This window comes from Opisthocomus hoazin, chromosome 4, assembly GCF_030867145.1.
Source record: "Opisthocomus hoazin isolate bOpiHoa1 chromosome 4, bOpiHoa1.hap1, whole genome shotgun sequence".
NCBI lineage: Eukaryota > Metazoa > Chordata > Aves > Opisthocomiformes > Opisthocomidae > Opisthocomus > Opisthocomus hoazin.
Window position 1 is genome coordinate 22,898,174 of NC_134417.1, and position 201,881 is coordinate 23,100,054.

A 201,881-nucleotide genomic window follows, 5' to 3' on the forward strand; every position below is an offset into this window, starting at 1 on the left:
TGCAGTCACCGTGCTTACCAGCTCTCAAAAATCAGGCTACAGTGATTTTTTGCACCCCATAACAACATATAACGTGAGTCAATCAGTCACAGAGTTTTGGTTGTTTTTCTTTTGATCAAAAGCCAGGTTTTCCCTGCTTGTTGCAGATATAAAAAAACTGATACACTGGCATTACTTTACAGAAACAAAAATCCATTATTAAGAGCTACCAAAAATATTTAAGGGACCTTAAACTTTTACACAGGAAAGAAAGAAATTACAGCAAGTCTGATATTCTATGTACTAACTATTGAAGAGTTTTTTCTCACAATGGTGCCTACAATATACCTAGTAGAGAAAGCAGCTGCATACTTTTCTGGCTTTGTAACCCTTCAGTATTCTTAACTTTTCTACATTTTCTCCTAGGATTCTTTTTTTTCCTCAAGTTATGGCATCAGAAAGCAACACTGAGAGGATAAAAATGGCAAAGAAAGAGAAGCAAAAACAAAGTCATGAAGTTGACAGATCAAGCCGTAAACAGGAATCCGAAGACAATGAACAACTAGCTGTGGAAGAAGAAGCAATGGCATCAGAAACTGAAAATCGGTTAAGCCAAACACCTCTGTCTCATATTCCTCTGCAAAGCCTAACGGACATAGAAATGGAGTTGGTCTACACTGACGAGGAGGACATTTCCTTCGAGTTTGCTGAGCCTATGGTGTTTACAAGCACACAACCAGCGCGTCGTGATTCTGAAAAAGCAGATGTTCCAGGTGCATCTAATGGCAGCGCTCTGTCCCAGATTGACAAACAGCTTCAGATGACCCTCCAGGAAGCCAGCACTTGCTACAGGGAGAATAACTACGCAGCAGCAGTGGAGAAGTTCTCAACAGCACTGGAGGTAGGAGGTTAAAGAAGTACCATCACCACCACAGCAAAGCAAAGGAAAGGCAGTAATTGTAGTGACTGGGTGTAATAATATCAAAGCGAACAAGGAGCACAAACCTGGGATGTGTATGGTTTAATTAAAATCCTGAGATGCAATTCCACATGAAATCTGAAAATTGAGAGCTATAAATAAGTCATGGAAGGAGAGGGGGCACTGGAGTAAACCAAAAAATCTCAGGTGATTTTGTATTTTTCTGTAAGTTTTCAACTGTATGTATGGAGGAAATCTAAGTCCTATACAATGAAAAAAAATGATCTTCTCTTTAATCCCAGCTCTATCAAGGACAAATGAGGTCTCAGTAATCAGGGGAGTTCCCCACTCTACCTCAGCTGCCCATGCACTACTGGGTGAAATGTTTAATCCTTTGGTTAAACAAAAGGTCCATTTTAGTATCTTTTTTTTCACTACAGCATTTCCATCACGCACTCTCTTGCCCTTCTTTCTCAAAAGTCAGAAGATGGCCAATAGATCTGTGTAGAAATCCTTTTTTTTTTTCCTGCATGAGAAAGGACAGGTCCAGTAGTGAACAACACCCTCTAGACACAGTCAGCTTTCTCTTCAGCAGCCTAAGAATCCAAAAGCTGAGGTTTTTGTGGAGAGAAAGACTTCTTGCCTGCCTGAGATACTACAGAAATAAAATGACCTTGGCTGTGATCTTTGAAACTAATCTGTGATTTTCATGACTTTCTGCCTTTAAGTGCTCAAACTTGAGCCGTCTTAAACGGATCTGTTCTTCAATAAGCAGATATTTCTATGTTTTCTAAAGCAAAGCCCTTTCCAGTTTCAGGCTAAGCCCCTCCAATAGGAGGTATCTAAAGACCTTTGACGTTTCTGAAAATTTTAGCCAGTCTTGAGTTTTATCAGCATACTACGAGAAGAAAAGAGTAAAAGAGGGAGTTCCTAACACTCTGGCAAGGTTGCAATTAATTTCACGGGAGGAGGGAGGAGAGAGGAGGTGTAAGAAACCCCAGCAGGTAGGTCAGGCATACAGCCACCAGCCTCCTGTTTCCTGGAAGCCAGAGCTAGCAGCATTTACAGTAAAACTGATTGTTCAAAGTTGTATCATTATTCCCAGATTTCTCTAGTGCTGCTAATCTCAGTTAATTATATTGGAAATCCCTTGTATTATGACCATGTAATTTATAATGTGCCAGTAGAAGTCATGGTTCATAATAATCACATAATGGCCAAGGACTTAGACATAATCAGATTTTAGTTACCCTGTCGTGTTTCCATAATGCTGCCATAAAACTGACATAATCACAAAAAAGCACCAGTTATTTAAACATTTTTATCAGATTGATGTACAGTATCTTTCTCTCTCTCTCTTTTTTAAACAATGTAAGATAACAAAAATTGGATTGCAATTGCTGGAAACAGACTATGATAAACTGTTTGCTTGTGCACAGAATTAAATTTAATAATGGCATCAGTGTCTCAACTTTTAGCAATGTTAAACCCGTTAAATAGTAGCACTCTGCAGCCAAATGCTGCTTTCAAAAAGGTAGCATTGGAGCATTTTAAAAACAGTATCTCCAAGAGCGTAGCTGTCTTGTAAACCTTGAATGATGCCCTATATCCTCACAATTAACCCAGCTGATAACATTTACTATGCAGATGAGGGCTTGATGTTTTCCATGATACATGATGCAAAAAAAATGTTCTCCGTAGCTGTAAGGATTTTAAAGGCCAGTGCCCGCTTCTCTAATAAAAAAAAATAAATAAAAAGAGAGACCCTTTGTGCTTTACAGGAATATGGTTGGTGATTAGAATAGACGACTTCCAAGCTGAACTCTCTGGACTCTCCCTAATGTTTTATCTCCACTTTGAACCCAATCAGTTCTGAAAGTCTAGCACTGATATTATTGGATTTGAAAAAAAAAAAAAAAAAAAGGAAAATTATTAGAAAGGAAAATTGAAATGCTGGTTTAATTTAGAGACTTTTAGATGTTGGACAGCATGCTGCTGATTACCACAGACATTGGGAAGGCAGTGTTATCAGAAGAATTGGTGGCTTCTTGCTATTTCTGCACTATTTAGCTACCATTAAACTAATCAGGAGGGACTTAGCTTTAGTCAGCTGCATTATGGTTGGCCTGGGACAGGAAAAAATAAGGCTCCCTTGGAGAACTCTCACCATTAGAGCTTAAGAATTAAATACTTTCTATTGCTAGTGAGGAAAATAGCTGCAGAAATTGGGGCAATAGTCTGTGCTCTTATATCTCTTAGCTCCATAATACAGTATATTATATATACTACATTGAGAAACACTGCAAATTTCCCTAAATTTTTGGCATCCATCTGTAGGAACATAGGGAAATGGGACTTGAACATCTGGACTGGGTTATGAAGGTTATGAGAAATCACTCTTTAGCTTAAGTCTTCAGTGGAAACCATATACATATATTTATAAAATCTCTAGCCAATTATTAACAGCTTCGCTACAAAATAACTTCAAACCTTTATGAGGATCGAAAGATCTTGTCTCAAACTAATCTCCTAATATCAGACAGCGTAAAAGACTTCAGAAACATCAGCCTGTTTAAAACCTGCACAGATTTAAATTTCAGACCCTGTTGTTCTGAAAATAATCCTCCCCCATGATTAAAAAAATAAATGAGAAAGGTTCATGACTGCTGTGCACAGAAAGAAGTCCACAGTATCTCAGCACACAGCTTTCAGCATAGAATATCTCAGAGACACGAAATGCATCCCACGTGTGAGGTGAAGGCCTCAAACAGTGCATGATTAATTCACTAGAGTGCTGTTGTGGTGCCTTCCACAAGCTGGAATATCTCCATTTTCCACAGATGGCTATTATGGGCACTGTTCCTATGGCAGGGAGATAAACATTACTGCCATCTTTTTTGCGCACCTTGAGTTTTTAGATTAGCCTTTCCTGTGGCTCATTGCCTTGTGATTCACTGCTTGCAGAGGAGGCTTTGTCAAGACCACGTGCCCTCTTCCAGGCAACAATATCTGCAAAAAGCTAATATTTTGAAAGTGGCTGTGGCACCAGCACCTTGCAGACATAATTGCACTCCAATATAGAGTTGAGCAGCATGGTTCAACCAAACCTTCCACCAGTTTCGTAATATGAGAAGGAAAAAATGAGTATTTCCTGTATAAATACCTACATGAAAAGACATTTATCTTAAGTAGTCTTTCCTCTGGTGGAGAACATTAGAAAAGCACAGGTGGCTTTCTCAGAGGTGTCACTGCAAGAGCAGTGCTGGGGAACACCACAGGGTTAGGATCTGTGGATGTGCTCCCTGTTGCAACCGTTAGATCTGCCGCAGAAAGACCGGGGCACAGCCACATTTCTGCCTGCCCTTCCTCCCCCAGCACTGTTCCTTCTTGCACGTGGGTCTTGAGGTCCAAGAAAACATCAGTGTATAACAATGTGTAATCCCTAGAGCATGGAGAATGAAATCACTGGTCAACCATTGGAATGAAAATGGGACTTCATATAGTTTTCCCTATCCCCCCTCACCAAGAATAGCTGTGCAAGGACTAGACGCAGCTTAACACCACGAAAGCCCTCAAGAGAGCGCTAAATATTTGTTTTTAGCATCAACTTTCTGGAGCTAAAAAAAATCAGACTCATAAATTATCTACACTCTTGATCAGCACAGATCCTCTAGAAACTTCCTGGGAGTACACTAGATGTTGGACAGAGAACATCTAAGATGGCAGTCACTGATTCCCCCACAGCCTAAGTGCAAGATGCTGACTTCACTCTCTAGAAATACTTCTTTAACCACTAATACAATGTAGCTTCCTAAATACAGCCTACCACTTTAACTTGCTTAAAAAAAAACAAACCAAACCTTAAATACTACAACCCTGATAATCAGTAGTTTTTCCTCTCCCTGTAGTCCCACCACTATATTTTCAGGCTGCAAAGCCAAGAAATTGATTTTTTTTTTTTCCTACTGATACTTATTGTCTTTTATGGCTGCAAAAGATTTTAGAGCAGGAATATGAAGCTTACAGATGGCTCAAATCTGGCTTGTGGGATAGAGTGGGAATCTGTTATAATGATCCATTTGACATGCTCCCATTTTTTGATCACTGAATTTGAATCTATTAATCTTCTAGACATTTCCAGCATGCCCATCACCATGAAATAAAGCCGAGGAACTGCACAGCTATTTGTCTATAAGGATTTGTGCCCCTGTTTTTGCCTGAACTGCTGTTACATATCTGGCTTATAAAGTGCTTTTTTCCTCAAAGGAATACTACTTGTTGACCATAAAGCAATATATTTCCTCACTCGTGTGTGCATACAAGAGAGAAATCCCTACTCCAGAAAGGATAGACCATATTTTCCAATTATTTTGGTGCCAAAATAGATCAGTCAATTTCTAATTAAATCTAATTGGCTTCCTCACGTGCTATTAAATTATTTACCTGGAGGTGACAGGTGCTCAAAAGCGCCAAATATTTTCTCCATATTTATAAATGTTAAGCAGTACATTTGATTAAAAATAATAATCACCCACCACTTGTCACTTACTATCAAAACCCTCATTGACCTAAACATATACAGACCACATGTTTTACAGTCGCCGAGAAATGGAGACAAGGTCCACATAGTAGCTTCCTCAGCACATCACAAGGGGAAAAAAAGAAAAAAAGAGGGAAAAAAACAAAAAAAAAATACTTGGGACAGTCTTGGATGAGGCACTAGCCCATCTTGAAAGACACAGACTTGGACTTTTGCTCAACAGTCAACATGATGTATAGCTTGGGGCATGTCACTGCTGGCTGGATCCATAAAGGGCTTCTCTGAAAGCTGGGCAGCTAAAATTCTTTAGGTGCATGAACCCCACAGCTCCCCGAATGCATCACGGGCGTTGTGATACCTGATAGCAGCTAAACCCAAAGGCGTGATGCTTTCTCACATCTCTCAATGTAAAGCTATGCCTTGAAGCCCATCTTGAAAGGGAGTTTCTTTTACATTTAGTGCCCTAAGAAATTAGAGGTACTTATCCTCCCAGCTGCCATCTGCTCCTGGGAGGTATCATACAGGAACAGGGAGGGCAGAGCAATTTGTGTCTAGACTGACCAGAGCCAATGGAAGGCAAAAATGCAATGACAATCAGCTATTTACAGCAAGAAAATTAGGCAAGTTAGGAGTAGGTTCAAACAGCAAAAGCAGCTAACGCAGGCAAGCGGCAGTCACAGAAGGTGTGCTGTTAAAGTATTTTCTATCTGAAATGTCTTTAAATTGCACTGCTGCATACCTACATAGACTCTGCAGAGGAGAGACAGAGATGCAGGCTGAAGTGGGCACCGAATTGGAAAGTGTTCATGGGCTGATTTGAGAGTAACTTTATCCATGAGGACAGTTTAGAGAAAATGTGTTATTAAAGTACTTTATTTCCATTTAGAGATTCACAGAGGCATACACAGACAGTAGGTGGTGACAGCTGCTACCAGAACCATTTGTTATCTTACTCCTGTTCAGCTTTTGACAGTGTAAAATGAATATAAATGCTGAAAAGCTTTACAGAGGTGAACCAAACAATAAAAAGTAGGGGGGAATGAATTCTGGTTAGGTTACTTTCGGGAAGAGCTTTATTTCTGTTTATTCCTGAGGCATGGATATGTGCTGTGTTTCTAACACTGACAACACTGTCGAGAGGATTCTTGGTGGAGTTTACCAAATCCACACCATCCTGGGGTGGGGGGAGAGGGGAGAGCTGGCCTTGCAGCTAACTTTAATGTCATATCCAGAAATGGCATGAAAATCAGGCTTGAGCAAATTATTGCTTTTCCCTAATAATCCTGCCCATCAAAATGGAGTGAATCTTTCACATAGTTTGCCTTAATAAAAGTGCTGGCGAGATATCTTGGTGTTTGGACTTAGCAGTAGCAAATCTCTTGGCATCAAAGGGATTAAATTACTTGGCCTGAAATTATATTGCTTTTTCCAAGAAATCATGACAGCTCTCAAAATCTTGCTACAATATAGTCACATAGCACCAGCTGACAGTTGCCTCCAAAAAACATTCATTTTGGCCAGCTCCTTCTGTGAACGCTATCAACAGAGTGATGCTCCCGCTTCAAAGTCCAATAAGCATCTTGAACTACAAGCCTATCAAGAGGAGGTACTCGTATCAGTTTTGATTTTTGTTGGGTTTTCACATGGAGTATTTATACCGTTCTGGGTTTGGTTTGATCTTGGATGGACTCACAGTCCAGGACCGACAAATACCGTATTACAAAGGCAATCTACAAAGGAGATTTCAGTATGTTGTACAGAATATAAAGTTCCTCAGAAACTATTGTAGTATATTGATTCTACAATACATGTTTCATTAGAGAGCTTTGGGGTTGGGTTTTTCTTTTTTTGCTGCTGTGACTACTCCTCTCGCCCTGGCAGTACTCAGAACGAGAACACTTCATAAAATAGAGGCTGGTAATGAGAGGCACAGATTTACAGCACAGCACACAGATTAAGCTGAAGTCAAATGGATGATGTTTTCCTTAAACCTTTGTTAATGATTTAATGCTTCCAAAGCAAATTATTTACAATATGAGAAAGACCCCTAAGTTTGTGCTGGGGGGAGGTGAAGCCTTTATCTGGAGGTGGGCCAATAAACAGGGATGACTTTGGCTTAGGAGTGCTGCAGGGAATATTGTTAGCTTCTGTGGGAGGGAAAGATTCACGTCAAGTTTATTTTTGTAAAGCAGCATCCACCTAGAAATGTGCACAAACTAAAATGCTATATCGTCTGAATTTTGTGGGCACTTGAAATCTTGCTTTTGCAGAGAGCTCTTATCTCCCCAAAAGGCCAAAACAGTGACAGATATGCAAAACCTGTCAAGCCTTTGGGGAACAGAAAATTTAGGTTTGAACTTCTCTTACATTCTGCCCTACCTGGTCACCAAATCCTCTCCACATCCCTCTAGCTCCTGCAAAAAGGCTGGTTGTAGCCGAAGAAGCAGTTTAAGCCTAGACATAGGCAGGGCTTAAGATAAACCCAAAGGAAATGGCGGGAGAGCCAGCTGAGTCCCACCCCACCAGACCCCATGGTGAGGGCCAGCAGCCCGTTAAGTTCATCTGGTAAAGTCAATACTCACCAGATCCATGCTTTTCTGCCAAACAATGCTTTTCTGGATAGAAATAGGGATAATTTCTCATAATTTAGCATTTCTGAGGTATATTTGGCTCTCAGCCAGCACTGTATAACCAAGAATATGCCCAAGACAGAAAATGTGCCCTGCACACACATTACTATTACAGAATCCAGTGCTAACTCTGCATAGATCAGCTAATATGCCAAAAATATCATGCGTATATATTATTTGAATTATCCATTGCAGAGCACATTGCAGGAAGCCTAGTAAATTTAGTTCTTCTCACCTGACATCTGCATTCATATTTAGTAGTGAATTATATATTTTCAATATGTTTTCTAGCAAGTTATTTACACAAATCTCATTAACAATAAAGACAGGGGGCTTATATACAATTCCTGCTCTGCTGGCTGAAATTGCATACCAAGATATCAGTCTGACTTTGAACAGAAGCTGGAAAGTTATGTTGCATGAAATCATATCATTGAGAGAAAATCTTCTCTCTTTTTATTCTCCATACTGACTTTTCTTTTTTTTCCTTTTCTACTGAGACAAAACCGCCACTAACTGGTTCTTTGTTGTGCTGGTTTCCTGCAGTATTTTTGATAGTGCCTAATAGTTGTAAGGACTGGATTACAATGCAATATACAAAAAGCAGCTTGTTTTCAACCCTGTGTGAGGCTTGCTATCAGGTTTTGAAAGTTATTTTCAGAGGTAGCCTTCCTTAGCAGACATTTTGTGGGATTCAGTTAGTGTTCAGCTTGCCAGGTGCCTGATGTGCAATGCAGTGACGTTACCAGGCTGATTACTTGGATGGCTCTGAAGTGAAGGCATCTGGTTAGGACTGTTGGCTAGTCAGAAGAAATGGCAATAATGAAGTATTTCTTGCCTTTTCAGGTTTGTCCCTCTGATTAGCCACTCTAAAAATCACTCCAGGGAAAAAAATCACAAAGTTATCCTTAAAACAGAGAGGCATAATTAAACATTCCTCTACTAACAAAAAAGAAAAAAAGAAAAAGCAAAGCAATCAGCTCCAGCAAAGCTAGCAGGTTGTTGCTGTACTCACACTAACTCTAACCCTCTCAGTCTGGCAGAGATCTCACGGAAGCTGCTGAAGAATCTCATTGCTACACACCATTTGACCAAATTTATTTGTTTTCTCAAGCTAGATCCGCTATCAAATATACCTATCTGCGCAAATATATATGGATCTCTATTGGGCATCTCATTCTTTAAGGCAAACCATGTTCCTGAATTTAACATACGCCAAACCTATAGCAATGATTAGTAAACTGTTACCATTGCCAGTTTCTTTCACTGGAACCTTTCTCCTTGTTTTCAGTGAAAACAGTTCCAGTGTGCCAACGTATGGATCACCAGAGCTCTAATTTTATTCTTCCAAATTACATACATACTAACTAGGAAGCTACCTTAATGATCAGCATTTCCACTGGTCTTTTAGCAAAACCATGGCGGGTCTGGGGGGATCTTTTCCTCTCTTTATTATTAGTTAATGCCTGGGAGGTCTTTACTCATAAAATTTCCTTCCTTGCTACTACCAAAATTAAAGCCTTAATGCCACGTCAAGATCTATGCCCAGTTCACTTGTTCTCTGACCTTTGACAAAGTACTTTATCACAAGCCTTTATACGACTGTGGTTTCACCAATACACTTACAGGGTCCTACACATTGTAAGAGAAACCTCCTTTATCAGTGAAAGTGGAACATATAGTGTCAGATCACCACCAATATAAAAATTGCAGGTAGCGCTTTCATTCCTTACATTTCATTTAGATACTTGATAACTCTTTGAGTGGGACAACTCGGCAGTCTTCTAAAGGATGCATGTATACAAATCCTGCCTGATGGGCTCCAGTTGTTAACCAGGGCCCCTATGAAAATATAAATAACTTTTGGCAGGTTTTTTTTTTAATTAAATATTATTTCTGGAAAAAATATTCCTATCTACTGACAGGAGTACTTTCAGGTAGACCAAGTCTGAAAGTAAAAAAAACTGTTAGATTTTTCTAGCTGTGGTAAAGGACAAAATGGTACCCTGCAGGTTTTTAACCCCAAAATGGTTGTAAAGCTTAAACATTTAAAGCTGTTCGCTTCAATTTCATAGCCTTTAAGATATTGGCAAGATTTCTGCAGACCAAAAGCACACCAAAGTCTTAGGTTAGATGCACCCTCAAATTTCCCAGTTTGGAGTTAAAGTAAAAATCTGTAACATAACTCTGGAAAAACCCCCCTCAACAGTACAAAATGTAACTGCCTCTCCAAGCCCACATCTTTATTTCGATGTCCTTGTGACAAGACCTTAAGGTATTCAGAGGAGTGAGATGGAGCTGCTTTTACCTTTTACTTAAAGCACTCCAAAAACACCAACAGCCCTTTTGATCTTCAAAGGTAGTGTTATCGGACTGCAGACTACAGCAAGATAAAGAAAACTCTGTTCTGCTAGGCGAAACATGAAAATTGCAAACAAGTCTCCTCCCTGCCCATTATGTCTGTGCATGGCACAGTCTTTCTTCTTCCCATGCTCTCAGCCCAGCAGAGTTTCCCAAAGTTACAGCAATCAGTAGCTACAGAGGCTCCTTTGGATCCCCAGGAAATTTTCCTTTTTCTCTTCCCCTTTGAAACTCAGATGTGAGTCTTTCTACAACTCTTCTCCACATCCCCACCTGTGCTGCATAATCCCAGCTCTCTGTCTCCTTCCTGACTAACTCCTCCCCTGGGAACTTCCCCAGATCAGCTTCCTCAGGCACTTTCTGGCAGTGTCTTTGCCTCACCCCCAAAAAACACTCAGTCAGACTCAATACACAGTGGCAGACATGACAATGCAAGGAAACAGTCCTTCTGCTGCTGCATAGCCAAGCCTTTTTGTCAAAGGTCAGCAGAATACAGTAAACGGTGAGGCGCACAAAAGGTATCGTCGCCATTAGAGTTTGGAAAATGATGATGTGCTTTTTGGGCTGCACTGAGGTGGTTTGCCCAACCCAAACCTTTTCCACTGGTGTCTATATTGCAACCAAAGAAGTCCCTTACGCCAATCAGTATACTTAATTGTGCACCTCTTTCAAACTAAAAGAGGGGCAATTTAAACTGGATTTATGGAAAAAAATTTTTACAGTGAGGGTGGTGGAACACCAGCACAGGTTGCCAAGAGAGGTGGTCAATGCCTCATCCCTGGAAACATTCAAAGTCAGGTTGGATGGAGCTCTGAGCAACGTGGTCTGTTTGAAGATGTCCTGCTCATTGCAGGGGGGGTTGGATGAGGTGACCTTTAAAGGTCCCTTCCAACCAAACTTTGACTCTATGATCTCACTAATACCAGACACTAGGTGTATTTTCTATATTCATAACTTTTCTGCTTAGTACAGAAGGAACCATTTCTGTAAAATTAAGTTGAAACTTACTGTTGGTGCATGTTGCTGTTGTTTGTATGGAAGGAATGTGCAGGCGTTTATCTCAAACACATTGATCCTCTGCAGAAATGCTAGTCAAAAATCAGGAAAGAGATTGGGATGTAAAAAGTATACAGCCTAGATGGTCCCAAACACAGGCACATCCCTTTAAAATATCACTCTGATTTTGTGAGATTAAAGATTGAGTTACTATTTGTTTCTTTGAACACTTACTCCGAGATGTCTTTGAGAAGACCTGGCAGAACCCAGTCTTCACTGTATTTAAACATTTTCTGAATCCTTATCTGTTCAGATATGGTTTACGGAGACTCATGTATTGGTTTTTGTCAAAGATAACTGAGGGGTTACACAGGTCTAAACATAACTCTTCATGCCATCCATGAGACTCGAGGAAATTCTGAATTGTGGCACTTTATACTGAAGGGATCCCCAAATGATTCTTTTCAGCTTGCAATCATTCAAGAACTTGAAAGTCCGAGGAGTAGCCTCAAATCTCTCATTCCCATAAATTTAACAGAGGTCACAGCATGGCCAATTCAGCTGAGAAGTGTTATTACAGAAAAACTTGATGATACTTTTGCGTTCACTGAAGTGAACATAATTCTCTGGGTCTTTTAGCTACGTATAGCATGTCTTACCCATAGAGACACTTTAGCAGATATATACAGTACCATGAGCAAAGCTAGAAGTGATGAATTCTCTGATTTATAACTTCTACTGATAACAAGATGAGAGAAAACCTTAAATGTATGGGTGATATTATATACACAGTGTAACTTTGCTCAGCAGAGAAGGAATGTGAAAGAAAAAGACATTTATCACCCCTCAACTAGGGGGACACTCCCCTGAATGACCCTTGTTGCCTGTAAAGAATTGAACTGATCTCTAACCAATGCATTGAAATCTTAAAGACAGGGTTAGCTTTGGAGGTGCTAAGTGTGGGTGTGGGTCTATGATTCTTACTGCTTTTAAGGATCACAGGCAGGAAGAAAGATGTGTATATAGAAGAGCATTTTTTTCTTGACAGATTTAATCTTCTGAAGAGATCTCAAACTGCTGAGTTGGCATTGCACCTCCTCAAGATCAACCACTGGATTTTAGCTCTGTAGGCACAAGAAACTAATTATTATAACTAAACTCACTAGTGATGAGGAGCTAGACAGACAGGCCGGATCCTCCTCCTTCCATTTTAAAGCTTTGGTGACTGGCAAAACCGGGCTCGAGTGGGAGTCCCTTGGTTACACTCCATTTAAAGCAGAAGCTGTGCTCATCTGCGTTAGGCTGCAGCTGCATATCAGTGCCGTAAGGGTCCTCAGCGCTGGTCTCTGTGTGATCCCAGAGTTTAAGCACACTGCCCAGATAAATATGAATTTGTTAATCTTTATTAGAAATCTACTTTTCAAGCCGATTTACAGCAAAGTCACTTAGTCAGATGAAATCATTGCACACTAAACAAACCTTTTAGGGATGTTTATCCAAGCAAAGGACATTCAAATGCATTTTCATTAGTAGCACTATATAGTTATTGTACTTAAAGACAAGTCTCTTTGATTTAATCTATTTGTTTACAGTTGTATCTAATTGCTTACAGTTGAATTTTCTTAATAACTGAAAGCTAATTTTTACCACTCTGGCTTACAAAGTCAGGCTGCCTGCAGATTAATAACACAAAGATTTGAGGACCGAAGGTGGTGCTGCCCAGTAGCGTAGCTCTGCCAGTGCTGAGGACTCTCCGAAACTTTGGGGAGTTTCAGATTATCTAATTCTGGTGATGCATATTGTGAAACAGAAGATTATTTAATGAGAAAATGACTGGCTGTGATGAACATCAGGAAATTTATCTATCAGGAAAAAAGTATTTTTCAAAACAGAAAATGTGATGTTTCTTTCTGCTAAATTCTGTACGACCCAAGAAGATGGGAAAGATGATTGATCTCATCCTTTTTATTTTCTACAGCAATTTTCAGGAACGACAAGTCCTCCCATTAAATGAGAGGCAGAGTTTCTGGTTTCCTGGCCTTGTTTCACTCTCTGCTGTCCCACCCATGGGACAAAGGCAGCAGAGCCTAAGGCAGAGTTCACCACTGACTTACTGAAATAAGTAAAGAACTGTCCCAGACTCCTCCTTTGACCTCAAGACAGTCATGGATTTTGGGACCCTGAAGCTGAGCCTTTATTTGTGAAAAAGGGGAAGAACATAGTTTCTTTCCCAACAGTGCTTTTTAGGTTTTCGCTTATTATCTGCTCTCTTGACTCTGCCTTCCAGGAAGATGACACTGCATTTTATATTCTGCTCACATGTATTTGTACCAATTTTTGTAGTGCTAACTCTAGTTAAAGTCAGGATGTTTTGCTTAGAAGTCAGTTTTCTCCATTTATCAGTTACAAAAACCATTTCTACCTAACAAAAGGTGTATTATAACCTTAGCAAATAACATTTTTGTTTCTTGTACAGCTTTGCAGTAAAGGTGCTGTTATAGACGATCACTTAGGCACATCTCCAGAAGATACTTCCAGTATCACCAGTTTTATTGGGACAAAGCTTGTAACCTGCTACTTAAAACTGAGGAAACCTGAGGATGCTCTGAATCATTCACACAGGTAAAAATAAATATTGGTTAGACACACTGCTAAGACTGAAATCAAAAATTAAACAAAGAGTATGAAAAAGTCCCATGCAGGAAGAATCTGTCTAACTATGAGAAAAGAGGAATCAATAAAACACAACTTACACATGGCACTGAGGTTTAGATTGGACTAATTCTCAAAATTTGAGGCATTAAGCCACAATACCCATGTATGCATTTACTGCTTTGATAATGCGGTAGATCAGGGTATGCAGGTGAGTCATGTACACACTTCAGGGCACCCTGAAGGTTGAAACTAAGTATAAACATGCTCAGCCTTATATGACAGTGATGATATTATGAGCTCTTGATTTTTTCCAAGCCGGATTAGGTCAGGCATGGCTTCAAATTATTTTCATTACATAATTCCTCATGGGCTCTTGCGATCCACATCAAAGACCAGCACCACCAGCAGTGCGTAAAGAAGCCAGAAACAAAACTTGCACATGGTGGAGATGAATTCCCATTAGTTTCAGATAAGTCTGGATTTTGCTGGTGTTTTGCTGCCTTCAATTAGCATTCAGGCATAACCATAGTTTCTGTTAAGCACGTGGATGTCCTGCCAGCAATACTTCATTGTTGAGGTCTCCGTTCATTCTTTCCCTTGTATGAGATGTATTAAGATGGACACTGCAATTAGTGCAGGGTGAGAATTTTTTCATAAAATCATCTCTAATGATTATAACTACAAAAGAGGGGTTACAACAAAAGAGAAGGCACATGCTTATGCCTAGCGCACAGGAGCCAGTGGTGAAGAATAATGCATTGGTATAGAAATGTGATGCTGTCATGACTGCAGGTTCGTCTAGCTACATACAAAGTCATGGGAAGTCTGAGAATCCTGACTTAACAATGAGGTTTTCATCTCCCATCCCCACTCATCCCCACCCCTTCCCCAATCATTTTTCGGTCTCTAAAGCTATGCCTGCCTGGAGCCTAGCCACATTCTTGGGGTGCATCCTTCAGACTAGTTCCAAGTACCATCTGAATGCCCATGAGTGGTTAGAGAACATTAGGTGCTCTGCCAGCGCACGCCTGGTAGGGACACAACCTGTATATCTTTCAGGTGGAGTATTCTGTTAGGCTGGCCAAAGCATACGAAGTGGGAAAGACTGACATTCCTGTTAAAAAACAAAATCAAACAAAACAACAACAACAAAAAAACCCAAACCAAAACAAAAAATGCACTCCTCATGCAAACTGAAAACCAACCACATTTTTTGATGGCATCTCAAGACCATGTTAAAAAAGCAAAAAAAAGTTTGACTGGACTCTGAACTTTTGAAAAATGGTTAATGATCGCTCTCCTATTCTAACTGATTTCCAAGAACACTAAAATAAGGAAGCTATTTGAACAGTATAAATATAACTAGAACAAAAAATACTTTACCTCCTTTAAGTTATCTTGATTTCAAAATTGTAAGATGTATTGACCCCTGTGCTACAGAAACTAAAGCCTATTCAGACATGCTTTGCTTTCAATTGTTTTAAAACAGAAACCCATGACCTACAGAGAAAACAAATGCAGTCAGATTAAGATTAATAGAAAACTGAAATGGGGAAAAAAAAAAAATCTTCACTCTTCTTTCTTACGTATAATTACAAAAATTTGTCCTTATCTACAGCACAAATAAAAATAGCAATCAGTAATGCCTATTTTGTATATAATTTATTTAATAACTTGCAGAATGGGAATAAATCTACTCACCACATTTGCGACATTGTAACATGCAGGAACCGATACAATAGTATACCAGTAAAAATATTCTGAGGCATAATTAACGCAGACAAAATTTGAAATGTCATCAATAGCTATATTTTTCAAAAAGAACAAATAAATTCCTCCAACCTCTTCTACTAAAAATAGCTTACTGCCATCAGTTAACTAGTGCATACAGAATTTTTATTCCCCTTGAGTTTTTATGTCATCACCACATTGTAATGGTTTGCTGGTAATCCTTTGGCATTAATCATGAATCCAAATTAAAATATTCATTTCTGCATTTATTTGCATTTACAGAACTATTCTTTCTTTAATTTCATGTAAATTTCACAGCTCCTGCATTCATTTCTGAAGCCTTATTAACAAAAAATCAGCTTTAATATTTTCAGACATAGTTGTATCAAATATATAGAAGTGGGTTTTGCTGGGAAGAAATCTTACAAAGTATCACAACTAGAAAAATAGAGAGAAAAAAATCCAACTCTTCAATTTTAAAGTGTTCAAGAACAGACATCTTCAGCAGAATAGCTTTCCCATGCTTAAGAAAGGGAGTACAATTTATACCATCAGCTTTAGATGCTGTATGAGAAGCCAAGTCTGGGTCCTCCTGAAAAGTGGAAATTGTATTCTCTGGTTTCTTAATATCAAAATTTAATGCTGCCTTTAGCACCACTGGCACAATTGAGGACACTGGCTGGGTTCTGATCATTTGTCAGGCTGATACAAAAGATTTACCCTTTGCAATCAAATGCTATTAAAACCACTTCTCATTTGTCACAGCTCTGAACAAACGTGCCATGGATTGACCTCACCAAGGAACATCTGCAGTAACCTACCTGACCGCCACTTTTCATCATAAGATAGCCATCAAAATAATTCCTAACTTGCAGTCTGAAGCTATAAAATGGATCACACAATATTTAAGTGCCCTGTGGTCCTTTTGGCCCAGGCATTATGGCATACCAGGGTTTAATGATCTTAATAACCCCATATGGCTTGCTGAGAAATTAGATTTTCCCTATGGTTGCAGAAGGCAATTTTCAATTATAGCAGATGGCAAAACAGTGAAGGTCTGAGAAGTCAAGAACTGACTAAGAAATCTCAGATTAGTACTTAGGCCTTATGTTGCTCAGCCTAATAATGTCAGTGGTTGATTTTTTGCCCCAAATGAAAACAATCTTGAAGCAGAGCACAGCATTTTAGCAGAGCAGTCCCCAAATTATGCCTGCTCTTCAGAAGGCTAGGCCCAACAGAGAAATCCATAAACCTGCAGTCACATGTGGAAAAACAACCCATGGTGCATCACGTATAGAGCTCAGCAACTGTTAAGATTCAATTTTGTTTGAAATTGAAGAGAGCAATGCTGAACTCCATGACAACTGAAGATGGAGGATCCTTCAAAACATGATATACACAACTTTCTCAATGAGACTCTGTATGCACTTATAGTTTCTTCGTTTCTTTTGGGATTTTTTTCCTCCAAGCAAGCTAAAATTCATCTACATCAACACCATGTGACTTGCTCTTTGCACATGGGAAAATAACACAGAAACTTTCTACTGGAAATATGCTTTTTGCTGCTGCACTGATGCTTCCTCAGCTGCTGTGGTTCTCATGGCACACAAGATTTGAGGAGTGACAGACATGTGGCTTGATCCAGTTGCCTAAATATAGGCTGGTGTTCATACAGAACCTGTACATGGATCAAGCACTAGTAAGTGTGGAAGAGGTTAACATCACCTACCTGGCAGCAAGTGACAAAAAGCATTTTGTTTCATTTCTGCCTACTGTTGACCACTCCCCGCCCAGCTGCAATATGGCCACTGGTGCCACAGGACCCCTCTGGCAATAAGCTCCTCAGCAGGGGAACAAGGTGCCTGCCATAGGTGAAAAGTCATGGCTCTTCCCAAAGGAATTGCCATCGTGGCAGAGGAAGCCCACGGCTGGTGGTGGGAGGTGTGTTGGGAAGTGGTATCGGGAAGGATGTTTGAGACCTGCCTCCTCCGAGAGCATCCCTGAGCTTCAGTCCCTGCCCTCCTTCCCTTGATGAGGAAATTGTGGACATAAGGGCTGAGAGGAGGAGGATGAATCCGACATTGTGGCATGTTTCTTTAATGTTAACTCTAAGTAATGTCTGAAAAATACATTCATGATAATGGGGACTGCTTTACAGAGCTATCCAAAAATCTTCGGGGGTTAGCAAAGATTTTCCTGTGTCCTTGCAGACCCTGCTCCACAGCAGGACCCACTGCCAATTCTCTCCCTTGCTCCCAGAAAAGCAATGCATAGAGAATGTAGTAAATCTGTAAAGATTTTTCTGCTATGCCTTTTTATGTGGTCGGTGGAAGGCAGGGCTCTCTAATGCCTCTTGCACAATTCATAGGGAGACACATGAAGTAGAAAATAGTGCCTCTGTTAAGCAGTACACGATTGCTTTAGTGATGACTTAACAGAGGGAATCTCTTATGGAGGCGCAGTGGGAAAAAGATCTAAAACAGCTGAAGCCTCACAGATTTAATTCTAAATCCTTTGCATTTTTCCCAGTGACTTTACAAACACTTGCAAAAGGTTTAATATAAGTATTAGTGATCAAGCTTTATGCAATATCTGTCAAAAAAAAGGCATCTCAAAACTTGGTCAATGTATTATAGATAGGATAAGTCAGGACTCTTTAATCCAGATTAATTCAGAACTTTCAGACTGAAAATTCAGTATTCAGCTACTTCTTCATTCCCTAGCTTCCTTATTTTGCACCTTTAAAATAGTACTGTATAAGCTGAAGAATGGAATTCTAGTGAAAAATTAAATAATCAAAAATAAATAATGCAATGATGCTATGATGCGGTGAAGTCAGTGGGCATTAAAATGGAGACAGAATAGAAGACTACCTCAAGAAGAGCATAGATTTTTAGGTAGAAGTAAAAAAAGGAGGAACATAATGGTTGATGCTGCTGATCTGTGGGAAGTCTGTAGTGTAATGTATACTTTGCACTGAACTACTCTCCTAATCTCTTTACCTCCTCAGAAAAGGGAAGAAGAGAAGAATTAGCAGCACCTAATTACTTCAGCAATTGTGTTAGGCATATTGCAATATACATAATAGATGAGATATTAATACAAAGCTATTCCACCGAGATGCTCTGGATAATATAAAGGAGAAGTACTCTTAGAAATATTTGACAGGCTGCATGAGAAGGAATTATTTTTATGTACTTCAACTTTTTATTACTTTTTAAATGAGAAACATTTTCTCTGGATTCTGATATTCAACTCCGAATCATATGTTATTTCCAAGTTGGTATGTCTGCAACCGTTCCTCGTTTATGGGCTAAGACTTGCTCCATTGAGGTCAAAGGCTATATTCCCGTTGACTTTAATGATGCTATATTGCAAAAACTTCTATCTACACAACATGTGATGGGATCCCATTAAGGAAAGGCATATTTAGGGGAAAAAAAAATGTCCAGGAAGAAATACAGTTCCTTGTAGAAGGAAAAGTCTAACAGCATTAAACTGTTTTATAAGAGCTGAGATATGTGACAGCAGTCCTAAAGGCATCAGAAAATTTGGTGGTCGAGAAAGTGGTACTTGTACAGGTGGAAAGACAGTGGGCAGTACATTGTTCAAACAAGACAGGGAATGCAGAGCATCTCCACTTGTGTGAAGATGTTTTGGGAGCTTTAAAACAAGATATCTCTAAATATCTTTTTGTTCTGGACTGGAGGACATTCTCCTTTTTACCACCTTCACAGCTGAGGAATCGAAACCCGTATAGCACATTTATCTTATGCTTGCAATTCAAAGCAAATTGCTGCTGCAAAACCTTTTAGCAAGGCAGTTATATTTCACTTTACTGACAGAAAAAAGGCGTTGTGTGAAACCTTTTTTGGGAAACCACACTTCCTCCCTTCCTGTCTGTTTAGATATGAAAACTTCATGAGATGTCTTTTGTGCACTGTCCTCGCCCGCAGATGCCATAACTGCATTTATTTCTGATTGGTTGTACAAATAATCCAACTGCACAAAGTCAGGTGTCCTCCTTCAGCGTGAGAGGATTTGGTCCTGTTCCTTGATCCACCTAAGTCTGGTAGAAGCTTTTCTGTCTCTGTTTGCAGCTTTTTGTTTGGTTCAGTGACGACTCTATTAGAAGGGAATTCCTAATGATTTATCAGACTGCCAAAGAGACCCATCCTGGGAACTGTCAGATTTGCCTTGATAAGCAGTATTCAGTACAGCTGCTCTTGTAGCTACATCTACCAAGTGGTCCTAGCCTTTTTGTCCCTCCAACTTTTTTCTCTGTAGCACAGATCTTATCTAATTTTGCATATCGCTTCTTTAAAAAGAGTGGCCTGGGCAGGGACAGAAGGGTGCTCTTTCCTTCAGGAACCAGAGCACTCACACAGGGGCAAAAGGTCCCCAAGGGCAGGGCAGGGTGGGCACAGTCAAGGCCAGGCGTTTGGTGGCAAAGGAAAGAAAATTCCCCATGGACCGGTGGGTCTCAACCTGCCCAGCCTCCAAGACACCGCAACCAAGATTGGGAGAAAGGCCCTACCTCTCTCGCCTGTCCCTTCATGCAGCTCTCCTCACCACAGACACCCTCCTTCTCCCTTTAATTATTCATGCCCACTAGCACTGAAGCCACCAAACTCTTGTCCTCTGGGAGAAAGTGCTTCTGCGTGCCTGCTTTCACAAGCCTACCAAAGATTTCCACCAGCAACAGGGAGGTTTTTTCCTCTCTTCAGCGTGTCAGCTTTGGTAAACTCTCACATGCAGCAAGGAAGCCCGCAAGCTTTTGTGTATCCAAGGCACATCCCTCTCAGTTCCCTACAACAGCGCCAGGAGGAGAAGTGGTTTAGAATACAAAGTTGGCTGCAAGCAAACGTACAGCCATGAGGCCCTCAAACAAAACTTTCCTAAAATCATGGCATAGCTGCAAATGCAAATTGCAGGAAAATGGGCGGAGGTTGATTCCTGGCTACCACAGGGTTCAGGAATGTGAGTTTCAGGAATGTGAGTTTCAGGAATCTGACTTCCTCTAGTAGAGCTGAACTCTTAAACCAGCCCTTGGGATCACAGAACAGAGCATAGAATCATAAAGGCTGGAAAAGACCTCTGAGATCATCAAGTCCAACCATCAACCCATCAGCACCATGCCTGCTAACCCATGGCAGACTCAAACAGATGTAAGACTAGTACTACACTGCAGATAGCAGGCTACCTGCCATATAGAAGAAACAAGGAAAAAGAAGAAAGCTGAGGTTCAGTGTAATTTTACAGGATTTGTCAGGTTCACCTGTAAGTATATTGGGGCTGGATCATCAGCTGTACTGAGTGGCAGTACTCACTGAAGATAAAAGCATTGTATTAGTCCACAGCAACTGAATACATGGTTCTGCTGAATCCTAGTCAACGCATTACCTGCGCTGGCATTGTATTTAATGTTGTGGTGAAGAACGCCTTGCGACTACATTTGGACAGTCACTCCCTACCAGTGACATGCAGACATGCCAGCACAGCACCCTGCCAGACTGACCTGTGCTGCCTTTACATCTCCCTGCAGAGGCGCACCTATTGCTGTAGCACTGAATTTTCACTTCTGATAAATCACTTAATTCCTCTCTAATAGTCAGTTATAATTGACTATTAAAAAGCTTTGTACAGAAGACCACGCTGTATCACAGGAAAGCATGGACAAGAGAAAGTTTCTGCCACTCTGATTCAAGAAATAACTACACTCACTTCTATGAACAAGCTAGCTTTTACTCACAGTACTAGCAAGAAAGATGAGTTTATCTGCTTTAGTGGTGAAGTGTATTTTTTCACTTGTTTCATCTATAGTATCATCTCATTGACTTTTTCTTGGCCTGTAAAGGCCAAACGTGAACAATGTGGTGGATAGCAGCAAAGGCACTTTTTCATGTCAGTCAGATTAGAGTTAAATCCCCATTGCATTTGGGAAGGGATTTGATAGAGAATGTGCACCCTGGAGAAAAGGCAATGCGATTTCTAGCAGCCAGTTTAGATGCAGCAATCCCAGTTACTCGCCACACCTGTTTTCTTAAAAGCAGACTGAGATTGAAAGAAAAACTTGGAGAGAAAAGCCGCGGACTAACGTGTGCATCTTTGGTTCACATACTCCAGTTGTTATGATGGGGAGAGAGTTGATGCCTTCTACCCCCCCTCCTCACAGTGTGAAAAAAGATAATAGGACAAACACTGTATTATTTTTAAGAGAAGATGTCAAGATGAAAAAATGAAAATGTCAAAAAAGAGGCTGATATACAGCATTACTTAAGGACTGTTTTGTTGAGAAAAACTGACCAAATGATTTACGAAAGGCTTTTAACAGGGTAGTCTTTGGATTACAGTGAAGATGAAAAATAAATGAAAATCTATTTCAAGTTTACTTTAGCCTAGTCATTTGACAGATAGGGGCAAAACCTGGCAAGAACACAAGTTTTAATCTTCAGATGTAGTGACTTTATTTGCAGTTTTGCGGATTAGAAGTTTTCTCTGTGCAAAATAAGAGCTATCCATTTTCAGACGTTTCCTGTCAAAACTACTTTCCCTACCTGGAGCTCCCATGAGCAGCACATGAGTAAAAAGACCAAAGGACCGATGCTTCTGCTCCTGGCACCAGGCACCACATACAGAGATTGTCCCGACTGTGTCACAGCCAGTGTGTCCACCACCTTCCCCTCCTAATTCTTCTTTCAGGCCTCCCTCCTGAAACATGTCCCTCCTAATTAATTACTGGATTAACCAGCCTAGTATCAAGACTGCTCATGGCTGGAGGTGGATCTTGGAGCATGGACTTGTTCTCAGTATGCACAGCCTGGCACAGTTCTGCCTGGCCAGATGGGTCCCCATCTGTTCTTATCTGAAGGAGAACTTCCTGGAAATAGGGTTTTCCTCTTAACCTTTGTGTGTATGATGCCTTTGCTCCCTATTTTCATTCAGGTTTTTTTTTCCCTTTTCACCAAAATCACCTGAAACACATCAGAGTCAGATTTAAAAGCCAAAGAGAGAGCTCTGCACAGTTTCGGGGCACTCCTGGCACTAAATTAGCACCACTCTGCACAAAGGCTACTAAACTAGAACTGCATCTGTACAGCAAAGGGCTACTTTTGGTTAGAGTAGCAATACAGCAGAAATTACTTCTAGTGTATAGGCTACATAGAGCCTAGCAACATCAAACCCGACTGCCAGAGTCAAAGGTAGCTTTCCAATGTTTGCTCAAGCTATTCGGGCATGCTGTAATATTTTTCAGTACAGAATTTATAGATCAAGAGAAGCAGTTGATCTTTTTGATACTAGTAAAAAACTCAAGATGGAAAATGGAGAGGTGATATCTAATTCTTTGAAAATCTGCTACAGTTCTATATTTATTATAAGCCTGTCACAGCACATCCTGCTCAAAGGCTTACAGAAAATACGTTGCTAACTACCAGGGAATTATTGATTTTTTAATTTTCCCCCCTCATAGTGCTATTGGTTGGCTGTGGTAGAACTGATAACTTGGAGAGGGAAAAAAAAATTAAAAAAATCAATATCACTGTTATCAACTGTTGACTACAGTTTACAGCAGCAATAATCTCCTTTAAAACAGCTTGCAGAAGTACCAGTTGTCATCTACATAAGGCATTACTGCTTTGGTCAAATCATTAAATGCTGATCTTTTGATGATTTTGTTTTGGTTAAATAAAGTTTTGGTGACCATCAGTACTGTCTAAACTTCAGATCTGAACCATGTTTGGCTGAGAATTGCAGTGTTTGCTGTTGGCATTATCTTTTTGTTACTGATAAGAGTGATTCGTTTCCCCTGTTAAGAGCAACTAACCTTTAACTTCCCAGTGCTGTTTTCTACACTGGATTTTAGTTCAGTATTTAGGTGCTCCTCCAACCACTAAGGTCTGCACTTCCTCCAGTAATGCCTTAAGTTACACAATATAATTTGTCACCGGTTCTCCCCCCACACCTTCTTCCCAGAGAGAGTCCCTGCATGGTAATGCTTTGTCTCAAGACAGTTTTCTGAGCATTTTTCAAATGCTGGACTGGGAAAGCATGGTTCCGAGATGGTTCCTAGTTCCTATACCACCTTAGGATGGTCTTCAGTGGAGCTGCATCTCCAGAGCATAGAGCAGCTCTGCTCATACAGAGTAAAGCTTTAATGGGCCAGAACAGAAACATCTCTGGTTACACCCAACTTCCCATTTTGGTTTGGTGCAATAGTAGGATTGTGATGCACTTTACCCAATGTCCTCAATTTTCACAGACCAATTTTAGCACTCACAAACTAGATTAACTCCAGAGAAAGCTACCTGCATGTTCTGCATGAGCTGTGCACAAAATACAAGTAGCACCTAATGAAGGCATAGGAATCCAAACCAAAAGCTGACCTTCAAGACAGCTTTGAGCAACATGCACAGGGACACTTTGTTTAAGCGAACAGGCTAAGTCTAGTCTGAAATAAAAGACCCAGCTGCCTACAGTATAGATGTAGAGGCCTCAACGTTACCTCCTCCAATCTACTGATCCACTTCTTATACATTTAATTACGTGCAAATATAGATGTAGCCATTCAGAGCCTTACGTCTTCTTCTGTATGCCTTGGAGAAAGTACCTGCAGAATTAATTTGATTCGCAAGGCTACTGCATCTTGGAGACACTTTTAGATTTTAACTCATTCTGAAAGTTCCTTCCCAGACATACAGTCCATGAGTGCTGAAAATGTATAAAAAAACCCAGTTTTGGTCTGCTAAAATGCACTGGGTGTTTTCATAAATGTGAATTTATAACTGAATGTGTTTATGTGTATATTTATGTCAGTTTCAAGACAATGAATAAACTTCAATAAGTGGTTTGGTTATGAAGAGGACTAGTTCTGTGGTTATTAGTAGACTGAAATAACAAGAGCAGTAGTATTTAATGCTATCACAATATCCAAAACTATCAATGAGGAAACAAATACAGTTTGCAAGGCTCCTTTGTAGTAGAATGTAGCATTACTCTCTTTGTTCCTGTGGTAAAGTACTATCAAATACTTAATATTTGTCATTACCTGCATGTTTTATAAAACTTTGCATCCTAGAACATGCTTTATGTACCTTCTCTCCAAACCCTGGGATAAGTGCTGACCAGAGAAGCCAGTCGCTTGTTGGAGATCTCACAAGTGGAACTAATTAGATGTAGGAGCTGTCACTGTTGCCCTCCCCCTGCTCCCATCAGAAGGATACTGTGGCTGCCAGTCTAACTGCTTAGTTTGTACTATTTTTATCCTTCCATCTTTTTCCGATATTGACTTAAAGCCTGTAATTTGCTACACCTGGAATGGCATCTGTTAAAGTTAAGGGTCTAAGGAACCTGCCGAGGTCAACCCACGTAGAACCTACTGCTTGTACAGAAAGTATTTTTAAATCTTTCAAGCTAACACTAAAAGACATTATAGATGCAGAGTTTTTCCAGGTAGACAGGTCAGACAACTGCCGCTCATGTCTGTGGAGGTAGGGGTTAACAAGGAGTTGTACTATAGCACTTTTTCTTGCATTATCTATAAACTAAAGGCAACATAGTGCATTGCCACAGGAAATTTCTTCTAGAACAATACACAAAACCCTAATGAAACTGCATTTATGAGATAACCTCAATAAAAATCGTAATACTGCTTGTTCATATATCACAGCTGTCGAGAAAGTGATAGTTCTTATTACATTTGAGGCATACAATGTTGAGTTATATATAATAAGTGTATACAGTATGTGTCTTAGTCACAGTTTGATGATTAGTAGCTTTTAATGATTTAAGAACTATAAATCTAAACTTGTCCATCTCTCTTGTTGTTCAAAGGAGCATTATTCTGAATCCAGCTAATTTCCGGAACCACCTGCGCCAAGCTGCTGTGTTTAGGTGTTTAGAGAGATACTCTGAAGCTGCAAGGTACTTCGCTGTTCATGGATTTCTAATGGTTTCTCTGTATCTCTTTCATTCCAGCTCTCACTAGTAAGGATATTATCTTATATCCAGGCTTTTCCAAAATCAGTGGGAGCTTTGCATTGGCTTTGTGCATACGATCTCGCGCACAGCACAGCTCCAATCCTCCCAGCTGGCCTAACATGAATAATCCCAATTACATCCCTAGTTGCAGTTAAACAAACACATGTAGGAGGACTTGCTTGTTCTCAGGCACAGGGGTGAGGCCTGGTCAAGTCTCAGGGCTGTGCTGGCACAAAAGCACCTTCCACTCCCTGGTTTCTCCATAATACTTGGCAGAAGCTCAGGTGCGATCTGAGTGGATGGGGGGGGGGGGGGGGGGGGGGGCGGAGGGGTTAAAAAAAAAAATTCCAGATTTCAGGGTACACTATGGTATGCTGCAAAATTTAGCTTGCGTGCAGCTGATGAGATTGCTGGTGTGAACGGGAGCTGCTGGCAGGAATAAAGTCTGCAAGAGGAAGGTCTGCTTGTATGCTTGCAAGAACACTGCCAAAAACTTAAAAAGTTTCAGCATGCCACGGAAGTTTTTAACCAGTTAACATGCTTAAATGAAAGAAATGCATGGGGAAATGCAATGGCAACTTGCTGTGTATCATCACTACTAACATTAGACGCTTACAGAGGACTGTTCAGACTGTGGACTGAAGATCACAAGGTATATCACAAAATATTTGACAGATCATTAGCTAACTAATGGCAGAACAGTCAGTGCAAATCAGGCATGAGACTGAAAGGGTCACTTTGCTCATCATTGAAGATGGATGCTAGTGGTAGAGCTCTGAAGCTATAAAAATAGCAGCAAAAGAGTTTGTACAGGGAGTGGAAGAAGACTTTATCCAAGCAGAGTTGCAGACAGGATTTGGGAAGACAAACTTCTATTTTCTGTGCTGGTCTTCAGCCAAGAACTCCAGGACAGGCAGTTTTTCCTCCACAGGACACACTCTGAGATTATGCCAAAGTAATCGCCACTAGCTTTCACACATCAGGATGGGGAGCAGAAATCGGTTCCCCAGGATGAGGGAGCAGTTTTTGCAAATTTCTTTAGAAACATGATTTCAGATAAACCTAGAATACTTCACTTGACTGTAAACCCACCTGCCCTTTTTTTTTTTTTTTAAAAAAAACACAGCTTATTTTTCAAACAAAGCTTTTCCAAACTAAGAAAGTGAAACATTTTGTTGAAAAACAATTTAGTGTTGCAATAGCTCCCAGAGCTCCTTTTATATCTCGCTGATAACAGCCTCTTCTTCCTAAAATCTCATTGGGGTGTTGATTCAGAGAGAAATCATTATCTACTGAATCCTTAACTCTTGAGGTCCACTGATCAGCCAAACATTTTAGAGCTGTGTTGGGAGAGTACGTTGCTTTGTGACAGGTGGCAAATCCCTTCCAGGATACTTTCAAACCCAAAAATTCACTAGAAACCCAACAGGTACAGTGATACAAAAGGAAATGTTTGGGGTGCTGGGAATAGAGGGGGAGAAGAGGGTTTTCCCTCAAAAAAGTCACACTGAATATTTTAAAAAATAATAAAAAAGTTTTAAAAAAAATACCCTTTCAGAAACAGATCTTTCCTAAGAAGCAATACATATAAATACTCACATTTGAGAAGACAGTATGAACCAAGAAGGTGTTCATAAACATGATTTCAAAAATAAAAAATTGCAGTTGCTGTTACCACAGATCAGCAATCAGTAAGTTTACTATATCAGCAGAGACGACGGAACTGTGTCAGCCTGTTTTCCCTACATTGAGTAGCTTTCAGGAAACTAGAGGATTTTATATGAGATTATGTATTTTGTAAAGGAGAGGAACATTCTGACAGACTGAATCCAAAGTGGTTCCAAAAGCAGTGACTATAGCAGTATTCAGAGTTTAGCCTAGTTTAACACAGTGTTATAGCAACTGTGCAGAGCTGCTTCTGCAGATTATGTTAAATTAAGCTTAGCACTACTTCTGTCATCTCACTGGAGTCACCGGTCTTAGTTGAAGCCCACTAATGGTGTAGAATGTACTCTGCTCGTTTCAGACAGACCATGGCATACAGATACTCGGCTGCAGTTACTGGAAATATAAACTTGAGGGGGTTTAGCATAAGCTGTCATTTATTTCTGCTTGCTTTTTGCACAAGAACAAGGTCACTATTTTTCTTCTTTTAAATATCCTATGTCTTCCCACCCCTTCATGTGATTTTTCAATTATTGCATAGTCCATTAAATACCATACGGTGTTCTGGGTGTATCTGAACAGAAGTGGCTGGCTGTGAACAATACTGCTTGGCTCAAGCAGCACAGATAATCACATTTACCTCAGCCTACCTATCAAGCTGAGATCCCATGAGATTTTGTCTCTGAGGAGATCCCAGACCAAATTCTTTGGTTCAGAGAAAGTCACAGGTTAAAGTGGGGTCAACTGTAATTTAAGCATCTCTCAATCTCCTCTGTGTGTAATTTTCACCAGTACAGCCCAGCATCAGGAGAACAAGCATATGAAGCAGTCTAAATGCCAGGATGTCTGAATTAATGTAGGGAGTCTGATATGCCCATATCTGCATCACTTCTGAATTTCATCAGCTGTATAGGTTCCTTCGGGATGGCACTGCGATAGGATGCCTCCATGTAGAGCACAGCCTAAGGCTGTTTGGCATTGTAAAGCAATCCCAGAAACACCACTGTGGGGTCACAGCATCTGCAAATGATGAATTCCAAAGTGCTGCAACCACTTTCACTAAGATGTCAGCTAGTAAATATATTTCTCTTCTATTGGCATCTCTGATGTTAGGAGACTGCTCTTGACAAAAACAGTAAAGATTTAAACCTCAGAAGGGAGAAAGCCTATTTCAGTTGAAAGACCGTCTTGGCCCTTGAACAAAAATGGGTATAAATGCATTATATATAAATTTAGTCTGGAAGTTACTGGGAAGTTTTAGGCATTAGAAGGCATTTAGGCCTCCAACAGCAGATACTGGAAATACCCTGACAAAGGACATGTGGTCACTGCCAATCTAAAGATAACTCAATAACCAAAAATGGAAATTTCAGGAAAGGGTCCTGGGCTCACTTCTGTCACAAAACTGAGAAAATGGTCTTGGAGAAGGCCAAGGAGAACCCAACCTTCCTGGTAATGTAAGGACTGCTGCCTTAGCGAAAGATGAGACCAGGGGCACGTATGTGCAAGGGGACATGTAAGCCACAGAAGAACCCCGGAGGTCCATACTATCTCCAGGAACAGAGCAGCCAAACCATTGGCCCCTGCTTTCAAGGGCAGAGTGCTAGAAAGGGAACATGCACCCAGGGTGAGCCTCAAAGCTCCTAAAGGAAGAGGTGTCAGAGCCTGTGCAACCTTCAGGTCCTCAAGCCCAGGGGCTGTGACCCCACAGCCGCCTGTTACGCATCCACAGGAAAAGGTCTAACCAGATGAGCAATAGGGCACGAAAGCAATTTTAATTCTTTACTCTAATAGTGCAGGCTACTGCTGACGCTGAATAGCCTTGAATCAGTATTAAGGTGAAAATTTGTAACTTGCAGAAAAATATGGTCACCCATTTGCTCTGAAACTGGAGTTTTCAGTACAGAAGGGATTTTGCCCCTTTTTATCGTTAAGCTTCATAGCTCGCATCTTTCTGCTAATCCAAATGCTGTGCTGATCTAACAGTGTCACTGTGTTCTGTGAAAAGCTTAAGATAGCTCTTTTGTCACCAACCAGAATGCTAGTGACTTGATATTAGTTGTATATGTGTAGGGGAAAACAGACTGTCTGTCCCTCTGCCAGAACAAACAACTCATATTCATCTGACTGCATACAGTAGGGGTAAGCAATCCTTAAGGAGGAAGGAGTTTTAGAATCTTAATAGCTGTGGTATGGCTGACTCAGCTTTTTGACATTCATACTAAAAAAAAAAAAATAATAATAATCTAGATAATCCCATCAGCTGAAAAGCAGACTAGGTCTGCAAGCAGTAAACCTCAGCCCTGCATGAATTCAGGTCTGCATCCTGTTTTAGTCAGATCTCAAAACGTAGTGAGTGAAAGCTAGGCTACTACAAAGTGTAGTAGGTGAAAGCTAACCAATAATTTGGGTTAGTTGGTATGCCCAGTCTTGTTTCACAAAGCATACAGTTGCAGTAAGGAAGGATTTAAAGAATTGGGGTTGGGGTACAAGCTCGAGGAGTGGCCAGCTGACTGCCTCTTGCACACACCTGTATCTGCACTACCCACCTCCAAGTCCTGCTTGGGCTTTCTCTCAGAAAAATTCAGGAAAGTTTAAGTTGTCTCTCTATCCTAATTGTTTCAGTTTTCCTAACGTGAGCAAAAAAAAAAAAAAAAATCCAATTCTACTAAGAAAAACACCTTGTTTTCATAGCAACGGACCCACCCACCACCACGGTGAGCATCCCCCCAGCCCCGCAGCTCACCAGCACAAAGGGCGCTCTCGCTGCCAGGAGGGCGATGTCCACACCGTTATTGCGGGGCTGGGGGGTGCAGAGCAGCAGCCCACCTTTGCCCACCCAGCTGCCCCACGCATGGCGGCTGAGCACCGGGGGCCACTCCCCCAGCCCCCAGCAAGGCAGAGACCAGGGACCCTCCGCTGCCAGTGAGCGCATTGCCCAAGACCAGGGAAGAAACCAGATCTGGTTTTCCCATGGACATGAAGTGATCCAACAGCTTCTGGTGGTTTTGAGCCCCATCCTCTCCAGAGTAACACCATGAAAGGAACACTTCATAAATGGGATCCCGGAAAGCAGCTCTGACAAGTGCTGGGATCAGTCAAAGCCCAAAAGAAAGTCCATACAGCTGTTACTTAATTTGACAGCAACATATGAGGTTAGTCTCTGTCTAAAACTACCAGCCGTTATTTCTGTGCCACACACATTACTCTTTATCACTTGAGATTGCCCAAGCATCAAACAACAGCTCGCTCAGGCAGGGTCGCATCAGAGGTGAGAGGCAGCCATCCATACTAGCTTTTCCGTACCCCTTGCCAGGAGTAAAATCCAAACATTGACAGTACAATGGACATCCCTAACACAGGGAGCACGAGGTACAACTAGCTACAAGAGAGCAGAGCAAGCACCAACTAGAGGCCAGAACAAGCACGGACCCTGTACCTCCGAGAGTCTCGCTGCATCTGCGGTACAGCCAGTTCATCCTAGCTGCCCCATCCCTTCTCTGGACGGCTCGGCTGTGGAGCTAACACAGGCGCTGCGGCCTCCCACACCTCCCGGGATCTGTACAGCCCATCCATGCTGTTTCATACCAGGTCACAGAGAGCCCAAGATCTTGCTGGGCTTAGAGACCTCTTTTCTTGCGCATCCCCTATCATTGTAAGAGACTGGGCATTTCCCCCTGCGTTGCCCAGCTCACATTTGTAGCAGTTTCTATGTCCTTACACAGCAGTTACCATCAAAAAAAAAGTTTGTTATCACTGCAAAGCAATCTCAAGACAACACAGAAAGTTGTTACCTGCACGCAACCATGGGACAGATAACAATAAACATAATAAATGTATTCTAAATACAGGAAAACTTATTGCTGCTTTCTAGCAATAGGCTCATGGCCCAGAAACTTCAGCAAAGACAGCAAGCACACCCGTTCACCAACCTAGAGGGGTCTGGCAGGGCAGAAGAGTTTTATAGCAGACTCCCAGTGAATCTGAGTTTCACTGGTGATATGTTTAAAAGGAATTTTTAGCCCGTCATCCACAGGAATTAGCAATAGCAAGGCGTTACACATAGATAACAGGGATGCTCAGAATAGTTTTTGCCCCGTTTGGGGGCTATTGTACTTATAGGTAAATCCTAACATTAGTAATTTCATTCCTGCTCAATAGTCTGGAGTTCTGTTTGTCTCTTGTCATCTAATAGCTTCCAAGTGCCTCCATAACCTCAAAGTAATAAGTTTATATTTATTTAGTATATATGGAGAGGTTTAAAAAGTAACAGTTACTTTGTTCATTTTTCAAATAGGATAATTGCATTAAAATAACTACCTCCTACTTAGTCCAGTTACAAGTATCATTTTCCTTTTCCAATCTCAGCAGAAAAGAAGAAAGGTCATCCAGAAGACAGCAGTAGTTCATTCTGCATCTTGTCTCTCAGAATCAGTGTTATTATATCAGAGATCTCAAACACCCAGGTGTCTGCATCAGGAAAAGTTCCTATTAAACTAAAAAAAACCAAAGATAAACTTACCCTTTCCAAACAGCGGGACTGCACAGGGCTAACATCACATGGTAGTGGCCAAGGCCTTCTATTAGTACCACTTACTGCAGATCCAGGTGAGATCACTTGAAGTAGGGAGCAAAGGTAATTTTCTGCCACTTATCAGCCTCCTGATCTTAGCAGCAATTGGGGCTGAATAGAAGAGAAGAGTGAAAGTTGCTCTAATGTGCATGGGGTGTGATTATTCCTCTGCCATCTGCAGAGAAATCCTCCTCGCCCCTTCAGGGCTCCTTTCCTTTCTGTGCAGCTCAAGGGGAGCAGTCAAGGCTTAAAGAGCTGACCTTGAGTCTCGCCCTTGTATTTTTTCTGGTATTTGCAGTGGTAAATCAACACAAAACCTTTTAACAATAATGCTAATTTCTTGTCTTCTTTGGCAGTGTAACACTTCAGTGCATTCCAGAAAACTCTGCATATTTCCTATACCCGTACCATCCATTTTCTTGTCACCGACTTGCGTGGCTGCTGTGAAGGGTTTGGCTGTACGCGGGCTGTTAGTGTCAGCAGCTGTCATGCAGCAAAAGCTACCTTTGACTCCTTTATTACAAGTCCTCTGCATGTCTGGAGGCAGGCTGAGAAGGTTCCAAATCTGTGGTGTGCTCTTTGCTTGTACATATAGAAATATATCTTATTATTCTGCACCACCAAGTGGCCAGGCTGAGCAAATATTGCAAGATCCTTTTTGATCCAGGCTGACTACCTCAACCCTGACGGGTTTTGTTATGTTGTGGAAGTTCATACCGGCCCAAACCAGCAGCTAGGAAAAAAAACATTTGAGTAGAAAGCCTCACATTTTGAAAGAAAGAAGTGTCACATTGTCTCTGGCATCCCCTAAGGTGTATTGTCAAGACTACTTCAGTTCTCATGGCAAAGAGAGTTTTTTGGTGGGCTGCACACCTGAAACTCAGGTGTGTTTTAAGTATTTCAAAGTAGTAATTCAAAATTGGCAGACGGTTCTGTAAATATGAGGTCAATATTTCTGAATATCACCTGAAATGATTGTGTCAGAAGTAGGAAGAGAACGGATGTATGTTTGTTCTTTACCATTAGAGTTTAATCCCAGTATCTTTAAAAACTGTAAATATAAAAAACATGGCATTTCATCTAGAAAAATGCATTACACGGTCTAAATGGGAGCTATTTTCCCATTCTTTTGTACCTTACGTTTCTTGTGCTCGGGAAGGTTTGAAGTTGAACTCTTCGGTGGTCACTCCAGAGATTCAAATCAGAGTGAGGTCTGTTGCTGGCCGACATCACTTGTCCAAAATCTCCACATGGCATTAACAGCTGATCCCAGGTGACCTGTGCTGAAACCTCTTCCACCCAGCTCTTCACAAGCTCCCATTGCCCCAGAACCACCCTGTGATTGCAGGAGATGTGAAGCAAGACTTACTCCGGCCCTTACATACTGCTGAAACACTAATATGGTAGTGTATATACCATACTAAGTCATCTATAGTATATATAATATACTAATATGATATACTTCATACATCAGCCATGTTGATAATGTGATGAGAGATAAAGATGTTTATGAGTTTGGTTGTGGGCTGAGGATCTTAACTTCATAAATGGTATTTCTTCAAATAATATTTTACTAAAGTTTCATTTCAGAGTGTCTCGTGCACTCAAAGTCTCTTACTGAAAGTCATTGCTGCCTGGATTTTTGTGGGCCACAAGGATAGGTGCTCACTGGAGTCAGGAACCTGGCTCAGTGCTTTATACCTTCATGTATTTCAGTGGGAGCCAGGCTTTTAACCTGCCTAAATATCTCAATCGGTCCTTTGGTTTCCGAGTGTTTAGGTCCCTAAGTATTTTTCAGTGCCAAGCCCTGTAACCATGTTCAGACAACATAATTTCACCTGTGTCCCTGCATCTGGAAATTCATATTTTCCCATTGCACATGTCACTTTGGTTCTGTGAACTGAGCCTCGGAGGCCGCCTGAAAAAACACTCTGACTTGAGCACATTTGGGATTGGATACAGTCCACCCACGCAGAGCCGTAATGCTTGTGTTTCTTTTGAAAGTGGAATTTTTGAAGTGCCTCGTAAGCCCCGAGGTCACGGTGGCAAGCATCGGTCCTGACCTGTGTGTGCTCCCTGATGGCCAAGGAACTGAGAAGTAAAATTGGAATGGAGGCACCTGAAAGGCTCAGAGGGATTTTCTGTTTGTGCCTGGCCATTCCTGATGTGATGCACAGCTGTACGGTAGAAATCTAACAGGGATAAAAGCAGATGTTGAAAAACTAAACACGAATGCTTGAAATGTAAGTGTGCTTCTGATTATTTAAATAAGAGCAAATTAAGAAGGAAGAATAAAGAGGAAAGGCACTTGTCTGGAGTGCAGCAATGCCTGGAGACCTCTGCCACTATCAGAGTGACATTGTGTCGAGCGCACTGCAAAGGATTAGCAAAAGATTGCACCAGAAGGACTCGCGCACCAAAGAAGTAAATCAGTCCAATATGATCAGCTGCATTTTACAGCTGATGCTGAGAAACAGAGAAAGATGAAGTGACTTGTCTGAGAATTGATTGCAGATTTGTCCAGGGCTCTGTGCACATCTCCACCTTTGATAGCGGTGCCACTCTGGGAGAAGAAAGCGTTGGCTACCACCGAGGAGTGGGAGGTCACAAATTGGATGTCGTGTTGTGCTGCCGGTGGGATGGATCCTCGCTTTGCCAGTCGGCAGCCTGCAGCAGGGATGGCAAAGCACGCTGCAGGTGTCTCGGTATCATCCGATTGTGTTCGACCCCTGGCAGGGCTCGCGCAGCGGCAGGTGGCAACAGGGTGATGCTTGGGGTCAAGGATTTGCCAGTTTTAATCTTTGAAATGACAGCAGTTGGGGGGCACTATATGTATAGCAGCCCGAATTGTAAATGCCCACTTGCGAATGTCCTTTGACTCCAAAACAGACACGGCTTTTGTGCTTAAGAATTGCTCTAAGTTTAGATTGAAAGTCCCTTCTTTCTGACGAGGTGGTCACAGGGGGCCACCACCTCTCACATAGCCTGCTAGGGACTAGGTATTGGCATTGCCACGGGAGCTGGAAGCTTTGTAGACCACCTCCAGTAGACCAAAGGTACAAAATAATGTGACAGACTCATTCAAAGTCTTCCCTCAGTTTTGTGCCGCATGGTTATTTTCCTTTTGCACCTTGGGACACAGTGAAGGTCTTTCCTCAAAACCATCACCAGGTCAAGCAGGCAAAGCTGGACGCTTTGCTCGCCTTCTCTGCTTCGTCCACAGGATCCATATGGCCTTCCTGGGATTAAACCCTAGCACCATTTGGAGTCAATGAGCGTTTTGCCAATGATTTTCAAGGCAATGAGGATTTCATCCTTTGCTCATCCTGTGCCGGCTGGGTGAACGATGTTCCATTAGAAACTGCTGTTTATTCTAGTGCAGTCAAGAGGATTTTTGCCAATGATTTGAATGAGCATGGGATAAAGCTTACGGCTAAATCCAGTCCTTACGTAGAAATCCATGAATCCTACCGAATTGCTTTTCTCCCAGTGAAATTAATGGGAGCTGTATGAGAACATCTCAGGGAAGATTTAGTTCCTGTTTGTAGCAATATGTTACCCCCTGATACCGGGCCTGCTTTGAATTGTTTATTGTTAAATCCATGTATTTTTGGTTATATCTCATTAAGAACACAATACAGTCTCGGAAAGTACATTCTGAAAGGGTATTACAACAGGATTGGGATTACTGTTTGTGAGACACTTTTAACTAGGGGGAAATTTCAAATTCAATTTACAGTAATGTCAAAGCACAATTAATATATAGGCAATGATAAGGGGAACATGCAGAAGTACACATTGATAGCACTACATCAACAAATAAACTTTTGGTGCTAGTAATTAGGTACACAAGATTATTATATGTTTAATTGACTAAAGTGACAATTTGGAATTACATCTAGTCACATTTAATTGGATTTGGAATCTCTAGAGGAAAGGAAATGGAATGCAGTGAGGAGAGGCAGCCATAAAAGCAAACTGATTTTCTAAAGTCTGTTAAGACTCTGCATTAATATCCATTGCACAACAGTTTTTTAATATGCCTCAGTCCAGAAAGAGTGATGCAATGATTGTCACAGACAGTGGGAGTACTAAAGCATCCTCAGTTAGGTAGCAAGATAGCTGATTACTTTTAGTTTGGGGTTGGTTTCTTTTAAGACATAGTTTAATCAAAGGTGAATTATGTCTGAGTTTGCCATAGACAAGTGATATTCTCAGACTGCCAAGCTACAGGGTGTTATACATGTTGATGCTGTCCTAGAAGAAATGTACTTACGTGTAAGATATTCCACCCACAAATACTTTAAAGCAAAACAAGAAAAGCCAGACTAAAATATTGTATAGCAGTCATTAAATATTTGCTCAGAGTAAAATATGGAAGAGCTATTAAAAGAAATAGGAGGGTTGTTTGCTTGCAGATAGTTTAGCTAGCTAAAAAATGTTTACTAATGTTTGTCTTAAAGTTGGACAAAGACTGAGAGTTATGTGTAATCTGTTGATACAAACCTGCTGTTACACTCTTTTAATATTACCTTCTTTAAAGATTGCTATATACATCCTTCTCTCCCTGTACACTCATTTATTCTGCTTTTGTCATCAGGAGCGCCATGATTGCTGACTATATGTACTGGCTGACAGGCGGCACTGAGCAGCATACAAGCAAGCTCATCAAACTGTATTGGCAGGTAAAAATTGATAGCCCAATGAGGAAGGAGGTGCCTATCTCACTATTAAGACCAAAATGAAGGATTACTGCTTAAAAGACTGTCGACAAAGGTAGCTCTTGGGCGTATCAATCAACAGGACACTATATAGTACTACCGTATTTATAATGAAGTAGATTTTCTTGGACTAATTTTAAGGGCAAAATTCAAGGTTGTTAACCCTTGGCTCATACTTCAATTTTATGGACTGCTATAAAATTTAATTCTGGATACTGTACAGTCCCCTAAGCTATTTTTTGTGAAGTCTTCCTACCTTAGTGACACTTTCCTTTCGCAATTTGCATTATACTAATCCTCTGACACCTTTCCAAAGTCTTCAACTAGAAGGGGAGGAAAAAAAATGACTGTAACGAATGGTCTCAGAGGAACCTAAAGTGCTCTGTGAAGGATGGCTAGCTAAGACCCTGGTCTACAAAGATTACTTATGTGGGGAGTAGACCATTGACTTCAGTGAGACTCGTCTCTTGAGTGATACTTATTTGAGATGGCTGTTAAGCCACATCAGCACAAATGTAAGTTTAAGGATCCCCCTTTCTGCTCTGAGGAGAGCTCTCACAGAAACTTGGAGGTGAATGGATGCTCAGTCCTTTGCTGGGAGAGGCTTCTTGCTGCAGGAGCTTACCACCGCCCATGGCGTCCCAGCCTTCTCTGTCCCCCGGTTTTGATGTGACCAAAGTGCATTTCAGAGGCAGGGCAGCGCTCGGGCCTTGGCGGTGTAAGACCCTTCTGCCTCCCAGAGTGAACCTGGCCCATGTGTGCTCCTTGTCCATACGAGAAATTTAATGATACTAGGAATAATATATGTCCCTTGCAATAAAATTTCAGAATCTGATTCTGACCCCATTTATTTTGGGTTTATTCTGTGAGAACATCTGTGACAGCTGTATTTTATGTGAAGTGGTGCAAAATGCATCTGACATAAGAGTAACAAAGATCAGAATCTGGTCTTTTACCTTCACTCAAACAGTAAATTCTTCCTTTTTAAAACTATTATTAGTTGCATTCTTCTTGGTAAAATGGAATAAATCTCAGTCCTGGGAGCTGCTGAATTTCAGTACTGCTGTGAGTGCAAAGTGCATCTCATTCAGAGAATTACCCACTGGGCTAGTGTTTGCAGTGCCTGTGAACTTTCTTATACGCTTTCCAGCAGAGAATTTCTTCTGTACAGAACAGTTTGATTTTTTCCCCACTGGGTCAGACTCGTTTAAAATCTTGAGTTCACAAACAGGTTTTATGAAGGGGTCATTTCTTCGAATGGAATGTCTTTTTTTATCTCTTAACCCTGGTATCCATTGACTTCCCTTCTTGATGTCATGGACATGAATCTTCAAAGAATAAACCTTTAAGAGAGGAGCTGTCATAGCTGTCCTCTCCCCCAGGGGTTCAGACTGTCCTGCTATGTAACAGGGCCGAAAAGGTGGCATGAAGGACAAGATTCATCACGGTGCCTCCTTGTAGAGTCTAGACCAGAAGCCGTGGTTGGGCTAAGGTGGGAATGAACCAGATTAGAAGTGGGGCTACTGAATCGCTTCCAGCCATTAGTGCCAGCATACAATGTTAGCATCATCATATAAAATTATTTTGGCTGTGGTAGGACTATGGTTCATCTCTGCTTCAGGCCAGAGCTCACAGCTCATTTCGCTTCCTGAAGGAGAGCTCACGTGTGGGCCTCCCTGGACCCCCGTAGTATCAAGAGGCACCACCGTGCTGTTTGTGCCCCACTCCCACTCCTTCTCCACCTTTCGCCTGAACCTGAGCTGCTGTCATCTTTGTCTGCGGAAGCTTTGAAATGTCAGTAGAGATCTAACCATTTGTTTGATCCCCCACCGTGCTTGATTTTCACTGGGAGACAAAGAGATTGCTCTGCAATTTTGTTCCTTTTGTGCGTATGCCGTCGCGTGGGCTAGGCTAAGGATTCAGCGGTACCTATGTGCTGACACACACGCAGCAGAGGCAGCTGGGTGCCCAGTACCGCTCCCACTCAAGTTAATAGCTAGAACTTAAGAAATGCTGTTTGTGAAGATATATCCCCAGCACCAGTAACAACGTTTTGCTCCCCGGGCTGATGAGTTCTGTGCACTCAGCATCAGGGGTGACTGCAATGTCATTAGAGCACGCAGCAACAATTATGCAGGATGATGTAGCACGTGACACTGCAATGGGACTTTCCACCACAGAGAGACCCAACAGAGGTAACATAATCTTTTTTATTAATATTCTCTCCATTTCACGGTGTAAAGCTGAAAATAACTTGTCACGACTATACATGCTCATGTGCCTTTGTAACCAAAGCAACAGCTATTGATGCACGCTTTTCTTGCTAACTACTCCTCTGCCCCAGAACTCGCTAGCGTTGGCTCACAACCATAAGCAAAATTTTCTGAGGAGGAAGGGAATAGATGGTGAACAGGACGGTTTGTTTTTTACTTTTGCGAAGAAAAATTTTTAGATTAGCTATGTCACTCTTTTCTTTGATCAGTGGGTCATGTATATAATCTTCTGGTGTGTCACTGACTACTTTTGTTTCTTCTTTTCATGATTCTTTTCACTGCTGGAAGAGGATTTTCCTCCTTACAGCCTGTCTTCTACTTCTTTCATAGTTTCAAAACATCGTACAGACCACTTGAGTCCTTCAGCTGATGTCTTTACTGCAAAAAATTCAGGCCCTTAATTCACATCTGCAAAGCTCTTTGTCATTTATCCTACTTCTAAACCACTGTTTTTTCTCTCCTGATCTATTCCTCATGCTCAGAGCAGTCTTTATCTTGTATCTCTTTTGGTTTTTTTCTCCTGATTTTGGTTTTATACTTTCCTTTGAACCTCTTCTATCCCTGACATCAACTGCCAGGAGTCCTCTTTCTTCAAAACTCTTCTGAAAGCATCCTCACATTGCTCCCCTCCTCATTATTAACTTTTACATGTTTCTTCTTCTTCAGCAGTAATCTGTTCCATGTGACCATTTACCTCCTCTTAAACAGACTGCAAGGTTTGTACTGTCAGATTTTTAAGACCAGGTGGGCTCATATTGACAAAGTATCTTAATTCTTGCATAAAAACACCAAAGAATTGCACCCTTACCTTCCTGCATGGTGCCAAAAGAGGAAAGCAGAGACTGGTTTTGAGAAAGTTACCCAATCCCCATTTAAACAGTTTAATAATACAATATTTACCATAACCCAGATAGATGATTTGCTGCATGATTGTCCCCCGTTTCTCTCCCAGTTTCTGAACTGGGATCTTACTTGTCCAGTCCAAAATTCCAGCAATTTATATTATGCATTCATCTCTGAAAGCTTAAAGATCCTTTAGTACTTGTTACCTTCTCCCTGTATACGTACCTATGGATCACGATCAAGCGAACTTTAAATATTCTTTTTGATTAACTTTTTGATTAGCTTTCTTTGATTATCCCCTTTAAAGTAAATGATCTATTTCTGGATCTTCTGTACACTATTATGTAGTATCTAATGCCCTGAGTTTGTTTTGAATATTAATACCCGCCTTCCATTCCACTCTGAGATAAAGGTATAATACTGATGAGAGGTGAAAAAGTAATTTGCAATGGATAATATTATTCAGTAAGTTGGACCTTATTCTCTGTTCGAATATTTTATTCCATGGATTGAAAATGCACATTCAAAGTTAACATATAATCAAATGGATGGGCTTTTTTCGCAACCTACTACAGAATATGCACTGGATGATTTGTGTATTCACTATTATATTAAAAATAGGCGAGTTAAATAGGAGTTCATCGCAATAAATAATAATGTGAAAGTCACTAAATGTATTATGGTAGATATCTTCAGAGTGGCAGCAGCAAGACAAAGCTTGCTTATTACTATAGTCAGGTAAGGTCCCTCGCATTTATCATCAGCAATGCAATTCCTCAGCTGGTAATAGCAAAACAAACAATAGACTTTAGATATTTCTTACCATAGAAAAAGTCCCTCTCCAAACTGTCCAGTTTTACTCACATCTTTGGAAACTATTTCCACTGGCTAAAAAACATGCAGTATAAGCTGGATGTTTCATCCCATGGGTAGAAATGTATATCGTGTCCATACTACAATGTCAAAAATGCCAAATGTTGTCAGATATGAACTTGAAAGACACAGCCTTATTTCACCAATATCTGGCAAAGACATCTTAGTATAAAGCGCCTTTGTTACCTGTTTTATAAACACCTCAGGGTTAATTCATTAGCACACTACAAAATTAATTGTTTTTATTATTCCATTGTGAAACTCATGTGGCCTATTTTGTACTGAAGGTTCGGCTCTAGCATCCATTATGCATTTGTATCCAGTCATTCCCATCTGGCCAAAGTCTTACACTAAGTGTCATTGCAGCAGCAATGCATACGTTGCAGAAACTAATAGAACTCCAGAACGGCATTTTAAAGCTTGTAGGTTCACATCTGTACGCTTCCATAACCATCTGTACTAAAAGCGTTATTTCCAAAAAGCAGCCAATGTGTGTTTGCTACAACTCAAATGGAGATCTTTAATTTGCGTTGGAGTAAACTGAGCTTTTCGCTTTAGTTCCAGTTCAACCCCGGTGTTTTGGCTAAGATTGCAGCCATCACAGAGCTGCTCTTAGCACACTGAAAAGACTGGCTTTGTGGCTGCCGCACACGGAGCTCACAAACTTGTGTTTCTGAGAACATTTCTGTCAGCTAAACTCCACATCCCAGAGAAAGCTTCCAGCAGTACATGCATTGGCTGACATGGAGGTTTGGGTATTCAGACATTTGTTTTGCACTCTCGGTGCTGTTATGAACATCAGGTACTTACTTTTCAAAAATCTGGGCTGTTGCAAGCACAGAGCAACACACAGATCACACAATAAAGCAAATGATAACCCAGCCCTGCAAGGTGGCTGAACACCTACAGCGCAGGGATGAACGCTGTCAACTCCTTTAGAGCTCAGCTTTGTCTCACACCTTGCAGGGTGATGATCCAAGGCAAGAAAGTTAAAAGGAAAAAGATCTTGGTAGCCAAAACCTCTTCCGCAGCCGCAGCTGGTGACGAGGCCTGTCAGCAATCTTGCGTGCTCACACTTGACCCGTGTCCTGCTATGGAGCATGAGGTTTCCAAGCCGGCAACGGCAGGGACGTTTTGCAGTTCTCCTAATGGAATGACTGATAGGAGCTGACAGGCAGCCTCTCTGGGCAGCCTGGCCATTGTATCACTGAGAAAATGTATTTCTCATTAATTCCTGAGGCTATTTTAGCAGATCATGCTGTGCCACACTTCACTGCAGAAAAGTCCCTTTATAATCAAATCTGGGGAAAAATCCCATTGTGTACAGGCAGAAGTAAAGTGTCTAATATGCCTAAGTCTGTATTGTCTCAGAGGTCTGTGGAGCTTGTTGCTGCTTTAAGAATTAAGTTTTAATTTTCTCATGTCAGAAAAGAGATAACATTTCCCTTATCCCTCTTCATAAAAACCAATAGGTAATCCTCGCTCTTCTGTATCCATGGCCGTTGCTTGCCTTGAAGCACTGAGCTTTTCATTTTCTGGTGGAAAACTGGGATGTGATGATTCTCCTCATACTGCACGTTAGAAGAATAAAAAATTTTGGCCCATAAGCAGGAAGATCAGCTCATTTGTAAGACACTGCATTGGTATCCAGATGATCTCCATGCAGCTACTGACCAGTTCACAGGTTTCCCACGTTCTCATTGCATCCTGGCTGAAGCAACTTCTTAAAATTAAAATTATTCACATTTTTTCAGGGCAGAATGGGCTTTTTCCTGTGTACGCCACTTCAGGGATTCAGACCAGCCTGGCTTTGGAATACACTGTTTGTAAGACATAACTCTCAGCTGCAAAAATCAGCTTCATTCCACTCTCAGGTACACTAGTAAAAATATGAAGTAATTGAAAACTGGATTGAGAAGGCAAATAAAATAACATAACAGAGAGGTTCTATCATGTTGATACTGATTTGGGAGCTTTTTACTGCTGTTGTTATTGCTGATATTTCCATTCCAGAAACAATTCTGTATGTACAAAAACAAGGAATTTAACATTTTTCTTGTATTCTTTCTTCTTTAATAATATTTACCTCCACATATTTTCTATCTACTTCTATTTTTCTAGTACCAGATCATTGATGGTGGAGTAACTATTGCTTGAATCATACTTATATTTACATGCTAAGAGAAGTTATTAGTTTGAATGTCACAATTATTAAAACAGATGGATTAATTGTCTTAATTTCAGGAAAGACAGATTTATTTAATACCAGCTGAATGAAATAGGCAATACATACCTTGCTGTAGCTGGTAGCTGTTGCAATCCCAATACGAAGCAAAATACCAACCTAATTAGGGTTTTAACTGTTAACAGAGGCCCGTAAATCACGTCTCAAAGATGCTCAACAGGAACAACCTGGCCAGCAAAGCTCCAGACCATTTAAAAAACCCTACAGGGCAGCTCAAAAGTAATGTACATATTTCACAAGTAGAATTTTCAACTCATTCTGGCTTTTACTGGGTCTCAAAGCAGAGCTTTGAGATTTACAAAAGAAACCTGAGAAATCAGCATAGAAAAGCAGCCATTTTGTGCTGTTCTCAGGCTCTTATTGTTCCCTCGAGTTGCAAAGGTCCTTAAGAAGTTACACATTCATTATCATCTTCTCTTTCTTTATACACTGTCTGCATTCTTTGGGGAAGCTACAGGCAGGAGTTTGTGCTGTTCCCAGCATCGCTACTGGTTATGTGGTTTTCATCTGCACATCTGCTCTTGAAGAACTGCAGAGGACGTCACACAAAAAGAAAACAGAACATTTCAGAAACACTCTGTATACAGTCAACTTGTCTTCTAGTAAATTAGCAGCCATTCAGCAACATAAAGTAGTTTGCTATTGCAAAGACTCAGGCATGATTTTTTGCTGGCTCTTTGAACAGTGCTGTCCCTTTTACAGGGTAATCACATCAGTCACCATCTCTGGCTGGCTGATTCATCTCTTTATATTTAAGCCAAATTCCCAGAATATGTTGAGCTTAGTGCTAGGAAGGACTGACATCTCCTTCAGTTAGTTTTTGCATTTTATCTTCCTTTTTTTTTTTTTCTTTTTTTCTCTTTTTGGTCTAAAAGCCCTGAAAGCCCCCTAGAGCAAGTATCCCACCTTTCCCCCAGAACCATTTCCTAGCCAGGGTCTCTCCCTGTCTCTCAAACACCTGCCTGAATCACCAGCTGGATGCAGAATCCAAGTGTTGGCCAGGGGCTCTGACTGCATTCACGTAAAGCACTCAGCAATGCTCGACCTTTCGCTCTGCCTGGCTGAGTTAAGATGTCTCTCTGAGCCCAGGCTACCAAAGCTGTTCAGCTGAGCACAGTTTATAATCCCCCTTCACAAAAAAACCCTGCTGTTTAAACTCTGACCCATTCCTGACGTAGCAGGAGCCGTGCGGAGCTAACCCAACACCTACTGGGGACTTGTGATGGCAAAAGGCTGCTCCCAGCACTGGAAGGGCTGTCCAGCTGCTTGGAGGAGCCACAGTGAATTGCCTTATTGGAATTTGGGTATTTCTCACCACGTAAATGCACTTATCTCTAAGAAAGGGGCAGTATTAACAAAACTGGTTAAAAGCTATGTTTTTGGCCAATAGCTTCGTGTAGAGGGTAACTGGCCCATCCACGGGAGCAGTTCTTTGATGTTTGCATCCACTGCCCCACTGCCCTGTTGCAGATTTACGCCTGCCCCTCTCACCACGCCAAGGAAGCATGCCTGCACCACAGCCAGCCGGGTGGCCGAGCGCCTGCCGGTGCGGCACGGCAATGCCGCTGACTACCCAAGGGAGCCTGGCTCACTCCGCTGGACCAGCTCTGCTCACATGGCAGCATCCCAGGGGGTCGCGAGGCCCCAGCTGGAGCAAGGGTAGGTGGTCTGGGCCAGGAACCACCTCTGCAGGGAGCCTTGGAGCTAGAGCTCCCGCCCCATATGGATACACATGGTAGATACCAATGGCAACAAACCATAATTCAACCAGTAACAGGGCTCACCTTGTCAACGCTGTGGAATCAGCCTTGCAAAGCAAATATAGCTTCTCTTTCGCTGGTCTCAGGGTCGCTGCACCGTAGCAAAGAAACACTGAAGTCCTTCATATTGACCCCCGTGCTGAGATGAAAGGGCAAGATCCTCAGCTGGCAACAAGTGATGACAAGAGCTGAGGACTCCTGTGGCACTCTCCACACACGTGAGTTCATGAGGCCAGAGGACAGGCTCGTGGGCAGAGAGCTTCCCCAAGCTACAGTTGTATTTCCACATTCCTGCTCAGTCCCTGCTTTCCCACCTGCCAGCGTCACGGACGGGGGGTTTCACAGCAGTCTCCAGCCTTTTCCATACTCTATGTATTCTGTGGTATTCCTTTAATCAAGTGATCTTTGGAAGGATATAAAGCATGGGGTTTTTTTCTCCCAAAACATAAAGTGATACTTATTGGTGTATCAAACAGATCTTGAAGCCTAACGTAACCTATCTGCAATACCTCTGCCTTTCAGAAGTCAGCAGAACACACGGACCTATTGCTGTGGTGCTCTGCAAATCCGCTTTCAGAACACACTGCATACAAAATAACTCGCAGAGACTTAAATACGTTAATAACTTAAGAACCTAAATAAGCTGATATTTGATGTGACCTACATTAATGGGGAGGCATTACATGGCAGATAAGCAGAAAGTTCTCATCTATTGTATAAGACATGATTTATTCATACTATAAACATATTGAGAAAAGGATATGCTCTGGCATTCTGTCTACTTATTTTTCCCGCAGAAAAAAAAAATAAAAATTATGTAAAAAGATCATGCTGGTGAGAAGATATTCATATCACAACAGCAACAGACTTAGTGGCAGGGCTGCCAGCTACTTCTTTATGGTTGGAAAGATATAGAGAAAAGCACATAGGTTGCACTGCAGTGCACCCATAATTCTAACTACCAGCCTAAGAGTGGAAGCAGTTCATAGAAGGGGCTAATGGCTTTACCCTGACTGATATCATTGCATTAATAAAAATCATCAATAAAAGCATCAATTCCTGCTGTACTGTAAATGAGACAGTGTCTGAGTGTGCACTGCAGCTGCAAGATAAGGCACTAGAAAGATATCTAAATTTTTGGCTAATTCTAGATGTCAAGATAATTGGATTTTCCAAATTAAACCTTTCTGTAGTTAAAGGGGATTAAGGTTAGGCACTGTAGCAGGGAAAGCTACTGTCACTGTTATGAAGAATTTGCTGCTACAGTGCCATTTTTCTTCTTCTATGTCAGCTCTAAGCAGGCAAAATGGCAGGAGCGTCATAAAAATCTTGAAGTAGTTATATCATTTGCCATCAAAAGTTGGCATGGGGAAGCTCTGTTTCTTGTACATCTACCTGTTCATTCTATGAGCTCTTAACAGAATTTTAGTGGGTGTTAAAGGGACAACATAAGATTGTTTAGGCTAAAGTTTAAGTTTTATTAAAAGGTCTGTGAAATGTAATGTTACTAGATATGGTAGAATGTAAGGATATTGCAGAATCCAGGTGCTCAGAGAAGAAGAGCATGAGCTGTTTGGTCAAATATATATTTTAAACCCTCAGTCAAAACAAAGTTTGTTGTTTAGGAACTTCTTTCAGCTTTTTAATTGTCATGATAGCAATGTAAATTCCTTAAACCTTTCGAACGCTTGTGTTCCATGAAAAAATTAACTGCTATTTTAACAGAAGTTCTGTCAATATAAATACTCCTTGAGACACTTTGTCTCCAGATGGTTTTCTCTGCAGACTTTCTCTGATTCCCCACACTCCCGAAACAGGGATATAAACCTCCTGACATAGCAGAGCATGACTCAGTCCCATAACTATGAAAAGAAATCTTCTCTATCATCAGATTACTCTGCAGCCTCTTCTTGAGTGAGTTCTTGCATCTTCACTAAAGCAATAGATTCTGTCCGCTGCTGAGGTAAACCACCACATTCAATGGACTTACATCAATTTAGTCTTTATATTATTGTACATTGCTAGACGAGCTCTTTCTTATGGTTTAAGGTCATCTCAAGGACTTTTTCTAACTCTGCAGGAACTGAAGGCTGGAGTGTAGCACCATGTGATGAGATATCACTGCAGAGCCCACTCACGAGATATGGACAAAAACTCATCTTTCATTATCATCTTTATCAATTTAGCTGCTACCCACATACCCATGAAAGAGCACGACACTTCCTCTATTCTGAGGCCAGAACAGCAACATCCTCCCTAATGTATCAGAAAGGACATTGCAGAGAGGACCCTTCAGATGGAAAGACACCCAAACACAGGCAAATGTTAAGAACCAGTTGTTCTGTCCTCTCTGCAAGGGCTCTCTTGAAAGTCCACTGGAGCCCTTGCAATCTTCTCCACAGTGTGACTGCATCTTGAGTAGCTGCACAGCATAGAGCACAACAGATGATGTTCTGTAGGCATCCCTGTTTCCTGGATGCGTTGACAGATATTCACCCACAGGTATGGACTTCAGTGCATAAAGGCTTAGGCAGAAAAATCCTTAGGGATTTCATCGTATAAAGTTTTCTCCTCCAAAGTTTTTATGGGCTGAAGTTTTATATCCTTAAAGACTTTACACCATAAAAATCCAAGAGGATAATAAAACAAATAGCATCTATGTCCAGGGTCAGCAGCTTGGGGAAAAAAAATGCTCTTGGGTAATAATAATACCTTCAGTAGAAGTATTGACCAGAAACTACAGATCTATTCTTTTCCCCGTTGGCTGACATTTCACCGTTATTGCCCTCAGAGCTAGTCACTATTTGCATGCTGTGCAGAGTAGTTATGGGTGCATGGTGATGTAGAGATCTTGCAGGCACAACTTTGAACTCTTCTTGAGGATGATAAAGCCAAAAGTGAACTTTGCAGGCAGAATACAGAGCTTGTCTGGTCCAACCACTCACGTTCTCATCTTGCTGCCTCATTCCACGTGTATTTTAAATCTGAAGTGTATGAATACACCCAAAAACACATTCACATGCTCATATTACATATATATAAAATATATGATATAGATAATATATTATGTATAAAATACATATAAGGAAACGTCTGCCAAGCTCTAGAAAATCAGCAGAATATCAAACATCTCACACAAAATAAAGCTGACCTAATTCTGTGCCTATATTTACACATGAAATTCAGTAAAACTTGAACAAGCAAGCCTCTGCTTCTTTAAAAATGTTCCTTGGAAAGCTAGATCTGTACTATTGTTTTGCTACTGATTCTCTAAGGGCCCTGTACAACAAGATAATTAAAGCCCATAGAAATATGGATTCCTAAAATCACTTTTCTATAAATCAGTGCAGAGTGGTAAGCATTCCCACAGGGAGGAATGGGCGCGGATCCATTCATGGGCCCCCGAGCTCTTGGCAGGAGGACACACTTGCTATTTTCTGGTCTGATACTTCCAGATCTGTGGCATTAACCATGGATTACATGGCTGTGCCCACAGAAAGCTGGAACTCCTTCTCACTGCGGGGGGGGGGGGGGGGGGGGGGGGACGGGACACGTTATTACTGCCTCGGGTGTTCATGATACTATTACACACATTTGAAGCTTGTTAATTTTCCAGGGCTAAATACTGCCCACTCCAGACTGATTCCATTCCAGTAAATGCAGGATAATGGGCTGATTAAATATAGTAATCTAAAACATAAACAAACCTCCAGTGATCCCCTCAACATCCAAGCAGGGTATTCAGTGTAAGAGCACTCAGGGTGCATGCATGGCAGTCTATTCTAATATATGCTCAAAAAAATTATAGCATTTCTGCGGTATTTCTGCACACCTCATACCAATAAACGTGATGGAAATAAATAGGCGTAGGACCATATCAGAGGACCTGTTGGCTAAAGGCATTAAAGAGAAGGACATAGGTACTTAACTGATTAGCACTCTCAGCCTTCCATCCTGGGCTGATGGGAGCAGTCATCAGCTAAACAAAAGACTCACAGAGGCACACTATGTCTTGCATAATTTTACATAGGTGGGGGACAGACTTGAGAACAGAAGTGAGGATTTGTCAATAAAACACCAAGCTAGTCCCATGATGACACTTTCTGTGAGTCACTTCAGTGTATAAAGTGATCTGGGAGATCCATACACACTGTTAAAAAATGTCTTTTCCTCTCATGCTTTCCCGACCATCTTATGAACCTTGTGTTAGTATTGTCGCTGTGAACCATGTTTACACTTTTGCCAGGATACGTTAATGAGAGCTTGTAGTTCCCCCTGTTTTCAGAAACGACTGCCCACGTCAGGAAGACAAAATCCTTGTTAGCAACAGATGCAGCCGAAGCAGCGCTGAACGTGGCCTTACCCAAACTCCGACCCAGGAGGAACCGCAGCTCAGCCTCCTTGCGCTGATCAATAAGAGCAGGGAGCAAAGCTGTTTCCAGGCTGGTAGCTCCTCCTGGGAGTTCCAGCACCAGTTCATTGGGGTCCACTGACTGTGAAATCCACCTCTCCGCATAAGACCAGCACAATGCATCATTTAAGTCATTTTTAAGGGCTGACAAGGTTCATAAGCTTAGTGTTGCCCTCTGCACAGAAATGAATTTTACTCTCAATGCAAATGGTGTTTAAATGCAATATTTTAAGAGTAATATTCCGTATAGACACAGTGTCTGATTCATGTCAACCCAAAGGGTAATATGAATGCTTAGTATTGTTTAACCAGCTCCCGAGGACTGAATAAAACCCTCAGATGAAAGATGTGACCTTCAGAGAGCATGGAATCACTTTTTCTTTTCATCTAAAAGATAATTTATCTAATACTTTTCTCCTCATTGAAGACATAGGCTAGCTGCAGTGAAAACTGTTTACAAATGTTCTTTCTCCATTAAATTGATTTTCTGAGTATAGATAGGCAGTGTTTTCTGGAACTAATTTAAATTTCCCTCTAATTAATATTCAGGACCAAAATATGTTATCTTTGCATGACTGTGCAGTTGTTAAAGGGAAAATATCATCTGTGAAAGTAATTATTTTTCTTTTCTTTTTTTTAAACTAGCCGTTAATCAACGTGGAATGTATCATTTCTTTGCCTTTTTTAGGCTATGATTGAAGAAGCCATCATGACCGAAGAATCTTTTTCAGTTATGTACACACCATTTGTGACAGAAGTCAAGGCTGACAAACTAAACAAGTTAAAGGACATGTTTGCTGAAAAGCACCCTGACTACGTGGAGCACATATATACGGGTAACAGCAGATTTCACATATCCTTAAGCACTGTGTATTGTTTGTGTGTGTGGCTGACAAAAAGAGTTTGAGAGATTCTGGAGCATGAGCCTTTACATTTCTACACTTCTAGGAGGGAAAATTAACTTCTGAGATTTACTCTATGATTGTACACGATTTACATAATCAAATCAGTACTCAGGCGAAGCGCAGACTTTGCACTACAAATCCCCATAAAGATTATTTTTATCCATGAAGCCTCGTGTTTCAGTTGTTGAATTTCATCACTGCAACTAATCTTTTGTTCAAAGGTAGATCTGCAGTGTATTGTGGTGGCAGCGAGACCCAAGTTCATTCCCATCTCTGTGGATTTCCATCAGTCACCGATGGTCATCCCTGCAGCAGGGCCTTCGCTTTCCAAAAATATCCTCCCTCTACAAGCACTAATGGACTGACCACCACCTTTGAGAGCATCTCGGCTGCAGGGATGGGAATAGATAGGCAGGTTTCCTTTAGCCTGTTGATGATAAGTAGTATCCAGAGTGAACAAGGGCTTTGCAGAGCCCTTTGTCATCTCCTGGTAGAGTTAACTCAAGTAGCATCTGCTGGAGTAAACTGACACTTAAATTCTAGTGACCACAGCCTTATTTCAAGAGGAATGGGCATGACATTTTGGCAAAAGAGAGGCAGGGGGATAAAAGGCATTTCTTACTATCATTAACCTGGTGGCTTGGAACAGAGTTGACTCTGATAACGCTTGGCTTCAAGTTGGTGATTGAGAAACATAAAGGGAAAAGTACATTTCTCAGGTCAAACTCTGGAAAGCCTCTATCTTCGTCACACAAACCAGATGTGTAGCTTACCTCTCACTGCCTCTTCCAGCACGGTCATCCGAAAGGCCAAGGTGCTGCCTGCTCCCTGCAAGAGTTAGACCCAGGTCAGACGGCTTAGTCCTTGGAGCACTGCTGAGCTCCAGAACTCTGCAGATAAATAAGGCTTCCAAAAGCATACACACTGTGTCTTTAGGGAGGAAAAGAAAATCTATTTGAAAAACACAAATAGGAATTAGGAAACCAAGTGATTATCCTAAAACTCTGCAAATATTTAACACAAGTAAACTTGTTTTGTTCATTTTTGCCTTGCTTTAGGAAACCAGTATAAAACTAGAGTGTGTTTTGCAAGTTGCAGATCACCCTTGTGTTGGGTTTCTGGCAGTACCTTTGGAATTCTTCAAAGGGGGAAAATGAGGACTTATCTATAACAGAGGTTGTAAAATCCCTATCTGCCGTTTACTTTCTGATGTGACTTTGTGGAGTATTTCCAGGGACAAAAGTATTGGCATTAAAAGAAGCATAAAATCAAACTCTCTGAATCTGATTTTTAAAAAAGATCTATTCATATGCCACTCTTCAGACTTCCAGGAGCACATAAGCAGCAAAAGTGTGCAAGTGTTGCACCGAAACTCAGTTTGTGTTCATAAATCATTGAATGACTCTGAAAGTGTCACCAGTCATTTTCTTACTCTCCTGATAAGGAAAAGGAAGAAGGGGAAAAAAAAAAGAAGGGTAAAAGATCCCAGTCCCATGGTACTTTAGTCAATTATAAAATATTGAATTCAGCCAATTCTGCCTTCAAATTTGTTTAAAAAAAATCTATTGGTTAAAAGACTTGCTTCAATTTTACACAAATTTCTCTGAGCGTAGGTTCTGGAATCACTGAAACTTGTAGGAACTAAATGGGATAGATAGCCAAGAAAAAATAATACGGGCATCAGAGTTTTGAGAGTGCAATGGTGTGAGAGGTCTCATGCAGGCAGGACCTCTCCTGACCTCCCGCCTTTCTGTCCTGGAAACCCTCTCAGACAGAGCAGATGCAGCTCCTTTTCCTAGACTCGATGCTGAGATAACTCACAACAGTATTAGTTGAAGTCAACCAAAGCAGCTTATCTATTCCAACCTGACCTAAAATCACACTGCCCACCAAAAAAAACATCACAAGCTACAAGTTTAGCTCATTGCTGGTGTCGTACCACTAAGCATTCGACCTGCAGGTCTGTATCTTGCATAGGTGGAATTAAAAATATGAGCTAAGCCCCATTTTAACAGTGGGTGTGAAATACCAGACGTCTCACGAACATCTTATTTTAAATAACCTTCCTATCCTGTAACAATCATTCATCCAATTTTAGTCCAAGTTCTGCTAGAGTGTAAGGACTTAATTGATTTCAAAGTTTTCCTTATTGTCAAGGAAAGGGAGCAGATACACATTTAAATCCAAGTGTACAATGCAGTTTGTTGCAAAACTGAGAATCCGTCAGAAGCAGAACATGCTGCAAGGGAAATATCAGGTCCACTTGCTTTGATTTATGTAGGGGTAAGTCCGGAGAGCTTGGAGTGGGGTTCTCCATTTGTCACTGTGACCACACAGCCTGGCATCTTAAAAGCAGAGCTCACTGAAAACAGAGCGCTCCTTTGAGAAAAGTGACACTGACATTCAATCTAGGTTTATTTTTTGCAGGGGGAAGGGGAGGGAGGAAAGGACTGGTCTGGCTGCCCAAGCGAAGGTGGTTTATACAATTGCTCTGAGCATCTGTCCTTGCCGAGGTCAGGGCAGACCGACTCAGCTGACACGCCAGGTTTTTGGCAGCGGCAGTCGCAAACTCTGGATGAGGCACAGAACAGGCTGCCACGTGCCAGATGGGTGGATCAGAAGGGACGTGCAGGAAGCCTGGGATTATGGTGGTGGTGGTGATGGTAAAAGCACAAATCTGTAGGAAATCAAGCCTCATAAATTCAGGGAACAACAAAACAGCTTTTTTTGCAGTTACAAGATCAGGATGTTATGTTACTGAAGTGTCGAGTTATTAATGCTTTGGATGATCAGCACAGAAAAGTGCATAAATGGGAAGAACATGTTTTATCTCATGCATCAGCAAAATTTAAGCTGTTGAGGAAAAAGCTTGCAAAGTCTGGCATTTCAGAACCCAGTTATAGCTGGATGGGTTGGGGTTTGGTCACCTTTGCTTTGGCAAGCTTTCTAGTTTACATTTCACTCCTCCTTAGACTTCCTATTTTTTCCTCCAAAAAACTAACTTCTCTTACAACTGAAAAGAAACGTGATAGTGGAAATTATTTTCATTTCCCTATTCCAGATCCTCACGGACTTCACATCTTGCCACAGGCGGCTGAGTGGCCGTCCCTGCCTCCCCAGCAGCACTTACTGACTCTGGGTTTCAGAAGCAAACATATTGGAAAAATCTTGGAAAGCTGGTCAAGCAGAAAACTGCCAATCTTTTCAGGTACGCCAACTTGCTTAATAGCTGTGAGAGCTCAGGGCTGACCTCCGTGATCCTTGCTAAATGAGGGGGGGTCAAAGGGTCTTGGACCCATTTCTCTGCCCTGGCAGCCCTGTCCAGACAGCTCTCCTCATCCTCCTCTCTCCTCCTCCAGTTTGCTCATCCTCTTGCTAGATCCTCTATGGAAAAAGTATAGGAATAAACACAGTATATGGTTTTGTGATTCCATTTCCTAGACCGGAGGGCACCTTACAGTCCTGTCACAACAGAAGAAACACAAAGATATTGGGATAACACTGGGAAAAAGATCATACCAGTAATGGATTTTATAAGAAGCACCAAATTAACTGTGAGTATAAAATTCACTTTCTGGTGTGTAGCGCATGCAGCGGCAGAAGCCTGCGCGTGTGTGAATGACGTGTGCTTTTTGGTGGGTAATTCATTCTGCACACGCTCAGCTCAGAGAATTGCATCATGAACAGAGTTCAACTAGGGTTTAGATACTTTTAAAAAGTAGCCCTAATTATTTAACAGTGTACCCAGTTTATTTAAAAATCACTTTCAATGCAATTTTCTGAAGTCTTTATGGCCTATTATATTATGTCGCTACTTCACATAACCACCAAAACTACTCACTATGTTTAATACCCGTAGTACACTATGCATATCACCAGAATTTCTATCAAGAGTTAATAATTGCTACTTGAAGCATTTCTAGTGATTTAAATCCTGATCCCTATGTACTGAAGTATGTGAAATAACCTTCAAATCTGTTACAACCATATTGAAGGTATATTAGTTAATTCTACTCCATACTTTCTGCAATAATGTACACAGCTTTTTAGCACCATGGCTTTTGATTAGCACAAAAGGTCAAAAATCAAATTTGCATGTAGACTAGACTGTTTTAATGCAATTCTTAAATTATTCTCCTGAAAATAAGTGGAAGAAGCCTCTCCTCCCCAGATTGTAAATGCTAATGTTAACGTTTTTTCCCTAGCAATAACGGGTTTTTAGTTTTCTGTATGTTGAAAGAATCAGAGCCATTTTCTCGTCAGGGGTGTCTTAGCAAATCACAGGATTTATATTCTTAGGTTTTGATACCAGATAGGAGGTTGACAAAAACTGCTACTTAGCAACCCCTAGTAAGGAAGAAACATTAGCTAGATATTTGGGGAAGCTGTATCTCCTTTAGTCTCTGAGAGCAGCTGCTGAAACAACAGTAAGTGCTTGAACTCACATGCTTAGTGGGAGGTAAAGGTGCTTAGTGCTTCCCAAAATGGGTGCTCATAAACCATCTGCATCGGTGCAAGGCAGGTGGAGCAGGTGGAGGGCAGACATCCCCAAGGAAACACACATCTGCTTCTTCCCAGCTCTTTCCTGAAGCCATGTGCTCTTGGCTTCGGATGACCGAAAGCCCAAGTTGTTGATGCACAGGCTAAGTAGCATCTTTGGGAAAGTGAAATATCTGTTATTGCTGTGTGCATTGCACTTCGAACATTTAAGAAGCTAGAAGTACAGACCAACAGTGGGTCAGGTACTGGATACAGAATAAAACCCTAGTCTTTCTGAAAGCCCCAGTAAAACTCAAATTTTAAAAAATTTTTTGGACCCCACAATTCTCTCTTTGGATATAACACCGAGCTTTTAATGGTGAGGTTCCTCTATCACAGTTATGCAGTTTCTAAAGAGTATCAGGAAGAGCAAAAACTTTGAAATCGAGCATTTTCTGAATTCCCCATAACTACCTTATTCTGTAAATTAATTTGGAGGAACAGGACCACATGGTTCAAGCAGAGATACGTGGTATCTGGTATGCAGGGCACAGCGAAAAGAAACCAAACCGATCGTATAAGAGATGAGAGCAGAGTGGCGTGTTAGGATTGCTCAAGCCAGTCCCCACTAGCTGTATGAATTTACACTGCTCACACATAGTGGTATTTTCTACCAGCTCTAGACCTCACCTCATACATTTAACTATCCTTGCTGAAACAGAACAGGGCTCCCGAAAACACAGGGTGAAATCCCAGCACCACTGAAGTCAGCAGCAACCTTGCCTTTTTTTCAAGGAAGTCAGCATAGCATCCGCCATGGTTGAGGCAAGGCCTCCTCCAGCGCTATCTCCAGCAGGGGCAAGAACGGGATAGCAGTCTGAATCATGGTCCTATGGATTTATAACCAGACACCAGGGGGTCAGTATGGGAGCTTTGATGGAGAGAAGGAATGCCCCTAGACAGAAGAAATTATCACTGAGTTAGAACAAACGGCTTCCAATTCCACCTCCATTATCAGTGGAAATATACTCACTTTCCCTTCAGCCCTCATAGCGTTGAATGACCCAGGCAAGACAGAACCTCTGACCCTAAGAGCAACGGCAAAGCCAATTACACCTGATAAGAGAGATGGGCACAGAGCCAGATCTGCTCTGCTACTGGTCATTAAAATCTCTTGATGGGTCTGGCAGAGGTTTGGCCACTTTTACTTCCTTGAAAGTATTCCAAAATTTTCTTCCATCATATTTCCATCATACACAGACTAAATTAAAAACTTCTGGTAGACAGCCTTCAGATACAGACTCTAACTGTACAATTTACTTTAAGAGGATAAAAGGATATATTTGTTTTCAATAGAATAAACATTCCTTTCTGCCCTTTTCTTCATTTGCAGATGCAAATATAGTATCCAAAATGCTTGTCCTAATCAGATTTTTTTTGACAAGAACATCCCAGTGCTAAAGCAGAGCTTATTAAGATGTGGCAACGCTCAATATAAGCCCATTCTGCCACAGGAGTTTTGCAGCCACACAACCTAGAGCTAATTATATGATTTACACGTGCACCACTGTTGGCAAGACGTGAAGTTAAAGGTTAAAAAAAGCAGAGCGTTGTCTATTGCCACCTCATTTCTTCATAATGAACAGACAGTCCCATTTAAATCAAGGGGACATTAGCGTGTTGTAAAGCCGGAGGCGTTTGAGAGAGGATGTCGCAGCCTGCCTGGGCCCCGCGCAGCATCATCTGCCGCTGGTGGGGAAATGCCATAAACCTCAGCTACCCAGAAATACATGCCGTGACACAAAGGTTATTGCACGTGCCTTAAAAGATATGTATCACTCAGATTACTGCTCATATTCCAAACAAGATTACCAGCACTGACAAGCGGTTATTCTATCAAGTGATTTCACCGGGGTGATTTCTGCTGCTTTGTACACACCAGGTTTGCCCTTCTCCTGCTGTAGCCCCATGTCGATGGCACATGATGCTACTTAACAGGAGAACAAGTAGCCAGAGGGGCTTATTAGGCTGCTCATATTACAAAGGTGAACAAAACCTACTATATGATTCACAGCATGATGCGTACGTTTGCAGATCGCACTGATTTGTTGTCTATTTTTTAAGTAGAGAGGAAGTGTTTACTACATACAGATTTCAGCATACACATTTTCTGGAGGCTACCAAGGGCATTAAAGAAACATTATGATGGATTTTTTTTCCACTTGTTATTGCAATACACTACAGAGATTCTTGCAAAGCATACCTTTATTCAGATTTTGAGCTGGAAAATAGAGGTAAAGACTCCATAATAGAAAAGAACTTCTGGGGGGCATCCCAGGCTTTTGCAAAGCAGTGGTCTTCAAGCTGATGGTTAAGCATGCCACACGTATTGGATATGACAGATCCTGCTTTAAATCTAGGCTGACCAGTCACTTTGCTTTTCTTTTTCTTTAGCACTCCTTGCCTTCGCCAATTAAACTTTATTTATAAATAGAAGTGGCATAACGAATGACTCCTTTCTTGAGCACAGAGAAAAGCAGAAAGTGGGGGTATCAACCCAAAATTTGCAATACATGAAAGGACACATGATTCACTCCTCTCACATGCTCTCCAGCTGCTTTCTGTAATGACAGCCTGTCCTATCTTTGCTGTGGTTGTTAGTGCTTGGCATTTAGCAATAGCAGGTAAGCTCCATCCAGAACAGGCTGATCTGGTTTTTGTAGGTGCTTTTTCATCCCAAGGTCAGAGGAATGAAGATGTCCCAGGGCTTATCGTCAGGCATCACCACCTTATTGGTCTCCTAGAGGGAAGGTCTTCAAAGATGCCTCTGAGAATAAACAACCTGGTTTTTCTAAAGGGAATTCATGGAGCAAAAAGTTTTCTGGGGAAAGCTCTCTCGGAAGGATCCCTGCCTAAGATGAGGCTGCCCATTAAGAATAAAGTCCTCAAGAGAAAGTATGTCAATTGCTCATTTTTAATTTTTTCCTTAAATTCTCCTTAGAAAACCAGACAGTAGGGGTGAGACCCATCTGGAAAGTAACAGCAACATAATTTAATAATTTATAGTCTTCATACGTTATTGCAGTTCTAAGCAGGATGCAACTGTGGCTCCACATACTGCATTTGCTGGTTACTTTTCTACCTGGTTCCTCAGATGTGTGTCTCTTCTCTGTGTTAAAAGAGCCAACTCATTTCCACTGAAGTCTCCATTTAAGTTTGCTCTTTACTTAACGTTCACTGTGCCTACCTGAGCTGGTTTCATCTTCATCTGATTGCTTGGCCACTTTATTCTGTCTTTTACTGCAGCTTAGTAGCCCCTTGAATTCTGCTATAGTTCATGTAATTCTCATCGTGTGGTTCAGCTCCCTATGGAATTTTTTTCTGCTGCCAGCAGCAGTTATTTATTTTCTCTTTCTGCATTTTTCATTGTTACTGAAACGCCACCTCTGACAATGTTCAACCTCCTCTAATCCCTTAAAAAAAAACCCTGCTGTTGGTTATTTATTTATTTATTTATTTACTTCCAACTTACTATAAACTTTAATGGCATTGCTATGTCCACAAAGGACATGTTGACACAGATGCCCAGTTTGCTTCCCATAGCTACATGGCATGCTTTTATACTTTTCTGCAGAATCAAGCAGATAAAAAATTGTTTTCTTTTTGCCTTCACTTTCTTAATCACTGGAGAAGCACCCAGCAGATACAGCATGATGAGAGAGGATTTCTACCTGCTTTCTTAGCTGATGACTCAATATACTAATTTCTTGGTGCTTACACTAAAAGGTTTTGGGTGGTTTTCAAGAATAGCAGGGAAAAATCTTTTGCTAAAACGTTGTGAGACTATTTCATGTTGATAAGAGCTCTCTTTCTCTCTCATTAACTGATTGCTTCTCCTTATTGTAATGCACACGGCTCTACCTGGGAACACAGCTATCTGGCTTTCAGACTCCGATGATCAGGTGGAGATGGGGCTCTGTTTCGTTCCTTGCTTTAGTGCCATGCTAACTAGACTGCCAGATTTACAATTCCACATATCAGAGATCAAAGAAATCTTTTTTTCTTGCTGATGTCTCCTGTTAACACTAGGTCAGCTCCTCAGAAAAGGACTCTTCAAGTGATAAAAATATTTTGTAAGTAGGTTATCCTGGTCTCCCTTCTTTGAGGTGGGTCAGCAGATGTTCATGAGAAGGTGGGCCTGGAAGGGCTTTCCTGGCTCCTCAAATCACCTGCTACTATACACCTTTGTGTCATGTAATATCCTATTCAGAAATTGAGTAAAATCCATCTTAGAACTAGTTAGGCTTTCTGCCTTTTCTGCCTTTGGTGAAACACACTGCAGACCTTCAGCCTGAATTATAAGAAGCTTAATTGCCACCCCAGTCTTATTTGTACCTATGTATACACAATGGTCCTTCTACTATCATACTCTTTTATCTCTCCTTCCCTTTTCAGTTTTTGCTTTCTTGGGAATTTAGCCCTGCATTATGTTTATTTAGAAGAATAACAAGCTCTTGGCACTTTCATTAATAGACTAATCAAACCACACTTCTCTCAAAAGAGGTATCTCCTACCATGCTGGCTTCTCTGCTCCATGATGCTTGGGTTTAAATTAACCTCTCCAAACACAGCTGACTGGAGCTATCCGCAATACTCCAGAGAACTGCTGACCAGAGCTCCTCTTCCCTGTGCAGTGCCCGATTCTCTCCTTCGGCTGATGGAAATACCAGTTCATTGGCTCAGCTCTTTCTTTTTCACTTGCTTTTATACCTGGAGCTCCCAGATGATAGCTGCATTCCTGCCTTTGGTCTCCAATGCATCGTCTTTTATTTTATTTTACAATTTTATTAGGTATTATATTAAAGGGGATAAAATTAACTGTACCAGGATTATTTGCATTTTTCTAGGGTTAAAATAAAATAAGATTTTTCCATTATTATTCTTGCAAGACATATAGAAAGCAAGAACACCATTGTTATTAAATTCTTAAACTTGATACAAGAACTATGTTGATAGTCATTTTGATGTTTGCCTAGTGCAAATTTCTGCAAACCCAAGATCAACATCAAACCAAAAGATCAAGATTTTTTGCCAAGAGAAGTTCATTTTTTAAAAACAGGACACCATTTATTGAAAAACTTTTCATTCACCCAGTTCAATATACGATTGGACTTCAAATCACTTAGCTGCAAGTGTATGTAAATGGCAGCATCAGCATGCCACCATACGCCAGAAGAAAGGTCTGCTAAAAATACTGGAAGTGATTTTGAAAATTGATGCCAATTCTTGGCATCTCAGGCACTTAATACATTCAAAACCCTGATTAGATGAATGGAAATTTCACTCGGAAGGGCTGAGCATTCACATATGCAATGGCTACATCTCATCGGGAATCTAGGCCAAATTGCTTTTGAAAATCTCAGTAGGGTGCTTATTTGCATTTTTGGCATCAGAGTACTTTTGAAAATATGGTGGTAAGGCTGCCATCCGTCAAACACTTCAGCAGGTGCTGAGATTTTATGCAAGCACTTGGCCGAGTTTCTGTATTCGCATGGTTAAATTCTATCACGTGCCCAGCTGCCTGGAGGACCAGAGACCACCTCGGCAGGCTTTAGTCCCTCAAGGTTAGGTATTTGAAAACTATGGATTTGCCTAGTCTGCAAACAAACCACAAGCTGACACATTGCACCGTTTCCTCAACCTCTTCACTCAAACTTTAAAAGAAATCCATGAAAGTCAGGTAATCTTTAACAGACGGGATTATGGAAAAGCCATTTCCAAATGAGAAAATTGCATTCATGTTTGTTATCTGCTGCCTCCCCTTCACATATATTATGACTACACATTTATTTTTCTAGTACTACTAGAGAGACTGTGGAAAGAAAGTATTTTCTTTCTTTTTCCTCTGTAAAATTGTCAGCAGCATTATCTTAAAGGTGCTGGATGCCATATTGCTTATAGTATTACCAGCACAAATATGTATGACGATAAGCCTCAAGGCACAGGAGTCAAAGGATAAGTGTGTTTTCTGCGACTCTCCTCTAACCCACTTGCTTTTGCTGGGATAACAGGACGATCGCTGTGCGTGTTCACGCGCGATAGAGAAGCTGCATTACGCCTGCCTCCTCGGCCGTTTGCAGAGAGTCGAGGAACAGTCCCAAGTGATTAATCAAGCGATGGCCGAGCTAGCAACCCTTCCCTACCTGCAAGACATCAGTCAGCGGGATACCAGACAGGTAAGTATTTCTTTCTAATATTCATTTTGGCCTTAAGAGGCAGAGAGCCGGGGAGGTAAGGGCTGGGGCAGAGCACTGCGCTGCAATTTGCTCTGGAAGTCATTTTTCGAATGTGCAGACCTGAAGTAGCTTTAAAATCCTACTGCAGTGCCTTGTCAGAGGAGGTGCTAATCACCTGCAAGGATGACTTTTATAGAACCAGCATGACTCATCTGTAGGCATATTTTTAAAACCTCTTCTTTTCCCCCAAACCTCCCCAAATCAGTCTGGGAAAATGATTGCAATTATTCAGATGGTGCTACTTTAAGATACCTAACATCAGAAGCCACCTGCAGCAAAACAGGCCGAATCTAGTTAAAGCTGAGGAGAGGGAGGAAAGGAGAGAAAAGATTTTCTTTCCTGGCTCCATCTACGGCTTGCTCCCTGTCTGTGAATAAACCCAGCTACCTGCTATGCTTTTGTTTTCCCTTCGTAAGATGAGGGCAGTGATGCTAACAGGGGTATTTCAAGACTAGAGTTATTAATAGCTTGAGAATACATTGATAACCTGCAATCAGAAAGTACCGTATGGTTGCTCTTCCACGAAGCTGCTGGATTTTTGGATGGGGGAAGGAGGGAGCTCACATACATGCAAATTTTAGAATATTTCATTCTGGCAAAAAGACAGAAGTCCCTCCACCATCCCTGCATTTAAATGCAGTCCAATTTTGATGATCCAACTTGGGTTCACTAAAAACTCTTGGTTTTCCCAAAGCCGGTCCCTCGACATTTGTCTGCAGTCCTGCAAAGCTCCTAAGCTCTGCAGAATTAAAGCTTCACAGCAGCTTGCTTTAGGGAAGAGGAGCAGCGGCCTGCAACTGCAGGAGGTGGTTGCCAGACTTTGAAGTCTGGGCTCGAGATAAGGGGAAAACGACATTGCAAAGAAACGGTGCTATTAAAGGACCTGCTCCTTTTGATGCAAGTTTTCTAGCCTTCAACTTCAGCAGGGCCACATTTCAAGGCTGACTAAAGGGTCTTCAGTTATTGGTACACACTTCCGTGATAGGTTTCTCTCCAGGGTGCAATATTTTCAGTACGTCACACGTTAAGCACAGGCTATTACACTGCTGCCTGTATCTTGTCATGTAGTAATCATAAGCCTGACCTCCCTGGAAAGCTTCTTGGGAGAGGCTCTAGGCCACCCGAGACAAAGGTCTTCAGTCTTGTAGGGGTAGGACTGGGCAGAACGAGGGTCTGTGCCGGGAGTTTTAAGTGACAGATGGTAAACCTCTCAATGAAACACATGCTTTGTTTACTGAGCCCAAGGTAAAAATGTTTTTTAAAATGAAAAAGGCAGAAAATCTCTACCAGCTAGACTGTCCAGAGCATTACAATGTATTAATTCAGCATTCATTTCTTTTTCTTTGTCCTGTCATCCTTCTGTAAAATGTATCTTTAGTCTCTGTGTGTGCAAATGGAGGCTCAGATGCTTCGTAGATAGAATATTTTAGTATACTTCAGGCACCACAGCATTAAAGCACAAGACTGCAAGAAGAACTTGCAGAGTAGCTTCACCAGGCAGTGACTGATGGGCTTTACCTTTCCTGGTGGCATCAGCTCGCATGGCACAGGTTTCCCTTTATGCCAGTTGGGACCGTTTCCCTACAACATTGCAACTGAATCGAGCACAGAGCATCACTGCCCATCTGCATACCAAAACTATCCAGGGAAAGAGCAAAAGATCCTCATTTTCTCAGCCTTCCTGTCATCCTCCTCTTTCCAGTGGGGTCCGGGCAGGATGAAACACTTGCAGGACTGGGCTGTACTGGTGTGATTCAGTGGCCCACAATGGATGCTACACAGGCAGCCCCCCATATCCGTGAATCACAGCAACAGAATCACAGCGCCCGTGCTGACTCCATGTGCTACTCGCTCTTCAGCAAGTTTTCTAAGATATATCTAAATTTTTCCATGAAGAAAACTGAGCTGGCCAAATTCTAATCTCACTGGTACTAATAAAAATTTCAAGTAATTCCTCTGAGGTCATTCTGACTTCACATTGGTAAAACTGAGATAAGACTTTATGACCGAGCAAGGCAGTTAAATTGTGTGAGCTAGAAAATGCTAAAGATGCCAAATGTTTATTATCACATACAGTATAAGTGGTATAAAGTTTAAAACACATTGAATTTATAATAGTGCAATTTGCACTGATTCAGCAAGGATCCCAAAGGCATTTCAGTTATAAACTCTTCTGTGTAAATGTCTTCCTGTAACTAAATAAATAGAGTCCTAATCTATGGCACAGAGAACCTCAACTGAGTCTTTTTTAGAGCAGTATTTATTCATAGACCCTGGGAAAATAAAGATTTCTCTGAGCTTGAGTAGTTGAACATAAGCGGGGAAGAGCCCTGAAGAACAACTTTCCAAAGTTTACCAATTCAATGTCACCATATTTGTACATCATAAATCAAGAAGATATGTTAGAAGAGTAGAAACCTATTTCAATTTAAAATCAAATAAGGACAAGATATTTTTTAAAAATGCAGCATTTTTCCTTGGTGGGGATTTTCCAGAAAAGATCAGCTGTGGGTGAATTACTGTGATTTGCCAACTGTCCACTCTTGTAGCACACACATTTTCTCTGCCAGTAGACCTGGTGAGAAACTTTGGTGATAAAAACTAAAACCAGAGCTCACACTAGGTGCTTTTCACTGGGACATATCAATATCAGTGAAACTTAAATTGGAAAGGTTTCTCATTTTGACATCTTGGCCAAAGCAGTGAGGTCCCCAGCCTGGCTGGGCTGTCGGAGCAGCTCCTTGGGGGGCACAGACCTATGTCCTGGTCCCCTGTCGAACAGTGGGTGCTGTTCGACCAGTTCTTCAGAGAGAATCACTCCAAGAAAAGCAATGGAGAAATCCTCCTCTTCCCCTGACCGGTTCCTCCTCAGTGAGGTTTGAAGGAGGATCTGTGCTTTGCCCATTCTGCCCTTAATACCCTTAATGTCTGGGCTGTGTCTATTCTGGATTCACCAAAGGAGACTATCTATCATAAAAGTATTGTGATGGAAAATTTCTGACAGGTTCTTGACTCTTCGCATTGAAGTCAGACACGGAAATTTGCAGGTTTGTTTTTCATGAATACGGATGCATGACTTAAAAAAAAAAAATAAAAATTAATCAAACGTTTGGACCAATAAGATTCAACTGAGTAGCTGCACAAGCACAGAGGAAGCAGGCTGGAACCAACCACAGCAAAATTCTTTAGAGATTCCAAAGAAGTTTCCTGCATACTTTATCCAGTGTTGGGACACAAACCAAGAATTTTAAATTCAAAAACCTGAATGGCAAGGTAAACTTGAGGAAATACAGGTCTGCTCCTTGAACCTCAAGGCAGCATTTCTGTATCTTGGGCAGATGAGCCTGAACACTGGTGTTGGAAGTTTCATCACCGTATGTGCTCATATTAGGCTGCTGCCCATCTACGTACAGAAAGAAGAGACAATTTCTCTGTGAATGCTTATGCTTATACTGTCCAATTACTTGTAGCAAGTAACAAATTTAGGAAGAGGCACCAAAAACTATTGCTCAGGTTCACTTTAACCAAGTAAACGTTTTGGAATAGACCTAACAGGGCACAGCAATCTCACCGGTATTAAATACAAATTTCTCCCCGTTTGTTCCGAAACGCTGATGCTAATGGCTGCTCGCGGGCAGACACCTTGGATCCGACCCTTGTCTCTCTGTTACTGAATTAAGAGCAACTGGAATGTTTCTGAGTGTCTGGGAAGGGTGCCGGGTGAGGCAATGCTATGACTAGGCTGGAAGGGTACTGGAGCAAGGCAATACTACAACTAACTTGAATTTTAGCCTTCTCTCTAACACTAAGGACTGATTAGCAAGTGTTTTCCTACAGCTTCTTTTTATAGTTGATACTAGAAATTGTGAGCCTTATTTTTATGCTCTGTTATGCTGAATGATGGGGAGAAGGGAGGGTTTGCCAAAGAAAAAGGATAGTAAAAGCAGGGAAAATGAGCTAGATACTTCCAGCTACAGTAAAAGCATCTCAGCTTTAGTGTTGTCCTCTTGTGAGGTTTTACATGCTGCTTTAAATTACGGTACATTAGCCTTGGGAGAAAACACTAAAAACCATCCATGTACGACACAGAATATCCCAGACAGCTAAAGAATGAAATACAGAGCCTTTATTCTTTACAGCCCAAGTCTTCCTTTACTAAGTATAAACATTTACTGCATTAAAACATATAGGCTCAAGTACAAATTTTCCTGAGGATTTTTTCCCATTGTTAAGTATTTTATATCCACAATAATACAGTGTAATGGCTGAAGTGAAGATGTGATGGCAGTGCTCATTGTGTGAAAGATGAGTAATAAAATCATCAGCGTACAAATGATTTTTTAATTAGGTTTTAATCTGTGTATTTAGAGAAGTTATTTCTGTGTGAATTCCACACTGATAATTTTTATCTTGGTGCCACAGCTGCGGTTGCTAATGGCGGATGCCATGGACATCCTTGAAGGAAAAAGAAGTGAGCAGACACGTGTGTGGAATAAAATTCAGAAGGTAAAAGCCTGCAGGAAAGGGCAGGAGAGTATATTTTTCCTTGGGGAGTAAATGTCCACCTGAGTCATATCTGTTCAAAAGGCAGAAAAGAAAGTAGGTGCCATTTGAAACCTGGCTCTGTGCCTTGAATTCTTGGTGCTCAGGCACTAGCCACAAATACGTATTTATTATTTGCTTTAGCCCTTATGGTTGATCTTTGTCCATGTTAATAGTCTCATGTGGTTATCTAATGCGAAAAAAATAATGAATAGCTTATTTTTGGCTGATAATTATACTTCTCATATTGTAGAGACATGACATTCTTTTCATATGGGGTACTGGGCTAATTGGGTAGGGGGGGAGGGAATATTCAGCCAGCAAATTAGGTCCCTTAGTGGATCTCAGATGAGGCTTTGGTGATGTGAGAAGTAAAAGACGTGTAAATGCCTTTCTGGAGTCTCTGCACAGCAACTGGTCAATTTAATTCTTAAAGGATTTGTGAAATGCAGGGAGTCTTGTGTTCATTCTCTGTACAGATGAATCTGGCCCAACGTAATGACTAATAGGTCAGGCTGGGATCTAATAGGACTATCTTACATTTGCACAAAGTTTTTCATACCAGAGCAAATCACACCTTTGACATTCAGCCACTTCCGAGGAAAAGGATAGCAATGCATCACGAGGGAGGGAAAATGTAACTAATTGTTTGAAGCATGGGTCTCACCCGCTGTCCTACAGCTCTGTCAAATCCCAGATGGACGCACGCTCGCTCTGGGTTGTGGCTGGAGTGGGAGGCTGGAGAACAGAGGGCTTGAATTTCTGCACTGGAGGGACTTGAAATTGTCCCTCGTTGGGATTTCGGATTTGCAGACAGATCTCAGGGAAGATAGTGAAAACTCAAACCCTGGCTGCCCTGAGTCAGTGTAACCAGGATAAGCAAATAAGACAGAGATGTCTGAAAGGAATCACGGGGTGTGGGGGGGGAGGGCCAAGGTATTTTCAGAGTCTGCATTTCCAAGTGATTTGAATTAAAATTTCTGAAGGCATCTCCTCTGAGAGAAAGCCTGAGTAGGGGCATTGCCTCGGCTAGCTGTCAGATCAGTGGCTCTTAAGGTTTTCAGAAAGTAACCAACATCCAAATGCCCAAAATTATAGACAGACCAGGTTTTCTCTTTCAAACAAAGGATAAATACTCGTGCCGCTTTTACATTGCACCAGGATAGTCTCTAGACCTCTCACAGCTACCTACAGACCATATGAGAATCTTTTGCAACACAAATGCTACGTATGATATGAATGACACGCATTTATACAATTACATGCATATTTCCTGCCATATATACTAAACAGTGATAACTAGATGAATGCAGAGTCAATGACATATTTACAAAGAGCCTATTCCCTGTACTTGTCTAGCACTTCTCCTCCCGATTTTCAGACAATAGACTTCAATATCAAAGACAGTTTTCCAAAGTTTTTCCAAGAGTCAGGATTTTAATCCGCAGTTAGGTGTTTGAATAACCAGGCTGATTTTCACAACTCTGAATGATAACAGTTCAGAGGCTATTGAGGAAGGAGCGCGGCTGAAAGCTGGACCAAATACACAGATATCTAAATACTTATGAAAGGCTCATTAGAAGTTTGTTGGGGATACCAAAAAGATTCCCACATATTGCAACAGACAGTGGCTAATATTTCATTGTAAATTCAGTAAAACAAAGTATTTTCTTTTGGTGTATTCATACTTAACATATGTACATCCTTTATATTTCTCTGGATACTTTTACTTTCAATATAGTCTTAAGGGAAGTCAAACTAGCAATTAAAAATGGACTGGTATCCCATATTATGCCACATGAATCTGTGCACAGTTCAATACTAGGGAATAAAATTACTGAATCCATGAATATCTGCTCTCTGCCATTTAAAAATTCAGTACAACTCAGATAACTATTTGATTTGAGAGATGTTGTTCTAAGCAGAATTCACTGTTTGTTTCATAACACATAAAATATTTTACTATATTATATCAGAACAAAGAAATGAAAAGCATCATCAAATATTTCTTTTCTATTCTACTTTTTTCCAAAATTTAATTTCAGCATATTCAGCGTGTTCTTAGGAAAAAAATCTCTTTAAATAGAGGAGACGGGAAAACACTCAGGGAGCTTGGGCGCATTTTTTGTTGGATTTTTTGCTGGTTTGTCCTTTTTTTTGTTTAAGAATGTTACGCTAGGTTAAAGAACTCTAACACAGTACTAAGGAGGAGGATTAAATCTGATGATTAAAACTTTATGTGGTGGGGATTACCGCATGTCACTCATGCTAGAACCATGTCAAAAAGTTCGGTATTTCTCAGTTCACTCATCACAAGACGCTGACCGTAGCGGCCCACAAAGAACCTGCACACAGATCTAGTTACAAGATAGTTATTTGTATTTTTGCTATTGAATTAATTTACATGTATTGGAAAGCAAAAAAGAACATAAAGGAGTTTATACAATCAGCTATAAACACAAAACTCTGGAAAGCTGACAGCTACGCTACCACCAATGAAGTTTGGCTTTTGCAATAGAAACAGCTGTTGCACCTAATGAAAGCACTCAAAAGTTTTCTCTAATGCAGAAGAATTATAGCAGTGCCTGTTTTCCAAATGGTTAAAGGGAACATTTTCCCAGAAATTTTTTTACCACCTTTCTTCTTCTTATAGTTTTCAGAAATTCCCAGACTGAACTTGCTGGTGGCCAGACTGCTGGGCTTAGAGAGGATTCAAGGCACCGTATTAGGGCTTAGGAATTCTATTTTTAGTTACTGGCTCTGTCCAAATTGTGCTATACGTTGAGTAGCAAAGGTACTTAAATGTCACACCCTCTGCATTTCAAGAGAACGGACTTCTCTGAAGCCACCCTTAGGAATGGGAAGCCCTCCTAAAGCAGGCAATAGGCAACTCTATGAGAAAGAGCATCAAACACCTCCTTTTAAAAAGGCTTCACTCCTCACCAGTGAACAGAGGTAGAAACGTATTTTTGCTTACTGGATTTTGAAGTGTAAATTCACTTCTTAATCCAAATCATTATTTTAACAAGACTGACTTAGCCCAGCAGCTTGAGCAATGACCTCTGATGCACAAGGCTCAGCAGCAATAAGCTGGAAACTTCCAAGAGAGGTTGAGGGGAACTAACCTGATAATTCCACTTGGTCCCACAAGACTCAGTCCAGCCACTGGGCCTTAACCAGATGGGAACACCACCATAGTAGCCAGGTCTGGCCATGATTGACTAGCTTCTTTGCTGATAGAGTCACATATGATGTAAGTGGCATCTGACGTGAACAAGAATGCTGGGACTAGCGGTAAAGCTTGGCCCAGAGCAACTCACGGAACCAGGTCTCTGGGATGGCTATTGCAGGACTTTGTAGCAGCTATAGACAGGCAGAGGGGTTTAGAGCATCTCAGATACGTATAACAGCAGGGAGGCTCCTCCTTTGCTCTACAGAGCCTTTTGTTTCTCTGTAGTCTCGTAAGAGAAAAAATAAAGAAATAAAAAAAGATTACTTTCCTCTCTCATAAGAATAAATTCATTAATAAAGCCTCACAATATTGTTACAGTGAGAGGCATTTCATGAAATAAATAGATACTTTAGAGCCTATCAACCAGAAACTTTTGACATCCAAAGAGAGGAGAGCCAAATAAGCGCAAGTGCCAGTATGGCTCTGCTTCCCCTACAAAGTTAATAATGTAGTTCTAGTTCTCTCCTCCGTTTAGCCCCTAGGCTTTCATAGCAGTTTCATAGGATCCTCTTAACATCATTTGAACAGCCAAAAGAGAGACAGGAGTTGGCAAATAAACACTTTCCTACACTTCCACATGTGAGACACTTCATAAAACCTTCACATTCTAGTTTACCTCAAGGGCATCACATACTTTGCAATTTAGATAAGTTATTATGCCCATCACTTGCTGAGCTCAGTGGAATGCCTGTTTCATAAATCTGAAAGCAGAGCAAACATGGATGAGTGAATAAAAGAACAGATGTAACTTACATAAGGATAAGTATATGACAAAAGATGCACTAATATATATGAATATGAAATGAAGTAAAATTAGCCTAACATATTATATAACCTTTTAGCCAGGAACACAGATTTTCAGCCGTTGACCTCTCCTTACTACATGTCTGCCTTCTGCAGCAGCAGGGGAACACTATCTGATGAACTGTGCTCTTCCACAGGCATTATCTCTTAATTGAAAATCAAGCCATGGAGAAGGGCCATAGACTTGCTTGGCTTTTCGTCAGCCAGAGGAGCAAGGAGAGAGATTCATCGTATGCTGATGGAAAGCGGACGTGCTGCTGAATAGTATTGTGCTGGCTACTACGACAGTTACTTGATGTATATGACATTGTAATGTCTTGTAAAGTCATCCAGGCCCATGCCACAGCCACCGGGAACTCACTTGTTCTCAGAATGTGTAGGCTTCAAAAGCTGTTGCATTTTGGTGCACTTTCTTGAGTCAACTTGGCTATTCCTGAACTAACAGCAGGAAAGTGGTTCCTGGTTTGTTCTCATCTCAGGGCTGTGATGCAGCTGCGTGTTTCACGAAGGCATGGACCCACTGTGTAAAAGGAAGGGGGAAGCAAAGAGTGGAAAAGGATAGGAAAAGCACATTTTCTGAAACAGGAGTGGAAGTCTAATGTGTAATATCTGATGCGTAATGAAGTCAGAAAAGTGCAAATGCAAAAGGAAAATAATGTTAGTGGCACTGATTCAGGTAGAATGAGAGTGAAGGAAATGAAGAGCAGAGCAATCAGGTAGAAAAGCAAAAAATTTTCTTACAGTTGACCAAAGGTTGGCTTCATGCTAAGATTAGAAAAAACATATTAAAATATTCTGGAAAGGATTAACTCAGAATCAGCAACAGCCTTGAGAGGGACAAGATGAAACTATGGCAGAGGTTTCTAACCTGGCACTGAGGAAAGATTGCAGACCAGGCAGAGGAAGTTGAGAGAGTGCGTGAGCAGAAAATGAGATCTGCTCCACTGAATCCAAAGTGGTACGAAAGAAATGTAGGCAACCAAAAATTCTCATCAATAAATTCAGCTGCACTGCAGGGACAATAAAAGTGTGACAGCATTCGCCAAGCTCTTTGTGCAAGAGAGTGGTGGCAGTGGAATTTCAGGAGTTATCAATACTCCTGGTCCCTAAAATAAGTTCCTGCCCTTGTGAGTCTCTGGTTCTGCATGTCTTGCACACAAGAGAAGCAAAGATGCCCCAGCAAGATGCCTACATCGTCCTCAGCTACACTAGAAGAAGCAGTTCCAACCTGCCCGTTTCCCACCCTCCAGACCCCAGTATCTAATATAAAGCTGAGTTATTTAGTGACCACACACTAGACAGCTGTTCCTCCTGATCACAGCTAGACCAGCATTGCAATACAAAAAACAGAGGTGTGACTCTAAGAAACAGGGAGCTTTAGTGCACATGCAGCTTTATTCAAGTCTGAAGTAGATGTGGGAAATTTCATGTTTGCTGTTCCACACCAGTAGGAAAGTTTCTGTACATATAGGTATGGCTTTTTCCAGCTAAATCAGTTGGTGTAATAACAGATATCATCTACACCCACCATTCTTGGGCCATCACAGGCACAACAAAACACTGCTAATGCTATTGAGAAAGAGTTTTGTTATGAGAAAGGCTTTGGTCTATTCCACCAAGCTATAAGGTGCGATAAGTCACTGGAATAATTTTAAATGGCAGCAAATCTAGCAACTGAGCAGTAAATGTCCTAAACATTGGAATAATGTAGCTGGTTGTAGCTGCCTAGCAGTTAAATCATGGGCAGGTCCGGGGATTAACAATCCACACACAAGGCTTTAGATAAACATTTCCCCAGCCCTTGCTAATCATGCTGTCAGTTATAAATGAGCAGTCTGCTTACCTGCTGCCCTCCACCAGAGAAGGTCTCCAGCCCTATAAACACTTGCTACCAGGTATTGTTACTGCTGTGAAAAATAGCATGAGTCAACAAGACTGCTCATAGTAAACACTGCGCTGGACAGTGATTTCAGGAGCGCTTATAAGGCACAAAAGGACCATCTGAGTTGTAAGGTAGTTAATAAATGTAATTCATTACCAGCATCAATATTAATTTTATTCAGCTCCTCATCAGCAAACACTCTTTCCTCCATCTGCTTTTAGCATCAGAGCTTTTCTGGAGTGCTAAGAACCCACTGGCAAACATTGGTTTTCAGTGTTTCACTGAACTCATTCCTTTACGGTGGAAACGTGCAACAGAGCTGTCTGTCAGACTTCTTTCTTTAAAGAAAGGCAGTGCGTACAAACGAGGCACGTGAAAAAACAGAAATGGAGCATGAGGGACAACATATTTATCTTTGGCATTGGCATCTGAAGCTATGAATATTTCTCGCAGCAGGTCCAAGGCAAGGACTGTGCAGTCAGTTGGGTTACATGGTCAAACAAATGTAGGGAAATGACTTTGGCGTGCCCATGGCAGTTCAGATCATGCGCTGCTGTCCAAACCCACCGCCTTCCAAAAGCAACCATAGCAATTCCAATGCGCTTTGCTTAACACACAAACAGTAAAGCCATCATTTTCTTTTTCCAGCTACCAAGCAACCTTTGTTCTAACTGACCTTAATGGGAGGTACAGATTGGGGTTTCGTTTTCATTAAAAAATCAGTAGCTTTTCTCAAGCATACGCTCAGCTTTTCCTCCTTACTCCACACAGCCACCCCTACTTACCCGTGGGCCCTTCAAGGGCTGTTCCTCTGGTTATATTCACTCCAAAGAGCGCTTTAGCAAGTGGCTCTGGGAGACAAAGGAAAATGTTGAGAGGTACTTTGTGCTTAAAGGCAGCTCATTTGCCTTCTATTACTAGTAGCTCCCAAGCAATAAAAATAGATTCTGTATGCCAGAAGATCCTTTTTGCCATTACTTGTTATTTATAGCTCCTGCATATATTTTTACAAGCACCCGTTTCTTATTTGAAGTGACTCCCCTGATTTGCACTGGCACGTAGGAATTTCGGATGTTTAGGCATTATGGTGAGTGTACACACATGCATCCACGCGAGACATGCTTTTACGATTTTACAGTTTACAGAGTCTGCTTGCTGCTTATCCAGCTACATTTTTTTTCTAAACAAAATTCTTTTCCTAAAGGAGTTTTTCCTTGTGGGATCCTGGCTCTTTCTCATTTCATTCTAAACTTTTTAGCAGGTGCTACAACTGATGTTTTGTAGTTGTATTCAAATTCACGCCGATCTTTTAGAAGACATGTCTGCTTTTGAGTTAGCTTGTGACTACAATAGCTCTCTCATTTTTGGATAAGCCACGAAGCTTCCTTTGGACATTCAGTAAGCCATCGAACATGGACATCAGTTCCTTGGAACGGCCCCCTTGTGGCAAAGGTTGACAAGTTTCATGACATCTGTGGTCCATCAGGACTTGGACAAAATCACACCGAATGATGGATAGCATCACAGTGTTCCCTCATCGTAGCGGGCACATAGCACGTAGTTAAGAACCATACGTGGGATGTCTTATCCCAATGAATATATAGGAAGGGCAAAGAATATACTTCATGGTGGTACTTCAGGGCAAAACCAGATGCATCCAGGCAAGTTCAGAAGTAACTGATAGGACATTACCAGAAATGCAGCATGTGCTTCAGAAAAGGAGATGTGAACTTCCCAGCAAGCCCTGCTTTGAGGAGGAGGTTGGTCTAGATGACCTCCACAGGTCCCTCACACTGAAATCTTTTGGTGCTTGTAATTCAGCTGCAGCCAGCAAATGCTGCTTCTACATCCCTCCACGCTGCGAGCGAATCAATCAGGACAGCATCCAGAGAGCAGGGCTGAGCGCTCACAGCAGCAAGTCTCTCCCCTTTATCCATCACTGGACACCATGCACAAAAGGGCGGGATTAGAAATATTTTTGTATGTTCCAAACAAGGCCTGCATTCTTCCTCATCTTTGTGTGGGTCTATGCTGTGTCACTTCAGAAACTCCTGTAGGTCTGAATCAAAGCCTAAGCCAAAGGGAAACCATAGATTGCCTCACCTGATTACACCCTCTGCAGTTCATCCCTCCAGGTAATCCTGTTGCATTGCCTGTTACCCAAAGAGCTCTGTGTTTTCATTACAGACATTAACTGCACTAAATACATGTAGCAAGAGCATAAGTATTTACAGATTCTGCCCAACATTAGAGAATGACATCAAACCATTTCAGTTAAGAACAAACTGATCACCTCAGTATCCACATGGACCACAGATCATTTTCTTCTCCCAGCAAAGTCAGAACTAGAATTCAGAGCAGACTAATTGACTTATAGTCCATCCAGGTACGTCTGGTGCACTAATTATGCTTTTTACCTTCTCACTCTGTGTCAGAATAAAAATGCCTTGATGTGCGGCACTGAGGAAAGGCAGACACAACCTCACTCATTCAACTGATTTTCCCCAAGAATAAAAGAACAGAAATACTTTGGAGAGGTGGTCTGTCAGTGCTGCAGCTCTGTGCTGGTGTCTCAGCAACACGGCAAAGGCTGTGCCATCGAGGCTGGCAGCTTCTCAGTCCGAGGGCACACACGGACGTTTTCTCCTTCCCATTCATTCCTCTGGCTTCAAAACTAGTGTCGCTTCCTTCAGGTGGGCCAAACAAGTGTGCTTTTCTTGTCCTGTTTCTCATTTTCATTCAGCCACCAGCCCAGAGAGCTCTCTGTCCTAACCTAATTCCCCCATGCGTTAGACATGCAGACCCAGCATCAGCCCACTGCTTTGATTGCCCAGGTACCTTCGTGGACTCGTGGGCATAACACTGAAGGTGGACAGTTGAAATGCCAACACCATATATCTGTACTCTTGCAGAAGCCCAGGTGCTTTCTCAGTGTTCATTCCCTTGCTTTTTGTTCTGCCCCTCTCCAGATCAACAATTTCCACCACTGATATCTTCCACAACATATTATCCATGCAAGAATTCGAAGCACAAAAGAATTTTGAGGCAATGCAAAATTAATGCAATATAAAAGAGCACAAAATAAACTCTACAGAGTACCTAGTTCATTTTCAAATTTCTGTCCACAGACTCCTACACTCCTCCACTTAGCTTGATCCCAAAGCACCTATAGATACCACATGGATGTGGACTGAGCACGTAATTTGCTTTAAAGGCATCTTTTGTTTCTATTTCTTCCCTCTTTCCATTTGATCTTCATTCTGTCCATTCTCTTTCTTTCCTGCTCCCTCCAGCTGATCGCAGGGGCCAGACTAAAGACAGAGAGAAAAATCTAGTGAAAGAAATAGGGTCAGGAGCAGCCTGAAATCAGAAGATAATGAGGAATAAATGGGAGGAACTTGAATGGAGGGACAGTCGTACACAGGAGCTTTTAGGTGGGCCAGGGCTGTAGAGATTGATCCAAAGTAGAAAAGCTGCCACTGCACTGCTGGGAGTAACTGGGAGAGCAAATACTCAGGATATCTTGAAAGTAAGGTGTCATAGTAGTGGAGAATTAAAAATAGGTTGAAGCCCAGTTTGTCTTCATAAGTTTTCAGGTCACCAGGCACTTGAGAAAAAGACCATAAAGACCCTGTACAGCTGTGTGGACGGGAGAAGCGTGGTTCCATAGATTCAGGAGAGTATTTAAGGGACTTCACTCCAAGGCTATCATGCAGCAAGTTCAGCTCCTGGGGGCCGAGCTCAGCCCCTGCAGAGGGGACACGATGCTGCTGACCAGCTCCCAAGCACAGACTGTGACACACGCGGACACTGTGGGGATCAGGGGTGGGGAAACATAACCCAAGTACAAACAGTGCAAAGGACGGACCCGACGATGTTCATCGCTGCACGGGTTGGGATCGGACCCACAACAAGCCTCATGCGAATCACTGGCAACAGCAGCAGCGAACGCTCTGCTGTGACCCAGGTCCTGCAGAGCTCTTTCACTGTGGCTTCAGCGCTGCTTTAACCGATACAGTGGCTGCAGGGTTTGGCTATACAACTGCAGGGTTTGGACTTGGCGTCAGTCTGTGGCCAGTTATTGCTCTGCTTGGGAACAAGTCACAAGTCTTTTCAAAAATCCACATTCCTCTAACAGCTGTGGCTCTAAGACTAATCACATTTGGGCTGGTTACAAACCAGGTCCTTCTGCCTAATCGCATCCATACGGATTCCTATTTAAACAGTTACTGGGGGAGGGAGAGAAAAAAAGAGAGGAAACAGAAAGTGAAGCAATTGATTTTAAAAATTTGCATTTCCCAATCAGAGCCCCGAAGGTGGCTCACCACAGTCCGACAACAGAAGAGCGAGCACAGGGAGGTTTTAAATCAAGGCAAAAAGACAGAACATAATGCTTCCAATTTACTTTCTTAAAATGAAATGTGCAAGCTAAAAAGCCATGAATAAGCACTACCAAACACTGCAGCCACCAAAGAGATTTTTAAGCCACTGCCCTCCCCGCCCCCCCCTTTATCTTGTCAAGAGATTTTATTTTCATTGTGTTCCTATGGTAATTTAAATCAAGCTAGGGCTCAGAGCATACAGTGTAATTGTAAGTCGGCGAGGGTTTGAATGCCATCACTGCTGTGCAAATAACATCAGCAGCTCATCAGCTGTGTCAGTAACATTGCAATTATGTAAGCAACTATTATTTCCACCCCTGATATGCCATATTAGAACGTATTTTGGGGGCTGGAGCTGACAGGTATTCTATAAATATGAAAAGCACGCAACAGCAGCCGAGCCAAGGTTGGAGGTAGGAACATCGCTCCACTGGAGCTTGCTGGTGGCATCACCAGAACTGCAGGCACTGCTGGATGGTCCTAAAGGAGCTGCTGTGAAAACCGTTCCCCTTCCTCTTACAAGCTTTGCGCTCACCCAAACACAAGCACTACCGCCGAAACAGAAAAGATTACTTCCAACTGCAAAAGAAAGCTACATAGGCATTTTAATTTATTCTGTCGCAGAAGAGTCTTATGGGTTTGGTGGTTGTTTTTAATATGGCTAAGCCCCCGGACTGGAGCTTGGCACTAAGTGATTAGTCTTTCCGAGACTTCCCGTGTGCTTTTGGCCAGATCAATGATTTCCTGAGCTTTCATTTCAGCTTCTTAAAAATGAGGCTAGCATAATGATTCCCTTCTCTAATCCTCCGCATGTTTGTATGGTGAGCACGTCACCACAGAGCCAGCCCGTGAGGCTGGATCTCTTGGCAATGGAGGAGCAAAAGCCCACGAGCAAGCGCCCATCAAAGTTCACCGGCACGGTAGAAAACTCTTTTCCATGGCATCATGCACGATGCTACGCAAAGCCGATCCGCTGCAAATGTCACCCCTGCAAGCTTCGCGGGGAGGAGGCGGCAGAGCTGCTCTCCCAAACACGTTCCTCGTGCCCTCGGCACCCCAGCGTAGCAGAAGTAATGGTCCATAAACTTTTCTGCTCGCCTCATTGTCTCTCACACACACACGCCCATCACCAACACAAACCATGGCCAGAGCGCATGGCACGGCTTCAAGTTCAGGGCCGAGGAGCACCTTAGTAACGGCTCAATATATGAATAAATACAATAGGAAGCCACACTCAGATTAGTTCCCAGTCAGCTGTTCTGTGTTGTGCCTAAAGAAGAAACACTCCACTGAACGCATGTCAGGATGATAGATTAGGACTTCTTTTTTTTCTTCTCCCCCTTTTAAAAAAAGCGATTTCAGCTTAAAATGCAATTGGAAGATTGATTCTTTAGATCCTCACATTATATAGGGTCTAGGTCTTGAGTATAACTCAGCGTGAAGGGAGATGATTCCCATCTTCACCTTACAGAAACACTGCATATCGCAAAAGCTGACAATGGGTATGAATAAAGGTAAGGTATGGGGAGAGATAGCCACAAAATTATCAATGCCTGCTATTTACAGAATACCTGTCCAAAGCACTATTAGTCTATATTTTTGGTTGCTTTGAAACCACCCCCGCAAGGAAGATGTGTCTATCTGAACGCACTCTTTATGAGAATAATTACAGTTTTATTTTGGGGGACACCGAGGTCATCTATTCTTTTACTGTATTCTCTAGTGTGTCATATTCATGGTAAAACATATTTATTCAGATCTTCATTTGATTTAATAGAAAAATGGTTATTGCCACAGCAATGGGCAATACTCATTTTTCTCCATGTGTTGATTTTTGGCATATAAATGCCAGAAGCCTCTGTTCTCTTTCCTTATCAAGAAAAACTTGCCTGAGATTAATTTCCTCATCATCCCTTCCTTTTAAAGTGGCTGTTTTTCAATGCCATTTAAAGACAGAGTTGCGATAAATTCCTGTTTTCAATGTACAGATTTCAGTGAAAGAGTCTATTCCACAGCAGTAATTGAATCCAAATGGAAAGGGACAAAAAAAAGAATAAATTACAAAATCAGGTACTGCTACTCCAGCCAATTGTGTGAGAGGTGCCCGCATGGTTTTTTGTTTGGTTTTTCTAATGACAATAAGCTTTGAAATAAACTGATTGCAAAAGTTTTTAAAGTTTTTATAGAGGGGAAGGGACATGCTTCTGATACCACTTCTTTATAATTGCAGATTGGACTAATTGAAGACTACTTATACCAAGTAGCAGACACATACTTAAAGAAAAAAAGGCTGAGAAGAGCTAGGACGGAAAGAATTAAACTGAAGAGGATTCAAAGTACGCAGCAACATTATTAGAGGAAAGGAAATACAAAACTGTCCCTTACCAGCCCTAAAGACATGGCCGCACTGCAAACAAGAAAGTTAACCCTGTAGATATTTGACAGATAGGTCAACAAAAGGCACCCTTCCACTTGGTGAGCCTTCCCCTCACTATGGGGTATCTTTCGCAAGACACTCCTGCGCTCCTTTAGTCTTCACTGTCAGAATAAATGTCTGTGAAAAGCTTGTTTTAAATGGTGTTGTTTGTTTAAATAGTAAAACCCAGCCAAAAAGGGGCCTGTATGTTCTACTCCGAGAATATTCTGCAAAATCTCTGTAAAATCCTCCTGGTTTGGTTATTGCCCAAGAAGCACTGCAAACAGGGATCCCTCCATCCTCAGCGGAGAGGAGTTCAGCCTCACACTGCCTGCTTTCCAGGTCAATGCCTCACACTACAGGTATTGGTACAATCTATAGGTGAAAAATGGCATCCAGCACCTTAGGGCTGCGGCAACTACAAGTGCAAGAATCGCGACACTACAAAAGGAGAAGAAAACAAAAAAAAAAAAAAGAGCCCAGCTTCTGCCCCGTGGTTAAGAACGTGAACTCCTCCACTCTCATCTGTGCCCTAAGGATGATTTTTTTCCCCATTAGATGGTAATTGTTGTTTTAAAAATGCACTGACACTCCAGGAAGAGAATAACCGCACCCGCCTTCTCCAGTGTAAACCTCTTGGTGAAGGATCAGCGCCACGTCTTGCCCTCCAACAGCAGCAGCCTGTCGCGTAGGCACATCTTACACCGCTTTGGTCTTCAAGGGAGCGCAGGTTCCCAACCCCCCTGAGAGCTGTCATCTGCGAGCAAAGCAAGGCACCTGCTTTTCAGCAGAGCTCACCTTCTCAGACGATGTTTGACAGGCATCCCCAGCTGACGGGCGCTGTCTCTTCTAAGGCTGGCAGTTCCTTTTTGCTCACTGTGTTTACTTTGTATGAAAATAACCTCACCCTACAGAAACAGCATTCATTTAATTCTATTTTCTCTTTCAAGGGTGACTTTAAAACAAAAAGATAGAAATAAAGGAAAAATATACCCTCCAGCCCTATGTTTTAATTAAAAATCCAGGACCTCAAAGGTACTCAGCCACTAAATTCCCATTATCCATTTATCACAGATAGAAGTCTAAATCCTACAGATTTTTAGCTGCTAGAGACCGTATTCCTAGTCTCTCATAAAAGATTTTTGAAAACTAAGAAAGAACTGGTAAAAGCTTTGATGGTCCTTTGTTCACTCTTAACAGAATAAGTATAAAGAACTCTTTTTGAGAAAATCTGAGCTAGCTTGAGCTCCTTAAATACGTGGGACAGAGAAACGAAGAATTATTGCCCTTTGGAGACGGCATTATTTTGCTACGGAGTTGGTTTTGTCAGACGAAGTTTTATGACACATAGTGGCAATCATCCATCTTTGATGAGCAGAGACACACTAAATCACACAGTCTGCTCCCCGGGGATCATCAAGTCACAATCAACAGACAGTTTGGTAAATCATGAGGCTTTTAAGCAAATACTCTTAATTTGATGCAAACTGGCTTATAATTCTGCAATATTTAATGCAAAATCAGGTGTTTTCACCTAGAATGATGAAAAAGAACCAAGCGCGCTGAAAACAGCTGATCTTTGGGAACGAAAACACAGCACCGCCAGTGAAAACCAGTTGTCTGCGCAACAGAAACAAGCTGATCCGAGTGCACGGCGAAAGATGCGCCAATCTCACCGCAGAGCTTCGCGAGAGACCCAGATCCGAGACAAGATGCGACATCTCACTTCTCAGCTATCAGGCAGGGCGGAAAACCTGTCTGATGCTGCAGATCAGTACATCGCCGAGAGAGAGAGAGGCCACAGCCCAAATCAATCTGTTGGGTGAGACATCTCGGCCAACACCCGGCTACTGTGCCCTTTAGCCTCCAGCAAGCCACAGAATAAAGCAGTTGTCAGGAGATGAACTCAGCTACCAAACAACACAAAGCAGACACAAAAGGAGCCTCTGTCATGAAGAAAGGGCATTGCTGTTTTCCAAAAATAACCATCTGTAACGCACAGGCCCACATCTGCATAGTGTTTTACTCAGGACTTGTCGAGCGTCAGCTTTACTCCACGAACTCTACGTTTTGGCTGGACAATGGGGAAGCAGGGCAGAGGGGTGGATTCCTGATGCTTGCTGCGTGCAGTATAGTTGCTAAAGCATGAGATTCACTAGGATCAACAACAAAAATTGAAACAATAATAATTAACTTGCCTTTTGGAAACATTGTGGGCTGTATTATAATTATTCTCTGGCCTCTTAACCAGTGATTTCTATAGGGTGATGACGTATACCATGGCTCCTCTCATTCATGAAATATCATTACAAGTTGGACTTCATCCCTCATCCTCCTTTTTGTTAAGGGCACATTAAAAACAGCCTGGCTTATGGTTGCTGTGGCTATTTTAGTCTCCTACACAAGGACACATCCGAGACCACTCCCCAGGAGTCCCACTTTCAGGTCACTTCTCTTTCAAAGACTGGTTTCCAAATGAATGATGGGGGTTTGCTTCCCTCCATCACAGATTTTTTTTTGTCACAAAAATGATTTATCTGTTGACAGCTGGGTTCACTGGCCCCAGGCAACTGATGGCAGTAGAAACCACTCAATGAAAAGCAAAGAACGCTATACCAATTTAAAGAAACGGGAACAAAAAAAGGTATAAACACCCTGTCCCCTAAGACTGCCTCATAACTCTTCTGCTTGCTCTTGCCATCCTTGCTTCCTTGTAAACGCCAGAATTTCTGTACTCAGCCCTGGAAGGGACAACAAGCACAAGCAGAGTCGGGTGTTAGGTATATGCCTGCTGTTGGGTTACCACACTAATTACGACTCAGACAAGGTAGACCAGACAGTGTTTGGTCTTAAAATATATTTTTCACTTTCACTATTTGTGAAGTCTCTTCTGTCAAAGGGGTATGATAAAAACACTTGAAAAATACAAGTTTGTGATTCAAAGTGACGGAGAATAAGTCTGCAGCTAAAGTATTAAACACACCACCAGAGGAAGAAGATGAGATGCACTCGTGACACCCAGTGTTAGGGATTAAATGAGGAGATGAACTAATGGCATCCACAGCCAGGCATCAAACCAGTAGTCTGCTGTCGCTAATCTCCCTCTGTGGTCAATGAGAGAGACAGTGCTCAGAAAATAATTTGGAGCACCTCAGTCACATTCCTGTTCTCCCTCCCTCCCTCCACCTTCCTTTCACACCAAAGGTGAAGGAGAAAAGAATGGTTACATCCAGTTTGCCTTCAAATTTAACTTTAGTGATTGTAAGCTCCTGAGAACAAGGGCTGTCTTACAGTCTGCTCTAGGTGGCCTCTTAGGAACTAGCACATTACTACCTCCACATAAAACACCACATAAAAAGAACTCTCATATTTAGGTTTCTATAAACTAATAATAAGTTTATCAACACAGAAGGCACAGGAGGGATATTCGGCACCACGCAGCGCTTCCAAAACAAAGTCCATGGCTGAAATTTCATAGAAGACTCTATATACATATATACTCTATTACACTTACAACCCAGCTGAGAAGTCGTACAAATGCAACCCGCTGCTTATTCAGAGGCGAGATGTGATCGCACATCTTTAATCTCAAAAATCAGAACAACAGGAGGCCACAGTTTTACGTTTTTCCATTTGAACTACAACCATTGTCACAAAAGCCAATTTCACATCGGGCTGTTACTTGTTCTTGTTGCAATTCATCAGGAGAAGACATGAGATCTAAGATACCCCGGCAAAGCATGGCCCATGAATAATACAGCGCTTTGCTTTGACCTTTTCAGTTTGCTTTGTAGTGTGATTGGCCAACCATTCCTGTCCTCCCCTGTTAACCACCCCATTAACCTGGGAGGAGAAAGTGGAATGGACAGACAATTAGCTGGCAGAATACTAAAAAGGTTAACACAGGAGCGCACAGCCCTAGCTTTCTTGAGCTTTAATGGGTATTAAGATTTTGAAATCTCTTTCAAAGTCTGCAGGGAAAAAATAAGAAATCATACAAGATGAACTTTGTTCTCATTTCAGATGATAATCGTGTAGTTCCTTTCAGATGTCACACTTGGATGATTCTAGTTTACGCATGAATAAACCGAGAAGAATGTTTATTTTTACCCCTCTCAGATATGAAGAATATTCAATTAGACCGGGGAACTTTTTCTTTGAAGCTGGTCATTCTTGAGTAAAGGAAAATTGAAGAAAGTAGAGGCGAAAAAGCTCCATACGGCAATCTTCTTTCGAAAGGTCACACTTGCTACACTAACTACGCGAGCTGAGTCATTCCAGTCATTTCCTAGTCAAAGAGAGGAAGCGGTGGAATTCTTGCATCCTGTGGGCCATCAGCTGCAGGAGGCTTTATCACGGTATTCACCAAGACTGCCAGGGCAGGCGGATCTCACGTGTCTCAGGCACATGTAGAAAATGAGGCACAGCAGGTCTTGGTGGAGATTCAGCAGTTCCTGGTAAAAGCAGCTGCCCTGTTTCTCTGGGGTGTCATACATCTTTGTAAAAGCTTTCAATCTTTTTGAAAGATCACCCTATCATGAATGACACAAAGTTATATAGGCAAGTATCAGAAAATGTTTTCTGTAGTCAGAAGACCTAATTTCAAGACTTCACACGAGCTGCTTCTGCTCGTAAGGATTTTCAAAACATTATTTTGGTGGTTCAGCTACGATGACCCGGGACAGGGGTTTTTTTCAGACGCTGCCATATTCTTGTCTTTGTACAAATGTGTTACTCTGACTTGCTATTAATAGCAATGACATGAAACACTTACTTTAGATGGAAGAAGTGGGGGCAAAGAGAAAGGGACCTTTCCGCCACCCATTAGAACGCCAAATTTAACATTTATTACGGGTATTGACCGCAATAACGTAGAGTCTTTTTTATTATCTCACAGTAATAATATAATCTCTATTTTGCTTAAGGTGAACGGTGATATTCAGACAGGAAGAATTACTAACAAAGACAAGACAAAGCTTTAAATTATAAAAATTACTCTCACAGTTTCTCTCTGTAATACATTTTAAGTCCAGAAGGGACCATTAAGATCACCTGTATGCCAAGGATTTTCACACTGTGCTCTTTGATAGATGGGATCTCAAGTAACATACCGTTTCTTTTGACCCTTGGTCTTGAGCATTATCTTTGATGGATTTTTACAAACTACGTGTTGAAATATTCACACACTTGGGGGCATGCTCACAAACTAAAAGAGATCACAGAAGCATAATTTCCTTTCAGAGAAGCAGTTGTTCTTTTTAGGATAAAAGTTTTACTGTGTTTTTGTGACAATTTCAGCGACTGAAATCAGCACAAAGAAAAGTTTATCAGGCTACAATATCTTTAATGTGTTGATTTGAAAAGATCTGTAGCAATTCCAATGAGCCCTTATTTTTGATTTAAAGTCTAGAATAGAATGGAATATTTCTGGGCATTCGGTGAGAAAAGTTATAGCAGAGTGATACCGTTTACAGGCTCTTGATATCTCTGCCCACTGCCGTGCTGGCCTGGAGGGACACCATCGTCACGAGAAGAGCTCCCAACCTCAGCAGCTCATTTCTACAGATCGCTATCACAAATTAAAACATAACACTGATTAGGAGAGTAGTAATTCTGTCAAAAACCAGATAAAATTCTGGGTATGTTGAATAGAAAAGGCTAAGAGAAAGAAAAAGAAAGACACTCCCTTCCTGCGTTTGTTCTAGCATCTGGGTGACCCAGGGACTACCTATGGCAGGGAATGAATTGCCCCCTCCTGCAGCTAAAGGACTAAAAATCTTATTGTTCTTTGTGCTCACTAAATGAGGGCTGAGGCAATCCATAAGAGAAGGAGAGTGCCAGGAAACATGCTGGGTTGTTATACTGCCTTGAAGAGTTTCTCTCCAAAGCCTCCTTTATAAGCAACACAGCAGTCACTTTATTTTTTAAATATATTTATCCACCACTGTTGTTAAACATGCCCCAAGAATTTTTGTTTTCCAGAGGGATGAGACCATCAGATTTACATATCAACAAACAAGCTGAGAGAAAGCTTTTTTTGTTAAGATATGGAGTGTCACTTTTTGTGGGGGTAGAAGCTGGAGGTGCGCGAAACTGAATTCTGCCATTTAATTAGTAATCAGCAATGATCTGTCAGTCAGAGTTACTGTAATTCATGAACCGTTAAGTCACAGCAAAAATGGCAAGTAATTAGAGTGTATCCATTAGAGCTTCACTAGCACTCACTCATACAGCTAGGGTTTCAATCTGAGGAAGAAATGGAAGTGTGAAACTCCTTAATATATTCAGCTTTTTAATTAGCAATCAGTGCTGATTTGTCAGCCATACCAACCCTAATGCACAAGCCATTGAAACACAGAAAAAAGGCACATTTTCAAAATCATTTATGCTTATATTTACATTCCCTCCAGGCTGAAACACTGGAGAAACTACTGAAATATCATCTCTGCCGTCATAGAGCAGCAGAAAGCATGTAGGAGCTTACAATCCAACAGAGCCAACGAATTATTAACTGTTTGGGTAAAAACAGAGGTTGAATATTTGTGAGTAGTCAGTATCTCCAAACAGCAACAAATAAACATTACCGCTTTTAACTGTACACGAAAGAAAATCTCCAAAAGCTCAGGTAATACAATTTATACTCCAGTCAATTCCATTTTCAAGAACCCATTAATAAATTGACAGTGTGCTTACCAGGCTGTTGCACTTTCCTTGATCTGCTGGATGGAGAAGGAGGTGGTGGAAGAGAAGTGCAGAAAGTCATCCTCTCCCCAATCTTCACAGGTGGCAGGGAAACCCGAGCTGGCAAGGCAGAACGCAGCCTGCTTCTGGGCTTTGGCAGGCGCAAGATTTTACCTCCTCCAAAACAGGACGGGCTCTGCGGTGCTCCCAGTAAACTGAGCAGCAACGCGGGGCTCTCCAGCACTACGCCAAAAGCCTCTTCCTCCTTCCTCAGCCCTCCAAGAAACAGAGGTGCTGGAGGGAAGGGGGCAATGAGAGGTATAAAGGTTCTCTTCTTTTTACCCATATTAATATAGATATCAGAATTTTAAATCCTTAATTTCACCAATATAAAGCACTCACACTAGGCCTCCCTACACAGGGTAAAAATAAAAGGATGCTTCACATTTCTTCATAAGCATCTTTTTTTTTTACTGCTTCATACGTATACATATTTATGTATATAATAACTTGCATCAACAACAGAGGGTAGCTCCTACTACAGTCAGACTCTTTAAGTAAAGTCGGTGTGAGTGCATGGATCAGCTGATAAAGGCACCAAGACAGCTTAAACTAATTGCAATTTGCAGGTAGGGTGGTAATAGCACTTCTAACTGCCTAAATTAGGCATGCAAATACATGGCTCCTTTTGTATAGAGGCTGATAGAATACCCTGTGCCAGATGAAAATTCAGCCCTAAATTGTGGTAATGTTCTTATCTAAAAATGACTTTTGTTTGCCTAACAACTGACAGTGTTACATCTATTTCACTAGATGCTTAATTAGTTTGTTTTCATGGTGTTCTCGTTTCCATTTTAGCCTTCGTTACTGATGGGAGAGAGCAGGTTTCTGGCTCTGCGCTTAAAACTGGTCCCAAGGCAAAGAAGGTGGCACCAGTTTGCCTTCACCCCTCCAACATCAGCTGCACAGAGCACTCAGCCAACGTTTTAAGCTCTCAACAGCCTTTGTGTTTTTAAAATACATTCTAGCTAACCCTTGTTTTGTCTCTGATGGCTGGCTTACCGAGGTTGTAAACATCCACCTCACAGTGGAGTTTTCGGTTCCTGTTTTTGAAACAGCAACTACCTTTCTGCAAAATACAGGTCAAGCCATCCCATTGAATCTATGACGGATTCACAAACAGGTGCTCCCAGCTTTAATCTCTCCACCTTTTCTCTTTGAACAAAAGCCTATAAAAGATTAATCATCTTAGTCCATAAATGCTTTAATAGCTTGCCGAGAGTGGATGTTTATGAATTCTAGGTATAGGTTTGTAAATGTCTGAACCGCTCAAGCCCAGGCTAAGCTACATGAGGAACTTCACATGACTCAGATATCAACAAAAAGAAGAGTTCAGCTCCAACCTGTGTCCTGGACTTCCTCCAGCCTCTTGGCCAACTGCCAGCTTTTTAATAGCTCAGTGGGGGTATTTCTAATTTTTTTAAGAAAGTAAACAATCTCTTCCTTACACATCACCCTGCCCCAGTACAAGCTTTAGTCTACACACTCCCTCCAAGCTACCACCTGACAGCTATCCAGGCTTCTTAAACACCATTTATAGTATAAACTTCTGAGCGCTATTCTGCGTTTCAACTAGTAACAAAGATAGGTTGGTAACACAATACATAATTTCCTCAAACGTTGAAGGGCATACTTAAATAAACTCCATGGCAATTTACATAGAGCACATCTACTCAAAAGAACATTCTTCTGGGAGCACTTCAAGAAGTGCACTACCCAGAACTTCAAGATATACAAACTAAGAAGGGACGCCAGCCAGCACGCTGCCAGAAAACTGCATTCTTCTTGAAAGTCTGGAGCAGCACAGCGAGACATCCCCACCTAACAGAAGGCTCTTTCCTTTGATAGCTGTTCTTCAATATTAAGAAGTACCAGTTCATAACAATGGCTAACAGTAAGGATTCTTGTAGCAATCAGCACAAGCTCATTGAACTGTTTGATTTTGTACAGCTTACAAGAGAAGGTTGTGTTTTAAACACAGATCGTCTTTTGAATTCCTCTTCAGTTTGTCTCTCTGAATGAAAACAATCCTTCTGCATGCTGAATGTGTGCTAACTCTTCAGCACAGTGGTACACAAGTGAGAGCTAGGTTAGAAAGAAATGTCCTTTTTATCCCAAACTTTGTTCCTCAGAGCTGCAGAATGATCCTATAGTTTTACTGATACAGAAATCTTCGCATAAAGACTTAAGAAATTATACTTAATTCAACTAAACTCTCTGCATTGAAGCTTAAAAAATTTTTCAGGAGATCTGAATTGCCTGTACCATGATTGAAGCTAGGTACTGTACAAAACCAAATGACTACTGTTATTTAACAAGGCACATCCCATAGTGGCTAGATGGTAAAAGCATTATTGTTTAAAATTCTGGTTTTGAGAACAGGTGTCACCTAACATTTAAAAGAAAACCAACGAAAACAGCCCCCAAAATTATATACTCATTCTAATGCTACAACATGTGCATGCAGTATTGGAAATTGAAAAGGTGGAGACAGACCTCTCATTTGTAAAAATGTCTTATTTTTGTGTGTTTCTGTTGCTCTGGAGCACCTCTCTAACTTAGAAAGCTCCCTTCTACCTCTAATCCTGTTCTGCCATGTACTAGAGTTTCTTGCTCCTGTGTGACAGCTGCAAAGCTAATAAGCGCCCTCTCCATCCTCCATTTGGTCAATAAAAATACTGAAGAGACCCCTGTGGAGCCCCACTCAGTGTGACCACAGCAGACAAAACTGGCTGTTCTCTGTTACTAGTACTCACTCACTAGCAGTGTCCCCTCTCTGCCAGCTACCTTGTAATACTGTCAAGCAAGACAGCGCGTTACTAAAATCGGGTCAGATAAGTCCTACTTTTTTCTGCAGTATCCAAAAGACCAGTTACACTGCTGCAGGTAAGAGACTGAGAACAAGCTATGAAATCAGCATTAATTATTACCTATGAGCTTGGTTTTTTTTTTTAACCTAAAATCTCACTGTTTTCACTCCCCTCTCTCTCACTGAAAAACTTCTGGTCCTCTGACAGTCAATAGCCAAAAAGCAGTTCAGGGCTTCAGTGCAAATCCTAAGACAAGAAGGGTTAGTGTATCTTCTCACCAATTTGGGACCACGTGTGCCTCAATTAACTGTAGACAAAGTAATGAATACAATGCCTGCTTCAAATCTTCTCATTTAAGGACAAGGAGACTGAGTTGCCATTCTTCTTTTCATACTAACGCAAGATTTTCTTGTTTTAACAGTACATCTGTTTTTTTTAACGAAAATAGAAACTGACTGAAACCAGACATAACAGAATAAGATAATAACACATGCAGAATGGAGGAGAGGGTAAAAATCACCCTGGAAGCAGGCATAGTCTTCCTCATTCTTCTCCTTCAAGAGTCAGCAAGGCTGAGCAGAACTAGTTCCTCCATTAAAGCGATGTGCAACAAATGAGAAGCAGTAGGACTCAGCACTCTGAACGATCATTTTCCATTCATTTAGCAATAACAGAGCTGTGCCGTAGTGCTAATGACAAGATTAGGCAACAGAGTAAGTACTAGACATTCAATTGGTTTTGAGTGCAAGTGAACTTGAGGAGGAAGCTAAACACAAATAATGTGGAAATTAAAGACAACCAGAGGAATAATGATGGGCTAATACTATCATAAGTTTGCATGGAGCTTACAAGGTTGAAGATGCCCTTCCAAAAATAACAAAGAAGAAACCAGAAATTGTTGTTGATTGTTTAGCATAATATTTATTGAACAGTTTATTTCCTAGAGCCCCTTTGTCACGTAAGTGTCAGCACATTTTTAGCTCAGATGTTTATTTTGAATGGATATGGACAAAAAACCCATGGATACATAGATCCAGGTGAAGTGGGAAGAAGGGTGAATATATTAAGGAGAAAAAAAAGTGGTTCTGGCAGATTTGGGTCTGCCCCGTCCTGTACTTTATTAGGAATAGCTATATAGCTAATCAGAGCCTAGTTGTAGGCTGGAGGCCAACACAACGCTTTTTATGTGAAAAGACAAAGCAGACTCTCATAAAAGCCTGTTAGCAAAGCCAGAAGCAGTGTTATTGTAAACAGTTTATTTACATTGGTTGGATTGGCAAAAAAAAAAAAAAAAGAGATAAAAACCACTTAAGCCTAACACATTCAGAAGCATTACTAGTTACATATAGACACAAAACGAGACATTGGTGGTTAAAAAGAAACCAGAAATTGAGAATTCCTGCTAATACAGACAGTTAAACCATTAATGAAATGCAGAAATATACATATTTAGATAGTTCCTCAGATAGCAGTGTGTCATACTAACTGTTCAGAGATGAAAGAAGTAAACATAGTTTTGAAGGAAGATACAAATACATGAGAAAGCCAGGTGAAAGCCTTAGGAGTACTACACCTGAGATCTGACACACCAAAACTGGGCCCTCAAGTTGCCATGTCACCTCACTGATCCCACGCGTTAAATAATTATTCATTAACGAAGTATGTAGAAGGTGTGGGGTTGTGGGGGTTGGTTTGTTTAACAGCCCCACTAAAAGGGAATGTAATTATGTTCCTCAGACTTCCACTCCAAAGAGATTCCAATAATTCAACTGATCATTTTTGGTGGTCAAAGCTGGTCATAGCCTTTAAACTTACTGTTCAAGTAAACACACGTAACATACCACTGTGTTGCAGTGAGGCTGCAGAAGACCACAATCACAGAAACTCAGTTCTATTTCTCTATAAACAAGTACATTTATAAAATATCTGGACTAAGCAGCTGTACAACAGGTTAACTGTCATACTTGAAAGGTCAGGTACTTCATAATACATCTCCATTTAAAGAAATCAACAATTCAAACAGAGTGCTCTGCCAGTTGATGAAGTTAGGCAAGGATAAGGGTCATCCAAACTAGCAGTAAGTTATGTGAACATCATCTTCCTTTCAAAATCAGACAAACTAGTTTATTGCCTAGAGGGGACAATTTCCATAGAAGAAAATCCTTTCGTTATGTTGGTGAGCAAACAAATTTGTGCAAGGGAATACTGCGCCTTAAAGGAAGACCAAGGTACTTATTTCACTGATTAGCTGATCTGCTTTGATACAACTAAAAACCCCTTCCGATTAACTTAGTGTTATCTAACATTTTGCTGATCATTGCTAAGTGCTAATGACTAAGGTACCATTAATGTCAGTAACAGGTCATTTGAACAGCCAGCTGCTTGTCAGCCACAATACCGCACTGTATTTTAAACCTGCTTCATATCAAGTGGGTTGTTGATCGACTTAACGTATGACTCCTTTTTTCAAAGAATGAAGGAAGACTGACCAGGGAAGGAGAAGGAACACCCTGTTAGGGAAGAGAAAAAAAAAGTTACTTGATCATTTATTAGCCAATGTCAACAGTGAGGTAGTCATTTCTCAAACCTTCATACGTGGTATAAGGAATGTAACAGTACAGAAGACATTTAAGATTCGCAGCTTTTGAAATTAATGGTTCAGCATTTCTACATTTTGAACAGCAAAGTTAAACAGCACCAGCCAAGTAGAATGCAAATATTTTTTAAAAATGCAGAAGAAAGATTTTCCTTGTTACCAGCCTTGAGAGATTCAGAATGCCAGAATACATTTTTGAAGAGTGGCTGTTAACTAAGTATCAGCATACGTCTTGCATCACACTTTTTGCAACAATAATCTCCCTCCAAATTGAAGGCAAGATACATTACGATAATCTTAGAGAAACAGAACTCCCCTCATATCCTACAACCTTCTGTATTGTTAGCAGCTTTGAGCCCAAAATTAGATGCTGAACACAAGCCTTCTGGGCTACAGAAGGCAACAGACATCACAGTGATTTGTCAAAGCTTACTTTAGCTGTGCCTGGATGGGCACAGACTAGGCAAAACACTGACTTTCCTGGTGCTAGGAGCATAGGCTGCTTCTGGGACTTAAAATTACACTGAGGCCAAACACATCAATATGTAGCACTAAAAGTTAACCTCTTTGGATCCGCTGAGATTTTATATTTCTTTTATATAAGACCTCTAGCTACTTTCCCAAGCAATCTTCTGTTGCTCTTCTAAGCACAGTCAAGCTTTTCAGCATATGAACAGGTCACAGTAGTTAGGCAGCTTGTTACACCTGCATGCTTCAAGAATCTTTCAAATAGGGATATTTTGAGCAGGTAAGGATATGCCACTTCACTATGAAGTCTAATGCCTATTTATGGCACATGTTTTATTTGAAGTCATAGGCAATATTTGAAAATTAAATCCTAAACTCCTCTTTATATAGCAGCTCTTACTAGATTCTAAAGTACTTTATACAGAATTTTTTTCTATTTACAGGTAGGGGAACAAAAACTTAAAACCATAGATAAAATTAGCTGCTCAAGACTCCCCTGCAACCAAATTATTAAACTCCTCAGAACTCTGGCCAGTGAGCTACACTGCCACTTGGACAACTGAACTAAAACATGAAGTACAATTGTATAGAAATTAAAAAAAAATGTCAGAAAAATTAAAGTCAACAGGATGTAAAAGAATTAACTTTGCACCCAAAACCAGAAACAGAACTAGACCACGTGTGAGTGTTCACTCCAACCCCGTGCATTAGAACAAGTCAAAGAAAAACCCAACGCCATTTAAAATACTCCGTGGATTCTAGGGGGAATCAAGGTGTTTTGCTCACTTCATGGAAGATGGAAATTAACAGTCTGGATCTGATGTACAGAATTTTTCACCACCACACTGGTTATCTCCAGCATCATCACAAGTGGTAGTAATGACAGGGACAGGACATGATCTGTCCAAGGCACAACCATTTAAGTTTTCCAAGTTGGAAGAGGTTTTTCCTTCTACAGCATTTGAAAGATGAATATTTGGAGAGCCAGGACACAGCACAGGTCGAGGCCTGGAATTTTGAGAGCTCCAATCAACTGAACTGGAGCGATGAACATTAACACCACATTTGACAGATCCATTTAGGCTGCGTGTAGAAGATGAACGAGCAATCTACAATCAGGAAGGGGTTCAAGAGTTAGTCCAAACAAGAGAAAAGCCAAGCATCCAAGCTTTATTGATATTTTTACTCTATAGTTTTTCAACACCAAAAAAAAAAACCCACATAAGCACAGGCCAGGATTTTATTTAAATAAAACATGTAACAGCTTTGATTCTCTCAATGGACTCAGGTTTCCTGCAGCTTTAGTTTCCTGCTCAAGAACTGCACTGGTATAGCAACTCGAGGCGCTAGAATCCAAACCTCTTTTCCCCGTAACCTTACGATTCAACCAAAAACAGCTTTAGGCAAGTTCAGTGGTGTGTGGGATTGGTTAAGAAAAACCACACGACATCACAACAGTGTGCTGCAGCTTGGCAGCAGATCATATATCTCAGAGGTCCAAGAACGCTGAAGAATTTGAAATATTGATAGTAACTTACAGTAGTAAAAACTATTTTTGTATGGGGTAGACACACACAAAGAGAAAAGTGCATGACTTGCATTTTCATGAGAAATGAGATACAGTACTGTATCAAAATGAAGACAGAAAATTAGAATTCAAAAACAGTTGTTGGAGCAATCATAACTGAAGGAACAAAAATCTCTACAGAGAACTGGGGTATAGCCACACTAGTAGATTCTTTTCTTTCCTCTAAAGCAAGAGAGTCTGCTGTGATACTTCCTCCCTTATTAATTCATATTTTTGTCACGCCTATCTCATGTGGGAGGTAATATCTTTATGTTGTGCAATGTAATGGCCACTCAAACATACCGAATTATCTCTACATTAGGGTACGGACATATCAGGCAGCAATAGAGACACAGGAAATCCTGTTGTTGGCCTTCTGTCCTACAAACTACAGACTTCAAAATAGATGTTTACTCAGCATACAGATTTACTCAAACACTAGAATAAAAGCAAAGACGATGAAAAAATTCCTCCAAATTTAGTCTGCTTTACTAGACTGTACTAGGAAATTGAGTTTGACCTAATGTAGCAGAAAAAAGCTGCAATAGGTAGCCAAGCATAGCAGAAGAGTTGCAGTATGTAGAGCAATATATTATTTTACCAAGTTTTCTTAAATATGTATAAGGAGATAAGTCCCTTGCCTTTTTAAAAACTCTTAGGCTGCAGCACCTGTATTTCTACCCTTCCTTCCCAGTTTGTTTCACAGGATGTCTACCATCTCGCTATTTTTACTGATACTTTCACCACACCATTCCGGGTTGTACATCACACTTGTCTGTATTGTCCAAAATCAAAAGCATGAACACACATAAGACTGCGCTGGAAGTCTCTCACTCTCTCAGAAGTGGATACACATTCCGTCTCTGGCAAAAGATGGTGGGTTGTTTTTTTTCCCAACTTAATTGTACAAGGCAACTCCCAGTTTCTAGTACATACAGCAGATTTTTCTGCATTTTCAGCAAGCAAGCCTTCTCATTAAACAACTCTTGCTCAGAAAATAACACGCCTATGAATGTAGTTAAAAATAAATTTTCTGCACTGTGGATCTTGAAATTGTCAAAGTAAGATCAGCACCAGACATTAAAATAACTGTGATCTTAAAAAGGTTACTTATTTGGCCTGCACAGCCGAATCACTTACCGCTAATGACGATGTACTAGTCAGTCGGCTGCCTACATAACTCTCATTAACTGAACTGGGACTTCTTCCTTCTGTTGCACTATGCGACATTAAAGCCCTTCGAAGAGCTCTCTTTGGTGTTTTTGAGAAAGAAAACGCTCTTGTAACCTGAGGAGTTTGACAAGCAGTTATACACTGACAAAATTCAGCTGTAATAACAGCTACAATTAGGCTACCATTCCAATTTTGAACATCTGCAAGACATGTATCAAATGTCAATATGACTGTATCAAAACTAGCCAAGCAAACGCACTCACAAGGTGATCTGACTTTTAAGGCTCCCCATCATCCCGCTCTTCTCACTCTGTCAGGATCAGGGGTGGAGATTCAGGGAGAAGTCAAAATAAGGTCTAGCCAACCAGGCTTCCCAACATCCCTTGGGTTCTGCACAGTCAGGCCCCCCTCCTTTAAGCTGCTCTTCATTTAGTCTTCAGCAGCTTCCAAACTACTGCAGCCTTTACGGTTTTCTCTAAGAAACAGTGTTATCACCGTGAACATAGTAAGACTGCTGCAAGGCTGCCGAGAATGGGAAACAGGCGACTCCTCGCTGCATCATTGCATCACCCCCTCTCATACGCCACAAACTTAAGCAGAACCAAACCCAGTGCACAGCCAACACAACAGAGCACAGGCAGCCTTCCTCCTGCCTCCCAGTCAGGTCCTCTTAGCAGAACAGGCCACAGCTCCTCAGCCTGTTAGCTGAGAGGAGCTAAGCCATACACAAAGGAAACCGTACACAAGCAGACACCAGCATTCAGCGCTTACTTCCTAGCTACTTCAAAGTCTGTTTTACTAGGAGGACATGCACACTCTACACCCATCCTATGTTTAAAGGTACCTGAATTTAGACAATTGTGTGCAGCTTTAAAACTCCATTTAATATCCTAAAAGCACCTGCAGCTGTGGGTTGGGATTTTTTTTGTAATATATTTAAAAGATTCAAAATATTAAACTAAGAATAAGTTCCATAATACAAAAATGACCACATAATACTTATGACCATAATACTTAAGACTATACACAGATACTCCAAAACTACTCAGTCAAAACCTCAAACAATCCTCACCTCCTTTCTTTAAGGAGCTTATACTTAAGAGTTTTAGTTCAGATTAAGTTTTTCCTGCCACTACTGTAAGTGCTACAAAACACCTGAAACAGGAATACTAACACAATTCTTGACTAAAGTGGATTTTACTGTAAAGCACCATCTTTGTAGTATCTTACCTTTTTTGATGTTTTCTTTATTGCCCTGGATGCTCTGCTTAAAGTACTGTCCATATCCTTAGTATTTACTTCAACTGAATCGGGATCAGCAGTATAAATGAGATTTTCCTATAGACAAAAGTAGTCTTAATAATGGTTGACAAACATCATCACTTGCCAAAATATTATTCTCTAGTTCATTAGGTCAGATTTAGAGGTTTTAATTGCCATATTCCTCCCTTACTATGCCGTTCAGCAGCTATTTGATTTCATGCCATTTCATGAAATTAACTGCCAGTGCAATCAATTTACGACACCACTTCATCAGTAGTTTTACATTTGGTTGGTTTGATTCAGTTTCAAGTTCAGGGCTGACCTCAGTCAAGCCAGTACTTCTGAAGTATATCTGGGGAATTTCACAACATGTATACCCCCTTTGTTTCACCAGCACATCTAGCTCTATTCTGAAGTGAAATCTTGATAGCTCCAGCTGTCAAAGATTTAGCCTTTCAGCTTAAGCCTAATAGATATTTCAGAATAGCCACAACTTTGTTTCGGGTTTACTCTGTTTGTTTCATGTCTTATGCTCAAACTCTAGTATGTGCAAGTAATCCCTGGCTAGCTACTTCCAAAACCTGGGAGTGGGAGGCATGCATGAGAGTGGGAAGTTGCTGCAGGGGGTGTTGTTTTGGGTTTTTATTTTAAGAAAAGACTGTTTACCTAATAAAAAAGTTTTGAAGTGAAAGTCATAAGGACACCAGCGTATGGCTCTTCCTCGTGTCTAACCAAGAGTAGTTAAAGCCTTTACTGACACCATGTGGCTAAGCAAACGCTGTCTCATTCTCACATGATGCTACTGAGTTCTTGAAAACCAGGGAAAAGGGGAAGTGTGCTTATACTGGAGCTCAATCTGACATTTAAATCAGCAAGAAAAAGTATTATATAGCTAGTACAAAGCAGTAGTTACAAAAATTATAACTAATGGGATTCCGCAGAGTAGGTTACAATTTGTCAGCATATGATTTTGAATGTCCTGTGGCAAGAGGGAATGATACATTTATTACACAAAGCTTTAATTTCTTTTAAAAAACCCAACATTTTTCCATCCTTTGTGTTACATGTAACACAAGAGACTGAAGAGAGGTGACAGATTAAAGTAAATTAACACTTCTCAGTCAGTACTTTTCCTACTCAGTACCTAAAAAGGAAGGAAAAGCACAAAGACAGGTTTCTTAGGAATAAGTCCCTAGATGACAAGCCAAACTAAATAAAATTAAGATGCTATTTTGGTTACTTAACTGCCTCTCCTAAAACAAGCATGTCTTCAAAAATCACAGACAACCAAATCTTGTACAGTAAGAGTACAATGCTAAACATAAACCATTTCTAGCTTAAACCCAAGTTGTTTCAGCTCTATGTACTCCACATATTTTCAGCAAATTTGGATGACTGATAAGCATACACTCCTACATAATTAAAACATTCACTGAAAGTCTCTTGCCCTAATTGGAAAGGATCTACTCTTCAAATTAGTAGTTTCCTGGCTGTGGAAAACCTACACATTGAACTTCGAAGAATGTTAGGAGGCCAGTGTCTCCTTGATTTCCTTCTTTTAAGGCTGTAGGCTTCTGTCTATAGGAGGAAGATGCTTCATGGCTCTTACACAATAGTGCCCATGCAGATGAAGTGTAGAACAAAGAACTCAACCTAACACAGAGTTAAACCAAGACACATGAGTTATAATGCTGGGACTGTAAATTGAAACAAAGCTGTGCAAGAGGCAAGCTGAAGACAATTCTGTTTAGACCTGCCCTACTGAAGATCTGCAGTGCAGAGTTCAAATTATTTATAATTTGTGGTGGAGAAAGGGCATGATTCTTATTTTAAGTACTTCCTGGCTTCTGTAGAAGCTAGCTTTCCAGGCTGTTTCCTTTTCCACCTTTTAACCACTCAGTTGCAGACATGCTCGCAGAAATATTTTCTGCTCTACTTCACCTCAAGCACATCCACTATTAACAAGTTCTTTAGCTTCATGTGATTCAAGCCAAAAAGAGAGAAACATTTCCAATCAGCAACATGGTTCCAGAGCACTTACTGCATCTGCTTTACAAATAGTGTTAGCCACTTGCCGACACAACATCTTCAACCAATCTTCTTTAGGAGGTTCTTCAGCTGTCATCTGAAAACTGAGTAGCTTGTTGTTGAGTTCTGTAGGTGGCCGCACAACTAAGGCAAAAGCTTTATGGCAATCTACAGTTCACAGAAAAAAAAAAAAAAGAAGAGGCAAGGAGTTAAGACAAAGCATAATCATTTTTCATACAGTTCAGGGGGGAACCTTCAGAAGGGTTAATCCTTCAACTGCCAGGAGCTACAGTTAGGGACAACATGATTTGGTGCAAGGGTTTTATCTTTATTTGCATGATAGCTGTTGTATCACTTGCAAGAGCACCGAGTTCTGTCCACATCCTTCACCAAGAGGTTGCAATCAGCTGTTCATGCAACAGTTGTTTATTCACCAAATAATCTGCATACTACAGTCTGCAGACTAGTCAGTCTTTATTGGATATAGCAGTAAATATCAGTTCATTCTCTAACTGATGAAGTGTTGGACAGATCATTTCTTCATCAGAGAACAAGGAAAACAACATCTACCCTATTTCGTAAAGCAGGAAAAAACATCAGTGCTATATATCACATCAAAATAACCAAGTTATAACAGTTTTACTGTTTAAACTTCACAAAGATTGTTCATTTGATAGCAGAAAGTTAACTCATTGCTGATATTGCTTTATAACAGACACAGCTGAAGCGTGCTAAACACAGCTGAGAGAAAGAAAAAACAACCCATTGCCAATTCAGAAAAGCAGCACTGGAAAAGCAGTCCTATAAGTGACTGTACATGAGGGAGCTCTCCCAAGATCTGCATACTGGAGTTCTTAGTAAATATTAAAGGATATGCTTACAAATGGTTCCCACCGCCCAAGTCCCAAAGTAAATTTAAGTGTTGCACAGTAATTTAAAGAGAATTCTTAAAGAGAAACCCTAAAGTACCTTTTAGAAAAAGTGCAGGTAGGCATAATGTTTACTGCCTACCCTCTCTGCCAGTTCTATTTTTGCTGGGCTCTATGTTCAGATGCTTCAGAGAACACAAAGTAGAACAAGTACGACATGCATACCATCACCTACAGTGAAATATCAAATCTATATTTCTGGGGTATAGGTCTAGAACCTAGTCTGACTAGACTTCCTTTAGAAGTCACTATCAAGGCTGGACCAGTACTGTAGCACGAGTTCTGCTGCTGTAGCTATGCATTACTTCAGCAAAAGCCCTACAGTCTCAGCATGGCAAAGCAGTCTCAGAAATTAAGTCATCTAAAATCTTTCTTCTAAGATACTAAGCACAGCTCCTCCTGAGCATCATTATCGCCAGTTAACTGAAGATCCGGTCTCACAGCAACAGCACTTATCTCTGATCAGTCTAATGCTCTGGACTGAAGTTTGGTGGTTTTGTTTTGTAAATCCAGAGCTGTCAAGCTACTCTTCTGTTTAACTCGCACTGCCATTTCATTGGCTTATGATAATGCCATCTAGTAGTTCTGCCGAATTCAGCATCCTGCAGCGATTCTTGAAAAGCCAAAAGGTGCCAATGCAAGGAATTCTCAAGCTCATACAGAGCTTCAAACAGAATCCTATACTAAAATCACATACCTAACACATCATCCAACAAATATACCTTAGCATTCTATCCCATGACAGCAGATGTTCATCCTTTATACACTGAACCACAGTTTTCGTTAGCTATCACAGCACTTCAAAACATACAGACCTTCTGTCTCTCTGATGTCTAGGACTTTCTTGATCTGGGAGAGAGGCATGAGAACAACATGCTTGAGAGATGCAGGAGGCCTTGTGTGGCCATGTGGACTCTTGAACGCACCAATAACTTTATGCCGTTTCCTCGCAATCTACAGTTAGATAGAAGACAAAGAGGTTGAAGTTAGAAGGTCTATTACCATTGTATTCTTTCCCTTCTATTCTTTTACCTTCTAGTATACATGAAGGCACAGAAAGACTTACTACAGAGAAATACTCTAAAGAGTATTTTAGAGAGCTACATTACAAAGTAAATCTTTAAGAAACTCACTTATCTCGCTATCCACCATCTACAGCTCTAATGGCCCAGCAATACTTGTTACTTAGCATCAATACACTACCTCAAAAATAAAAATCCAGAGAGGAAGTAATTTTGTATCACAGACCTCAATTCTACCCTGCGTAGGGTAGAAGACGCAAGGGCCCTTTGAAACCTACCACAAGGTAGTCTAGATGTAAACAGAAAAGACAACATCTGTATGCATGAACCAGCTTAGGCTGTGGCATGTTATGCCCCAGAAACATCACCTGCTGTTGCTTGTGCATGCAGCCATCAAGCATGTTTTGCAGTGGAGGTCGGTCAGTCAGTTTTTACTTTACATTAACACATAGGTATCTTATGTGCAACTGAAGATACATGTTTTCTAAGCAAAGTATCTTGTACAAAAGATAAGCCAAGAAGCTTTATCAAAAGTGTTTTCATTTTCCTTTCCTTCCTTCACAAGGAGCGATGAAGATGAGTCAACTTGATTCCCAGGAAGAGTTCATCACTAGGCACAATAGGCTTTTGTCTCTAAGTGCTGCTTAAGACAGCACTAATTTTGGGTTATTTTAGAGTTGGTCTTCTATGAAGTCAGTGTTCTTTACTGCTGCAGGCAGTAAAAAGCACTTTCATAAAGCATCCTTTGCAACCTCAGTTTCTCCACTTAAGTCTCCAAAACCCAGTTAGATTATTTTTCCCTCTTAGGTCTTCCTAACATGCTGTTAGTCTAAGGCATTTAATATGTGATTATTTTTTTTTGCTTTTTTTTGTAGCCAAAGCACAGAGAGGCCTAGGCCAGAGGCCCACTATTTACTCACATTAAATATGACTAATCTTTAAAATGACATCCTGCTCAGCCAAGGACTCCAGTACCTTTTCATCCATTGGTACTACCCAAAGTGCTATTCAGATAAACATTTATTTCTTAACATATTAAGCTACTTTTAAATTTTTGGTCTGGCTGCAAGACATTAAAGACTACATTAACACCTCTCAACCATGCAGACCTGAATAGATACTTGTGTTGGCTTATACAATAGCTAATGGAAAGGCAACATCAGCATGTGTTAAGCTATCAGCTTTCCATGACTTGGAACTACGCTTCAAAGTTTTAAAATTCCACTTGTTTATATTCATAAGTAGTGTTAAGCCTTTTATAATTCAGTTCATGAGATGTACTTATATAGTCATCTTACCTCTAGGCAATCATTGAACAGAAAGAGTGTGACCTGTTCTCCCCTGTCACAGAGGTCATCACCAAGTGCTATAGTTTCCAAACGCTGAACTAAGCTTCGGTGAGAGGACAACAGATTGGCCTAAGCGATAGAAGCAAAAAGCTTATTAAGCGTTCAGTTCAAGGGCTGGATTACTGCTTGGTTACAGCTAAACACTGGAAATCTGTTTAAACTAGCACTGTTGCATTTTAGCCACACATATTCCTGCAAAGGAAGCAAACTAGCACACAGCCATTTTACAGATCTGAGAACAGCTTCAGAGAAATTACTTACTGGACATCCATCAACTTCATAGACAACATCAAAGAACTGCCTTTGTGCCTCTGTTTTTCTTTTGTCTTCATTAATATGCCTGAGGGAAGCATATTTATTTTCAATATCAAGCAACAGTAAATGAACACACTGCGTTCAAGACATACAAAAATAATGAAGCTAAACATTCAGAGGTATAGTTTACACAGCAGCACTGAAAAATACAAAATCAATCACACTTGCTCATGGAAGTGCCAAATACCATAACGCTAAGCACATAGGAAACTTCAGATCTAGAACAATATTCTTGTCGTGTTATCAGTAGTTGACACAGCATTCAGTTTATATATAATTCGCCTCCCCCCCCGCCCTGTAAGATTTTGAACTAGAAACCAACACAATGCAGTTCTTTACAGCTTGCATTTTATCCCCTCAAGTCAGGACTGCAGCTCACCAAGAAGCAAATGCAAGAATAATTCCAATTTAAAAGTTGCTGTTAAAATCAGACAAACATTTACCCAATTGATACAGGAGGTCTCATTGCTGGAGACATATGTTACACTTCAGAAGAGGCAAGACTTACAATCTAAACAGCTTCAGCTTTAAGCTAATTAACTCGTGGCATGGTGCCAAGAATAGCTAATACAGGACCAGAAGAGAAACTAATCTTCCACCAATAGTGTGTCCTTTCAGTGGATATATGCACAGAAGTAAGATTTACAGGAAAAACACGCCTATTCCAGAGGGAATAGATAGAAGTAAGAGTTGGAACAGAACAGAGGACTCAGGAGGTTCAGCTTTGTGCTGAGGCAGGGAGTCAGCAGATGCTCAGGTAGAAGCACTGGGTAACAACGCCAGCATAGACGCCTTCAAGAGATCTGGCACAGAATGCCAAAGTGACAACACTGGCAAAAGGGAGACTGCAGAACACACACAATTACATGTACTTATATGGAGACTAAAGTTATGGCAACAACACACCAAGAGCAATTCAGAAGCAAAAGAGAGATCTAAACATATAACAGTATGTTTCACAGAATGAGCATCACTTACGTCATCACTTCCTTTAATGACTCAATAGCTCTCTCTAGAGTTATTTTATCCGGATTCTCTTCTGCTGTATGCTTCTTAATATCTACAGTTAAAAAAAAAAATCCCACACATTACAAGTGCCTGAAAAGAAATATGAAAAATGAAAAATTCAAGTTTAAACTGTAAGTCAGATGACTGAAGAAATTACAGCTATCCTGGAGTCCAAATAGCCCTGATTAAGTAGGGAAGTAGGCTGAGCAGCAATTATCCATGCATCTCATTAAGGAAAAAACCTGTCTACAATACAAAATCAAACCCTCCAACTATTCAAAAAAATCAACAAGACCATGTTCTGTTTTTGCTGAAGTGCAGAGACAAGCATAGAAGTCTTTTTCTAAGTGAAGCAAAGGGTGGTGGCGTACATTCTTTTATCATCATCTTTATTAACATAATCATAATTACAGCAAGTGGTTAATACCAGGTGGAACACATGAAGCTGTAAGCCTTGTCAATATGAACTGGTCTCTAGTTTATGCTACCTGCATTTGAATCTCAATTCTATTTGTATTTGAAGAGACAAAACTGTTGTGAGAGCAAACTTTTTCTCTCCCTGTGTCCTACAGACAAATATATGAACAAATGAAATTTAGACAAAAGTATGCTTCCTTCAGTAATTTGTCTTGCTGACTGCTATTAATCACTATTAACTCCCAGAATCGGGCTTGTTTTCTATGAGAAAAGCTGTTGCTAATTAGGACAAAAACAGATATTACCTTGGTTTTAACACCTTCACAGACAAACTAATAAAAAAAAAAAAAGAACACATTACCATTTAGTAGCAGAGCAACGCTAGGCAGCCTTTGAACAGGACGGATCAGTAGTTCAGCTAGGCTTTGGCGGCCACATTCAGGTTTAGCTTGGTTTATCTGGGGAAAAGGGAGAAATTAAGTAATTCTTATTTCCCCGCCCCCTGCCGCCCACCCCCCCAAAAACACACCAAAAATCACAAACTAGGAGAAAAATTGTCTTCTTTGAAACTAGCATTGCCGTAGAAGTTTGAGAACCGTGTACCACCAATACTCCGTCATTAACAGATCATGTTAAAAACCACCTTATGTTCAAATCTGCACAGTACTTATCACATGATTTAGGTTCTCAGAATGTCTGTTTTTAAACTGTCCATATTACCAACCTCCCAGTCCTTGTTTCAGATGTTAATGTGCAGTGGGACAGGGGGTGGGGCCTCGTCTCATTTCCCCATCTTGTAGATATCAATATCTGGATATAATTCCTGGTACCTCAGAAAACACGAGCTGGTATCTGTCAGTCTGATTACTCCACTACTTGAGACAATAGCTGGCTATAGAAGAGGAGTTAAAGCTACACTGCACTACTAATCAACTATATACCTTCATCTGAAAGCTCAAGAGTCTTAAGACTCATCTTCTGATAATTCTTTCTTTGAAGACCATCTTTCTGCTAGATCTCCACTGTTATGCTCCTATTCATTAATCACAAGAATGCTGAGAGGTTCTAACTAGCTGGAACTTCACTGCTGCCAAAAGCAAGTTGAAAGCTAATTCAGAAATACAAGTCTTTTAAACACAGGGAGGGGGACCAATAAAAAGCAGCAACTCTAGTTATCTTTACAGATTAGAGAAGACATGTATTTGGTAGAAAGCAATCAGAATGCACTTTTCCAGCAACAAATGCACATAACCAAACTACCTTGAAAGCTGTGTAACAAAGGAGGAGCTTGGACCTCTTATGAAAAAGAGTCTTACGAGGATCTTGAAAGGTTGAAGTTCAAATTCTTCCTATTTCTGTCCCACCAAGAGATGTTCACAGTCCTCCAAGCTTCCCAAATTCCACATTCTTCCATCTACTGCATTAAGCAGTTTACTTGGTAACGGTCTCCATGTTCTACTCAAAGACTTCGTTCTATAGACACTTACCTTTAGGAAGGCATGAAACCTTGGCTTCTGTTTTTCACATCTAGTAATAGTCTCCTTGCTCATTTCGAAGAAATTCACAAATGGAGGGTATGTTTTCAACAAGTCTTTTGACTGAAAGAAACAACTGTTACAGCTCCGCTTTACATATTATGTAGCATTGTACATATGTTCATATGCCCTGAGCCATATAAAGCTGCTCAAAAGCACATTTCAATAAAGAATAATAAAAAAAAGTGTTGTAAACCCGTGTGTGTTCACAGAACAAGTTAAGACATTTTTGCATGCCAGATGACCGAGATCCAGTGCTGCTGATTAAATGCAGACTGCTCTCAGAAACATCAAGTACACATGTGACAATCTCGGAAGCTGCTGAACAGCTCAAGCAGAAGGTGGATTCTCACCTAGCGAGACACTAAACCACCAGAAGCAATACTTTAGACTGAAAACTTTTGAATGTCAAACACTATTTGTGTCAAAAAGATCAGGTCAGCAAAAGCACAAGATACCTAGCAGACCGCTTATGTTAAAATTCATTGTAGTCCCATACCTAGCTTTCCTGTTCCGCACGTTCTCAACATGGGGAAAAAAGGAATCCTTACTCACTTACACATTTCAAGTCTTCAAGAAAGAATACAAGAAGTTTCCATGAAAAGTTATTTTTCTAGCTATTTACTATTGATCAGAAGCAGCAAATAGCTAAGGCTACAGGAAGAGCCCCTTTTAATGCCTGAGTAAAAAGCATGTCTGTAGTTTTACAAGTTACAGTTCTCGAACCATATCTACTTGGAGTTTCACGAGGGAGTGCCCTCATACAAGCGGACAGACACATACACTTAAACTTGACATGGGTTACCTATAAAAAGTATATCATCTAACTCAACTGAAAAGTCTAAACAGCAAATACAGTGATACAAGTTAATGTTCTTTCTCACTCAGTATGCTCTGCTTGCATTTGCTAGTGCCTACAAATGGATTATTTGTAAGGTGAGATAACAGCTCTTACTAGCTCTTAATGCATAAAAAAAAGAAACAGAAACTTACATATTTAAGAATGATATCACCAATACTTTTGCTTTCAGTCCAATTTATCATAAGATCTTCCAGGTCTTCCTAGAACACATGCAGGGATTGGGGGAAGAAAATATGATGAGAATGAACTGCGTAAGCTGCACGATGGGATCAGTGTTCTGCCAAACACACGTTAATTAGTTGGGTGTTTCCATGCTGACAAAACAGGCGTTCCTAAAAGATGTACAATTTCACAATAAGCCCCTTCAGTCTACTGAGAGCTGAAAGCAAGAGACCTCTGGCTTACTGAATATATCGTTTTGGATCAATGCAAGCAGAGCCAAGCAGTGTATCGGCACTAGCAAACTCTGCAACAAGATGACACTGCTGTCCCCAACACACTACAGAACATATCCCAAATGATTATTAAAAAGTATATGCAGAAGACAGTTGAACCAATTCTGAGTGCACAACTAATATAGGACTCTTAAATCCGTAAGACAGGACTGAAATAAAACTCGCATAGATTTCCCTCACTTGCCACACTAGGGTGTCAAGGAAAGCGAGACCAAGCTGTTAAGCCTGTATCATCTTGATAAGGATCAAGCTTATTCACTGTCAGCTAATAACAGGGACAGACGGGCACAGCTGAAGGTTCAGGATTCACCTTAAGTGACAAGGATTCACCATTAATATTGGTTTGCTGCACCAAAGATGAAGGAAAACACAACCACCACTTCTAAGCAACTTTGTCTACACTGCATGCTGCAGGTGAGTCCTACCTGACACATGGACACACATGCTCCACTTTCATCTCAGTGGGCACATATCAATACCTATCAGTGATTAACTAGACTGGATCCCAATGGTTTGGAAAAAAAAAAACCACAAAACAAAAAAACAAATTAAAAACCCAAACTACTTTGTTACAGGCAGTCTGCAAGTCCCTCTATTTTAAAAGCCTACTGCAAAATGCAGACAGGAACATACACATGCCATTATTAGAATGAGATGTTACGATTTCATATTTGAGGAAGGTTTGTATCACAGTCTGCTGAGAGACTCGGAGATGGCTGCAGAGAGCCCTTGTGATCCAGATCAAAACATAAACTAAAGAAATGCCTCAAGAAAACAGTCTCATAGCAAATTCTAATCAACTCTTATTAGGCCTCAGTACCAGATCAGCCGCTTCACAGGTTGAAGTGCAAGTCGGTTTTATGACTGGTAGTTTCTGACAATTGGCTCAAAGCCATTTAAGGAAGGACCAGTTTTTCCTAATGCATGACAGAAGGCTCCTTATATGAACATGTCTAAAGCCCAGGATAACACTGACTTTTTTTGGTGGTGTTTTTTTTTATTCCATAGCTTTAGGTATCCTTCCAAGAGTCCTTGCTTACTGTATTAACAGAAATGTGCGTTACAAGCACTTCTGAGAGTTAGACTACCGCTTGATATCCATTTTTTTATCAGTTTTGCCCAGTTTTTTATCAGTTACAGAAAACCTCCTACAGGAAGGGGTATTAAAATGGGAAAAGGAGAAGCCAGCTCATGAATGGCAATATTAGTTACATGCACAATACTCAGACTTCAGATATTTACATGTAAGTGTTAAATCTTACAGCATACTTTGAATTCACACTCAATTCCATAGGCTGTACAGTATGTAACAGCACCGGGATCAATCTACATCTATCCAGTAGATACAACTTAAAGCATGCAGAAAAGATTCAAAGTCTATATCAAAGCTTCCCCTGTGGGGGAGAAGTTGCAGCTTGCCTTGATTTTAGTATGCACATCAAGAATATCTGGAATGCTGCCGAATATGGTCTTGATCTCTTCCTGTGCAAGGATTGGTCCTCCAAGTTGTCCTTCCTTCTCCAATGGAACTTGAAATAACTGATGAATTAGACAAAGTTAATGCCCTCTCAACTGCCACAAATTGTGTTAGAAATAGTTATGAAAGCAATAACAGTGTTTTCCTTCCAGATCTTACTTTCCTGCAGTCACACTCTTGACATATTCCCATTTAGCACAAGTGGGTTGTGGAATAGTGGTTTTAAGATACAGACACTAAGTTTGATACATCACTACAGCGTAACTCCCTTTCGTCTACTTTTCTACTCACACACATCTTAGCTCATTCTGTAAGCATATAATCAGCTGCAATGGAAACAAGGTTCTTAGAAATTAAGCTCTTCCTGGAAGCTGTTTGCTATTCTGCTTTTCTTGGAATAATTAAAATTTTTTTTTCCCTTGCCATCTCTCTCTATTCACTAATACCTTAAAAATCTGAGTCATGAAGATCCTATTATCCTGAAGCTTGAAACTTCCATACAAACTGCAATTCCACTGCAGATCCCAGCTTAGAAATCATATTTTCCAGCCTTCATTATTAACAGATAATAAACATTTTTATGTGTCAGTAAAATTACATGATACTGTTCATACTATCATCTTTTTATAAACCTTTGATGCACCCAAGCTCTCAAAAGCCTGAAAATTACAGACTGAAAATAATCATTGACTTGCTTTAAAACCAGCTTACCTGAATGATTGTTGTTAGAATATCAACATAGTTACTTTCTGTCTGATACAATTCCTTTGCAACCTGCCATCTTGCAGACTGCTTTAGTGGAAGAGAAGCTGAGTTTTTTGAAGGCCTTGCACAGGATTTTGGTGTTTCTGATGAAGAGATATTCACAAAAGAAAAATAAAGCTTTATTACAATAGAGTCCCTAAAAAAAAAAAAATATCTCAAAGACAGAAAAAAAACCTTCTGAAGTTTTAAGGAAAGGCACCTTTCTTTTAAAGGCTATTCTGTAAGTTATTCTAGAGTTACCATAGCTCTTTCTAGCAAATGGCTTGCTTTATAACAGCCTAATTATAGAGCAATAGTAATACGTTATGTCTCAACATTAGTCTGAAACCAGTAAGCCATTTACAGGCAGGTCAATGACTTAACCCTATTACATTTAGTAGGAAGTGAGGATGAGGTGCTGAATGCTATTTATACATACACTGTGTACAAAAGTACTTTTCTACTTTCACTTTGCCATGTAAGCAATTATCTTTCAGCTGCCTACCATCCTTGCGCTAGGTATGTAATTCAAAATCATTTATTAAAATCAGTCCTTGCGTGCACCACTTACATTTCATCCTATTTGGGGGAAGGCACAAGAAAGTCATCTCTTAAAGCTAAAGCCAAGGTGGACCTGGCACAGTCCATTAGTTTTAAATACTTGCTTGTGTATGGGACCTCAGAGACCTGTACTCACTCATTCTGATGCCAGTTAGCCACTGTCACAGTTACTATGAAATAAGTACCTTACCTGTTGTTTTCAAAATAGCACTTTTTCTGAAACTGTCTGCTGATGTCAGATTAGAAGAAACTTCCGTACCAGGGCTTACAAGAGCTAGCGCTAGCATGATCTAAGAAAGTTGGTCTTTGAGAGTAAGCTGATGTTCCCTGTATTTCTTTCGAATTATCACTTACAGGTTGTGCCTCACTGAGATTTCTTATTTGACTTGTATACGGGGTTTTTTTTAAAGCAGTAGTAACTCCAGATACCTCCCTTACATGATGGAACTAAGACTTTTTTTTGTTAAAGCCTCAGGTATTAGCTCTTGACTAAGCCAAAATTTTGCAGTTTCCTCTCTTCCACAAGAACCATGTGCAGAGATATTAAAAGCTCTTTGCCAATTAAGTGATGAAAACTAGTTGGTGATTTCTATTCTTGTGAAGTTTTAGACATGACAGTTTGCTGGCACAAATAGTGTCACCTCAACAGAACATTTCAAAGACCTAGGAGGAGTGGGCTTTCCAGGAATTTTCCCTTTAATTCCTATAGAAAAGAATCCTTGTCCTCCTTTCTTCACGTATCCTACTGGAGTGTTTTTTAGATGATTTACCGTTAACTACATTGCTTCTTTGTTGCAGATTTTCAGCAGCGCATTTGAAGCATTTTGGAGTAACACTGTACTTCATATTTATCAGCTCCATATCTTTTCCTTGTTTTTTTTTTAGATATGAATACGCTCACTGTGATGACAAGAGGCAGCCTGGCCTCCACCTATCTTTGAACTCTTCACTCCAGTTCTGCTTTCTACACACTTTGAAAAGGAGATAGCCTGGAATTACTTAGGAAACCTGTAGCAAAACCAGTAAGACTTCCCTACCACTACTGTTGCCACTTGTATGCAGGGAGCTCAAACACTGCAAGTGCATCTGAAAGGTTTTTAGCTCTACCTCCACTGGCAATGCTTGACTCTGGAGTGTTAGAAATATCCAGCAAGGACCCAACAGAAAGCGAATGTTCAGCTGACGGGCGTTTCCGAGGAGGGAACGGTGACATATCTGTTTCTCTAGTCAGTTGTGCAAGAGTCTCTTTCAGACGACGTCTTTTGCGATTGCTGTTTGGAGTATTCAGAGAAAGCAGTGACACAGACTTCTTGAGGCCAGGACTCTCTGACTATAGTAAAAGAAACTTTGGTTTAGTGTTTCTGTGCACTGTGTCCAGCTAAACTAAGTGCAAAGGTAAGTTAATTGCAGAGATCAGCACACAACACAACTCATCTTAGAGAAGCCTAGGGAAAATGAGCAAGGGGTTTTTTTAAAAAAAAAAAAAAAAACAACACTGGAAAACACACTAGTATTTTGTTCAACTAAAAATAAGTTTAACCTTTGGGAAACAAAGTTTTTTCCAAAGTAGATTTCTAAGTATAAAATTTATAATGGATTATCTGGAACTTAAATGCTGCTTTAAAACATTCGACCTCTGGCCACACATGTACTAACGCGCATGCTAGTTCTACCACCAAATACATGCTGCGTATTACATGAGAGAGTTCAACATACCTTCTCAAATAAATACATGGACTCCCCAGCTCTGGCATCCATTTGAATGCTTCCCCAAAACCACTAAAGGAAAAAGGAACACACACATTAAAAACAGATTACAGGGCTTCATCCAAAATTAAAAATATTCAAAATAATATATAGTACTAAGGCAGTTTGTATACCAAATACAAACACATAGCTTATCCTGGAAAAACATCTCACATACCGAGTATTATATAGCAAAAGTCTTTCACAAATTTGTCAGCACTAACCTCTTGCTTTACAACATAAAGTTTTTTTAAAGGTTCAAATGGAAGATCTTTTACTGTACTTTCTTCAACCACTAAGTGTGTACACCTTTCATCACCAACTGGCAAACAGCATCCTCCTACATAAAAAAAGGCGAATTAGCAAGACTGAAGAATCTTATTTTTAGAAATTAGTAGCTCACTTGATAGTTCTGTGGCATCTATCATTCATGAGAGAAGAGCCAAAGAGAGATGAACTCTTGAGCGAGTCGATCAGTTGCTTGGCTTACATAATACCCCAGACATTATCAGCAGTGGACAGCTTTTAGGAAGTAGCATGTAGTACGCAGTAGTAAAGTAGACATTGAGAAGTCAAGAGTACACAGAGTTCAGGGAACATTTAAACCTGTCTGGCAATAAATGCCATATTCTCCTGAAAAGCGTTTCTTAGAAGAGCAAGCCACGAATGCTTACCCTAAAGACATCCACAAGCTAGAACCTGTGCAAGTCACAATCTTATAAGTAGCTTTAGGCAAACAGGTCAGGGGGAAGCAGAAAAAAAAAGTAAACCCAGCCAACTTTCATCTCTTTAGAGACAGCCTTGCTGTTACAAGCTTGCTCCACTCCCATTTCTACAGTTGTTACACGCAACTCTAGCAATATAAGGCTAGAGACTTGCAAGTTATTGTTACATCATTACTGTCAGCATTACTATTAATATTGTACTACACTACTAAAAAATGGAACACTTCCAATCAAGCGTTTCACCAGCGATGATTCATATCAAAGTTCTAAACATTGTAGATACTTTCTGTGAATTACGTAAAGATGCATGCCATGAAACCGATTATGAAAATTGAAGCAGAATATACATACTATGTAACAGGTTTTCCAGGACACCTTCAAGCATCCCATAATTACTTCTTTTTAAATTGTCTAGTTTCAATCAGCCTAAGTAGTTACAATTCTTCAACAGCTACCAGAACTTAGGTATACACTGACATCTAAAAATCAATTTATGGCTCTCCAAGTTGAAGAGCCTTCACTAACACTTCAGGATTCACAATCGAGCATTTTGGCTTCAGTGTAGTATTTATCAGCTATAAATCCCATTCTTTCCACAGGCAACTTTCATAAACAATAACCTTGCATTTCTGTCATTTCCTCCATGTTAGCTTTCTCATCATCAGAGAATCCAAGGAAACTTAACATGCAGTCCTGGAAGGGAGGAACCTTGAACTGATTTCTAAAGTCATCATCAGCTGCACAGAAATCACTGGGAAAGGAAAAAAAAATATGCACAAAAACGTCACTAAGTCAGTGCTACATCACTAGTTAAACAGAAGCTCACAACATTACAAGTGAACAGGATGCAAGGTTAAGGTTGAAGGAAAATAAGCACCTACATTTCATTCCTTTTCTCCCAAGCCTTATAAATCCACTCAGCTTTCACGATAGGAGTACCAAGACTCACAGCAATCTACAAAACAGGAAAAGCAGAAGTTCTACCAAGTAAGCATTTCCATTTAGACTTCTTCCATACCAAGAAAAATTTGTAATCTGACTTTCACTTTTCAAGACAGATACTGCAAAAAGTGAACATATGTCCAGCTGTAACTCCCAAGAGTTAGAATGTATTATGACTAGGAGATCAGACCAATAACTACTTTGACACTTACTCAGAAGTGCACCGTTTTGTTAGTCTGATATCCTTCCTCACTCACAAAAACCACAAAATCAAATCCCTGTTCCAGTGGAATATGTGATCTTTTTTTCTGCTTCTGATACTTTGTATGAAGACAAACATCCCAGCCTGCTTTTACCAAAGAGAAAGCAACTACTCCAAAAAGTAACTTCCATGACTGCTCAAGAGATTGTAAAGTTTTCCTACTTTCTCCTTTTGAGTTGGCAGCATGGAGTGCTTGAACAGTTAGAAAGTAGGTCTTCTCTTCAAACTGGAAGATTAGAAAGACAGACTAGGAAAAAAGCAACCGCCTACTAAGAATGCAAACAAGGGAGAGAAAAGGGACAGAGGCATTCCTAAGTCATATTCCATGGTATGAAAACCTATAAACTTGTATTTACTTGTCAACTGGACACACACACATCCTGAAGGATTCCCTTTTGCTGTGGTCAGAAAACACCACATATTTATACATAAAGGAAGATTTGAATGCTTATACATAACAAGTTAAAAATAATTCTTAAAAGAAGATACACACAAACTGAGTACTAAAGTTTTCTGCAAGCTACCTCAAAGTTTATAGTTTGGACAGACAAAACAAAGCAAGCATGTTGATATATAAATACTTGTTCATTGACAAACATTCATGAATGTCTTAAGTACTGATAACATGAGTACTTCGGCACTTAAATATTTTGGTTCGTGTTATTTACTAGTCTATTTCAAAATCTCTGCATTTAGGCAATCAATATTATTTAAATATCTAACAGGGACGAAAACATGCCAAAGCTCAACACCAGATGGAGATGAACTCGCAATTACAAGTCATTGTTTTTAGTACAGGAGAAAACCCAGCAACTTATGAGCTGAAGTATAATTTACAGACCTAGTCTACAACAGCCAAATTCTGAAAGTTTCCATGAAGCACCAGCTCAGGCTTACATACTCTGAATTTGTCTCCATGTGTTGAGTTGGCCACCAGATGTGTAACTTTTGAGCTGAAGTCTCTTCGAATAACTCCACCCATATGGTGAACCAAGGTCACTAGCTTAACCTGAAAAACAAAGACAAAATAAGTTTTCAGTGTATCTTTTGAAGCATACAGCACAGAGTAAGAGCAGTACAAAAATAGTTCACAACACAAGCCACAGGAGGTTACATTTAATGCCTAGGAATGGAAATGCTGCGATTTGTTCTTAAAACAACTCTTTCACATCTACAGGTTAAGATACAGTTGATACATCAGAAGAACCACTAACTTAATTTTTTAAACATTTAATACAGTCTTGCTGTGCAGCTTGAGGAAGACTACCCAAACCACCAGTACTTTTGTGATCATCACACATAATGCCTTCACTTTTTCCACACACAACAGATTTGAGGCATGTTATGATCCTTGATTTAGTCAATTCTACCTGAAGGGGCAACTGCCAGAATTTACATAAGATTGCAATTTGTCCATTTTGAATCTAGCAGATCAAGCCTAACTATCCCTAACACTGAGCAAAGGCTTTTGTTTAGGGCTGGGATTTTATTTTTTTCCAGATGAAGATGTGGAGCCATATTGTTGATTCCCAGGTGTCCAATAAGGAAGTCAGCTGACAACTGTATAATTGAAATGGAAAGGCAAAGTGATAGAGTATCAAACTACTTCATACCTAGATATGTCAAGACTAAAGTCCTGATAGCATGATAGCAAGATAGCCTGTCTGCAAATGCTCTGAACAGGACTACAAAGCTTTACTTGATCACACTACTACCTGTACAAAAGGGAATACCATCAGGTAAACTTCATCTTATCTGAAGCCTAAATCTACAAATATTTAAGCCCTGCTGAATTAGAACTGCTTAATATCATTCAACAGAACAGTGACCAAACATGGCATGGACAAAACAACTTGGACAAGGAAACAGTTTTGTTCCCATCCTCGAAAAAAAAAAAAATCACCATCTCTGGGCACCCAACAAAACACAACAAACAATTCATTCCCCCATATGAGCTCTAGTCATGGTTAAACCCTATGGGTGACAGAACAGAAAAGTATTTTGAAAATAAACTTATTATAGTTTTACCAATTCAAATGAAAAAAAAAAAGTCTTACTAATTCATCTTTCTTCCTGAATCCTGTAAAGCACAGTACCAAGTTCAACATGCTTGCACAGTACAGCGGACGACAGGAAAAAGGTAAAGGCTGAAAGTCAGAAGTAAGCTGATTAGTCAACAGCATACTGCTTCCATTAAAGTTTTAATACTACCTTTAATACAGTAATATCGTTCCTAGTATTAAAATGCATCAGACACTAGTCCAAGTCTGTGTATTCAGCTATACTTCACCTCCAGACCTGCCAGCATTCCAATCAAGTAACGAGCGCATCCCCAAGTTCCACAGGTAGCACACCATCCTTTTTTTTTTTTAAACTCCTCAATCCATCCTCTCTACATGACAACCTTTGAAAATATAAAGTGTCTGCTGGAGCATCATTTGTACGCTGCCTTTCCTAGTGGCACAATCCCGACTAGCGGGTCAACAACTCCCACAACTACCGCAGTAGTTGTAGCCTTACTGTCTTGTCTGCTTTCTTGGTACATGCAATATTCTAACATAATATTAGAAACTCACTTTTCTCAAAATTCTCTTGCTAAGAATATTTATGATTGATTGGCAAAGCAAGAGATTTTATTCCAAACACGATACCCAGAACTCACTGCACCAGAGAACTACTCAGCTGATGTCAACAGAAAGCACATACCTCTCCTTTCTGTGCACAGTGCAGTACTACTGGAGGCCCAATGACACGGCAATCTGCTTTGCAGAGGTTGCTGAAGATAGAATCTTGGAAGTCTGATACAACGAAGATAGTCTCAAATTCTGGGGAATCACAATCTCCAAGCTCTTCTATCGTGTCTGTCTTTATGCAAGGCACTTTAATTTCCTTGATGTATGAGGATCAAGGGGAAAGCATTATTCAGGCGACATACTTACACTAGTGTCAAAATTCAACTGATTTTTATTTTGGACCATTACAAAAATGTACAATTCAGATTTCACCAGAGACAGACTCTTAAGATTTATGAAAGCAGAATGAGATGCACTGTTCTCCAGCATAAGAATAGCTAAGAACTACATCTACAAAACAGACTTAAAGCAATTCCAGCTTCTGAAGAATGAGAAATCTAGTTACTTCAGTAGTTTATGCATCAGTTCATGTTGATAATATAGTATTGGAAATACCTACAGATAGCAAAAAAAAAAAACTAGGCACAAAAGAGAAATTAAATTTCAGACTGTGAGAACAGCTTAAGGTACTTCTGGATGCTACTAAGAAGTAGCACCCAGCTTGCAACAGCAAGCTCCATGTTGCTTAATATCTAAAGAAGAGAAGTCAATTTTGTTCATTGCTTGACGTATTTAAGGCCTCTAAAAGTTTGGTCTATTCCAATTTCAATCATTAGTTCCAAATTTTATTTTCTAGGCTTTTCACATCAAGAAATGGAGAACCACTTCTTACACTTAAGTTTAAACACAGCTTTCAATTGAAAGAGAAGCCAGTTATGAAGTCAGTTCATAGCAAAAACTTATGTGTTGACTGAATGTAAGCATGCAGTTGAATGTCTCCATTGATATCTCTATCCCACTGTTATAACACACCACTAATTAAGAGCTGCAGATATTACTTCCACATTTGAGAAACTGTTTGTAAAAAAGGGCCAATCTGGACGAGCTTTAAGTGACGCCATCAGAAACATTAGCATATATTGTGACCATTATGCCCAATTAATATAAATTAAAACGTGTGCACATTTCAGTCCCAGTGAAGTACAACATGCTGCATACACTCACATGTGCTTAATTGCATGACATACCATATGAATAATACTTTTTATTAATTTTTCTTCTGATTTACCAGGACTAGTTTCCTTTATCTTTATAACTGGTACTTCCATTATGTTAATAGTCTGTGGAAGAGGAGAACTTTAGTACAGAATCAAATCAGTTACTAGAAGTCTAGAAGCATAACATCTTATTCCAGTGACTGTTTTATCTCACACCTACATACCTCCAAAGCTTTCAGAAGATCTTCACGTTTCCCTGCTTCCTGAACCAAAACCACTCTTGTTTCTATTTGAGGCATTTCTTCTGTTTATAGAGAAACAAGAATAATATTCATATTTTAATAGAAAAACCCATGTTAGGTTTCAAAAAATCAATCAATAACGTATAGAAGAACACAGGCAGCCTGCATCCTTTCAAAACACCTTGTTTATCAGGAACAAGCCTGAAAACAAATGTTACCTCAAGAAGCCTGTCCTTTAATTAAGGCATACCCAACTGGCCACAGAGCCTAAACTTTCCAGTATGTGGTGAAACAAGAACCTGCAATTCGGGATCAGTTACCTTACAGTCAAAGCAAGAACACACAAGAAGAGTCAGCAAGGCAAGGGGATTTAAGGAAGGAGAAAAAAAAAAAAAAAAAAAAAAAGAGAGAGAGAGAGAGAGAGAGAGAGAAACAACAAACACACCATTGACTTTATGCTTCTACCAGAATTAGATATCGAGACTTGCTGGAAAAGAGACAGCTGGTATATTTTCTAGTTTCTGTGTTCCTGGCTGAGAAGGTCCATTACTTCCTAGTAACTCAGCTTCACCAAGGAATATAGGAACTGAAGTTAGATCTCTTGTCCTTTTTATCCATGTATTAATAAGCTTTCAAAATACCAAGGGGATAGGGCAAGTGTTACCTCCATGTCATTTGCACCAGAAGACTGCCACTGGATTGTGGCTACTGCATTGCAGAAAAACAAAAACACTTTCCTACTGTTTTTTAATGTCAAGATTTGTTCCTGAATTAAATTTCAAGCTCAAGACTATTCATCTCTCCGAGGAGTACCTGTAGACCTACACAACAGAACAGCCATAGTTTCCAAACACCGGTGTCAAAATATCACCCGGCATGGTTTATTCCACAGAAGAGGCATCAAATGGAACTAACAGCTTTCTATATATCAGCCAGAAAACTTGTTTCATTTCATAGCTGCAACCCCAAATTTGTATAACAAGACAAGTTAAAAAATTAAGACAGTCCCTTGTTTTTATGAAAGGATACCAAACCAACACCATTTTGGCTACCCTACATACAATTCTGTAGCTGAGCAAAGCACTTTCAGGTTTTCAAAACTACTAAATGCCTAACAAAGTAATCAGTCATTACAAAAACATAGTAGTCTTAAAATAAGCTTCTCCCATTACCTTCAACATTCAAAACAGATCCAGGAAATACATTCTCTTTGGAGGTTTCTACGATTTTTGAATCAAGGACAGAAGAATCTGCCAAGAGGCTCCTCCCGGCTTCAGACACGAGCGTGCTGTTGTCAGCCATGTTTATGTCTTGTTTCTTTCTTCAACAGCTAGAAGACAGATGTGCTAAACTAAGTCACAGTTGCAAAAAGCTCATTAATAAGAGTTCTATGACTAAGGCAGTCAGAAGTAACTTCAGCAAACAAAACATTCAGACTCATTAAAATTCCACTCGCACTGATAGAGTAGTTCTGAAAGTATTAGGAGTGACACAACTGGTAGAAGGGACTGACAACAAACTTACAGAAATGCTTCTGAGCAGGCTGCCTACCACAGAAATAGTTCGTTTGCACAGAAAGCTGCACAGAGGGTACTTCAACTCTGAGCAGCAGGGAAGCACTAACTCTAGCATTCATTTTGAAAAGTTTCATCACAAAACACCAACAAACTAGAAACACTTGTTTGCTTCAGTGACAAACTATAATAAGGTAGACTTCAGACCAAGGATAGTATTGTTGAAGTGAAACATTAGCAGAAGAATTAGGGTATACAAAGCTTCTTGCTAAAATTTGATTTTTCAGGTGAACTAGCTGGAGTTACTGTGGTTACATAAAAATTACCACACAGGGAGCAGAACCAGCAGTATTTGCTCAAAGAAAAATTAGGTTTCTCAAAATGCAGGCAAGTCTCTACAAAGTTAGTAAGCATATATATGTCTAGCTGTATGATCTAGTCTATTGTCCCACATTAACTATAATATAGTAGAGGTATCCATTCGTCACCAGATAGAGGTCTTCTGTCTTCTCACAGATAGAATACATCTGTGGTCTCCCTGCCCATCAAACAAACTTGACACATACTGGAAAGGCAGAATTCTTATTCCTCTCATGTTTTGTACAGGCAGCTACCTGAATCTTGCACCAGAAAATTTGTTCCAAGACCCCTGCCCAACCCGTAGCACATTTTCTTCTGCACATGAAGAAAGCAGCATACATTTCCTGTGATTCATCATTCGCGCAAATTTGACTTCTGATATCACTGTGCAAATATTTATCTTCACTAGCACCATATCTGAACTGCTGTAGTATATCAACCCTCTGAATCACTGTAACAGAAGTTGTTCTCACGACTGTAAAGGCCCCTTTAAAATAGTAGCCACACTAAAGCACCGTCTGAAAGATGACTCATGAGGTCGTAAAACCCTTAGAGAACAGCACATACTATTTTTCAAGTTGTGCTATGCCTGTCCAATTATACAGCAAAGTAAAAATCAGAAGACAAAAAAAATCAATAGGCGATTTTGCATAGTGGCAATATAGGAAAGAGCTTATCTTCTGGAGTTTAGCAGATCACATTTGAGACTCTTGGACAGGATTCGTGTCTTCATAATACATCAGGTAAATCCCTAATATAGTAATAAGCAATAAGTCAACATTATAAATCTAATCATAATTCTAGGCATACTCAGTTATCAAAAATGCCTCCTTAGTTGCAATTTTAATGTCACATGCAGCTGTGCAGGCTCCATGGAATTAAGTTTCCTAGCAGCAAGTCCCAGTCACCCAGCTAATTTATCTCAGAATAGCTTGAGACCTAGCAAGAGAAAGTAACTTTAACGAGAGCCTTTAGGGATCACCTGTCCAGAAGGTCATAAAGATACCACTGGGAACTATTATACAATTAGCTCTTCTTTGGCAGCAAGGGTAGAGGGTAGCATGATCTTAGAAGAACCAAACCATATTGTTAATAATGATTACCACAGACAGTTATACCTAAAATCAGATCAAAAAGATCCCTCCAGTTAAGGGAACCATTATTTTTAAAAACCTTGAGATATTGATATGATTACTATCATGCTGCTGTTGTGATACCTCAACACGTATATGAGCACGCACTTACAAAGAACCTCATAGTATACTCGGAAGAAGCCCATACTTTTGGCTAGGCACTGATTTGCTTTATGGCTTCTCCAGTTTATTTATTTACAGGGTTCCATTCTGGGTGTACTGAAAAAAAATAATCCTTGTTTTAATGCTCACATATTAACTAATAACATAAGACTAGTCACTAGACTTACACACTGAAAGATGCTGAAGAGAACAAACAGCACACAGAAGACACACGCGTAACGGCTTCCCCTCACATAAAAACAAGAAGGAGAGGCAGACTACCATCACCACGGGGCTCGGGCAGACCCGAACGCCCTCACAGCATCACACTTACCAGCGACCGCCCAAGAGCCCGCGGAAAGCCCGCAGGCCGCAAAACACCCGCACGCTAAATATACGTGTCTTAAAACAGGGAGAAAGGTTAAAAACCCTCCCCGCGCTGCCCGTTCCCCTGCCAAGCCACCACCCGGGAGGCAGGGCCAGACACCGCCCGCTGCTCCCACCTTACCAACCAGCAGGTGCCAGCGGGCCCGGGCCCGCGCTCCGCCCGGAGGAGGCTGCTGGTGGGCCAAGGGGTGCCCGCAGCAGCGCCGAGCGGCGGGGCCGCCCCGAGGCCTCAGGCCCTGCAGGTGCCCTGGCCGCAACCTCCAGCCCGCAACCCCCGGCCACGCCCAAGCCAGGCCGCCCGCACCCACGGGCCCAGCCTCCCCGCTCCGAGCCGCACCCGCCGCCCAGGGCCGGCTCCCCCCTCACCGCCTCTGCCACCTGCCACCAACCGCAAAGACACCCAACGCCATCAGCAGCCGCCGCCACCAATTCAAAAAGCGAGCCGCCACACTAAACGTGCCGCTCATTGGCTGCCGGCCCAACCGCCCCTCTGTAAGCCGCCACCTCATTCGGCATCTCTCCGGGATATCCCGCCTCCTTACTCGCCCTTTTTAGGCCCCGCTTCTCATCCTGCCTTCCTTGATTGGATGTCGCACCTGCCGCTCGTGGCTGGGCGGTCTCCCATTGGCCGTGGGAAGTTTGCCGGGGAGCCGAACAGGCCCCTATTGCGGTACCCGAGAGCAGGTTGCAGAATGGGTCGGGCGCGCTTTGCGCTGATTGGCCGCTGGCGGGTTTCGAACGCTTCCAACGGCCGCGGCGGAGAGGCCCGGATGGGGCGGCGAGAGTGGGAGGCCCTGCCCGGTGCTCTGAGGGTCGGCCGGGTGCGGGGCAGGGCGGGGCGCACGCCAGGCCCCTCCGGAGCCGCCCTGACCGGTGTCCTGCGGCGGCTAACGGCCCGCGGAGCGCGCGTCCCTGGGCCGAGACCCGCTCCCCTCAGCCCGCCGGGGCTGGCGGCCGCCGCTCCCCGCAGCCTGTGGTGATCCGGAGCGTCGCGTCGCGGGCCTTGTGGGGCACGGCTGTCCCTCAGGCCGCCGTGGAGACGTTAATGCTGTTAATCAAGTCAGCTCCGCCTTGCTGAGGGTATTAGCGTGCGTTAATTGTGCTGAGTGCCAGAATAACCCGTTCACAGGGAACGAGGAGAAAGCGTCACTGGTGGAGATGGACCCCACAGCGAATTAACTGCTGTCGTCTTTCAATTTCTCTCGGTCTGGAGAGGAGCTCTTTCACAGGGGCTCAGCATCGCTGGAACCTGGTTTAGCATCGTGTCTCACTGCCTCGATGCAAAAAGAATGAGAGATACATTTTCTACTGTGGTTAGCACTTTCCATTATATGTTGAATTCTTGCATGCCAAAGATAGATAGATCTTGCTCATTTTTTTATACTATGGATTTTTAACAGTTCAGGTGTTTTCATGACTGATCCAGCAGCTGTTTGTGCCAGTAAGAGTCATAGATTCATACAATGGTTTGGGTTGGAAGGGACCTTAAAGATCATCTGGTTTCAGCCCCCCTGCCATGAGCAGGGACATCTTCCACCAGACCAGGTTGCTCAGACCTCCATCCAGCCTGGCCTTGAACCCTGCCAGGGAGGGGGAAGCCACAGCTTCTCTGGGCAACCTGGGCCAGTGCCTCACCACCCTCATGGGCAAGAATTTCTTCCTAATATCTAATCTAAATCTGCCCTCTTTTAGTTTACAGTCATTCCCCCTTGTCCTATCACTACAGACCCTGGTGAAAAGTCCCTCTCCATCCTTCCTGTTGGCTCCTTCAGGCACTGGCAGCTGCTCTGAGGTCACCCTGGAGCCTTCTCTTCTCCAGGCTAAACAGCCCCAACGCCCTCAGCCTGTCCTTGTAGGAGAGGTTCTCCAGCCCTCTGATCATCTTCGTGGCCCTCCTCTGGACCTGCTCCAACACATCCATATCCTTCTTATGTTGGGGGCTCCACAGCTGGATGCAGTACTCCGGGTGGGGTCCATTGACTTTTTATGATTTGGAGGAAAAACAGAATAGGAAAAAGCAGAAGAAGATGACAGCAGGTGTTGTTTATGGGGAAAAAAAAGATTTGCTGATGAGGTACATGTGAATTAGGACTCTTGAGGAAAAGATTTCAGAATAACAGCCTGGAAACCAAGGAGGTCATTTCAATTTTGACACTTGAGCCAGCCAATTATTAGAGTCCTACAATTACTTTATTTCATATGGAGTAATTGCAACAATGGCTTACAGTCAAAATACAGCCTGACCTGTGGTCCTTTTGTCATCCTGAAGCACCAGTTTGGGCCATCATTTTGCCCTTCCAGGCCAGTCCACCCTGCACTGGCTTTTCAACGGTTCACTCATTTCTTTGCACTCCCACAAAGCCCTTTTCAGCTGGGTCTTCAGATTCCCCCACACCCTGAACCAGGGACCAGGTTTCTCTCAGGGCTGGAACAAATTCTGCAGCATAGTTTCTGGAAAAGATACTGGTGATATTGCGCATTAATTTCCACTTGACCTCTAGAGCCTTGAAAAAGCTACATAAAATGTTGTGCCTACAAAGATAGAAGCATATTTATCGGGGCTGAGGATTAACAGGAGATATACGCATCACTTCTCTGATAAAGCTCTAAAAAGAATAGAAGTGATACCTAAAGGTTCAGTATATCCATACAGGCTCACTATGCATATGGAGAGCAACTTGGGCATTGGCCATTTTTTGAATATACTTGAAAATCCAGAATTACAATCTCATAATGCAACTCACGTATTCTGATGAACCGTGTCAAGCTCCTATCCTTCCTGGGACTGGCAGACAGATTTTAGGTAGTAATCACTTAAGAAAAGTGGCTTTTTTTTTTTAATCAAGTGCACTTATTCTCACTAAAGTTTAGATCAGGACTGATGACAAAAATAATTACTGTTCTTTGTATGTCTGACATAAAAATCTTTTCTTACAGAAGGCCCTGAAATAGGAACATCCATTATTTTTTGTTGTGTAAAATGCAGCACACAGCTGAAACTTGCTGTTCCTTCCAGTTATCCAGACATCAGTAACCCAGGAGTATAACATCTATTTAATAGTTAATTAGTTTCCTCTCGCAGTGACACCCACAGGGAGAAAGTTCCAGGAGATTAAATGGTTAAATGCATCCCATCACACCAGCTCCGTGGGAGCAGGGATCTCATACCTTGTGGAAGAAGACAACGAGGCCACATCAGCAGAGCTGGTGGAACCCCGGGAGCCCTGAAGGAGACCTTGGAGCCCTGCCTTGGCTCTGCACGTTTGCTGTCTGGCAATGGCTTCTTGGCTTCGGGCAATGACTTTACATAGGTAGGCTGCTCGTCCCCTAGATATCTTGCAAGCATTTTGGGGTTTAATTTATACTGTTTTTTTTGTAAAGAAAGAAGTCTTTCTCAGACCACAGCATTTTATTTTTTCAACCGACTGCTTTGTACGTGCCTGGAAAAACAGGATTCCTCAAAGAGCTACTGATTCAGTTTAAGCCAGAGCAGTAGCTTTCAAAATGTGAGGAGGGGGGGAGATCAAGCCCAAGATGTATGTGGAGGTCTGTGGGAGCACAAGGAACCTCAGAAAAACTCCATCCAGCCTTTTTATCTCTCTTTCAAAGAGACAGAGGAGTGGGACTAGACCCAGTTTTGCCAGAGGTTTGGGAACAATGGTTTTTGTTGAAAGAGAAGGTATGAATTATTACACTCAGGGATCCTGGGTGTGGACTTTCGAGGCAGATGCTTGGGAAAGCAAAGGAATGGGAGCACGCAGGGCAAAGGAGGCAGGGGAGCAAGGCACAAGGTAAAAGAGAAGGTGTGAGCACAAAATAATACACACAAAATAATACACAAAGGGATGAGTCGGTATAAAAAGCTTGAGACCTCAGGAATCTCACCTTGTGCTGCTTTCTTGGCAAAGCTTGTTTGCTAACAGCCCTTTCGCACCTGTAGTCTACTCAAAACTGGCTGTGGAAATTACAGAAACTCCATCTGCTGTTGCTAAGAAAAAAAGGTTAAAGATGCTGGAAAGTCTTCTTTCCTCCAAATTGCAGAAACTTTCTTCTGCAACCTTTAGCATCAGCGAGGTTTTACTCCAGTTCCAGTAAAGCTGGCTTCAAAGCTGACCTTTTCCTTCTTAGAAATGCATTTTTCTTTTATTAACATTTCATGTCCATGTTTAAAGGAAACTTCTCCTTTCCAGGACTCTATGTGTACTTCTATGCGACCTTTTAGTATTGTGAATTCATTTCCCAGAGCAATGTTCGTGTTAAAATCAGTGCTCATTCTTTTTGTCGGCGTTAGATTCCTACTGGCTATTTAAATAGATGTTTCCGTTTGCCGGACATGGGGCTGTGCCAGGTGCTGGGCGGTCACTGGTGCCGAGGCTGAACTCCGCAGGGTTTGCATCTCCCGAGCGTTGCGAGGAGGGGGTTTTCAGCTGGCAAGAAAGGGCTTATCGGGAGGAAAAACACCTATTTACGAAATTTTGTTGTCTTAGGTACAAGAGGTGTTCCGGTGTTAAACCAAAATTTGTTACTGACGTAGGGTAAAAAAAAAAAAAAGCCAGCAAAGTCCCAGTCCAAAATAAAATTAGTAAATTAACATACTTTTAAAAAATCAAAATAAAACCCTCCCTCTGTAACTGCGATTCGTTAACCGGGCAGCAGTACGCTTCCCGCAAGCCTGTCCCGCGTTCCTCCTGGAAACGCCCCGGGACCGGGACCCCCCGGACGGGCTGGGGCCGATCCCCCTGACAGCCCTCCTCTCCCCGCCGCGGCCTCGGGGCTGGGCGGGCGCACCCCGCCGGCACCCAGCCGCCGCCGCGCCCGCCTGCTGCCCACCGGGCGCCGAGGAGCGGCCCCTTCCCCTGAGGGACCCCCGGGCGGCCTCAGGGCCGGCCCGCAGAGCCCCGAGCCGCCCGCAGACCCCGCGCCGCCGCTTCCCTCAAGGCCGGCAGCAGCGCGGCCTCCGGGCGGCGGGCGGGCCCCGCGGCGGGCGGGCGGGGCGGCGCGGCGCTGAGGCGCGGATAAGGCCGCCGCCCGCCGGGGCTGGCCCAGAGCCGGGGCTGGCGCGCAGCCGGCGGGGACGGAAACGCGGGGCCTTCCTCCGGGGGAGGGGGCCGGGCGATGCGGGCCGCCTGGGTGCTGCTGCCGGCGCTGGCCGCCCTGTCCGCCTACTACGTGTACCTGCCGCTGCCCGGCGCCGTGTCGGACCGCTGGAAGCTGATGCTGCTGGATGCCACCTTCCGGGCGGTGCAGCAGACGGTAAGGCGGCCACCCGGCCCCGGGCCGGGCTCGGCGGACAGACAGCCCCCCTCCCCTTCCCCGCCGGGCTGGGGTCGCGCCCCAAGGCCGAGGGCGGCTGGCAACGGGGCCCCCCGGCCCGGGGTGCCTGGAGCGGGGCCGATCCCCGCCGTACCGGGCCGCTGGAGGAGCGAGCGGCGCGGGGCTCTGCCTGCCGAGGCGGGGGCTCCCGAGGCTGCTCCTGGCCCCGTCCCCGCCGGTGAGCCCGGCGTGCGGGGTTTAGCGAAGCCGGCACCCGGTCTTCGCTGCTGGTTTCGTGGGGCTGGTCTTACCGGGGGGGGTCAGCCTGGCTTCCCACTTGCAGGCTTCTGGTCAAAAAGAAATACAAAAAGAATTAATGGTTCTTATTCTGGTACATTAAATATGCGTTAGGGAAAGAAGATGTAGGGAAGCTCTTTCAAATATTAAACTGCCTTGGTTTGGAATCGTGTTACTGAACAAAACCCTCCGAATGCTTGGCTTTGTCGCAATGCATGACAGTTGTGTCACTTCATGATGCCTCCCTCATTCTCTGCCAGTGGTTTTATGTCCACATGAAGCAGATCAGAGATCTCAAACTTGCTGATAATGGCTTTAGCTGTCAACTTCATTTTCTGCTAGGATGGTCTGATCTTTTACAAGGACTGATCAGTCATGATCAGGCCCGATGTAAGGTGCTACGTATGTGTGACCTGGGTGTGGTGTTTTGCGCTGGGGATTTGGTGTTTTGGTTTGTTTTTAGATTTCCTAGCAGCATTTCAGTTTACTAAGTTGGTTCTGACATGTACGTAAACTTGTACTTTGAGTGGAGGAAAGCATCAGCATATTCAAAGAGGGATTAAATGAATTAACGGACAGAGGGCCCGTAAATGGATACTAAAAGGACTAGATGGCAATGTACCTGCTGTGTTCCTAATACAACAATCATGGATGCTGGGAGGTGTGAGCAGAGTGGACCACTCAGTGTCCAGACTTGTATATTCTGCCTGAGTAGCTTCTCTGGTTGCTGCTGTTGGAGACAGAGCCTGGGAGTAGACAGACTCATCTGAGCCACTGGGGCATGTACTCATGGTCCAAATGTGTCGCTAAATCAAAGTGTATCTCTAGGACGAAAGGATAAAATCTGTTTGCTTGTATAGGATAAAACCTGTTTGCTTGCGTACCCTCCCATCCATATGTCTGCAACGAAAATTATGCAGACATGCCCTACAATAGCTTCATTCTTCAGTAAAATCTGTGGCTCAGCATTCGTTTGCTCCATGCTGTTAAGTAACTGAACAGCAAGCACTCGGCTTGACCAAATTCATTGATGGTATGGACAGAAGGGCCATGATGCCCTCCCCAGCATGCTGCCCTCAAAACACGTCGTAAGAGTTCAGCCAGGAACACCTGAATCAAGGCCGTAACCTCTAGCTGAAGGAGACCTATCTTTAGAAAATCATGTGACTGTGACTATATCTGCGCATATTGCTGTTGGCTTGTGCACAGATTCCATTTGTTTGTATGGTTTGCTGGGCATAGTCAGATGAGCTCTGGTGCCTCTAGCTCGGAGGCTGAAGGGTCTCTCCTTTGGGATGTTCCAGAGGTCGTCGCCCCAAGAGGAGCTGGCAGGACAGAGTGCAGGACAGAGCCGGGTGGCGGCTGGAGCAAACTGGCAGGCAGGGCTGAGGTGCCCACATCTGTCCCCGCTCTCTGGGGTTGGGAAGTCCCTCTTAGGGGAAAGTGGTAATTTCTTAGTTGTTTCTGCCTCTGGCCTTAGAAATACAAACTTCTATAGTGACAAAAATTACTAAACAAGTAGCAGTTCCTCTAAGGTAGCTTACAGATCAAAGGAAGGAGACAGTCAGTTTGACACAGAAGCATAAAAGAAGTGAGGCATTAGAGGTGCCCTGAATCACACGGCAGGTAAGCCTTCCTTTCCGGAGAGAAAGAGGAGATGCTTTCCAGGTGTTCGAAAGTCTTTCCAACACTGAGAGACCCCACAAAGTCAGGAATAAATGACTGCCATTAAGAAGGACCTGTGTCAACTGAAGCTAGGATCGTAAAAGTTAAGCTTGAGTATTTACTTTGTTAGACAGCTTTTGTGTGTGTATAAAATAAAGTGTACGTCCTTTTGTAACCTTAGCTTCTGCTTTCTTCCTCTACTGGCTACTGCAAGACCAAATGGTTTAACATTTCTCTAAATGTGACCACTGAACTTTTACCCACTTCTGAATGTATTTTCAGCTTGCTATTTATTACTTTCCTTTGTAGGTTTCATAGCAGGCAGAAGTACATTTCTGATTTTAAAATCTCTGAAACGCACTGCAAACATTATTTCCAAGAGCATGAAACCAACTTCATGGGCTGCAGATACAATCAATTGTATTTTGCTTACTTTGAAATGGATTTGTGAAGACTCTGTCCATTAAACATGACAGTTTCTTGTTAGGGATAGTGTGTTTATTTTCTCTGTGCATTAATAATCACTACCAATAAAACATAATCAGGCTGTCATTGGCTTTCAGTGTATCAATGATAAGGTTTTGCATTTCCATGTAGAGTTTTGTCCCAGTCAGCAATACATTTTTTTGCAAGCTTGGGACTGACTCACTGTCCTGGCTCAGCGTGAGACACTTCAACAAACATCAAGTATAATCACATGGTTAAAAAAATGTGTAATGCTTGTAGGGCAGTTTCTGTAAGCAGGTTTCAAAACAGACTACAGAATGGGACCAATAGTGCTATCCTGATCTGAAACTGTGGGGAACAGAGGTAGGAAGAGATGGAGTGCCTTATCTGAGGTCACAAAAATTCCAGTGGCGGAGCTGGAAAGTGAGCTGGGTTTTCAGAGCCTTGTTCCTGCATCCTCTTTAATGTCCTGCGCTGCCCCAGAGTGAAAACAGAAACTTAGACTTTAGTAATATTAATGAATTGATGTGAAAGTGCTTAACTGAGAATGAGAGTAATTTACCTCCTCACCTGTCTCAAAATGGGTCATGGTAACATTTTTACAGAAAACTGTGATATAACACAATTTTAGATCAGAAATTAAAAACTATATACATACGTATGTATACAGGTATGTCAGCACTTGGCTTCACTGAAATTTGGACAACCACATAGAATTAATTATGGGATTGAGCCATAGATTAAACCATAGTTATTGTTTTACCTGGTGTCTGTCAAGAACTGTCTAAAGCAATATTTCATAATTCTGCTGTTAACAGCAGGATTGGTACAGGCATTTTTCACTTCTTCCTTGAACTACTCTCCTTTATCGGAGTAAAGAGAGCAGCGTATGTTTATTTAATAAGCCCTTTGAAATAAGTTATTTCTGAACACCACTGTCAAGATAGTTGCTATTCTGATGCATGCCAAGGAAGAAAGGATTTTTTTGGAACTGGGACAGCTGATAGCAGAGGTTTGGAAGGACAAATGGGTTGGCATAGAGGCCATCAGATGGATGTATATGGAAGAAGGTAGGCAGCTGTACAGGGGAGAAAACTATCCTCTTATTTGTTCTCATCAGCCAAGTGATTCCTTCATGCTTCTCTGCCTCTCACGCGCTTTCAGAATAAAATCTAGGTCACGGGACATCAGCATTCAGGATTAGAGAAAACAGTAACTGTTTTTATTCTAACATTTTAACATCTATCTAGCCATATATTTCAGAGTATGTAACTTCTGGACAGATGTGATAGTTGTAGCCAGCCAAGTTGTTCATGTTTTTGCATGCAAGAACATGGTCTTAGAATTGGTTTACAGTAAACCAAGTTGTTGGTTGTGCAGGTAGGTCTCACAGCAGTGGCACGTGGGCAGAGACTGAACCACGCTGGAAGTCCTATTTGCAGTAGCAGATAACTTTTGTCTCTCTCTCTAGTATAAAAGCAGATCATCATGCATGAATAGTTATATGCACAAAGCCTTACAGTAAAACATAATCTAGTTTCTGCTTCTAATTAATAAACTGTAAAACAGTCGATTTGGTTTCTTTTAAGTTCTAAAGGAAATTCATGAAACTAAGAGCACTTGTCTTTGAGGACTGTCTTTATACAACAGCGTTAAAAATATGTTTTCTTTCCGGAGCAATAATGCACCTGCATTAAGAAATTGTTCCATAAAACAAAAGAAAATTGACATTCGCCTTTAAACAGGATAAGCTGTCTGAAATGCACACAAAACAATATGTTCTGTGCACAGAAATGTGGAAATGATCCTGTTTATTTTTCACTAAGCGCTGTTACTGACTACAGATAGTTCAGCTGGCATTTTGGACTCCAGTGTTACAGAAATGTGTTTTGCAAAGTGAGGCCAGAATTGAGGATAGTACCTGCATCTTTAAGGTAGGAAGTTTAGTCTTAGACAGTGCAGTCACCCAGTCCCAGCATCATTACTCATTTGAGTCATGAGTGAGATTTGGTTCGGTCTCGAGTAGTGCAGTATGAAAAAAAGAGCCGTAGCTGTTTGCCTAATTCCCCATCCCGCTGAGGCCTGAAAGGTCGCTGGAGGACCTTGGGTCTGACCAGCTGTGAAGGCAGCAGAGGAAGCAGCTGAGCCATTTGGCTTGGCTTTAGAGGCGCGCAGCCTTGGTGTGTTGTCTGAATGCGACCTGCTGCGATAATTTCCTGGCTAAAGGTCAGAGACGCGAAGCCGGACGGTTTCAGCTGTGGAAGTCGTATGAGGACGAAGAATCCCAGTGTGCTGAGTACTGTTAGAGGCTAATAGAAATTAGCAACAGAAAAAACTGTTTTTTGGATTTTTTTTGTAATGCAGAACACGTGGCTAATAGGGAGTACAAGGCCATGAGGGAGGTAAGGATAATAGCAGTGAGCATTTGGGATTCTTCATCAAATTACCAGCTGAGGAGCCAATAGAAGAATTCTGATAGTTTAGGGACAGATATTGGTGATTAAGGGTGAAGTAATGATGCCTCTCTAGAGCAATACTTTGTTCATTCTGTCTGCTTTTTATCACAGCCTTGACTCCTTTCTTCGTCTATTCAGAATTTTCTCCTACATCGGTTAAATCTTTCAACATCTGGTACCCCTCACCAAAGAATTCACCAGGAGGAAGGTGGCAGTCTTGAACAGTTTAGTCTCTAGGGGGTCCCTGGGTTGTCCTTACCTCAAAACCCCTGTTATGGGGAGGTCCTGGTAAAAGAGAAGGAGATGGTGGTTGCTTTGCCTGATTTGTCAGAGAGCTGGGGTGCATTACAGAGTGAGTGTAAATCACAGTGCTGCCGAGGCAGCCATGGGTCATGGGGAGCCAACAGCCCCAAAATGAAAAGCTGCAATCAGAAGTGAGCAATAGATTGTTAGTAGGGCTACTGTAATATGTCCACGGCAGTTATTTGCTGAATTGGCTCAAATGCCAGCAAAATACGTCTGCCTTGCTTGCCTGTCTACCCCTCTCTCTTGGGCTCCTCCTGCTCACCCAGCTCTGCCTTGCGTCCCAGCAGCTGAGCTCACTCGGTGTGTGGTTGCCCGTTTCTCTGTCCGGCCCATGATGCTGTGGAGTTCACCAGCCACATTTCCCCAGGGTTACCTGTTCAGAAAACAAAAGCGTTTATTCGGATGGATGCATAAAACTAGCCGGTGCATGGGAAAACTCGCGGCTGTCACCCAGGCGGAGTGATGGGCCGTGTCTGTGCCAGTTCTGGGCCTGTTGCTCACAGGGCTTTCATCTTTATACTATCACCTCTTTAATGTGAGTTTGCCTTTATTCTTAATTTCCCCCTTGTCCTTTTGCTTTCTCTTCTCTTTCACTAGCTTTTATTATTGCAGCACCGTCTTCTCTCCCTTTTCACCAGAGAACATCACTGTTTCTCTCTTCTCTTCCACATGCATACACACACACACAGGTAATTCTCATATATTTAAGTGCTATATTTGATAGACTGCATGCTGTCACAGTAAGGGTGGCAAAGTCACAAATACCAGCAAAAAAATCAAATCAAGTATTGCTCACAAGAGATGGCCGGCTACAGTTTTTATAATGGAAATAAGCCAATCCAGCTGTTGACTGTGGCTAAAAGGGCTGGTCCCATCCTTTCCCCCACTCCCTCTTTCCTGCCTTGGGTTATCAGTAAAATAGTGACCTGGCTGAAGTTTGCTGTTATTTCTGTGTTTTTGCTGGGTTCATACTGAGCTGGTGCAGCAAGGCCACGCTTCACCTTCATTAGTGCCAGCCCAAGAAAGATGCCTCAGAAGCAGTCAACAGGATGGGCAGTTCTGCCCTTAGGGTGGCACCTTAGTCCTAGAAGAGAGTTAGCTGACCATTAAACACATTTTCTTCTGCCAGCAGTTATATTACAGAGTGATGAGACACTGTGTATCTATTTTAAATACTTATTTATAGAGAAAAAATACACATATCAGAATTTTATCTGTAAACTTTGGACAAGACTAGCTCTTTGCCAGCAAAAAATGCAATCCTGCTGCCTTATAAATGACAACAGAATAGGCTGATTAGATAGCTATAATTTCAAAGAATCTGTCTGATAAGTGCTTGGCAAAAAAACCTGCCTATGCGCAACAAAAAAATTAGGACTGTTGCATTTGTGCCCTGGTGTACAAAGCATCTCTTCCAGGCTTTTGGATTCTTGGAAATAGTGGTCTGTTATAGGAGGAAAAAGAAAGAGTCACGAAAGCATGTGATAACCTGCAGATGGCCATGGTGCTCTGCCATTTAGAGAACAGAACAAAACACTTCTCAGTAAACAACACTAACTAGCCTTGGAAATAAAACATTTCAGATTCCAGGGAATGTGTGGTAATCTCGTCTACAAAGAATGTGAACTAAAGTGGGAGAAAACTAAAATGGAACATCTATTGCAGCACAGTCAGGCTGAAAAAATCTACGAAAACATTGTTTTCCCTGGCAGCATTTCTAAAATTGATTCCCAGTGGCTGCCTCTCCCGGGAGCCTCCATGGGGCACAGGGAGGATCAGATCTGTAGCTGGTTACAGCAGTGGCAGCCCAACAAATTGTCTGCCAAGTCATTAATAGATGTATTGCTCTTCAGATTTCAAACTCAAACTGGGTTTTCCTTTGGGAATTTTTAAGTAGCAGTGGGAGAAAAGCGTGATCTGAAAATCAGATACAAGCAGCCTTGTGAATTCAGCATTTCTTCCTGACGGGTGGATACGTAATGTTTCTTCTCCCAAAGAAAAGCCTTGCAGCATAAAGAAATGATATTCCACCCAAAAATCAGCAAACATTTTAAAGTTTAGATTCCTACCAAACTATCTCAGCAGGGTGACATTACCACAAGCTAAAGCAAGAAAATAAATTAATTTTTGTAAATTCTTGTTTTGGAAGTTGATTCCTCCCCCCACTCACGTAGCAGCCTGTTGTACTTGGTATAGACTTTTGGGGGAAAAATGTCAAAAATTGTCTTTTTCTACAGCAGTCTGTGGTGGAAGCCGGGCTGTGCAGGGTCTTTTCTATACAGCACCTGACTGAAAGTGAATATTTCTTTTTCCTGTCTTGAAACTAATGATGACAGAGTAAAAAGTTACATGTAAGGCGCTGGGGCGGTAGACCTAAGAGGACGGATCTTCTTTGGCACGGATGCTGCTGAATGCTTCGAAATTTGCTTTTCCTCTGGAGGTGTGTGTTTGCCTCCATTAGCCCTTCCTTTGCCGTGAGCAGGTGCTCCTGGCAGAGAAGCTGAAAGGTGGGACCAAAAGTGGCTGCGAAAACAGTACTGCAGAAGTATGGTACAGAAACCCAAGTCAAGAAAATGAAATGGCTCTCCTTGTGAACAGATAATAGAAACCAGAAAGATTCTGTGAAACTCTGCTTTGCAAAATCATGTCTGTCATGAGGAACCAGACTTGGCTTCCACTTAGTTTTTGTACGACCATCTGTTCTTCACAACATGAACACGGTTAGGCCGGTACCTGGGTGACCCCGCTCACTCAGGTGTCAGCAGCTTTAGTTCACGCCAGCCAGTTTGCACTGTGCTGGTGGTACTAGCAGAATTAAAACAGTAAAACGGTTGTGTGTAGATGAGCTGCATGCCTCCTAACAGTACGCTTTTTCTTCCAAGTATCTGTTACCTGTACGTGAAATACAAGATCACCAGCTGACAGTTTTCCTTATGGTAGTGGTCCTACAGTTGAACATTAGGCATATATATTGATTTTTACCTCCCAGCTTCATTGCCGTGACTGAGAAAATTGTAGAAAAGGCTTAGCTGATTATCCAGTTTCTAGCTTTTATCACTAGGATAGAGATTAACTTTGGAGGGTCTTTCCCCTTTTGCACTACTTTTTAATAGCCAGCCCGGACATCATGGTCCCTGCAGTCCTTCGGCTCATCCTTTGCCACCCCTTCTGCACTAGCCAGGGAATGGGAACAAGCATGCACTACAAGTAGCATGCAGGTCAGATGTGGGGAGCAGGTCATGACCATTTAGGCTGGGGCAATGCTTTGGATCCCAGTACTGTTTGCTGGGAGGAACAGGTTTTTAACCTATTCAGGGCAAAGTGTGAAAAATAAACATGAAAATAAAAATCCTGGCTAGCCAAAGGGGATAAAATCTCTCTCCTTCTACCATAAGGGGACAGAAAGATCAGATTATTCTTCATTTTCGTAGTGTTTTACACACCCCAACCGACAAAAAGTAATACGCTTTAGTGTCTGGGGTTGGGAAAAAAAAAATCACTAACCTGCCAATGGTTCTTGGATGACATTTCAGATCCTTCACAATTCAGCACGTAAACAGAGGACAAACCAATACTAAACAAGTATTATATTCCTTTGAGACCATTCCAGTTTTCTTTGCAACCCTTGAGAACTTTCTTAATTTGGAAATGGAGGGATTTATGCTTTGGGCTGGAACAAGAGAAATACTTTGCACTTTTGATACCTTACCACCAGAGAAACTTTGCCTGTGTGGCATTGCCCTCTGGTGGCACCGGTCTGAGGAGCTTCCCCAGTCCCATAGTGGAGCATGCTGGTGAGGTTCCTCTCCTCTCCTTTCCCAGGTGTCTTTCGAAGGCAAGGACCTGAGCACTCATTCACAGTTGTCTTGACCCGCGTAGTGTGGTTTGGTTTATTTTGACAACAGAGAATCTTTTATGGACAGGGTTTTGTTTTAATACAGCTTTAAAAGCATTAGAGGTCTTTGGTAATCATTCATTTGCCCATGAATATTATAAGAATCCATATTCAGTTTTGTATAGGACCTGCCCTTTGAAGACAGTTGCATTAAACATTGATCCAGTATCGTATGATACGCTCTGAAGTAATAGAAATCTCCTTTTTTCTCCTTTTTTTTCTTACTTAGTGTCACCTAATTCACTATCTGAGACTCAGCCATCACTTGATAGCTCTGAATTATGTGATTTGTACCTTTGACAAGCTGAAGTCTGTCTCCCCTGAAGACATTAACATCACAGATGCTGTTTTTGATGGCGTGGAAGTCAGAGTGTTTGAACCCCCTGCGAAGCAAGATGAAAGGCTCAAGCGCAGTGTTGTTTACATCCACGGAGGGGGCTGGGCCTTGGCAAGTGCAAGTATGTGTCTGCCAGTAATTAAAAAGGATTCTGGTCTGGTTTTCTTCTAGCCTGAGAAGCCAAAAGCTGGTTTTCCTGCCAGGGATGGCAATTTTGCAAAGACATACCTGAATTCAGTAAGAGCGGTCTTCACTCTGGTAGATCAGCTCAAAGGAGGGAGGGAGAAAAATGTTGTGAACACACAGCAAAAATGCATATCTTATCTGCACATGAGCTGTAAAAGGACCAAAAGGTTAATTTCATTACATCCTGAGAGGACAAAATAGCTTATTGTTTAAATTCCTGGGATGCCTGCATGGGCTGTTTGGGCCAGTCTCCTGTTTTCTATGATCACGTGCAAATGTCAGTCCTTGGTAATCAGGATCCAGTGTCTACATGTAAGGATTTTGCCCCATTTTCACACAGTGATTAGCAGAAGAGTGAGCTGAACAACCCTACATGTAACAGCAGCGCTATTGTTTGGCTCTTAAATAGCGCCTGCTTGGGAATACATGCTGCTGGTCACAGACAACGGGCAGCGTGATGAAGAAAATGTGTAGAGGTGGGTTCCCATCCCATGGTCTGGCCCCCTCCCTTAGGGGATCCCTGCCACCGCTAACAGAAATTACCTTGAAAATTAGTGCTATTTACTCCAGTTAACTTAGAAGCCACAAACGTGATCAGAGAAAGTAAGGTACAACTATGGGCAGCAATAAGCTAACCACTGATCCTACCACGTCTTAGAGGAGGAAAAAAGCCTTGGGAGGAGAAAGGGTGTGCAGTTCTCACGGCTGCTCCGAGATCCAGATCTGACAGGAGTCATCCCTCTTTTCCTTCCCCATTGCTCCCGTGACATCATGAAGTCCATACAGCCCTGGTGCATTCTGTGGCTTCATCTTTAGGAAAATAACATTAATGGGGTTTTCAGAAATGTTCCAAAACAAGGCTGTATTGATTGCACTTGACTATGCATGTATAAGTCACTTAGACCACGATTTAAGTGAAATTTAGGTTCCTAAATAATTTTAAAATTTGGCCTTCACGTGCCTTTGGAAATCCCAGTCTCTTTGTCCAGTAGTCCTATAGCAGTTAAATTTTTTTTCCTCTTCTTACAGAGGAGTTGTGCTCTGAGGTGGGCTTTCTTAGGCCTGCCTAAGGGGTGTTTGTTAGCAACCTGCCCACCTCATGTGTTCTGTAGCAGTTTGCATATGACTCGTGTTGTGCAAAAAGTTTATATTAAATTACCACGCTTTGTTTGGATGGCTGTAACTCAGCTATGTCAGATGCTATCCTCAAGTCCAAGATGCAGAAGTTAATGACACAAATGCTATGGCTAAATATTAAATTCTAAGACTAGATACGTTAGAAAACACTTTGTGTCTTAGTATATTTTATAGTACCGGGAACCAGCAATTAAGTAACTGGAAAAGAATAAAATTAAAGAAAATCAGTCCACAGATAAATAGGATAGCTGTGATTAATCCTCCCTTAAATGAGTAGTTCGGTTGATGCTAATAGGGCAACTCATTTGAATCAAAATAATGCATGCTATAATAAAATGACCAACGAGCAGTGACTCATACAGCAATAACTGTCTCTGCATGCTTATGCCCCCAAGCCTCTGGGTACCTTCAGTTTTGCCCGACTGAGAGCATTGTGATTGGTGGATGAAATGACATGCCCCAAGTCACCGAGAAACAGATGAGAAAGAAAGCATTAGACTGCAGGACTTCTCAAGGCGTGAATTATGTTCCTTCTGCTGCAATATATATTTGGCACTTTATCTATTTCAAGCTGATCTCATCTACTTTTCTTATATTTGTATCATGTCTCTGTTCTGAGAAGGCTTACGTACGGCTTTGTGAACATTGACATAAATGGACTCGTATGTCGCTAACACCATGTCCTCTCGTTCCAGGAACAAGCCTTTATAACAATCTCTGCAGAATCATGGCCGAATCTCTCAGTGCGGTTGTTGTCTCAGTTGAGTGAGTAACCTAGAACTGATCAAGTAACTTTAAGGTGTTAGAAATACGTAACCTAGTTCTTTTAGCTTTTCCCTTGTTACTGGCTTATGTGTAAGGCTTTAACTTGGACAATAATTCTCTTTACCGATTTGATATTTTAACCCTTTTAAAAATACAAGAAATTGGAATGGTATCAAAAATTCATTTGAGTTTCTAGTTATTTTAGAGGTCATTTTAGAAGGCAGAAATGTGAGAAAAGAGAGTAGCACTTAATTCAGTTGGGCAAATACTAAAATGCAAATTTTAGTGCATCTTGCAATTGTATCTAAATGTAAGGAGTGCAACTAAAACCTGAGATCACTAAAGTGCCAAGTTATGAGTCTGTAAATATTTGTGAACTTTAAACAATCAAACAAAAAACCAAACACATTTGGACATGATGTATACCTGAAGGAAGGCTGAACCATATCTCTGTGCCTCCTCGTGTAGCAAGAGGGACTCTTCCCATCCTCAGTGGCCACTCCCACTGCTGCAAGGTATCTTTTTATATATGTATTAAAAATTTTAAAATTACATAGATAATATATGTTTTAAACCTCCCCGAAGTCAGTCTGTAAACCATAGTTTCTAAGTCATATTGAGCAAGGATCTGCACCATAAAAATCAGCAAATCATTCAACCCCTGCTCGTGAACCAGAATGCACCGCGGAGGCTGGCAGGTTCCTGCTGCTCTCAACCTCCCGCTGCTCCAGTCAGCTCATTCATGCCTTGTGCTCCACTCGAGAGCAGAGGACTGCCAGGGAGCCAGGCAACAGAGAAGCAGGGCTGCGTTTTTAACTCGCTGAATGATTCTAAGGTAAACAAACCTCTCAACTAGCCAGCTGCCTTACGCAGATGACTCCGATTTGATTGGTGCTTTTCCCATCCTTATTGTCAACTTCAATATTTTCTGTTGCAAACCCAACCACTTCATATAACTACTCAAGTTTCGTACCTGTAATTGATCACGTACCAAGCTCTGTGATCTAATTGCAACTTAAGTACATGGAGTTGATGTTACTCATTCAATACTTATAGCGTGCATTAAAGGGTTGCTTTTTTTTTTACTTCTTTGTTGCTTATCAGTAGAAATAATGAGAAGTCAAAAAGCAGCTATTGGTTATTCCAGACGAGCAGCGATCACAGTATTGAGAAATTCCTTATTATTCCTTTTCTGATTTATGGTGGTATAATTTTGCTTGTTTCTCTGAGTTATTGTTTCCCTCTTCTCCTTAGCCTTCATATCTTTCAGTCAAGGTGTTTGTACTCAATTAGTGAAGTCTAATTAGATTTCTCATTGGTTTAAGTGCACGTCTCACTTTCATGATCTACGTGTACAGAATCACTGAATGTTCGGGGTTGGAAGGGACCTCTGTGGGTCATCTAGTCCAGCCCCCCTGCCGATGCAGGGTCACCTACAGCAGGCTGCACAGGACCTTGTCCAGGAGGGTCTGGAAGTTCTTCCTCATGTTCAGCTGGAACTTCCTCTGCTTCAGTTTGTGCCCGTTGCCCCTTGTCCTGTCGCTGGGCACTACTGAAAAGAGCTTGGCCCCATCCTCGTGACACCCACCCTGCAGATATTTATAAGCATATATTAGGTCCCCTCTCAGCCTTCTCTTCTTCAGGCTGAACAAGCCCAGCTCCCTCAGCCTTTCCTTGTAGGAGAGATGCTCCAGTCCCCTCATCATCCTCGTAGCCTCATAGCCCTCTGCTACGACTCTCTCCAGTAGCTCCTCATCTTTCTTGAACTGGGGAGCCCAGAACTGGACACAGTACTCCAGATGGGGCCTCAGTAGGGCAGAGTAGAGGGGAAGGAGAACGTCCCTGGACCTGCTGGCCACACTCCTCTTAATGCACCCCAGGATCCCATTGGCCTTCTTGGCAACCAGGGCACACTGCTGGCTCATGGTCAACCTGTCATCCACCAGGACACCCAGGTCCCTTTCCGCAGAGCTGCTCTCCAGCAGGTCCACCCCAAGTACTGGTAGTCTGTTATCCAGTTTTGCGAGTAGTTCCCAAAGGACTCTCTCATATTCCCTTGTCGTTGATGTAATCTAAACATAGATTGCTTTCTGAAAGCAGGTCAGATTTGGAGTTTGAAACACTTTTTGTGTAACCCAGGTTTAAAATTTATTCTGCACATGAAACTTTTTTAGCTTAGATTCTAAAGAAAATATTTTGAATCAGAAAACTGGATTTTGTTTTGCTTGTTTTGCTCAGCTCTGCTGAGAATATGTAAAATCTGTTGGCTGAAAAGCTACAAACAGAAGACATACTTTGTAACATAAGGCCTAGTAACAACTCTTATATTACATATTATTCAGTAAATATGAACAGACTTCTTCTGCACTGTTATTTTGAAACTGAGAAAATCTTGCGAATGGGACTTAGCTGCTGGCTCCTCCTGGGCAGACTGTTTTGTCTCTCTGTGCCTCAGTCTCTTCACCTGTGCAATGGGTATATTCCTATTCCTGTCCTCAATAAAGGAAAGGAATTATTCAATCTGTTGCATTGGAACAAACTGGTATGACTTCACTTCTTGGGTATTGTTCATTTCATGGCACAGAGCTATAGCAAGGTTCATTCTTTCCTGAGCACAAGTGAAAATTCAGGAAACAGAACTGCCTAGGTGTTTGGCTCAGTGGAATCTGTTGGGCATATATGATACATTCTCCCTTGTACTAGTTAAGGTGGGGATTTGGATCAAAAACAGCCTGATTGTAATGACTCCCTTGCCAAGGGTGTTTTAAATATTCATTAACTTTTATAATGTGTGATGAAATCCTCTACTGGGAAATCCTACGAAAGTGCAGCACAATTTTGGAAGATCTTGGTATTATTCATATCTAATAGGTTTGTATTAATCTTTCAGCATTAGAATATTAATGATAGGATTAAGTCTTACAAAACTATTACAGACCTCGGATTTTTCCCGTAATAGTTATCCTAATGAGGTAGTTACTTGCTATTAAGGAATACCTGATATCACTTATTAATCCTGAAAGAGAGGTATGCTGACGATAATAATTGTCTGTCATCTCTTTTCTTTTGTAGGTACAGGCTGGTACCAGAGGTGTGCTTCCCCGAGCAATTCCATGATGCTCTGCGTGCTACTAAGCATTTTTTGCAGCCTGATGTCTTAGCTGAGTATTCAGTTGACCCAAGCCGAATTGCAATTTCTGGCGATAGTGCAGGAGGAAATTTGGCAGCTGCTGTGTGTCAGCAGGTAACATCCAGTGTCAAATATTACACTGCAACAATCTCTAATTTAGTGATGCGTATAGGTTGACAGATTCTTTGTGCTGCATCATCACAAGGTGATGTGCCAACCCTAAAGACAGAATGGTGGAAAGCCAGCCCATAGACACTTTACAGAAGAAAAACGACTCAATCCCAATCACATAGCTGGCAATGTCTTACTACAGTTCTGAGTTGTTATGGGCCAGATTTTAAGAACAAGTAGCTAAATGACTTTTTTTACCCCTTTTGCTGGTGAATTCTTTATTTTTCGAAGTAGGTAACTAGGTACATGTGTAATTTATCAATTTAGCTTCCTATTTTTAGATGCTTATCTCTGAAAATATGTTTTTATTTCTTCCAAATACAGATGAAGGACAAAGAATACAATAAAGGAAACTTAATTCTTCTGTTAAATTGTCTTCCTGTAACATTTCACAATTTTAAGGACATTTCTTTTGTATATCTGCAGTTTAAATGTAATCTGAATTTAATCTAGTAAAGATTTTAAAGGCAGCCTGGGGCAAGTAATAATATTTTCCATAGTTGAGTGAAATATTATTATTAGCTTTTTTGTATTGCCATAACCATTGGTGATAAGAAAGCGGATGCCGTGTCTAGGCAACTAATTATCATGACAACCTTGCAGTATTGAATTAGGGCAAAAAAATTGATAGGGGACAATTACATTAAAAGTTTCAATGTCGAGGACTGATAAACATGATAGTATCACGTTTTGGAAGCAGCATTCCTAATTCGTTTCCCTGATGCGTAATTCTTTTTAAAACAGTGACGTAGGACTGTTTCAGGGAGAGGTTAAATCACTAAGATTCTTCAGCCTGAAAAAGAGACGGACAAGATGAGATATGAGAGAGAACTGTGTATCTTGTGTAGAAGATAGAGCAAAACAAGTGTTTGCTGATTCTTTCAGGAAAACATTAGGGGGTCACCAAACTTATAATTCGTAAGCTCAAATCAAATGCAGATGGCAGGTTCAAATCAAACACAGAGAGGTGCTTCTGTACGTGGTGAGCCTTTGCTAGATAAAACTGTGGATGCCAGCAGCTTGCATATGTTCAAAAAAATAATTAGATAAATTCATGTAAGAAAAATCCATGAAAAACTGTTAAAAGCAAGAAGAGCCCTTATGATTCAGGAAGTTCTTCAGTTGCAAATTGTTAAACTGGGAACTGCATTAGCAAAATGCCACTTTACACTTTTTTTTTTTCTTTTTACACCCTTCAGTAAACTTCTGCCACTGATTTCTGTTGGAGACAGGATACTGGGTCTGCCTGACTGGCCATCCTTACAAGAGAAGGAAAAGATCAGGGTGCTAATATTTAAGAGAAAAGAGCAACATTATCTGTGTAATAGCAGAATTCAGTGTAAAAATTGTCAAATGAATGGTTGCTTGTATGAAGTTCCAGGTTGATATTGCAATGTTTATTTTCTTTATAATCCCAATTCCATCCTATACTCTTCCCACAGCTTAGCAAAGATGAGCATTTGACCATCAGACCGAAACTGCAAGCATTAATTTATCCAGTCCTTCAGGCATTTGACTTCAATACACCTTCTTATCAGCAGAACATGAATATGCCCGTTCTTCCTCGTTATGTCATGATCAACTATTGGATAGATTATTTCAATGGTAATTATGACTTGGCTCACTCACTGCTGATTAACAACCACACTGCTCTTGACGTTGGCCAAGCTCTTTCTTTCAGAGGACGGCTGAACTGGACATCTCTACTGCCTTCATCGTTCAAAAAGAACTACAAGCCTGTAATACAAACCACAGGCAAGGCTGACATCGTCGAGGAGATACCAGCGCTGCTTGATGTACGAGCAGTCCCACTCCTCGCAGAAAATGAAACTCTGCAGCTGCAGCCAAAGACTTACATCCTGACCTGTGAGAATGACGTCCTGCGAGATGACGGGGTGATGTACGCCAAGCGCTTGGAGAACGCCGGCGTGGAAGTCACGCTCGATCACTTCGATGACTGCTTTCATGGCTGTATGATATTCACCATTTGGCCTACTGATTTCTCTGCGGGCGTTCAGACCAGGAACAGCTACATAAAATGGCTGGATGAAAACCTCTGAAGAGAGCGTTTCTGGAAGACCCAGGGTGCTCAACTCGGGTGTCTGTTCTTGCTAGAGAGCAAGCAATGCAAAAGTGCACTTTTCCAAATTCGGACTTCATCCCTGCCGCTGCACCTGCTGGGGGTTACAGACCACTAACATCAGCATTCGCTAGCCCCGTTGGCCTTGCCCGGCAAAGTTTTTTGACAAATATTTTTCCAAACTTTGATTTTTTTCCCCCCTTCTTTCAGATGACAATTGCCAAACAGAAACAAATGTTGAGCAGGGAGATCAGCATTCCTGTAGCATTCTTAACTGGCTGCAACGTTCAAGCTTTGACTCTTAATTAGGCACAAGGGCCACACTTTTCAAATGATCTGAGGTAAAGCCAAACACATCTACGTCTAATATGTAAAAATGGGTCAATGTGTAAAAACATAGTTTTCAACAGTGGTGAGCACTTGATGACAAAGAAAGTGTGAGCACTCTCACCTCTGATAGCAGAACCATGCATTTGAATGCCGAGCATGGATTTAGGTGTTGGATTTTAGGCACATAGACAAAAGGCTCGTTTAAATTAAAAAAAAAAAAAAAAAGCTCTTCTAAGCAGTTAAGATGACGCTAGACAAGTCTCTTAGCCAAACATGTAATTCAGCTTTGGAATTTGGTCTTTATTGCCTTTTAGTTATTTATATTTTACAAAAGCACAGCACTAAATATATTTTTCAATAAAAAGTATTACAGCATACATGCAAATGTATAGGATAAAATACTATGTGTAGCACTAGAACCCAGGTTGTTTACGTGAGCGAGCTTCAAAGCTGAATACTTATTTGGCTAAAGAATGTGACTTCGTCTGTGTTTAAAGCCTCAGCTTCATGACCTCCTTACTGAAAATACTGAGCATCCTAAAAAAAAATCTACTGTGTGGTTTGCACTAATGTTTGTAATTAATAGTATTTTTTGTTCATTGACATTTTGTGCTTGTAGTGTTTATTGTATTTCATGCTTCCTGGAAGGAAGGAAGCAAGCAGATAGAAGTGGGCTCTAATTTATATGGAAGATTGAAATCTGAGTTCTGCAAATAAACTTTGTCTGTCTTGGAGACTGACCCAAAACTCCAGGTAAGATGATCTCGCTGTTGTGCAACAAATCTCTACAGTCTGAGCCAGTCTGTAAAACTCAGACAAGCCGGACAGGGAAGTGAAACCACTTGCGACAGCACATATTGCCCAGGATGCTTACAGCTTGCAGAAATGAAGGTTGTGTCAAAAGCCCAGTGTTTCTAGGCAAAGAGGAGAGAATGGCTGCCCCGTGACTAAACTAGTGGATTAAACTCATCCTCAGCTTTACCGCAGAGTTCCTGTGGGACCCCAGGAGAGCAGCTTAATCTCCTTAGGCCTCACTTTCTTTTTCTGCAAGAGAGGGAGCAGTAATTTCCTACCTCACAAAGGAGCTGCGAAGCCGAATCCGCAGGTGTTGGTGAAGCACACGGATGCGACGGTGATGGGCAGGCACCAAACAGCTCCCGTAGCTTTTGGTTTTCCATCCTTCTCTGCCAGCTGCCCGTGACAGGCGATGGGGCTAGGCTGCAGGTCCTCTGGCCGGCTGGCTCATCTCTGCCCCGGCTCCTGTCGCAGCACCACAAGGTGAAGCTTCTTGGCTGTTGGGAGATCACGACAAAGGCAATTTCATTAGAGCGTTTCTTACGGCAGGATTCTGACAAGTTCTTGAAAAAAAGCACTGGTAGATCAAACCACCTTCTGCCGTTTAAAATATATACAGACCAGTCCACTTTCACTGGTATTTAAATTCAATATGAAAATGGCTTTGCTGAATCATTGCTTCCTAGAAACATCAAGATGTTAATGTGGTTGTATGTGTTAAGAAAAGCTGTTAATGAGATGAGGCCTCCACTTAGGCTCGGTCATGCAGGCTGAAACTCATTTCTGGGCATAGGTTCACACAGAGGTCGCAAGCCAAAGCTTTTTCAACAGTGGCTCAGATTCTTCTTCCATTTATCATTACAAAGACTCGGTGGATTTAGAGGAGCCAAGTGACAATCTGAATCAGAATAAATTTTGGTCAAGATATCCAATTAACACTGCAGAATAATTCAAACATTTTTCTGGATTCCTCCCTTCCTCCGTAAACACAACTTCAGTAGATATAATTTACACTTAATGCAGGCAGTAACGTAAGTTATGTCCACGCTAAAGACAAATTACTAATCTTGAAGAAGGGTCTGCTCCAGCGTCGTTTCCACTGTATGGAGACAGCTCCGTTTACTTGACTCTAGACCATGACTTACAGAGTCAGAAAATATTGTTACACTGAGTTGTAACAATAGGCTTCTTCCTGGCTTTCCCACTTCAAGAATAAACCTATGTCAGAAAAGATGTAATTTATATCCACCTGCCATCATTAAAAGGTAGTAATAACTGTAGTACTGGGAAAAAAGTGGTTAATATTCCTTTAAATGCTATAATAATTCAGTTTGCCTGAGTGCTGTGTGCAAAGCTTTAGATCAGCATTTGTTTATAGCTAAGTTATAAATATCTGTTATGAAGCTATAATATAATTGCTGCTGGTTTTTTTTAGCTGAAATGAAATGGAGAGCTGGAATATATATTCATGGAGTCGGCTGTAAATTTCCTTCATGGACTGAAGCACATTAAAGTCTTGGCACAAGTAAGTGTGTAACTGGACTGAATGCATTTACTAAGCCATCACCAGCTTGATGCGACATCCAAGATTGCAGCGCAGCTTGGGTGAGATGTTACAGTATTAATTAGTCCTGTGAATATATCTTGAGTACTTTTATCATGAAGCTGTGTGGTTTAAGTACCTCATAGCTGCAAAGATATATGATGGATCCTATAACATACAAAAAGAGGTCTGAGTTCTGGCTATAAAAAGACCTTTCCGTGTATAGCTGCACAAGACACTTGATTAAAATTCAGTGTAAACCTTGAAGTAAGTGTTAGTCCAAACTCAGCTTTCCTCCTACTTTGCTTTGTTCTGCTTTGCACGCCGTTCACATGCCCAAAGTTGAAAGCTTTGGGTTATTTCCAGCTGAGATGCTGCAAGCTCCCGTCAGCGGAGCAATAACTCAGCCGAGAGCTCTGCCGGGGCTGGCAGCATGGTTACGGAGAGCTGCTGCCTGCTGGCAAGAGGTGAAGATTAATGCATGTTACACCACCTCGGTTTGTTCGTGTGGTTAGTCCTACGTCTCCTGAAGTGTTTCCTCGGGCACACCTAGCACCTTCGTTCCTTGGTTATTTCACAAAGCAGTTTAGGGCACCTTACATATTGTAGGATCAGATCAAGTATTTGTAACAATATTTCACCTGTGCATAGTAAAAAGTTAGTCTTCTAAAAGCAGATAGTCAATAAATTTGTCTATCATTTCATTAAATCAGCAGGTATGGCTAACTATTTTCTGCAGATTGCTTTTTTCTTTTCCCCCCGCTCCTACAATTAGACTTTACCCACTGCAAGAATATCTTGTTCGTGATGGCCATCAAAGCATTCAAATGTAAGCTCCAGAAACCCCCCAAAACTCACGTAACAGAACCTATAGCCATTTGTATCCTGCTGTCATAGACCTGGGAACTATATTAGCAGGTCCCCTGTATTTTGGCCAATATTCACAGGAATAAAGGGAGGTTTTGTCTCCCTATCTTCTGAGCTCTTAAAGGATGGGTGTTCGGCATTTCCGAAAACCCAGACCCGTTTAAAGATGTTTCGTGGTGCATAAAAGTCACAAATAAGTTTAATTTTCTAACCTTCATCTAAGCGATTTCAAAACTGCATCCCTAACCAAAGCAGAAAGGCCATCATGGGTTTGAAGCTCTACAAAATAAAAAGAAATGCTTTATCTTTAAAACATAATTTTGTAGTTTTTGGGCCTCTTTTTTTTTTAATCTCTTACCAAACTTTATTAGAAGCTTTTTCAAATAAAAATAGTAGACGTAGGTTAACCTGTGTTAAACCTTTTAAGCTGCTATGATCTATGTCAATGATGTTGTTTCAAAAAAACCAGAACTAGCTGGTTTAGTGCTCTCTTATTTTGATGTTCAGAACCCCAAAGTACAACATACTTGATGTGAATGCACTCAATATCTTATGCTTGACTGTTTTTTGCTTCTTTCCCAGTGCAGGGGAAAGATCTTGTAAGGTCTAATTAACAAGTGTGATTGAGATGTGCTATCAAAATGAAGAACAAATAAATAAAGTGAAATATATCTGTGATGTGTGTCCCCCCCCAGGACCACTGGTTTCATTTTCCAATGTGCAACGTTTCCAATTTCAGTTTTCACTTAGCAGAGGTCAGTGAAACAAAATGGGACACCTCGGAGTTCCTAAAGAACTGCTGACCCAAAGCCAAGGTGGTGGTTTTCAGGGCAGGAAACCTTGCCTGTGTGTCTGTGGGCTGCGAGGGTGACCTCCCCTTAGTTTGTTTCAGTCAAATGATTAACAATGACCACCTTTGCTGGCGCTGAATAGTGGACAATACCTGCACTACTGCTGTTCCTCTCTCTTTCAAGCTACACAGCGGAGCTCGTGTTCTCCATTCTGATCTATAAACAGATTTTTATATGTTTAGAAATTATTTAGATGTTTAAAACCTGTTTTAGCCAGTGGAAGTCCTCGTTCCATTTTCATTCCTGTTTGCCTTCCTTTCACATTCTTTCTTTCTGAGCTATTACCCATTTTCTTCCCCTGCTCTCTCATTTATTAACGGTCGTAGCAGCATTACGTTTGAAACACCCCAACGTGGGGGTTTGCCGTTTGTCCAGCAGGGTCCTGTGACTTTCACAGAATATAAAGCTTTCCTCCTGCTGAAAAAAAGTGGTGGGGGGAAAAAAACTTCAAAGGACTTACAAGCCTATTTTTTAAGTCAGCAGGAGTCATACTCCTGCTTGCGTTAAATTGAATGCATTAAAAACAGACTGGGCCCCATGGAACATTTTTTTTCCAGTCATGTTTTCTTAGATTTAGTACAAAGCCTGAGTGTGCAGGGGTTGGCAAGGCCAGGGCAGTGCCTCCCACGGCTGGGTGCAGCCGTGCGCATCACCCCATGCCGGGTGCCGCTGCCGGAGGACGCACAGGGAGGGCGCGCTGCCGGACGCGCTGCCGTCTGTGCTGCCCTTCCGCAGGCACCGAGCTGCTCCCGAGGAGCGACAAAGCGGCTGGCAAAAATCCTCAGCAGCACCTTCAAATGGCGTTAGACGGGTATGTGAGGCATCTTAATTCAAGCGTTGATCTGCCATGGATACAGCACAAAGTTTTTGCAGAACTACGGTGCTGCTGAGTACAAGACACCCATGTGGGGCTGGCTGGCACGTCAAAGCCCACGGGAGAGACAAGCTCGGAGGCTGAGCCGGGTACACCTCTGATGCACGGGATGCCTCGGTGGTGCTGGAGCTGTATGCCCCTCCTCCCACCGCAGCACCCTATTTCCCACCTCCTGCCCTCGATAGCTGGACCGGAGCAGCAGCGGGTGCCCGGTGGGGCTGTGACAGGGGGTCCATCCATCCCTCGGCCAGACAGCCCACGCAGCCGCCTATCTCAGCATCCAGAAAGCCACCCTCGCGTCCCACTGACCGTGCCCTTCACCCGCATCCCACCTGCCTGGGCACTGCTCCTTGCCTCACACTTAGAAAACTCTCTGCAGCAGGGCCATGTTTTGCATTGCGCATCCCCAGGGGAGGCACACATTCTCTCCTTCCTCTTAATTCCATCTTTTTTCTGGCACTAATCCAACGGCATTTATTTCTTTTATAAATGTTGTTTAAATCGTTGGCAGCACATCATTAATACAAGACGAAGCTTTACCCCTAACATCAGTTGAATAATTTTTCACAATGTTTTTCTACAGCTTTTTGAAGTGTTTATCAACAGTTCAACGGGAAGAGAGGCAAAAGAAAACAAAAAAGAAACCCTGCGATGGCTCCTTTAAAACTTGTTTTTACAGAAACTATATTTTAAATAACTCTTTCTAGCTTTCTATAAGCAAAAGAACGCTAAGTATTTCTGTCAAAGCCACTTATTCTTTTCTGAAGCAGAATTTCTGCAAACCACATCACTTGCAATCATAAGACATTCTAGGGAATCTAGGAGAGGCAGAGTTCATTACAGTAGAGAATATATTTTATGTTAAGAGATTTAAAACAGCAAAAATATTTGGCGTTATAGAACTCCCCTCCTCCCACCAACACTGTGCCAGCAGCAGGGCAGGTGCAGCACACTCAGTGCCATCGAGCTGCGGGATGCAGAGTGTGGCGGAGGGGCAAAGAAAGGGAGTTTTTGCTGCTAGCCTAGTAATTTCAGTGCAATCGAATTTGAGTCCGAGGTTTTTAATTAAAGATAATAATCCACGCTATAGCCAGCAGAGGGAGCGTTGAAAGCAAAGACTCGTTGGAAAAGGCCCAGCAAGTTTCTAAAAACACCCTGCGAAACCGAAAGCGGCATTGCGGGAACTGCACCAAAATGTTTGCGGCAACCCAGCCCCTGACTTGTGAATTCACGCATGGACAAGGCATAAAACTCATGCTAATGGGAAATTACTCAGATTTCTTGCAAAAAAACCCCAAGCTCAGAACCATTCCTCAGCATGAATCAGTCCTTGGCACGCTGTGAGGATTTTTTTCAGGCAATCTAGCTGCTGTTAGTTCAGATTTTGCAAACCAGTCGGGGTGTGTGCGGTTGTTCGGGTCTCGCCGGAGGTGCCTGTGCATGTTTTGAGTCTGCAGATCCAAAAGAGTGAGGGAGTACACAGAGGGGAATTCTGCCTCGCTGCGCCGAGGGCACGGCTACATGGTCATTGAGGGCTGTGTTTCCAGAACTATCTGCATTGCCATCATATAATATCTGGGTTTGTCAGCGAGGGACACGTGGAGGCTTAGCAGCATCTCCAAAAATCTGTGGAGAGCTGTGAGTGCCCCTGGAAATGGTTGCATCTCAACCCCCAAGGGTAATACCTGGAGAAGTGGGGCGATTTCTGCCCTTGTGCCACTGCATTTCTGCTCTTTTAATGGTGCATAAGGCAACTCATTGTAAGCAAAAGGCGATTTTAACAGGAGTTGTGTACCCTGCTCCTGATGCTGGGAAGAGCAGGGGGCCTTCCCGAGAGCCCTGCTGGCAAAGCAGCCCTGATGCTCTGCTCTGGGGCCCGTGGGAGCCAGTGTTAGCTGGCACAGTCAGCAGTGGAGGTCTGGGTTATTTGAGCCATCAGATGAGTTACCTTTGATGTTTTTCACCATCCGGCCACGTGCACACCTTCACGCTGCGTTAGCTGCCGTCACACCAGCTGCTCCAGCGTGTTCATCCCTGCGATGCAAACGTGCCACGGGTTATGAAGCACTGCAAAGCAGCACCATACGTTTATTATGACTCTATCTACTTCTGAGGGTTTTTTTTCCCCTCCACCCCAAACCATGCTGAAAAGCACACGAGGGCAGGAGTCAGAAATGTCATCTCACCTCCCTCCTGCAGCCACAGAGGCCGGGTGTGAGGGGTCAGGGGCTGTGCCTGGCACTGAGCCTCCAGAAACTTCTGTATTTCCTTTTGCATTCTCATTTTACATTGCTATTTTATCTGCAGAAATGGAACAGAGCTTACCAGACTTTCAAAATATCATACGATTACATCTCAAATCCTGCTTTTGATCATCAGTGTGGATGTTCAAGGGAGGGAAGATGCTATCTGTTGTTTTACAGTCACTGCAATGCACTGGAGGCACAGTCTGAGCCTGGTTTTGAGCACAGAGCCAGCTGCTCAGTTCAGGTCCTGTATGATCTGCTCAGATTTAATCAGAGAGCACATCACAGGTTTGTATTTAATATTAAACCCCAGAGAGGTCAGCGTACAGACAGAGTGTCTTCTATATAAGGACTCTCTTCGAGCATAGACATAGACTTCACTGAGTGTCCAACTTCAGCAGAATTATGAAAATTAAAGACAGGGCTACAAATGTGAAAACGGCCTGCGGAATCACATGGCTCACCATGAGTGATATGGTGAAGCTGGGGAAACAGAAGCTTTTAGCCTGAGTCTAAGGAACTACTTATTTGTATTTGTGTATATGTATATACACACACCTATATATGTGTATATATGTTGCAGTAGTACAGAGCTAGGACCACTTCATTAAGATTATAGACTGACTCTAGGCTTATAATGTTCTTTTTATGCAGACTAAATTGATGCTACTGGCATGAATTTAGGCTCAGGCCTTCTATTTTAATGAGTGTCATTGTGTTGATTTCTTGGGCTGGTGATCTTCTCACCTGACTGAGTTTGCAAGGGAGTGTCTGAGTTCAAGCTAGCTCTAAAAAGGTCTGCTAACCTGTCACCCTGAGGCAGATGCCCATGCTTGCTTACATCTGCCACCCATCCCGGCTCTTTGGGCCTTTACTTCAAAACATAAATCCCAATTTTAACTTATTTTTCGGTGTCACTTTGAAATGCAACTGTATCCTGAGTAGAGTTTATTCTTACCGTGGCACCTCTCCTGTGCCTGCCCAGAACAGTATCTCCTGAGCTGTGAAAAGTCATTTATTTGTTTGCATATTAACCCAGCAGAGCCAACACAGCTGGGTGCTCTTCCTCCTAAAACTTCCTCAACAGCCGTGTTTACTAACCTGTCACCAGTTCAGGGCAGCAGGGTTAACTCAGCACCTCTTTGTCTCTGGTGACAGGAGTCACCAAGCTTCACTTACAGGCGTCCAAGCAACTCGGCTTGACCCAATCTCCATTCCCAGAGCTGGAGCTGGGAGCAAACCCAACTACCTTTCAACTTCCACATCAATCAGGGCACAGAAATCATTAAAAGCTAATATGTGCCAGGATCCATAATGAATTTTTGCAGTCACTTATTTTCCAGACGAAAAACAAGTTAGAGCAGAAGGTGCTTTTCCTGTTAATACCTAATCCTTTCCCTAAGTAACGTCTCAGGAGCCAGGGGATCTTTCCTGCGTGGGAAGCAGGGCATTTGAGGGGCGGAGAGGAAAGTTTAAAAAACAACAAAACCCAGCGAGGGTTGGAGATCGGCTGGGCTGAGCTTTCGTGCCTCCACCAGCCCAGGCAGCAGCGGCTCTCCCAGGGGCAGAGCCAGCCCTCGGCTGTTGGCTCCCGGGGAGGGCTGCGGGGAATTCCGCCGCTTGTGTCCCTTCTCCGATCTCTCCTGAACTGCGGCTGGGCGCACGCCAGCTCCTCATAAAAGGGTGAGACTAAACAATGAGGGCGTTCACTCATGTAGGCTTGCAGGAAGAGATTGGGAATTTAACTAAAATGGCTAGTTTGCAGCCCGGGGAGCTCCTCATTCTGCTCCCGGACGGAGCTGGAGCGGCCGAAGACCGGGGTTCACGACCAGCCCGGCGCTCGGCTGCGTGCGTTTCACTTCAAATACGTGATTTCTATTGCCTGCCTGGGCAGGGCATGGCACAGTCCAGCGGCTCACCAGAGTGTCAGCAGTGTTTATTCAGGTAAGGAGTTCAGGACGTAAACACGCCATCGTGACCTGGCACTTGCACGAACTGAGCAGGTTTGCGATTTTCTTCCTTGACCACGTTCCTGCAACACCCAAGCAGCTGCAGGCTTTGCAGCATGGGGAGTCCTCTGCAAATATTATACTCCTCACAGCAGCTGGGGAAGCTTAGCTATCTAGTAAGGAAGAAAATACACATTTTAGGACCTTAATTACAGTCTGCTGCAGCCAACAGAGAGAATGATGTTGTCCTAAGGAGCCCTGGGCCCGTGGCTGGTGGAGCGGGAGCCCTGAGACCCCAGCAGCGGGTTGCTGCTGCAGCCATAAGGGTCTGAGAGCACCCAGAGTTTCTTGAGCTTTGTCACAGTGAGGCTTGAATAAGGATACAACTAACTCCGATTTTATAAAACTTTTGCCCACATATTCATCATTGCTTCATCTAATGTGCTGCTGAAGGAGCCTCTGACACCAGAGCAAGGAGAGCAGTGACTGGAACAAACAGGGCATAAATGGCATTTTACTGTACTCTTTTGAATAAACAAACTGCCACGCAGGTAGGTAAGGTCAAAACTTTCAGAGCTGGTGCTTTCTGAAAGATCAATAAATTAATCAGCCAAGGAAAGAGGAACACGGGGCTGCTGTCCCTTATCTGCTCCGTCCCATCACTCGGCTTGCTTCCCGTTCCCTGAAATGTTTGAAAAGAAATGAGCCAGTGCGGTTTCAGTAAAGAGTGCTTCGAATGTTAAACGAGTCTGCTGCTCATAACTAATAAGGAAGGAGGCTGGCCAAAACGCCCTGCCTGTTTTCTGACCTGGCCTCAGCTGCCCGGCCCTTCTGGAACTGCCGTAAACGAGAAGTCAGCACCGCCCTTACAAAGCACTTAGAAAGAAATCCTGGTAAATGTTAGGACTAGTGCACATCAGGATAGTTTGGCTCTTTAGCAAAACCTTGCTAGGGGTATCCAGACTTCCCAGCCACAAATGAATCCCTTATGATTAAGGAAAAGAGCACTTTGAGGTGCTTTGGAGAATGGTAGGTATCTGAAGTTTCATTTGCCCTGAGTGTAGAAACTTTCGTTTACGTTTTCTCTCTGATCTGTCTTGAGCAATAATCGTTAAGCGAAACGATTAAGTGAGTCCAGCTGGGCAAGGTCGCCTGGTTTTATACAGCTCTTTTACAATCCTTATCAGGACTACCAAGAAGGGGTGAAATGTTGCAATCAAACAACCCACGGTCAGAGATATCGCCACTCCTGACACCACTGTTCTTCCACTTGATGTCTGTAATTTCAGCTTTTTCTTATCGCTGGAATTTAATGCATCAGGTATTTAACAAGTTTGCATGCAGCGCAGCATGCAGGGCTGGAAATGCAGGCCCTGGCTAATTAAGAAGTCACCTTTTTCCAGTCAGATCCGTTTTAACTCTGCAGAGGTGCCAGCCTATTCTGTCTTTCCTCACCTAACTGGAGGTGCAGATATGTCACCACAGAGCTTGACTTCTCCGGATTCATCTTTCTTTTTTGTCCTCTTCTGTCTCCCACACGTTTACCCCTTCGTGCTTTAGACATTTGTTTTCTGTGGAAACCCTTTCTTGGTGGCAGCCACAGGTAGAGAGAAGGTTTAAACTAAGGGTGACAGCGATTTCTGTGAGGTCTTTGCAATAAAGAGGCAGCAAGTCTCTCTTGCAATGGTGTGTTTCTACCAGAGGTTAAGAGAGCTATTTTTAAAGTGTTTTGTGAGCAGTGCTTAGGACTCTAATATAAATTCTCACTGTAAGAAAGTCATAAACCTCAGTGGCTTTAGAGGCGCTAGCATTAGGCATTCTTGGATTCTCAGACTCATGGATAGGGCAAGTAACCTGAGTTTGCACAGTTAACACCATTTCAGGCTTTTTTATCTTTTTGTTTTTCCCCAAAAAAATATTTTCACAGGGCAATAACCACAGGAATTTGAGTGATGTGTTCAACAGCAGTGCATTTCTTGGCTTTCCAACTTACTGTAACTACATTCTCTGTAAGAATTTTGCTTTTCTTTGATTTTTGTTTTAGTTTGGGAATGAAGAGTGAGGGACATTTGCCCTCCCCTAAGTTTGCTCCTCGGAGGGTATATCACCAGCGTGGCTCCCAAGCCCGTGCTCCCTGCTGAGGTGTGTGGGCAGGGAGGACCTGTCCAGATCACCATCACCTGAGCTTCCACTCTCTGCTTCTTGTCACAACTGAAGACAACTTTGTACGCAATAATTTCCATGGTGCACCAAGCTGAACACTTGTTTATCTAAAAACATGATCTAATAACATTGTCTAGATATCCACAAACGTGTTGAAGCTTGAACAATGTTTGCTCAATTCAAGTTCAAGTTCAGATCATATTCACCAAGAAAAGTCAGGTGAGGTTTTCCAGTATGGTGACATCTTCCTTTTCTTTTATGCAGTTAGGTGTGCACCTTGCTCATTCCAATTAACGTAGTCTTTTGAGAAAAACAAAATCCATATATGAAATCTAATAGCACAGGTGGATCTGCAGGGATTAACAATATGAAGGAGAACATTGTCAAGCATATAATGATATTTTGTGGTATGTTTGCTACAGCTAATGCTTTTAATTGCATTTTCCAGTTTAATTCTAGTAGCCAAAGGCTCAATGCACAAGGCAAATAAAAGACAGGATAATTGGCATGCCCAAGTGCCTCTTTTCAACATAAATCAGGCAGACAGCAAATATGAGTTGAGCAAGGAGATCGCTGCGTTGCAGTTTAATTCACTCAAGATTTTGCCAAAATTAATTTTACACTGCAGGATGGAAAAACAGGCCTGGGAAATGCATTCAAAATGTCAGAGGGACAGGAGCCACGGTATCTCCCTTCCACACTAACATTTCACACAAGTGCGAAAAGCTTGTGAGCAGACCGACCAGGGAGGAACAGGACCGGACGGAGCCGTCTTGCTGGGTACACTTCTCCATCCCCTACCTATGTCTGAGAACGCATTACTGAAAGACTCTTCTGTGGTTACGGACGCAATTAGTAAAAGGCTTTTGAAACAGAAAGACCTTCCTACAAACCCAGTGGCCATAACAGGTTTTATTTTCTATGCCCAGCTGTTTTTTTTAAGACATCAGCCCTGCAAGTACACACAGCTGTGAACTGTCACGGTATTTCGACTGGCGCTCCGCAGCAGTTTGTGTGCACACAGGGAGCTGCAAGGTAACGATTTTGACTGGAAGCCCTTTAGGGCTAAGATTATCTTTACCGGCTTAGACAAATACACAAATACACTAGCAGAGCTTTGCTTTTAAGTCCATCAGAGCTGCAAGGTGAAATAAGTAAAAAGATAAGTACTTTTCCTTCAGTTTTAAGCCAAGGTGGGTTTTCTCCTGTTTGATCTACAAGTGCAGCCAGAGTAAATACTTCCAAAACTGCTAATGTTCATTAAGCATAGTAATTTGCTCATCTGTCTGAGTCCTATGCACTTTTTGCCTGAAGATAGAATAAACAGGTATTCCTGCTTATTGACACTTCAGGGCATGGTGTTGTTGGGTTGACAGTTGGACTTGATGATCTTCGAGGTCTTTTCCAACCTTAATGATTCTATGCAGTTTCTTTGGAGAAAGCCTGATTCTCTAGGGCTTTGCACGACAGCAGCTGAAACACAGCTGGGAAAATCGCCTGCTAGTGTTATCTGAAATATCTCTATTAACTTTGAGAGAGTTTCACCCCTTTCTGCCAGGAGACAGTTGACTCTACTGCATGTGCACTGTGTTTAGAGTTCCAAACATTTGGTAGCTCTTCACCAGGACTTTTAAGCATTTTTACTAACTATAAAGAAAACATGTCTGTATTTGGCTTCTCCACAGATTACTTGGTCATCTAACCTAGCAAAACACTACAGTGATGCTGTCGATCACATCCAGTTTTGGAAAGCCACGCTGCGTTGAGTACAGTATTTCCAGGCTGTAAGCCATCCAACAAGCCTGTTCCTGCTGCAGTCCATGTGGCTTTCACTGTGAACTGGAATGAGGGCAGGACCACATCCAACACGTGGTCCCAAAGACACTCTCACATATTTCAAACACAAAAATCATCAGCTGTAAAAACAAAACATTTGGGGAAACTCCAGTCAGGGAGCAAGCTGCCAAAAAAATTTATTCTCTGTGTACGTGGAGTTGTTTTTCATTCCTGCTTTGCTCTGTGGCCTGGCCCAGGGCAAGGACAGCCGAGTGCTAGTTCAAGGGAAACAGTGGGAGCAAGCAGCTGGGCGAGAGGACAGTCCCTCCACAGCACCAACAAGCCATTAGTCTGACGTTGCTTCAGTGTAAGGCTGCACCCTAACACTGCAGTGCTCGTTCCAATAGACGCCTCGTCGTATTACTGAAGATCAGCTCCTGAAGGGTATGACATTTCTCCCTGGCGTGACAATAAACCTGTCAGCTGGGTGGCTCTCCTGGCACAGATCATTCCTTCTTTGTCAGTTCTGCGATTTCTGCAGGGATCGCCTGTGTAGCTGGCTCTCGGTGCGGTTACCCGACGATGGCTCAGGTGCAGAGGTCTGCGAGCAGCTTTACACACTCGTGCGTTTACTTTACAATCTTCAGTTCAAATCAGTGTTACCGTGAGCGCTTCTTTACAGTTGAAAAGGTGGTGTTACAAGGGATGAAAGCCAGATGTTCTGTGTTTATCCAGTACCAGTGATTTCATAACACTTAGCTTGCAAGTCATGACTAGAGTATTTCAGCTGCCAACAGCACAGCCCAAGCATCGAGCTGTGTTCCCTCTGCTCGGTGCACTCGACTCTGAACTGAGTCGCAGGAATGTTAAACTACCATGAAGAGGAAGAAATACTTCAGAAATATATATTTTGCCTTTTGAGAATTGGATTTCACAAATAGACAACACCTACCTTAAAAAATGCTCTGTAGGGTGCAAAGGTTCCGTCTCTAGAAGCATTCAGCTTCGCGCTGCTGAACCAGTGAAGCAGGATGCTGACCACCGGCTGACCTTTTTGCTGATGCTGCCTGTGTCAGGATAAAGAAGGGATCCTTCTGCAGCTATACGGGTTTGGCAGCATTGATACTGCTAGATTAATTCATAGTGTCTTCAGCAGTACACAGACTAAGGCCTTTATATTTACTTGAGCTAATGCTTCCTGCACCTGACATTTCTGTTCAGAAGATACATATATTGTCCCAGATCACACAGCACTTACAACCTGCTCAATTTCTCTTACCTTTACAAGGCTTTTGCACTCCTCTGTAACTGCTGAGACTCCACCAAGGAGCAGCAATTCGGGTGAGAAACTTCAGAAGCCAGGTTGGACATTATGCCTTCTACCTACATGAATCTGAGAAAAACAGAAAGGTGAACACAAGGGATTTTGCAAGAGCTGCCAAGTCTACGGGCCAGTGTAAATGCACATTAAACACACATCAAGCCTCTGCTCCAGGTAGTCACAAAACAGCAAAGTAACCTGATGGGGATTTTGGAGAGCTACGTGCTTACCAGCTAATGAACTGCAATCGCTTGAAAAATATGTTGTCTACATTAAGAAGCTTTGATACTGGGTATCTTATATGCAAAGCATAAATGGTTCAACTACAGTAGTACTCCATCTGGGAATGAATGTCATTCGGAGTCTTAAAAGCACAATAAACAAGATTTTGCTAAATGCAGCAAACCCCAGGATTACTGTACACCAGTAGGAATGAGACAGACTGTGTGAAAGTATTCAAATAGATGTGTATTTAGAGAGTAGTGTGCATTCATTCATACACTTCCATATCTACGCAGACCTGGAGATTTTAAGTCTGGAGCAGCACCACGTGCAAGGATTATCTGATTAGTACAGTTTTAAAGTAATCTGTTTCTCATGACATTCATTCCCTGTGCAAAAAAAGCAGAGGTTTGTCAAGGCATCAATAATTCAGTCTTAAAAGTCAATTCCCACCAAGTGCTCTTCAGGCACGAATTCTTCATAATCCGCCTGCGGGGGAGATGGGTGCTGAGGTTTCTTCCACCTGATGGTCCCCTTGAAGGCAGGGACAGACTACAGTAGAAAAGCTGAATGGTTTGGCTAAAGTCAGAGAAGAAATCCGACAACGAGCCCGGTGTAGCTCTCAGGAGCTCTGGGCTGCCAGGTCTCTCCCTGGACCACGCGCTTCCATCAGTTTGTTGCAGTTTACTGCCTACAGCAACAACACCTCACAGAAACAAGTGAATAATCAAGCATCGATTAATAAAATGCGTACTTGTTAAAGAAAACAAAAGCAAGTTTCCAGCCATAAAATCTGTAATAAGAAGTTCAGAGCTCAGTAAAACCCAAAAGCAATGGAAGGGAACACCAGATGTTTTCTCTTCAGACCTCTGGTGACCTGGCAGCCGGTTGCTCCAGGGAGGATGCAGCCATTCAGCCTTCAGCCATGATCTAGCCATGAAATCATAAGGCTAGAGGGAATTTTTTTCTCTCTCCGTGCACTCCATCATGAGCAGCAGCAAGAGCTGTCAGACTCTGGAGGCTCGCCTCATATAACACGTTACACCTGGACTGGCTCTAAGGAGGGGAATGGATGGAACCAATAACTCACAAACTTCTTTCTAGCAGGATGCAGGCAAGCATCGGCAGCTTAAATGTCAGACTGAAGACACAGCTCCCACTCCTTGTAGGCTTGCAAGTCACGCTTTCACGTAGAGCATCATCAAACCATTTTGTTCACGTACAAGTCTCCGATTTAAAACCATTCCATGGCCGCGAGGATCAGACACAGCTGAAGTCAGTCAGACAGCAAACCAGGATAACGAATGAGGAATGCAATTTACCCTTCGGGGGCTTGTTTTGATTTACAAAGTGCAAATGAAGCAGAATTTATTGCCTTTTCCTACAAAGCTTGCCTCAGGAACATTTATAAAATTCTGGAGACTTCCTGTATTGCATTTTAAGAACCATAATCCAGAGCTCCTGGCAGTCAGCTGGCTGGCAATATTATCTCCCTCTCATTGAAGCAGAGACTTTCAAAAGAAGGAAAGAGGTCGTCACTGCCTCTAACCTTCAAAAACATTAAGTGTTGAAGAAAACCGATTCACTTTTAACACAAAGAAACTTAAAATCCAAAGCAACTTGTTGGGCGGTTCCACCAAATCCTCCCAGCTCTTTTTCCTTGTGCCAGATTCAGGGTTAAAATTCCCAAAGGCAACAGAATTGACCAGATTCCTGCAACACTGCTATTGCCCTCGTTCTCTCTGCAATGCTGTTTGTGATGATGGGGATGGGAGACTGGCATCAGAGTCATATTTAGCAGAGATGGAGCGTTGCTAATCTACACCAGGACTTGCATCTGGACTCGCATCTACATTGGTCCTGTTTGAACAGGAGCCTGTTCCTCCACAGCCCACAGCAGAGGCAGGGAAGCAGGCACTTGCTTGGTGCAGAGCAGGCGATTCCTCTGTGTGCTTAATCAGAGGAAGCGTCAAAACCCACCTCAGGAGCTGTGGCCCTGTCAATACTGGGACTTGACTCTGTTCTCTCGAAGCAACAGGGTGCCTCGTCTGCAGGCAGGAAGCAGTGCTTGAAAAGGGAGTTTATACAAACAATGTGCTCACATCTGCCTTACTTCTTACCAAAACTTTCCTGCCCACCAGCTTCCATCTCCTGCTGTGGTAGCCCTCCTCCAGGCTCCGACCCCAGCCCTTGCCCTTCTCTCCCTGCATATTTACATACTTTGGTTAACCCAGGATGTCGAACTCTTTGTGGGGAACTTCAAAGGGCTTTCCTGCATTGTCCTGGTAATGATTTGTAAGCATATTATCTGCAATCTCTTCTATCCCCATCCAGCTATTGTGCTCCCTTTGGAGTAAATGCCTATGTAGCCATGTCACAACACAAGACAAGCACAAGAAACAAACAGATTACTACTACAAACCCTGCTTTTCTGTTTATCATTTTCAGGCTAGAAATATAAACAGTTGTACAATATACGCATGCTTATACAATAGGCACAATAAACAGCTAGTCACTTTCAGGATCTGTCTGATTTGCCATACCTGTACACATCAGTTCTAAGGAAAGGTTTGATTCACGCTGAATGTGGGCATAGGTGGCAAATCTGAGATTGCTGGGGGCATGGCAGGCTGGGGAGAGCTGCTGTGCATCTTCGGTTACATCCTCAAGTGACCCTGGAAAAAAAGGAAAGAAAGAGGATATGACCACAAAAAACAGGCTATGTATGGAATATTTATAAAATATTTCTAACTTCCACCCTATGACTGTCTTGTAAAGATGAGGAAATTGCTGTTTAATAACAGGTTTCACAGGCCAGTTGCAAAAAGAGGGTTCTCTAAACAAGCATCCATTGCTTGTGGAGAGTTTATCCATTTTAATGATACAAAATTAGAAACCGCACCTCTTCCTTGTGATAGAGAGGCAGTGGTGGTTAATGTGTCTTACGATGACACATTAAATAAAAGGAAAGATAGTTGTGTGCAGAGCTGAGTGCTCTTTGGGTGCCCACTCCGACAAGGGTGTCCAGTGTGCTCTCTCCTCTTGGGCAATCCCGATGGAGGCAGCGCTGATAACCCTTCTGCCCTGGGCTGTTACAGCAGCTCATTGTCTTCTGCTATCCTGTAATTTAAATAAAGTCTGTATATCGATCAGCAATCAGCAGAACAGTAGCAGCAGCAAACATGGTGGGCTCTATAGTAGCCTCAGTGCTCAAATTAAGATTGCAATTTCACACCCCATTCTCCTATTTCAGCTGATAGCAGTGAGTTCAAAGGTCCTGTGTTTCCTTTTTTAAGAGCTGTAGGCTCCAAAGATCTCTCTACTTAAAATTCACATCTACCTCGCGATATTCACAACTAAGCCACAAGGTGTGCTTTCCCAGCTCCACTTTCCACCTCTCTCCCTAAAACACGTTACAGGGAAGGGGCTGTATTTCACTAAATAAATGTCCTTTACATGGCTGGGCACTGGCAGGGAGTAACGTCAGTGTAGTTTAAAGCTGGTTTGGAAGCCATGGTGGAAGGAGTCGTGTGAATGACCCATCACCCCAGCCCATCCTGTCACTAAAGACATATGAGGAAGAACTTCTTCCCTCTGAGGGTGATGGAGCACTGGAACAGGCTGCCCAGGGAGGTTGTGGAGTCTCGTTCTCTGGAGATATTCAAGACCCACCTGGACGTGGTCCTGTGCAGCCTGCTCTGTGTGACCCTGCTTCGGCAGGGGGCTTGGACCAGATGATACCCAGAGGTCCCTTCCAACCCCGACCATTCTGTGATTCTGTGATTCTGAGATTCTGTGATTCTGTAAAGGGGAGCTCAGACCACAGCCTTGGACGAAGGCTTCTTGCACTGCCCTGCACCACCTTGTCTCTTAAATACATCGGCGAAACTCTTAGTGTTACCACACCATAAACCAGACTTGCGAACTGAAGATTTCTTCCAACCCTGGTTGAAAAGGGGCTGGGAGCTGTAAACCGCTATTGCCACTGGGACGGTCAAACCACCATGTCGGAGAAGCTGTTGGTGACATCTCTCAAGCTGTGTCTGACCAATCCCTCGCTTGGCCCTAAGGAGACCTCCCAGAAGGGTGCTATGGCATGGACATGCTGTCCTAGTGCCCGGGCGGCACTTCACAATGTGGCTGGTCACAGGAACAGAGAGCAGGTTCAACTGAGGCTCGCGTTTACAACTCCCTTCATGGAGAAGCACTGCTAAACATGGAACTGCTGGTAACAAAAAAACCGAAAGCAAAACAAACCAGAAAAAAATCCCTGGAGGAAATTAGTATTGTGTTTCTCATAAAGAGTTCTTTTCCAAAACGAGTATTTCATAAGAGGTAAACATTAGGCCAATCTTTCCCACTAATCTGTTTGACAGGTGAGTTTCAGCAGCCTTGAAAAATCTGTAATAGGGGTGAATAGAAAGCCATTCACAGAGTCTTCTTTTTTCCTCAAAAGTATCAACTTAAAAGAAAACAGAGCCTGGAGATGAGCCAGGTTCAACCTCTTCACTGACAAAAAGATGCTGGAGTAGCGAAGGCTGATGCTGGATGGGCAGCTGAGCTCTTTGCATGGCCAGGGAAGGGACCTCCTCACCCCAGCACTGGCTCCTACCTCTCCTTCCACTGCCCTGGGCTGGCTGGGCTCTTCTGTGAGCCAGTCCTTGTTGCTAGCCCAGGCGATCACTGCGGGGCTTTTTGCCAGATTAATGGCTGGGTGCTGGCTCTGATGAGCACCAGAGCTAATCCAAGGTAAATAGCAAGATCATGGGTCAACGAGCAAGAGGCGAACAAGCAAGAAGCAGTGCTTTTTTTTCTTTGAGACAGGGTGAACAGATCTAGCAGCGCATTGCGTGTCTCATAAGCGCCATTCACCGTCTGTGCTTTGCACGTGTGTGTGGGTACCACATCCCACCCGAGCATCCCATCCCGCCCCTACCACTGATGCCAGCTGCAGCTGGTGGAGAGGGAGCAGTTATTGCTGCGATGCCATATCATCGTTTCCTGGTGTTTTGCTGTCACAGAATTGTATCTGCAACATTAAGGTCCACTTTTTACAATTAAGCCCTGGAGTCACTCTCTTTTGCATGAGACCAGTCCATTTCACTGCTGCTGTCTGCCGCCAGAATCCTCTCTGTGCTGGGGATGGCTCTCTGCTCAGAGGTATGCTGGTACGTAGTGATGTTTCTTCTCTAGGTGACTGAGGACCTAATCGTCCCAAATCTATTACTGGACTGTAGCCTTATAGAAGCCAAGGAAACCAAGTTCAGCTGCCTCCAAAAGTCATAGAAAATAACATATTTTAAGGCAAGGCTAGCCCCTAGGTAATTGTTTTAATTAAGTCAGTCATGGAGGTAGTTTTACAATCTAACTGTGCTGAACAACTATTTTACTGGCTGATTGCAGTCATCAATTATTTTTCAAGTGCTTTTTGGTGGTAATTCTTCCTAGTTATAAAGAACTTACTTTGGTATTTAATTTTTCCACGTCAACATTCTGTTGCAACACTCACAATTTTTTCTTATCTCAAACCCCACAAATCCCTAACCAGTTTAACCAGTATATACTCACAATCTAAAATTATCCAGGAGACTAAAGTGCAACATTTTACCCGGTCAGGTAGTAGTGACATGCAACATAGACTTCAAGCTGTGCTTCTCCGTATCTAGCTATGTATGGCCCTGTATCTTTAATAAGGATACAAACATCCTCCACAGCCTTCTCCATGGCAATCTCACGCGCTGATTCTGCCAATGCAAGTTTTCAACACTCATGGGTAAAAAGTTTGGAAATGGGTTTATTATTGCGAAACATTTTACAGGCAAGTCTGGATTCCTTTAATATCTGAGTTTCTGTTTGAACCTCCAGGACATGCCTTTGCTCTCTTTCCAATCTTTCCTCCTTCACTGTAATATCTGAAAACTTACATGACATCTAAGAACCCCTTATAAACTCTAGAAGCTGGGCCTTAAAAAAGATCAGCTATATCAAGATGATGTTATCATATGGATGTTTTCTTTGGCAGAAAAACTGTTGTAAGTGTTTCCTTCCATCCTTTGCTGCTCTTGTGCAGTTTGCTGTGCTTTCAGCTCTGTCTCTACAATGGTTTGGTGTCCCTGCTGTGAAACAGCTCCCAGAACACCCAAAATCAACAATAACTTTTTAAAAAGCATTCTTTACCTTCTTCTGTGATCCGTCTTTCCATGGCGGCCCTGCTGACAGTCGTTCTGGTCACCTCCAGCACAGCACGGGAAGGACCAGCTGGGCACTGCCGCTGCACGGGTTGCAAAGGAAACTTTGGTAAAATAGGCAAGCACACGGGGGTCTGGGGGGGCTGCAAGGCTTGCCTCGCTCCTCTGCAGACATGGGGCAGCAGGAATTTTCAAAGTCTCCAGACCTACCCACTGCAGGACCCTTGCACACACCCTATGTGCTATCTCTCAGAGCCTCTCCCTCCCGTTGAATGACCTGAGCATCTCTTCTTCTCCCCAGTTCAGAAATTGTGCCGACTCTAAGATGAGGATAGCATCTGAGGAGCTCCTATTGCCAGCTATAGAAAGACCCAACAACCCTAAAAATCCACTTGGAAGCACCATCTGAAATTATAGGGATTCTTGATTGCTGTGCACTCTGGTCTGAGGAGACAACTGGGATAAGGAAGGATGGGACTGGACTGAAAGCACCTTCGTGAAGGCTCTTCCCTTCTAAGTGTTGACATCTTACGTTTTGTTTTCAGATGGAATTTGTTTGCACTACCCGAATAAGCTTTCTAGTTAATAATTACTTAACAACTCTGTGTGACCAGAGTAGCAGTTAAACTGCTGATATTGTTGTGGTGTTCAGACAAATAAGACTAATGACTGAACAAAGTTGAATACACAAGTTGGGAATGTTTTGCTTGCTGACATGAAAAAGTCTCCAGGGTTTGCTTGGTGGACTACTCCTATGTTAACTCACATCTCAGTGCTAGCTAAAAATTAATGCGGAAAAAACAAGTGCTGTGGGTTGTTCAGAATGAGGTACTGGGTTGCATATAGCAATCATTGTCTCAGCTCCAAACCACTGATTTTTTAAAAAAATGCTCTGTTGTCAGCTTTAAGATTTTTTACATTAGCTATTTATTGTCAGGAATCTCTTCCAACTTCCTTCCCAAGTAAATAAGGAAATCCTGCTTTGAAGAGGCTGGGGAAGTGTTTGTTATATGGCTTTTATTCCCAGACACTCCAGTTCTTGTTTTGCAAATTGATGTCAGCTTGAGTTTAACTTGAAAAATTTGAGTGAGGAAAAGTGAAAAACTTAGCCCCAAGAGTAAATATACTGCATCTCAGTGAAGCACACTGCAGTTTGCTTTTAGTTAAATATTGTTATAGTTACAAATGTTTTTTCAGTTAAATATTACACAACTTTGGAGTAGGAATGATGAAACTAAAACACATATTGGCCCAGGAGACAGCTTCGCTTTCTATTCTTCCTCAAGCCCTTTCTGTTTACTGAGTTTCAGTGCTGTATAAGCCCAAGAAAACATCTTGCACCTGGAAAAATTTGCCATTTGTAAACAACACCAGACCAATTCAGACTCTGTCCCTGTGGCAATCTGGCCACAGAGCTGTTTTAATACTCTGTCTGATGGTAGATCTGGGGAGCTTCTGCTCCCCCCTATGGAATGACGCTATTTTCAGCACAGAAGGAAAATGCCTTTGCTGTTCAGCATCACTGAAAATACAAACTGGCCCCCAAAGGCACAGATACACAAAACTCCATTATAATGTTTGCATGACATTTACGGAATACCTTCTATAACATAGCAGCCATCACCGTGGTGTCACTGGCGTGTTCACCGAGGCCAATGTTTCCTTTCAGCTTTACTTCAACTAACCCAGCAATCTGCACAAGTAATTCAAGTTCTGCCAGCCTTGCACTGCCTTCACTGCCATGAGTTTCCTGCTCACCAGCCTCTGAAGTTTCCCTCTAATGCTCTGGGCAGCCTTGTCTAGCCCAGACTAACCTGGTTAGTCCCTGAACTCTCGCAACTCCCGTGAATTCACAGCTGTTAGACTGAAAAGAACCACATTTGAGACAGTGCAGGTGTCACCACACCGAAGGATTTAAAAGTGCTTCCTAAGTGGGAGTCACTACACCCTACTCCCAGAAAGTCCCCCACATCCCTCACTCAGGGCTAGATAGCTACAATATTCGTGGCCACATTCTCTTCTTGTTATTGCCTTTTTTAATATGCTAATCACAGAGTATGAAAGACTGAGCAGATGAGTCTGTCTAGCTACTGGCATGAAGTCTTTCAATAGGTGTAAAAAAAACAGTAGAAAAACCTTTGTGTCTTAAAGTAATTAGTATCTAGACTGAAGTATGCAGCACTTTGGCAGTCATCCGGGAGCCAGATCCACATGCCATGGGGCAAAGCAGTCCACAATGCTTCCCAGTGTCTGTATCGAGGCTAATAAAAACAGGGACCGGTATATGCAGTGTCCACTTCACCTGCTATGAAAATCTCTCCCCAGAAGAAAGCAGCGACCAAGCAGTCCCAAACCCTCCACAGCAGTAGGATGCAGAGTAAATAAACCCAGAGAGTAGACACACAGCAATAGGTGTCACCTTATATGACACGATGCTCTTGCTGTAGATGAGTAGATGCAAATACAAACAAACCTATTTCCCGCTTTAATTAGTCTATCCTCATGATGGCTGTGCTGGTATAAACACAAAAACAAATCCACACATACTCAATATGGATTAAATATGTTGTAGACCAAGCCAAACCAAAACTGAAGGAAAACAGATTCTGCCGGACAGAGCTGAGAATTTAACGACACTCCACATTTTTTCAATCACAAGAGAGAAAACAGTCCATCAATTAATATGAATACACAGTCCAACCCATTATGCCCTTTACTAGTTACAGGAACAGGGAAGCGGTTTCGCATAAGTGAAAATCATCCCCAGCTGCATCTCCCCGCATCCTCTGCACCCACGGCATTTTGATGCGAGCAGGGAGAACACATCCGCGCGGGAGCCCTGGCTGCACTGCCGACAGCACAGGGGAGGGCAAAAGGCAGGTTCCCTCAGCGAGGAAGCAGAAATCTCATTCAGTTCTCTACCTACAGCCCTGTGTATTGCTTTTTATCTGTCCCAGGGGGAAACCGTAGCCCGGGCAAAGACAGACAGATGTGTGACAGATGCTTTACCATGGAGAAGCTTACAAAAAAGTAATTTCTTTGCATACATATCTGGCACCCCAAAGGGAAATATTTGCCTTCCTTTTGCAGTGGAAGTTAAAGGCACTCACCTGTGGTAAAGATAATCACATTTCATGCTTCAAGGCTTAAGCTGATTGCTTAGCAAGGCTTTGCTATGTGCCAGGGACAATTCTTCCTCTTTCTGAAACATTGCAGAGGCAGCTAGGTGTGTTACAGATTTCTCCCCAGCTTCTCCCGGAGCTGGGGCTGCAGTGAACCTGTTTCAGCATTATCATTTTGTTAATATAATCTAGAGGAAGACTTAAAAGCGGCTGTAAACATCCCCTTTGCAAGGGGCCCTTGGCATCACCTGGTGCTTCACACAAGTCTGGTCATGTAATGAGGTAACAGCTGCAAGGCCGGATCCAGCCTTGGGATCGGCAGCTGAAATGTGTGGCTTCTACCTTAATGATCTCCAGAGACATAGAGGAAAGTACAGCCACATAGCCCTTATAATAGATACATACATTATTCTCCTGATAAAGTCATTTCAACTATTCCAAAATGAAGTTTTCTGAAACTTTTTCTTTAAATAAAGTCTTTCACTCTAAGACAAACAGAAATTTTGAAATGTGAGACTTCCCCGTGGAACTGAAATTCTGAGTTGCGATACTACAAATAATAATTAAAGCAGTGACATTTAAACCATTTACATAAAAAAACCCACGACAAGGAATCCTGGACCAAGGCACCCCGGTGAAACTAAGTGCACTGATGTGCTCAGTAATGACCACGCTCTTCACCGGGACCTGCCTGGTGACAGTCCCCAGCGTTTGGCTCGGCCAGCGAACGTCAGAGGAGCGGGTACCTCATGCAGCCCTGCAGCCCGTGGCTGGAGTTTTACCACAACTCACAGGGAAGTGCAGCATCAGGAAGGTGCTCTTTCCTTTTTAAGCCACAGCAACGTAACAGACCAGGTTGGCTGCCCAGGACAGCGTAAAGCACAAGAGCTGAGTTTCCAGAGACGCTGCCAACAAACCTCAAATCCACGGTTAATGATCTTGTGAAGGTGTACGACTCTGGGGAATACTGCTGCCACTGCTCCTGTTCTACCCAAGAACTGGCTTTCCAAGTACAAACTTTTTGTAAAAAGCTAAAGGAGTACTAATTCTCTTACAGATGAAAGGCGCTCATAAAGGACACTGTCCTGTTGGAAGTACCCCTGTATAACTGGCATAATGAAAAACCTTAAAATACATACAGCACATTAATAGGCAAAAGGTTAAGTATTTTGTCAACTAAAAATAAGAGATCCAAAGTTAGATCTAGAGCACTCGAGCTACAGCATTATTAGAATTGAGCGTGGTATGTGTATGCACATATATTCCCTGCTCTTTTTATCAAAGCCACTGCTTGGGGCATTGAAAGAGATGTCAGGTCTGAGCAAATTAATTTGTCTGTGCATTTTGGGCCAGATAGACCATTGCTGTTGTTTGTGTAACGCCATAGGCAAAAAGGGCATTGCACTGATAAATAGATCCTCATTCTGATCCCATGACATTATAAATCACGATTAACTCACGAACTTGCAGTGATTCGCAGCTGACAGTAACACATGAGGTCTGCATCTGGCGCATGGACCGCGAAGGAATGAACAAACCGCAAGAGCCAAGACATGATCTGTCGGGCACATGTGCAAAAAGGAGGACCACTGCGCGAGGTTAACTCTGCGCTGGCAGCCGCAAACCATGGTGCTGTGCCTGCTGAGCCAGGAGGCTTGGCAGGATGAGGCTGCCCACGGCCGTGGCAGTGCCCCACACACACGTTCGGTAGCTGCGAGGGTGGGCACAGACTGTCCCTTCCCTTCGGGGAGCAGAGCAGACGCAGCAATTTCTTCCTGGGTTCTTACAGCCAGATATTCACGGTAGGAACCAAACCAACAGAAGCCTTTGGGTGTCTTCTCGGGGGAATCCGGTACCTAGGAGTTAGCTTGTGAAGGAAGACTTCAGTGGCCACAGCATCTTTGGTGACAAAAAGTTCAATCTAAGCCATTCTCTCAGGAGGTGGAAAGCTACAGCCAGAGAGAACAGCCGTGGGGCTGCTCTCCTCTCCAGAACAGCTCAATTTCCCCTCCGCAACTATGGCACTACAAGTACATGCTTTGGTACCTGTGACTATCAAAAACACGATCTCCTCTGCTGCTCGGCAGAGAAATCAATGTCAAAACCTCTACGTACCAGACAGTCAGCTCTGCTTTCTCTGACCTGGAAAACGAGCAGAGCTCTGCTGTGCCAGGGCTGGCGGGCAGTGACAGCGGTGGTAATAACACCCATCTGCAGGGCTGGGACAAGCGTATGTACAATAGTGTGCGAACCTCTGTCCTCTGAAAACATCTTCATCGCCCTCATCGCTGCAGTCAGTGAGGAAATAGAACGAAGGACTTTTTCAAGACACTTTTCCCTTCCCTTAAATTTTACACATTTTCAGAGCCATGACGGATTCCTGCTAGCCACACTGCTGGGGGAGAAGTGTTCTCGGGTATGGCAGGTCCAGGGTAGTGTCACAGGTCCTGAGTCCATGGGACAGATTAAGGTTTATCTCTAATTAAATGGTTCACCGAGTAAGCTTTAATAGGATGAAGCAGCCAGGAAGAATCAGAGGATTTGCTGGGGAGCTGCTTCAGTCTAGCGCTGCACAAACGAACAGATCCCTGCGTTGTTTAAGCGGACGTTAACAACATTCCTTCCCACTGGTGGCACGACCCCACAGTTCTGCCACAGTAAAATTTCATCAAAACAGTAACTTTACACTCTCAGAACCTTCGAAAGAAATAATTTTCAGTGTAAGTTTACACCTGTTAGAGACAAAAATTTACTGCAGAAAAGTAAGCATTGAAAGTAGTAAAGATTTTCAAGTGCATTCAATGGTGAAAATGGATGAAGTTTCACTCTCGCATTATCCAGTGTCGCTGTGGAAACCCGTAAACATTTTAACATTGTACAATGATATCTTAAGATCTAAAACTTCAGCATGAAACATGACATGATCATTTTTTGGAAGAGGTGCATTTGAGTGGGTTTTTTTCCTTGTTTTCCTCATTGTTCTTTTCAAAGCAAACTTCATTAATTCTGCCTTACAACACTGGCACTAACTAGAAAAGTATTTAATCAGAGACATCAAGAATACCAATGGAAGATTTCAGGTGATGGGTCAGGGGGACATTGACCATGCCATGACCTACAAGCTGAATACATGGCTCTTAAAAAATCTTTCATGAATTAGTGTCTTCACCCACAAAATGAGTTCTGTTATGAGTTATAGGTTGGGGAGAAATCTGTGAAGAAGTTAAAAAAACACAGACTAAAGACCAACTCCTAACTGTGAACAACAACAGGAGTGCTCCATAGTGCCCTGGGCTTCCTTTCACTTTTGTTTCTGTTCTCTTTGAAAGGAAACACTGAAAGAAGTTTTGTTTCCTTCAAAAGAGGTACAACCTCCCTGAACATTTGTAATGAAAATCCACCCAAACTCTCTTCAGCAGGCAGGAATCTTCCTCCACGTTAGCTTACCACCTTTTCATTGACTCTTCACACAGCTCCCTCAGATGAAATTTCTTTCTTAGGAATTTATGAACCGTGATAAACAAAGTAGGATGGAGGCAGGGTTTTTTTTTTTGTAGGATTCCTTTGTGCATGCACTAAAATCTGTAGGAAACTGCTGTCCTGAAGCTGATGCAAAGAGATACTTTGCATTAAGTAAAAGCAAACAGGAGTCCCACCGGCCCCACTCAGAAATGGGCCGGGATGCTGCAAAGCAGAAGGAGCCCAAAATGTCGCATTTTCTTTGCTGAGAAGTCATCAAGAGGAGATCATGAGCTCACTTTCAAGAAAATGTTAAACCTCCCCATCTGACGTATGTGTTGGAATCAGACAGATGTGAACTGGTTTGGCGCACAGAGTGCAGGCTACAAAGAGCCAGACAAATAAACTGCCTGCTGCCACGTTAAACAGTGACTCGGGGATCGTTCTGCTAAATTGTGAGGGAAGAAAAAACAATTAATTTCCCTGTAAATGGTTGAACACAATGAAGCTACATCTTCTAAAGATCTTCTCCATAGTCAGGAGAGATGAAGAGACCCTTGTTTGAATTTTACCCTGTAGCTGTCCTGAGAGCTCCCACCTGCATCCTGGCCCTCAGGTTACAGCTGCTGGGCAGGGGCCAAAATTCCTCACTGCCCCGCAGCAACAGTGTGAAAATAAATCTGAAATCCCAGTTTTCCACGGCTGCGCTGTCAGCAGACCATACCTCTGCTGATTTTAAAGCATCTGCAGATAATTATGAAGCAGGTTGTAATCCACAGTCCGAGTGAGGTGCAGGTATCAAAACCCCAGTGAAAGTCAACGGACACATCCTAAATCATGCACTTTGGCAAACTTCTACCTGGGCTCAACAGTTTGAATGAAAGTTTGCAACAAAGAGCCTTTAGGGTTTGAAAACCAACCAACTGACCAAATCCAAAAGTGACTTCAGACGAAGAAAGCCCAGAATGTACCTGGCGTTCACGTACCGTGGCGTTGGGCATGTCGTGACTGGGGGGAGAGGCTGTGCTGTCCGAAAGGTTGCACTGGCAGCTCTGGGCTGGAGCTCATGGCACAGACACTGGTTACCGGCCCATGGGTACCTTTCTGTGCTGCACCAGCTCTACAGGAGATGCTACAGAGAAGGATAACACAGCTTGGCGTTGGGGAGCTCTGGGCCTCTCCGTACTCTGAACCAGAGCCTCAACCTCTTCAAAAAAATCGAGTAGTGTGTTCAGTTTTGGGCACAGCTGGAGTACTGTGTTTGGTTTTGGATCCCTCGCTACAAGAAGGACATTGAGGTGCTGGGGCGTGTCCAGAGAAGGGCAACAAAGCTGATGAAGGGTCTACAGAACAAGTCTTATGAGGGGCGGATGAGGGAGCTGGGGCTGTTCAGTCTCGAGAAGAGGAGGCTGAAGGGGGACCTTCTTGCTCTCTACAACTACCTGACAGGAGGGTGTAGTGAGGAGGGTGTTGGTCTCTTCTCCCAGGTAACTAGCGATAGGACGAGAGGCAATGGCCTCAAGTGTCAGGGGAGGTTTAGATTGGATATTAGGAAAAATTCCTTTACTGGAAGAGTGGTCAGGCATTGGAACAGGCTGCCCAGGGAGGTGGTGGTGTCCCCATCCCTGGAGGTGTCCAAAAAACGTGTAGATGTGGCACTTTGGGACATGGTTTAGCAGACATGGGGGGGGGTGGAGGGGGGGTGACGGTTGGACTTTGTGATCTTAGAGGTCTTCTCCAACCTTAATGATCCTACGATTTCCACCATTCCCTCGCGGCGATCGCTCAGCAACGTCGCTCGGAAACGCTCCGCACCGCGATGCCTGAGGGAGGACCCCGCGTTTCGGGGCGGGGGGGGGCAGGACCCGCACCAAGCCCGGCCCGTCCCGTCCCGGGGCGGGGGAAGGCGGCTCCCGGGGCCGGGGCCGGCGGGGAGGCGGGCGGCCGGGGCGGGCTGAGGGGCGGGCGGGCTGCCGGGGCCGCACTTCGCGGCGGGACGGCGGCCGTGAGCCCCCACCCCCGGCCCGGGCCCGCTCCGCCCCGCAGGGAGAAGCCCCCGCAGCGGGGATCGCGGCGCTGCCTGGGCCCAGCGCTGCCCGGCCATGATGCTGCCCGCGGGCGGCCCCAGCCCCGCGCAGACCTGCGGGGCCGTGCTGGTCTCCGCCGTCCTCCTGCAGTCCGTCTGCGTGGCCGTCACCTTCCTCTACTTCACCAACGAGCTGCGACAGGTTGGTGGGGACCCCCGCGCTCTGCTCTCCCCGGAGCCGGACGGGCGGGGGGACCCCCGGGGGCCGGCCCCGGGCACAGCCCCTGGCTGCGCGCCGCTCCTTTGTCCGGGCGTCCCCGGGGCCGGGGCCGGAGCCGGGGCCGGAGCCGGAGCCGGAGCCGGAGCCGGACGGGGGGGCTGCTCGCAAGTTTTCGCCTTCTTTCTGCTCGGCGAACGCGTTTTCGCAGCCGACTGAGAGCGCCGAACTGGCTGGCGGAGCGCTGGGAGGGCTGCGTGGGGGCTGAGGGCAGCCGAGGCGCCTTTTCAGTGCCCCCTCTGGGAAAACACCGCGTTTTCAGGCATGACTGACCCCAAAGGAACCTCACCCCGGCGGCCGCACCGCCGAACTCCCCCGAGGGGCTGGTAGAAGACCCGCTGGGTGTTCGGGGCACTTCGCTCCGCTCGCACCCCCCTCCAAGCCTGCGAGCTGCTGACCCCCCCCCGTTCCCCTTGCTGCAAAAGACCCTCTGCGCTGCAGGAAAATGGCACTTAGCTGATAGTCCCGTGGGCCTGCAGGCGTGGGATCCCGCTTTTCACTGACCCCCTGCTACTCAGGGCTTCCCTGCCTTGCCCAGAACTTACGGTCCCGCTGCGGGCTTGTACCAGTGCGTTGCTGTCCCCGGCACTGAGGTGAAGCTAACTGTGCAGGCGAGCCTGCTACAGCTGTACAACCACAGAAGGCAGTGCAGAAATGTGCAAAGTTCTGTTACCTGTGCGTTTATTCCGCACCAGGTTTAACAGGTGGAGTCTTCTGAGATGTCAGAGCTCCCTGCAAAGCGAGTGTTAAAGGGTATTAGTTATTATACGTTATTATTATACAGTATTCTGCAATATAAGCCAATGCTCGTATTTTGGAAATGTATAAAACAGATTTCCCTGCCAAGTTTATAGCCGTGGCTGTCCCATGTTTGGTGAAATGGGGGAGTCACAGAGATGTGTTGATTTTATGAAATCAGGGTACATAATACTGACGAAAAATATTACAAATGCATTGTCTTCTTCCTGTGTATGGTTCAGAGTCCTTCGCTAACAAACTTGCCAGTCTTAAGTAATTAGTAACCACACTTATCTTTCCCTCCCCTTTATTCAAATATGTACACCTGGGGGACAACCTTGCCCAAAATACAACTCTGTTGTTTCTGAAGAATGACAAGCCTGCATTTGGTGTGAAAAGCTGAATCTGCCCACACTGAAGTTCTGCTGGGCTGCGAAGTAAGGTTGCTGGCTCTGGAGGGGGTACCTTAAGCACATATCCTTGCATGTGCCACCTGGCGCACAGTAAACAAGGAACCAGCTTGTCTGGAAACACAGTCTGCTACCCCACATCCACATGGTGCACGTGGAATAAATCTCAAAAAACTGCAATTTCTGTCTGCCCATTTTTCTTCCCTTTGTTGTTCACAGTGTCTGCCCTTCTACACCTTCACCAAGCTACTATGGCTGCACAGACTGCAGATATTTTTATCTTCACAAAAAGAATAACGTACAACTAACAGTTTTTTTCTCTACAGCCGTAGTAATCTGAGTGGGACTACAACTATGACCATTTGTTTAACAGTTTTGCTATAGGAGGAAGTGCTGAGACATAAGCACAATAAAGTTCACTATGCTTCAGGATACAGGGCTGCGAGGAAAATATCCTCAGACTTCCTTCTGTTTTGAAAACAGTCCACGCACTGCTCCTAGAATAGGAGAGAAGCTTCACAAGATAGCGTTCCTGCAGGACTTCGGTCCTCAGAGGCTTCATTGCTACAGATAAACCTCATCTGAGTAAGTCTTACAACGCCCCGGTGCCTTGCTTTCTCTACCCATGCAACAGAAATACCAAACCTTCACTACCATACGGTGCTGATTCAAGGTTGCATTCCCCGAGGACTGCAAAATGCATGCAAAAAGCTGTTGCAGTGCCATGATAGTGAAGCTGTTTGGGGGAAAAGTATGCTGGGTAAGGAAACGGCAGAAGCGCAGGGCTGTTTGCTTCCAGACTGGAGGGCAAAGCTCAGAGGTGAGCTGTAGCAAATGTGGTAAGAGAATAAAATAGTATCTCATCTGCTCATGTATATATTTTTTAAAAAACTCTTCAAACTACTGTGTTATAGAAGCTGGTATTGTTGAATCTGTCAGAGCCTTTAGTTTTAAGTGCATTTTACCACAATAAGCAAACAAATTTAATCACTTTGAGTTCTTGAAACAAGGAACCTGATTTAAGAACATCACTGTACTTCTCAGCAAGGACACAGACACCTTCACAAACGCTCAGAGTGGTGGCCCCATTTCGCTTTGACCACAAAGTACAGAATCGTTTCAAGTATTGGCTGGAGGTCAGTGGAGTCTGCTGCTGCAGACGGAAGGTGCTGCTCAACCCCGTAGGAGGTGGAGGGTGGTATGGGTGAATCCTCCTCATCCTCCTGGAGCATGACACTCTTCCTAAGCGCCTTTGTGTTGTAACAGGCAGGAAAGGTGTGGAGTGTGGGGGAGGAGGCCTCTCCATTTGTTGCTTGCAATACCCCAGTCTCCAGGACAGCTGAAACTGGTACTTGCAAAATAAATGCATCTGTTTAGCAAACCAAACCACACTTTAACATAAGAAGAGTGCCATTTAAATGTTACAAGAAGTCCATCTGAATGCTTTGCATGCTTCTTACTGATGGCTGCTTCTTCCAGGTTCCTGCAGTACTGCTTGCTGGCATGACAAGCCCTTACCAGTCTTTGTAGCTGATGCAGCAGCCACCGAGTTCAGCAACAACAGGAGCTGATCTCTGCTGGCGTTTGCTGGGTCGTGCAGGTTTATGGGCTTATGATGTACAGTATGTACATTAAACAACAGCACCAGCCGTCGCCTGGGCAGGGTGCAGCCGGGCTGGGGAAGAGCTTTCCACTAAGATACAAACTCTCCTGGTCAGGTTCCCTTGGATTCCACAGGAGTTTTGTCACTCTCTTCAAACCCATTTCTCTTCAGCAAAAGAAAACGTGCTTTCTCTATGACTAGAGGGTGTAAGCATAGGACCATGCCACAAGCATTCAGCATTGTAATTTGATTTGGACCCAAATGTCATCTGTGTGGTCTGGACTTTGTTCTGGGCTATTAGGGCAAATACAGAGAGAGCCCCAAACTGGATGTGGGGAAGGTAGGGTATGGGTATATACCAGTAAAAGCTTGGGCTGCAAATGGCATTGGCTGATAAGACAGAATGGAAAATATTTTCAAGGTCTGGTATTTGATTTCATCCTCAATATTTTGTGAGGAAAAAATCCCTTGTGCAAAAGAAATGTTTTTAATGCAGAACCAGAGAAACTAAAGAATTCACAGCATTAGTGATCTGGGTATTGAATTTTCACAAAGCTTATTTAGTTGAGTGCTGGATACCAAATTTATGTCCATGGAGATAATGCAAGTACATTTTTGCATATTGGGTATGGCATCATAATTAAATGAATATGTAAATCAGGATGAATCACTCATGCTGTCTCTATAGTCATAACTTAGACCATACTAACAAATACTTTAAAGAAAAGAAAGCGCGTTCCTAAGCAAAGTGAATTGAGTGACATACCACAGCTGACCATCTGCGAGCACACCACAGGTGAAAAATCCTGACTTTCCCTTCTGCTGCAGCTCCGGGACACGTACTCCAAGAGCGGCATTGCTTGTCTCACCGGGGAGGAAATCGGAGATTTCATCCAAAACTTGGATCTAATTGAAAGCGAAGACAGAGCGGCTGACCCCTGCTGGCAAGTAAAGTGGCACCTGGGAAAGTTAATTAAAAAGGTATTTGGGAACCGACATACTGAAACAGTGGTGATGTTATGATTTAACGAATCCTAATAGCAGAATAAAGGGGGGCTCTCAGATTGTTTTATTGCAAAGCAATAGCCAAGCCACAGCTTCAGCCACAGAGCGCTTGCACTGAGGCAGAAAAACCCCTCACAGTGGTTTCACTAGATTCAGGAAATAAGAAGGCAAAGACAATCAGTTTTTACTAAGCTAATTTCAGTGGCAGGTTGCTTGTCTGAAATACCTCAGCGCAGAAGCCCTTGGCTTGCGCCTGTTGTCCACCTGCCCATACAGAGCGTAGGGCCAGCAGAGGCATCACTGCCTCTTCGGAAAGACAGGGAGATTGGCACGAGGAAACGAGATGCGGCGGGGCACGGGGAGAGGTAGAAAGGTGCCTGAGGAATGGTCTGCTTGCGAGCTGCGTACTGTGTCAGGGAAGGAAAGAGCGAGCGAGCACACAGCATCGGGCACAGCACCTTCCTGGCTCAGCATTCAGAGAACACCATCTCCTGCGTGACTTATACACAATGCGTATAATTTTGGCTGCAGAGAAGAAAATAAGCCTGGCTGAGAAATCGGAAAGGCTAAAATCTTCTGCAGCGGTTTTCAAAAACCTGTCTTTAGCACAGAAAAAAGCTCATCCATAAAAATTCACTTCTGGCTGAAACTTACCTGGCAAGTGTTGCAGCCCAGGATGGATCCTCTATCTGTATGCAGAGATCTCGGCTCCTTTGGTGGAAGTTCTGCCAGCAAAGACCCTGAACTTCTGCATAAAGAAAACATTGTTTAATTTGGTGGGCATTTACACATCTAATGTACCTACTAGCTCCCTGACTGCTTAAAAAAGATAGCCTGGGTGGCAGAAATAATAATAAATTATAATTACGATAATGATAAGGATTATGATGATAATAATAACAATCACAACAATAATAATATAGATGGATGGATAGATGGATAAATAGAATTGCGGCAGGGTGGGACCCGTCGGTAAGTGGCAATACAGGGCCCACACTCGTCACCCAGGTCAATCGTCTCAAACCATCAGCCCGCTTGCTGCAGCTGCACCACTGTCGGTAGCCAAACTTGTTCCTTTCAGCAGTCAGCAAACAGTTATAAAGAAGGGGAACGCACAAAGTATGATATGCTGGCTTAAGAGCTTAGATGGATAAGTGGTTAGAGGTATAAAAATAAATGAAATTAATTTCTTAGAGCCAAGGTCCCACAGAAGTGCACACTGCCAAGTGTTCTGCAAACAGAAGCTGATGCTTCTACACTGTATCTCTTCTTATTTGAGAAAACCATGAGGGTCGCGTTTTCCAACACACTTAAAGCCCAGATGGCTGAGCTCTCCTGAAAGTGTTTTCCCATGTATTTAGTTACATAAAAGTTGTAAATATAGAAATACTTTATTACAACAAATTAATGGGGTTTTTTTGATTTGCATGTTGATCAAGCTCAGAATACCATTTATTCATGAGTTTGAGAAAGGAGTGTCTTGTTCCTGTACCTGTCAGTTTCTACTGATGAACTAATTCATTTTCTCTATGTTTGTTGGCAGATGATGGCAAGAAGCTATGAGGAAAACATATCTGCAGTCAACGGTATTATAACGATTTTAGTATCTGTGGCAAAAAGTTGCTGCTGGTGGCACCTGATGTGTAGTGACTCAAGGAACTTTTTACAAGTGCAGAAAACACTGGCTAAGATCTTGTACTGGCAGCACATCATTGAAAAATTATTGCTTATTACTAGAAGGCAAATTTTCAGGAGCCAGAAATATGGTCAGGTGGTTAGAGGAAGGTAACCAAGGTGGATGCAGAGAACTCGGCTTCTAGACCCGAGCCGCACAGCGTCCCTGGGAACAGGGAGCACTGAACTGCCGTGTGCAGAGCACGGTTAAGGAACAGCCCTGCTGAAGCTCATACAGCTCTAAACGCGTCGAGCGAAAGCATGGTGACCTCCAAGCGGAAGCTGGGAGTAAAGATGATAAATACTTAGCCATAAAAGATACTGATTGTGAATGTGAAAATTTGGTACTGTGGGATATTTTACGTTGGCTGCTCATAATTTTGGGGTGGGGCAAGGAGAAGAAGGAGAACAAGGAGGTATATAAAGACATTTCAAGGAGACCAAGAGCAAAAGAGACACTTGAGCCTTATTAGCCAATACACAGCCTTCAGTCTATGATTTAGTCAATTAAAAAAATAACATCCGTATTCCTTAAAATCAAGTCCGATGGGGCAGATGTGCTTTCTTACAGCCTTGCTTCTAACATGAGGTTCCATTTCTCATCTTTCCTCAGCCGAAAGAGCCCTCACGCTGTCACACACTGAGGGGCAGCCACCACGCAGCCCTGGCAACAGGATCGCAGCGCATCTGACGGGCAACAGCAATAGGAAGAATTCTCTGTCCCCACGCAGTAAGGAAAAACCTTTAAAAATAGTTAGAGATCACAGAAATTACTCTCTCGTTGCTAGCCCGCTGCTTACATACACTTTTTAATACTTGCATTGAGTTAACCATCAGAAGCAAATCATTAAAAACTCATCTTGCCCCAGACAATGTTTTTTTCAGCTAATTCTCGCAGGACAGGAGAAAGCTCGTTCCCTCCGGGTACCTTACTAACTTCTCTTCTGGAACTTTCATTAGGGGAAAAAAAATAAATATCCTTCTTCCTAATGTGAACTTTTCCTCTTTTCTTTCCTTTAATGTCCTTCTGTTAGTTGTGCGAGTCCCAGCTGCTGTGGTGACAGACCTGTTAGAAACGTGAGCCAGGGACAGGAGGGACTTGACATTCAGGCCGTACTAATGAAAGGCTTGGAAGGGTTTCTACAGCTTAGGCAGGTATCAGACACAAGTGGTTATTTTAACTTTGTTACTAAGTAACAACATGAACATGGTGATTTTTCTCTCCTTTTGGAGCACGAAAATTAAAACTAAAGGCAATTCACATGAATTCCCACACAGAGCTAAACAACGTACTCCTGGATCTTCAAATTGTTTTGAGAAGGGACCTAGTAGCCACTGGGAAGAATGGGTTTCCGTACTTTGTTGTTAAAAAATCAGACTCCCCGACTAGCAGACACCTAGCTTCACTACCCGGCTTCTAATTTAACTTGTTCTCTCTTTTTTCTCAAGTAGATTCCTCACCCAGAAGAGGGAACGGACAAAAAATAAGCAACTGGGAATCATCGAGGAAAGGCCACTCTTTCCTGTACAACGTGGAGCTGAGAAATGGCGAGTTAGTGATACCCCAAACCGGCTTCTATTACATCTACTCACAAACTTATTTTCGCTTCCGTGAAAACGAGAACGAGGATTCAGATTTGTTGGCACAAATCAGGAACCCCAAGCAGCTTGTCCAGTATGTTTACAAAGTGACTAATTACCCAGAGCCCATTTTGCTCATGAAAAGCGCAAGAACAAGCTGCTGGTCTAAAAAGGCAGAATATGGACTTTACTCCATCTACCAAGGCGGTGTGTTTCAGCTGAAAAGAGAGGACAGGATTTTTGTCTCTGTCAGTAATGGTGACATAGTTGACATGGACAAAGAAGCAAGTTTTTTTGGAGCCTTTATGATCGGTTAAAAGATGAAAATCATGCTCCAAAGGAGCCAGTTTTTCCTAGTCGGGACCAGCTTAAAATTCAATAAACTAGGGGATAATGAGCAAACACTGAAGCAATACTGACAATACCAGGCTCCCCTTTCTCAGCTCACTCGGCGCGAGGTCCGACCGTGCCGAACACTCTCCCACCAGCCGTGAAGGAGCAGCGATGCTTAGTGCAGGCATGGGCACCACAGCTCGCTGCCCGGCCAGGCTGGGGACGTGCGAGGATTTCGCACGCCGCAGTTGATACCTTCAGCCAGAAGTCCGGGCAGGTAAGCGCTCGCCAGCATCTCCACAGAGATGCTCCACACCAGCTCAGCCGCGGCAGGTGGGATGGGGGATGCTCCGGGTCCAGTCACTTGAGGCTGAGACTGGGGATCAGATTTTATTCGTGGTCTCCACTGGGACCCCGTCTTGAAAATCTCAGCTCCTTTAAGGAGCCGTTGCAAGTACTGCTTCCCAGATGCCTGCAGAATTACCCTGGAGGTTTTTGTTCGAACCTGAGTTTTACAAAAGTTGAAAGGCCATCAGAAACTCAAACTGCGCATCTTCATCTCATCTAACAAAGCCCTTAAGCACTTAATTAATTTTAAGCGCACGGTCTGACGAAATCAGGGTATTTACATGCTTGAAATTAAATATGTGCTTAAGCATTTTTCAGGATCATGGCTTGAGTAAACACATTAGTCTGTCTTAATCAGGATATTGTACATAAAACCAGCTGCTGAAATGGCACAGAAGAGGTTTTGAAATCAATCAGTATTTTGATCAGCACATTATGATAGTGCCTATTTACTTAATTGCTGTGCTGCAAAGATTTCACCAGGCTTCCAGTAGGCTCAGTAATGTAGCTGCTGTTAAAATTGTTGACAGCAAGTACTTGATTCAGAAAAAAGGTGGTTTTCTGTAAATACTGAATTCTGTTAGACATTTGCCACAAATTAAGCGTGACATGGTTCTTCCACTTTTTTTGTACTGGCCTGTATTTGGTAGGATGTAACGCAGAACAACACACCCCAATGACTAATATTTTAAGGAAAACACAACTCTCCGTACTTAACCAAGAGCGGCAATTTGCGTAACGATGTTTTGAGTTTTATTTTATTTTTAGGAATGGGTGGAAAATTGTAATGATTTTTTTTTAAACCACATTATTTTAAAAAACTGTCCCCTGTATTTTTTAGTAAGCTGTGTGGGCTAGATCCCCAGCAAAAGTCAGGTAGCATAAATCAGTACATCCGCGGCGTTATCAGTGGAGCAATACCAGTTTGCACCATGAATGCATTTTGCCCAGGTTCAGAGAAAACGGTGGGGAAAAGAAGGTGAAAGGGAAAAAAAAAATTGGAGGGAAAGGAAGACAGTCGTTCTGCAAATGTTGCTTTACATCAGCAGCATGATGCCAGGAGAAAGTTGGGTTGTCTATTTTTTTAATATGCTAAGGTTGCCGTGGGAACCTTCACATTCACCTCCACTCTCTGGTAATTAAATCACATGCGAGTACAGCCCTCGCATATGGGCCTGGCAAGTAAACATGCATCATTCATCCTACTACTTTGTCAACAAGAGGAAATGAATCGGCACAAGCCCCTGCGTCGATCTTGCCATTCAGAAAAGCAGTTACGTTGGCTCGCTTCAATCCCTGCGTTTGAGCAGCAAGAGAAGAATGTCAGGAATACCCCTCCTTTTGACAGGTCAGGGCAAAGAAACACGCTGCCGTAAGCTTAAAATGGAGAGTCTTAACTTTCGCCTGCTCTTTTAAGACAGCGTCACGCATACTGTTTTCAGTGGTAATCAAATATTTGAAATCCTTTCCCGTTTACTGGAACGCTTCGGTTTGCCTCAGTCTCAAATCGTCTGTTTCGAAAGAGGACAGAAAATATTTCTGCAGTTTTCTTTCTGATGTTGGTATTTAATTCGTAAATTTTCTGCCTGCCAAAAAAGACTAGAGAGAACAAAGCTATTCCCTACATATCTGGATGTCTGCTATACTGGAAAAATGATTTTTGTAGGTTCTCCTTGCAAATGGACTGTGCTTTTCGATCCCAGCACAGGATTAACCCATGCTATCAGGTTTGAGGGTTTCTTTAGCAATTTATTGTGTTAAAAAGTTAATTTTTTTAGCAATGTTATTTTAGGAGCTTATTTGAAAGAAAATTTGTTTGAACTGTGAAGAACTGTTTTGGATTTACTGGTGGCAGTGGAGAGTCAGAAACCCTCCCTACGACTAAGAACCGATTTGTGTAACGTAGGAGTCCTGGCTGCTAGAAAGGACTGGAAGTAAACCGTGGGGACTCCACTGACTTGCAGCTGATGCTAAGACAAACTATCTACTACACACAGATTTTTTTGCTCCGTGTTCTCTCCTCAACTCTCAATGTATAACACCGTGCCAGCTGTCACCTGGGGAATGCTGGCATCATCTTCCTTTTTTATCTAAATGGACATATTCCTGCTCTCTGCACGCAGAGCATATCGCAACAGGGATCACACCAAATAATCATATTTTATTTCTGAATAATCCAAAGGCATGCTTGCCAGATACTGTCTTGGGGAGAGATTATCAAGCAATACCAGAAAGTACACGGTTGAAGATGAGTGGAAAGATGTAGCAAGTTCTCTCTGTGCATTTGCACCCTGAATCATACTGTTCATCTCACTTTATGTTGAATGGCGAATGTAGCAATTTTCTATATGTGGATGTAGGTTGTGGTAACAGGTAAATATTGTCGTTTTTCTACTTGCATTTTGTATAAAACATTTTTAGTAAGTAGTTATTTAGTCTTGCAGTGATTATTGGTGTCATCCTATGCCTTCCCTAACAACCCAGTCTGAAACCAATTTCTCTGGCGTTGGTTGGTATCGGTTATAATCCATTAAATGCCACAAACAGTTACAATGCAAAGGACAGAACGCGAGCCCTTGAGCAATGCCATGTTGTGTAATGCCGTAGAACTGGCCTCCATACCCTGGTTGGTGAACATCATCTGGAAGAAGTACGTGGAAGAAAGCACTGAAAACGTTCTGGTGAGCAGACACTACAAAACCCTGAGCACTTCCTCGAGGTCCTTCTCGTGTTTCTGGGCTTTGGCAATTACTTAAGCACCAGGAAATCTGTTTACTACAGAAACATCTAATTCTTATCCATTGCTAAACTACAGTGAAAGATACATTGAACTCAGAGGGACAAGGACCATTTACAGGTGGTGTAAAGCAGCAGTAAACTGGAGATCCCCTAATGCTGAGAACAAATGCACTCCTTGTCCCAAAAGCAAACACGGGATATTGTTTGGTCTACCCCCTCCACTTCCAAAATTTGCCCCCACCGAAAAAAGGGTACGAAACCCAAGCTATCCCTGGAAACTCAGCAAGGCATCACGTAACCTGACCCCCAGCCCCGAGATGGGAGAGGGGGCGGTTTTGTCCTGCGCGGGCAGGGCAGGGCTATGGCTGGAGCAGCCCCCATGTGCCACCGCAGGGCACCCGGCTGCTCCCGGGGGACAAACCCCCAGCAAAACTGCCCCCACCTCAGCGTGCCTCCTTTTGATGCCACCTTCTCCTAGTGGTTCCCAGTATTATCTTATTGTACTGGGCTCTTGCAGCCCCCCACGTCACTGTTTCATGCACATCTACGTGATTAAAAAAATGGAAGCATGCCTCCTGAACGGACCCATAATCTAAATACATTCAGCCCAGTGTTTGTGTTAGGCTTCATTTAGATTAGGTGGGCATGCCTCAAGGCTCGATAACCAGCCGCCTAGGTCAGTGTGTGCGGCCTCTCCCCATCCCCACCGAGCCCCACTGGAACCAGTATGCCATCACTGGGGAGCAGCAGCCCCCGCGACCACAGCCCTGAACTGCAGGGATGCCCGCAGGTTTTAAAAAGAAATTAATTGTTTCATAGAGACTGCTTTTATTTCAGCAGAGGCTTCTCTCTTTCCTGGTGTTTCCATGGGAAAGAGGACATGCCAGCTAACTGGCTTTTATTGTACCTTTCATTACTTCATCGAAATGGACTTCTATTTTTTGCCTCGCTTTGCCTTAGTAAATGTAATCATTTTTGTTTGTGTTGCAGCAGTAGCCGCTGTCCAGGTGGGATCAGGGATGCATTTGCTGTACTGCGTGCAAACAGTTAAACAGCCCCATTCAGACACTGAGATTTTGAGACATTAATAATTTTAGTTTTCAGATGACATCTAAATATTAGGGTCTGAGAAAAGACTGGATGTAATGAGCAATATGATACAAATAAGCACACTGAGACAAGATCTCATTCATCCCTCCAAGGCACCTTGTGCCATTCAGTAGCAGAAATGGAAGATAAATTGGGATATTGTTGGGTCTGATCCAATTTTCACAGGTTGGGGTTTTTTTTCATGTAGAGTTACATGGAAGTTTATCTCAATTTTCATCAGAATGATCCAAAATTTGGTTCTCCATACCTTTTTTCTGTATTAACAGACTGAAATTGCATGCTGTGTAACATGTTAAAAATCATTAGTTTTCCTCTGATTACCCGGGTGCCACAGCTAACTGCCTGACCCCCACATCACTGCTATTTTGTAATACCACGCCTTTTCCCGAGACATTCATAATCTGAACCTACACAGACCTCTCCATCAATTTTTTCTGAAAGTTTTAGAGGTGATACCGAGTTGGGACACTGGGTCATGGCAGAAATGCTGTCAAACTGCTCGTGGCCAGCAAGACAGGGCTGCAGCTTATGGCAGAAGCCTGTCGGTTTAAGAAGCTTCCTATTTTTATGGGCTGTTCTGTCAGAGTTAATATAAATCACACTCTTTGATGCACGTAGTACTTCTGCACTGAACACATCACGTATGTAACACTCGCAGCATTAGCAGACATTAGGGAATCCAAAGTTGTTCCAACCGCCTTTCAGAAACCAGCAATTTAAATGCAGCAGAATCCAAGGCACAAATTCCTCCTCAAGATACTTTCCGTTTTGTCTGACTGTGAATTCTTCAGTGCCTATTATTCTCAATTTGTATTGAGTCATGGGAATTTTGTCTTCACCCGGTAGTTGTACAGGCTAAGTGGATTAACTGCAGGTTTGCTGGTGAATTGAGCGAAGTTATCACTCCTTGATGTAACGTGAGATAAAGGTATCGACAAGAAAGTATGACCGGGAATAATTCACTACGCAATCCCATCCTCCACGTTCTGGCACTAAGGAAACTCAAATCATGATGAATATTAATAAACACACGTAAGTCAGGTGAACATCTCCGTCCAAAGCCAGGACAGCTTTGAGTCAAAACCTGCAGATCTTTAGAGAGAATGTCCAATTATATTAAAAAAATACAGGATACATCTACTACTCTCTTGCTAGAAATTATTTAATAAACATTAATAAACTCAGGGTAAACATACCTGTGGCAGGTGAACCATGTTCTCTCCCCGCTTGGTGAACAAGTGGGAGGAAGAGGGACATCACTGCCCAGGGTGTGAGCTGGCGGCGCGATGAGCTGGTGAAACATGGCAAAAAGCTAAGCTCGAAACGGATGCCTCCGAATCAGTGGCGTTAGAGCACGGCTTTGCTGATTAATAAACTAGTGCTGGTTTGAAGTCTGCTTGCGGATGTTTACTGCCGTATAAGCAACTGTAAAGACATTTGAGCACATCCTGGGTTTTACGTTAGTCGGTTGGATTACCACAATGTCATCAGCACTACTCACTGATGATGGCTGCTACACCGTAACCTATGGAAGCATACACCAGATGCTACCTTCTATTCTTGAAATTGCGTATAATAAAAGTCAAAACGTCTTCTGCCCCTGGATATAATAAAAAACCTACATTTGCTTTTCCGTGAATCATTGGAGATGATGCACCATTTTAAAACGGGACATCTCTCCCTTGAAGTCTGTTTTCCACTTTCATCATCTCTCCACAATAAAACCATAACCATTCCATATTCAAAGCCTTCACGTATTTCCATGACAACAATGATATAAACAAGAATTAAAACTTTATTGGATGAGAAGAAAATGGAATGAGTGGAACATCGGAGAGATTTCAAAACTCCATAAATAGAAACGCTCTTCTACCTTATCTCCAGTGCTCAACACAACTTTAATGATGCCGAAGAGGAGCACCAATATTTAAAGAGTTCCATGAAAGGTAAATGTCTATTATAATGCTTTTTTTAAAAAATTATTTTTTTAATGTATCTATTTTGTTCATACATCCAGTCAGTGGATACAATTCTGAATAAAAAGTACGTAACTTCTGCCTCTTTCTCTTCATTTCTCTCATCCCAATATCATCAATGACTTCAATCTTTTCTGCAGTTGTTAAAGTAACATAGAAGTACTGTTCTTGCAGCTGAGGGCAAGTAGGTAACTTTCTGCACCCTAGAGCCATCTTCCCTCACAGCTCTTATTTCTTCTGTCACCACCATCTTCACCACTGTCCTTCAGCGTATGCAAAGCAGATGCATGAATTCATTATCATGCAAAGGATAATCCCCAGTTATAATACTGGAGATTCTCCTCCCCCTCTACTCTGCCCTAGTGAGGCCCCATCTGCAGTACTCTGTCCAGTTCTGGGCTCCCCAGTTCAAGAAAGATGAGAAGTTACTGGAGAGAGTCCAGCGGAGGGCTACGAGGATGATGAGGGGACTGGAGCATCTCTCCTATGAGGAGAGGCTGAGGGAGCTGGGCTTGTTCAGCCTGAAGAAGAGAAGGCTGAGAGGGGACCTTATCAATACTTATAAATATCTCAAGGGTGGGTGCCAGGAAGATGGCGCCAGACTCTTTCCAGTGGTGCCCAGTGACAGGACAAGGGGCAACGGGCACAAACTGAAGCAGAGGAAGTTCCACCTGAACATGAGGAAGAACTTCTTCACTCTGAGGGTGATGGAGCACTGGAACAGGCTGCCCAGGGAGGCTGTGGAGTCTCCTTCTCTGGAGATATTCAAGACCCTCCTGGACATGGTCTTGTGCAGCCTGTTGTAGGTGACCCTGCTTCGGCAGGGGTGTTGGACCAGATGACACACAGAGGTCCCTTCCAACTTCTACCATGCTGTGATTCTGTGATAAAGTTTGTGGGATGTCAATTCTTTACATCCCATCAAGACTTGGCCTGCAATCGCCAAAGAAGTCAGAAAGAATCGGAAAACTGGAGCTGCTTTCCTTCTCTCTCAGCTGACTTGTTTTCTGGCCCTGACCCCGTGAAGCAAAAGCAGGCAGCAAAGCCCTTGACTCATGATACCCTTTAAACAAGAAGGGAATCGATGCTGCTGGATTCAAAGCATGACTGCCATTTTTGATCCAGGTGGCTCATCACTCAACACGTCAATCTCCCAATGAATTTGGTGTTAGTTTGTTGCATTACAAGCTCAAGCTGTCCAGGGCATATAAATCTGGTGCTACCTCACTTTTGGCTACTTGATTTTGCTACACACACCTCAGTTCAAGTATTATTTTAATAAGGATTTTTTTTTTTTTTTCTGAAAAAAAATAAAAGAATGCTTTCCTCTCCCTGGGGAAAGAGAAATGGTCATTTTCGGGCAAGATACAGCTCAGCAAAAACTGGAAGAATTTCATGGGAATGAATGATCCTCTCTACACTGAAAAGTCACATTTTTAGATAGCTTCAGGCCATTTTTTCTGCCAAATATCAACATCCCACAGCTAATGCCACTGGTCTATGAATTCATCAGGAAAAAAATGGTGAAATAATTCCTTATAATAATACAGAGTATTTGGCACCCTAAACACAGAGGCAGTTACCAGCTCCTCCACAGTATAATGAAATGTCATTTAAATTAGAATGGACACGAAATTCCAATATGAAACGACTGTACCTTGGTGGCATATAGCCCACGATTTTTCTTCAGAAATATAGAAAATGATTATATAGGCAGCTGGGTAAACAAAGTGAGAAGCACGTTAGGCTCTTCTTTCCAAGTGCAATTAATGTGTAGCCACCCCCCACAAAATGTAGCAACAGTTGAGTAACTTGCTACAAGAACTGTCTTACGGTTCAAGAGCAGGAATGATGAACACTGATTCCAACGACACTGCAAAAATGTGTCATCCAAATTAGGATACGGACACGGCACTAGGGCTAATGCTTGCATTATTACAGAAAGTGCTCGGCTGAAAGCGGGCACGTTCGGAGGCACCGGCAGAGTCAGACGGCGTTGCGTCGCGCCACGCTTGTGCTCGGTCCTTAACCAGAGCTCTGCCGCTGTGAAATGGCAGTGCTAGCAGATGGTGTACACGCGTACGTGAGTGCGCCCTGGGAAAAAACCCAGCATAAAACTGTCTCTCAGCCGAATTAAGCGAGATGCTGACGTGGATGCAGAGCAGCAGCTGCCACCTGAGAGATGGGGTACCAGGGAAGGGGTGCAGCCCCTCTAGATAGAAAGACAGGAGTGAAAATGAAATTGTGCCGTAGCACACTCTGACACTTTGCAGGGACTAGTTGGAAAGGAGGAGAGATACCGGCCTTACAGGTGTGCTGGGGGGTACTTTACAGTCCCTGGTCTCACCTTGTGCTGCTTCCACCGCTTTTCTCCTCGGGTACCACGTCACCCTTGGCAGCATGCGGGAGCCTGCGGCCGGGGGGACCCAGAGGGACGATGTGCGTGTCTGCGAAGAGCAGGGCGGCAGAAACACGCCGAATCGGGATTTAGCTGCAGGTAAATCACACAGAAGAGGGTGATCGCTGCAGCTTCGCTGAACTGGAGCCTTGCCGGGCTCCTGCCAAGCTCCAAGGGCGCAGCAAAGGTACCCAGCGCGGTGCCCATTGCAGCTGCACCCGTCCCTCCGGACATCAGCAACCCGGCGGGGGAAAAAAAACCCCCAAAACCCGCTTAAACTACCGATAAAAGGCGGTTACCCTGCGCAAGGAGCGCGGACCGGCCGGCGGGGAGGGAAACGGGGACATTCCCCCCCCTCCCCCCCCACCCTCCCCGCGCCGGGGCGCTCGGCAGCAAACTTCTCAGGGTGAGGCCGGTGCGGGGTTTTGCGGGGTTTGCGATGCGGGGCTGAGCCAGCCCCTTCGCCCTGCGGCCGAGCCCCGGGGCGGTGCGGGGGGCTCCTCCGCGCCCACGTCTGCGGTGACGCGGAGGCGAGCGCCAGCCCTCCCGGGGCCGGGGCCGGGGCCGGGGCCGCGGGGAGCAGCGGCGCCCGGGGAGAGGCGGAGCGGGGCCACTCTCCCTCCCCTCCCCGCACCTCCCCGCACCTGCCCGAGCGGTGCGGCGGGGGGCGCGGGGGGCCCCGCGGGCGGGGATGCGCAGCCCGCGGCGGCAGGATGCGGGAGGGGAGCGCGGGCGGGCGCGGCGCCGAGAACCGGACCGGGGGCGAGCCCCCGCTGCACCTCTTCCCCGCAGCCGTGCTCACCGGCGTCACCGTCGCCTGCGTCCTCCTCTTCGTCATCGGGATCGTCGGCAACCTCATGACCATGCTGGTGGTGTCCCGGTTCCGGGACATGAGGACCACCACCAACTTCTACCTGTCCAGCATGGCCTTCTCCGACCTGCTCATCTTTCTCTGCATGCCTCTGGACCTCTTTCGCCTCTGGCAGTACCGGCCCTGGAACTTCGGGGACGTCCTCTGCAAGCTCTTCCAGTTCGTCAGCGAGAGCTGTACCTACTCCACCATCCTCAACATCACCGCGCTCAGCGTGGAGCGGTACGTCGCCGTCTGCTTCCCCCTCCGAGCTAAAGTGATCATCACCAAGGGCAAGGTCAAGCTGGTCATCCTCTTCCTCTGGGCCGTCTCCTTCATTAGCGCCGGACCCATCTTTGTCTTGGTAGGGGTCGAGCACGAGAACGGCACGAACCCCCAGAGCACCAACGAGTGCCGAGCCACGGAGTACGCCATCCGCTCGGGGCTCCTCACCATCATGGTCTGGACCTCCAGCATCTTCTTTTTCCTGCCCGTGTTTTGCCTGACTGTGCTGTACAGCCTCATCGGGAGGAAGCTCTGGAGGAGGAAGAGGAAGAACATCGGTCCGAACACTGTCATCAGGGATAAGAACAACAAGCAAACTGTGAAGATGTTAGGTATGGCTCTTCTTGCTCTGTTTTTCCAAAGGATGTGTGTGCTTGTGTGTGTGAGAGAAAGACCGGGAGCGCTCTGGTAGTTCACGACAGTTGCTTCCGAAGGAAAGTGTCTCTTGAAAACGTTGCATACAAAGCGCTGCACCTCAAGGTACTCGTAGAGTAACTCTCCTTCCTCCTCAGATTTATTTCTCACTGGTTTGAGACAAGCAAACGTTAGTAACCATCATCGCCAAGGACAAACGCTGCAGTTACAATTAGCTGGTGCCCTGGAGATTTTTGAATATTTACAGAAGGACGGTTGATTTGATTTTTAAACAAAACTAAACCCTTCTCAAACCACAAAGTTGAGCTGCAGGATGTGATGTGCACTTAGTTTTTAGCTTCATATGAAAAGACTATCAAGGTTTTATCCAATTTGGGTTATTCACTAGGATGGCTGTGTAAGCTTGTGAAAATAAATCTGTGTTTTTGTATTAACAAAACACGGGATGTGCTGAACAGGGAGCATCGTCTCTCCCTGGAGGTCTGTGAGCTTGTAAATTCTCACCGACTTCGAGAAAGCAGGGTCGACGACAGACGCTGTCATTCCTAACTCTGTGCATTTACATCGCGGATTGGTTTAAACAGCAGCAACGGCTGGCACACGGAAACACGAATTTTGACAGACTAGGTCAGTGCACGTGGTGGGAGTTTGATGCACAAAACCGGAAAGTTGTTCTGCAGCTGAGTGTCGGAAAACTGCGGAATCCTTCTGCTGCCGCGTACTTTTACTCCGGCAGAAAGTCCTCCGCAGTGCCAGTCCTGCCGTGGATTTCGGGGGGGAGGAGATGCTCTGCATGGGGAAGGTGTCACGGGCAGCAGCTCGGCTGTGCTGGTGTCAGTGAGGCTGGAGTGCTGGGCTAATGAGCTAGACGAAGAGGTGGCAGAGTGTCTGATGTAGTAAATGGGAGCCTAACTGAGTTTTCGTTCATGTCCTGCTTTATTACTATGCAACAGCAGGAAGAATAATAAAAACTGCAGCATTCTTTGTGCCCTTTGAGCCGCATTTTGTGATCAATAGAATTACTTCAGCCTGGTAAGCATGACCTTGGAAGTAATTCATCATTTACACTTCTAGAGTTTGAGGATTATGAATCTCTACTTACAATAAGTAAATTGCTAGCATATATTACTACTATGTTTAGATTTCTGTATACTTGACCGTAAAGAATTCTGAAATAGTAACTGTTTATTTCTGCCCTGAAGTATTGCCACAAGCACTACAATATTTCAGACACCTTGTTTTTCATGTTTACAAGGTCTGAGAACAGCAAGACAGTGGCAAGACTGTCCTCTGACAGAGAGCCAATATTCTCTAAATGATAACACTCTGATGGAAAGACGGAAAGAGAAGAGGTTAGTAAGGGCTCAGTCCCAGCAGATACTCAGTGGAGTCTGCTCTCACTGGTTTTAGTGTTCTGCTTAAAGTTTAGACGGCACTTTCTAAGACTTTGGCAAGTCATGGAACATCAGGTAAATGGGACTAGCATCAAAACTTCTTTTAAATTGCAGAGAAAGGTTATGCTTCCAGGTCGGTAGCTAAACACCTAAACGTGTAGCCTGGCTTGCAGAGGAGCTGTCATACCCCGTTCCTGCTGAAAGCAGTGTGATCCTGCACGCCTGAGGATCAAACTGTCAACAGCCTGACTAGGGATATGCATGCCTACAGGGGAAAATATTGACTATGCTTAAAATTCTGCTCATAATGACCAGCATGGTAATACTCATTGCATGGATTCAACTCCACTTGTGAGCTAGGGAAACATTATCTGAATTTTGTAGGTGAAGATCCTGAGATAAAAACGGAAGCGGTTGGCTCAAGCAGATGCAGAGCTGGAAAACATACTCTGAACCTCAGCTCTGTGCTTTAGTGTCCACCAGAAGTCCTGCCTAAGTAACCACTTCAACTTGGGAATGCTTGTTCAGAAAGTTTCTGGGGAAAGATCCCTATAATCATACCTCTTATCTATTTGAATTTTATCATCTGCTGCGACTTGGCACAAGAAAGCAGGATTGCTAGCATGAGAGAAGAGGTCAACTGGTAAAAATTGCCTAAGAATGTAAAAAAACTTGCTCGAGTTTTCTGGTTTTTCTCTCTTGGTATATTAATAGATACACTCCAAGCAATATGAAAAGTAATAAAGGTCAATAGCACACAGGAAAGGAACAGCAAAAGTTTCCTTTTCTTTAGGCTGGAAATTGAAATGGGCCAGTGTTTGAGGACACACACATGCCTGTGCTTCTACATGCACTATATTTACATATAAATGCAACCGTAGTGATAGCACGTTGTTACAGATATACTATATAACTGTAATTACACAGTTATATATTATATATATAGTTTTACAGTTTTTAGTGTAACTCACGTTCCAAGAAATGGACAAACTGGAGGGGTGCACCACTCTTCTGTTCTTTCCTCGGCACGTGTGCTCTACAGGTCCACGTTCAGGTGGTTTGGTTTATTTTTGGGGCCTTTGCCTTAAATAATTTTCACACTTTGTGATTAATTTGTTAAAGAAATAGAATTTTTAAATAGAATTTGAAGCACCTGTATTTTACTACTCATACTTAACACAATTTCTTTTGCTGTTTCTATTTCAGTCGTGGTGGTATTTGCCTTCATACTCTGCTGGTTACCTTTTCACGTAGGACGATATTTATTTTCCAAATCCTTCGAAGCTGGATCCTTGGAGATCGCAGTGATCAGCCAATACTGCAACTTGGTGTCCTTCGTCCTCTTCTACCTTAGCGCAGCCATCAACCCCATCCTCTACAACATCATGTCAAAGAAGTACCGAGTCGCCGCTTGCCAGCTGTTCGGGCTCAAGCCCCTTCCAAAGAAAAGACTCTCCAGCACGAAGCAAGAGAGCTCGCGCGTTTGGACAGAACCGAGCGTTATCACATGACACGGGATTTCCAGCGCCGGAGCATCGCTTACCCACGTTTCCCAGAAAGCCATAACGAAAGAGGGGAAGAAATGCAAATCGAAACGTTAAAGCTGTGCTTCTGTCTTCATCTGGGTTTGCTGAAAGAAGTAATGTAGGCAGTTAAAGATTTAAAAAAAAAAAAACCATCAACGAAACTTGGAGACTATAAAAGGAGGCACATGGTCACAGAATTTGGCAACGCTCAAGTACTATTTTTCTGCTGCTTTTGCCCGTATGATTTTTTAATGCTGACTTCAGCAGGTGAGCTAGGCTTTACCCCTCTGAACAGGCAAACGCAGCCCGTGTCACTGGAGAGTGTGTGTGACTTCAGGAGCAGCTGATTCGAGCTGAAGTTTTCCAGAGTTAACTGGAGGTTTGCAAAGAATTTTACTAGCGTATAACCAGACCCTAGAGAGAGAAAATTGAATTGCCTTTTTGGAGTCATAAACATGGAATTTGATACACTTTTCATAATCCTGATTTTTAAATTAATTAACATTTTTCTCTGAATGAGGAAAATGATGTCTGCAAAAAAGGAGAAATAAAATGGATAATTTTTAAACATGCTAAAAGTAAGTGACCTTCATGTCATGTCCAAGTAGAAAGGAAGTGAAGAAAAATACCTTCACAGAAGTGGCTTAGAACAGGACTGTACTGAAATATTTTTTTTTAAATATGTATCAGTGGGACAAGGACAGTGCTGACTTCAGGACGGCAGTGATGCTATAAAAATACGGAATGCAATCTCCCACCAAAGTCATAATTTTTTTTTTTACTAGCGAAATCATCTGTACTTGTTCTGTACAGCTTGACTGTGAGCGACTCGATGTGTTTGAACGTGAAAGCTTTTAGTTGTTTCGGCATTTGTAACGAGTCTGTGGCTACCTGTCCCGATGCTGCGCACCCCCGTACCCCCGAAGGCTGCTGAGGACAGGTCTCCTGCCTGTGCCCCACCGCTGGTTTCTGTTTCCAGCAGACTGGCTGGTTACCAGTACCATGTCCCCCCATCAAGCCCGGTGTGCTGTTGGACCAGTTTGCTGCAGTACCAATTTCAGCACATTTTTTTTAACTAACTTGACCTGACAAAGTAACAGAAAAATACTCATTAAAACACGCAGGAGACACATGCTCATACTTGATCCATAAAAATCTTAAGTTCAATTGATTTTTATAACTCAAGTATGCCCTTAGAAGGCAAACCAGTAACCTTTCCATCCTTTACGCTAGCAAGTATGTCTTATATTGCATCTCTTGTCACACCAACACATAGATTCTGTGGTCCAGCTAACAGAGCTTTGGAGCATGCATGTGCAATAGCAGCTTTCTATTTATTTCATTCTCATATTTATTACCAGCTGGTCCACAACAGAAGCTCCATAACGAATTGTCTGTTCGCAAAAGTCCTCCTGCCTTCAAGCTCCGATGAATGCCGATGGGCCATTTTCCGCCTGTTACACCTTTAGCTGATGGTGCTGCTCAGGTAGAACTCAAAGGAGAATTTGGTCCCCTCTGTACATACGGTGGTTTTTCTATCATCCAGCGCTTCGCGAGGGGCGGGGGGCTGATGGCTGCTCCTCGCTGTGGCACCCGAGCCTGTCTGTAGGGGTTGGATGCATGCAGACCTGTAAATGAAGGGACGACTGAGCAGCGGGGCGGTAGGATCACCTCCCGTTTCGCCCCTCACCGCGCCCACCTCGTTACTCATTTTGTTCTCTCGCCCGTTGACCGACAGACAGATCTGATGGCAGATGTCACGCAACTCAGGGAAACAAGAAATTTGGGAATCCTGAAAAGACCATGAAGATGCGAGCTCACTAACAACCTGTCTGTGTAAATGAACCCATCACACGCCTAGCGTCACGTGGCTGTTTCCAATCTCAGCTGTGTCTGTGGCATTAAATGTGAACAAGAAAAAGAAATAAAGTGATAAGACCCTCTATAAGTGCCGGGTCAGCGGCGGTGGCTGGAGCAGCACACGGCCCTGGGTTCCCCAGCGCGGCCGGGCTCCTCTCCTCGCCATGGGGCCGGCGGCAGGCAGAGCAGGCACCCCTCAGCAAAGGGACGGGGCACGGGACGGGCAGCGCGTCACCCGCCACCTGCGGGACCACACGGGCTTGCTGCGTTCCCTGCAGGCAAAACCTGTGTCTCAGCTATGGGAAGCAATTCTGCACGGTCGGGACGGGCCCGCAGAGGTTCTACCCAGCAGAGAAGCTGCACCGCTAGGCTGTAATTGTTTTTCTAAAACCCACATAACAAACTAGTTTAGGCTATGGGGTTTTTTTTGTTTGTTTGTTTTTTGTTTTTTTTTTTTATTTTTTAAAATCAGAATAACTAGCATTAATTTTTTTTTAAAAACAGAATAACTAGCATTAAAACCCATTAAAGCCCTGGGTAGATCAATTTAATTTCTACATATAAACTATAAACATACAGAGCTTATCACTCTCTACCACTACCTGAAAGGAGGGTATAGTGAGGCGGGTGTTGGTCTCTTCTCCCAAGTAACTAGCGATAGGAGGAGAGGCAGTGGCCTCAAGTTGCGTCAGGGGAGGTTTAGACTGGACATTAGGAAAAATTTCTTTACCGAAGGAGTGGTCAGGCATTGGAACAGGCTGCGCAGGGAGGTGGTGGAGTCCCTATCCCTGGAGGGGTTCAAAAAACGTGTCAATGTGGCACTGTGGGGTGTGGTTTAGCAGGGACGGTGGTGATGGGTTGACAGCTGGACTTGATGATCTTAGAGGTCTTCTCCAACCTTAATGATTCTATGACTCTAAATAATTTCATTTAACCTAACACTTCATCAAGAGAGACTGTGTATTTTAATGATACCAACACTGTCAAATTGCCAAAACTTTATGTATAGAACAATTTAAAATGTTTAATCTGAGGCCACAAAAGCCAGAAAGGAGGGACTGGCTGCTCTTTGGGAGGGAGGGCAGGGCTTCTCCCTTCCTTCTCACTTAGGAACTGGACTTGTTTCTGCAAGTCATTGAACATTTGGCCAAATCTAGCAAAATACATACATTTATACTAAAGAAGAGTAGCCACCTTCATATGACTCTGGCACAAGCAAGAAAATATTTCAGATCGAGCAGGGAGCATTGAAGCACTGAACAGAGCCTGGGCTGTCACTCCTGCAGCTGGCACTACACCGACCGTTGGCATTACTTCCCCCAGTACCAAAACTTTGCTATACAGAAACGCTCCAGCCAGGGAACTCACGTTTGCTGCCACGTGGTGACTCCGGGTGGTGAGCAGGGTCTGCTTCTTCCAACAGGTATTAGTGCATAACGAACTGCTTTTGTACAGAAAACAAGAAAAAAAGACAACACCTGGATAACCTTCATTTTTGCATCATAAAATCAACTATTGCCAGACACCTCCAGAAAGATATACACCTCCCCACCAGCACCGACGGATGAATCTGGCATTGCTTGCCTCCATGGTTATTGCCTAAGCTGTAAGAAATAAATTCATAGAGAGAACAAAATTAAATGAAGATCTCAATAGCATTTCTTTGCCTAAGAGCAGCTACCCGAAGCCAGTCCAAGAGATGTATCAGGAGCTTGCCTTGGGCAGTGACACGGGGCAAGCTTCCTCCCGCTTCTCCTCGCCCGGGCTTTACCCAGGCAGGGCAGAAGCTGGGAGCAGAGTGTGCGACGGCGAGCAGCCCGTGCTGGCACCAGCGATGCTGGCGCTGGTTTGTTCTCCTGTCTGTCTCCGCCGCAGCAGCCCCGGGGCCGTCCCAGCCAGTGCTTTCTAGCAGAGACAAAACATTTCTCCTGTTTCCCAAGGCATTTCTGCAGCACCTGGTGTTCCTGGTGTCTTCTCTCCAGAGCTTTCCCTGTCTGAAAGAGCGTGGGTGTCTCCCTCCCACCCCGTTTTGGGTGTGGACATGGCTTTTGAGATCTGCTTTACGTGCAGGGGACACAAGAGCCCTTACAGGCGCTGGGCTCTTCATGAAGCGTAACAGACAGGGCAGCTCCGCACCAAGATTTCTTTCAGGCTGTTGAGCCATGGGCTGCATTTCTGGAAACTCTTCCCTGTAGGAACAAACTTTGCCACTTCTCACTGAAAAAAAGAACGAAGTATAGGAGCTATATGAGTCAAAAGTTTGCAGTGTTCTTACTGGCCCGCGTGTGAGGAGCCCACATAGGGAGTAACTGGAGGTTCATTCATTAAACAGCTCAACTTTTAGGAGATTTTCTAACTCTACATTTTGTGTCACAGCTTCACAAACAGGAACAATTTGGCTGCGTTTTATTTCTTGGCAACTTGTTAAATTGGTGATGAAATAGGTCAAAAGCACTTTACCAGAAAGCTTCATTCATTTTAGAAAAGTACCTTTATGGAGGCATGCACAGGCAGAAAATCATGTCCTATTGTATTTCTTGCCAAAAATAAAATATACTGGAAAGAAACGACCTATACATTAAACTTTGAGTTGATACATATTCAGCATTTATGTAAGTTTGTGTCAAATGACATTTGCATAAGCCCTATTTAAAGCAGCAGCCGTTAGATACCTAAACGCCCAGGAGAACCTCCTCTCCGTCGTGGATGTGCTGTAGCCGGGGTGCTCAGCGGCCCCTCCTCGTCTGCTGATGGGCAAGGGCGAGGTGTGGGGCAGCGGGAGGGAGGGAGGGTGGCTGCACCGGCTGCTGATGCTGATGGTTCCTGTGCAAGTTTGAAGGCAGCTGGTCCCGCTCTGCTGCCCGAGACACCCTCGTGCTTGCTCGCAATGCTCAGTGAGTTCCTTACGGGGCTGTTAGCAGGTCCTCCATGCCCCTCATCCAATGTTTCCTGATGGGCTTCCATACAGTTCATATCATTTGCAAAAACCTTGAGGAGGTAAATTCTGTGTTGAGGAGGAAACTCAAAATTTGGTACAAAAAAATCTACCTAACTCCTCATATCCCAGTGATGCCTGTATTGTTACTTCCATGCACCCTGAACGGCCCTCCTTCACCCCCCAGCTGAAAGCACGGTGAGTAGATTTTACCCTCATGACTTTTAATAAAAAATATTAGCCCAATTTTACAAAAAAAGGGAATTAGAGCACTTGGCATTTTAACCCTTTGCTCAAACCACGGATTCATAGAATCAGAGGTTGGGGAAGACCTCTAAGATCATCAAGTCCTACCGTCAACCCACCACCACCGTGCCTGCTAAACCATGGCCTGAAGTGCCACATCTGCACGTTTTTTTGAATGCCTCCAGGGATGGGGACTCCACCATCTCCCTGGGCAGCCTGTTCCAATGCCTGACCACTCTTCCAGTAAAGGAATTTTTCCTAATGTCCAATCTAAACCTCCCCTGATGCAACTTGAGGCCACTGCCTCTCATCCTGTCACTGGTTACCTGCAAGAAGAGACCAACACCCGCCTCACTACACCCTCCTTTCATGTAGTGGTAGAGAGCGATAAGGTCCCCCTTCAGCCTCCTCTTCTGCAGACTAAACAGCCCAGCTCCCTCAGCCGCTCCTCGTAAGACTTGTTCTCCAGACCCATCAGCAGCTTCGTTGCCCTTCTCTGGACACGCTCCAGCAACTCAAAGTCTTTCTTGCAGCGAGGGACCCAAAACTGAATGCATTACTTGAAGTGTGGCCTCACCACTGCGGAGTACAGGGGCACGATCACAGATTCCTCGGGCTATGGGCTGGGGCAGGCAGCTCCAAGCATCATTTCTGTTTCTAGGCTGTGCTGCTGGCCCAGGGTGCTCAGCACTGTAGCCTGAGATAAGCATTATATGGGAAATAAGTAACCTCTGGCTGACCCCGCAGACTCTGGAGACCTCAGCCAACGGGGCCCAGAGCGAGGAAACATAGGCTACGCTTCCCAAGCCCTGCTTCTGCATCCCTACCATCAACACCAACCAGCGAACGCGTACCGGCGGCTGAGGCAACACCTGCACCCGCAGCGGGATTCGTAACTGCACGTGAACTCTCGCACCCATGCCCAGGCCTGCGCACATGCAGGAGCTTCCCAGAAAATCCTTTGGATGATCCAGATGGGTGTACATCCAGCAGACACAGCGGCAGGAGGTGGCATGTCTTGGGAACACCTGGTGTGACTCACACTGGTGTATTTGCTGCCAGGCACCTTTAGCTGCAGTTACACAGTGCCCGGAGGAGCGGGAAGCTCGCAGGGCATCAACGTGAAGTCTCTCTGTCTGTTTAGGCAGGTCCATCATCCACGTAGGGTGGTGGTACAGCCCCCCCCAGCCGTCTCCTCCCACCCGTGCATCCCCACCTGAGGTACCGCAGCATACTACTTCCCAGCTCCGCACAAAGACCGGGAGCCTCACAGGAGCAAAGTAATATCCTCACACCAGTGCGCTTGCCAGCGGCTTTTCACTCTGAAACGTGACTTCTGGCCAGAAACAGGTGAAACCTCCAGGGGTATGGCTTCCCCTCCCAGGTCCTCGGCCAAACTTCTGCCCAAAGCAGTTCGTTAGATGATGGGGTCCAGCTTTGCCAGCTCTATCAGGTCGTGAAATCACAGTTTCAGTTTCCAAAAGCCCTGGCTGCTGCTGTGCAGGAGAAAAGAGAAAAGCGAATGTTAGATCACAATTTGTCTTTTACCTGTAAATTGTGATTATGCAAGCACAGTGAAAGAGGGTAAAGACAAATTCAATCCATCTTGTATTAATGAAGGTTCACAAGTTTCTGCAGTGACATCTGCTTGCTGTTGAGCCTTAGTACGGTTGTCATTCCAGCACACAATATAGTACATGAGTATTATGGAACGTAATTAATACGCTTGGCGGGCATTTAGCAGGCTACCCTCTCAGCACTCTTCCCAGCAGAATGGTCTCTGTTCCCTTCCAAGCCCCATGCTGGTGTGTTACCGCCCTTCCCCATCTCAGCTGTGGACTGACGCATGATGCGACTTTGCAAATGAGAGCAAAATTCAGAGCCTCTCATTCACCCTATAACTAGGACAAAAAAAAAAAAAGGACAAACAAACACTAAACACCTCTGCTTCATCTGGGAGCTGCGCGTGGTGGTGCTGACTGCATGTTTCCCGGAGCCCTCAACACACCTTGGCTTGTTTTTGCTCAGCAAGAGAAGCGTGGCTCTGCGGCAAAATCTGGGAGAGCAAACTCCTGCAGACCCGCCGGGCACACTTGCTGTGGCGGTGCTGCCTGGATCCCACCGCTGACCCTTCCCAAAGGCACCCTCACGCTGCCGGCCACGAGCAGGCCAGAGGAGCAGCCGCAATGGAGGCAGAGGGCTGCCAGCGTCGCGCAGCATCCCAGCAAACACCTGACGGGATGGGAGCAATCCCAGCCTCTTTAGTCCTTCATGCTCAAGTACCTATGTCCTTCACGTGTGGGGTCGCCTCCGAACAGCCCTCAGTGGTGAGACCTCTGCCCGGACCCCCTCACTGGGAGGGGACCAGCTCCTAAACAGCATCGAAACTGCGCGCTGCCCCTTTGCTAATCTACCACTCCCTCGTTCTGTGCACGAACACACCCTGCTGAAAGCCTACTGACTGCTTCTTTAGATGTGTTTGGAGCTAACACGCTCGGCAATGAAGGCATTTACTGCTCTCCATGCTTGCTTTGTTTCCGTCTGGGAACAAAATGCAGGGATGAATGAACTGGGAGCGAAATGGAGGTTTGATCCATGAGAGCCCGAGAGATAAAACCGCCCTCAGAAATAAAGCACCCCACGCTCAGCTTCAGAGGCTGCTCTGAGGACACAGGAGGTGCTCCGCCAGCATTCGGCCCCATTTTGAATGCTGCTGGATCAAGAGAAGAGCGTTCCTCGCTTTTCCTTTTTTCTTGTGTTCTGATTGATTTTCAGATGATTGCAGTGCTGTCCAGGAGAAAGAACAGGCACGGCGATTTCCCAGCCTCGGTTCACACTGTTCCTCCCCGCTCAGCCGCCTGCGACAAAGCGCCCGGTGCTGCGAACCGTCGCTCATTAGGGCGGGCAGGCAGGGAGCCCACCACCACCAGTCCCTTCGGCAGCGAGCCCGCGGCACAACCAGCTCCGAGTTAAACAGCTTTAACACGCCGATATTACAAAGGCCAGCAAGAACTCGTGCTACAAATTCTCACTAAAGCTTATGCCGATATCCATGGTCACGCGAGGATGTGTCTTCTGCCCGGGCAACAGCACCTTGGTATTTTTATCAGGCGGTGACGATGCGATTGACTATTGTGAAATTCGCAGTGCTGTGCCAGGGGCCCCAGCACGGGGCTGCGAAAGATGGCATCTTCTGAGCTAGTTCTGCTCCAGCGGGTAGTTTTGAACCCGCTGGACTGTTGTTAGTTTGTGGAGAGGGAAGCGGGTGCCTTGGCTGGTGCTGCAGCTCCGGCGGAGACGCGCTGGTGTGGGGCTCAGCCCCACATCCATGGGCACTGCCTGAACGACTCCGGTCTAATGCTGATATGTAAAGAAACAAAACCATTTCAGATGTGCTCAGGTCACAACAGCAGTTTCTTTCTCACAAAAAGCCAACCTGCGAGGCCAAGAGATGCCACTCGCAGAGCCACTGCCCCAGCCTCGGATGAAGTCCCCTCGGTCCAGCCACTCCACAGCCCACGAGAGGTCTGTGCTTACCCGCTTTCTCTTTGGTCCTTGCTGTGGTCCTGTGCCTGGTTTCCCACATCACCATGCGGTTTGGAGTCTGCCGTAGGCTGTGGTGAGACTCGAATGAAACGTCCCTTTCTGCAAGATGGGCTGACCCGAGCTGGAGGAAGGTCCTTGCACCATCACTGCCCAGGCAGGGCTTATTTAGCGAATAACCAGAGGTTTGTACAGCTATGATGCTTCTGATTTCAAAGCCCTGAAGTCAATCACACCACACTTTTACAACACGGAGGACGTGCGACGGAGCTGTGCAGCGCAGAAGAAACGCCCAAGCCCCACGCTGGAGAGAAGGCAAAGACAGGAGCAGCAGCAGCTTAAGCACTGCGGCCCAGAGAAATCAGCGTTTTAACAAGCTGCCCCGAACACAGAACAAAGTCCACACAGCAGCACCCCGGGGGGTATTTGGCCAGTGCAGAGACCCACTTCTTCCCAGCACGCCGAGCCCCGACGCGGTGCAGCGAGCGAGCAGCATCCCGCCCGGCGCGCTGCCCCGGGGACGTTCGCGTGTGCAGTGCTACAGAGCCCTCCGAGCCGGGGACACCGCTACCAGCTCCCAGCACTGGGTGGAAAGAAAGGGAGTTTGAGCTATAAATTGATAAATAAATATTTACACTGGATTAGGGTGAATTTCTCAGCGCTATTCACACATTAATCCTCACAAGACTTCTGCATCCCTACTGTTTGCTCCATTAAATTTGTAGAGAATAGCTTTCATATGACAGAAAGGGAGCGACGAGCTAAAAAAATTACCAAGAAATGACATCCACGGAGCACATCAACCCAAGCAGTTATTTATTAACCAGGCTAGTAGGCCTAAAAATAGTTTTGATTGCGTGCAGTACCATCTATGCCAGCAATTAGTACAATCAATTTAACCACTCCAACTAATAACAGCACATTCACTTAACCCACAGCAGATAGCAGGCCAATCCACTGTGGTCGAAAGCATCTTGTAAAACCTCTCCTTTTATTTCGCCCAGCCCAGAAGCTGCGCCTTGCGAGAGAGCAATTGTCAAGAGCGGAAACAGAGGCAGTCGTTTAGAACTCTTAAAATGTAATACCGATGAAATAGCCCTTGCAAGGGATCTCAGCCAGCTTTTTCTGCTGAGCCATAAAAATATGGAAACAAAATGTCCGTATCCTCCTCCCCACTTACTTGCAGTTCCCATTTCTGAGAAGACTAAGGGATGACATTTATATCTTTACTCCAAGGCAGGTGAATATTAAGGATGGAGACTATAGTTCTACACCACTTCAAGAAATCACTATACATCATGAATTCTGCAATAATTCTATAATCCCAGAAAAAGGATTTGCACAGGAAATATAATTTATATAGAACGCTTCCACAATCATTTCTTTATAACTTTTCTGTAGTACCTTGGGGTGCAGACAGGTCTAACAGAACCATCCGGTTCACGTAGGTGTCATTGATGCTGGGGGAGAAGCACCCCATCTCTGTAGTCCTGCAGTTGCACAAACTTTGCTGAGATCTTGAAGGATCCATTTAGGCTTGGCATGAAGGGGTAAAGACTAGGTTGCAGCTCAAGTCTTCTTTAGAACCATGAACTGGCCTCTTTTCGTACCACTCATTCAAACTCGAACAAGCCCACGGGCAAGCAGAAGAGGAGAAGGAGGTTTTGGGATGGGCCTGGCAGGAGCCGGGCAGTTCAGCTCCATCAGCTTCCCAGCGGTCGGTGTTCCCCTCAGGTGGGGATTTGGGTGGGCTGCGTACATCAGGACTCATCCCACCACTTTCCACCAGTTTAAGGTTAACTCCCATCTGTCATCTGCAACCTTAAACTACAGCAAAAGGGCAAAAATACACTGGGCCATTGAAGAGCGGTGATTTAAATCACGTGTTAGAGATGGACCGGGGCTGGAGCTGCTTCCTCTGAGTCACCCATGACTCAGGGTCTTGATGGACCTTCCCAGTACTGCCTCGTGTGGGATGAGGAGCTGCTCTTTCTTTTTTTTTCTTTTTTTGGAGCACCTCTGCTGTGAGGAAAGGCTGAGAGAGTTGGGGCTGTCCAGTCTGGAGAAGAGAAGGCTCCAGGGAGACCTTATTGCGGCCTTCCAGTATTAAAGGGGGCTTGTAAGAAAGATGGGGACAAAGCTTTTAGCATGGCCTGTTGTGACAGGACAAGGGGTGAGGGGTTTAAACTAGAAGAGGGGAGATT

General features: G+C 43.0%; 5 protein-coding genes across 9 annotated transcripts; 4 read left to right on the forward strand and 1 right to left on the reverse strand.

Annotated features, from left to right (window-relative positions):
- Positions 1-427: 427 nt before the first annotated feature.
- SPATA16 (spermatogenesis associated 16) lies at positions 428-78,226 on the forward strand. The gene is made up of 10 exons (XM_009940090.2): positions 428-880; positions 13,902-14,047; positions 25,643-25,732; positions 36,628-36,712; positions 49,842-49,989; positions 53,120-53,266; positions 53,500-53,612; positions 60,609-60,773; positions 65,256-65,339; positions 77,906-78,226. The coding sequence occupies exons 1-10, from the start codon at positions 428-430 to the stop codon at positions 78,029-78,031; spliced, it is 1,557 nt and encodes a 518-aa protein (XP_009938392.2). The 3' UTR covers positions 78,032-78,226.
- A 10,372-nt stretch (positions 78,227-88,598) lies between these two features.
- ECT2 (epithelial cell transforming 2) lies at positions 88,599-119,059 on the reverse strand. 2 transcript variants are annotated; one of them, XM_075417374.1, is made up of 25 exons: positions 119,004-119,059; positions 116,291-116,448; positions 115,101-115,180; positions 114,907-114,999; positions 113,793-113,975; positions 113,144-113,233; positions 111,988-112,095; positions 110,764-110,837; positions 110,503-110,633; positions 109,382-109,497; positions 109,128-109,190; positions 108,519-108,741; positions 106,818-106,954; positions 106,049-106,168; positions 104,306-104,374; positions 103,265-103,375; positions 102,139-102,235; positions 101,331-101,412; positions 100,299-100,377; positions 99,987-100,106; positions 98,482-98,620; positions 96,751-96,905; positions 94,677-94,784; positions 93,414-93,560; positions 88,599-90,152 (listed from the first exon to the last, which is right to left on the reverse strand). In XM_075417374.1, the coding sequence occupies exons 2-25, from the start codon at positions 116,418-116,420 to the stop codon at positions 90,063-90,065; spliced, it is 2,745 nt and encodes a 914-aa protein (XP_075273489.1). In that variant the 5' UTR covers positions 116,421-116,448; positions 119,004-119,059; the 3' UTR covers positions 88,599-90,062. The 2 variants fall into 2 exon arrangements, with proteins under 2 accessions (XP_075273489.1, XP_075273490.1); XM_075417375.1 differs by lacking the exon at positions 114,907-114,999.
- Positions 119,060-123,649: 4,590 nt separating this feature from the next.
- NCEH1 (neutral cholesterol ester hydrolase 1) lies at positions 123,650-144,952 on the forward strand. 3 transcript variants are annotated; one of them, XM_075418313.1, is made up of 5 exons: positions 123,650-123,867; positions 133,163-133,391; positions 135,289-135,358; positions 138,431-138,602; positions 140,102-144,952. In XM_075418313.1, the coding sequence occupies exons 1-5, from the start codon at positions 123,730-123,732 to the stop codon at positions 140,717-140,719; spliced, it is 1,227 nt and encodes a 408-aa protein (XP_075274428.1). In that variant the 5' UTR covers positions 123,650-123,729; the 3' UTR covers positions 140,720-144,952. The 3 variants fall into 3 exon arrangements, with proteins under 3 accessions (XP_075274428.1, XP_075274430.1, XP_075274429.1); XM_075418315.1 differs by lacking the exon at positions 133,163-133,391; XM_075418314.1 differs by lacking the exon at positions 133,163-133,391 and having other exon boundaries at positions 135,289-135,353.
- Positions 144,953-170,449: 25,497 nt separating this feature from the next.
- Positions 170,450-180,867, forward strand: TNFSF10 (TNF superfamily member 10). Of its 2 annotated transcripts, none has more exons than XM_075418316.1 (5): positions 170,450-170,673; positions 174,328-174,480; positions 176,048-176,090; positions 176,792-176,908; positions 177,628-180,867. In XM_075418316.1, the coding sequence occupies exons 1-5, from the start codon at positions 170,548-170,550 to the stop codon at positions 178,074-178,076; spliced, it is 888 nt and encodes a 295-aa protein (XP_075274431.1). In that variant the 5' UTR covers positions 170,450-170,547; the 3' UTR covers positions 178,077-180,867. The 2 variants fall into 2 exon arrangements, with proteins under 2 accessions (XP_075274431.1, XP_075274432.1); XM_075418317.1 differs by having other exon boundaries at positions 177,631-180,867.
- Positions 180,868-187,376: 6,509 nt separating this feature from the next.
- Positions 187,377-191,155, forward strand: GHSR (growth hormone secretagogue receptor). Its single transcript, XM_009940026.2, has 2 exons — positions 187,377-188,130; positions 190,774-191,155. Exons 1-2 carry the CDS (start codon positions 187,377-187,379, stop codon positions 191,076-191,078), a joined length of 1,059 nt encoding a protein of 352 aa, XP_009938328.2. The 3' UTR covers positions 191,079-191,155.
- The last annotated feature ends 10,726 nt before the right edge of the window (positions 191,156-201,881 follow it).

What these genes read in the sequence shown, in the direction of transcription:
- ECT2 (XM_075417374.1), bottom strand. Translation starts at nt 116,420, where the DNA reads ATGGCTGACAACAGCACGCTCGTGTCTGAAGCCGGGAGGAGCCTCTTG. An exon ending in CACATGGAGACAAATTCAGA is followed by an intron (nt 110,838 to 111,987) that starts GTATGTAAGCCT and finishes CCTGTTTTGTAG; the next exon opens with ATTGCTGTGAGTCTTGGTAC. An exon ending in GGTTTCATGCCTTCCTAAAG is followed by an intron (nt 102,236 to 103,264) that starts GTAAGTGTCTAT and finishes CCTTTTCCCCAG; the next exon opens with ATAAACCAAGCTAAACCTGA.
- NCEH1 (XM_075418313.1), top strand. Translation starts at nt 123,730, where the DNA reads ATGCGGGCCGCCTGGGTGCTGCTGCCGGCGCTGGCCGCCCTGTCCGCC. An exon ending in TCCGGGCGGTGCAGCAGACG is followed by an intron (nt 123,868 to 133,162) that starts GTAAGGCGGCCA and finishes TTTCTTACTTAG; the next exon opens with TGTCACCTAATTCACTATCT. An exon ending in GCGGTTGTTGTCTCAGTTGA is followed by an intron (nt 135,359 to 138,430) that starts GTGAGTAACCTA and finishes TTTCTTTTGTAG; the next exon opens with GTACAGGCTGGTACCAGAGG.
- TNFSF10 (XM_075418316.1), top strand. Translation starts at nt 170,548, where the DNA reads ATGATGCTGCCCGCGGGCGGCCCCAGCCCCGCGCAGACCTGCGGGGCC. An exon ending in TGGGAAAGTTAATTAAAAAG is followed by an intron (nt 174,481 to 176,047) that starts GTATTTGGGAAC and finishes GTTTGTTGGCAG; the next exon opens with ATGATGGCAAGAAGCTATGA. An exon ending in GAATTCTCTGTCCCCACGCA is followed by an intron (nt 176,909 to 177,627) that starts GTAAGGAAAAAC and finishes TTTTTTCTCAAG; the next exon opens with TAGATTCCTCACCCAGAAGA.
- SPATA16 (XM_009940090.2), top strand. Translation starts at nt 428, where the DNA reads ATGGCATCAGAAAGCAACACTGAGAGGATAAAAATGGCAAAGAAAGAG. An exon ending in GCTCTGAATCATTCACACAG is followed by an intron (nt 14,048 to 25,642) that starts GTAAAAATAAAT and finishes TGTTGTTCAAAG; the next exon opens with GAGCATTATTCTGAATCCAG. An exon ending in GTCAGCGGGATACCAGACAG is followed by an intron (nt 60,774 to 65,255) that starts GTAAGTATTTCT and finishes TTGGTGCCACAG; the next exon opens with CTGCGGTTGCTAATGGCGGA.
- GHSR (XM_009940026.2), top strand. Translation starts at nt 187,377, where the DNA reads ATGCGGGAGGGGAGCGCGGGCGGGCGCGGCGCCGAGAACCGGACCGGG. An exon ending in GCAAACTGTGAAGATGTTAG is followed by an intron (nt 188,131 to 190,773) that starts GTATGGCTCTTC and finishes TTTCTATTTCAG; the next exon opens with TCGTGGTGGTATTTGCCTTC.